The sequence below is a fragment of the Aquarana catesbeiana genome, linkage group LG04, assembly GCF_042186555.1.
Source record: "Aquarana catesbeiana isolate 2022-GZ linkage group LG04, ASM4218655v1, whole genome shotgun sequence".
Taxonomy (NCBI): Eukaryota; Metazoa; Chordata; class Amphibia; order Anura; family Ranidae; genus Aquarana; species Aquarana catesbeiana.
In genome coordinates, this window is record NC_133327.1 from 291,622,824 (window position 1) to 291,866,616 (window position 243,793).

Genomic DNA, 243,793 nt, shown 5'->3' on the forward strand with positions numbered 1-243,793 from the left:
TGTGGCATTTCTGAATACATTTTAGGGAAGAACACAAGGCAAGCTACAACATTTGCAGTCTCTGGTAATTCAGAAAAATAAATAATATACATATATATTTCCTCCACACCACTGACTTCTAGTAAAACACACCTTTTTATAAACAAAAATAACAACTGGGTCCTATTCTTCCTTTTTCTTCTTCTATGCAGTATGGGATAGAAAAGATGATGAAAAATCCAGGTAAATAACTATGGAGCTTAGAAAAAAAATAGAAGATTATCTAGGTGCAGGGGGTGGGGTGGAAATGGGAATTTTGCCTGTAAATGGTCACTATGGTGTAAATTAAACCCTTTAACTATTAAGACTGTTGCAGAGAATAAAAGGGGTTCTAAAGTTAAAAGATTTTACCTTAATGCCTTCCTTACATTAAATTAAAAAAGGTTTTACAACTTGCTGTGCTCCCCCACCTCCCTAAATAGTTACCTGAATCATCAATCAATCCAGCACTGTGCATGGCTGCATCTCTTCTCTCCTCTCTCCCTCTACTCACAGACACAGGGGCAGCATCAGCAGCCATTGTCTCCTGCTGCTGTCAATCAAATGTTGGGAGTGGGAGACAGGGCCAAGCCATGCTGTGTGTGTCTATGGACGCAAATAGCCTGGCTCAGAATTGAGGCTATACATCTGCCCGCATAGCAAGTGGTTTGCTATGGGGACAGATGGAGAAAAGTAGGAGCAGACAGCGTTGGCGGGATACCATAAGAGGAGGTCTGGGGCCACTCTGGCAATACCATTGCACAGAGCAGAGCAGTAAGTATAGCATGTTTATTATTTTAATTAAAAAAAATGACTTGAAAACACTTTAATCCTACATGAGACAATGTTCTGCTTCTATATGTTTTGGATAAAAAATGTTAACACTTCCACTGAAGCATTAAAACTTTCAACACATTAACTAATTACTGCGGCAACCAAGAAAAAAAAATATATACACTGTGCATAATTTGAAACTAGTTGGATAAGTTCAACATAATTTAAAAACTACTGCTTCTTCACTGACACAAATGGGGTCTATTAACTTCAACAGTAGCATGGCTAAGTATAAAATACACTCCCACAAAAAATCACCCCAATGACACGGCCAAACATGCTATAATATGAACACTTATATTGTTCCTAATTTCCTACTTTTGAGCTCACACTATCAGTTTGGGTAATCAGTGTAAATTCATCCTCCACAGCAAAATGTTGCTCAATTACTCCTAAATCATTTTAACCACTTGCCGACCGCCTAACGCAGATATACTGCGGCAGAATGGCACTGGCAGGCAAAATAACGTACCTGGTACCCAGTGCCCAAGGAGGTCAGCATCATTAGGGGAGCGATCAATGCTGAGGGGGAGGCCACTCATTTGTGGCCACCCCCTTGCGATCGCTCCCAATGAATGACAATCTTCCTCTGCCTCTGTAATGTAAACAGCGACAGAGGAAGTGATGTCATCTCTCCTCGAGTCGGTCTTTTTCATTCCAGCGCCGAGGAGAGAACACATCAATTAAGTGCACCAAACACCGCATGAACAGTAGAACACTCTGGGCACACTTTTCACCCCCCATCACCCCCCAATCACCCCCCGATCACCCCCCTGTACCCCCTGTCACAGTGACACCAATAGCATTTTTTTTTTTACTGATTATTGCACTGGTGTCAGTTTTTGACAGTTATAAGTGGTAGGGCAGTTAGTGTTAGCCCCCTTTAGGTCTAGGATACCCCCCTAAGCCCCCCTAATAAAGGTTTAACCCCGTGACCACCCCCCCCCCCCCCGTCGCCAGCATCACTAAGCAATTGTTTTACTGATCTCTGTATTAGTGTCACAGGTGACGTTAGTTAGGGAGGTAAGTATTTAGGTTCGCCGTCAGCGTTTTATAGCGTCAGGGACCCCCATATACTACCTAATAAAGGTTTTAACCCCCTGATTGCCCCCTAGTTAACCCGTTTACCAGTGATCACCATATAACTGTTACGGGTGATGCTGGTTAGTTAGTTTGTTTTTTATAGTTTCAGGGCACCCGCCGTTTATTACCTAATAAAGGTTTAACCCCCTGATCGCCCGGCGGTGATATAAGTTGGGTTTTAGGGTCAGATAGGGTCTGCGTCACCCCAGGCAGCATCAGGTTAGCGCCAGTACTGCTAACACCCACGCACGCAGCATACACCTCCCTTAGTGGTATAGTATCTGAACGGATTATTATCTGATCCGATCAGATCTATACTAGCATCCCCAGCAGTTTAGGGTTCCCAAAAACGCTGTGTTAGCGGGATCAGCCCAGATACCTGCTAGCACCTGCGTTTTGCCCCTCATCCCAGCCCTGCCCAGCCCACCCAAGTGCAGTATCGATCGATCACTGTCACTTACAAAACACTAAACACACATAACTGCAGCGTTCGCAGAGTCAGGCCTGATCCCTGCGATTGCTAACAGTTTTTTTGGTAGCATTTTGATACAGTCGCTAACAGTCAGGAGCTTTTTACCTGTGAGTCTCACTAGTGTACCAATAAATTTAGAGCCCAAAATGGCAAATCGAAGGTACACTAGTGAAGAGGCCTACACTTTTCTGAGCATGACAGATAGTGAAGAGGAAGTCACTCATCTGTCAGATTCAGGCTCAGAATATAATCCTGTAGACGACAGCGGCTCCATGACAGATAGCTCTGACGACAGAGTTGTGGTCCCTGCTAAGGTCAGGCATACCAGACCCCGAACTTCTTCTTCTGTCGTTGATGTGCAAGAACTGCAGGTCCCTCGTATGGAGCAGAGCAGTACTAGTGCCGCTATTCCTTCTGGTGAACTGGCAAGCACCAGCGGTCTAGTACACTCTGGTCGTAATCAATCCAGCACTGCAGTAACACTTGGTGACGTGGCGAGTCCCATAAGTGCAGTTCAAGCTGGTGAGTAGTGCCACCAAGAAGATGAAGCCCGTTGTGCCCATAGTGCCCTTCCTGCTACATTCGCCAATCCTAATTGGGAACCCACCACTTCTGCAGCACCCTTACTTCCCCCATTCACTGGCCAACCCAGCATTCAGGTGGAAACAGTTGATTTTACATCACTTGATTTTTATTCACTGTTTTTCACCGAAGATCTCTATAGATCTATTGTGGAACAAAGCAATTTGTACGCTGGTCAACACATCGCCACTATCCCCCCGTCCTCCCTTGCCAGAGATTTGAGACCAATTACGGTCTCTGAATTTAAGCTCTTTCTGGGCCTTTCCCTCAACATGGGCATAACTAAAAAGAGTGAGTTGCGGTCATATTGGTCCACTGACCCAATTCACCATATGCCCTTTTTCTCTGCCTCCATGACCAGGGCACGATGCAAGCAGATCTTGCACTTCATGCACTTCAATGACAATGACAATTTGGCCCCTCGTAAACCACTTCAACCAACGTTTTGCAGACTTGTTTACTCCCCATCAAGTTGTCTACGTTGATGAGTCCCTGATTAAGTTTTCTGGCCGCTTGTCATTCAAACAGTACCTTCCCAGCAAGCGTGCCAGATACGGGGTCAAGATGTATAAGCTCTGTGACAGGGCCACAGGCTATACATGTAGTTTTATGGTTTATGAGGGAAAACATAGCCACATAGAGCCGACAAACTGCCCTGACTACATAGGAAGCGCTGGCAAGATTGTGTGGGACTTGGTGTTACCCTTATTCGGAAAGGGGTACCACTTTTATGTGGACAATTATTACACGAGCGTGCCACTTTTTAGTCACTTGTTTGATCAGCAGATTGGAGCATGTGGCACAGTGCGATCTAATCACCGGGGCTTTCCCAAACGACTTGTAGATTCCCATCTTAGGCTGGGGGAGAGAGCCTGCTTGCAGTGTAATAATTTGCTCACTATGAAGTGGAGGGATAATAAGAATGTTTTCGTTCTTACCTCCCTTCATGCAGACACGATGGTCCAAATTACTAAGGCGACTGGTGTTGTGGAGAAACCCCTCTGTGTCCACTAATATAAGCAAAATATGGGAGGGGTGGACCTCAATGACCAGTTGTTGGCGCCGTACCTAATTACCCATAAGGCCAGACGCTGGTACAAGAAAGTGTCTGTTTATTTATTTCAATTGGCTTCGCTGAATGCTTATGTGCTATACAGAGCTTCAGGACGGACTGGATCCTTCCTTAAATTCCAGGAAGGGATCTTCAGAGCCCTTCTATTTCCAGACAGTGCTCCACCTCACCTTCCCCAACCAAATGCAGTAAGCCGGCTGCATGAGAGGCATTTTCTTTATGTCCTCCCGAGTACCCCTACCCAACGAGCCCCCCAAAAAAGATGTTGTGTCTGCAGCAAGTGCGGATATAGGCATGACACCAGCTATTATTGTCCCTCCTGTCCTGACAATCCTGGTTTTTGCATTGGTGAATGTTTTGAATGCTACCATACACTAGTTGAGTATTAGCATAGGGTACAGCACTGCACAGACTAGGCACACTTTCACAGGGTCTCCCAAGATGCCATCGCATTTTGAGAGACCCGAACCTGGAACTGGTTACAGTTACAAAAGTTACAGTTACAAAAAAAGTGTAAAAAAAAAAAGTAAAAAAAAAACACAAAAAAAATATAAAATAAAAAAAACAAAAATAGTTGTCGTTTTATTGTTCTCTCTCTATTGTTCTGCTCTTTTTTACTGTATTCTATTCTGCAATGTTTTATTGTTATTATGTTTTATCATGTTTGCTTTATAGGCATGCAATTTTTTTATACTTTACTGTTTACTGTGTTTTATTGTCAACCATTTTTTTGTTTTCAGGTATGCCATTCAGCTGCAGAGCGGATTCATTTATCTTGACAGCAACAGCATTTGCTCCCACGATATATAGCCGTGACTCCAGTGCTTTCGGAGGTGATTTCACCACCACAGTTAAAAAAAAGAGCATATATGCTGAAGCATGGGGGCAGCAGAGGCGGAGGAGCGATTTGCTCCTACCTTTCGCGGGTGGATGCCCCCATGCTTTGGCAAATATATATTTTAGGCACAGGTTGCGTTAAAAAATGTTTTATTTTTTACTATGTTTTTTGTATTTGCTTTACAAGTATGGTAAATCTTATGCCCCGTACACACAGTCGGATTTTCCGACGGAAAATGTGTGATAGGACCTTGTTATGGGAAATTCCGACCGTGTGTAGGCTCCATCACACATTTTCCATCGGATTTTCTGACACACAAACTTTGAGAGCAGGCTATAAAATTTTCCGACAACAAAATCCGTTGTCAGAATTTCCGATCGTGTGTACACAAATCCGATGCACAAAGTGCCACGCATGCTCAGAATAAATAAAGAGGTGAAAGCTATTGGCTACTGCCCCGTTTATAGTCCCGACATACGTGTTTTACGTCACCGCATTCAGAATGATAGGATTTTCCGACAACTTTGTGTGACCGTGTGTATGCAAGGCAAGTTTGAGCCAACATCCGTCGGAAAAAATCCTAGGATTTTGTTGTCGGAATGTCCGATCAATGTCCGACCGTGTGTATGGGGCATAACTGTTGCCCTGTACACATGATAGGATTTTCCGATGGAAAATGTGTGATAGGACCTTGTTGTCGCAAATTCCCGACCGTGTGTAGGCTCCATCACACATTTTCCATAGGAATTTCCAACACACAAAGTTTGAGAGCTTGCTATAAAATTTTCCGACAGAATCCATTGTCGGAAATTCCGATCGTTTGTACACAAATCCGACACACAAAGTGCCACACATGCTCAGAATAAATGAAGAAACGAAAGCTATTGGCTACTGCCCCGTTTATAGTCCCGACGTATGTGTTTTACGTCACTGCGTTCAGAACGATCAGATTTTCCAACAACTTTGTGTGACCATGTGTATGCAAGACAAGTTTGAGCCAACATCCGTCGGAAAAAATCCATGGATTTTGTTGTCGGAATGTCCGATCAATATCCGACCATGTGTACAGGGCATTATACTGTAATGTTACTTTGTTTTATTGTTAACCATCATTTACTTAGCAGGTACGCCATTTCATTGCAGAGTTATTATGTTTTATCATGTTTGCTTTATAGGCATGCAATTTTTTTATACTTTACTGTTTACTGTGTTTTATTGTCAACCATTTTTTTGTTTTCAGGTATGCCATTCAGCTGCAGAGCGGATTCATTTATCTTGACAGCAACAGCATTTGCTCCCACGATATATAGCCGTGACTCCAGTGCTTTCGGAGGTGATTTCACCACCACAGTTAAAAAAAAGAGCATATATGCTGAAGCATGGGGGCAGCAGAGGCGGAGGAGCGATTTGCTCCTACCTTTCGCGGGTGGATGCCCCCATGCTTTGGCAAATATATATTTTAGGCACAGGTTGCGTTAAAAAATGTTTTATTTTTTACTATGTTTTTTGTATTTGCTTTACAAGTATGGTAAATCTTATGCCCCGTACACACAGTCGGATTTTCCGACGGAAAATGTGTGATAGGACCTTGTTATGGGAAATTCCGACCGTGTGTAGGCTCCATCACACATTTTCCATCGGATTTTCTGACACACAAACTTTGAGAGCAGGCTATAAAATTTTCCGACAACAAAATCCGTTGTCAGAATTTCCGATCGTGTGTACACAAATCCGATGCACAAAGTGCCACGCATGCTCAGAATAAATAAAGAGGTGAAAGCTATTGGCTACTGCCCCGTTTATAGTCCCGACATACGTGTTTTACGTCACCGCATTCAGAATGATAGGATTTTCCGACAACTTTGTGTGACCGTGTGTATGCAAGGCAAGTTTGAGCCAACATCCGTCGGAAAAAATCCTAGGATTTTGTTGTCGGAATGTCCGATCAATGTCCGACCGTGTGTATGGGGCATAACTGTTGCCCTGTACACATGATAGGATTTTCCGATGGAAAATGTGTGATAGGACCTTGTTGTCGCAAATTCCCGACCGTGTGTAGGCTCCATCACACATTTTCCATAGGAATTTCCAACACACAAAGTTTGAGAGCTTGCTATAAAATTTTCCGACAGAATCCATTGTCGGAAATTCCGATCGTTTGTACACAAATCCGACACACAAAGTGCCACACATGCTCAGAATAAATGAAGAAACGAAAGCTATTGGCTACTGCCCCGTTTATAGTCCCGACGTATGTGTTTTACGTCACTGCGTTCAGAACGATCAGATTTTCCAACAACTTTGTGTGACCATGTGTATGCAAGACAAGTTTGAGCCAACATCCGTCGGAAAAAATCCATGGATTTTGTTGTCGGAATGTCCGATCAATATCCGACCATGTGTACAGGGCATTATACTGTAATGTTACTTTGTTTTATTGTTAACCATCATTTACTTAGCAGGTACGCCATTTCATTGCAGAGCGAATTTATTTATCTTGACAGCAACAGCGTTTGCTCCCATGATACATAAAGCCGTGACTCCAGCGCTGTAGGAGGTGATTTCACCACCACAGTTAAAAAAAAGAGCATATATGGCGAAGCATGGGGGCAGCAGGGGCGGAGGAGCGATTTGCTCCTACCTTTTGGGGCGGCATGCTTCGGCATATATATAAACGGTGCATGTATGCCCATCATTAGAAGTGGGTGGATGAAGGGAGGTATTCTAATGGTGGGCATACCCACCGATCAATCTCTTTTTTTCGTTTAGCCCACAGGCTGCATGAAAAAAAAGTTTACAATATATGCCCAACAAGGACCAGCAACGTACTGGTATGTTGCTGGACTTTGAGTGGTTATACCAGAATGATGCCTGCAGGTTTAGGTATCATCTTGGTATCATTCTTTTGAGCCAGCGGTCGGCTTTCATGTAAAAGCAATCCTAGCTGCTAATTAGCCTCTAGACTGCTTTTACAAGCAGTGGGAGGGAATGCCCCCCCTCACCGTCTTCCATGTTTTTCTCTGGCTCTCCTGTCTCAGGGAACCTGAAAATGCAGCTGGTGATTTAGCCAGCTGAACATAGAGCTGATTGGAGACCAAAATGGCTCCAAACATCTCTATGGCCTAAGAAACTGGAATCTTTGAGCATTTCATGACTTAGATTTCGCCAGATGTAAACAGCGCCATTGGGAAATTGGGAAAGCATTTTATCACACCGATCTTGGTGTGGTCAGATGCTTTGAGGGCAGAGGAGAGATCTAGCATCTAACAGACCTCAATTTTTTCAAAATTCCCTGAGATAACAATAAAAAAGATTAAAAAAAAAATATGAAAGGAACAGTTTAAAAATAAGATAAAAAAGGAAAAAAATAAGCAAGCAATAAAAAAGCGAATGCAGGCGTTGGTCTGGCGTCAAATGCATACAGCAATTGCACCATGCATGTGAGGTATCACCGCAAAGGTCAGATTGAGGGCAGTAATTTTATCAATAGACCTCCTCTGTAAATCTAAAGTGGTAACCTGTAAAGGCTTTTAAAGGCTTTTAAAATGTATTTAGTTTGTGCACAATTTTAAAGCCATGTCGTGTTTGGTATCCATGTTCTTGGCCTAAGATAATCTTTTTGATTTCATCAAACATTTGGGCAATATAGTGTGTTTTAGTGCATTAAATTTTTAAAAAGTGTGTTTTTTCCCAAAAAAATGCGCAAATACTGTGTGAAAAAAACATGAAACACCCACCATTTTAATCTGTAGGGCATTTGCTTTAAAAAATATATAATGTTTGGGGGTTCAAAGTAATTTTCTTGCAAAAAAAATAATTTTTTCATGTAAACAAAAAGTGTCAGAAAGGGCTTTGTCTTCAAGTGGTTAGAAGAGTGGGTGATGTGTGACATAAGCTTCTAAATGTTGTGCATAAAATGCCAGGACAGTTCAAGACCCCCCAAATGACCCCATTTTGGAAAGTAAACACCCCAAGCTATTTGCTGAGAGGCATGTCGAGTCCATGGAATATTTTATATTGCGACACAAGTTGCGGGAAAAAGACAATTTTTTTTTTGCACAAAGTTGTCACTAAATGTTATATTGCTCAAATATGCCATGGGAATATGTGAAATTACACCCCAAAATACATTCTGTTGCTTCTCCTGAGTATGGGGATACCACATGTGTGAGACTTTTTGGGAGCCTAGTCGCGTACGGGACCCCGAAAACCAAGCACTGCCTTCAGGCTTTCTAAGGGCGTAAATTTTGATTTCACTCTTCACTGCCTATCATAGTTTCAGAGGTCATGGAATGCCCAGGTGGCACAAACCCCCCCCCCCCCCCAAATGACCCCATTTTGGAAAGTATACACCCCAGGCTATTTGCCAGTTGCCATTTTTTTATTTTCCTGCAACTTGTGGCAAAATATAAAATATTCCATGGACACAACATGCCTCTCAGCAAATAGCTTGGGACATCTATTTTCCAAAATGGGGTAATTTGGGGGGGTTTTGTGCCATCTTGGCATTTTATGGCCTTCAAAACTGTGATAGGTAGTGAGGAGTGAAATCAAAAATTTACGCCCTTAGAAATCCTGAAGGCGGTGCTTTGTTTCGGGGCCCAATACGCGGCTAGGCTCCCAAAAATTCCCACACATGTGGTATCTCTGTACTCAGGAAAAGCAGCAGAATTTATTTTGGGGTGTAATTCCACATATGCCCATGGCATGTTTGAACAAAAGATCATTTAGTGACAACTTTGTGCAAAAAAAGAAAAAGTTTGTAACTTTCCTGCAACTTGTGTCAAAATATAAAATATTCCATGGACTCAACATGCCTCTCAGAAAATAGCTTGGGGTGTCTACTTTCCAAAATGGAGTCATCATGGGGGGTTTTGTGCCATCTTGGCATTTTATGGCCTTCAAAACTGTGATAGGTAGTGAGGAGTGAAATAAAAATTTACGTTCCTTAGAAATCCTGAAGGCGGTGCTTGGTTTTCGGGGCCCTGTATGCGGCTAGGCTCCCAAAAAGTAGAAGGAGAAGCAGCTAAATGTATTTTGGGGTGCAATTTAACATATAACCATGGCATGTGTGAGCAATATATCATTTAGTGACAACTTTTAGTACATTTTTTTTTATCATTATTCAATCACTTGGGACAAAAAAATGTAATATTTAATGGGCTCAACAGCAATTTCCTTGGGGTGTCTACTTTCCAACATGGGGTCATTTGGGGGGGGGGTTGTACTGCCCTGCCATTGTAGCACCTCAACAAATGACACAGGCAGTCATAAACTAAAAGCTGTGTAAATTCCAGAAAATGTACCCTAGTTTGTAGACGCTATAACTTTTGCGCAAACCAATAAATATACGCTTATTGACATTTTTTTTACCAAAGACATGAGGCGGAATACATTTTGGCCTAAATGTATGACTAACATTGAGTTTATTGGATTTTTTTTATAACAAAAAGTAGAAAATATAATTTTTTTTCAAAATTTTTGGTCTTTTTCCATTTATAGCGCAGAAAATAAAAACCGCAGAGTGATCAAATACCATCAAAAGGAAGCTCTATGTGTGGGAAAAAAAGGACACAAATTTCCTTTGGATACAGCATTGTATGACCACGCAATTAGCAGTTAAAGCGACACAGTGCCAAATTGTAAAAAGTTCTCTGGTCAGGAAGAGGGTAAATCGTTTCGGGGCTAAAGTGGTTAATGAGCCAACACAGCCATTTTCATTTGGTTAACTTTTAGTACACCTGGCATAGAACAGCAGATTGGTGTGGATCTAGAGGGTTTGGTCACAAGAGCCCAGCTGAAGGAACTTGTGCTACTAATATTTAGGAAGAGACAAACATTCAGTAGTTTTGCCCAAGCCTAGATCAGCACCTTTAGATGAAATCCAATGAACAAAGACCTAACATTTGTTTATATTTCCTGTAGGAACCTCTAGTAATGTAATGACAAACATTTTTTGTATGTCAATTAGGAATGATATTTTAAAATCATTTATTTAAGATGTTAAAACAGGATATGCTGAAAGCAGTTGAAGGAAACATATACAACGGGAAATGCAAAGGCTGCAATTGCTGACCTCTCCTAAAAGTGCTAGTTATCTAGCTTTTGTTCCTATCCAAAGACTTTAGTGCTTTCTGTGTAACTATTATGCATCCAGTATGCAAATCAGGAATTCTGATTTTACTCTGCTATTACTTTCCCCATACTTGTTTTAAGTCAGCTATACAAGAAGTGCTAAAGTGCATCTTTAGCCAAAGCATATATTTCCAATAAGTAACAGAAAGTCAAAAGAATGCTTTCTGAAGGAACACAGCGAATAAAAAAGAAACTAAACGGTACTTTACTATTCCTACTTAATCCAGAACACAAAAAAGTTGACTAGATACATGTATTAAAGGCCAACTCCAGGTAACTTGGATATTCTCCCTTGCAGTGGGGCTGCACCCATACTGAAAGGGTTACCTGCTCGTTCAGGTCTAGGGGGCATGGAAAAGTAAATTTACTTACCCTATCTTCCATTCCTCTGTGCTGATAGACCATTCCCTGCAGTATACCCTCCCCATGCTTCTTCTATCTAAGGTCCTGACATCATCAAGTCCAATGTAGGGTTCATAGCCTTGCAATGGATGTGAGGATGCTGAGGGACAGTCCACTGCTGAAGCATAGGGGAGCGCTGTCTGCTGGGGGAGAACAAAAGATTGGGTAAGTAAAACGACTTTAAGGCTCGATTCACACCTATGCATTTTTAGTGCTTTTTGCGGATTTGTACTACAGAACGTGTTCCATATGAAACCATGTTAAATGGACTGTAGTGCAAATCTGCAAAAGCACTAAAAATGCATAGGTGTGAATCAGGCCTTACTCTCCCCTAAACGAAATGACCAGTTAACCATTACAATGTGGGCACAGTCTCACTGCAAGAGAGTACTCTCAAGTTTCCTGGAGTTGGGATTTAAAGCCAGAGCAGGCAAGCAACTAATATTTTCAGAATGAGATAAGCATTGGCAGTGTGCATATTTCTCAGTAGAACTTTCTTTTAATGTACATAAAATAGCAATAGAAAAAAATAATTTGGGGAGCAAATAGTATGTTGTATTAATATAAGAGAATAAGGGGGTGAAGAGGTGCTGCTAGGTGATAGTAATATTTTTAAATCAAAAAAGGTTTTATTGAACATTCACATGTTTTCCAACAATAAGCAATGTTCAGGTTACATTTACAGTTACAACATTAATACCAATCAGGTTCACTTACATGTATACAGTAATTTTTCCAGTTAGTTTGTCAATCCGTTGCAATTCTCCAGACATCTACAATACAACTCTCCCTGTTTTGACCTTCTCCACCCACATTGTTATTATTATATATATAATCTGTTTCGCCCCCCCTCAACTTGTTTTAAAGAGATTGCAGGAGTCTAGACATCACCAACTCTCTCGGGCTCAATCCCGGTGTGTCTAGCCATTTTGACCAGATACGCTCAAACCTACTTGGACATCCCCTATGTTGGTATATATATTTTTCCCTGATGAGGGTTTGTCCCATGTGTTCCACCCAGGAGCCCCTGGTGGGTGGCAGTGTGGATTTCCACCCCATTAGGATAAGTTTCCTGGCCTGAAATAAAGCCCTGGAGAAAGCGACCCTATCCATTTCCTCCGAAATCTCCTCCTCCAGGATTCCCAGCAAGCAACACTTAGGATCAATGGGAACCTTTGTCTGGAATACTCCATTGAGCGTGCCCATCACCTCATTCCAGTACCGATGGAGCTTTGGGCAGCGCCATAGAAGGTGAATAAGGTCCCCGTCATGCTGTTGACAGCGGGAACACAGAGGGTCTGCCGCCCTGTCCATCTTGTGCAACCTTTTTGGGGTGTAATGCACTCTCAATACTATAAATAGTTGGGAAACCTTTTGTGCAACATTAAGGGAGCAGGTAGATATAGACTGAAGAGCCTCCTCCCACTGTTCATCTGTAATCTGGCCAAGGTCCCTCTCCCAGGCAGAGGCCGCCTTGCATGGATAAGCCCGCAAGTGTCTCATCAGCAGCATCTGGTAGCATTGGGATATAATTCCTTTGGTTTCACTACTGGACTGCAGCACATGAAATACCGGAGTGGATGACAATATCCACTCCACGGCATTTCCCTGCGCAGCGACAGCATGTCGCAGTTGAAGGTATGAGTAAAACATACTATTCGGTAGGTTAAAATTGGCTTGCAGATCTGTGAAAGAAAGCAGTTTACCGTCCCTAAATATATGTGAAAGTAGTTTTACCCCGTGCTTATACCATCTAGACCTTTGCTGTAGTTTTCCCAGTTCACTATAGGAGCGGTTGTCCCATATTGGACTGAAATCAGTGAACCCTTGCACCCCCTGTATTTGTCTAACCTTATTCCATATTTTCTGTACCAGTGACAGGGTTGGGGCCTTTTTATTGGATTTCGCAAACAGCTGGGCCTCAAGACCCATAGGGATGGTCTCCGCTCCAGAAGCAATCAGCATCATCCTTGCTGCTGAGCCCTGTGGTTCTGGAGTCATAGAGCCAACCAACTGCTGCAACTGGGACGCTATGTAGTACAACCAGGGGTTGGGAACCGCCAGCCCCCCGCTGTCCTTGGACTGCTGCAACTGTTCTAGCTTAATTCTGGGATGTTTGGTATTCCATAATAATTTACGAAAAAGGGTATTTACTATTCTGAAAATTTTTAGGGGAATTACTACCGGTGTATTGTGCAGGAAGTATAATAGTTGGGGCATTAAGATCATTTTAATTAAGTTAGCTTTACCTGCCAGGGACATTTTTAAGTTATTCCATGTGTTTATTTTATCTCTAAAACGTGAAAGCAAGGGGTATATGTTTAAGGAGCAGTAGTCTCCAATCCTGGGCGCTATTTGTATGCCCAGATATTTGAAACTAGTAACCAGAGGGATGGGGCAGTGGTCGGGTAGCGCAACCTCTTGATCTCCATCCAGCATCATCACAGCTGACTTGGACCAGTTTATGGTTAACCCGGAGTAATGACCAAACAGTTTTATTATAGACATCGTTTCTGACAGCGAATTGCACGGGTCCCCCAGAAAGAGTAACATGTCGTCTGCGTACAACATTATTTTTTCATGTAGAGTTCCATATTGAAACCCTTGAATCTGGGCGCTATCCCTTATGAGGGCTGCTAGTGGCTCTATCGCGATCGCAAAGAGCAGCGGGGACAGAGGACAACCTTGCCTCGTCCCCCTGCCCAGAGCAAAGGCATGCGAGACTCTATCTGTCATTCGAATGTTGGCCTGAGGGGATGCATACAGAAGCCTGACCCATGCTATAAAACGTTCCCCAAATCTAAATTTGTCTAATACTGCCCAGAGATATTTCCAGCTAACGCTGTCAAAGGCCTTGTTGGCATCAAGTGACAACAGTGCTCTTTGACCCATATTATCTGCCTGCAGTTGCATATTAAGGAACAGTCTCCTCAAATTTGTAGCTGTGGACTTTTGGGGCATAAAGCCCGCCTGGTCTTGGTGTATAATGGAGGAGATGACCCCGTTGACCCGGAGCGCCAGGACCTTTGCAAGGATCTTTACATCACTTTGGAGCAATGAAATAGGTCTATAGGAGCCGGGGTCAACCGGATCCTTCCCCTGTTTAAGAAGTAAAATCACATTTGCCCTTGCCATAGATTCAGGAAGTCTGCCCGCGTCCAGGCAGGCGTTAAATACTTTTAATAGTTCAGGGAGTATTTGTTCGCCATATTGAGTAAATACCTCCATAGGGAGGCCATCCCCACCCGGTGCCTTACACGTGGGAAAAGAGCCGGCCGCCATCTGAAGCTCCTCTAAAGTTATTGGAGCATCCAATTGTTTTTGTGCTGCTGCCGATAATGAAGGCAAATCAATCTTGGACATATATTCAGCTAGTTCTGCATCCGAGTAGGCATCCCTCGGCCTATATAGGTCTTCATAAAAGGATGCCAGCTCGGATATGACAAGTTCCGGGGAATTGACCACTTTCCCATTGGCAGCTCGAATGGCTCCAATGGCTGGTGATTGCTGTTGTGATCGTGCAATTTTTGCGAGTAGGCGGCCCGTCTTCTCCCCCTCTTCATAAAATGCTAACTTCGTGAAGAACCTTTTACGTTCTGCAGTGGAGGATCTCAGCCGGTCCAGGGAATCCTGGGCCGACATCCATGCCTCCCTGGTGGAGTCATTAGGGTCAGTTATGTAGGTAATTTCTAGTTGCTTCACCAAGTCCCCCGCCTGTTCCAACAGGACCGAGGAGTTGTGTTTAACCTGTTGTACTTCCTGAATGAAAATCCCTCTCAGATGTGCCTTAAAAGTCTCCCATTTCAAATGGGCGTCATGTAGATGTCTGTGTGTTTTGAAGAAAACCTCGATCTGAGTTGCTATTCCCTCCTGTGAAACAAAGAGTTTTAACCAGAAAGCATTCAGCTTCCAAAGGGCTTTAGGTACGTTACTGTGGGGTCTAGTAATTAACCATAAAGTTAGAGGGGAGTGGTCCGACACTCCTCTTGGAAAGTATTCCACTTTGGATATGTTGCCTACCAGATTTGGGGTACCTATGCATAAGTCAATACGTGATAGCGACCCATGGGTCTTGGAAAAACAGGAGAATTGCTTGCATACCGGGTTACGATTGCGCCAAATATCTATCCATCCCACTTCTGCAAGTAGACGACTGAGAGCAGTGCCCCGTCCACCCCCAGGGGGCTGCACTGGTGGATGTCTGTCTAGTTTAGGATCTAAGTAGCAGTTGAAATCACCCATTATTAATACTGGAATATCCGGTTTGCTAGCTAAATAGGAAATTAACAATTGTAATACCTCTCTGGAGAATGGAGGGGGCACATATACAAAAGCTAATATCAAGGTAATCGTATACAATTTACAGTGCAAAAACACAAATCTACCAGATATGTCTATTAAGGAGTCTAGCTCCTGGTACACTAGGGCTTTGTGTATCAGTACACTCACTCCGCGTGAAAAAGCGGAGTAGGTGGAGTGATAGGCTTTGCCGACCCAGGCATATTGCAAGAAACCAACTGTATCATCCCGCAAGTGGGTTTCCTGCAGGCCAACTACAGCCGGATGGAACTTCCGCAGTCCGGCTGAGATCATAGATCTTTTCAATGGATCGTTAACTCCCCGAACGTTCCAGGTCACTATGGGTGTATCAGACATTGCAGAAATTCAGTCCAGTTCCTGTCCGTGTAGCAAGGTCCCGTGTTGTCCTGCAGCACTTCCTGGGATCCCCAGTCGGCAATCCATACATAAACTGAAGTGGCCAGCCGGCCACCTGGGTCACAGGGTATGATGGTGATGCAGTTCAAACAGTGGAGAAGCAACAAAATGTCACAGAAATACTGTATAATCATTTGTAGAGTGAGGTGAACCAGGTAGTAGGTCCAGGAAAAAAAGAGAACCTGTGAAACAATCCCCGCTGATTTTGTCACGCGGAGGGGTATCAGATTTTGTGGGGCCCGATAGGCCTTAACCGTGCCAACAGGGCACAACTCCTCAAGCCATAACAACAGTGGCAACGTGGAAAGTTCAGGTGCGGAGCACATCCGCCATCCATCCAAGTGGTTATTCAACACTTGCAGTGAGCTCATAAAATTGAGATTCCTTCGCTGGTACTAGGTGATAAGGAAAAGTCCTCTGTAAAAGGAGAAATAACGACGGTATAATGTGGGCGCCCATTATTCCTGCAGCGAGCAGATTAAGTGAAGTCATCCATCCTCATTTTCGCGTCTGCGACGACGCAGGTCTTGCTCGTTTCGGTCCAGCCATCCTGCAGCATCTTGCGCGTTTTCAAAGAAGTGATTCTGATCTCCAGCTGTAATTCGCAACTTAGCAGGGAATAGCATTGCGTATTTAAGCTGTAAGCGTTGCAGCCGTTTCTTAACATCTGCAAATTTGGATCTTCTGCGTTGTACTTCGGCTGAGAAGTCGGGGTAAAAGGAGATTTTGGTTCCATTAAACTGCACAGCCCCTTTTTCTCTGGCTAGTCGTAGCACTACTTCACGGTCACGATAATTAAGGAGCCTGGCCAGCATCGCTCTAGGGGGATTCCCAGGTGGGAGAGGCCTTGGCGGCACTCGATGTGCCCGCTCTACTGCATACAGGGGAGAGAAGGCCTCTTTACCAAATATTTCTTGCAACCACTCTTCGACGAACACCGTGGGGTCCCTGCCCTCCACCTTCTCCGGGAGCCCCACTATGCGAACGTTATTGCGTCTCAGGCGGTTCTCGATGTCGTCAGTCTTTTCAAAAGCCTGGTGTGCGTGTTGTGCAGCCCCCCTCACATCTCTGTTTAAATGAGGCATCTGATCTTCTATATCACTTACTCTTCCCTCCACTGCCGTGGTTCTCTCCCTGATTTTTTGAATGTCTTGACGGAGGAGAGACACAGTCTCCTTCAGTCCTCCAAATTTTTCTTTAAGATCATCCACTGAAGCAGTGCATCTATGGACTGCATGTAAAATTTCACTGAGCGTAGGCTGGGGACTGTCTTCCACTTGTAAATCAAACAGGCCTGGCATAGGATCTGGAACTGAGTCCATAATGTCTGTGTCCTCTGGCCTGTTTGTGTCTCCTCTGCCTGTCTGCTCCATGGACACTGCTGGGATCTGTGTGCTGGTCTGTGTGGAGTCAGCAGAGCCTGCCAGTTTCTGTGCATAGTATAGCATATCCCTGGGTTGGTCTTTGGTTTTAGGGGGTTTCTGTGACTTACCCCCTGGTCTGCTTTCTTGTCCTGGCCTCGTGGCGTTCTCTGCGGCTGAGATGTCCAGGCGCCATCTTGGAAGTCCGGAGCGGCCGAGGCCGCGGCTTCACCGCGGTTCCCACGGGTCATCATACCCCCTCTCTGCAGCTGTATCTGTGTCCTGGGGTGACAGGAAGGCTGTAGCTACCGAGCAGTTCGGTTTTTGGGCGCCGGGAACAGCGAGGAAAGGATCGTTAGGCGGATCTAGGCGGGAGCTCCGGTGAACAGGTCTGTTCACATGCCGCGCTAGGCCACGCCCCCAGGTGATAGTAATATAATGTGAAAAATAACTGAATGATTAAATTGTGGGATATCATTTTAAATGGAAAAAACACACTAATGTGTAAGTGTGGGAAATGTGCAGGCACAACTCTGTTTTCTATTGGCATCAGTTACTGACTGTAAACAAATAAAGTGCTCAAGTGTTAATAGTGCAAAGCAATAAAAAGCAAATTAATGTCTATTCATTGAAAAAGTTTTCAATATATAAACAAACGAATGTAGCAGCAAAAAGTTTCAGTTCTTAATTCCAGATAGGTGACTGGAGCTTGAATGAATACTGGGATATATAAAACATGGTGAATCTTCACATGTGCTCCCCCCTCAGGTCCGCACTCACTGAAAAGATGTACCACTGCAGGGGTAAAAAACCTCACAATGGAGTCAGCTCTCTATCCTGTGTTCCCTCCTCATCGTCCACGATCATCAATGGGAAACCTGAATGATGGTGGTTAGACGTGCAAATCAGTGCTGGAATTTTCAGAGAAATGTAATCTATTCATCCAAACACAAAGCGATAAAGAGATTTCCACTGATTGTCCAGAAAACTGACCTGGTTCGGGAGGGAAGGCAAAGTGTCTTTTTACATCTCTTCTGGTCTGAAGAAGCAGCTGCTTGGTTGACCATCTCCACACTGATTCCTAGTGGGCCGTATGTTGTATTATGTTATGTATGTAAAATGTACATAGGTAGCATAATTTGTGGGGAGATCTATCGCAGAACGATGTCATTTCTACGGTTGCTGTTCATGATAAGGAAAATTCTATATTAATACTACTGAAAAGCTAGATCTAAGTATCTGCAATGTGCGAATGTGTTGAATTTGCTGTAGAAAAATGTGCTAAAAGCACAATTATATGTGTATAGCATTAATTATGAGCATATCATTTTGCATGTGGGAGTCTAGTTACACTGTTGAATAAAAAACCAAGACTGGTTAATAATTTGGAAAAGTATTGTAACCAAAATTAGATTTGTGGGGGATATCTAGTAATTACAAAAAAATTATGTGGGGTTCCCATTCATATTTTACCCAGACCCTTATGCAGTCATTTAGTCTGGGTTGCCAGGAAAGGGAAGCTAGAGAGCACGTGAGCTGTTTTGCCTGGGGGAGGGGAGAGGCTTTACAAAGTATTCTTGCCTAAGTGTTGAGGGACAAGGGCCTCTATGTGCCCTAAAAAGTAGATGGGGTAATATTAAAATGGGGGGAAATTTGTGGTGGAAGCCTATTTTATTAGGGGTGAACAGATATCCGCCCCACCAGAGGGAAATGAGTACATAGGTGCTTTAATACCTCACCCATTCCAAGAAAGAGTTAAAATTAACACACAAAAAAAAGAGCTCACCAACACCATTAAAAAACACAAAAAATCTATAAATAATTAAAACACAAACACATACTTACCTTCTCTTACTATAAAAATGTATGAATATCTCCAGAAGTAAATACAGCATCAATCACCGAATCAGTGATGCATCCATAAATCAAGTAGTCCAGCAATGTAAATGCAGCAATATTCACAATGACCCATTGGGTGCCAATCTGTTATTGATGAGATCCCAACGCCCACTGCCATGTTGTTTGTTTTTTAACCCTAACCCTGATGACTAGGCCAAGGTTGGAATCTAGATAAATAGGGAGGGAGTTTTCTAAAACAACAGGATGGCTGTCCTTGGCCCCCTTTCCTGCTCTGCTTGCTGTTAAAAAAAATCCTGTTTAGTTAAATTCTAACCCCTGGCCTACTGTAGCTGCAAGATTAGAGTTTAGATAACCACTATGGCGGCAGCCAGGCCAGTGACATATTTTGGGACATCAGCTATCTCTGATCACTGCACTCCAAGTTTAAATAAACAATTATGTTAATCGGTAGTGGGGTCCCTGGACCCCTATAGTGATATTTATTTAACCACTTCAGCACCAATTTGTTTCACTCACTTCATTCAAGGCCATTTTTCAGTTTTAAAAACTGCAATACTTTGACTGAAAAATACTCAGTTGTGCTACACTGTACCCAAATTAATTTTATATACTTTTTTTGAGACAGATAGAGCTTTTTTTGTGTTATTTATTAACCGCTCATTTTCTTTAGTTTTTGTTATATAAACAAATACTCTTACTTTCTGTTATAAAAAATAGAAAGTAAAAATGATAGGATAAAACAACACCTCCTGAAATTACCCTTTTTTTAAAAGTAGACACCACAAAGTGATGTCATTTTTTGCCAGAGTTTTGGGGAAATAAAGAAAGTTCCAGAATTGAGAGGTTTAAAATATGGCAAAAGGTGTTGATGTACAGGTCAATTCAGAGATAGAGTGAGGCTGATTTAGACTGCAAAGGGATGAATGATATTAGGGGGGTCAGGATGCTTTCTTTCCTTTTATACTTCAATCAGTGTGTGAGAACAAACTGTGCTTTCTAAATACCGGCCAGTATATGATACAACTGGTAGCTGCAGCCCATGTTTGAATTCTGTGATGTTGTGATTGTCCACAATCATCACCTGGTACAGAGACACTCTGCATATTTACCTTGTGATCAGTGTGATCTCAGGACTGTATGCATAGGAGCTTCCTTAGTGTTGTAAAATTTCACTGCCTCCTCCAGCTGCCATTTTTGTAGCAGCCATAATGTTACCATTAGATTACTTTTATACGCTTCTATCCTATGGTTGAGCCCTCAGAAGTAAGCAAAGCCTGACTGGCTGCTTCATTCACAGGGCCACGGCAATCAGCAGCCTTATATTGATAGAAATGCAGATGAAAGCTATATTGAACACAATTAAAGCACAGAAACAAAAATCTGGAAAAAATATTTAAAAATCTCCTCCACCATAATATTATGAATATGGATAGGTAATAGTCATAGTAATAAGTAACATTCATACCATTGTAGTATCATAGCTAATTCTATCTGATTTATACAAATAAAATTTATAAGGGATAAAATAATACAATCTGTGTTTGAAATATATCAGCATGGTAAAAATGGACCTTAAGCAATACACAACCGTGATCCTACTATCCCACTGACACTAAACAAAAGAGGAAGAAGCTAAAGATTCAAAAAAAAATAGTGCTAAAATAGAAAAGTGAAATTGAAGACTGTGAAGAATGAAACCAGGGCTGGCGGAAAATCACTTCTTTGATTTGCAAATCAGAGTCATAAGCAAATGCAATGTATTGTTATTAACTTTATTAACTATTAACTTTATTAATTAACCCACTTCGTCAACTTTTCTGACAAGGTATCACATCTATATAATAGCCTGACAGACCTGATTCTTCACTCAGTATGTTATCCTGTAGATTGCTGGGTTTGTACACTGGAACCAGTGACCCAAAATAAACCTAGTTTAGAACTCAGGTTACTTTGCTCATCCTGCATGTAATTATAGTTTTTTTTTTTTTTTTTTTACATCATGTGTAAAAGTGCAGCAGCCTATCAACTTCAAGCATTATAAGGTTTATGGCCACCAAAATAAAGAAGGTATAGATAAGTGGAGTGTAGAAAAAAATGATGCGCTAAACAAAAATCTCATATTGGGTTATTAAATCCAACTGTAGAAAACACAAATCCGTGATAAGTAGTTGAATAAAAAATAAAAACCTCCACCTCATGCGTGCAGCATCACCACAGGCAATATAGACATTAACCAGAGAGCCTGGACCCTTTATTATGAAAGGTCAAACAGGCTTGATGTAACAATCTTTGCAGGGGTCATCAGCTGGAGATGTGTCCTCAGATCAAACAGGGCATAAGCAGAATATTCAAACCAAGCTCCATCCACCCCACGATCAGATTGATCATAGAATGAAAGAGACACCAGATAGTGTAAAATCCCAAAAGGTTTGTTTAATATAAAGTATTGCACTTACATTGGTACCAGTGCTGTGCCTTGGCCTAGGCTGACAAGGCCCAGGCCTAGGGCGGCACTCTGCCAGGGGGGCAAAACAGCCGCCCCCCCTGCACAAAAACTTCCCCCTGAGCTGTCCTCCCGAGTCCTGGTTCCCGCAGCCTCCCGTGTGCACACACGCGGTGTCGGCGGCCGCATCCGCTGTCCACAGCCACTGAGGTGCCTGAGCAGTGGCGGAGTGATCTGTAGCCTTGTGTGCTCTGTGCTGCGCCGGGGTCTGGGAGCCTTGACGTGTCTTCAGACATCGGGAAATCCCCCCCACTGCTTCAACATGCAGTGTGACATGCAGCCAGACTCAGGTAGGAGGAGAGTGGGGAAGAGTGTATGGCAGCCAAGGAATAAGTGGAAGGCTGTGCAGTATCCTCATGCTGTGTTTGGAGGTCTGGTGGCAGCCCGTTTTGCTGGGACTTGTAGTGCACTCTGTGGGGGCTGAGATATGGCAGCCATCTATGCTGGGACTTGTAGTGCCCTAGACTGTGGGGGGACTGAGGAATCCTCAGTCCCCCACAGAGGGCACTACAAGCCTCAGCAGAGTGGGCTGCCATTCTTCAGTCCCCTGTAGTTTAGGGCACTACAAGTCCCAGCATAGGAGGCTGCCATATCTCAGCCCCCCAGAGTGCACTACAAGTCCCAGCCTATATGGCTGCCATATCTCAGCCCCCCAGAGTGCACTACAAGTCCCAGCATAGATGGCTGCCATATCTCAGCCCCCCAGAGTGCAATACAAGTCCCAGCATAGGAAGCTGCCATATCTCAGCCCCCCAGAGTGCACTACTAGTCCCAGCATAGATGGCTGCCATATCTCAGCCCCCCAGAGTGCACTACAAGTCCCAGCATAGATGGCTGCCATATCTCAGCCCCCCAGAGTGCACTACAAGTCCCAGCATAGATGGTTGCCATACCTCAGCCCCCCAGAGTGCACTATAAGTCCCAGCATAGGAGGCTGCCATATCTCAGCCCCCCCAGAGTGCATTACAAGTCCAAGCATAGATGGCTGCCATATCTCAGCCCCCCAGAGTACACTACAAGTCCCAGCATAGGAAGCTGCCATATCTCAGCCCCCAGAGTGCACTACAAGTCCCAGCATAGGAGGCTGCCATATCTCAGGCCCCCAGAGTGCACTACAAGTCCCAGCATAGATGGCTGCCATATCTCAGCCCCCCAGAGTGCACTACAAGTCCCAGCATAGGAAGCTGCCATATCTCAGCCCCCAGAGTGCACTACAAGTCCCAGAATAGGAAGCTGCCATATCTCAGCCCCCCAGAGTGCACTACTAGTCCCAGCATAGATGGCTGCCATATCTCAGCCCCCCAGAGTGCACTACAAGTCCCAGCATAGGAAGCTGCCATATCTCAGCCCCCCAGAGTGCACTACAAGTCCCAGAATAGGAAGCTGCCATATCTCAGCTCCCCAGAGTGCACTACAAGTCCCAGCATAGATGGCTGCCATATCTCAGCCCCCCAGAGTGCACTACAAGTCCCAGCATAGATGGCTGCCATATCTCAGCCCCCAGAGTGCACTACAAGTCCCAGCATAGATGGCTGCCATACCCCAGCCCCCCAGAGTGCACTACAAGTCCCAGCATAGGAGGCTGCCATATCTCAGCCCCCTAGAGTGCATTACAAGTCCAAGCATAGATGGCTGCCATATCTCAGCCCCCCAGAGTACACTACAAGTCCCAGCATAGGAAGCTGCCATATCACAGCCCCCAGAGTGCACTACAAGTCCCAGCATAGGAGGCTGCCATATCTCAGGCCCCCAGAGTTCACTACTAGTCGCAGCATAGATGGATGCCATATCTCAGCCCCCCCAGAGTGCACTACAAGTCCCAGCATAGGAAGCTGCCATATCTCAGCCCCCCAGAGTGCACTACAAGTCCCAGAATAGATGGCTGCCATATCTCAGCCCCCCAGAGTGCACTACAAGTCCCAGCATAGATGGCTGCCATATCTCAGCCCCCCAGAGTGCACTACAAGTCCCAGCATAGATGGCTGCCATACCTCAGCCCCCCAGAGTGCACTACAAGTCCCAGCATAGGAGGCTGCCATATCTCAGCCCCCCAGAGTGCATTACAAGTCCAAGCATAGATGGCTGCCATATCTCAGCCCCCCAGAGTACACTACAAGTCCCAGCATAGGAAGCTGCCATATCTCAGCCCCCAGAGTGCACTACAAGTCCCAGCATAGGAGGCTGCCATATCTCAGGCCCCCAGAGTGCACTACAAGTCCCAGCATAGATGGCTGCCATATCTCAGCCCCCCAGAGTGCACTACAAATCCCAGCATAGGAAGCTGCCATATCTCAGCCCCCCAGAGTGCACTACAAGTCCCAGAATAGGAAGCTGCCATATCTCAGCCCCCCAGAGTGCACTACAAGTCCCAGCCTAGGAGGCTGCCATATCTCAGCCCCCCAGAGTGCACTACAAGTCCCAGCATAGATGGCTGCCATATCTCAGCCCCCAGAGTGCACTACAAGTCCCAGCATAGATGGCTGCCATACCTCAGCCCCCCAGAGTGCACTATAAGTCCCAGCATAGGAGGCTGCCATATCTCAGCCCCCCAGAGTGCATTACAAGTCCAAGCATAGATGGCTGCCATATCTCAGCCCCCCAGAGTACACTACAAGTCCCAGCATAGGAAGCTGCCATATCTCAGCCCCCAGAGTGCACTACAAGTCCCAGCATAGGAGGCTGCCATATCTCAGGCCCCCAGAGTGCACTACAAGTCCCAGCATAGATGGCTGCCATATCTCAGCCCCCCAGAGTGCACTACAAGTCCCAGCATAGGAAGCTGCCATATCTCAGCCCCCCAGAGTGCACTACAAGTCCCAGAATAGGAAGCTGCCATATCTCATCCCCCCAGAGTGCACTACTAGTCCCAGCATAGATGGCTGCCATATCTCAGCCCCCCAGAGTGCACTACAAGTCCCAGCATAGGAAGCTGCCATATCTCAGCCCCCCAGAGTGCACTACAAGTCCCAGAATAGGAAGCTGCCATATCTCAGCCCCCCAGAGTGCACTACAAGTCCCAGCATAGATGGCTGCCATATCTCAGCCCCCCAGAGTGCACTACAAGTCCCAGCATAGATGGCTGCCATATCTCAGCCCCCAGAGTGCACTACAAGTCCCAGCATAGATGGCTGCCATACCTCAGCCCCCCAGAGTGCACTACAAGTCCCAGCATAGGAGGCTGCCATATCTCAGCCCCCTAGAGTGCATTACAAGTCCAAGCATAGATGGCTGCCATATCTCAGCCCCCCAGAGTACACTACAAGTCCCAGCATAGGAAGCTGCCATATCTCAGCCCCCAGAGTGCACTACAAGTCCCAGCATAGGAGGCTGCCATACCTCAGGCCCCCAGAGTTCACTACTAGTCCCAGCATAGATGGATGCCATATCTCAACCCCCCCAGAGTGCACTACAAGTCCCAGCATAGGAAGCTGCCATATCTCAGCCCCCCAGAGTGCACTACAAGTCCCAGAATAGATGGCTGCCATATCTCAGCCCCCCAGAGTGCACTACAAGTCCCAGCATAGATGGCTGCCATATCTCAGCCCCCCAGAGTGCACTACAAGTCCCAGCATAGATGGCTGCCATACCTCAGCCCCCCAGAGTGCACTACAAGTCCCAGCATAGGAGGCTGCCATATCTCAGCCCCCCAGAGTGCATTACAAGTCCAAGCATAGATGGCTGCCATATCTCAGCCCCCCAGAGTACACTACAAGTCCCAGCATAGGAAGCTGCCATATCTCAGCCCCCAGAGTGCACTACAAGTCCCAGCATAGGAGGCTGCCATATCTCAGGCCCCCAGAGTGCACTACAAGTCCCAGCATAGATGGCTGCCATATCTCAGCCCCCCAGAGTGCACTACAAGTCCCAGCATAGGAAGCTGCCATATCTCAGCCCCCCAGAGTGCACTACAAGTCCCAGAATAGGAAGCTGCCATATCTCAGCCCCCCAGAGTGCACTACAAGTCCCAGCCTAGGAGGCTGCCATATCTCAGCCCCCCAGAGTGCACTACAAGTCCCAGAATAGGAAGCTGCCATATCTCAGCCCCCCAGAGTGCACTACAAGTCCCAGCCTAGGAGGCTGCCATATCTCAGCCCCTCAGAGTGCACTACAAGTCCCAGCATAGGAGGCTGATCTTACAGAACAGGAGAAGGAGCTGGGGGGGTTGTACTGGGAGGGGAGAAAAGGAGGCACAGGTTTGAGATGAGGGTTTTTTCTCTGAAAGTGAAGATTTATGCTGGGAGGGGGAGGTAGGGGGGATTTATGCTGGGAGGGGGAGATGGGGGAGGATTTGTGATGAGAGGGAGAATTTATGCTGGGAGGGGGAGGTAGGGGGATTTATGCTGGGAGGGGGAGATGGGGAGGATTTGTGATGAGAGGGAGAACTTATGCTGGGAGGGGGAGGTAGGGGGGATTTATGCTGGGAGGGGGAGAAGGGGGAAGATTTGTGAGGAGAGGGAGAATTTATGCTGGGAGGGGGAGGTAGGGGGATTTATGCTGGGAGGAGGAGATGGGGGAGGATTTGTGAGGAGAGGGAGAATTTATGCTGGGAGGGGGAGGTAGGGGGATTTATGCTGGGAGGGGGAGATGGGGGAGGATTTGTGAGGAGAGGGAGAATTTATGCTGGGAGGGGGAGGTAGGGGGATTTATGCTGGGAGGGGGAGATGGGTAGGATTTGTGAGGAGAGGGAATATGTATGCTGGGAGGGAGAGATGGGGGGATTTGTGCTGGGAGAGAGAGATGGGGAGGATTTGTGATGAGAGGGGGGATTTATGCTGGGAGGGGGAGATGAGGGGGATTTATGCTGGGAGAGAGAGATGGGGAGGATTTGTGATGAGAGGGGGGATTTATGCTGGGAGGGAGAGATGGGGGGATTTATGCTGGGAGAGAGAGATGGGGGAGGATTTGTGATGAGAGGGGGGATTTATGCTGGGAGGAGGAGATGAGGGGGATTTATGCTGGGAGAGAGAGATGGGGGAGGATTTGTGCTGAGAGGGGGATTTATGCTGGGAGGGAGAGATGGGGAAGATTTATGCTGCTAGGGAGAGATGGAGGGGTCGGGGGTCTGGAAGTGGTGTGGTTTACAGATGATAGGGTGGGTCTTAAATAGGAAGGGGTGTGGCTTTGACAGGAAGGGTGGGTCATATTTAAATTAGGGGGTGCATGAATTTAGTCAGGCCTAGGGCAGCACAAAACCTAAGTACACCACTGATTGGTACAGGTAAAACCAGCGTTGTGTACAATATAAGATATCCAGGTATTGTGCAAACAAACATGATAACAGGAAACAGCTCCTAACCCGACCAGTTTCATCACAAAAGGACTTCCTCCGGGATTCAACTACTTATTACGGATTTGTGTTTTCTACAGTTAGATTAAATAATCCAATATGAGATTTTTGTTTAGCGCATCTTTTTTTCTACTTGTTGTTTATTGTGATTATTGTGATTGTGATTATATCTCACGTTTTTCCTTTCTTTCCTCCAGACTGTACTATATATTAAGTTCCTGCAGTCTGATATGTTTTGTCCCTCAGACTTTTCACAATTTTTGTTGCTCATGTCTGGACTGGTTCTCTTATCAATATCTTTTTGTAAGTGAGATCTTCAGAAATGGATGCAGTATTCAAAATGAGATCAAGATAATATAGGGAAATCAACACCTCCTGCTGGTGATCCCTCTAGTGATACATTTGAGAATTCTATTCACGTTTCTCACTGTTTGACTACACTGTTTGCTCATTTTGCAAACATCTGAAGTAAGCACCCCAAATCTTTTTTCCTCTGTAGTTCTGGTCAAAACTGTACCTCCAATATTGTACTCTATCAAAGGTTTTTTTTTTTTTTTTTTGTTCCTCTAGGTGCATTATTTTACATTTAGAAACATTGAATTGCAGTTTCCACTGCTTTGACTAATTTTCCAGCAATGCCAAATCGTGTTCCATTTTACAGACACCTGCAAGTTGAGTAAGTTTTAAGACTGAATTCTGAAAATAACTGAGAACAATCGCTTAATGCTTCATTCATTTTTAGAAGCAAGATATGTTATTTCTATTCATTATTAAAGTATCATTGAGATTTAATATGCTTGCTCTACATCTTATTATTGCTTCTCTTGTTAAAAGTGATTCAGCATATATTTTACAACAATATCTTTGTGCCATCTACTGGCACAATTTGGAAATTATATATATATATATGTATATATATATATATATATATATATATATATATATATATATATATATACATATATATAAAATATATATATATATATATACATATATATAAAATATATCTATATTATATATCTTTTTTAGCAAACATTTTCCTAAAAAGTTTTATATATATATATAAAATATATCTATATTATATATCTTTTTTAGCAAACATTTTCCTAAAAAGTTTAATAAGAGACTGGCTCTGACTTAGAATAGAAAATAGAAAAAACATGCAACAGAATGTAAGATAATTTTTCTCTTTATTATAAACTGTTGAATTTTCTCTATGTATTTGTTTTAAATAGTCTTAAATAATACTTATATACTTATAGAAAGAGACATTTCCTTTAATAGTTATGTCCTGGATATTAATGGAATTTTTCCACCATACAAAAGAGAGCTGGAATTTTGCTGCGTAATACTACTGATCCTAAAACACACATACATATTTAAAGACAGTAGATAATTGAAGATGGGGACTGGGAAATAGGGCATAAATGTATTTATAATCTCAAGAAAATAGATGGGTTTAAAGGTAAATTCCACTTTCAGTAAAAGAAAACATTATTTAGCATATAAAATTGCCACAACAGCCATTTTAGAATTTAAAAATTATTTAGAAATGGCCTTTCCATTTCAATCTGCAGTTGCTGTCATTTCTTTAAACTGACAACAAATTCAATGCAATGTGGCAACCTGGAGGCATTCTGTATGCAGTTGGTGTACAGAATGCTCCCAAAAATGTAATTTCCTGTTTCTGTGGTGTAATTTTCTCAGACATCTGCGCTAAGATATAAATACAATGTTAGGCATCCCTTGCAATAGCAATTTCTTTTTGGAACGATACTCCCTAAGGATTAATTACTTCTAAAGGCTACATTCACATGGCAGTTCAGCAGTGGCCAGGAGTAGCAGTTCAGCAGTTGTAAATGCTGCTATGGGAACAACTGCAGCTACCACTGGTGGCTCTCAGATTCATACTTTGTACTGAGCTATGACTAAACGCTAAGGGAATGTGAAATGCGTTAGCTAGTTATGCTGTTCCCCTCTTATTTGTGTTTTGGATATGTTTTTATGGACTTCCTAAAATAAAGGTGATTTTACTGGATGTGCGACAATCAGAATTATTTTTGCTCATTGGAATCCATGATGGACGGGGCCAGGACCTGGTCTGTGTGTTAGTAGAGGTGGAGATGGGAGACTGACCTAGAGCATTGTTCACACATATTTGTACTGCTGTTGGCATGTACTTGGCCATAGCACAGAGTGTTGTTTGCAATGTATATACATTAAAAACAAGCGGTTTAGTTGCACACAATTGCATATATACCGTATGTGTAATCCATTACTACATACTCAAACTTGGGAGACTCTCAAAATTGTAGAGATAGGACTTAAATGCACTGGGGTGCCTTGATGTGGCTGCTGTGGCTTACACATATACTTGCAAATGTGTGCAACTAAATCCCTTGTTTTTAATGTAAGCTGTTAGACAGGGTGAATTTGGTTTTGTTGCAGGCTGGCTAGTAAGTAAACTGGGAATTGTTGTTTGTGTTTGACGTGCATTGCCCTTCTACGTGCTCCTTGCTGTAAGGGCTGGTTATAGGTTGGGGTGGTTGATATTTTTCTGTATAGTTGGTGAATTGGTGCAGGGATGCACTGGATACCTTCAGCTGTGTTAGGACTGCAGTACACCGGGGTGCCTTGATGTGACCACACAACCTGGAGCTTTGGGCAGATACAAATGTAGCACCCTGATCCTAAACAGGGCTGCTCATAAATTTAGTCTGCAAGGTGGTAACTAGCCTGGCTAATTGTTAGGGTGATCCACTGAGTTTTGCCCTAAACTTGAATTTGGTGCACCTCTCTCTTCTGTCACTAGGTGGCATTGCCACCTGTAGCATTAGAATGACAAGGGCATAGTGTATAGGTTGTCTCAGCCAATTGGTAGAAGTCTCTTTGGCCCCATGGACTGCTGGGAGAGCCTATTTATTTGGGAGGAGTCAGGTGATCGGGGTTCTGTGCCACCCACATGGCTGTCTGGGTGGACGTGTGCTGTATTGCTCCCGCTTGCTAGGCCAGAAGCCTGGGGCCTATCCGGGAGCACATGGCTGCTAGACTATCTGAGGCATATCCAGGACTGTGAGAAGCAGTGTGGGGTTGGGGCTTCAACTCGGGAGCCTAACCAAGTAGCAGAGGTTCAGCCAGATGGGGAACCGGATGTTGTCAGAGGTGAAGGAGAAGCAATTGACATAAGGGACGATCACTCCTGTTACCAGAAGCAAATGAGAATCAAGGTCAGAGGTAAAGGGGAAGCAGTTGCCACCAAGGGACAACCACTCCTGTTATCAGAGGCCAGTGCATGAAGTCTGAAGAAGTACCAGAGCAGCCTTTTTCACTAGCCGGGATGGGGAAGAAGTGGGAAAGCTTCAGCAGAGTCAAGTCAGGGGCCCAGTGGGTGAGCTGTGGAAGAGCTCAGGGGATCCAGTGTGCGGCTGGGATCTTGGAAGTCTAGTGAGAGACTGGGAGCTCAGTGTGAAGATCTACAGTGGGATACTGTAAGATGTGAGAGAAGATCTACTATGGGATACTGTGAGTTACGCGTGCAGAGCTATATTGACTGTTGAAAGTTCAGTTGCTATAGGAGACAGCAGTTCTACAAAATACAGTGCTCTGCATTCAGCTTAAAGGCCCTCTACCTGTATAGCTGCCTGCCTATTACTATTTTAGGTCTGTGGAGTCTGCCAATTGCTATTGCATTTGCCTAAGGGTGTCCTGGCTCTAAACCCCAGTTCTTGTTAAGACAATAAAATCTCTTTTGTTGCATTCAAAGTGTGACTGAAACTACACAAAGATTTTGTTTGGCTCCTTGGGGAAGTGGCAAGTAACATCTTTGATCATCAGAGATTGTGTTATTTTCCATCTAAGCTATGTGGGGAAGAACCAACGTGTCTCATTGCTCATGGGAAAGTGTAAGCCTGGTCTTTTGTCACTTTACGCCAGCACTGGGGGGGTTAAGGCAGACTCCATTAAGGTTTTGGCATGCAAAGAAGGAGGCAGGCGTTGAAGTTTCTGGGGAACATGTGAACCAATCCCTTGGCAGGAGGAGGAGTTGTCGCTCTGCATTGGAGGAGAAGGAGACGCTGCTGCATACAACGCCATTGCCTGTACACGTGCTGCGGTATTACTACCAAGTGGAGAACATGGTGGATTGGAAAATCTATGTTCCAGGCATTGGTCCCGGCCTGAGCAGACCGAAAAGTGTCCTTACCAACACCGGTCCGGTATGCTCCCTACACCGTGGGAGGCTATGAAGCCATCAGGCTCATATGTGAGAAATGTACTGGCCTTGCCACAAATGTCCGGCCTTGGCTGATCTGCGGGCACTGTGGGAAACCATTACTTGAGGTAGTCCCGCTTGCCCTACCTCCACGGGCGCTGCAGGTAGACTGGGATAAGAATGTTGCCATCCCAGGTCGGGAAAATACAGAGAGTCCTGCTGCCATTCCTTGGCTTGCTAAAGAAGCTGCTCCTTTAAGCCTTTTGGCTGCTCCAAGGTCAGGTACTCCAGTCATCTCCCAGGGCCGCGGTCGGGCCCGATTATGCTCCTTGATGGTAGAAACTCCTGGGGAGAAGACACTGAAACCTGGTAAGCCTGATATGGGGGGAGGCAGTGTGCCTGTGGGGACTGTAAAGCCTGTGGCCACTAAGGGAGCAGAGTTTGAAAAGTCAGTGGCTGTTAGTTCAAAACGCAACTTGCTCCCGGCCAAAGAGTGTTCCACTGAATCCAATTCTGATATTCTCTCTGATCGGATCTCTGAAATGTTGTCAGATACTCTGTTGGGGCCTGAGAGGTGGACTAACAGTGATGAGGAACAACCGTGTGATAATGAAGAGGATGAAGTCCTCTTTGTTAAACCTTCCAGCACTAAGAACGACTTGTCTGCTGATACAGCTCAGTATTTGCCTGGCAAGTTCCTTTGAGGAAGATCGGTGGGCGCATCGGGCCAAAACCCTGAAAATGTATTCTGTTAAGTTACCTTGTAAGCCTGATACTATTGCTGGGCAATAAAATGTGTTAAATGTGTACCGGACACTCAGGTCCTACCTGGATGTGGGGAACCCAAAAAGTGTGCGGCGTATGGTCTGAGCACTGACAGGCTGACCCCCCACTTCTTCAACCTTTACAGCAATGCTGGCAGCACTCATATGTTTATTTTCCCAAAACAACCTCTGAATATGACGCTGAGCACGTGCACTCAACTTCTTTGGTCGACCATGGCGAGGCCTGTTCTGAGTGGAACCTGTCCTGTTAAACCACTTTTTCTTGGCCATCAGGCTGCAGCTCAGTTTCAGGGTCTTGGCAATCTTCTTATAGCCTGGGCCATCTTTATGTAGAGCAACATTTTTTTTTTCAGATCCTCAGAGAGTTCTTTGCCATGAGGTGCCATGTTGAACTTCCAGTGACCAGTATGAGAGAGTGAGCGTGATAACACCATAGTTAACACACCTGCTTCCCATTCACACCTGAGACCTTGTAACACTAACAAGTCACATGACACCAGGGAGGAAAAATGACTAATTGGACCCAATTTGGACATTTTCACTTAGGCGTGTACTCACTTTTGTTGCCAGCGGTTTAGACATTAATGGCTGTGTGTTGAGATATTTTGAGGGGACAGCAAATTTACACTGTTATACAAGCTGTACACTCACTACTTTACATTGTAGCAAAGTGTAATTTATTCAGTGTTGTCACACAAAAGATATAATAAAATATTTACAAAAATGTGAGGGATGTACTAACATTTGTGAGATACTGTATGTATATTGTGTGTATATATATATATATATATATATATATATATATATATATATATATATATATATACACTAGACTGACTGACTAGACTGACTGTATGTATATATATAGATATATATATATAGATATATATATATATCTATATATATAGATATATATATATATATCTATATATATATCTATATATATATCTATCTCAAATACACTGCCACTAACTGAATAACCTGCCTGCTTAATCTAATTCAAGCTATCTCTCTGTCCACACCAACAATCAGGGGCGTCGGGAGGGGGTGTCTAGGGGGGGCTGAAGCCCTGAATTGGTCCCCAAAAAGCCCCGAGTGTCAAGAAGGCACCGTTTAATTGTTAGCCCCGAGCGCTGCCGGCCGCTGACGAGCGGGGACCGATCTGATCCGCCGAGTGCGGCCGAGTGTGGCCGAATGACATACAGGTCCCGCCTTCTGGAGCTATGATGGACATCCCACTGGTCCAATGCTGGGACCGCGGGACGTGTGACGTCCATCATAGGCGCTGCACGCTCCACAAGGCGGGAATTACAATCCGCCGCGCCACATCACTGAGATCCCTACTCCCCGCTCCGATAGATCAGGGCAGCGGAGGAGCGATCTGGCGAGATGTGCCAGTGACTGCACCGATTGTTGTAGAGGAGGCGGGGATGATGAGGATAACCTGAAGAGGAGCTGTGCTGGGGGCGGATGGCAGAGTGAAGAGCTCCGGATCTCGGTGTGCGGCCGAGTGTGGCCGAATGACATACAGGTCCCGCCTTCTGGAGCTATGATGGACATCCCACTGGTCCAATGCTGGGACCGCGGGACGTGTGACGTCCATCATAGGCGCTGCACGCTCCACAAGGCGGGAATTACAATCCGCCGCGCCACATCACTGAGATCCCTACTCCCCGCTCCGATAGATCAGGGCAGCGGAGGAGCGATCTGGCGAGATGTGCCAGTGACTGCACCGATTGTTGTAGAGGAGGCGGGGATGATGAGGATAACCTGAAGAGGAGCTGTGCTGGGGGCGGATGGCAGAGTGAAGAGCTCCGGATCTCGGTGTGTCTGATCATGGGCACCGGAGTGTGCAGCAGGAGGCAGAAGAGTCTTCTCCATACCGCCTTGTGCCTGCTGGCCGTGCTGGGACTGGGAGGCAGGCTCTACTTTGTATATCTACGTGCAGGACAAAGCCTGGAGCTCCAAGGTCCAGGCGATGAAATTCAAGCAGTCTCCTCTCCTCTGGCTGCCTGCTGTGCCACATGATGCGTGGGCTGCACACCGCACACTACAGCTGAACTGAACTGCAGGACACCTGGACACATGAAGTCTGTCTCCTGGTCAGGTAGGTGAGGTCAGTGTATGTATGTCATGGTATGTTAGGTAGGTCAGTGTATGACAGGTCAGTGTATGTTAGGTAGGTCAGTGTATGTCAGTGTATGTATGTCAGGTCAGTGTATGTTAGGTAGGTCAGTGTATGTTAGGTAGGTGTTTATATGTATGTCAGGTCAGTGTATGTTAGGTAGGTGTATGTATGTATGTCAGGTCAGTGTATGTTAGGTAGGTCAGTGTATGTTAGGTAGGTCAGTGTATGTTAGGTAGGTGTATGTATGTATGTCAGGTCAGTGTATGTTAGGTAGGTGTATGTATGTATGTCAGGTCAGTGTATGTTAGGTAGGTCAGTGTATGTTAGGTGTATGTATGTATGTCAGGTCAGTGTATGTTAGGTAGGTATATGTATGTCAGGTCAGTGTATGTTAGGTAGGTGTATGTATGTATGTCAGGTCAGTGTATGTATGTCAGGTCAGTGTATGTTAGGTAGGTGTATGTATGTATGTCAGGTCAGTGTATGTATGTCAGGTCAGTGTATTGTAGGTAGGTGTATGTATGTATGTATGTCAGGTCAGTGTATGTTAGGTAGGTGTATGTATGTCAGGTCGGTGTATGTATGTATGTATGTATGTATGTATGTCAGGTCAGTGTATGTTAGGTAGGTGTATGTATGTATGTCAGGTCAGTGTATGTTAGGTAGGTGTATGTATGTATGTATGTCAGGTCAGTGTATGTTAGGTAGGTGTATGTATGTATGTATGTCAGGTCAGTGTATGTTAGGTAGGTGTATGTATGTATGTCAGGTCAGTGTATGTTAGGTAGGTGTATGTCAGGTCAGTGTATGTTAGGTAGGTGTATGTCAGGTCAGTGTATGTTAGGTAGGTGTATGTATGTATGTATGTCAGGTCAGTGTATGTTAGGTAGGTGTATGTATGTATGTATGTCAGGTCAGTGTATGTTAGGTAGGTGTATGTATGTCAGGTCAGTGTATGTATGTCAGGTCAGTGTATGTTAGGTAGGTGTATGTATGTATGTATGTCAGGTCAGTGTATGTTAGGTAGGTGTATGTATGTATGTCAGGTCAGTGTATGTTAGGTAGGTGTATGTCAGGTCAGTGTATGTTAGGTAGGTGTATGTCAGGTCAGTGTATGTTAGGTAGGTGTATGTATGTATGTAAGGTCAGTGTATGTATGTCAGGTCAGTGTATGTTAGGTAGGTGTATGTATGTATGTATGTATGTATGTCAGGTCAGTGTATGTTCGGTAGGTCAGTGTGTCAAATAGCTGAGATTAGTGGTCAAAATTGATGGGCACTGCTAAGCCCCAGGCAGCAACCAGCAAGTAAGCTTCCCCCCCGCCCCACAACCCCAGCGCTCAGCCAAAAAACCCCGTGCCATGACCACTCACGACGTCCCCCCCCCCATCGGTGCCAACATCGGACTTCGGGCTGAAGCCCCTGGTCTTTTTGCCACCTAGCAACGCCCCTGCCAACAACACTACACACAGCCACTCTGTAAGCAGCCTTATATAGTGTGGGGCATGGACTTAGTCCCCCTGAGCCATGATTGGCCAAAGGCACCCTGCCTTTGGCCAATTATGGCTCTCTCAGCAGAGCATGCTGTGATTGGCCAAAGCATGCAGGTCAGGTGCATGCTTTTGCCAATCATCATACAGCAATGCACTGAGATCTCGCATGGGGTGTTCCACCCCATATGTTAGGTTCATTTTAGAACAAATGAACACCTGATGTTCGAGTTGAACTTGCGTTCGAGTCAAACTTACATTCGAACCGAACTTACGTTCGACTCAAACCGTGGGCTCATCCCTACTGCCTATTACTATTTTTGGTCTGCTGAGTCTTCCAATTGCTATTGCATTTGCCTAAGGGTGTTCTGACCCTAAACCCTCTCTCCCTAAGTTCTTGTTAAGAGACAATAAAATCTATTTGCTGCATTACACCCACCATGCCCAATGACCTGCCCCCTGAGGAGGAATGTCAGCTGCCCCTAGGTCACCTTTAGGGCTCTGGAGGACGGGGGTACCACTACACAAGCAATGCTGCAGTGATGAAAACGATAAGTAATTTACCTTATCTTTAGACCCCTAGACTAAATTATGCCATCTCTGCTCACTGCAAGGGTAAAACTTGTCTAATTCCTGGCATTAGGCTTTAATTATTCATGGTCCATGTAACTGGGGGGCATGTCAATGGTGTGTCTTTTGCCTATATTCTTTGTGCTGAAGGTGTCCCTCTTTCTCAACTTAGAAAGTTTGTAAGTAAAGATTCAGACACTATTGTAGTTTTGCTCAAATTTGAAAAAGGGCAAATTTCCTGCCAAGTAACAAAACATGGGCTTAATCTCTAGATCCTGGCAAATGCACAGGAACTTTTTTGACTGGGGCAAGTCTGAGAAGCAGAATGTTACTTGTATTTTTGCCTACAGTTTTAAAAATAACATTTTTTTTTTTTAAAAAGAATGTTGGTAAAAGTATAGGTAATGTTTATCCCCTACTCCATAGGTAATTTGTCTTTAAATGCTTTTGTACCTTGTTTTAGGCATCTTACGGCTTTTTTTTATAAGATGCGCTAAAATTTCTTGTTTTTATGCATACCTTCCAACTTTCTGAGATGGGAATGAGGGACACAAAGTAGCACGAAGTATGTAGGCAAAGGCTACACCCCATATCGCACTCTAATTATATGGAGCATAAAAAATTTGTATTCAAAAAAATTATTAATTATCCACTTAACGACTGGCCGCCCTCATTGTAGTGTGAACGGGCGGCCACTGTAGGCAAAGCAATGCACTGGTACATTGCTGACTACTTCCAGACCCTCCGGTTGGCTCCCACTGTGATTGTACACAGGGTGAGCCTGTCAGCAAATCAGCGATTATTCACGGCCGAGACATACTGATCGACTGTGTGCATTTACTCACACAGTCTGTTAAAATTCAAAACAGAGCTCTGTACACAGGAAGGGATCTGTCAGTGAGATAAGAAATTGAGAGATCATTAGTAAAAAGCAGCACACTGCACACACATTACACATAGTTAGGCACATATTTAACCCCTTGATCTCCCTTGATGTTAACCCCTTCCCAGCCAGTGTCAGTACAGTGACAGTGTATGTTTTTTGCACTGATCACTGCAATAATGAAAATGGTGATGTCAGTGGCAGCAAGTCAGTTCCCCCCAGCCTTAGTTAGTGTCATATTGTCCACCGCAATATTGCAACCCCATTATAAGTCATTGATCGCTGCCATTAGTAGTATAGAAGAAAATTTAAAAAATTAAAATTCCAGTACATATACCATAGTTTGTAGGCGCTATAAATTTCACAGAATCCATTCAATATAGTAAGAAATGCACTCTCACGTCAGGGAGTCATGATGTTTCACTGCCTAAGAGACTCTGCTTGGCTCCTACCATCTTAAAGAGCCAGAACGCCTCTCAATATACTGCCTTTAACCCTGATAGTTGAGAGACTTTGTAGTTCCAATACCTGCTGCACAGACTCACCGTTGTGTGTATCACCTCCTTTACCCTCACCAGTAATTGTGTTTTCAGTTGCTCAACGTATGTTACTATTCAGGCTCTACAAATGTGGTAACCTTAAACATATTATTGTAGAGTACCCAAATCCTTGCTTAATATGTGAACGGACTTTATATGACAGGTTTGCAGGTGTGGGTTAGCTGGAACCTCCCTATTACCAGTCACTCCACTAACCTACTATATCTTTCTCCATTTGGGAGACCTCTTGGCACTTGACCGCTTCATCACAGCTGGTTAACATTACACGATATGTAGCCCATTTGATGTCCCTCCCACTCTACAATTACTTTGCTTACCAGGGGCTGGCAGGGACGGTGGAGGAGGCTCGAGCTGACTCGTACTATTGCTTACATTTGACATATTCCATGTTCCATATGCAAACTGTTGATTAATCGGACATGAGTCATACAATGCCTAGATAGATGAAGACATTTCTTTCAAGAAGGAGGAGAGCATATCATACTTCTCCCATGGCCGAATAAGACCCCCGGCTGCACAGTCAGGAGGGATGCTAGATGCTAGATATACCCTAATCCACCCAGAACACTGTTCCACCTTTTATAGCGAGTGAAGACATGCTGGATCACTTGGTATGTCTTCACCTAAGGGTCAAGGATTGGAACCCCCCAGTTACTTCCGCATTTAGGCTGCAACCATATTACACAGGAGTTGACTAATAGATGAATACAGAGTCATGTTTGTTTTCTTGTTTTACCTGTTGTTAGCATAGTTATAATAATTTTTGCAGGACTAAACGGTATGTACTCCACTTTATCTGACCTCCATGGGCTACCCAGTCCCTATATAAAAAGAGAGGCAGCAATCTCATACACCTATGTAAGGTCCTCACTTCCCACATGACTGAAATGGTTTACCAGACCTACTAATCAGGTCTGATTCAACCATCTATACCATATATATGGTCGGCACAAAACTGCACTCTCCCACGAAACCCCAAGCACCTACACTCAGCCGTAATTGGCAATGAACGTAGCGCACTGTCACAACATTTAGTCACCTCTTTCCCGTGTGGCCTCTCTCAACCCCCACACATTAGTTTGGACTGGAGTTTGCCTCTCTTGAACAGGCTCTCTCCATCTTCACTCTGTACCTCAACGAACCTACTCATACAGGTGAGGGGTTAATCCCCTGACCTGCTTTGTATATGATCTAGGAGTACTACCCTCCTACGTTCTCCTTCCCCATACCTCCCACACATTTATCCCCCCCTTTGCTTCTCAATACCACATCCACAATACTAACGAACGCAGTAGGTGACAGTCAGACATCATTATGCCTCCTTCCAGAACAGACAACCCCCCAGGTCAGGCTATACTCTTTAAACATAAGGGGACTCAACACCCCAAAAAAGATCTCAGCTTCTTCTACTACTTCGGAGAGCCAAAGCTGATGTGGTTTTTCTACAAGAAACACATTTCAGATCAGACAACATTCCCAGACTTTTCAACTCGTCCTATCCAATGGTATGCCACGCCACCAATAAGGACTCTAAATCTAAAGGAATCAAGCCTCCAAATCTCTGCGCTTAGGACATATACCAGAAAAAGGGGGGGGGGGGAGGAAGAGTGATACAGATGGAAAAGGGAGGGGAGGGGGGAGGGGGGAGGGAAGAAAAGAAAATTGTAAGGTATGCTGCCTCCCCAGGTTAAGTCCTCAAAAGCACTAACATGTAATGGATTGTAGGTGGGGGTATGGCGCTCCCTTGTGAGATGTGGAATATTAATTTTATGTGCGTTGACAGTGACTGTGCCAGATAGGTTAAATAATATTCCAAACACAAAAGGTGAAGACTGTGAAACTCTTACTGGGTGAACCCATATTGTGTAAATCAAAAAACTTTATAAATATATATATATATATATATATATATATATATATATATATATATATGCAACCCCTATTATATTGCATATACCTCTGTGTCACAAGTAGTGTCAGAAAATGCCACTAGGTGCTGCTGCTGAGCAGCTGATGTGATAAATCCAACTTATATGTATGCAAAATTAGTGACATATACATATAACAGTGCAGAAACATATATATGCCAGTGCAGTATATATATATATGACAGTGCAACCCAACATATACATATATATATGACTGTGCAATCCAACATATAAATGTGCAATAAAGTGCAATATAGTGCAATCAAGTCCAAAAAGAGCCAAAAAAAAACGTAAATGACATCAAAATTGCAAAAAAAGAGAGTCTATTCTCAAGTGGTGCGTCCCAGTTTTAAATGGCAGCAGAAAAGTTCCAACAGCTTAGTGACTTTGGTGCCCACAGAGGTAAATCCGTGACTTCTGTGCTCCCCTTATGGCTCCCCACTCACCAGCTTCCACTACCCCTGCAGGGGTGACAGACACTCTAGGATCCCAAAGCCGTCCTCTTATCCGGTATCCCGTGGTTGCTAAGATGGAATGGCCTCTCTCCCAGGAGTTCCGGATTACCACCTCATACCATGTCCAGGAAGGGGATCGCCAGCAAAGCCCCAGCCAATGAGCAGCACCTCCTCTTTGCTAAAGAGACCTCGCCATGTCCACCTAGATGGAGATTCTGACCAGCACAGGTACTTCCGGGTGCATACAATGACTAATTACTAATTGCTGGCGATCCCCTTCCTGGACATGGTATGAGGTGGTAATCCGGAACTCCTGGGAGAGAGGCCATTCCATCTTAGCAACCACGGGATACCGGATAAGAGGACGGCTTTGGGATCCTAGAGTGTCTGTCACCCCTGCAGGGGTAGTGGAAGCTGGTGAGTGGGGAGCCATAAGGGGAGCACAGAAGTCACGGATTTACCTCTGTGGGCACCAAAGTCACTAAGCTGTTGGAACTTTTCTGCTGCCATTTAAAACTGGGACGCACCACTTGAGAATAGACTCTCTTTTTTTGCAATTTTGATGTCATTTACGTTTTTTTTTGGCTCTTTTTGGACTTGATTGCACTATATTGCACTTTATTGCACATTTATATGTTGGATTGCACAGTCATATATATATACGTATATGTTGGGTTGCACTGTCATATATATATATACTGCACTGGCATATATATGTTTCTGCACTGTTATATGTATATGTCACTAATTTTGCATACATATAAGTTGGATTTATCACATCAGCTGCTCAGCAGCAGCACCTAGTGGCACTTTCTGACACTACTTGTGACACAGAGGTATATGCAATATAATAGGGGTTGCATATATATATATATATATTTTTATAAAGTTTTTTGATTTACACAATATGGGTTCACCCAGTAAGAGTTTCACAGTCTTCACCTTTTGTGTTTGGAATATTATTTAACCTATCTGGCACAGTCACTGTCAACGCACATAAAATTAATATTCCACATCTCACAAGGGAGCGCCATACCCCCACCTACAATCCTAAATCTAAAGGAGTCTCCATCCTAATCTCCAAAAATTGCCCCTTCCAGATTCATGGCACAGTGATTGACACCAACGCACGATACACCTTTTTGAAGGGCAAACTACACAACAAACCTATTACACTGGCCAACCTCTACGCCCCCAACAAACTGCAAGTTCCCTTCTTTCGGGATACTTATTATTATTACATTTTCCAAGGGCTTGCTGGTTGTCGGGGGCGACGTTAACTTGGCTCTTAACCTCTCGCTAGTCACATCCTTGGGCTCTTCCACTATCACCTATCGCACACTCTGGGCAATCAAGACACATCTCTCTAACCTAGCTCTACATGACACATGGAGCTGCCAAAAGCTAGAGAAGATCTCCTTGAGGAAATAGGGAAATCAACCAGGCGCAAATTTGCCCTAGCACAAAGAATTTTTTACGAATTTGGGAACAAATCTAGTAAAATGCTCGCCAGAGCCCTCCAAACAAAAAAATAAACTCAACCATCCATTCCATTTCGGACCCCCAAGGGAATAAGAGTCCTCAAATGGTATAGCAAATCAGTTTAGACTATTCTTCTCCCAACTATATCATTTGAATACCCAGCCACAGACTGACCCAACTAAAGACAGGAAACAAATGATAGAAGAATTTCTAACACAATTTAGCCCACACCCCATATCCACCGATGAGGCTACCGGATTAGACAAACCTCTCACACGGAAAGAGATTACGGAGGCCCTTAAGCAAATGGAACCGGGCAAAAGCCCCGGCCCTGATGGCCTATCAGTCAGTTACTACAAAACCTTCCTAGGGACTCTCATGCCCCAGTTCCTAAAAACTTTCAATTCCCTACATACACAACCTGACAAAAGTAGAGACCTCCTCGAGGCCCACATTGTGATGATTCCAAAACCGGGCAAAGATGTCAACATAGTCTCCAAATATAGGCCTATCTCACTTATAAATGTAGATGTAAAGCTCTATGCGAAGGTACTGGTGAATCGTATACTTCCCCTGCTCCCCTCCCTGATTTCTCTAGACCAAGTGGGTTTCATCCCCGGTCGCAAGGCAAGGGATAATACCCTGAAGGCAATTAACATCCATCATTGGCTATCGTCTTCCAAAACGCAGGGTTTCTTCCTTTCGCTTGATGCAGAGAAAGTGTTCGACAGAGTGGCCTGGGACTACATGTCAGAAGTATTACGAAAAATAGGGTTTAAAGATCGCATGCTACAATACATTCTAGCCCTCTACTTGTCCCCAAATGCAAAAATCTGGGTTAACGGTCATCTGTCGGATGCCTTCTCTGTGTCAAATGGAACCAGACGGGAATGCCCGCTATCCCCCATCATTTTTATACTCACGATGGAACCCATACTCCGCAAGATTAGATCCAACCAAAACATCAAAGGGATTGACATTGCCAACACCCAATACAAAATAGCAGCGTACACCGACGACGTCCTCTTATTCCTTACAGACCCCATTACCACACTTCCCAACCTTTTAAATGAATTCTCCCTCTTCAAAGAACTTTCCAATCTTTAAATCAACTTTGCCAAATCCAGGGCCCTTAATGTATCTCTACCTGATTCCTTAGTTACCCTATGCAAAACTAATTTCCCATTTGGCTGGGACGCACACTCCATCACATACCTAGGGATTCAGCTACCATCTAAGCTAACTGACCTCTAACCTAATAATTTTACCCCCATTCCGAAAACAAGACACACCTCCAAAATTGGAGCAGAGGCACATTTTCATGGTTTGGGAGGGCGACGATCATAAAAATGAACATCCTCCCCAGACTTCTTTACTTACTACAAACAATCCCAATCAAACTACCGCCCTGATTCTTTTCCACTTACAAAAGATTGTGCCTAAACTTTATATGGGCAGACAAGCAACCACGAGTAAGATGGGAAAAACTAATGACCCTGAAGCTGAAAGGAGGAATAGGCCTCCCTGACGTACAAAAATATTATTGGTCATGCCACTTAGCTAGAATCATAGATTGGCACTTACACACCGAAAATAAAGCACGGATAAGCGTAGAGGAAGCGTTCTCCTCTCTACCTATCCACCACCTACCTTGGATAAACCCACATAAGATCCCTCTAGATCTGCAGATCACATCCCCTGACAAACGCCATGCTACAAATCTTCCGCACAGCTTGCAAAAAGCTGAGTATTGCCTCCTCCCCCAGTCCACTGATGCCGCTCGATTGAAATACGGAATTTCCCCCGCGAGTCATATCCCTTACTAACAATGATAGCTCATCACAACGTTCCGTTAGAGCGGAATCCTTCTTCGACAAAGAAAAATTAGTGTCCTTCCAAAACATCCTAACCCGATTCCCCAACCTGGACATCCCTCCCCTTCTTTAAGTATCTTCAAATAAGACACTTCCTGCAGGGCTCCTCCTCACAGTCAAACTGGTTTAGAGACCACACACCGTTTGAAGCCATCTGCACTGGAAATGACCCCCAAAGACACATATTCTCAGATGTATACTGATTGATGTTCTCAGACACACACACACAACTGAAGATGCGACTTGCCAAAAATGGGAAAGAGAACTAGCCATAGAACTAACTCACGAGGACTGGCACAACATATACACACACATTCATAAAGGATACCTGAATGTTTCTGCACAAGAAAATGGGTATAAAGTTTACACTAAGTGGTATAGGACCCCAGATAGAATACATAAATTCCATCCCAGTGTACCTCCACTTTGCTGGAGATGTAATTCCGCCCACGGCTCCTTATTCCACATCTGGTGGGAATGCCCTCTAATCCAACCCTATTGGGCTGCAGTTCCCCATCTTACCTCGCAGATCACAACATTCACCCCAGATTTCAAACCAGCTCAATACCTCTTGCACCATACAACCATACCACAATCAGCATATAAAAAATCTCTTACCCTACACCTCATAAATGCAGCAAAACTATGCAACCCCACACACTGGCGGACAACCACACCCCCCAGCACTACTGAATGGCTTCGGAGAATAGGGAAAATAGCTGAGATGGAGGATCTCATCCATCAGGCTCGGGATACTCCAACTAAATTTTATACAAAATGGGCATGCTGGCTACTTTTTAAAGAATCGATAGAATACAACAACATCATCTGAAGTTCCCCGTAGCTTGACCTGGGGGATCATATATGACATGAGATAAATAAACCCTACACCCAACAATGAATATATTTCTTCCCATCCATCCCTTACCCCCCTCTTTCCATCACCTCCCATATCCACATACCCATATGCTACCTACACAGATAGATCCAGACAAGGAACATCACATTAAAGACCCATAACAACAATAGGAATTATTCATCAAACCTGTTGGGCTTTGTCTTACGCAATCGGTGACCGAGAGACTGGCTTGTCCAAGATATGACTCTTATGGAACACAGCCCTCACCCGCGTACAGTTAGTTCCCGTTAGGGGTGCGCTTGGCTGAGGCATAATACCCGGTCTCATGGAATGACTTGCTACTCCACTTTCATATGGGTTCAAACGAAGACCTTAGGCCCCATCTAATCGCCTAACAGCATTTCCAAGATCCAAGTAATCCTTAAGACTTTTGTATGTACCATTTTGATCTGTGTTTATACTTTCTCTTTTATTTCATGTTCCCCTTGATAATATCACTATATATTATTGTTACTAATGCATTTCATGCATGTATTATTGTTTCTTATCATCTGTAACCTGCAATCTCTTTAATAAAAACATTGGAAAAAAAAAGACCAAACTGTGGTAATCAAATACCACCAAAAGAAAGCTCTATTTGTGTGAAAAAAAATTATATAAATTTTGCTTGGGTATAGTGTTGCATGACCGCGCAATTGGCAGTTAAAGTAGTACAGTGACAAATAGCAAGAAATGGCCTGGTCATGAAGGGGGTAAAATCGCCTGGAGCTGAAGTGGTTAAACAGATTTCACCACCACTTTTTCTTTATGCTGGCATTTTATAAAAACAAATGCAATGGTTTAGCCTTTTTCAACCAGGGTGCCTTGAGGCTTCTTCAGGGGTGCTTTGGCAAAATGCCTAAAAATGTATCAAAAATTGTATACAAACCAGCAGGTGGCTGAAGCCTGCCTTTTAGTTACGCAAAGCCACAGGCTTTGATAATGCACCATTATGACTTTCTGGACACTGCCACCACTGCCCAAGGTTTTGTCCTCAGGCCTCTACTAATCTCGATCTACACGTCCTCCCTGGGGTAGTTGATAGCCTCCCATGGCTTCTGCTACCATTTATATGCCGATGACACCCAAATCTATCGATCTACCCCTCAGCTTACCCAATCAGTCTCCACACACATCACTGATTTACTAACAGACATATCAGCCTGGATGTCACACCACTTCCTCAAACTGAATCTATCTAAAACCGAGCTTATAATATTTCTTCCCCCACGTGCCCCTTCCCCTGTCAAGATCAATGGCACAACTATCAGTCCGCCCCCACATGCCAGGGTGCTAGGGGTAACCCTAGACTCTGAACTGTCCTTTCAGGCCCACATCCAATCCCTGTCCAAATCATGCAGCCTTAGCCTTCGCAACATCTCTAGAATATGCCCCTTTGTAACTAATGACATTACCAAACTTCTATATCACTCCCTGGTTATGTCTCGTTTCGACTACTGCAACTCACTCCTCATTGGATTACCTTTACATACACAATCCCCCCTTCAGTCCATAATGAATGCCGCTGCAAGACTCATCCACCTTACCAACCGTTCAGTGTCCTCCACCCCTCTCTGCCAATCCCCCCTTTGGCTTCAACTCACACAACGAATACAATTCAAAGTACTAACCATAATTTACAAAGCCATCCACAACTCTGCCCCCAGCTACATCACTAACCTAGTCTCAAAATACCAACAAAGCCGCTGTCTTCAGTCCTCCCAAGACCTCCTGCTCTCTAGCTCCCTTGTCACCTCCTCTCATGCTCGCCTCCAGGATTTCTCCAGAGCTTCTCCCATCCTTTGGAACTCCCTACCCCAATCTGTCTGACTGTCCCCTAATCTTTCCATCTTTAGACAAATCCTGAAAACCCTTCTTTTTAAAGAAGCTTTTCCTGCTTCTAACTAATACACTGTTTTACTTCCTCCATCAACTCATGCCCCACAGCTATTACCTTATGTATCAATTGACCCTCCCTCCTAGATTGTAAGCTCTAATGAGCAAGGCCCTATGATTGCTCTTGTACCAAATTGTAATGTAACTGTAATGTCTGCCTTCATTTTGTTAAGCACTGAGCAAACTGTTGGTGCTATATAAATCCTCTATAATAATAATAATAATAATAATAATCCTAACAACCAATGATGTCATCAGTTGATAAGTAAGATGTCAGTCGCTTCCACAGTATCCTTGTTTTACCCTCCTGGGCCCCTCTCCCTCAGCAATGGGGTTTACATTAGCTGATTGATAGAGAAAATTTGAGGGGAAGAGAAACATTGGAATACTAGTCAAGACCAGTGTGCAAAAGTGTATTTGCTTTGGAAGACAAAAATAACCTCTAACGTTGGGTGTCCTATGTGTGGATGTTGCTGCATTATGTAAAATGATTAGAATAGTTTTTTACATTTTAGAATGCGGTGCCTTGAGACTGTCCATAATTTGAAAAGGTGCCTTGCCTGAAAAAAGGTTGAGAAACACTGGTTTAGAGGTTAGGTGAAAGTTTTTTTTACTTAGTGTTGATAAATGGTACATTGTAATAAAGGTCTATACATCAAGCCAAAAAAGAGGGTTAACTAAGAAGGAAAAAGGGACAGAGGGACTTGGTCCCAAAATAGTAACTGTCCCTCCAAATGAGAGACATTTGTGAGCTATACATATGTATGGCTCTTTCTTGAGAAAAGCAGACTCAAGTAGTAACAAACAATGTCTTTTTAATAGGCAGAATACCATCAAAACACACCTCTAATCTCAACTCATTGACTGAAATGTCTGATTCCACTTACCTATCTCTGCACAAAATTGAACTTGGTTTTGTAACAAGGGCTCAGATTGTTTAAACAATTTATTCAATAAAGCTATGCCTGAGTAAAATGTTGTGCTTGTTGCTTGGTAGTTAACACTGTCTTTAATATGAGGATTGGAGGAGATTTATGTTTTAATACAGGTGACTATAAAAGGTTTACAAGCTTTTATCTGACAGCTGTACCAGTGTAAGCCAGCAAACATTTTGGGTGCACAGGTGCTTAGAAACATTCATCATAAATTTTAGGCACACAAGTCAATTAAAAAGTGAATCTTAACCCCTTTGTGGCAGAGGGTAAAACAAATCCTAACGCCTGAACAAAATTCTGCAACTTTGACATGTGTCAGAACAGAACTTTGACAGTAAAATAAGCAGTGCCTTGAAAAAGTATTCATACCCCTTGATATTTTTCACATTTTGTCACATTACAGCCGAAAACATAAATGTATTTTATTGGGATTTTATGTGATAGACCAACACAAAGTGGCACATAATTGTGAAGTGGAAGGAAAATGATAACTGGTTTTCAAATTTTTTTACAAATAAATGTCTGAAAAGTGTGGTGAGCATTTGTATTCAGTCCCCCTGAGTCAATGCTTTGTAGAACCACCTTTCACTGCAATTACAGCTGCAAGTCTTTTTGGGGATGTCTCTACCAGATTTGCACATCTAGAGAGTGACATTTTTGCCCATTCTTCTTTGCAAAATAGCTCAAGTTCTGTCAGATTGGATGGAGAGCAACTGTGAACAACAATTTTCAAGTCTTGCCACAGATTCTCAATTGGATTTAGGTCTGGACTTTGACTAGGCCATTCTAACACATGAATATAGTAAAAGAGAAAAACATGTAAAAACATGGATGCGACTTTAAATGAGGTCAAAATTTGGTAAAATCATGTGCCTCCATCCCTGGGCAAAAGGGGAGGTTGGGACTTTAAATGAGGCATACGGCTACAGTGATCAAGTAGATAAGCAATAATGAATTTTATTTGCACATGCAGACATGACATGGACTAATAGTATAAACAGTACCAAAAACATAATGTGTTCATGTCTATACATATGTTCCAACATAGTAATACCATACATAGTGTAAAGGGGTAACTAAGTTTAACCCCAGTCAAACATTTACAGGAAAAAGATGCAGATAAATAGGAGTCTTATAACTCCAAATGGATAAATGGTTGTAGATGTTGCATCATTAGAAGACTATGCGTTTTGTGGACAACTTCCACTCGTCGGGAGTAAATGCAAAGTACAGTATCTCACAAAAACGAGTACACCCCTCACATTTTTAAAATATTTTATTATATCTTTCCATGTGACAACACTGAAGAAATGACACTTTTCTACAATGTAAAGTAGTGAGTGTACAGCTTGTATAACAGTGTAAATTTGCTGTCCCCTCAAAATAACTCAGCCACTAATGTCTAAACCACTGGCAACAAATGTGAGTACACCCCTAAAAGTAAAGGTGGTGGAATGGCCAAGACTGTCTCCAGACCTAAACTCTACTGAGCATCTGTGGGGCATCCTCAAATGGATGGTGGAGTAGCGCAAGGTCTCTAACATCCACCAGCTCTGTGATGTCATCATGGAGGAGTGGAAGAGGACTCCAGTGGCAACCTGTAAAGTTCTGGTGAACTCCATGCCCAAGAGGGTTAAGGCAGTGCTGGAAAATAATGGTGGCCACACAAAATATTGACACTTTGGGCCCAATTAGGACATTTTCACTTAAGGGTGAACTCACTTTTGTTGTCGGCGGTTTAGACATTAATGGCTGTGTGTTGAGTTATTTTGAGGGGACAGCAAATTTACACTGTTATACAAGCTGTGCACTCACTACTTTACATTGTAGCAAAGTGTCATTTCTTCAGTGTTGTCACATGAATATATATAAAAAAATATTTACAAAAATGTGAGGGGTGTACTCACTTTTGTGAGATGCTGTACATCTAGGTGTATCTGTAAAATTATATAACTAGTGTGATCTAATATTCTGCCATGAATACAGGGAAGAAAAACGGGAGGGGAGAAAGAAAAAACACAACACCCATAGTACCCTGCAGGTCACCCCTTCACAATCCCATGGGGTATTGGGAGCCAAGGAACTGGTGGAGTTATCATCCCAGGAGCTGTGGCAGTAGGGTCCCACAGCAAATAGATCGGTACAAAAAGCAAGTAGGAAGGTCATGTCCCAAGTGTGATAACAGGAGAAAAAATGGTGGATCCAGGCTCATTCTGTGAAAAAATATGAAGAGAGTGTAAAATAAGTGCAGATTGGTATATATAGGGATTGTGGAGGGTGTCCCCCCTTTCCTGGCCTGTCAGGCTGCTTGCTCGGGTAAAGGGTCTGGTATGGATTTTGGGGGGGACCCCACGTCAATTTTTTTTTTCATTTTGGCGTGCAGTTTCCCTTAAAATCTATACTAGACCCAAAGGGCCTGGTATGGATTTTGGTGGGAACCCTATGCCGTTTTTTTCCTTAATTCTGTCATAGGGTTCCCCTTGACCACTTTAATGCACTGTATTATATACTCTGCATTGACTGCACTGTATATATATATATATATATATATATATATATATATATATATATATATAGATAGATAGATAGACATGAACATATTATGTTTTTGGTACTGTTTATACTATTAGTCCATGTCATTTCCGCATGTGAAAATAAGATGTATTATTGCTTTTCTACTTAATTAGTGTAGCTGTATGCCTCATTTAAAGCCCCAAACCCCCCTTTTGTATAACACATGAATATGCTTTGATCTAAACAATTCCATTGTGGCTGTATGTTTAGGGTCGTTGTCCTGCTGGAAGGTGAACCTCCGCCCCAGCCTCAAGTCTTTTGGAGACTCTAACAGGTTTTCTTCTAAGATTGGCCTGTATTTGGCTCCATCCATATTCTCATCAATTCTGACCAGCTTCCCTGTCCCTGCTGAAGAAAAGCATCCACACAACATGATGCTGCAACCGCCATGTTTCACAGTGGGTATGGTGTGTTCAGGGTGATGTGCAGTGTTAGTTTTCCACCACACATAGCATTTTGCTTTTAGGCCAAAAAGTTCAATTTTGATCTCATCTGACCAGAGCACCTTCTTCCATATGTTTGCTGTGTTCCCCACATGGCTTCTCACAAAATGCAAACAGGACTTCTTTTGGCTTTCTTTCTACAATGGCTTTCTTCTTGACACTCTTTCACCCGAGCTGTGGATCTCTGCAGCTCCTCCAGAGTTATCATGGGCCTCTTGGCTGCTTCTCTGGTTAGTGCTCTCCTTGCCTGGCCTGTCAGTTTTGGTGGACGGCCATGTCTTGGTAGGCTTGTAGTTGTGCCATACTCTTTCCATTTCTGGATGATGGATTGAACAGTGCTCCGTGAGATGTTCAAAGCTTGGGATATTTTTTTTATAACCTAACACTGCTTTAATCTTCTCCACAACTCTGACAATCCCTGACCTATCTGGTGTTTTCCTTTGCTTTCACAATGCTGTTTGTTCACTAAGGTTCTCTAACAAACCTCTGCGAGCTTCACAGAACAGCTGTATTTATACTGAGATTTAATTACACAGAGGTGGACTCTATTTACTAATTAGGTGATTTCTGAAGGCATTTGGTTCCACTAGATTTTAGTTAGGGGTATAAGAGTAAAGGGGGCTGAGTACAAATGCACACCACACTTTTTGGATATTTTTATTTGAAAACCATTTATCAGTTTCCTTCCATTTCACAATTACGTGCCACTTTGTGTTGGTCTATCACATAAAATCCCAATAAATTTATGTGGAAAATTTCAAGGGATATGAATACTTTTTGAAGGCACTGTATAATCATAGCTACTTTGTGTATTGAAGAATATATTAATATTCTAATATTCTTGTATCTCAGAGGAATTTCTGGATGAATAGCAAAGTATTTGTGTAAATATGTCTGTGTCCTCTCTCCTAGAGGGTGTGTGAAGGAGAAGTGTGTCTGTCTTTATCCAAGGCTGCATCTCCACCAAAATGTTAGGAATTTGTTTCTAAGTAGAAATTGAAGAATCCTTATATGGTATGGTGATTGCTTCAGAAGGAGGAAGAGATATCAGATGTTACATTCTCGAAAGTGTAGGGTTCCTTCGCTCTCTTCCCACCTCTCTTCCTAACAAGCCATTCAACCCTACTCAATTCTTATAGGGTTTCATAATGTTATGTCAGCATTTCCTAGAGTAACACCCATTTTTGCATATAAGCTTATATGGCTTCAGTCTATACTTAAGTTGCATAACTCCACCCATTGTCCTGACTAGGGATGAGCCGAATACCCCCCCACCCGGTTCGGTTCGCACCAGAACCTCCGAACTAACCGAAAATTTGCACGATCGTTAGAACCCCATTGAAGTCTATGGAACTCCAATGTTCGAAATCAAAAGTGCTAATTTTAAAGGCTAATTTGCATAGTATTGTTCTAAAAAGGGTTTGGGGACCCGGGATGTATCAATGCAAAATAAAGTTTTAAAAATTGTCGTTTTTTCAGGAGCAGTGATTTTAATGATGCCTAAAGTGAAAAAAAAAAGTAAAATTTTCCTTTAAATAACGTACCTGGGGGGTGTCTATAGTATGCCTGGAGCATGTTTCCCGTGCTTAGAACAGTCCCTGCAACAAAATGACATTTTTAAAGGAATAAAAGTCATTTAAAACTGCTTACGGCTTTAATGTAATGTCGGGTCCCAGTAATAGGAATGAAAATCAGTGAAACGGCATGGGGACACCCCAGTCCATTACCAGGCCCTTTGGGTCTTGTATGGATATTAAGGGGAACCCCGCACACCAATTAAAAAAAGGAAAGGCGTGGGGCCCCCAGGCCCTATATACTCTGAACAGCAGTATACAGGCGGTGCAAACAAGATAGGGACTGTAGGTTTGTTGTTAAGTAGAATCTGTTTGTAATTTTGAACTGGTACATTTTTAACGTGTTTAGCTCCAGCCAAAAAATCTATTTTAAGCTTTTTGGAAAACATAGGGAAGGGTTATCACCCCTATGACATTTGTTTTGAAGTCTGTGCTCTTCTTCAGAAGATATCCCCTCACTTTCTGTCCCAATGACAAATGTTTTTAGAAAATTTGGGGTTTTTAGTGAAACAAGGATTGGTGATAAAGCATCAGTGGTAATTACATGCACCTGTTGAACAGGGGCAGAAAAATTGGGCCTTTGGTGGTGGCGGTACTGGTGCCACAAATCTGTAAGTCCTCACAGTTACTCTTGGTAGGCGCTGGAATGGGCCCTGCTGTGAAATATCAGATCAAGAATTGTAATTACATGTCCCTGTTGAACAGGGACAGAAAAATTGGGCCTTATACACTGGTGCTGGTGCCACAACACTGCAACCCCTCACAGATACTCTAGTTGGAGCGCAGGAACGAGCCCTGCTGCAAAGAATTGCATCCAGAATTGTAATTACACACCCCTGTTAAACAGGGGCTAAAATATTGGCTGGTGCTGGTGCCACAACACTGCAACCCCTCACAGATACTCTAGTTGAAGTGCAGGAATGAGCCCTGCTGCAAAGAATTGCATCAAAAATTGTAATTACACGCCCCTGTTAAACAGGGGCTGAAAAATTGGGCCTTAGCCACTGGTGGCAGTGCCCAGAAACAAAAATATTCTTACAAGCTATCAGCATGATCATTGAGGAGGAAGAGGATAGTCACTCAGCATAACAGGATAGTCACTCAACATCAGCATAGGCAGTCTTGAAGGGATCTGACATTTCGGGGGGGCGTGTCCGGATGTGAGCGGCGGCGGACGTCTTGGTGAAGAGCTCCAGAGCCCTGCTTTCTAATCCGCTGGCATCCGCGCATTTACAGCCCACAAAGGATTACAAAAACCCACCAGGATAGTCACTGGAACTCCCTGCTGCATTACCTGGGGCTATTTCAAAGAAATCCGGCCTGCAAGAGGCCTCCAGACTCGCGCGGCCGCCGCCATCTTGCCGACTCGAGGCCTTCCAGGGGGATTGCATTCCGGACGGTTCTGGAGGTAAGGGGACCCTCATCCAAGCACACCAACTGTCCCCCTGCATATCTGGCACGGTCCGGTGGCTCCGCCGAGCTCCGGGGACGCCCGTGGCGGCTGCGGCCTGGTCCGGCCTAGTGCGGCCTAGTGAGGCCTGTGAATCCCCGCTCTTTCCTGAGGCCGCATCCCCGCCGCGGGTCATCGCGACCGGTCAGGCCCACAACTAACTGCAGGCCTCCTTTCCTCACTTGCCTGGACAAACCCCCTGGTTCCTCACAGGGCCTGGGATACTGCCAGAGACTGCCTGACTGTCCCAAGGCATTGGATAGTTTAGTGTGCCCCACTGCCTGCTGCCTTTGCCACACTGCTCAGGGCCATCTGCACACTGACACCCCTGATATACCATCCACCACACCTGGCCTCCGCCTGCCTGTTACTGTGAGGGGAGAAACTACAAGTGACTGTTGACTGTCCTGTGACACCCAGCTGGCCATCCCTTCACGGCGCACCAGGGCCCACCTGCCCTAACAACCACCCCCCCACAAATACTATACAAGCCCACAGGGCTACTGACCAACAGCCCCATCATGTTTATTAAGGACCTTTTTATTGCTATGTAAACCACTGCCAAAGAGGGGCGCATACGCGTGAGCGAAGGTAATGGAAGTCTGATTCCTCCGCTCCGCGCCGTCGGATACCATAACCCAGCCTAATCCAACATAGAAGACACGAGGAGGGGACTGCTATACCCCACAAGACAGAGGAATCTCCTGAAGCCGCAAGCGGTAATGCACCACTCCACAAAAAACAAACTAAAAAATCGGCAGAGCAGCAACAAATCTCCAGCCCCGGGCAAAGGCAGATCCAAGATGGCGCCCGAGCCCCCAGAGCCTGATGAGGATACACAGCTCTCTGAACTGGGACAGGGATCTCCTGCCGAAAGCCTCCATCTCTTTCCCACGGATCACGTTAGTCCTCACCCTGCTGATCCTGATGCCATGCTAGCCAAGTTCCGCAGCATTGTCAGAGATGAGATAACGGCTGCCTCCCGAAAGCTTTCCTCAGATTTGGTCCGCGGCCTTAAAGAGATAGGACACCGCACCAATCAATTGGAACACCGCATGGACCTGGCCACCACTGTGCTGGAGGGCCATGAAGAGGAGGTAGACAAAATGTCCGCAGAAATAGACGCTCTCAAAGATAAATTAGAGGACGCAGAAAACAGGGCCCGCAGGGATAACCTCCATATTCGCGGCATCCCCGAAACGATCACTGACCTACAGGGAACAGCCACCGCTTTTTTCAAGAACTGGCCCCTGAGATCCTGGTGGACAGGCTGGAGTTTGACCGCATTCACCGGTCACTAGCCCCTAAACCCTCCGAAGGCCCCCCAAGGGACGTTATCATCAAATTCCACTATTATAGGACCAAGGAGAAACTCTTACAGTCTGCCCGAGAACAACGGGATATCTCTTTCCAAGGGAACCCCCTCCAATTATTCGCGGACCTCTCGCCGGTCACCATTGCTAGACGCCAAGGTCTCAAACCTTATCTCCAAGTACTACAATCCCATCAAATCAAGTACAGATGGGGGTTCCCATTTAAACTCACCTTCTCCCATCAAGGTCGCCAGTTCCATGCCACTTCCCCATCAGGCCTCAAACAACATCTCCAGGATTTGCAATTGGACATTCCTCTGCCCCAACCTGAGGCCCAGGCTTCACATTCCCAACCAGGCCCCGCCAAGCCTCCTCGTCAATCCTCTCAAGCATCACAAAGATCACAATCTGGATCCCAGGCGCTGCGGGATTTGCAGGCCCAAAGATTCCAAAAAAAAAACAATAATGGATGAAAATCCCCATCTTCCCTTGATGTGCGCTTAATTTTTCTTGGCCGCTTACCCGGTGTGTTGTTGACTGTTTTCGTTTTAAAATCCAACCTAACTTGAGGAGTTCAGCAGCTTGTTTTGGAGAACGTCCCCTCGCTGTTCCTTTGCCCTATCGAGTTGACTGCTGCTTGGCTGGGGGGGCCGTTGTCCGACTATAGACTGCCCCGATTGTGAGATGGCGGTCTCGGGCATGGACCACCCCTTATGGGGTTCCCTGATGGACCTCCGGCACCAGCTTGCCCCCCAAACCACCTCTGCATTGCTGATGGCTCTCATGGAGTAGAGGGTTCATCGGTCTTAGGAAATCACATTTAAGACTGGTTGGGGTGGGGGGAGAGGGGTAAGGGGTTTTAGGCTAGGGACACGCCTCCACTGACTGCTATGTAGGTTGGTTGTTTTTGCTTACACACCGAGGCCCTTCACTCCTGTTCAGTGGAGTGACAGGGCTGGCGCCTTGACTTTGCTGTGGGGTCTCGCCCCGCCTTCTGGGGTGGATGGTCTTGCGGCTGTCGCCCCTGGGGGCGGGGGGACCCCTGCACCTACTATCTCAAATGCCGATAAGGCACTGAGGTTCTCATACTGCACTTCATTTTAAGCTGCTTGTATTGATGCTATTTCTAAGTTTTGGTTAAATTCTATGTTCACTTTGTTTAAATCTACTGAATTATTTTCACTATAGGCCGGTGGTTCCGACGGACCACTGCTCCCCTTAAGAGTTGGTACCTGGCTAGGATACTTGTCTTGGCTATGGTCCCACCCCAATGCGGGCCCTATTGCCCATGGCGTGATACGTCAAAGTTCTCACTACACATTCTAATCCGAGCTCTTCTCGGTAGTCTCTCACCTTATGTTCTTTCCTATTTTTACTATTCTTCTCTCCCTCTTCTCTCCCTCCCCCCTTCCCCTCTCCCTCGGCCCCTGGGGTGTGCGGATGGAGTAGTCCATAGCGTTATATCTCAGACCCAATGACCCTTCATTGGCTGTCCCTGAATGCTCAGGGCATGAATTCCCCCCAAAAAAGGGTCAAGGTTTTTAAGTACCTTAAGCAACAAAGAATAGACATAGCTTGTTTCCAGGAAACACACTTTTCTTCCTCTTCTTGCCCCAAATATTTCGCAGCAAACTATCCCCAGGTCTATTTGGCTAATGGTCCCACTAAGCAGAGAGGGGTTCTTATAGCTATACGTAAATCGGTCCCATTTATCTGCAACAAACAGATAGCTGACCCTAATGGTAGATACCTTCTCCTGCAGGGTTCTATTCAGGACAATGAAGTAACGATTATGACCTATTACGCCCCGAATGACAATCAGGGCCCATTCTTGTCTCATGTCTGCTCCCTGTTACAGGTCCACCAGAAAGGCACCCTCCTGTTGGCGGGTGACTCTAATGTGACGCTCAATCCTGCCCTTGATAAGTACCCGGCGGAACATAAAGCTCATTCTCTTGCTTCAAAAAAATTCCTGCAAGCCCTACAAAATCTTGACCTAGTGGATATATGGCGAGAGTTTCATCCCATGGGCAGGGACTACACCCATTATTCCCATCCTCATCACTCCCACTCTAGAATCGATCATTCGTTTATGTTACGGAAACATCTCCCTTTAATAGACTCGGTCTCGATCTTAGCAGTCCCTTGGTCAGATCATGATCCTATTCTAACCGTCTGTCACTCCCTACTCAGCAAACCACAGCATGCTCCCTGGGTGATGAATGATTCACTTCTATCCTTCAAACCGATCTTCAGTGAAATCCAAGAAGCTTCTGCGGAATACTTTAGGCTTAATGCAGGTTCTGTCTCGTCCCCAATAACACTTTGGGAGGCTTATAAAGCTGTCCTCCGGGGTTGCATTATTCGCATAGCGTCTCAACGCAAAAGAGAAAGGATTCAGGCCCGACGCAAGTTAGAGCAGAGCTTGGAAGACCGCTCGGCGGCCTTTAAATTAGCTCCTACCTCGGCTAACCGTAGATCTTTAGACAAGGCCCGTACAGACTTGGAGCTATGTCTGACAGATGAAGCGGACCGCTCCTTACGTTGGGCCCGACAGAAATGGTATGCTAAGGCAAACAAACCTAATGCTCAGTTGACCAATAGACTACGCACTTTTACCCCGAAATTCACCCCCATAACCTTGCGCACTCGCCATAACATCCTCACGGGAAACCCCCAGCGGGTCTTGGAAGAATTCTGCTATCGACTTACCAAGCTCTACTCCCCCCCAAACCACTCCTCAACACAGGGCCTGAATGCTTTCTTACAAGGGTTATCTATACCTTCCCTATCCGATTCCCATATCTCCCTAATGGATCGAGATATACAGGTCTCTGAGGTTCTCCATTGCATTAAGGAACTGAAAGTGGGCAAAAGACCAGGCCTGGATGGTTTTACTGCTCTGTATTACCGAAAATTTGCAGAGGTTCTGGCCCCACACCTAGCGGCTATGTATAATTCGGTCAAAGGAGGTCACCCATTTACACCAGACTTGCTGACCGCCAACATAGTGATGATTCCTAAACCAGACAAGGACCATTCTTCCTGGGCAAATTTTCGGCCAATCTCTTTAATTAATATTGACATGAAGATATTGACGAAAATTTTGGCCAATCGCCTGAACTCCTTTCTACCGCGCCTGATAAAAAAAGATCAGGTGGGGTTCGTCCCCCGTAGGCAGGCAGGTGATGCTATTAGACGACTCCTCCAAATCCAACATATAGCTCATGAAAGGTCCTTGGAGACAATGTTTCTTTCTTTAGATGTTAATAAGGCTTTCGATACCTTATCCTGGCCCTATTTGACACAGGTCCTCACCCACTACGGTTTCGGCACCTCCTTTTTGAGTTGGGTCTCAGCCATATATCACTCCCCCCAGGCTAAAGTGCGTTATTATGGATATGAATCGCCCACTTTCCCTATTAGGAGGGGAACCCGTCAGGGATGCCCACTCTCCCCACTTCTATTTATACTAGCACTCGAACCCCTGGCGGAGGCCATACGCTCCCACCCAGATATATCAGGAGTAGAAGTAGCAGGCACCGCACACAAACTGTCACTGTTTGCGGATTACATTTTATTAACCATTACTAAACCCAGAATCTCCCTCCCCAATTTATTCTCCCTCTTAGACTCCTTCGCCTCATTCTCAGGCCTTTCAGTTAACCCGGCAAAATCTAAAGCGATGTCCATCAACCTTCGGGCCCCGGAACTGGAATCCCTGCAAACGGCATTCTCATTTCAGTGGTTAACCTCACTACCCTATTTGGGTATCAAACTTACTCCGAAGTACCCGGGATTATACCAAGCCAATTTTCCTCCGCTTTTCCGAAAGCTGGAGGCTATGCTTGCCTCTTGGTCCACACTTCCGATTTCTTGGTTCGGCAGAATAGCGACGGTGCGCATGACGTACCTCCCTAAATTGCTCTATTATTTTAGAGTTTTGCCAGTCCATGTGCCCCCCCATATCATTCGAATACATCAACGTAAAATTATGCAGTTTATATGGGGCCACAAGAGACCTAGGATCAAGAGACAAGTACTATACGCGCGCAAAATCAATGGTGGCCTTTCAGTTCCTAATCTGCAAGCATATTACACAGCTGCGGGTATTGCCCCATTATCTCACCTTCATGAGAAACAACAAATGCCACTATGGGCCACCATGGATTTAATAGATGCACACCCAACACCTCTAGCCTCTCTTCCCTGGCTTCCTAAAGCACATCGCCCCTCAACCATAGGTCCCTGTCTGGCTCACTCCCTTAAACTGTGGGATGCGGCTAAGTACTCAGCAGGCCTAATTTCTCCTCACCTCCCACTACTTCGTCTCCTCCACTGCCCTTTATTCCAACCAGGTTGTGATAACCCACTGCAGTTTAAATGGTGGTCTGACAACGGCTTTACAGATATTCATTCGTTACTCACCCCAACCAAGATCATCCCCTTTGCGGCTTTACGTTCCTCACATGATATCCCCCTTAGGGAGCACTACAGTTACCTGCAAATTAGGCATTTTCTCCAACAGCTTATAAAATCCCATTCGGCCCCCTTTACCATGACCCCATTTGAAAGCCTTTGTAGATCGCGCCCCCAATCCCCGGGTCTAATTTCCCTCATATATATTGCTATAATTAACTCCAAAACACCACCATTGAGACCCTATCATCTCCAATGGGAGGCCGAACTCGGGAAACAATTGGACCCGGAGGACTGGCAAGGTATGACTATTATGCTATCCAAATGCTCTAAGAATGTTCTCTTTTTGGAGAACACTTATAAAGTCTTTTATAGATGGTACTATACCCCGGCCAAATTAGCAAGCTTCATCCCATCTTATTCCCCCCTCTGTTTTCGAGGGTGCCCACAGGAGGGTAAGATGTCGCATATCTGGTGGACCTGCCCCAGGGTCTGCAGATTATGGGTTAGAGTATACGCACTACTACGCAATCTTTTTAATACCACTATAAAGCGGAGCTTCTTCGTCCTGAACGCCAATTAGCAGCACATATTTTTACCGCAACTAAACTGACCATAGCAAGGGCCTGGAAAACTCCGAACCTTAGCTTTGAAGCAGTTAAAAATTGTGTGAATGATATTATGGTAAACGAGAAACTTACGGCCATATTGTTGGACACGCATGATAAGTTTCTCAGGATATGGCAACCCTGGGTGACCCATAACCGTCCATCAAGATTTGACCTAACGCTTCTCTCCCTATAATGAGACTCCGTTCCCCCCACCCCAGGGTCCCCCCCTCCCCCCCTTTTTTTTTTCTCCTACTTTCAATTTGTCTTTCCTCCTTTTTATTCTGGCCTTTGGGCCTCAGTCTACAGAGTTTGGATATTTAAGGTAACAAAGTTATTTCATACAAAGGTATGTTAGCTTCTTCGAAGTTAACCAATTTAATCTGACTTTATATCTGGTTCTTTTTTCCATTAAGGCAATGTTAAGTATTACAATAACATCTCACTATGCATCCTTTAAATGTTTATGAATGTTTGCAAACATAATATTGTGTGTTAGCAGTCTACCGTTATGCTACTAAACACGAGATGAAGACTCTCTTTAGTATGTAGCCTGGCCTCGGCCTTGAGCTGCCTGAGACCAGGTTTAAATTCTTGAATGTCAGTTCTACCTGCCGGACCCCGGCAGCCTTATGCCTGTTAATTCATGATGTATCCATCACTGTTTTGTACTATTCTGTTGATATATATTTTCAATAAAACTCTTTGTACAAGAAGGGATCTGACATTTCAAAAAAAATTATTCGGTTACATCAGCATCAGGTGCTTGGTATCTGGTGGTGATCCAAGACTGATTCATTTTTATGAAGGTCAGTCGATCGACCGAGTCGGTGGACAGCGCACCCTGTGATCAGTTACAAAGCCTCCAGCAGCACTGAATGTGCGTTCTGAAAGAACGCTGGATGCAGGACAGGCCAGTAGCTCAATTGCATACTATTCAAGCTCTGGCCAGTGATCCATCATCAAGACCCAGTAACCCAAAGGATTTTCGGTGGGAAAGGTGTCCAAGTCAGATCTTGCCCCTAGGTATTCCTGCACCATGTAAAACAGATGCTGGCAAAGGTTGCTAGAACCGATCATACCTTGGGGCTACGGACTAAAAAATTGTCTGAATGCATCGGCCAGACAGCCACCTTCTCCACCGCTCCTTCTTTGACTGACCGAAGCCTCAGCAACATGTTGTCCAGGAACAGGAGTTTGTAACCTCCCAGTCTCTGGGAACGCATTGCACAAACTTTTCTGTAAGGCCTCCTGAAGATGTTTCATCCTCTGCTCCCTCTGCGATGGCAAGATAAGGTCCACAACCTTACCCTTGTAACGTGGATCAAGGAGGATTGCCAGCCAGTAACAATCCACCTCCTTGATACCACGAATACGAGGATCCTTCCGCAGGCTTTGCAGGATCAGGGAGGCCATGCAGCATAGGTTTGCTGAGACATTCGGTCCAGAGTTCTCTGGTTCACTAAGGACAACATGATCCGCAGCCACCTCCTCCCAGCCACATACAAGTCCATGGGTTTCTTGGGACTGTAAATGATCCCTTAAAGACTGCTGCTGATGCTGAGTGCCGGGCTTCACCTCCATGCTGACACAATCCTCCTCCTCCTCTTCCTGTGTGATTGGCGGGCACGCAGGAACACTGGCTGGATAAAGGGGGCCTTGAGCGCTAAGGAAGTCCTCCTCTTCCTGCCTCTGTTCTGCCTCAAGTGCCCTGTCCATTATTCCATGCAGCGTGTGCTCCAACAGATGGTCAAGGGGGACAGTGTCACTGATGCATGCACTGTCACTGCTCACCATCCTCATGGCCTCCTCAAATGGTGACAGGACAGTGCATGCATCCCTGATCATGGCCCACTAGCGTGGGGAAAAAAAAAACAAGCTCCCCTGACCCTGTCCTGGTGCCATAGTCGCACAGGTACTCATTGATGGCCCTCTGCTGCATGTGCAGCCTCTGCAGCATGGCCAACGTTGAGTTCCACCTGGTGGGAATGTCACAGATTAGGCGATTCTTGGGCAGGTTAAATTCCTTTTAGACGTCTGCCAGCCGAGCACTGGCATTATATGACCGGCAGAAATGCAGACAAACTTTCCTGGCCTGCCTCGGACATCCTGTTAGCCCGGGTACCTGCCCAAGAACCACTGCACCACCAAGTTAAGGACGTGAGCCAAACAGGGCACATGGGTCAGTTGCCCCTGTCAGAGGGCGGAGAGAAGATTGGTGCCATTGTCGTAAACCACCATTCCTGCCTTAAGTTGGCATGGTGTCAACCACCTCTGAACCTACCCCTGCAGAGCTGACAGAATCTCTGACCCAGTGTGGCTCCTGTCCCCCAAGCACACCAGCTCAAGCACCGTATGGCATCTTTTGTCCTGCGTACTCGCGTAGCCCCTTGAATGCCTATGGAGCACCGCTGGTTCCGAGGACATAGCACAGGAAGAGGCCATGAAGGAAGAAGAAGAGGAGGGGTGGAGGAGTGAGGTGTGTCAGAATCACCAGTAGTGGCATTTTAGAGGCGTGGTGGCGGAACAACCTCCAGCACTGCTGCACCTTGTCCTGCATCCTTCCCAACTGCCAGCAGAGTCACCCAATGTGCTGTGAAACTTAGGTAACATCCCTGTCCATGCCTGCTGGACCATGAGTCAGTGGTAATATGCACCTTACCGCTGACCGCCCTGTCCAGCGAGGCCAAGACGTTGCCTTCCACATGCCGGTAGGGAGCCGGAATCACCTTCCATGAGAAAAAGTGGCGTTTGGGAACCTGCCACTGAGGAACCACACATTCCACAAACTCATGGAAGGGGGCAGAGTCTAACTGAAAAGGTAGCAGTTGAAGTGCTAGCAATTTTTCCAAGCTAGCATTCAGCCGCTGGGCATGTGGATGGCTGGGAGTGAAATTTGCCTGGTACAATCTGACATCGGTGTACCAATAGCAGATTGCTCGCAAGTACTTGGCTGTGACACACCTAATTCTATACCTTCATTCCTCTCAGTGCGGGTCTCAGAGTGGACTGAAGGCATAGTGGGGTTGGAGATCCCAGCTGATGAGGAGCATAGAGAGGTCCTCTTTGTTCTTTGGTGTGGGTCTTTTAGGTACTCTTGCCAATTAACTGCATGGCAGGTCAACATATGTCTGGTCAAGCATGTGGTGCCCAAGCGGGAGATGTTTTGGCCACGCGAGATACGCTTGAGACATATTTTGCAAATAGCAGCGGTGCGATCTAATGCACTCATCTCAAAAAAGGCCCACACCAAAGAACTGTTGGAATAACGCACAGAGACAGCAGCGCCATTCACATGCGGAACTCTGCGGTGTGATGCAGTCAGTCAATGTGCGGCCCTTAGGCTGGCCCCTGGAGGGCATCCTGCCTCGTTGGTGATGTGCCTCCTCCTCCTCTCTCCTATCAGGCACCCACGTGGAGTCAGTGACCTCATCACCTCATCACCCCCTCCCTCCTCATCACTGGAGCAAACCTGGCAGTATGCTGCAGCAGGGGGAACATGACTGCCAGATTGCTGTCCTTCTTGGGCACCCCCATGACTGCCAGATTGCTGTCCTTCTTGGGCACCCCCTCATTCTGGGCTCACGTTACTACCTTCCTCTAGCTGAGTACCATCATCGGGCATCCTCCTGGAGCATATACCCAACACTGTGGTCAAACAGTTCGGGGGAGGAGGACATGGTGGGGCTAGGGAAGGAGTGACTGATGCCATTGAGCCGAGGGAAGAGGCTGCGCCTGAGCCTGGGTGAGAGAGGATGAGGAAGGCTTGGTCATCCACTCAACCAAGTCCTCCGCATGTTGCTGCTCAACACGGCCAGCTGCCGAAAAAAAGGCCAAGCCTGTCCCACGGCCACGTGCTGATGAGGATGCACCATGTCCACGACCAGCACTGTTGCCTCTAGACATAGAGCCTGCTTGCCCTCTTTTATTGGCTTGTGCCTGTCTGCCTCTCCTTGTTGGTCTTCCAGACATACTATTGGCCTGCAGTGAGATGTAGCTGCGCAAAACTGGGATGTATATATATACCGATTATACTGCAGCTAGCAGAATCAACTGCCCGCCTGTAGTATTATTAGTATGAGAACACCTGCACTTGTCTTCAGGTAGCTATACTGTAGGTGCAACTGTGCAAGGTACACAGTACAGTATCTGGAAATATGTCAAGAGCCTACACAAGCACCTGGCTTCAGGTAGCTATACTGTAGGTGCAACTGTGCAGGGAACACAGTACAGTAACTGGAAATATGTCAAGAGCCTACACAAGCACCTGGCTTCAGGTAGCTATACTGTAGGTGCAACTGTGCAGGATACACAGTACAGTAACTGTAAATACGTCAAGAGCCTACACAAGCACCTGGCTTAAGGTAGCTATACTGTAGGTGTAACTGTGCAGGGTACACAGTACAGTAACTGGAAATATGTCAAGAGCCTGCCTGTGCTATTAATAGGATCAGAAGAAGCACACAAGCACCTGGCTTCAGGTAGCTATACTGTAGGTGCAACTGTGCACAGGGTACACAGTACAGTAATAGGGATGAGCCGAACACCCCCCTGTTCGGTTCGCACCAGAACATGCGAACAGGAAAAAAGTTCGTTCGAACACGCGAACACCGTTAAAGTCTATGGGACACGAACATGAATAATCAAAAGTGCTAATTTTAAAGGCTAATATGCAAGTTATTGTCATAAAAAGTGTTTGGGGACCTGGGTCCTGCCCCAGGGGACATGGATCAATGCAAAAAAAGTTTTAAAAACAGCCGTTTTTTCAGGAGCAGTGATTTTAATAATGCTTAAAGTCAAACAATAAAAGTGTAATATCCCTTTAAATTTCGTACCTGGGGGTTGTCTATAGTATGCCTGTAAAGGGGCGCATGTTTCCTGTGTTTAGAACAGTCTGACAGCAAAATGACATTTTGAAGGAAAAAACTCATTTAAAACTACCCGCGGCTATTGCATTGCCGACAATACACATAGAAGTTCATTGATAAAAACGGCATGGGAATTCCCCAAAGGGGAACCCCGAACCAAAATTAAAAAAAAAAAATGACGTGGGAGTCCCCCTAAATTCCATACCAGGCCCTTCAGGTCACCGGGTGGCCCCGCCCCCCGTTATTTAAGAACTGTCAGACGAGGAGCGCCGTCACACAGCGGGAGCCTCCCTCCATGCCAGCATGGGTGCGGAGCGGCCCGGAGAAGAAAATGAAGAAGAGAAGAAAAGAAAAAGAGAAGAAGAGAAGAAGATGAAGAAGAAGAGATGAGCGGGAGCCTCCCCCATGCCATGGGTGCGGAGCGGCCCGAGGAGAAGAAGATAGAAGACGCCACGGAGGAGATGCTGGACGAGAACGCCGGAGGAAGAACCAGAAGAGCCAGAAGAACCAGAAGAACCAGAAGATGAAGGAAGATAGAAGAAAGAAGAAGTATTTAAATAAAGGAATTGTCAAAAACTGTCTCTTGTCATTTTTAACATTTTTGACAGTTTTTTAGTGAAATGGTAGGGGTACTTTTGTACCCCCTTACCATTTCACACAGGGGGGGGCAGGATCTGGGGGTCCCCTTGTTAAAGAGGGCTTCCAGATTCCGATAAGCCCCCCGCCCGCAGACCCCCACAACCACCGGCCAGGGTTGTGGGGATGAGGCCCTTGTCCTCATCAACATGGGGACAAGGTGTTTGGGGGGCTACCCCAAAGCACCCTCCCAATGTTGAGGGCATGTGGCCTGGTACGGTTCAGGAGGGGGGGGCCGCACTCTCATCCCCCCCTCTTTTCCTGCGGCCTGCCAGGTTGCGTGCTCGGATAAGGGTCTGGTATGGATTTTTGGGGGGACCCCACGCCGTTTTTTTTTTTTTATTTTGGCGCGGGGTTCCCCTTAAAATCCATACCAGACCTGAAGGGTCTGGTATGGAATTTAGGGGGAACCCCACGTCATTTTTTTTTTTTAATTTTGGCCGGGGTTCCCCTTAATATCCATATCAGACCTGAAGGGCCTGGTATGGAATTTAGGGGGACTCCCACGTAATTTTTTTTTTTCAATTTTGGTTCGGGGTTCCCCTTTGGGGAATTCCCATGCCGTTTTTATCAATGAACTTCTATGTGTATTGTCGGCAATGCAATAGCCGCGGTAGTTTTAAATGAGTTTTTTCCTTCAAAATGTCATTTTGCTGTCAGACTGTTCTAAACACAGGAAACATGCGCCCCTTTACAGGCATACTATAGACACCCCCCAGGTACGAAATTTAAAGGGATATTACACTTTTATTGTTTGACTTTAAGCATTATTAAAATCACTGCTCCTGAAAAAACGGCCATTTTTAAAACTTTTTTTTGCATTGATCCATGTCCCCTGGGGCAGGACCTGGGTCCCCAAACACTTTTTATGACAATAACTTGCATATTAGCCTTTAAAATTAGCACTTTTGATTTCTCCCATAGACTTTTAAAGGGTGTTCCGCGGCATTCGAATTTGCCGCGAACACCCCAAATTGTTCGCTGTTCGGCGAACTTGCGAACAGCCAATGTTCGAGTCGAACATGAGTTCGACTCGAACTCGAAGCTCATCCCTATACAGTAACTGGAAATACTTCAAGAGCCTACACAAGCATTTGGCTTCAGGTAGCTATACTGTAGGTGCAACTGTGCAGGGTACACAGTACAATAACTGGAAATACTGTAAAAAACACCTGCCTGCCTGTCAGTATATTAGGAAGAGAAGAACAGGATCTAGCTAAACTTAATACAGTGTATATATATATATATATATATATATATATATATATACAACACCTGGGATGCATATATATACACAATACACTGTAAGTGCAGCTAACTGACTCGACCTGCCTACTCTATCTAACTTAAATCAAATGACACTGTCTCTCTGTCTGTCTATTTCTCTCTCAACGCCGGAACACACTACACAGGGCCGCCGTGCAGGCGGCCTTATATAGTGTGAGGCTTGTACTAAACCCCCTGAGCCATAATTGGCCAAAGACACCCTGGCTTTGGCCAATTACGGCTCTCTGTACAGACAGTGCTGTGATTGGCCAAGCATGCGGGTCATAGTGCATGCTTGGCCAATCATCAGCCAGCAATGCACTGCGATGCCACAGTGAATTATGGGCCGTGACGCGCCACACGAATTTGGCGCGAACAGCCCATAACATTCGCAATTCGGCGAACGGCCGAACACACGATGTTCAAGTCGAACATGCATTCGACTCGCACACGAAGCTCATCCCTAGTGCTGACATAGTAACTCAGAATAGAAATACCTAAACATCAAAATTACTTTTCTCTGTCTTCTGTCCCTGTGTGTTCTGTAACCTTCAGAAACCAACACTAATTACATTATAACATTCATGTGTTTCATATATTTTTCAGAAACTTTTATCACTTGAAATAGTAATAAACTCAAAATCTCTAACATGTATCCAGGTGAATTTTACCTTGTTTTTTTCCAGGACATTCATTTGGTGGTGAATGGTAATGGATATCTCCTATTTTTTTTATTACCATAGGAAAATTGACCCAAAATAGTATAAAATAGCATTTCTTTAAATTCTCCTACTCATGATGATCACAGTGATGCCACATACTGTATGTGTATTTATTATTTGCTGTTTGTATCCGTAGTAGGGACGAGAAATAATTTTGTTTGCACATTTTGCTTTTTTTCCTACCTAAAACACACTGACTGTGATTCTAATTTAAAGGGTAACTCCACTTCCGTGGGAAGAAAAATAGCAAATACAAAATATATATATATATATATATATTATATACAATTGCAACACAGGTCATATTGTAATTGAATGTTATTAAAAATGACCTTTCCTTTTCAAACAATAACAGCTCTGTAATTTTCTAAAAATGCAATATGGCTACCTGGAGGTGTTCTGTACACAGAATGTTTACAGAATGCCCCCCAGAAACATAATTTCCTTCTTGTGTGATTGGCTTATTGATGTTCCCAGAAGTCTACACTAAGATACAAGTCAGATATCAAGCATCCCCTGCAACAAAAACATGTAATTTTGGTAAAATACTCCCAATAGGAAATCACATCTAAAGGCATGCAGACCCTGCAATTTTCCTCATTAGAGCAATGCAGGTGCAGCAGCTGATTGATAATTATGAAACCACTCCCATTAGATTCCTTTCCACCATGGACACAGACAAGCACACAGGGATTTTTCAGAATAACAAAAGGTAGGACTCTGCAACAAAGTTTGTTAACCCTCTCCCACCCACGCTATAGCCAAAAGACATCTACAGCGTGGGCCTTAATTGCCGAGAGGGCATCCATAGACGTCCTCTCAAGCATGCGCTGTCAGCATGTCCCTGCAGGGAGCGTCTATGAAACTCAGCTGATCACAGATTGATGGGCATCGATAGGTGGCACAGGTGGGCACTGATAGGTGGCACTGGTGGGCACAGATACTTGAGTGATGTCTCACCCTCTTCGGGACTGCTGTCCCTCTGACAAAAGCCATGATCTGCTTTTTCTTCTGCTCACGCTGTCAGCGCAAGCAGAAAAAAAGCTGATTACCGATCTTTTGTTTACATCACTTGATCATCTGTCATTGGCTGACAGCTGATCACATGGTAAGGGGCTGGGATTGGTCCCTTACTCCGATCTGTGATCAGCCGAGTCTCATTGACTCAGGTATCACAGAGCGTGCCACGCATGCCCCACAGGGGGCAAGCAGGCAGCTCATGTACTGGAGGACATCATATGATGGCCTTCCGGCAATGTAGGTCTGCGCTGTAGCCGTCATTCATCTATAGCACTTCCCAGAGGGAACTATACATTAATAGTTATATATCTATTCATTCATCTTTCAGTATAGTCTTGAATTTTTCACTCCTGATGATTGGCTACAGGCCATCAAACGTGTAAAGTCTCCGATAGAGGGCATCAAGACAAGCCGGTTCTTATGATGAATTTTGAATTTTAAATTTCTAATATCATGTATCATTTTGTATTGGATGTTATGATTCTGCATTTAATCTATCAATCTTGATTATTGCAATTTAGATTTCTATCAATTATGTTTACTGATTACCTGTGTCAAATATTCTATGATCATTAATTGATATGTTAATTATTTATTGAATAAAAATTATATAATTATTATTATATTATTATCATTATTATTATTATTATTATTATTATTATTATTATTATTATTATTGTTGTTATTATTATTATTATGTTTATCAACATTATGATTATTATTATCATTGCAAATTGATTTTTTATGTGTCCATCAACCGTGTTTTTCACGTGATTGTGACATCTAATTGAAATAAAGTAGATCATATGTAATTCAATGCTGTTTGTATATATATATATATATATATATATATATATATATATATATATATATATATAATTCGCATCGACATGCCTCATGTAAAGTCCCAACATTTCCTTTTCTGTCCATAGTCAAATCCTTCTGGAGGGCTGCAGCCACAGATAGTGTGAGGGATAGAGGGGTTTATGATTCAGAAGACTTTTTTGGACCTTTGTGGACAGTATCAGCTTTTAATTTGAATCGGTAGATCATTTTTCAAGCAAACCGAATTTGAATCCCTCAGAAAATTTTGAATTAATTAGAAAATGAATAAAGGAAACAATATAAAATGAAACAAAACTAAACTAAACAAATTCCAAAACGAATCAACGAAACTAAATTAGTAACATAATGAATTTATTTGAAACAAAACAAATGACAGCTGAAACGTAAACAAAAGAATGCCACACATGAAAAATTCTGAAAAAAACAGCATGCCCCCCCAATACATAGCAGGCCCTTCAGGTCTGGTATTGTTCTTAAGTGGAACCCCACGCCATTTTTTTTTTAAATGGCACGGGGTTCCCCCGAAATCCAAACCAGACCCTTATCCAAACTTGCAGCCTGGAAAGCCAGGAAAGGGGGGATGACCAACTGCCCACCCTCCTGAACCATACCAGGCCACATGCCCTCAAAATAGGGAATAGGTTTTGGGGCAGGGGGGCTCTGCCTCCCCACCTCAAAGCACCTGTCCCCATGTTTATGGGAACACAGGTGTCTTCCCCACAACCCTGGCCGGTGGTTGTGGGGCTCTGTGGGTGGGGGGTTTATCAGAATCTGGAAGCCCCCTTTAACAAGGGGGCCCCCAGATCCCGGCCTCCCATATGAATAAGTATAGGATACATAGTACCCCTACCCATTCACCAAAAATGTGTAAAAAGGGAGTAAAGACATGCGCAATGTTTTTGACAAGTTCTTTAAAAAAGTACCCCGCTGTAGATCCATTGCCGGCCGCACCGCTGGACCCAAAAAATGGAAAAAAACCCTCTGGTCTTGTTGAAGGCTCCCGCTGTCTGACATTTCTCAAATAGCTAAGGGGCAGAGTCAGCCGGTTACATAATCAGGTAACATCATATATCCTATATATCAAGAATAATGTACAAGTGAATGTGAGAAATTACATCATTAAGGGAGCGAGGGAGGAGGTGGAATCCTTATGGGTAGAGCTCCAAAGGGATGAAGCTAAGGGAAAAATAATACTGGGAGTATGCTATAGGCCCCCTAACCTGAGGGAGGAGGGGGAGACAGATCTCCTATCACAAATTAGTAGCAAGGATGGGAAGTGTTATCATAATGGGGGATTTTAATTATCCAGACATAGACTGGGTGGAGGGAACCAGGCATTCATCAAAGAATCGCCAGTTCCTAAATGTCTTGCAGGACAATTTTATGGGTCAGATGGTAGACGCACCAACTAGAAATAAAGCGTTACTGGATCTACTGATTATCAACAATACAGACCTGATCACGGATGTGGAAATACGGGGCAATTTAGGAAACAGCGATCACAGGTCATTTGGCTTCAGTATAAATCACACAAATAGGAAACATAAGGGGCATACAAAGACACTGAATTTCAAAAGAGCCAACTTCCCTAAACTACGAACCTTGCTAGAAGGCATGAATTGGGAAAAAATCTTAGGAACAAAGAACACGGAGGAGAGATGGGTTTGCTTTAGGAGCATATTAAATAAGGGCATTAGCCAATGCATCCCATTGGGTAATACATTTAAAAGAGCGAACAAAAGTCCTGGAAGGCTTAACTCCAATGTAAAAATGCATATAAAAGCAAAGGAGAAGGCCTTCAAAAAATGCAAGGTTGAGGGATCATCCTCAGCATTCAGACTTTATAAAGAATGCAACAAGAAGTGTAAGGGTGCAATAAGGATGGCTAAGATAGAACATGAAAAACACATAGCGAAGGAGAGCAAAAAAAATCCCAAGAAATTCTTTAAGTATGTAAACAGTAAAAAAGGGAGGACAGACCATATTGGCCCCATAAAGAATGAGGAAGGACATCTGGTTACAAAGGATGGGGAGATGGCAACAGTATTGAATTTATTCTTCAGCTTAGTCTTCACGAGAGTATCGGGGGGCTTCAGTAACCAAAACTGCAGTGTTTATCCTCATGACACATTACAGGAAGCACCTCCATGGTTAACAGAGAACAGAATTAAAATTAGACCTGGGAAACTTAATATTAAGAAATCACCGGGACCAGATGGCTTGCACCCGAGAGTACTTATGGAACTCAGTCAAGTAATTGCCAGACCATTGTTCCTAATTTTTACTGACAGCCGACTGACTGGAATGGTACCAGCTTATTGGAGAAAAGCCAATGTAGCACCAATATTTAAAAAGGGCCCAAAATACATCCCTGGGAATTACAGACCACTTAGCCTAACATCAATAGTATGTAAAATCTTGGACGGGATGATAAGGGACTATATACAGGATTTTAGTAATGAGAATGGTATCATTAGCAGTAATCAGCATGGATTCATGAAGAATCATTCTTGCCAAACCAATCTATTAACCTTCTATGAGGAAGTGAGTTGCCATCTAGATAAAAGAAGGCTCGTAGACGTGGTGTATCTGGATTTTTCAAAAGCATTTGACACAGTCCCCAATAAACGTTTACTGTACAAAATAAGGTGCATTGGCATGAACCATAGGTTGAGTACATGGATTGAAAACTGGCTTCAAGGGCGAGTTCAGAGGGTGGTGATAAATGGGGAGTACTCGGAATGGTCAGGGGTGGGTAGTGGGGTCCCCCAGGGTTCTGTGCTGGGACCAATCCTGTTTAATGTGTTCATAAATGACCTGGAGGATGGGGTAAACAGTTCAATCTCTGTATTTGCGGATGATACTAAGCTAAGCAGGGCAATAACTTATCCGCACGATGTGGAAACCTTGCAAAAAGATCTGAACAAATTAATGGAGTGGGCAACTACATGGCAAATGAGGTTCAATGTAGAAAAATGTAAAAATGTTGCCACCCAAATGTAAAATAATGCATTTGGGTGGCAAAAATATGAATGCAATCTATACGCTGGGGGGAGAACCTTTTGGGGGAATCTAGGATGGAAAAGGACCTGGAGGTCCTAGTAGATGATAGGCTCAGCAATGGAATGCAATGCCAAGCTACTGCTAACAAAGCAAACAGAACATTGGCATGCATTAAAAAGGAGATTCATTCCAGAGATAAAATAATTCTCCCGCTCTACAAAACTCTGGTCCGGCCACACCTAGAGTATGCTGTGCAGTTCTGGGCACCAGTCTTCAGGAAGGATGTACTGGAAATGGAGCGAGTACAAAGAAGGGAAACAAAGCTAATAAAGGGTCTGGATGATGTTAATTATGAGGAAAGGTTGCGATCACTGAACTTATTCTCTCTGGAGAAGAGACACTTGAGAAGGGATATGATTTCAATTTACAAATACCGCACTGGTGACCCCACAATAGGGATAAAACTTTTGTGGAGGGAGTTTAACAAGACTCGTGGCCACTCATTAAAATTGGAAGAAAAGAGGTTTAACCTTAAACTAGGTAGAGGATTCTTTACTGTAATGCCCCGTACACACGGTCGGATTTTCCGATGGAAAATGTTCGATCGGAGCGTGTTTTCGGAAATTCCGACCGTGTGTGGGCTCCATCGGACATTTTCCATCGGATTTTCCGACACACAAAGTTTGAGAGCAGGAGATAAAATTTTCCGACAACAAAATCCGTTGTCGGAAATTCCGATCGTGTATACACAAATCCGACGGACAAAGTGCCACGCATGCTCAGAATAAATAAAGAGATGAAAGCTATTGGCCACTGCCCCATTTATAGTCCCGACGTTTGTGTTTTACGTCACTGCGTTTAGAACGATCGGATTTTCCGACAACTTTGTGTGACCGTGTGTATGCAAGACAAGTTTGAGCCAACATCCGTCGGAAAAAATCCTAGGATTTTGTTGTCGGAATGTCCGAACAAAGTCCGACTGCGTGTACGGGGTATAAGAGCGGCAAGGATGTGGAATTCTCTTCCACAGGCAGTGGTCTCAGCGGGGAGCATCGATAGTTTCAAGAAACTATTAGATAAGCACCTGAACGACCGCAACATACAGGGATATACAAGGTAATACTGACATATAATCACACACATAGGCTGGACTTGATTGGCTTATGTCTTTTTTCAACCTCACCTACTATGTAACTACGTAATCATGCCTCAGTCGATGTCACAAAAAGGCGGGCCACTTGGTGATGTCACTGGGTGGCCTTGCCCCTTAGCTATTTAAAAAATGTCACTGCAGCTGCGGGATTTTTTGGGGGGCCTGAGGGGCAGGATATGTTCCAGGGATTCTCTCACCCACTTTGATGCCCTGTGTATGATGACAGAGAGACCAACTGTACTGTTATCTCAGCTCTATCAGCTATTGTGTGACTTTTCTGCCCAGACGGTGCCATATTATATTAGAAACTGGGAGACTAACCTTGGTTGCAGCCTCTCGGAGAACGTAATCCCTAAAATGACCAAACTGACCCACACATCCTCTGTCTGCTCTAGGACACAGGAATCTTGTTTAAAATTTCTAACGAGACAGTATAGGGTCCCAGACAAGTTGTCCCACATCTATCCCTGGGCATCTTCACAATGTTGGAGGGGATGTGGACAAAGGGGAACATGCCTGCATATTTGATGGGAATGACCCCTCATAAAGCCATTCTGGCTTGACGTCCAGAACTTTATAGCAGAGGCCACACAACATTAGTTAGGTGATGACCCTCTTCCAGTATTATTCCATGCTGCTTATCTGCCGGTTGGTAACTACAAATGATAAGTGATACCCCAACTCCTAATGCTTGCAGGAGTCTGATACCCCTACATTGGAAATCCTCTTGAGCCCCCACAGTGAGGGAGTGGCTCCTTAGGGTACAGGAAATCCAGTTAGCAGAAGAGTGGCAGTATCAATGTGATGATAAATACTCTCAGTATTATGAGACCTGGGCGTTGTGGATTAACTTCGCTAACTCTGACAAAGCAGTTGATGGTGTAAGTCTTCTTTTAGATGTGAATTGTAATATGCACATCCTATTACTTTTTTTATTTCTTCAGGCATTAGACCTTTATTTGGTTTTGTATTATCGTTGATTCTAGGGATGAGCTTCGTGTTCGAGTCGAACCCATGTTCGACTCGAACATCTTCTGTTCGATCGTTCGCCGAATTGCAAACGATATGGGCCGTTCGCGCCAAATTTGTGTGGCGCATCACGGCCCATAATTCACTGCGGCATCACAGTGCATTGCTGGCTGATGATTGGCCAAGTATGCACTATGACCCGCATGCTTGGCCAATCACAGCGCCGTCTGAACAGAGAGCCGTAATTGGCCAAAGCCAAGCAGGCTTGTCTTGTTACAGTATTTACAGCTACCTGAAGAAAATTGCTGGTGTTCTTTTGATCCTATTAGTATCACAGTCAGGCAGCTAGACTATTTACAGTTACTGTAGTGTGTCCTCCTCACAGTGTTCAGTTAAAGCTACAAGTTAGTTTAGTGTGACCTCTGCACAGTGTACAGCTAAAACTACAAGTTAGTGTAGTGCATCCTCCTCACTAGGGATGAGCTTCGAGTTCGAGTCGAACTCATGTTCGACTCGAACATTGGCTGTTCGCAAGTTCACCGAACAGCGAACAATTTGGGGTGTTCGCGGCAAATTCGAATGCCGCGGAACACCCTTTAAAAGTCTATGGGAGAAATCAAAAGTGCTAATTTTCAAGACTAATATGCAAGTTATTGACATAAAAAGTGTTTGGGGACCTGGGTCCTGCCCCAGGGGACATGGATCAATGCAAAAAAAAGTTTTAAAAACGGCCGTTTTTTCAGGAGCAGTGATTTTAATAATACTTAAAGTCAATCAATAAAAGTGTAATATCCCTTTAAATTTCGTACCTGGGGGGTGTCTATAGTGTGCCTGTAAAGGGGCGCATGTTTCCTGTGTTTAGAACAGTCTGACAGCAAAATGACATTTTGAAGGAAAAAACTCATTTAAAACTACCCGCGGCTATTGCCGACAATACACATAGAAGTTCATTGATAAAAACGGCATGGGAATTCCCCAAAGGGGAACCCCGAACCAAAATTTAAAAAAAAAAATGACGTGGGGGTCCCCCTAAATTCCATACCAGGCCCTTCAGGTCTGGTATGGATATTAAGGGGAACCCCTGCCAAAATTAAAAAAAAAAAATGACGTGGGGTTCCCCCTAAATTCCATACCAGACCCTTCAGGTCTGGTATGGATTTTAAGGGGAACCCCGCGCCAAAAAAAAAAAAAAAAACGGCGTGGGGTCCCCCCAAAAATCCATACCAGACCCTTATCCGAGCACGCAACCTGGCAGGCCGCAGGAAAAGAGGGGGGGACAAGAGTGCGGCCCCCCCTCCCTCCTGAACCGTACCAGGCCACATGCCCTCAACATTGGGAGGGTGCTTTGGGGTAGCCCCCCAAAACACCTTGTCCCCATGTTGATGAGGACAAGGGCCTCATCCCCACAACCCTGGCCGGTGGTTGTGGGGGTCTGCGGGCGGGGGGCTTATCGGAATCTGGAAGCCCCCTTTAACAAGGTGACCCCCAGATCCCGGCCCCCCCCCTGTGTGAAATGGTAAGGGGGTACATAAGTACCCCTACCATTTCACGAAAAAAGTGTCAAAAATGTTAAAAATGACAAGAGACAGTTTTTGACAATTCCTTTATTTAAATGCTTCTTCTTTCTTCTATCTTCCTTCATCTTCTGGTTCTTCTGGCTCTTCTGGTTCTTCTGGTTTTTCCTCCGGCGTTCTCGTCCAGCATCTCCTCCGCGGCGTCTTCTGTCTTCTTCTCCTCGGGCCGCTCCGCACCCATGGCATGGGGGGGAGGCTCCCGCTCTTCTCTTCTTCTCTTCTTCTTTTCTTCTTTTCTTCTTTTCTTCTCTTCTTCTCTTCTTCTTCATTTTCTTCTCCGGGCCGCTCCGCAATCCATGCTGGCATGGAGGGAGGCTCCCGCTGTGTGACGGCGCTCCCCGTCTGACAGTTCTTAAATAATGGGGGGGCGGGGCCACCCGGTGACCCCGCCCCCCTCTGACGCACGGTGACTTGACGGGACTTCCCTGTGGCATTCCCCGTGACGTCACAGGGAAGTCCCGTCAAGTCACCGTGCGTCAGAGGGGGGCGGGGTCACCGGGTGGCCCCGCCCCCCCGTTATTTAAGAACTGTCAGACGAGGAGCGCCGTCACACAGCGGGAGCCTCCCTCCATGCCAGCATGGATTGCGGAGCGGCCCGGAGAAGAAAATGAAGAAGAAGAGAAGAAGAGAAGAAAAGAAGAAAAGAAGAAGAGAAGAAGAGAAGAGCGGGAGCCTCCCCCCCATGCCATGGGTGCGGAGCGGCCGAGGAGAAGAAGACACAAGACGCCGCGGAGGAGATGCTGGACGAGAACGCCGGAGGAAGAACCAGAAGAACCAGAAGAGCCAGAAGAACCAGAAGATGAAGGAAGATAGAAGAAAGAAGAAGCATTTAAATAAAGGAATTGTCAAAAACTGTCTCTTGTCATTTTTAACATTTTTGACACTTTTTTCGTGAAATGGTAGGGGTACTTATGTACCCCCTTACCATTTCACACAGGGGGGGGGCCGGGATCTGGGGGTCACCTTGTTAAAAGGGGCTTCCAGATTCCGATAAGCCCCCCGCCCGCAGACCCCCACAACCACCGGCCAGGGTTGTGGGGATGAGGCCCTTGTCCTCATCAACATGGGGACAAGGTGTTTTGGGGGGCTACCCCAAAGCACCCTCCCAATGTTGAGGGCATGTGGCCTGGTACGGTTCAGGAGGGAGGGGGGGCCGCACTCTCGTCCCCCCCTCTTTTCCTGCGGCCTGCCAGGTTGCGTGCTCGGATAAGGGTCTGGTATGGATTTTTGGGGGGACCCCACGCCGTTTTTTTTTTTTTTTTTGGCGCGGGGTTCCCCTTAAAATCCATACCAGACCTGAAGGGTCTGGTATGGAATTTAGGGGGAACCCCACGTCATTTTTTTTTTTAAATTTTGGCCGGGGTTCCCCTTAATATCCATACCAGACCTGAAGGGCCTGGTATGGAATTTAGGGGGACCCCCACGTCATTTTTTTTTTTAAATTTTGGTTCGGGGTTCCCCTTTGGGGAATTCCCATGCCGTTTTTATCAATGAACTTCTATGTGTATTGTCGGCAATGCAATAGCCGCGGGTAGTTTTAAATGAGTTTTTTCCTTCAAAATGTCATTTTGCTGTCAGACTGTTCTAAACACAGGAAACATGCGCCCCTTTACAGGCACACTATAGACACCCCCCAGGTACGAAATTTAAAGGGATATTACACTTTTATTGTTTGACTTTAAGCATTATTAAAATCACTGCTCCTGAAAAAACGTCCGTTTTTAAAACTTTTTTTTGCATTGATCCATGTCCCCTGGGGCAGGACCCAGGTCCCCAAACACTTTTTATGACAATAACTTGCATATAAGCCTTGAAAATTAGCACTTTTGATTATTCATGTTCGTGTCCCATAGACTTTAACGGTGTTCGCATGTTCGAACGAACTTTTTTCCTGTTTGCATGTTCTGGTGCGAACCGAACAGGGGGGTGTTCGGCTCATCCCTACTCCTCACAGTGTTCAGCTAAAGCTACAAGTTAGTTCAGTGAGACCTCTGCACAGTGTTCAGCTAAAGCTACAAATTAGGGTAGTGCATCCTCCTCACAGTGTTCAGCTAAAACTACAAGTTAGTGTAATGCGACCTCTGCATTGTGTTCAGCTAAAGCTACAAGTTAGTGTAGTGCGTCCTCATCACAGTGTTCAGCTAAAACTACAAGTTAGTGTAGTGCGACCTCTGCACAGTGTTCAGCTAAAGCTACAAGTTAGTGTAGTGCGTCCTCACAGTGTTCAGCTAAAACTACAAGTTAGTGTAGTGCAAGCTCTGCATAGTGTTCACCTAAAGCTACCTGTAGAAGGTTGGTGGTGTTTTCCTGATCACTACTAGGGATGAGCTTCGAGTTCGAGTCGAACTCATGTTCGACTCGAACATTAGCTGTTCGCAAGTTCGCCGAACACCGAACAATTTGGGGTGTTCGCGGCAAATTCGAATGCTGCGGAACACCCTTTAAAAGTCTATGGGAGAAATCAAAAGTGCTAATTTTAAAGGCATATATGCAAGTTATTGTCATAAAAAGTGTTTGGGGACCCGGGTCCTGCCCCAGGGGACATGTATCAATGCAAAAAAAAGTTTTAAAAACGGACGTTTTTTCAGGAGCAGTGATTTTAATAATGCTTAAAGTCAAACAATAAAAGTGTAATATCCCTTTAAATTTCGTACCTGGGGGGTGTCTATAGTATGCCTGTAAAGGGGCGCATGTTTCCTGTGTTTAGAACAGTCTGACAACAAAATGACATTTGGAAGGAAAAAACACATTTAAAACTACCCGCGGCTATTGCATTGCCGACAATACACATAGAAGTTCATTGATAAAAACGGCATGGGAATTCCCCCCAGGGAAACCCCCGAACCAAAATTAAAAAAAAAAAAAATGACGTGGGGTTCCCCCTAAATTCCATACCAGACCCTTCAGGTCTGGTATGGATTTTAAGGGGAACCCCGCGCCAAAAAAAAAAAAAAAACGGCGTGGGGTTTCCCCAAAAATCCATACCAGACCCTTATCCGAGCACGCAACCTGGCAGGCCGCAGGAAAAGAGGGGGGGACGAGAGTGCGGCCCCCCCCCCTCCTGAACCGTACCAGGCCACATGCCCTCAACATTGGGAGGGTGCTTTGGGGTAGCCCCCCAAAACACCTTGTCCCCATGTTGATGAGGACAAGGGCCTCATCCCCACAACCGTGGCCGGTGGTTGTGGGGGTCTGCGGGCGGGGGGCTTATCGGAATCTGGAAGCCCCCTTTAACAAGGGGACCCCCAGATCCCGGCCCCCCCCCTGTGTGAAATGGTAAGGGGGTACTTACCCCTACCATTTCACTAAAAAACTGTCAAAATAGTTAAAAATGACAAGAGACAGTTTTTGACAATTCCTTTATTTAAATGCTTCTTCTATCTTCCTTCATCTTCTTCTGGTTCTTCTGGCTCTTCTGGTTCTTCCTCCGGCGTTCTCGTCCAGCATCTTCTCCGCGGCGTCTTCTATCTTCTTCTCCTCGGGCCGCTCCGCACCCATGGCATGAGGGGAGGCTCCCGCTCTTCTCTTCATCTTCTTCTTCATCCTCTTCTCTTCTTCATCTTCTTCATCTTCATCTTCTCTTCTTTTCTTCTGCGGGCCGCTCCGCATCCATGCATGGAGGGAGGCTCCCGCTGTGTGACGGCGTCTCCTCGTCTGACGGTTCTTAAATAACGGGGGGCGGGGCCACCCGGTGACCCCGCCCCCCTCTGACGCACGGGACATGACGGGACTTCCCTGTGGCATTCCCCGTGACGTCACAGGGAAGTCCTGTCAAGTCACCGTGCGTCAGAGGGGGGCGGGGTCACCGGGTGGCCCCGCCCCCCGTTATTTAAGAACCGTCAGACGAGGAGACGCCGTCACACAGCGGGAGCCTCCCTCCATGCATGGATGCGGAGCGGCCCGCAGAAGAAAAGAAGAGAAGATGAAGATGAAGATGAAGAAGAGAAGAGGATGAAGAAGAAGATGAAGAGAAGAGCGGGAGCCTCCCCTCATGCCATGGGTGCGGAGCGGCCCGAGGAGAAGAAGATAGAAGACGCCGCGGAGAAGATGCTGGACGAGAACGCCGGAGGAAGAACCAGAAGAGTCAGAAGAACCAGAAGAAGAAGAAGATGAAGGAAGATAGAAGAAGCATTTAAATAAAGGAATTGTCAAAAACTGTCTCTTGTCATTTTTAACTATTTTGACAGTTTTTTAGTGAAATGGTAGGGGTAAGTACCCCCTTACCATTTCACACAGGGGGGGGCCGGGATCTGGGGGTCCCCTTGTTAAAGGGGGCTTCCAGATTCCGATAAGCCCCCCGCCCGCAGACCCCCACAACCACCGGCCACGGTTGTGGGGATGAGGCCCTTGTCCTCATCAACATGGGGACAAGGTGTTTTGGGGGGCTACCCCAAAGCACCCTCCCAATGTTGAGGGCATGTGGCCTGGTACGGTTCAGGAGGGGGGGGCCGCACTCTCGTCCCCCCCTCTTTTCCTGCGGCCTGCCAGGTTGCGTGCTCGGATAAGGGTCTGGTATGGATTTTTGGGGGAACCCCACGCCATTTTTTTTTTTTTTTTTGGCGCGGGGTTCCCCTTAAAATCCATACCAGACCTGAAGGGTCTGGTATGGAATTTAGGGGGAACCCCATGTCATTTTTTTTTTAAATTTTGGCCGGGGTTCCCCTTAATATCCATACCAGACCTGAAGGGCCTGGTATGGAATTTAGGGGGACCCCCCCACGTCATTTTTTTTTTTTTTAATTTTGGTTCGGGGTTTCCCTGGGGGGAATTCCCATGCCGTTTTTATCAATGAACTTCTATGTGTATTGTCGGCAATGCAATAACCGCGGGTAGTTTTAAATGTGTTTTTTCCTTCCAAATGTCATTTTGCTGTCAGACTGTTCTAAACACAGGAAACATGCGCCCCTTTACAGGCATACTATAGACACCCCCCAGGTACGAAATTTAAAGGGATATTACACTTTTATTGTTTGACTTTAAGCATTATTAAAATCACTGCTCCTGAAAAAACGGCCGTTTTTAAAACTTTTTTTTGCATTGATCCATGTCCCCTGGGGCAGGACCCAGGTCCCCAAACACTTTTTATGACAATAACTTGCATATAAGCCTTTAAAATTAGCACTTTTGATTATTCATGTTCGTGTCCCATAGACTTTAACGGTGTTCGCGTGTTCGAGCGAACTTTTTTCCTGTTCGCATGTTCTGGTGCGAACTGAACAGGGGGGTGTTCGGCTCATCCCTAATCACTACCACAGGCAGCTAAATAAGCTACAAGTTATTTTTTTTTAGAGCTCTGCACAGTGTTCACCTAAAGCTACCTGTCGAAGGTTGGTGGTGTTTTCCTGATCCTATCACTACAGCAGGCAGCTAAATAAGCTACAAGTTTAGTTTTTTGCGAGCTCTGCACAGTGTTCACCGAAAGCTACCTGTTGAAGGTTGGTGGCGTTTTCCTGATCCTATCACTACCGCAGGCAGCTAAATAAGCTACAAGTTAGGGTTGTGCGTTCTCCTCACAGTGTTCAGCTAAAACTACAAGTTAGTGTAGTGCGACCTCTGCACAGTGTTCAGCTAAAGCTACAAGTTAGTGTAGTGCGTCCTCCTCACAGTGTTCAGCTAAAACTACAAGTTAGTGTAGTGCAAGCTCTGTACAGTGTTCAGCTAAAGCTACCTGTAGAAGGTTGGTGGTGTTTTCCTGATCCTATCACTACCGCAGGCAGCTAAATAAGCTACAAGTTAGTTTTTTGCGAGGTCTGCACAGTGTTCACCTAAAGCTACCTGTAGAAGGTTGGTGGTGTTTTCCTGATCCTATCACTACCGCACTCAGCTAAATAAGCTACAAGTTAGTGTAGTGCGTCCTCCTCACAGTGTTCAGCTAAAACTACAAGTTAGTGTAGTGCACAGTGTGCAGCTAAAGCTACAATTTCGGGTAGTGCGTCCTCCTCACAGTGCTCAGCTAAAGCTACAAGTTAGTGTAGTGCATCCTCCTCACAGTGTTCAGCTAAAACTACAAGTTAGTGTAGTGCGACCTCTGCACAGTGTTCAGCTAAAGCTACAAGTTAGTGTAGTGTGTCCTCTAAACAGTGTTCAGCTAAAACTACAAGTTAGTGTAGTGCGACCTCTGCACAGTGTTCAGCTAAAGCTACAAGTTAGTGTAGTGCGTCCTCACAGTGTTCAGCTAAAACTACAAGTTAGTGTAGTGCGACCTCTGCACAGTGTTCAGCTAAAGCTACAAGTTAGTGTAGTGCGTCCTCCTCACAGTGTTCAGCTAAAGCTACAAGTTAGTGTAGTGCATCCTCCTCACAGTGTTCAGCTAAAACTACAAGTTAGTGTAGTGCAAGCTCTGCACAGTGTTCAGCTAAAGCTACCTGTAGAAGGTTGGTGGTGTTTTCCTGATCCTATCACTACTGATATAATATATCCCAGCTTAGTGCAGCTACATGCCATTAGTATGTCTGGAAGGCCAACAAGGAGAGGCAGACTGTCACAAGCCAATAAAAGAGGGCAAGCAGGCTCTGTGTCTAGAGGTCTAGAGGCAACAGTGCTGGTCGTGGAGACGGTGCATCCTCATCAGCACGTGGCCATGGGACACACTTGGCCTTTTTTTCGGCAGCTGGCCATGTTGAGCCGCAACATGTGGAAGACTTGGTCGAGTGGATAACCAAGCCGTCCTCATCCTCCTCATCCTCTCTCACCCATGCTCAGGGTACTTTGTCTGGCAAAGCAGCTGCCTCTTCCCTCGGCTCAATGGCATCAGTTACTCCTTCCCTAGCCCCACCATGTCCTCCTGAGGAGTCCCTCAAACTGTTTGACCACAATGTTGAGTAAATGCTCCAGGAGGATGCCCAGCGTTTAGAAGGCTCTGATGATACTGAGCTAGATGAAGGCAATAACGTGAGCACGGACAGAGGGTGTCCCCAAGAAGGACAGCAATATGGCAGTCATGCTCCCCCTGCTGCAGCATACTGCCAGGTTTGCTCCAGTGATGAGGAGGGAGGGGATGATGAGGTCACTGACTCAATGTGGGTGACTGATAGGAGAGAGGAGGAGGAGGCACATCACCAACGAGGCAGGATGCCCTCCAGGGGCCAGCCTAAGGGCAGCACACTGACTGCACCACACCCCAAAGCTCCACATGTGCAGGGCGCTGCTGTCTCTGCGCGTTATTCCAAAGTTCTTTGGTGTGGGCCTTTTTTGAGACGAGTGCATCAGATCGTACCGCTGCTATTTGCAACATATGTCTCAAGCGTATCTCGCGTGGCCAAAACATCTCCCGCTTGGGCACCACATGCTTGACCAGACATATGTTGACCTGCCATGCAGTTAGTTGGCAAGCGTATCTAAAAGACCCACACCAAAGAACAAAGAGGATCTCTCCTTGCTCCTCATCAGCAGAGATCTCCAACCCCACTATACCTTCAGTCCTCTCTGAGACCTGCACTGAGAGGAATGAAGGTGTAGAATTAGGTGTGTCACAGCCAAGTACTTGTGGGCAATCTGCTTTCGGTACACCAACGTCAGATTGTACCAGGCAAATTTCCCTGCCCCAGCTGCTGCACTGCCGAAAGAAGTTCACTCCCAGCCACCCACATGCCCAGTGGTTGAATGCTAGCTTGGCTAAATTGCTAGCACTTCAACTGCTGCCTTTTCAGTTGGTAGACTCTGCCCCCTTCCGTGAGTTTGTGGAATGTGCGGTTCCTCAGTGGCAGGTACCCAAATGCCACTTTTTCTCACGGAAGGCGATTTCGGCTCTCTACCGGCATGTGGAAGGCAATGTCCATGCCTCGCTGGACAGGGCGGTCAGCGGTAAGGTGCATATTACCGCTGACTCATGGTCCAGCAGGCATGGACAGGGACGTTACCTAAGTTTCACCACGCATTGGGTGACTCTGCTGGCAGCTGGGAAGGATGCAGGACAAGGTGCAGTAGTGTTGGAGGTTGTTCGGCCACCACGCTTCCAAAATGCCAACTACTAATGATTGTGACACACCTCTCTCCTCCACCCCCTCCTCTTCTTCCTCCATGGCCTCTTCCTGTGCTTTGTCCTCGGAACCAGCAGTGCTCCATAGCTGTTCAAGGGGCTACGCAAGTATGCAGGCCAAAAGATGCCATGCGGTGCTTGAGGTGGTGTGCTTGGGGGACAGGAGTCACACTGGGGCAGAGGTTCTGTCAGCTCTGCAGGGGCAGGTTCAGAGGTGGTTGACGCCACGCCAACTTAAGGCGGGAATGGTGGTTTGCGACAATGGCACCAACCTCTTCTCTGCCCTCTGACAGGGACAAATGACCCATGTGCCCTGTTTAGCTCACGTCCTTAACTTGGTGGTGCAGCGGTTCTTGAGCAGGTACCTGGGCTTACAGGATGTCCTGAGGCAGGCCAGGAAAGTCTGTGTGCATTTCCACTGGTCATATAATGCCAGTGCTCAGCTGGCAGACCTTCAAAAGGAGTTTAACCTGCCCAAGAACCGCCTAATCTGTGACATGCCCACCAGGTGGAACTCAATGTTGGCCATGCTGCAGCGGCTGCACATGCAGCAGAGGGCCATCAATGAGTACCTGTGTGACTATGGCACTAGGACAGGGTCAGGGGAGCTTGTTTTTTTTCCCCACGCCAGTGGGCCATGATCAGGGATGCATGCACTGTCCTGTCACCATTTGAGGAGGCCACGAGGATGGTGAGCAGTGACAGTGCATGCATCAGTGACACTGTCCCCCTTGTCCACCTGTTGGAGCACACGCTGCATGTAATAATGGACAGGGCACTTGAGGCAGAACAGAGGCAGGAAGAGGAGGACTTCCTTAGCTCTCAAGGCCCCCTTTATCCAGGCAGTGTTCCTGCGTGCCCGCCGATCACACAGGAAGAGGAGAAGGAGGAGAAGGAGGAGGAGGAGGATTGTGTCAGTATGGAGGTGGAGCCTGGCACTCAGCATCAGCAGCAGTCTTTAAGGGATCAGTCCCAAGAAACACATGGACTTGTACGTGGCTGGGAGGAGGTGGCTGCTGACCATGTCATCCTTAGTGACCCAGAGGACTCCGGACCGAATGCCTCAGCAAACTTACGCTGCATGGCCTCCCTGATCCTGCAAAGCCTGCGGAAGGATCTTCGTATTCGTGGTATCAAGGAGAAGGACCAATACTGGCTGGCAACCCTCCTTGATCCACGTTACAAGGGTAAGGTTGCGGACCTTATCTTGCCGTCGCAGAGGGAGCAGAGGATGAAACATCTTCAGGAGGCCTTGCAGAAAGGTCTGTGCAATGCGTTCCCAGAGACTGGGAGGTAACAAACTCCTGTTTCTGGACAACGTGTTGCTGAGGCTTCGGTCAGTCAAAGAAGGAGAAGGTGGCCATCTGACCGATGCGTTCAGACAATTTTTTAGTCCGCAGCCCCAAGGTATGATCGGTTCCAGCAACCATCACCATGGTGCAGGAATACCTAGGGGCAAGATCTGACTTGGACACCTTTCCCACCGAAAATCCTCTTGGTTACTGGGTCTTGAGAATGGATCACTGGCCAGAGCTTGCACAGTATGCAATTGAGCTACTGGCCTATCTTGCATCCAGCGTTCTTTCGGAATGCACATTCAGTGCTGCTGGAGGCTTTGTAACCAATCACAGGTTGCGTCTGTCCACCGACTCGGTCGATCGACCGACCTTCATAAAGATGAATCAGTCTTGGATCACCACCAGCTACCAAGCACCTGATGCTGATGTAACCGAATAATTTTTTTTGAAATCTCAGATCCCTTCAAAGACTGCCTATGCTGATGCTGAGTGACTATGCAGAGTAATTATCCCCTTCCTCCTCAAGGATCACGTTGATAGCTTGTAAGAACATTTTTGGTTCTGGGCACCATCACCAGTGCCTAAGGCCCAATTTTTCAGCCCCCGTTTAACAGGGGCGTGTAATTACAATTTTTGATGCAATACTTTGCAGCAGGGCTCGTTCCTGCATTCCAACTAGAGTATCTGTGAGGGGTTGCAGTGTTGTGGCACCAGCACCAGTGCCTAAGGCCCAATTTTTCAGCCCCTGTTCAACAGGGGCATGTAATTACAATTCTTGATCTAATATTTCACAGCAGGGCCCTGTGAGGGCTTACAGTGTTGTGGCCACAACAACACCTAAGGCCCAAATTTCTGCTGAGTATATAGGGCAGGCCTCTACTTTCAAACATCCAACTTACAAATGACTCCTACTTGCAAACGGAAGGAGACAACAGAAAGTGTCATGAAATCTACCCCTAGGAAGGGAAATTCTCTCCTGTAAGAGTTAATATGGGAAAAACATTTCTCCTTTCCACTGATGCTTTATCGCCAATCCTTGTTTCATAAAAAACCCCAAATTTTCAAAAAACATTTGTCATTGGGACAAAAAGTGAGGTGAAATCTTCTGAAGAGGAGCACAGACAGCAAAACAAATGTCACATGGGTGATAACCCTTCCCTATGTTTTCAAAAAAGCTTAAAATAGATTTTTTGGCTGGAGCTAAACACATTAAAAATGTACCAGTTCAAAATTACAAACAGATTCTACTTAACAACAAACCTACAGTCCCTGTCTTGTTTGCACCGCCTGTATACTGCTGTTTCCTTTTTTAATTTGGGTGCGGGGTTCCCCTTAATATCCATACAAGGCCCAAAGCGCTTGGTAATGGACTGGGGGGTACCCATGCCGTTTGTCTCACTGATTTTCATCCATATTGCCAGGACCTGACATTACTTTAAAGCCGCAAGCAGTTTTAAACGACTTTTTTTCCTTTAAAAATGACATTTTGTGCAGGGACTGTTCTAAGCACGGGAAACACGCGCCACTTTACAGGCATACTATAGACACCCCCCCAGGTACAATATTTAAAGGAATATTTCATTTTTTTTTTACTTTAATCATCATTAAAATCACTGCTCCCGAAAAAACGGCCGTTTTTAAAAGTTTTTTTTGCATTGATACATGTCCCCTGGGGCAGGACCCGGGTCCCCAAACCCTTTTTAGGACAATACCATGCAAATTAGCCTTTAAAATGAGCACTTTTTATTTCGAACGTTCGAGTTCCCATAGACGTCAATGGGGTTCTAACATTCGTGCAAATTTTCCATCCGTTCGCAGGTTCTGGTGCGAACCAAACCGGGGGGTGTTCGGCTCATCCCTAGTTGACTCTATTTTTCTTTTTGGATAAGCCCTCTGCAATACAGGGTTATAAATGTTGTTCTACTATGTACCAGGTAATATGTTTTGCTCTTGCCTAGATGTCACCTCATTGGGATTAGCTTCACATTTTGGTCATTTCATTTGTATTGGAGCATGTTGTTTCTTTTTTAGGGTCGTCGGTGGCATCGGGTGTCATTATTGATGATGGATCTTCACTGGTGGACATTTAAAAAAAAATTTAATAAAGGAATTGTCAAAAAGTCATGATGTGTTTTTACTTACTTTTACACTTTTTTTGTGAATGGGTAGGGGTAGTACCCCATACTCATTCACATGGGGGGGCCGGGATCTGGGGGCCTCCTTGTGCAAGGGAGCTTCCAGATTCAGATAAGCCCTTAGCCCACAGACCCCCACAACCACCGGCCAGGGCTGTGGGGATACATTTGAATCTTTGAATAACCAAAAATGTGTCTGAATTTATATTTGGACCAGAACAAATTGCGCATGTCTATCTGAGAAAGGATCAAGTTAACTGCACAAAGGACGGTGTCTTCCATATTCTGTTGTAAAGTGGGGCAAATCCTAAATCATATGGCGTGTCTTCATTTGGAAGATGAGGCAGGCCCAGAATCTTGAAGAAGGCCTAACTCACTTGTAGGTCCCAAATACTTTGTTGTTTACCATCCTTGAAGACTAAGACTACAGTAACAGGTGCTAGATAGAGTCATTTGACTACAGTAGTAGGTTTAGGATCATTGCAGATTTGTAATTTTTTTACCTCTGTAGTCAATAAGCAAATGAATGCGTGTGTTGGTAGGCAGTACCCCCTTGCTGTCATAATACTGGAATCTAGGGATGAGCCAAACACCCCCCAGTTCGGTTCGCAGCAGAACATGCAAACAGGCAAAAAATTTGTGTGAGCGTGTGAACACCGTTAAAGTCTATGGGACACAAACATGAAAAACCAAAAGTGCTCATTTTAAAGGCTTATATGCAAGTTATTGCCATAAAAAGTGTTTGGGGACTTGGATACTGCCCCAAGGGACACATATCAATGCAAAAAAGGTTTTAAAAACCGCCATCTTTTCAAGAGCAGTGATTTTAATCATGATTAAAGTGAAACAATAAAAATGAAATATTCCTTTAAATTTTGTGCCTGGGGGGATCTCCTTAGTCTGACTGTAAAGTAGTGAATCTTTTCCATGTTCATAACAGTACCACAGCAAAATTACATTTCTAAGGCTGCTTTCACACTGGGGCATTGGCGGTAAAGCGCCGCTATTCTTAGCAGAGCTTTACCGTAATTTTTGCGTAGGTTTTCGGCCACTAGCGGGGCACTTCTAACTCCCACTAGCAGCCAAAAAAGGGTTAAAATGACCCGCAAAGCACCGTTGCAGTGGCGCTTTGCCGGCGGTTCGGCGGTGCTGCCCATTCATTTCAATGGGCAGGGGCAATTTAGAAGCGTTGTATCACCGCTCCAAAGATGCTGCTTGCAGGAGTTTTTTTAACTCCCTGCCAGCGCATCGCCTCGGTTTGAAAGGGAAGCCATTTAGCCATTTTTCAAGCGCTTTACAGGCACTATTTTTAGACGAAAAGCACCTGAAAAATACCTCAGTGTGAAAGGGGTCTAAAGGAAAAAGATGTAATTTAAAATTGCTCGTGGCTGTAATGTATTGTTGGATCCTGGCAATATAGATAAAAATCATTGAAAAAAATGGCGTTGGTTCCCCCCAGTCCATAACAGGCCCTTCAAGTCTGGTATGAATATTAAGGGGAACCCAGCGCCAATTTTTTTTTTAAAATGGCGTGTGCGTCCCCCCAAAATCTATATCAGGCCCTTCCGGTCTGGTATGGATTTTAAGGGAAACCCTGCGCCAAAATAAAAAAAATGTTGTGGAGGTCCCCCAAAATCCATATACAGACCCTTATCCTTGCATGCAACCTGGCAGGCCACAGGAAAAGGGGACGATGACGAGAGAGCCCCCTCCTGAACTGTACCAGGTCACATGCCCTCAACATGGGAAGGGTGCTGGTGGTTGTGGGTGTGTGCGGGCGGGGGCTTAACGGAATCTGTAAGCCCCCTTTAACAAGTAGCCCCCCAGATCCTGCTCCCCATGTGAATGGGTATCGGGTACATTGTACCCCTACCCGTTCACCAAAATAAGTGTCAAAAAAGTAAAAATGACAGGAGAGGCAGTTTTTGACAATTCCTTTATTTAAAAAAAGTGTCCCGTGATGTCCATCCATCTTCAATCACAGCGTGGACGGACCGAAAAAAAAAAAGGAGAAACTCCGCCTCGATGGGAGGCGCCCCGCTGACTGCAGCTTTTTCGCAATGAGAGCCTTTATTTAACCAAGGGCGGGGCCACCCAGTGAAGTAACCGGGTGTTCCGCCCCCTTCTGACATCATGTGGATATATATGAGCTGTCATCGCAAAAAGGATACACTCGTGGGACGCCTCCCATCAAGGCAGAGTTTTTCTGTTTTTTTTGTCTTGTTTTTTCTGTCCGTCTGCGCCATGATTGAAGATGGTTTTACATTGCAGGACACTTTTTTTTAAACCACTTTAAGACCAGGCCTATTTTTGAACTTGATGTTTACAAGTTACATTTTTTTTGCTAAAAAATTACTTAGAACCTCCAAACATTATTTTTTTTTCTAACACCCTAGAGAGTAAAATGGCGGTTGTTGCAATACTTTCTGTCACACCATATTTGCGCAGCGGTCTTACAAGCGCACTTTTTGGGGGAAAAAATACACTTTTTTGAATTAAAAAATAAGGCATCAGTAAAGTTAGCCGAATTTATTTATTATAAATTTATTTTATATTGTGAATACTTGTGAATTGTGAATATTTTATATTGTGAATACAGTATATATGTTATACTGAGTAAATTTATACCCAACATGTCACGCTTCAAAGTTGCACCCACTAGTGGAATGGCGACAAACTTTTACCCTTAAAAATCTCCATATGCAATGTTTAAAAAAATCCACAGGTTGCATGTTTTGAGTTACAGAGGAGGTCTAGCGCTAGAATTTTTGCTCTTGCTCCAACGATCACGGTGATACCTCACATGTGTGGTTTAAACACTGTTTTCATATGCGTGCGTTACTCACGTATGCGTTCGCTTCTGCACGTGAGGAAAGGGGTGTGTTTAAAAAAAAAATTTCTTATTTGTTTTACCTTTTATTTTTTATTTTTACACTGTTCTTTAAAAAAAAAAAGTGTCACTTTTATTCCTATTACAAGGAATGTAAACATCCCTTGTAATAGAAATAAAGCATGGCAGGACCTCTTAAATATGAGATCTGGGGTCAAAAAGACCTCAGATCTCATATTTACACTAAAATGCAATTTAAAAATGTAGTTTGAAAACAAAAAATGTTGCTTTAAGAGCTATGGGTGGAAGTGACATTTTGATGTCTCTTTCGCCCTGCAATGGTATGGAGCAGGGTGGCCATCTTCCCCTCACTCACCTCCATACCTAACACGGAAGAGGACCCAATCGCTACCACTGCTGCCGGCGGCTCAGGTAAGTGGCAGAAGGCACTGGAGCACGGCAGGAGGGGGGCCCCTCTCCCGCCCACAATAAAAGTGATCTTGCAGCGAATCCGCCGCAGAGACCACTTTTATCTGAAAGAGGACCTCCGCTGAAAAAGAGGATACTGGGGTTATGGCAGCTAGCTCCATGTACCGCCATATAATGACAGCGGGTGGTCCGGAAGTGGTTAATAAAGGAATTGTCCATAACTGTCTCCTGTCGTTTTTTACTTTTTTACACTTTTTTTGGTACAATGTACCCTGCCTTTGGCCAATTATGGCTGAGTAGGGGTACAATGCACCCTGCCTTTAGCCAATTATGGCTCTCTCAGCAGAGCGCACTGTGATTGGCCAAAGCATGCAGGTCAGGTGTATGCTTTGGCCAATCATAGGACACCAATGCACTGCGATCTTGCAGTGCATTATAGGGCTTTCCACAGCACTCAAATTTGCCGCGAACGCACCATAATGTTTGGTGTTCGCCAAATGGGCAAACACCCGATGTTCGAGTTGAACTTACCTTTGACTCGAACATCGGGCTCATCCCTACTGGAATCATACAATTATGTCCCTTGGTCTGGCCCCAGTTGGTGGTTTCGGCTTAAGAGTTCTGCAAGCTTGATCCAATCTCCAATCAATATCTGGAATATGTGGGGCCACAGTAGTAAAGGGGTCTAACAGATATAGCTAGAGTTTTACGTCACTTACAGTTTCAAAGACACCTCTGTCCGGAGGTTTTGATGCCTTTCCCTATTCTGAAGTTGAGAAACATTTTGCTTTAAACTCAGGGTATCTTCCTCCAACACTTGGACATATTGAACAAGGTCATCAAATTTGGTTTCCAAGCGGTCAGTCTGTACCCAAATTAAAGCAATTTCAGCTCTTGGGCAATCATGCCCACTTTAGTGGGTATACTGTGAGTGATATTCTGTAATAAAATACAGAGTCTATCATCTAATACTGAGGCTGTAAAATATGCTGCTGATAATGGAGGTTGTATAAGAGGAATGGCATCAGTGCCCTAGCCTATATCGATGAGCTGGTCTGGAGGTCCCTCTGGCGGATCTGGCATAATCAAGGCTGAGGATGCAGGCCTAGACAAATAGCACTCTATGGCAAAGCCTCTCGGTGGCTGCTGCTCTCTAGGAGGTGAGGCAGGTTGTTTCTGCCTCTCAATTTTGCCCATATGGGAAGCCTGTGTGGCTGTGATGAGTCAACTGTCACTCCCGTGGTAGTGCCTGCTGCGGGATGCGAAGAGGGAGGAAAGGAAGGTAGACCAGCGACTTAGCCCTAGAGTTATGCACCCACCAAAGCCAGCTATGATGCATGCTTATTTTATTTATTTTAATAAACAAAAATATATATGATTTCACACTGTGGCCTTTCTATTCTGCTACTAAAGGTTATCATAGTTAGGGCTCAATGTATGTTTGCTTGTGTATTAATTTCAAGTGGCATAACACTGTTTTGCCTCTACCCCATGTCATAAGGCACAAGCAAGATAACAGTGGTAAAATCAGGACAAAACAGACACTGAGAGGTAAAAAGCAGTGTAAAATGAGTTTTGGCACTATTTAATTACATGTTTGAAGAAAGCTTCACATATTTGGAAGATGTCAGCTCTGCCCTAAGCATGAACACTGAAAACAGAACTAATCTGCTTTCAGATGATCATTAACATGGACAGTTCATTAACATGGACAGTTAAACTTACTTTGATTCAAACCTTACTAATAAAGTGTAATATTTGTATTTCACCCAATAAATTGGAGGCGAAAATAAATTTGCAAAACCCCACTGTTACATAAAAGCAAGTACTTCTAGTTACTGTACCTGCAAGTCAGTTTTGTATTCTTTAAAAGCATCACTGGAACCACAATGCCTGGGGCACTCTGGTATGCAAATTATCTTCAGATGAGTCAGATCCCACCCCTTGTATTATGTGCCTCACTATTTGCCAGTGAGGCTACCCATAACCGTAATGGGCCAATAGATAATTGCAAGAGGTAACAAGTGAAAGGGAACACACTGCAAGTAAGGCTGGGGAATTTGCTAAACCTAAGTGCCCAGAATTTGAGGATTTGAATAGTAAATCACCTTAAAGTAAAAACAGAGTTTTACCCATGTATCGCAAAGAAAGAGGAGCAAAAATTTACCTCCTCTTTGCTCCCTCAACCCTCCAATTAGGTGCCAGCAGTAAAGGAAAATATCTCTATTTATGGGTATTAGGTAACATGTGGCTCACTCCCCTTCCTTCCATGTGACAGTGTTGTGACATGGAGGCAAGTAAAGAGTCCTCAGCGTCATTCATAAATTTGGGGACAGTTTGTAAATTTCAGCAAATTTACAAACTGCCGGTAAAAGTCCATTACGTACAGCAGCCGCCCATAAAAAAATATGGGAAAATATGAAAATGTTCTTAGGGAGATTGGCAACACTGTTCTGCACTGTATGAGCTTTCATGTACAACTTGGAGTTTAAACAGGGCTTCCTCTCTTCAGCTGAAAAGGGTTGTAGGAGAGTGAAGGGTATATACAGCTAGGAAGCTGAAAGGTTAACATGTACAGGATAAGCATATGTTCCTGGTGTAACATATTGTACCCCTGACACCTAACCCTTTTCTTTTGTTTACAAACTACTTTTATTGGTATGTAAGAAAACAATACAAATAACCTGACGGTTATTGAGAGTGACGCAGCAGAAAAAGAGACTGGCATGATATATGGCTATAGCCTTTATTATGACTGGAAGGAAGAACAAGATGATTTCCAGGCATTCCATTTGGCATCAAACAGGTGCATTGTATCAAACAACATATGATGAATACGTTCCATAAGCATAATAGAATCCACTCTATCTATAATGAGAGAAAATGGAACTGCCATAGCTTTCCATTGGAGGGCTATAGCCCAAATGGTAGCAACACAGAGTGTGTGGATAAGGTACTCTTCTTGGCGTGAGGCCCCAGGGATAGAGTTGAAAAGTAAGCACATAGAGGATGTCAATTGAAGCGGGGTACCTAAAATCTTGGTAGCTACCTCAGAAACCTTATATCACACAGACTGGAGTGCTTGACAGAACCAGAACATATGGTATAATGTACCTTGAGCTAGGCAACCCCGGAAGCATAAAGGTGAGGAGTTGGGAAAGAAGGTGTGGATACGAGCCGGGGTATAGTACCATCTGATTAGAAGCTTGGTCTCCCTGACAGTGAAGGTATGTGTGCAGGCCCGAAGATTGTTTAGCATTGTATCCCAATCCTGTGGTATACATTGTAAAGGGCAGTCCTCCTCCCATTTTCATCTGTAAGGGAGGGACTCAGAGAAGGGCAACAAAACTAATAAAGGACTGGAGGACCTTTAGTTATGAGGAAAGGTTATGAGCACTGAACTTGTTCTCTCTGGAGAGGAGACGCTTGAGAGGGGATATGATTTCAATTTACAAATACCGTACTGGGGACCCCACAATAGGGATAAAACTCTTCTGCAAAAGGGAATTTAAAAAGACACGTGGCCCTTCACTAATATTAGGATAAAAGCGGTTTAACCTTAAACTGTGTAGCGAGTTCTGTACTGTAAGAGCAGTTAGGATGTGGAGTTCTCCTTCACAGGCAGTGGTTTCAGCGGGGAGCATTGATTTTTAAAAAAAAACTATTAGATAAGCATCTGAATGACCGCAACATACAGGGATATACAATGTAATACTGACATTAAATCACACACATAGGTTGGACTTGATGGACTTGTGTCTTTTTTCAACCTCGCCTACTATGTACTATGTAACTATGACTCAGGATCAATAGACTCAATCATAAAGCTATAAATGTCAGAAATGAGATCCTTACCTCTGGGGGAGGAACTACAAATTTGCTCATAAAGGGTTTTAGAAGAGGTAGGGATAAGAACATAACAAGATGCATAAAAATGCTTAATTTGAAGGTATCATAAGTATTCATAGTGGGGAATGGCCGTTGAATGTTGGAGTTTTGCAAATAAGATGAATGCCAACCTATCCTGAAATGCGTCCAATGTGGTCAGATGATTAGCCTTCCACCAAAAAAATTGTTGACAGACATACATGTGCGGCACAAATCTGTGGTAGGTCCTGCTGCACTAAAGTCTGTGTAATCCTTGTAGTTCCACAGCTGTACGCTGTGGCAAACAAGAGAAGGGGACGTAAAAGATGTCCACTGTATCAGGGACAGCCTTATGCAAGCAGAAGCAATCTCCAGGATATGTAAAAGAAGAAAAGAATGCAGGCACCTCTGAGTGTAGACTGTTACATGTGAAGTAAACCATAATAGTAAAAACTCACTTTTTAATACTCAATGAGTGGCACATCTTAGTGTTTGTAGTCCGGTGATGCATCCATGGCACTGGCCCGCAGGAAGAGTCGTCCTTGCCCTTCTGACGGCTGTCATGGCTGGCAAGATGGTGGTGTGTAAGAGGAAAGCCAAGAGAGAGTGGTGGAACACTCTCTGGACCGCAGCGCTGGTTGGGATCATGTCACTGGTGTGTTTGCAACGCGTTTCCGAGCGAGTGCACCCTGGTGGTGGCAGAAATGCTTGCTCATTTATCAAGCAAGTGGTAACAAGACTAGATGTGCTATATTTATATTCCACTGGTGCTTCCATCTAGTGGGGAAGCATAGAATTACTCTAGGCAGAATTTTAAGGTGGAATGTGACCACCTAGTGGTGAAATCTGTTAATAATTCACCACATTTTAAGAATATACAGTATTTCCTCTATATTTATGTTTGGTTGTGTCAGTGTATGTATGAGTGATGTATTCCTATAGATTCGATGTAAACAGTATTTCTCTTATAGTGGCTGCTAAGATCGTGATTTAGAGGCAACACACAATAAGGCATCAATGGCATTACCTCTCCACCGGTAATACATTCTTCTTTAAAATCTAAATCCATATTTTATCCATATCATGCCAAAGGATAGATTTTAGAAACGTTCTATATAATAGTATATTTCGACCTTCTAAAACTATGTCAACAATTACACTCTCATCCATCGCCACTTGCCCACCTCTTTCAGACACACCCACCTACAAAAAACTCAATAAAGATCCCTTACCAGAATTCAAAGAAGAGGCTCATAGCCTAATTAAAGAAGCCCTTGATCAAAATATTATTGACATAGCTGAAGTCTCTTTTCTCAAAAGAGATTTCTACTGTACCCGGTATTTCTATCATATCCCAAAAATACATGAAGATAACACTTGCCCTCCAGGTCAACCTATCATTGCATCTCTGGACAGTATCACTTTTGGGCTTTCCATGTATATTGATCAATAACTACAATCCTTGGCCCAGAACACACAGTCCTATATTAGAGATGGCATGCATGTGCTAGAACTACTACAAACTTACAATTGGGAAAATAATTACATTTGGTCTTTAGATGTCAACTCATTATATACATCCATCCCTCAAATTTTTGGCCTTACACCCTTAGACCGTTTTCTATCTATGGATCCATATATGAGCCAATGCCAAGCCCAATTCCTTCTGGAAGTTACTAGGTTCTGTTTATCACATAATTATTTCAACTTCAATGATCAGGTCTATCTACAAGTACAAGGCACTGCAATGGGTGCCAATTTTGCACCATCATATGCCAACCTAGATATGGGATTGTGGGAGGCCCAATACATATGGCAAAACAACCTTTTTCTGGAAATTGTATATTTTTTGGCCGATATATCGATCATATTTTAATCATTTGGGTCAGTCCTAATGAATCCATCACACAATGGTTTTTGATTGATTATAAGTTTTATTCAATGATATTTTATTTAGTGTAGTTTTATATTGAAAACAGTGTGTTTGATTACAGTATGAGGTGTGACAACACATACTGACACTTTATTTTTTAATATAGTGGTAACTACTGATTCCATGTAGGGAGTTTACTGCCATAGCGGCCTGTTTATTTTGTGCCCTTGGTATGTTCCTCTGCCCCCATGCCCAACCCCACTCCTATTTTGTCTCTAATTAGTACACTTTCATCATTTGAACAAGAAAGTGAGTCAACAAGTGGCCAAACTGTCTCTACAAACTAGGATCTATACAGAAGCATGTTTCTGCATAATGCAGCATTCACAACAGAACAGTAATAAGAGAGGTTTTTAAAGCTTTTTACACACTCTGCTTTACCTGCCGTGATGTTTTATCTGTGTTTTTGCTATGCTTTTAAAGAGTGGATTCCTCTAAACTCAATATGTGCAAGCAATTGCCCAATGATAAGCATATACCAGAATATGCATTTTCTGAACCTCACCTAAGCCAATTAGCTAATTGCATCCCACCACGCTGGGTATACATACTGACAGTACACAAGGTATGTCAGTGGTGCTCCTTTTGCTCAAAAGCCTGACTGACCTAGGTTAGTTAATTAGCAGAATGTGCCAACAGTAAAAATCTCAGGCCTCAGAAGATGTGTGCTCCAAAAAAACATCATGTTAAGGCTGCATTAGAGAACTGCTTTGTAATGGTGCTGGTGTAGCAATGAGCCAAACATACCTGGGTTCAGTTTGAGGCAGGCTTGGTGAACATTATTAAGTTTGGGTGCCAAATCCAAACTCCATTGAAGTCTATAAAAGCCAGATGATAAAAAAACATTAATGGTCATTTCCTGGGTTAATAGACGAGGGATTATGAAACACAAGGTAATAGGGGGGCTACACATTGCCTAGGGACACATGTACCAAAGCAAAAAAATATAATGAAAATTCATAAGCACCACAAATGCAGCTCGATTGTTGGTAAAAATGGGGTTAAATTTAGCAGTGAGGAGGCGTTCCCAGATAGCAAGCAATTGAGCTGCAAGTTTGAAAATGACTTGCTAAGCTATTGCCAGACTTGCCAGGTTTCACAAGTTTGATGCACAATTGCAGCAAGTCCACATTGCCTGACTCCAGATCGACATTCTTTGCAAACATTCTGCAAGTCTGCTGTTCTGGTTTAGATATGTTGTGCAATAGTCATCCCATCACAGGGGTCACTGTGACTTGCAGAGCTCTTGCTGTAGACTAACCACTGCAACTTTGCTCTTGCTACAGACTTGCCACCTAAATTTGCTACAAATTGGAAAAGTGTCAATAGAATTTGTGCTTCAAGTGCTCTGCAAGTGTACAACATGGGCTGCACATTCATGATATGCAACGGGAACCAACTTCACAGTTTCAGGATCAGGATGAATACTAAGGAGAGAAGCAGTGTTATTAGTCTCTTTCAGAAAACAATGTGTCTGACAGTAATTGGATGAAAAGGAGATAGCTCCTGTAAGCCAGTCAATAAGAGGGTTATGGCCAGCCAAGTTAGGCCAAGGATGATGGGAAACATGAGCGAAGTTATAAAATCCAAACAGAAATTTATGATGACCCGAGGAAGCCTGGCAGAAAATAAGTACAGTCTCTTGCGTAACCAGCCCTGATTTAATACCAGAGCCATCCGCCAGGTAAACAGTAGAGATGAGCCGAACACCCCCCTGTTCGGTTCGCACCAGAACATGCGAACAGGAAAAAAGTTTGTTCAAACACGCGAACACTGTTAAAGTCTATGGGACACAAACATGAATAATCAAAAGTGCTAATTTTAAAGGCTTATATGCAAGTTATTGTCATAAAAAGTGTTTGGGGACCTGGGTCCTGCCCCAGGGGACATGGATCAATGCAAAAAAAAGTTTTAAAAATGGCTGTTTTTTCAGGAGCAGTGATTTTAATAATGCTTAAAGTCAAACAATAAAAGTGTAATATCCCTTTAAATTTCGTACTTGGGGGGTGTCTATCGTATGCCTGTAAAGGGGCGCATGTTTCCCGTGTTTAGAACAATCTGACAGCAAAATGACATTTCAAAGAAAAAAGTCATTTAAAACTACTCACGGCTATTGCATTGCCGGTCCGACAATACACATAAAAGTTCATTGATAAAAACGGCATGGGAATTCCCCACAGGGGAACCCCGAACCAAAATAAAAAAAAAAAAATGACGTGGGGGTCCCCCTAAATTCCATATCAGGTCCTTCAGGTCTGGTATGGATATTAAGGGGAACCCTGGCCAAAATTTAAAAAAAAAATGACGTGGGGGTCCCCCTAAATTTCATACCAGATGCTTCAGGTCTGGTATGGATTTTAAGGGGAACCCCGAGCCAAAATTTTAAAAAAAAATGGCGTGGGGTCCCCCCGAAAATCCATACCAGACCCTTATCCGAGCACGCAACCTGGTAGGCTACAGTAAAAGAGGGGGGATGAGAGAGAGCAGCCCCCCTCCTGAACCGTACCAGGCCACATGCCCTCAACATTGGGAGGGTGCTTTAGGGTAGCCTCCCAAAACACCTTGTCCCCATGTTGATGAGGACAAGGGCCTCATCCCCACAACCCTGGCCGGTGGTTGTGGGGGTCTGCGGGGGGCTTATCAGAATCTGGAAGCCCCCTTTAACAAGGGGACCCCCAGATCCCAGCCCCCCTGTGTGAAATGGTAAGGGGGTACTTTCCTACCATTTCACTAAAAAACTGTCAAAAATGTTAAAAATGACAAGAGACAGTTTTTGACAATTCCTTCATTTAAATGCTTCTTCGTCTTCTTTCTTCTATCTTCCTTCATCTTCTTCTTCTTTAACAAGGGGACCCCCAGATCCCGGCTCCCCCCCCTGTGTGAAATGGTAAGGGGGTACTTTACCCCTACCATTTCACTAAAAAACTGTCAAAAATTTTAAAAATGACAGACAGTTTTTGACAATTCCTTTTATTTAAATGCATCTTCTTTCTTCTATCTTCCTTCATCTTCTTCTTCTTCTTCTGGTTCTTCTGGCTCTTCTGGTTCTTCCTCCGGTGTTCTCGTCCAGCATCTCCTCTGCGGCATCTTCTATCTTCTTCTCCTCAGGGCGCTCCACACCCATGGCATGGGGGGAGGCTCCCGCTCTTCTCTTCATCTTCTTCTCTTCTTCTCTTCTTCATCTTCTTCTCTTCTTCTCTTCTTCATCTTCTTCTCTGGGCTGCTCCGCACCAATGGTGGCATGGAGGGAGGCTCCCGCTGTGTGATGCGTTTCCTCTTCTGACAGCTCTTAAATAACGGGGGACGGGGCCACCCGGTGACCCCGCACCCTCTGATGCACGGTGACTTGACGGGACTTCCCTGTGACATCACGGGGAATGCCACAGGGAAGTCCCGTCATGTCCTGTGCGTCAGAGGGGGCGGGGTCACCGGGTGGCCCCGCCCCCCCCCCGTTATTTAAGAACCGTCAGAAGAGGAGACGCGTCTCACAGTGGGAGCCTCCCTCCATGCCAGCATGGATGCGGAGCGGCCCGGAGAAGAAGATGAAGAAGAGAAGAAGAGAAGAAGATGGAGAAGAGAAGAAGATGAAGAGAAGAGCGGGAGCCTCCCCCCATGCCATGGGTGTGGAGCGGCCCGAGGAGAAGAAGATAGAAGATGCCACAGAGGAGATGCTGGACGAGAACACCGGAGGAAGAACCAGAAGAGCCAGAAGAACCAGAAGAAGAAGAAGAAGAAGATGAAGGAAGATAGAAGAAAGAAGACGAAGAAGCATTTAAATGAAGGAATTGTCAAAAACTGTCTCTTGTCATTTTTAACATTTTTGACAGTTTTTTAGTGAAATGGTAGGAAAGTACCCCCTTACCATTTCACACAGGGGGGCTGGGATCTGGGGGTCCCCTTGTTAAAGGGGGCTTCCAGATTCTGATAAGCCCCCCGCAGACCCCCACAACCACCGGCCAGGGTTGTGGGGATGAGGCCCTTGTCCTCATCAACATGGGGACAAGGTGTTTTGGGGGGCTACCCCAAAGCACCCTCCCAATGTTGAGGGCATGTGGCCTGGTACGGTTCAGGAGGGGGGCGCTCTCTTGTCCCCCCCTCTTTTCCTGCAGCCTGCCAGGTTGCGTGCTCGGATAAGGGTCTGGTATGGATTTTTGGGGGGACCCCACGCCGTTTTTTTTTTTTAATTTTGGCACGGGGTTCTCCTTAAAATCCATACCAGACCTGAAGGGTCTGGTTTGGGGTTCCCCTGTGGGGAATTCCCATGCCGTTTTTATCAATGAACTTTTATGTGTATTGTCGGACCGGCAATGCAATAGCCGCGAGTAGTTTTAAATGACTTTTTTTCCTTTGAAATGTCATTTTGCTGTCAGACTGTTCTAAACATGGGAAACATGCGCCCCTTTACAGGCATATTATAGACACCCCCCAGGTACGGAATTTAAAGGGATATTACACTTTTATTGTTTGACTTTAAGCATTATTAAAATCACTGCTCCTGAAAAAACGTCCGTTTTTAAAACTTTTTTTTGCATTGATCCATGTCCCCTGGGGCAGGACCCAGGTCCCCAAACACTTTTTATGACAATAACTTGCATATAAGCCTTTAAAATTAGCACTTTTGATTTCTCCCATAGACTTTTAAAGGGTGTTCTGCGGCATTCGAATTTGCCGCGAACACCCCAAATTTTCACTGTTCGGCGAACTTGCGAACAGCCGATGTTCGAGTCAAACATGAGTTCCACTTGAACTTGAAGCTCATCCCTAGTGAACAGTAAATCCCTGCCTCTTGGTGAACACAGGAAAATGATGTAGTGTGACAAATGCAGAGTCCACAAAACAATCTATACAAGTCTATAATTGCAGATACAAAAATAGTCTTAGCAGAAGCGGAAGAGGGACATGTAGCTGATTTCTCACCGGGAGGTGCATCATGTGGGGCTGATGAGGAACGGACTTTACTGGACAAGTCTGTATGAAGTGACCAGCCTCCCCATAGTAAAGACAAAGAATGCAACGTTGTCGCTGGAGGCACTCAGCAGGAGAAAGAGATGGTCTTTGAAAACTCCTACATGGTGATTCATTGTATTCCCTTCTTTTGGAAGGCACCCTTGGTGTCCTAACGCTAGGTGAGGAAGCAGAAGGAACAGTTCTTGGAGATACAGGCTCCAGATGACGTCTTGAATGACAAAACGCGTAGGACAGAGTTACAGAACGTCTTTGCATCACTTCCGGTCAGGGCCGCAGATAGGATTTTTCTCTCAGCGCCTGTGTTTTCATTACATGTCTGTAATCTTTAGAGCAAATGTGAGTATATCTCCATTTTTTAAAACAAAAAAAAGTTTACTAAGCGGTATTACGCTATGGGCACTCTTCTCTTCTTTATATGCTAACATTGACAGAACGCTATTAGCAAATCACGAATCGATCATTTCCAGAGTGCTACACAGTGGCATATACTGTGGCTGCGCAGCACCCCTGGGGGGGTAAGGCAATCCAGTGAGTGAATTCATAATAAGAGCACGGATAAGACCACCAACACCATTATTGTCTAATTAAGAGGGCAAGAAGAAGCATTATTCTTTGCAAAGCACTGGACACTTTTAAAGAGCACAAGTCACTTTGTTTGTTCTGTTTATCACTGCACCTAATGTGAAAAGGATTGTTTATATTTTTAGTTTTTTTTATTATTTTTATTATTAGTATATTTTTCTTGTGTGTATTTCTTTTACCAGGTTTTTTCTTAATACACTTCAGTTGTCATTTTATTGATTATAACAATTGAACGGTGCAAACACCAGCTTATGTAACTAGTATTTGTTGCACTAATAGCAGGGGGTCAAACCTCACATTTCACTAATACCTGTGGAACGGAAAGCAGGAGCAAAAGCACACAGGGGCTGTAATTTACACACACGCCATCAGCACACATCCTCATTAACCCTGAAGGCATTCAAACCTTTTGAGTGTTGCACTCTGCAGACGGTGTAACACATAAGCACATATCACTTTAATTACATGCAAAAAATGTCACAAACATTCATTTAGTATACCACACAGGTTTTCCGGCTATTATTTTTAAACACTTGTCACTTTATTCACTCCAAGCACTTTAACATCACATATATTAGTCTTTCTAAGAGGAATAAGCGCCACACCTACACCCTTCCCAACCAACTTGGAGTATCTTGGCACGTGGTGGAAGTGGCAGGTGGTAGTGGGGGGCCCCAGGTCATCTTTTGCATCGGGCCTCACAAGCTTCAAGCTACGCCTCTGTGCAGCAAGTTAGCAAGACTTACAAATCAACACTGCCACAAATGTGTGGCAAGTTATCCTTGCTATCTGGGGTACATAGTTTCCTCATAACCTATCAGTGGCTTCTGAAGCATGATCTGAACGTGGATAATGCTTCAGTGTAAAGGAAAATTTAGATGCATGTCTAAATCTACCCTAAGGCTGGGTTCACACATATGCGAATTGGATGCGGTTTTCTCTGCATCCAATTCACATGACAGGAGATTGTGGCCGGCTCTCAATGGAGCCGGTTCACACATCTCTGGGGGGGTGCACGGAGTGCATTGCACAGGGGTCCTGTGCGTCTTTGGCTCAGTTTAGGTCAGAATTCAGGCAAAAATTTGGACGTGATTTGTCCCAGAAATGGAGAACAGGGACGCAGCGGACCCCTGCTGTGAGTCACATCCGTATTAGGTGTGAACCCAACGTAATTGTAATGTAATCTTAAAGGAGCTCAAGGAACTGGGATGTATATATATATATATATATATATATATATATATCTACACACACAGTACTGTACAGAAGTTTTTAGGCGGGTGTGATGATCATGAGCACCTGCTTGGTATAATTGGTTAATCATGCACCTGACTCTGAACCTGGGTTCACATCACATGTGCAGTGTGAATTGAAGCTCAGGTTTCACTGGGAAGATAGAAATCAGTTGTTCAGAGATTCCACTGCGTTGTAGCTGTGGATCAGTGAGCGGGGGGGGGGGGGGTGTAGTGAGGAGAAGGAGAAAATCCATGTTCAGAACGCAATGCATCTGTGAATCAGATGCGTTCCCATAGAAGATAATGGGCTTGTAATTCGCACTGCAATGCCCAGAAAACTTAACTTTTTTGTGCAATGCGCAGTGTGAATACAACGCACATATGTGAACCAGAAGCATTCATATGAATGTATTTTAAAATGTCCTGCAAATTGGATGTGGTGTAAGCCACATCTAATTCGCATAGGTGTGAACGAGGGCTAATCCTACAAAATCCCTGATGTTGTGCAAGTGTACAAAGTGTGCAAGTGTAATTGATGCTGGTTTAAAGCCAAAGGGTAAGATACACCAAATATTGATTTGATTCAGATTTTTCTTCTGTTCACTCGCTTTGCATGTTGTAAATTTATAAAAATAAACACGTAAAATACATATTTTTGACATTTTTTTTAAAGTATTCTTTCTTTACAGCATATCTTCACACCTGCCTAAAACATTTGCACAGAACTGTGTTAATATATAAATATAGATATCTATATATCTATAGATATCTATATCTATAGATATAAATATCTATCTATATCTATCTATCTATCTATCTATCTATCTATCTATCTATATATATATATATATATATATATATATATATATATATATATATATATATATATATATATATATCACTTTTGTATTCAACTATTTGCCTGGAATTAGGCTTTAAAGAAATAAAAGACTCCAAGCAGAAAACATTGCTCAAACAAAGCCCCTATTAAAATCACATTTTATGAAACATCCATCATATTGCAGAATTGTACTATGGTTTGTGAACATTACACACATAAGTCAATTACCACTCCTAGAATCTGTTAACAGTGGCACTGAAAACATCCATTTGTGCCTCTAGCATAAACTTCTTTGTGGCCTTTGCAAATAATTTGATTAATCAAAAAGTAATTCTTCATTGGCTTGTATTCAATTAGATGAAATACAAAGAAGGACTGCAGTCAGGGCAGTATGTCTAGACATGGATAAAGACTAATATTTAGAAAAATGCTGGACATTCAATGCCACTCTATATACATTGTGTATATATCATTATTTTATATTATTAAAAAATAAAAACACATGACTGCTTACGTTTTTTTAAATTGCCATTAAAGGATAAGATAAGTGTACTTATATTTTCATTTAGATTAAATAAACTAAAACCTTCTCCTCCCCAGATGTATTCTTATCTGTAACCTGTGGCAGCAGTCTCATGTAATGATTCTTCTCTGCACTGGCTGCATCTATGTTGTTACCCCACATAGGGGTTGATTTACTAAAGGCAAATTAACTGTGCACTTTGCAAAGTGCAGTTGCACTCTGCAAGTGTAGTTGCTCCAGAGCTTAGTAAACAAGGTAAAGCTTCATTCTGCAAAGAGTACCCAATCACATGCAAGGAAATAAAATAAAAAAAAAAAACAGCATTTTTGCTTGCACATGATTGGATGATGGAAGTCAGTAGAACTGCTGCTCATATACTAAGCTCTGGAGCAACTGAACTTGCAGAGTGCAACTGTACTTTGCAAAGTGCACAGTCGTTTTTCCTTTAGTAGATTAACCCCATAAACTTTTATGGGATTATATCCTAAGGTTAAAAAAATTAAGAAAACAGTCACAGAGAAGTCTATGAGGATCTAATACACAGGCATGGTTAACACAGAGAATATATTCATGAAAGGACATAAATATCATTGGAGGATACAGCCAAGAGTGCAAGCAAGTATGCATTTGGGGAAGTGTAAGCTCGAGTACTTTAGGTCAGGGATGGGAAAAAAGAATAGGTGCACTTTGTTTGAAAATGCATGGGAATACAGGCTGCACCTTTACACCTTCCTTTATCCAAACTCATTCCCCAAAGACAGTCAGATAAATAATACACACACCAGACTTTTTTTGTGGCAGAATATAGCCGCAGCACTTTATTTTGGTTTAAAAACTGAATAATAACCATATTTAAATTCAATAAAATACATAATGTAAATTAACAATACCACATTGCTTAGTTATAAAAACTCAAGCAAACACCACATTTTAACAGAAAACAAGTTACCCCTGAATCCAAGGGTGATATACCACAAATAATTGCTTGTGACAGGTGAGAGGGTGGCCAACTCCTTTTAAAAGAATGAAGTAGCAGGCAATAGAACCTACGCTGCTGCCCCTTATATAATGAGCCCCACACCCTCTGGAAAGATCCACTCTTCCTGATTGGAGACCTTTATCTTCACAACAAGGTGTGGGGAAAATTTTTAAGAGACAGTGCACACAAGTGAAAGCAGGTTACATTCATACTATAATGCCATAATTAATCATATATGGTGGAAGGTGGACAGCTGCAGGCCCATGCAAGTGTGCCCAAATAAATTGAGCCCACATTTATCCTTTAAGTGTACTTGCCTGACAATACCATTTCCTTCTACTACTGTATCCTGTTGTGAAAATGCCATTGTATTAGGTCTCTTGCCCTTTTATTAAGGCTTACTCTAAAGAATCATCATTTTAGCCCATTAGATGGAAACCAACAGTTGTAGACTTACAAATATTATAATGAAGCCTAATAACTGCAGTGAAAAAAATCAAATTGGGTTCTTCGGACACAGGAATATCAGTGCTACATGGCATGCTTTTCTTCTTCCTTTTGGGGGTTAGATTAAGTGTTATGGGTTGCATATTAAAGTGTAGCAAAGGGAAGACACACTAAGGAGAGATATATGTGCTGCTCACCCCAATGTGAACAGAAAAAATGGAGAAAGGGTCCCCCAGGGGGGGTTTTAGGCAGCTAACTGTAGATATGAGCAAAAAACATCGGATAAAGCATTGAAATTCTTTATTAAAATGATGAATACAAAGATTGATAAATGAGTGTTGAAATATGAGCTCAAATGGGAATATGCCCATGCCAAATACAGGTAATAGCAAACATAGAGGTTATACATAGCATATGGTAATGACTATTGCATAACAAATGCTGACGCGTTTTGACCCATGGTGTTGGGGTCTCTTCAGAGGATGAGTTTGCTAAAAAAAACAAAGTTTATAATAACATATCAAATTCATTTGAAAGGGTTATAATGTATGCAAAATTGTTAATTAACACATTGCATATAATTACCACTGAATTTGGATATCCCCCTCGGTCAGAGCCTCCCCACATAGCCGTCAGACCATCCAGTGCGCCCGCATGCCACAGCACTCCGGAGGGGGGACAAGGATCCACTTAACGCGACTTACAGGGAGTCACACGTACCGGTGTCCCCCACCCAAGGCCCTGAGGGGGTGGGGCCAGAACCTACGACAATTATCAGAGCGTTAGCTCATGAATAAACCCATGTTAATTTATAGTTATAATATTAATCTATTGGGCGGTAAGAAAATGTTCCGATGATCTGTTACAAATTATAGTAATTTATCAAGTAAAAGAAAATAATGATATTAATATAATAATGATGACTATATTCATATAATTAATATAGAATATGCCAGAGATGACCTTGTCTTTGAACACTAACACTAAAGGTGATAAGAAATAGAGTTAAAATTGTGAAATATAGGCACAGTGAGCTGGTGAAGAATATGAAAAATGGTTAAAAAACAAAACTAAAAATATTAAAAATACATGCAAATGATTAGGTGGTGAGGAAAAATAAAAATATATAAATGTACATAAAGAATGAAGGCAATGTGAGTGATTGTTGGGAAAGCAAGTGGGAAGTGAAAAAACAATGAATATGCATGTGAGGTGCAATTGAAATGAAGTGTATATGATGTTGCGGAGTATTTAACTCTACAACATCCAAAGCTAATATACGTGTAACTCAAAATTGGATAAGGATAAAAGTATTAATCTAATGAAATCTAACACAATACTAGTAAAGAAGTTATTGCTTGTTCCTACCGTTTGGGAGAAAGGTCTGGCCGTCCAAAAAGAGGTGTGAGGGGATCACAATCGGATGAACCCTTATTCCAAGGATTAAATAGCACCCTTAATTACAAGGGCGCTAATGAAAATAGCTACAGGTGTCGTGTGTTCCACCCTCCACTCCCAGCAATGCAGAGAGAGACTATGGCCGCCAATTGACACGCCTTGTGTGGCTCCCTCGGCATGCCTGAAAGCAAAGCCCCGACTACTGTCGTCACCTCTGCCGTAAAATACGTGATGTCACGACGCCGCTCACGCACGTGGGCGGGCATACCCGTGCGTGTGCACGGCACGCCACGTCCGGAGGTGATCAGGGATGCCGCCAGCAGGGTGATCACACCCATAGGTGGCCAACCCGGGAACCCGGCCACCCAATGGGACGAAGTGGGAGCGCAGGTGGAAAGACTCCCCACCCTGCCGGGAAGACGCATAGGGAAACAAAATCCCAGACCCAGCAAAGTGTAGGTAAACTCTAACAATACATTTATCTTATTTTCTCCTTTTTGGTCTGTTAAATATACCATTGGAAGTGTTTTATTATATTTGTGCAACAGATGCGAAAAAAAATATTTTCATACAAGCCAAAAATCTTGTGAACTAATATCTTCCTGTGCTCTCTGCCTCAGGACTGTTAACAGTTAGCACTGTTCCCTGCTATCGCTATAGACTACAAAACATCCCCCCCTGTTATGGAGAAGAGAGGGCATTATATAGTCACGTTATAGTCCTATGTAGTCCTAACTCACTTCCTTTCCTAGTGTGACAATGCTGCTTAGTATGGTTGGCGCCCTAGGACAGAAAATGTGTTAATGGCAGGATTTCAGGTTTAAATAAAAGGAAAAACATTTAGAAAAATAAAGGTAATCTAGCCATCATGTCTAAGGACAGGTAAGCTTCAATGCTATCAGTTTTTGCTTTTGGGTTTCAAATCATTTTGAGGACTAATTTTAAGGATTACATTAAGGTGGGGTGTGGGGTATAATTAATGTCTCATTTTAGGGGTTATGTTTCGCTTAGTGAACATGTGCCCAGTGAATGCACACTAAAGTGTTTACATGTTCTGAACAAGCAATAAAAAGCACTTTAAAACAATCTGTCACTCATCTATTGTTTACATAAACATTGCAAAGTAGTTAATTTTCAATATTCACAAGACAGGCACTGTGGAGGAAAATCAGTAAGGCATTGCAACACGTTTCAGACTGTAGTCTGAAGCCTTGCACCGAATTCATGAAACCTGTGTGACATTTTTATTGTTAGTACCCATGATGGCAAATTCATGAAGTTCTTATTTGCAACACTTTCACTGTCTGTCACTATTGTTGGAGCAAATTCATAAGAAAGTATCAACAAATTAGTGATAAGGAGAGGGCAGATAAATAAGACATTTTCCATGTTTGAAATAATTTGTTAGGATTATGTAAGTATTTTATCACAGACATAATTCTCCTGAGACAATTCTGCAATAGCCGACCGACGTGTACATGAATTTGCTGCAAGTTGTGCTATTTATCAAACTACCGTGAGACAGATTTATGAATTTTACAGTATGTTTTTTTTATGAACACAGAATCTTTGCAGACTGGAAGATGATGATGAAGTGAAGGGTGGGGGGCTGGGGGACACTGAATATTATTAGTTTTAATATAGTAAAAGACTGCAATCTCATGACATTAAGAGGTTGATTTACTAAAACTGGAGGGTACAAAATCTGGTGCAGCTCTGCACAGAAACCAATCAGCTTCCATTTTTTTTGACAAAGCTTAATTGAGCAAGCTTATGTTAGAAGCCGATTGGCTACCATGCACAGCTGCACCAAATGTTGCACTTTCCAGTTTTAGTAAATCAATTAGTAAATCAAAACTTAAGTTACAAAAAAAGTGGACATTGATGAATATAAACTATAAATGTCCCTTGAATCTTACCCACTAGATTCTAAAATGGAAATTTTAGTGATTACACTTTAAAATTTGTTATTTATTTTTACCCCCCCCCCCTCCCCCCCGCACACACCAATCCCATCTGAATTGTACCAACAAAGAGAAATAAACCGGAAGATGTGAATGAAGAGAAGCTTCCAGTGAAGAACAATTTCCAGATTATGTGCAGCCATTACTATTGGACTGTGGATAGGGAATATTAACAATAACAATAAATACATTAAAAAGATTTTGATAAGTAATAAACACAGCTGATATTTTTAGAATCTAGTGGGTAAGATGCATAGAAAATATAAGCACATCACCTGTTTTACTTGAAGTTGTTATCTCTCAAGAAATGTTTGGGTTAAAGTGTACAAATGGTTGTGTATAGAATAGATTAACTTGTGTCATTAAGGCAGCTTACATAATGCATTCTCATGTCTTTAACCTAACACATATTTTTTGTTATATATACTTACTGTATACATCATCATAATCAATCTAAAGTCTGTTTTGCAAATGACAGCGATACACAGAAACAAGATTCAGAAGTATGCTTACTTTCTGTCTGGCTTAAAGTGGTTATAAAGGTGAAAGTTTTTTTCTTTACCTTAAAGAGGAAGTAAACCCTGATTGGTTTTACTTCCTTTTTTCCCCTGCAAACTACTAGCACATTATGTGACACTTACCTGCAAATAAAGCCCGCGCTGTCTCCGATGGAGGCCGGATCCATGTTTGTCCCTCTTCCTTCCGGGGCCACGGACTCTGGCTCTGTGAATGAGTGACTCATGTGTGAGAGCTGCCAGTCATGGCATTCGCTAGTGAAGAAACGGCACCGAGGGCCATTTCTTCACAGAGTATGCGCTGATGGCATAATTGGCGCATTACAAAGTAACTATCTACTAAACAGTGCACAATTAAGGGGATATTTACAGTACCTATACTGTAGGTAAGCCTTATAGGTTTACCTATAAGTACAACTTGAAAATGGAGGTTTGCAACCATTTAATGCATTCTCTGCAAGTTTTTCTTTTTAATAACAAACATCTTATACTTAGTAAGTTCTAATAATATACTGTGTTATAGACCTATAAACTAAACAGCTGCAGGCACCACTATTTGACAAAGCATTTTGCACAAATAAAGAAGTTTAAATAGTGCCGCACTATACATGTACAGTGATATAAAGTGACTTTTTGAAAAAATAACAATAAAGAATAGTGAGTCCTGTCCAGATTGAATGATTTATTTCTATACAATGTATATGAATTAAAAGTCCATATGTGACATCGAAAGAAAAATGTTCATATGAAAGCCCTAAGTGTATCAAACTTCAGTATTGATAGAAGAAAGCCTTGTTACTCCAAAGATCACCTCGGTGTGTAAGCCGCCACCAGTACGGAGGTTTAAATGTGCTTACCAGATTGTGTAGACTCAAATGCTATTAACATTGAGCCAGATGGGCATCAGGAGACTAAGCTCTCCCAGACTTTAAACTGTAAGGCAGATCCACCATCCATTTCCACGTCAGTCAAGGTAAACTTCTCACTCAGTAGGTCAATCGTCATAGAAGCAAAGAAAATCTTTTACATTAAATTTATTAAAAGAATATCACACTTACATCCAACAGGAAAAAACAGGCATGTCATCATGAAATCCAATAAAACGTAGTAGTCGAATGCAGTGGTTAGATGAACATCAACCCGACATGTTTCGTCTGATAAGACATCATCTGGAGTCAAACATCTTATACTTACCTGCACTGTGCAATGGTTTTGAACAGGGCAGCCCTGATTCTCCTATTCTCGGGTCCGCCCCTGAGAATGGCTCCTCCTCTCCATTGAGTGCCCCCATAGCAAGCCACTTGCTATGAGGGCACTTGTGCATGCTCGCTCCTGAGCCCAGCTCTGTGAGTCCTTAAGATACACAGAACGAGACTCGGCCCCATCCCCGCTCCCTCCTCACTGGCTGTGCTTGACAGCAGCTGGAGCCAATGGTTCCCACTGCTGTCTTTCAGCCAATGAGGAGGCAGAGACTTGGGAGAGCAGCCACTCTAATGCACATTGCTGAATTGCAATCCATGAATGCATAGTAAAAGTAAAGGTAAACAACCTTCAACCTTTAGAACCACTTTATAGGTAAAAGAAAACTTTTAATGTCTGTGCCTCCCCCACCCTCCCTAAACAATTATTTGACACCACTCTCAGCATAGGCATGCCCACGGGGTGTGCCGGGTGTGCCTGGGCACACCCTAATCCCCCAAGCAGTGTTTAGCCCCATGCCACCTGTATCCGATGTGCAATGTGTACCCAGCACTGCCTGTGAGTCAGTATAACATTGTGCTGTACACTGTCCTGTATGGTAACTGCATGCAGAGAGAGAGAGAGAGAGGAGCTGTCAGATTTCATGTATGATGTCAGGGTGGGCGGAACCGAGCAGGTATCTGAACACCAGCCAATGGGAAGGGTCTGCTACGTGTATGTAGCCCCGCTCCCTTTCTCAAGCTGCTCAATTATTGGATGATGCTCAATAGCTGCTCAGTTCTGCTCAGATGTCACACAGGCACAGCAAACAGAGTGAAGCCGCCTCCCCCTCCAGTGTTTAGGTGTACACAGGGGGAGGGGACCTGCTGTGTCTGTCCAATGCTGATCTGAGGTACTGAATTGGATGGGGGATCTGTCTGTGCTTAAAGGTGGGGTCTGTGTTGAAGGGGTGGGGTCCATCTGTGCTGAAGAGGGGTAAGTGCTGAAGGGGGGGTCTGTGCTGAATGGGGGGTCCGTGTGTGCTGAAGGTGGGGGAGTATGTGCTGAAGGGGGGGTAAGTGATGAAGGGGGGGTAAGTGATGAAGGGGGGTCTGTGCTGAGGGGGGCTGTGCAATGTAAAGGGGTCCAGAGGTGCAGGGTGCTGTGTAATGTAAAGGGGTCCAGTGTCAGTGCCAATGAGTCCCAATCAGTGACAATCAGTGCTTCCAATCAGTGCCACCTGTCAGTGCCAATTAGTGCTTTCAGTCAGTGCCACCTGTTAATGCTAATGAGCGCCAAGTGCTTCCAATCAGTGCCACCTGTCAGTGCCAATCAATGCCATTGCCACCTGTCAGTGGCAATTGGTGCTTCCAATCAGTGCCACCTGTCATTGCCAATCATTATCAGTGCCAATCAGTGCTTCCAAACAGTGCCACCGAGTGCCAATCAGTGCCACCTGCCAGTGATTCCGATCAGTGCTATCTGGCAGTGCCAATCAGTACTTGCAATCAGTGTTACCTGTCAGTGCCAATCAGTGCCAGTGCCGCCTGTCAGTGCCAATGCCGCCTGTCAGTGCCAATCAGTGCTTCCAATCAGTGCCACCTGTCAGTGCCAGTCAGTTCCACACCAGTGCAAATGAGTGCCACCTGTCAGTGCCAATCAGTGCCGCTTATCAGTGCTGCCAATCAGTGCTGTTAATCAGTGCCCATCAGTGCACTGAGTGCAGGGATCGGGGTGATGAACTCAGCCGCCAGGCACATTGTCTAAGGGGGTGCCAGCCTGGTGGGGCACAACTGAAATCTGTTGTTTGTTAAAGCACTGTTATGTGTTCCCACACCACACCAAAAAAATGCAGCGCTAACTTACTGATCAATAACTTAACAATAATGGTGGAATCCTCTAATGTATGGAAATCTCAATAAACTTCAATATTATCACAATACCGGTCTCTGTGATATGCAACTTCACATAATACACATCAAGCTGAAAATAAGACATACTGTATAGAAATGAAACAACCTTTTAGTTGGGAGGTTCCCACCATTATAGCACTTAGAATTTTTTTTTTTTTTTAGATTGTTACACTTAATTTTAGAATAATTTTATAATAGTTACTATTATAATGTGAATTTTTGCACTTTAAGGTAATTTTCCACCACCCATGTCTTTATGGCCTTTGCTTTGTGCACTGGTGTGCAGTCATGTTGAACGGGAAGGGGTCATCCCCAAACTGTTCCCATAAAGTTGGGAGCATGAAATTGTCCAAAATGTCTTGGTATACTGACACCTTAAGAGTTCCCTTCACTGGAACTAAGGGGCCAAGCCCAACCCCTGAAAATCAACCCCACACCATAATCCCCCCTCCACCAAATGATTTGGACCAGTGTACAAAGCAAGGTCCATAAAGACATGGGTGAGTTTGGGGTGGAGAAACTTGACTGTCCTGCCCAGAGTCCTGACCTCAACCTGATAAAACACCTTTGGGATGAATTAGAGCGGAGACGGCAAGCCAGGCCTTCTCATCCAACATCAGTGCCTGACCTCACAAACGCTCGTCTGGAAGAATGGTCAAACATTCCCACAGACACACTCCTAAACCTTGTGGACAGCCTTCCCAGAAGAGTTAAAGCTGTTATAGCGGCAAAGGGTGGGCCAACTCAATAATGAACCCTACGGACTAAGACTGGGATGCCATTATAGTTCCTGTGTGTGTAAAGGCAGGCGTCCCAATACTTTTGTCTGTTTGAGCTTTGGGGTGCACACCCTAATGCAATAGGCTGCGCACGCCTGTGACTCTCAGTCAACCACTGTCCCCACTGGTAGCCGCGCTTTCCTTTCTTCCAGCATCCATGGGCTTTACTAAGAGGAGCTGACTCTCCTGCTGCTGTCAGTCAAAACCTGTTCAAATCCTGAGTGGGGGGCAGAGCCAAACAGCTGTGTGTATCTATGGATGCACACAGCCCATCCTGAGAGTGTGCCTGCACAAGGGCCCCAATAGGAGGGGGTTTGCTATGGGAGTACTTGCAGATGAGGAGGAGCAAAGAGAGCCGGCATGGAACCTGAGAAGAGGATGTTTGGGGTTGCTCTATGCATGTGAGTGTAACATGTTTATTATTTTAATTTGAAAAAAAAAAATGAAGCTTTAAAATTGTAAATATAGTAGAATTGATACCTTACTAGTACCTATAGTTGCAAGTACTTTGCACATCATCCGTATTCAATTGCTTCAATTGCTTTTCTGGAAAAATCTGATTAACTTTGGGAAATGTCAAGTTGAAATAAAAAGACTCCTGATTCCACACTATGACAAGGCTATCAGACTAAATATATAAAAATACAATGCCCTGTGTAGAATTTAGATGAGACTGGTTACACAATGATAATGACTAATGACAGGCAAATAGTTAAAGGTGCTGTGGGCTGGAGCTGTTCTGCGAGAACAGTGCTGAAATCCTATCTCCTCTTTATTTGCTCAAAATCATTAGACACATACACTTCACCAGTGACACCGGCTGCACTCTGGACTGCAATGAGGCACATCAGCTGCACAGGTAACCAGTCTTATCTAACTTGTATATGTGGGTCTCGTTTAATCTGCTCTGGTTGTTCAGTTTTAGGAGCTATGAAGCAATCTTACTTCTAATTTTACTTCTTACTTTCTTTACAATTATGTTTTTATTAGTAGTTTTTGTGTTTTATATTTATTTCACCAACTAGGTTCACACAAATTATATTTTCATTTGTCATGTGATATTGACTTACAATAATGGGGAATACTAAAAGTTTAGACAATTTTACTGCAATGATTTCAGGCTTAAAATTTGCATACAAAACCTTAACACAATTTTTTTTATTATTAATGCATTCATGTGTAAGCATTGTATTTTTATTTCACTATGGTATAAGAGGCAATTGTCACTTAATAACACAATGGTGCATAGGACTGCTAGCAATGGGGGTAGGGGAATTCACATGCAGAGGAGTGATGAGCTGAACATACCTGGGTTCTATTTGGGTTGGATTTGGTGAATTTTACCTAAGTTCATATGCAGGATACAAACCCCAATAATGAGTATTTTCAATGCCAATAAGGAAAGTGTCAGTGTGTGTTGGGGGGGGCATGAAGACTGGGCACAGAACTGGAGGACATGTACCTATTAATTTGTTGGGGAGCAGCGATTTTAGTAATGCTTAAGGTGAAGCATTAAAAATGCAAAATTCCTTTAAATAAGATGCATAGGTGATGCCATGAACCTGCCTGTGAAGTGGCACAGTACAATGTACAATGTTTACAACTTACTACAGAAAAAATAATATTTGGCTCCTGGATGCTTCCTTCTGTTTATATACAAATGGCTAGATATTCCCTTCATCTTTTATCCTAGATGAGGGTCTATTATAGATGTTAATGGGGACCCATGCAAAAAGAAATGCATTGTGGGGTTCCTTCTAAAAAAATAATACCAGGCTTAATCCTTGAGTCTGTTATGGATGGCAAGGGGAACCCCACAGAAAAAAAGTTGGACAGGGCCCCCTCAAATTTTCTACCGTCTGGTATGGCTTTTAAGGGGAGACCCTTCCCAAAAAAGTATAGGGTCCCCCCAAAATCCATACTAGATCCTGATTTGAGCACACAGCCTGGCAGGCCAGGAAAGAGTGGGACAAGTGTGTGCACCCTCCTGAATCACACCAGGCCACATGCTCCCAACACGAGGAGGATACTTTGCCATGGGTGACCTATGTTATGAAGACAAGAGCCTTTTCCCCCAACTCTAGTCTTGTGGGGGTTTGGAATTATATCCACCATGCCCCCATGTGAACGATTAAGGGGTATCCCTACTCATTCACAAAAAATGTAAAGTAAATACACAGCCCTTTAGTTAAAAAAAAATGGACCTTGATCTTATTCCACAATCAGTAACATCATCCAGCACTGTAGATCCATGTCAGTCATGATGAAACCATCTATATTCCCATTGCAGACATTCCAGGCTCTAAAACAATGGGTGCTGCAGCAAATGCCAGCTGAAAACTATGTAGATATTTGCCAGCACACCACAGATCTTCAAGTTAAGTCCAAACCATTTTTTATTGAAGCGTGATCACATCACAAGCAAAAGAGTGCAACATTTCAGAGCCGCACAGGAACCCTTCATCGGGCATGTGATTGTTACATGCCTGACAAAGGGGTTCTGTGTGGCTCCAAAATGTTTTACTCTTTTGCTTGTGATGTGATCATGCTTCAATAAAAAATAATTTGAACTTAACTTGAAGATTTGTGGTGTGCTGGAAAATATCTACACTGCATCATGCAAGTCATGATGGATGGCCCCTGCCGACCCGCAGAAAAAGGCAAGTAACTATCAATACAATCTGCTCCTGATGACTGCTCACCAGGAATGACAGCTCCAAAGCTGAATGTAAACTAAGAAGCGGGGTATACCCAGTGATGTAATTGACGAAATATGGACATGATCTTAATTGGTAAATCTTGTCACCTGGGATCCCTGTGACATGACTGGCAATATATGATTAAAGACATCAGATGGGAAACTCTGTCTCTTTGTTTTCATTCCACTGCAGGGCCCAGAAACTGCCAATTATGGTGAGCATTTGTCAGGATAGAACATGTTTACAGGTCGGGGTGTTTTTTTCCTTCAGAGGGTTGGTGGACACTGTTCATCATAATTGACAATAATCTGCCTCACAGGACAATGTCATTGATGATAGTTTTACATTGTGGTATTTTTTTTTCTAAAGGACTTGTCAAATGTGTGTGGTGTATTTATATGCCATTTCATTTTTTATTTGAATGAGCAGGGCTATGCACTCCTTTCTTACTCACATGTGGGTAGATATATGAGGGTCCCCTTATTTTAAAAGGGGCCTCCGGATTCCAAAAAAGTCTCCTGCCTGCAGATCCCCACATCCTTCCAATTTAAGAGCATGTGGCCTGGTATGACTCATCCCCTCCTTTCCTGGCCAGTTTTTGGCACAAATTAGGGTCTGTGTGTATCTTGAGGGGGGGGATGCCTCTTCTCTATTTTTTTGCATGGGATTCCCTCTTACAAACAATTCAAGACCCTATGGATATGTTATGGAATATGGGGGATCCCACATTTTTTTTCTGTGGGGTCTCTCTTAGTATTTATACCAGATCTGAAGGGCAGGTTTTTTTTTCTTATAAGAATGGAGGAGTCTGCCACCATTTATGCCCCTTTTTTCACTTTTAGCTGTCAATCGGACTGCCGACTCTCTAACAACCAGCCTCAGTGGGAAGTTGTCATTTAGCAAGGGTAGTAATACTGCTGTTAAATGTATCAATTCCTGCTGCAGTTGGAGGTTCATCTCAGGCCCAACACCATTTTAGCATGACTATTCACTGAACTCCAAATGTAAAATTCAGACTGAACATGGGTTTGGTCTAGACCCAAAGCTCATTCCCTAATGCAGAGTCAAAAGTCAGTAACAAGAAGTACATTTTTGTTTTGGTTAACAATATAGAGTTCTAAGTATTACTTTTTCTCGATGATCAAATAAAAATATTGTTCACAATTGTAGTGTTATACTATGAGTATAACTGTAAAAATAAAATATATTAATGATTCTGTGGTCTTTTTTTCAGCCCTTTGGTTAATTCTTTTAAATCTGTCTGTACTTCAAGCTTCAGCTTCATGTTGTAAGAGCCTAAAAGAGAAATGTAGAAATTCCAAGGATGAGTGTGCAGGACTCTGGAATGCAACACAAAGATTTTGTGAATTTTCAGGTACTTCAGTGCGCTAAAAATATATGCTTTGTTTCTATTGTAGGATGCCTAAAGATGGTGGCATTTTTTAATTATCATACAAAATTTCAGATGGCCTGTTCTAGCTTAATGCAGAGCCTAATAATATCTTCTTCATATTTTTACAAAAGACATGTCTGTATTTTAAAGTGAATCTGTAATTACGCTGAATCTTTTACAATGGCATAAGCAAGTAATTAGTGGTGCTTGCACATCTCCCTGGTAAACTTTTATAGCACTATAAACCCAAGGGTGCCCTAAAACTCAAAGATTCACTGAGCAATAATGACATACAAGAGTTGCAAACATTGACTTCTTGGTTGCACTGCAGATTTATTCATATTCATTCATTCATTTATTTATTTATATTGAAGTGCCCTTAGATAAAGTTGCTAGTTATCAATATGTAATTAAAAGGGAAAATACACATACACTTTAAGCTTTCTGTAAGTTTTATAAAATGACATTGATTTTATAATCATTTATATTTTCAATTTGTGGTCAAAATCTTTGTTTAACCAGGACCAGTATATTACAGCCCTTTTCTGTTCAGGCCAATTTTCAGTTTTCATTGCTTGGATAGTTTAACTGATAATTACTCCATCATGCAAGATGCAGATGCATTGATCTTCCTTTTGGTGGCATTTAATAACCATTTGGGTTTTTATATGTTTTTTTCTCTATTTAAAAGTATATTTACGCCAAACCCCATTTTAGATCTTAACACTTTTTTGCTCAATATAAATACTCAGAGATATCCATTAGCTCCTTAATGTCTTGACTTACTTCGTTTATTGATGGATTTGGCTCTCTAAGACGACACTAAAACCCTATCCCAAAGCCATGGAATATGGGATCCATTCACTATACAGTAGATCCTTATCTACTTCCTAGAGACACCTACAATATTTGGTATCCACCATATATGACTCTCTCAAAAGATTAAAATTCATGTAACTTTCCAATTAGCGATGGACTTGTTGACCATCCTTGATAAGCCGTTAAATGTTTTATACCTTTATAGCCTCTTGTTATCTCAAACACTGTATGTAGAGGTCACAACATGTGTTATAATTTATGATTTATGTATTATTTCTACCTGTTCTAAAAGATATTTGTTTTTTTATTCCTAATAAAACTTTTATAAAAGAAAAAAAAAAAAAAAAAAAATATATATATATATATATATATATATATATATATATATACCGTATATACTCGTGTATAAGCCGAGTTTTTCAGCACATTTTTTTATGCTGAAAAAGCCCCCCTCAGCTTATACTCGAGTGAGGCAGAAGGGCCCGGCTGTCTGGGGGGATGGGAGAAGGCAGGGGCGGGTGCAGGAGAGTTCCGTGGCTGCACTGGCTTTTGGAATGTGTGTGAATTTTTATTGAGCTGACATCGGGCTCTTTGCTGCCCCCTCTGGGGGGGGTTGTGTGTGTGTGTCTGTGTACATGTGTCTGTGTACATGTGTGTGTGTATGTGTCTGTTTACATGTGTGTGTCTGTGTACATATGTGTGTGTGCCTGTGTACATGTGTGTGTGTGTGTGTACATGTGTGTGTCTGTGTACATGTGTGTGTGTCTGTGTACATGTGTGTGCCTGTGTGTGTGTACATGTGTGTGCCTGTGTATGTGTGTGTGTCTGTGTACATGTGTGTGCCTGTGTAATTTACCAGTAGCTGCTGCATTTCCCACCCTAGGCTTATACTTGAGTCAATAGGTTTTCCCAGTTTTTTGCGGTAAAATTAGGTGCCTCGGCTTATATTCGGGTTGGCTTATACTAGAGTATATATATATATATATATATATATATATGTTGTTTTTTGTTTTTTTCGTTTACCTTACCTTACTTTAAAAAACATATCAAATAAAAATACCAGGATTGTATGAAAATTATCCCTGTTTAGAAAGTGGACCCCAAGGTGATCTCATTTTTTGCCACAATATTTTGGTAATGAACAAACATGCTCCCAATGAAGTGGTTAAGAAATAATTTAAGGTGAACTTAGCCTTTAAAATTTGCTCACTAAAGCCAAGTGTAAAAAGTTGAAAGATTAAAATTGCATTGCACTAAGCTTGCATTGTGTGCGTTGGCAAGATGTCGAGATAAACCTAAAAAAAGTTTATCACCGCAACAAAACAATCCCACAATCATTGGTGGTCAGTGGCCTTTTATGTATAAGCTTTGATTATTAAAGGTTTTCAAAATAACTTACTATTATACAGCATAAAGAATTTAGAACATGGAAGAACAAGTCACATATATCAAAAACAGTGGAACACAACAGGTTATGGTTCAATAATGACGTATAGTAAACAGTGGTATCAATTTGGTGATCATATGAGAAAGATCTTTAAAAAAATCTAATCTGCTTGGCAGAAAAACCCCTACAAAGTATTCTGTTGATTCCCAGTCACAGCTGTGAAGCGAGCTGTGACTGTTTGCGGCTCCACAGCCAGCCTCTTACTGTGCATGCCTGAACCTCACTGTGCTTTGTGAATGGTCTTTTGGCAGCTTTTGTGGACCTGTGATGTGTCTCAGAAAGCTGCGGGGACAGGAGGGGGGGGGGTCAAAACCAGGTACCCACTCCCCCCCTAAAAAAAAGTGTCAAAACTTAAAGGGGGGGAGGAGGCAGACAAGCAGAGTTTCCATTTTAATTATAATGCCTGGTCACTTGTGTATGTAAATTTCAGCTTAAAGTGTATCTTCATGTTTGCAGTCAAATTTGAAAAAAAACACTATATGTTTGTTATGTGCTCCCATTCATACAGCATACGTGAAAAAAAAAAATACGAAAAAAATTTTTTTATATACTTTTTAGATGTTTCTTAGGATACGGTGTTATGGCTAACTGCAAGGTTTTTTCAACAATGTTAGAGTGGGTGTGTCCTAAGGACAGGTTGAGCTCCCTTTCATTATCATACAATGCAAGAAGCCTGGCTTCTAAACCTTTAACTCATTGTTAGGACAGACAGTGTTAAAATCTAGTACAGCGTTAATTATGGCAAACAGCCTCCTCATACACAAAGATAACTGGTGTTATTTTACACCAATGAAGTGTACAGAATGGGGCATCTAAAACATGTGCTATGTGAATGAGAACATGTAACAAATATAAAGTAGGTGTTATCTCTATTTGGCTGCAGAAGTGGAAATACACTTTAAGCTATGAAGAGTGAGAGAAACAAAGAAAGAGTCTATAAAACATGAAAAAAAGCATAAAGCTCCATCTGAAGCGTAACCACTTAAGGACCGCGCATCGCATATATACTGTGGCAGGAAGGCCCTATTGCTCCTGTACGTCGTTTCGTGCACAAGTTACTGTGGACACACGTGCACAGCAGGAGAGCCGATGCATGGATCTGGCGGCTGCAATGTCCACTGGCCACCCACAATCTCTCCTCAGAGAGGCAGAATGGGGATCTGCCAATGTAAACAGATTCCCGTTCTGTCAGGGGAGTACAGTGTGATTGTCTGTTCCTAGGATTAGGAACAGCGATCTCTCTGTACTCCCAGTCAGTCCACTCCCCCCACAGTTTGAAACACCTCTCTAGAACACTTACCCCTTGATCACTCCTGGTGTTAACCCCTTCCCTGCCAGTGTCATTTATGCAGTGATCAGTGGCTATTTTTAGCTCTGGTCACTGTAATAATGTCACGGGTCCCAAAAAAGTGTCAAAAGTGTCCGATCTGTCCGCAGCAATGTTGCAGCCCCACTAAAAATCGCTGATCATTTCTAGTAAACATAAAAATATTAAAAATGCCATAAATCTATCCCCTACATTGTAGACACTATAACTTTTGCGCAAACCAATCAATATACGCTTATTGAGATAAATACATATTGGCCTAAACTCATGAAGAAATTAGGTTTTTGTTTTGTTTTTTGGATATTATAGCAAAAAGTAAAATAAATATTGTTTTTTTTTTTTTTTCAAAATTGTCAGCCTTTTTTTAATACCACCAAAAGAAATCTCTATTTGTGGAGAAAAAAAAAAGGCATAAATTTTGTTTGGGTACAACGTCACACGATCTCGCAATTGTCAGTTAAAGCAATGCAGTGCCGTATCGCAAAAAATGGCCTTGCCATTAAGGGGATAAAACCTTCCGGTCCTTAAGTGGTTAAAGTGTAAAGCTTCAGCTGAAAAAAATGCAGAAAATGAATGTGCTTTTCAACTATTCAAATTTAATTGAAAGAAAAATAACTTTTTAAAATCATATTCTTTACTAAATAAACCACAAAACCACATTAATTTCTTTTAAAATAATGTTTCGTGTTGGATTTTTTTTTTTACAAATATTTGGTATTTCCCAAGTTAAATAATTTTTTAGCTTGGATAATAAACAATAAGTGTCATAAATGTATTTGTTTTACTGTTCTTTACAACAATTCTCAAAATAGAAAAATAATGGCAATTATGAAAGTAATTTTTTCAGTTCTATTTAAGCATAAACATTTTTTTTAAATGCTGATAGCCTGGCTATGGCACACAAATATACTATTGGGATCATATATAATTAGTTCAGTATTTTTTATTTATGAAGATATTACACTAAATAGGGATGAGTTTTATGTTCGGGGCGAACATGAGTTCGACTTGAACATTGGCTGTTCGCCCGTTCGCCGAAGAGCGAACAATTTGGGGTGTTCGTGGCAAATTTGAAAGCCGCGGAACACCCTTTAAAAGTCTATGGGAGAAATCAAAAGTGCTAATTTTAAAGGTTAATATGCATGTTATTGTCATAAAAAGTGTTTGGGGACCTGGGTCCTGCCCCAGGGGACATGTAAAAATGCAAAAAAAGTTTAAAAAACGTCCGTTTTTTCGGGAGCAGTGATTTTAATAATGCTTAAAGTGGAACAATAAAAGTTAAATATTCCTTTAAATTTCATACCTGGGGGATGTCTATAGTATGCCTGTAAAGTGGCGCATGTTTCCCATGTTTAGAACAGTCCGAGAGCAAAATGACATTTCTAAAAGAAAAAAAGGGATTTACAACTACTTGTGGCTATAATGAATTGTTGGGTCTCAGCAATACAGATAAAAAAGTCATTGAAAAAGACGGCATGGGATTCCCCCCACAGTTCATTACCATTCCCTTTGGGTCTGGTATGAATATTAAGGGGAACCCCGAACCAAAATTTTAAAAAAATTGTGTGGGGGTCCCCCCCAAATTCCATATCAGGTCCTTCAGGTCTGGTATGGATATTAAGGGGAACCCCATGCCAAAATGTAAAAAAAAAAATGGTGTGGGGGTCCCCCCAAACATCTATACCAGACCCTTATCCGAGCACGTAACCTGGCAGGCTACAGGAAAAGGGGGGGCGAGAGTGTGGCCCCCTTTTCCTGCAACCTGGCAGGCTGCAGGAAAAGGGGGACGAGAGTGTGCCCCCTCCTGAACTGTACCAGGCCACATGCCCTCAAAATGGGTAGGGTGCTTTGGGGTAGCCCCCAAAGCACTTTGTCCCCATGTTGATGGGGACAAGGACCTCATCCCCACAACCCTTGCCCGGTGGTTGTGGGAGTCTGCAGGTGGGGGGGTTTATCAGAATCTGGAAGCCTTCTTTAACAAGGGGAGCCCCAGTTCCCAGCCTCCCCCTCTGTGTGAAATGGTAACGGGTACAAATGTACCCCCCCTACCATTTCACAAAAAGAGTGTGAAAATGGTAAAAATGACATGACATGGTCACAAGTCCTTTATTAAAAAATAAAAATATAAAACTGTCCCACAAATTCCATTCATTTTCTTCTCCTCCGCTGACAGACCCCAAAAAAAACACGACCCCCATGGGAGGCACCTGCTGTAATGACCGTCTTCTCAGGTGATAGCTCTTTTATAACTGAGGGCGGGGCCACACAGTGATGTCGCCTGGTGACCCCGCCCCCATCTGATGCACAGGGACATCCCTATGGCTTTCCCTTAGCGTCAGAGGGGGCGAGGTCACCCAGTTAAGTAGCCAGGTGGCCCTGTCCCCTCTGACGCTACGGGAAAGCCATAGGGATGTCCCTGTGCCTCAGAGGGGGGTGGGGTCACCCGCCAACGTCATTGTGTGGCCCCGCCCTCAGTTATAAAAGAGCTGTCACCTGAGAGGCCGGTAATTATGACGGGTGCCATGGAGGCAGATTGGTGGACCCCCACAAGCACCGGGCAAGGGTTGTGGGGATGAGGCCCTTGTCCCCATCAACATGGAGACAAGGTGCTTGGGGGGGCTACCCCAAACCACCCTCCCAATGTTGAGGGCATGTGGCCTGGTACGGTTCAGGAGGGGGGGCGCTCTGTCATCCCCCCTCTTTTCCTGTGGCCTGCCAGGTTGCGTGCTCAGATAAGGGTCTGGTATGGATTTTTGGGGGGACTTCACATCATTTTTTTTTTATTTTAGCGCGGGGTTCCCCTTAATATCCATACCAGACCTGAAGGGCCTGGTAATGGAATGTGGGGGAATTCCATGCCATTTTTTTCAATGACTTTTATGTGTATTGCCAGGACCGACAATTCATTATAGCCGTGAGTACTTTTAAATTACTTTTTTTCCTTTAGAAATGTCATTTTGCTCTCTGACTGTTCTAAACACGGGAAACATGCGCCACTTTACAGGCATACTAAAGATACCCCCCAGGTACGAAATTTAAAGAAATATTTCACTTTTATTGTTTCACTTTTAGCATTATTAAAATCACTGCTCCCAAAAAAACGGCCATTTTTAAAACTTTTTTTTACATTGATACATGTCCCCTGGGGCAGGGCCCATGTCCCCAAACACTTTTTATGACAATAACATGCATATAAGCCTTTAAAATTAGCACTGATTTTTCATGTTTGTGTCCCATAGACTTTAACTGTGTTCACGTGTTCGAACAAATGTTTTGCCTGTTCGCATGTTCTGCTGCGAACCGAACCGGGGGGGTCATCCCTAACACTAAACCTAAAAATATGTCATTAATGTAGAGCTCATTGTCATTCATGATTCTTTCTTCTCTTTCTTTGAAGCCCAACTCAAGCACATTTTCCACATGCAGGGGTGATCTAGGGGTGAGCAGAAAGTTTATACTCCCCTGATCTGCTGATCCTACAGGAAAGAGTCCCCCTCCCCCTTGCGGTCCAGCAGTGGATTGTTCCTGCCTATGGAGCATGCTCTGAGCATGCTGATGTCAGGAACAGTACATTTTCAAGACTGCTGGTGCAGGGGCAGGAGCCACAGGGATAGGCTGGTCAGTTAAGTATATCTCTGCTGTCATCTGCCCCAAAACAAAACATGCAGTTAATCTGTGCAGTGCAGAAACAGCCCCACTGCTTACAACCTGTAAAATCATGTTCAATGAACAAGTTCAAGTCATGTTTATGCCCAATATGCACATATACTTTAGACTTTTAGACCCATGAAACTACAGTATTTATCCTTTTTTTTGTCATTTCCTTGTTTTTTTTTTCTCTTTCGTAAAATGCACTATGATGTATTTACTGGTATACATGGCCAATCAGTTCAAAGTTTATCTATGTGCCATTAATCGCCTTACTCTGGTAGGGATTTAGTCATGATCACTGTATTTTTTTGTGTTTTTTGAGATATGCTCATGTCTGACTGATGTTTGATATGTAACGATAGTCATTTATGTATTCTCTGTATCTGTTCTATTGTTTTCTTTTGCCACAATTAAAATTGTTGGTAAACAAAAAACCTTTACAGGTTATCAATTCAAAGTGATATCTAGCATGCATTGTGTACACTTACATGTGTGTTTGCAATCACGTAAGTGGGTTTAAATGCTCCCCTGATGGCCCAGTAGACTCTCTTGAGGTCAAGGTCTATCCTGCAACCTACAGTAGAATACCTTTAAGGCTACAGTTCCACCAGCAATAAAGGCAAGCGTGAATTGTACCAGCAGAAATCCTTTGTTCACAGCTGTGAATGAGAGAGGCTGTGTGCGTCCAGCCACGATCACCACGGGAAATCGCTGGCTGTGCAGAGAGGCATGAATAGCTGCACCTAGGCACTTAAATCTGCAGCTATAAACAAAAGATTTCTGCCACTACAATTCGCACCAGCCTTAATCACCGGTGTGAATGTAAGCCTAAAGGAGACTGACTCGATGTGTTACTTTTCTGGCCGGCTTACTTCTGATGCATCCAAGGATGGCAGGCTTTTCAGTACCTATGCATCAGCCTCATGCAATATAGCTGAAAAAGGCAGTTCTGAAATGAAAGACAGTTATAGGCTTTTGTCCACTCCTCAAAAATGAGGTTTCATACCTCTCCAATGAACTGAAAAAAAAAACAGCAAGCTGATCAAGGTGCAGAATGCATATTTAAAACTGTTTATAAGCTTCCGTGGTGATTTTTGGACAAACAGTACAAAAAGTCAAGTAGTGTTGTTGCATAGTGTATTACTGTTATTGAAGCAATCCTTAACTACACTTATAAAAGTTCATAATTTTGTAAATTTAGACTTAATCTCAGTTTAGTCATGCAGTAAGACAATAATTTCAATCATTCAATCAAGCCAACAGTACAATTGGAAGATATAACCTGCATAGAGAACTAAAATAAATCTAGTCAAAATTCCCTAAATTGATAATGAAACAACAGACTTGGGGAGCACTCCCTACAAATGCGTTTACATTCAAGATGGTGCTGCTATAAGGCCTGTAGCAGAGTGTCCCAGAGAGAGCCAGGAAAAGTCCTGTTTGGGGTTTATACATCTCCCAGGCTCCTCTCGTACACATTCAGGAATCTCTGATCCATGATCCAGTTCGGGTCTTGGTCCTCTTCCCCAGGCTAATTTAAGCTCACCTGAGCAGACAGCCTTTGGTCTGCCTGGGAAACACAGACAACGCTGGTCTGTGAGAGCAAAAAGGTTGGGAAGAAGCTGTTAAGCAGTTTATGTGGAAACTGACAAGTGGTAGGCTTGCTCAGCCTGGTAGTTAGGGCCTGGCCTGCATAGTGTATAGTTAGAGCCGAGACATGGCTAGGTTTTTGGTTGGCTATTTTGTTCTGTTTGGGGTTTTTTTGAACACTGTACAGCACCTCTATAGACTTGTAAATATCACCATTAAACACTTCACTGTTTGTCACTACTTCACTTGTTCTGGTATCTGTGCCTGAGAGCCTGCTTGTCCCAGGAAGCTTTTGTACCTGCTACCTGTTCCCCAGGTTACAGGCCACAAACATAACAAAACAGATTATAGTGCACACATACAAAAATGACATTTAAATCCTGCAAGCTATTTAAAAGTTAATGGGGTACTTTGACACAGTAAGTGGGCTTAGCACTAGTCGACCATATAGTGTGACCAAATCCCCATATTTCTGAATATGTTCAGGAGTTTTAAATAGCTTGCAGGATTTAAATGTCATTTTTGTATGTGTGCCCTATACTCTATTTTGTTAAATTGATATAGGAACTATTTGCTTACTGTTCTGGCAATCAAAGGTGGTTCACAAAGGTAGTGGCAAGGATGGGGAAATTTCCTTTCCTAAACTGTAGAACAGGCATGTGTCTTTTTACAGCACTTTAACCCCTTTGGGGTCCATTATCCATTTTACTCAGGGCCAATTTTATGAACTGGAAACTAGGATTGTGCCTAAAGATCACTATAGGAGCAACACCTAAATGTGCCAGAACAACCTGTCATTTTGACAGCTGGATTCCAGTCTGCTGACAGTGCTCTTGTATAAACAGGAATGTGGCTTTGTTTAACCACTTGCCAACCGCTGCACATGGATATACGTCGGCACACTGGCAGCGGTGGGCAAATGGGCGTACCCTTTGATTGGCAGGGCTAGTGGGTGTGCGCGCCTGCCTCGTACAGCGTGACAGTGCCCGCGGATCCCGCAAACTCGATGTCCGCCGGTGTCCCGTGATCATGTCATGGAGCTGCAAAACGGGGCGATGCCTATGTAAACAAGGCATTTCCCCGTTCTGCCTAGTGACATTACAGGGATCTACTGCTCCCTGTCATCGGAAGCAGTGATTACTGTCATGTCCTAGGTAGCCCCCCACAGTTAGAATCACTCCCTAGGACACACTTTAACCCCTCCCCTGCCAGTGTCATTTACACAGTAATCAGTGCATTTTTATAGCACTGATCGCTGTATAAATGACAATGGTTCCAAAATAGTGTCAAAAGTGTCTGTGTCCGTCATAATGTCGCAGTCATGATAAAAATCGCTGATCGCTGCCATTACTAATAAAAAAACAATCAATATACGCTTATTGTGTGTTTTTTGTTTTTAACAAAAATATGTAGTAGAATACATATCGGCCTAAACTGAGGAAAAAAATTGTTTTTTAATATATTTTTGGGGGATATTTATTATAGCAAAAGTAGAAAATATTGCTTTTCTTTCAAAATTGTTGCTCTTTTTTTGTTTATAGCACAAAAAATAAAAACCGCAGAAGTAATCAAATACCACCAAAAGAAAGCTCTATTTATGGGAAAAAAAGGACGTCAATTTTGTTTTGGTGAAACGTCACACAGCCACACAATTGTCAGGTTAAGCGACGCAATGCCGAATCACAAAAAGTGCTCTGGTCAGGAAGGGGGTAAAATCTTCCGGGGCTGAAGCTGTTAAACTTACACATGAGTGCTTACAACACCTAAGAGTGGAACCCTTATCAGCACTCCTATAAGTGTAAACAAAGGCACAGGCTTGATTACAAAGAAGTAGGGTCAGCACATTAGCAGAGTCCTGGTCTTTGTTGCAGGAGCACTGACAATAGCATAAGCAAGGCTTTGCTTGGAAATACATTGTAACATTATTGTTGTAAAACTTCATTTTTTTTGTTATTTTACATGCAGCTAAAATACGTTTTGTGCACAAAGTGACCTGACAAGTGAAAATCTAAATATTTTTTTGTAATTTTATGAATTACCTTGTACATTTAATCGAGGTCTAGGTAACCAGGGTACCACATACCTGGATTTAAACAAAGAGCTTATTCCCTTTATTATAAAATTGGGACCTTGACATTTTTATCTTTTTTGTTATGTTTTGTATTTTTAATATACAGTTTGTACTTTTATTCTTGTTTTTTTTTTTTATTGATCTTTCAAAGTATAGCAAAGAGCAAAGCGCAAACACTGTAGATGTCTGAGACATGAAACACAGATAATCATACAGATACTAGCCAAAGAAGAATCAAGTATCACATATTGTGAAGGTACATCTTGACTCATGATAGAGCCTATGCAATTAATTTAATACTGATGATATAGCAAAACAAAACATTATCAGGTAAACAATAGGTACCTGTATTGGGGTGAATCCAGCCCTAACCCCAAGTCACTCTATTAAAGAGCATACACCGGTGTGGTAAACGTAGAAAAAGTAAATAGTACACACCAAAGATGTACAACCGTATTAGTCTGCATGGTTTAAAAGTCAGTATGATATTTTAAGAGAAGATGAAATACCATAGATAGATTGGTCTAGTAAATACAAATGGTAAATCCTGCGCTACACTAGAATAAAAATACTGAATCAATACCATACATAAAAGTGTCCCATACAACAATGAATTACAACAAAAAAATGTAAACTGTGCAGCACGTACAAAGGTGATCCTTTGGGGAAGCCGTACAGCTGATAAGTAGGGGTCTGAGTGTTGACAGCTGCAGGTCCTGGCTCTGCCATCCTGCAATGAAGTCTCTCATTCCCTCCTAACTGGTCTGATCGTTTAGAAGTCCTTCTCAGTGGCTTCATGTTGGCGATATTGGATTTCTTTTGCCATAAAGTAGTTCTTTCATGTCCTTTTACTTAGCAGATTTTCTGTCTGATGGATTTGGTTGCAATTTGTTAAAGAATCTTCTTGGTCTGACATGAGCTCTCAGACTCACCCAGGTATCAGTTTCCAAGAGTGGATGGTAATATGAGACAATTGAAAAAAGGTGTGTGTTTGCGCTGCTTAAAACAGATTTCCTAATTTAATACCAGAGTTTGGTCATATAGTGAACATATTCATAGGTGCTTATACATATTATAGAAAATCTCTCATATCAAAAACATATTCATATGACATCAACCCCTTATACACTTAATGACATAAAAAAAATCCAAAACATGAAAAACAGCAATAAAATGAAAGTAGCACACCCTCATAAACTATATGCTACAATTCAAACAAGTGTCAGCGTTTAGGGCCCTTCACCCTTAAAAACTATGTGCTTCACTGAAAGAAGCTTTCAAATAGTCTGCAGTGTATATTCAAATGCATAAAAAAAAAGGTGCATGTGTTGAGGGCTCTTCACTCTTATATGCTCCACCGCCACACAGGTGCTCCACCACCAGCTAAAATGCTTGCTCACCTTGCAAGTGGATCTGTAAATGAATGCAGGCTTTTAGGACAACAATCTTTCTATAGGTATGACGATCATCTGGTCTCATCCACAAAGTATGGCCCCTAGAAGTATATCTCCATACACTCCACCGTACATATTGAAAGAAAACATCCGCATATAGTGTAGTAACAATAACATATTTCTCAGCCACGCCTGGGGTAAAATACTCACATTTTATTAATGTATATAAAGCATTTAAAAAGTGCCAACAAGAAAGGTTCCTATAACTGACGTCACCTGGCTCCGAATCCACGTGAAATGCCACTAACCCACGTGGCTTCATCAGGAAATAATATTAGATGACATCTTCTATACAACACGGCAAACCTCTCATTTTCCTTTAAAGGGACAGACATATTATGACCGAATATTAAGTAGATAAATTCCATGAGGTGAGCTGCTAGCGTTGGTGGAATAAGAGTCACAAGGAGTGGTGGTGGCACATGGAAGGTGTTATTGAAGAAGCTAAAAAGTGGAGTAAGGATCACCTTTGCACGTGATTCACAGTTTACATTTTTTTTGTATGGACAACAAATTGTTGTATGTGAGACTTTTATGTACGATATTGATTCAGTATTTTTATTTTGGTGCACTGCAGGAGTCACTATTTATATTTACTTTAAAGTGTGATGTGGACAAAGTGTTAATCTAGCAACAACACACAGATGCACAAGGTTCACTTTATTTATGCTGTTTATATTATTTTGGCTGCGCAAGAGTACATATCACTTCATTAAATTGTTTCAAGGTGTCACCAATTTCTACCATGAGATGTTCCATTCTTCTAACACTCGTAATAATATCCAGAATCTAAGACGGGGATGGGGTCTCTGTAGACAGCCAAAGCAGATATAGCTCTCCTGCTAGGTGTTAAAATTTGGTTCAATATTAGAATATTTGGAGATGCCAAGGAAGGGTTAATCTAGGAGATAATGAATACGCTCTAAAAATAGAGATACGTCAAGAATCTGTCGGAAAATTGACATCACATCGGACCAAAAGGGTTGAATGCAAGGATAGTTCCAAAATATACAATACAGGCAACCCTTGCCCTAGCACATCTCCAATAAAAATGGGTTATGAGCATGTAACAGCTCAGGCAATTTGTATCAACACATCACAACTTTATAAGTATTATCCCTATGCACCACGCAGCAAGGAGTCTTGGAAGCAGATTCCCATTTTTTTCCATCATTTAAAAGGAAGAAGAGCTTGAAGTACCCATTTATGCAACAATCATCAAAAAGTGAGAGGTCCTCATGGATGATTTTGTAAATAGAAAATATTAAATGCAATTGATGTGGACCATGGGCACAAATATATTCAAATTTACTTGGTCAGTCTACAACTATAGAGGGTGACATAGTGGAGAAAAATGCTTGAATTGAAGATATGATTTAAAAAAGATGTTTAGGCACATGTATGTTTCTTCGCAGCTCTTCAAAACAACAAAACTTACAGAAGACTACATTAATAAGATGAAATAATTGGAAACATGCTGCTCAGGCCTAGGGCATAATTCGTCTATAGGACAGACTGTCAGGGGTTGCTGGATTGTATAGAATGTTAATCAAGGATGAGCATGGTGAAGAGGGAGAATACACCACTGAGCATTTTTTCCAAATCGACAATGTAAACAACATGAGAGCAAGACATAAATGTAATATGTATACCAGTGGTATCAGACCAAATCAATGAACAGGGATGTATGAGATAGATTTGCCCAATTTCTATTTCGGTCCATTAATTGGGTGCATACTGAGTGGACCAAGAGTAATAGAGTGTAAATGCGCAGCATAATAATATTTAATAAAGTCTGGTTAGCTCATGCCTAGATCTCAAAGAAAGAAGGGTTCGGTGTGATCCAATGGGTTTCATTGTGCCAGGTAAAGTTAACAAATGACCTCTATATAGCAAAAAACTGCTAGATAGGGATTAGGACTGAGAGAGACTCAAAGAGATATAAAAGTTTGGGTAATATTGACATCTTAAGCACATTTATTCTAACCAATATGGAAATATTATAGGAATCCCACTAGGAATCTCACTAATTGGGCAATATCTAGGAAGAAAGGAGGTTAGTTGACACCATATATAGCCGAATAAGTGGCTGTAATATAAGTGCCTAAGTATTTAAGTGACTGAGTGCACCAATAATAAGGATAGTTCGTCTGTAGAGAGGTAATTAGTGAATGAGGGATATGTATGGGTAAAGCTTCTGTCTTGGTAGTGTTAATTGTATAACCTGACAGAGAACTAAAAGTAGACAACTCTATAAAAAAAGGCAATGAAAATAGGGGATCTGTTAAAATTAGTAAAATACCAACAAAAGGGATAGTTTGTATTCCGTGTGTCATATAGACACCCCCTAGATATCTATGGACAATCGTATGGCCTCAGCAAGAGATTCTAAGCATAAGATTAATAATAAGGGTGATAATGGACATCCTTGCTGAGTACCGTTACTTACTGGAAAAATGTGTGATAAAACAAAAGACAGTTTAACCTGGGATGAAGGGTAACATAAGGCCCTTATGGCATTAAAAAAGGACCTCTAAAGGCAAAGCAAGCCAGAGTTGGGAACATACAAGGCCATCCCAATATATCAAAGTTTTTTTGAGCATCTAATCTCATTAACAAAGCAGGAGTCTTAGTTCTATTGAGCACCTCAACTAAGTCTGTTTTCCATCTAGTGTTATCACCTACCTGTTTTGTAGGAACTAACATTAAGGGAGCAGTTGTGATAACCTATTGGCCAATACCTTCATAAAGATTTTATGATCATACTTAAAGTGTTACTAAACCCAGTAATATGAAAATAGTTCATCTGCCCCCCACAGTGCCCACAGCTTATAAATCTTCTTTTTACAATAAAATATTGCCACTATATATCTTTTTGGCTGATCTGTATACCACGGTCAGTGGTAAACTGCACAGTTTCTCCAGTGCTGAGAGTTCAGGAAGGAGGGGATTTCCACTGCAGCCTGTATACATGCCCACATGTGTGATGTCAATATCATGTGACCTGGCTAGTTCAGCTCATCAAGGAAATATCCTCTACAGCATAAAAGACACAACTGAGTATGTGCAGGTCAGCTACTCTGCCTATGTTAGCTTGCCTTCCCCAAATAGACAGTGCAGGTGGGAAGGATCTATGCATACAGGATAAAACAGCCTTTTTACACAATGCAGAGGATTAGCCCCTTAAGTTCCACAGTGAGTATAACAAGCATGCTATTCTGCATAAACAGAGACAGACTGTTGTGAGTTTAGTAACACTTTAAACAAGGCTATAAGCCTATAATTGGCAAGGGAGGATTTTTTTTGCAGGTTTCTGGATGACTGTGATATATGAATGCATACATTGGGAATGAGGGATGCCCCCTTTAAGAAGAGATTGATCAATCAAAAATACCAATCAAAAAAGGACCCAGAATTTGTAAAAATGTTTTTTAGTAAGAGTATGTCTTACTATGTAAGTCCATTTGGGCTAGGGGATGTGTACATTTTTGATAACCACTGAGAGTTCTTCCACAGAAATGTCAGCATTCAAGAATTTCAGATCAGAAGGAGATAGCTTGGGTTGGTTAAGAGAAGTGAAGCATTTGTTGAACCTCTTCTTGTTTAACGGAAGGGTAGTTGTCTGTGGTGAGACAATTATAAATCCTATGATAAAAATCTCAAAAGGTCTTAGCCATAGATTGAGGGGAGTATGTGGGTGTACCATCAAACAAGTAATCAGGTAGAGACTGAAAAGTAGACGTTTGCCCTTAAAAATCAATATACACAATTAATATCCATAATTAATAAAATAAAAAAAATGAATATAATTGAATCCAAAAGTTCAAATAAACATTTAGCATGTGCAATTAAAGTGCTCTGTGCTAAAAAAAAAATATTTTGTACAGGTGCTCCAGTCCAAAAAGTGCTTCCCAAGCAATAGGGCCTCATACCAAACAGAAATGATGTCGAGTTACAGAGATCAAATGTACGTTATCTCTCCACGGATGGCCGATGCTCTCACCATCAGACCTCTGGATAGCTCTGTGACCCCATCAATGAGATACAGCAGTGGATTGGAACATGTGGTGTAAAAGACCAGAAGCATGGCCGTGGGACCAACCAACAATCCCATACGTAAAGACGTCACACTTTAGCTCCACCCAATGTGTTTTCTCCATAATAGGCTTCCTCTGAGATTGGAGGCCACCCATCACAGAATGCATGTTAAAAAGGTAAAAAACCTTGAGCCTTTACAACCACTATAAGGTTGATTTGAATTGGGACATTTTTTTCTTCATTCAACCCGCTGGATGAACAAAAAAAGACTCATGTATGGCTTGCCTTACTCTGGACCACTGTGTCTTGTTCACCATGTTTTACATCACATACTTGTGACTGCTGCACACTTTTTATTACATACAGTAGACCATGATCTGTACATTTTATTTAACAGTGCACAAACTAGGGTGTTGCATTCTGTATGCTGTGTAGTATATTACATATTCTGAACCACTGCAATCTGTGCACTGGAAATTTTTTTAGGAAAGCAAATTATATTCTGTTCAAAACAGACACACTTTTAGTATATATTTACAATTACTAAACACATGAGCTGACTTTATTATACTTGACCATTTAAATATAAATTAACCTGGTATTGCTTTTTACTATTTATAGATGTTTCTGATGCACAGTGTTCTGAAGTTACCTTTTAATGGAATTTTAAGCAATGGTTATATAATATCAATGTAAAGACTTTTAGCTGTACATATCCAAGCCATAAACTATTTTAATTCCAAGCATTAATAATTGTTAATATTTGTAATAATCACGCTTAACCATCACTATAGAAGTGCCTTTAATGTTGTTAGATGTCCCTAGTGTCAGTTGTAGATCTGGTACTTTTGTTTTTATTTCAAATGCATGATAAAATAAAATTGTGCAAGTTGCATTGTAAATGTACATTGTACAGAGAGTCTTTGTTGGTTTTGTCCTCCAGCACAAACATCAGTCCTTTTTTTATCACTATTTAGTGTTTGCTTTTAATATTTATTCAGCTGTAAGTCATGGGGGAATACTATTGGTGCTCAGCCAAAAGTATTATTTATTCTGATCTTAAAGGTAATACGAGCAGTAACATATGAATATTTGAAAATATAAATATATAAATGGGAAGTTAACAGAAACGGTGCTCCATCCAATTAATAATAGCAAAATGATCATTATCTTTAAATCTCTTAATACTAAGAGCATTTACGTTCTTGATGTATACAGAGATATACTGCTACAGCTTAATATACGCATATAAATCAGTTTATGATTAAATAAATAAATGTGCAATAAAGTCCTGAAAACCGGTTCTAGCATAACCTATAATATTTATTGTGGCAGTGTATAAATAAGTCAAAGGTTAAAATGTTAATGTACACCAAGGTGATGCAGAAATATACAATGTAGGACATTTATCAATTTTGTCACAGTAAAGCTGGCCACAGACTGATCAAAATTCTGATCAGTGTGTGACCATCCCTGTTTCACAGAAGTCAAGCATTTCATTGATTGGTAGCGTATTTGGACAGCAGTGTGAGCCACAATGTCCCAGTGGGGGGATTAAAGGAATGAAAAACAAACAGATTCCTCAATCCACACAAATGAGTTGAATAGCTGAATCTGTTTGTTTTTCATTTCTTTAAGCCTGCTTGGTGAAAAAAAAAATCATCAATGGCCATCTTTAGGAGCAATGATGAGCCAACAACAGGAGCATCTGGTGAAGATTCTGTAAAATCTTTGGAAGATCCCTCCAACTAATTCACATTACTGAGCAGATTTCTGTAATATCAATTCCATCAAAGCACCACATTTGAACTCTATGAAACTAGATTGATTTGATATATACTTTGAATCAATGACCTGAAGAAATCCCTATGCAAAAGCACATTTGGACATCAAGGCCTAGATAAGACATTTCTATACTAACACCTGTCACTGTCACTGTTTACTGACACTATCTACTTTGTTGTCATTGAAAACAAATTACTGGTTCTTTGGCAAATATGTCTTCTCTTATTGCCAGTTATTATGTTTCCATAGTCTTATGCCCCGTACACACGGTTGGACATTGATCGGACATTCCGACAACAAAATCCTAGGATTTTTTCCGACGGATGTTGGCTCAAACTTGTTTTGCGTACACACGGTCGCACAAAGTTGTCGGAATTTCCGATCGCCAAGAACGCGGTGACGTCAACCACGTACGACGAGACTAGAAAAGGCCAGTTCAGAACCAAGCGCGGCACCCTTTGGGCTCCTTTTGCTAATCTCGTGTTAGTAAAAATTTGGTGAGAGACGATTCGCGCTTTTTCAGACTCGTGGTTTTCAGATCGTTTTCTGCTGTTCAGTTTGTGCTTGTGGGTTTGTATCTGCTTTTCAGTGCGTGCAAGCAAGCTATGCATGACTTTGATTAGTCATTGTGTTCTTGTTCGTTCGTTACTGTTTTTCAGGTCGCTCTTCACAGGCCTTGCTGTTCTTCAGTGCGTTCTGTTACTTCGTTCTGAGTAGCCGACCGTTTTCTAGCCATGTTGCGTATACGTACTCCTCGTAGAGTTCGTGCTGTGCGGGGGCTTGGTGTTGGGGTCCTGACCTTGACACAAGTCCAGTCCATGAACAGGGTGGGGATGAGTTCATGGACCAAGAATTGGTTACTTCAGCGTGACCAGTTCTGTCACGTGCCTTTGCTCCGTGAGATCCGTGAGAATAATCCTGATGATTTCAGGAACTTTCTCCAGATGACGGACCCCGTATTTCACCGTTTGTTGGCTTTGCTGACCCCCTATATTAGCAGGCAGGATCCCTGCATGAGGCAAGCCATCACTCTGGAGCAGAGGCTCGTCGCCACCCTGCGGTACTTGGTGACGGGGAGAAGCCTGCAGGACCTCAAGTTCTCGACAGGCATCTCCCCCAGGCTCTGGGGATCATTATCCCAGAGACCTGTTCTGCCATCATACAGGTCCTGCAGAAGGAGTATATTAAGGTAAGATTTTTATCCTTTAATATCACATTTTATTGTATTTAATGTTTGATAATATATTGTATTTCTTTCCTCATTCCCTAATTACCATGATTGTAATATGCTGTGAATGTCCCCTTTGTCCTCATGTATGCTGGATTTTTATGTAATTTTTTTTTTGTCCTTCATACATATTTGCCTTCACTTACCTCCCAGCATGGTCTCCTGCCCCTATATTCACCTCATGTAGTCACTTAAAAATGTATTTTATCAGCTCCATAGTAGTGCTTTACCCCAAACATCCCCTAAAATGTTTAGAAATGTGATTTGTGCTTTAAATTCAGGCAGAGTGCCAGAGGCTTTTTTTGGGGGTCCACAAATCATTTGGAACCCTCCCTTCCCCCCCAACTGCTAAGTCAGCTGATACTCATTCTCTGTCTATCCTCAATCATCTATCTGCTGACTTTGCCAAACCCATACACACTATACCCATCTCTTTTGTGGTCAGATGTATGGATGAATTCCCCAAAGCATGTAGTGCAAGGGCCTGCCTGAATACTTTCAAATGGTAATGTTTAAAGTTTTTCTTATCCTATTATTATCTTGATAGGTAATAGCAGAATGTCCAAATGTGCTCAAATGTGTACAGTGTGTATTTATATCTTTGTATTATGACACTTCTTACCTGTCCAGTTGGCTGTCAATAGTGTAACTAAGGAGGGGCTGTTCAAAGTAATACCCATTATTTAGGCATTCATATCTCAATGAAGTGGAAAGGGTTACCTGTCCAAGAGCCCCCCCTTATAATGTTAGAAAGGGCCCAGGAGACAGGGGGGAGGGGATATGATAGGTGTACCTTATACTTTGGTGTTTAAAAATTCCCATTAATAAATGTTATCTTGATGTTGGCCAAGAATGTTTGTGTCTAATCAGCTTTCCCTGTTTATGTGCAAAATGACTAATTTTTTTTTGGTTTTCCTCAATAGTTTCCTTCCACGCCACAGGAATGGCAGACTGTGGCCTCCCACTTTGCCCAGCAGTGGGACTTTCCTAACTGCGGAGGGGCAATTGATGGGAAATACGTCCACATCGTCCCACCACCCAACTTGGGGGCATACTATTATAATTATAAGGGGTTCAATAGTATTGTGATGTTGGCGGTGGTGTTGGCTAATTACGAGTTCCTGTATGTGGACGTGGGAAAGAATGGCCGGATGTCCGATGGTGGAGTCATCGCCCAGACAGAGTTTTACAGGCGTCTCCAGAATGGCAGCTTGGACTTGCCACCTCCAGAAGACAATGTGGAAGGACTCCCATTCGTCTTCATTGCAGATGAAGCTTTTGCGCTGGGGGACCATCTTATGCGGCCATTCCCTATGAGGACCCTCACCCCGGACCAGAGGGTTTTTAATTACCGGCTGGCCAGAGCCAGAAGAGTGGTGGAAAACATGTTTGGAATCATGGCCAGCTGGTTCCGCCTATTACTTACACCCATACATATGGCGGAGTACAAACTGAATCACATTATCCTGGCGTGCTGTGTTCTACACAACTTTTTACGGAAACATTCTGCAAACTATGTTGGCTCAGTTGGGCCTGAGGCCGGAATTCAACATGAATCAACCCTGATGGCGCTTGAAAGTGGCCGTCCTGGCTTGCCCTCCCTGAGTGCCCGTGATGTCCGACTAAGATACCTTGAGTTCTTTGTGGGTAGGGCGGCTATCAATATGCCAGACAATGTGTGAAACCTTTATCAAATAAACAAAAAAAAATAAGGAAATCTTTGGTGACATTTACTGCTTGTGTTTGTTTTAGCTGACCCTGACAGAAATGTGGTGAGTCCTGAAAATGGCATGATTGTGTAACCTTATACAAAGCACTGTTGGGTGTTATTTACTAAAGGCAAAGACACTTTGCACTACAAGTGCACTTGAAACTGCACTTGTAGTGCAAAGTGGATTTGCCCTTATGAAATAACACCCATTGTCACAGAAAGCAGCAATTAGAGCACCACAAAAGTGTTGTAGCGTTGAGACAATTATCCACACATTCTTGATTAACAATCTTTTGAATACCTGCACAATCACATGTGTATTTTGACAAGGTTTTTAAAACAAACTAACATGTCTGTTGTATAACAATTTTTGGGGTGGCATTATAAAAAGTAGAAATGTCCATTTAAGATAAAACAGGCATGTTTAAAACCAACAAGAAAGACACAAATCTTGAACTTACAAAGTTCACATTAGGTAGAACTTGAAGGCAATATCAGACATGAGTTAGCAACACGAAAAGAAACTGCGCTTAGGATGGGTCTATATGGTACAAACACAGGTTGCTGCCTCCCCTATATAGAGCTTTCACAAGGATACTCTACTAATTGTGCATAAACCAGGAGAAAAGGGGTTAATTGGCGCTACCTAGAAACCCAAATGCTACTGCATATATAGGGAAAGAAAACCATAGAGGTAGTTTTGTATTAATACAGTGTTGCACACCAATGTGTATATCATCCCAGTCTGTAGGTTAAAGGAAATACCACAGTGCCTGGTAGGAGTGAGGGGTCCTGGGATCCCTAATCAGTAGGATAATTTGTTGTACATATAGGCATAAGTTATATAACCAATAAACAAAGTATTATATAGATGAACTGCCTGAGTTGGTGCAGCGTACTACCAGAAATGATCTGTTTTGTACATACTGACATACACTGTGTCAACTGTATAGAACATGGACAAACAGTCATTCAATTCAGTACATTTTGACTTAAATCAACCATACAGTTACATATGATAGAGCTGGAACAAAACATATGCCTTAATGAGTGTATTCAAGTGATGTATATTAGTTCCATCTGTTTATGTACATAGCTTGGACATAGGCTGTGGATCTCATAAATACCCTACAGTTCATTAAAGCCTGGACCCAGCAATGTACTGCATGTACTGCAATAGTTCAATCAAAGGAAATAAGCAATAGTCCCAAAAAATGGTATCTGCATCAAAACAGGAATTCCCAGGGGTGACTTTGGTGCTTAGAAGGTTGTCTAGGTGACTTTTGTGCTCCCCCTTCTCATTTCCTACTCACCAGCTCCTGGTACCCCTGCAGGGGTAGTAGGCATGTAATACCTATCATATGGTACCATTAATACCATAAAAGAGCTGGCGACAAAGAAGCAAAATAACTCCCAGCTCTTTTATGCTATTGCAGATCATTTCATTCTCTGACTACAAAGACCATCTTCAATATATGACTGGTTTTCTTACGTTATCACGCTATGGAAGCCCCTTTTTTTCTTTAATGCATGAGAGCATTGCAACATCTCTATCGGCCAGGATATACCTGAAGGATCCGCTGTAAACAACAAGGAGTCAGGATTCCTATTTAAAGTATTACATGCCTACTACCCCTGCAGGGGTACCAGGAGCTGGTGAGTAGGAAATCAGAAGGGGGAGCACAAAAGTCACCTAGACAACCTTCTAAGCACCAAAGTCACCCCTGGGAATTCTTGTTTTGATGTAGATACCATTTTTTGGGACTATTGCTTATTTCCTTTGATTGAAGTATTGCAGTACATTGCTGGGTCTAGGCTTTAATGAACTGTAGGGTATTTATGAGATCCACAGCCTATGCCCAAGCTATGTACATAAACGGATGGGACTAATATACATCACTTGGATACACTCATTAAGGCATATGTTTTGTTCCAGCTCTATCATATGTAACTGTATGGTTGATTTAAGTCAAAATGTACTGAATTGAATGACTGTTTGTCCATGTTCTATACAGTTGACACAGTATATGTCAGTATGTACAAAACAGATCATTTCTGGTAGTACGCTGCACCAACTCAGGCAGTTCATCTATATAATACTTTGTTTATTGGTTATATAACTTATGCCTATATGTACAACAAATTATCCTACTGATTAGGGATCCCAGGACCCCTCACTCCTACCAGGCACTGTGGTATTTCCTTTAACCTACAGACTGGGATGACATACACATTGGTGTGCAACACTGTATTAATACAAAACCACCTGTATGTTTTTTTTCCCTATATATGCAGTAGCATTTGGGTTTCTAGGTAGCGCCAATTAACCCCTTTTCTCCTGGTTTATGCGCAATATCAGACATGAGTATTTAGGAACTGTGTTTGATATTGCGTTCAGATGGGGTGAAGTCACCCCAGGAAAAGCCAAATTTTGAAAATGCACACCAATTTACGAATGTCAACATGTGCTAGCTGCCATCACGGGGGATCAAGGGGCATGTTTTGGGGGAGCAACCCCTTCCTCTCAGCTACTTTATTATTGAGGAAGGGGTTGCACCCCCAAAACGCGTCCATTGATCTCCCGTAATGTGATGGCAGATAGCACATGTTGACACACTGTGTGCCTCTTCAAAATTTGGCTTTTCTACAATTTGCTAAAAAATTTTAGAGAAAATTGAGTACTGTCCGTGATACTTTTTTTATTTGCACTAACATACAATTTTTCAGGACAAGCTTTTGGGGTATGTCCCCTTCTTCAAGGTCCAAGCAGTACTGATTCACAAATTTTTAAGCAGAATGTTAAAGAAGAAAAAAAAAAAAAAAAAAAAAAAGAGAAAACCAAACACATACAAATCAATGGTAAAAAAGATAGCAGCAGAGTTAGTGAGATAAGACAGAGGGAGAGCAAGGGGGGAATGCAAGGGGGATGCTAGTCACAGAGCGGTCGTAAAACTTTAGCATAATGTGTAAGGAAACCAATATCTAAATTCAGGCCATTATTCTTCGTGTCAAAAAGAAGTATCATTCTTAGTTCAAACGTTTTCCTTTCCTGGATAGTTCTGAAATTCCCTTTAAGAACTAAGACATTGAGGTCTTCTATAGTGTGGTCCGATTGTGAGAAATGATGTCCCACAGGTGTGCATAAACTGTCTTCTTTATGTTCTTTGATGGTATGTCTGTGCAAATTCATCCTCGCTTGCAACTTCTGTCCTGTTTCACCAACATAAGATCCTTTGCTGCACCTTTTGCATTGGATGAGGTACACAACATTACTTGAGGTACAGCTGTAAGATCCCATGATATTGAAGGTCCCATTAGTGTGTGTAACACTTTTGGATAGATTTATCTGGTTGCATAGTTTGCAGCGTTTTTTATTGCAGGGTTTGCTACCATTGTTTGTGACTTCATAATCAGAGTGAAGTTTCCTGCTGATTAGTTTGTGTCTGAGGTCGGGTGGTTGTCTGAAAGCCAATAATGGGGGTTGTTGGAATATTCCTTTCAGAGTTTCATCCTCTGTTATAATGGGTTGTAAATCTTTGATTATCTTTTTGATCCCTTCAAGTGCTGGGTTGTATGTGGTGACTAGAGGTACTCGGTTATTTGTTTTTTTCTCTGTGTATTGGAGGAGATTTTCTCTTCGGGTTTTCAAGGCTGTGTTTATGCTGTTGTTGATGGTTTTGTCTTTGTAACCTTTCTTATGGAAGGAGTCTGCCAGTGTTCTGAGATGTTTATCTCTGTCTTCTGGGTCTGAACAAATTCGGTGGTATCTGATGGCCTGGCTGTGTATGATGGCCCGTTTGGTGTGTTGGGGGTGAAAACTGGAACTATGAAGATAGCTGCATCGGTCAGTCGGTTTTCTGTATATCGACGTGTGTAGCTTGTCATTCCTGATGTATACTGTAGTGTCCAGGAAGTTGACATGTGTGTTCGAATAGTCCATTTTTAGTTTGATAGATGGGTGAAAAGTGTTGATCAATGAGAAGAATTGGTTTAGATTTTCTTCACCATCAGTCCATATCATGAATATATCATCAATATAGCGATAATATCTGTATGGCTTTTGTTGTATGCTGTTCAGAAATTTGTCCTCCAGGTCAGCCATGAATACATTTGCATATTGGGGTGCCATTTTGCTTCCCATAGCAGTACCCATACACTGGAGATAGATGTCATTATTGAAAGTGAAGTAGTTGTGTGTAAGAATGAATTCAATGAGCCTTGTCACATCCTCAGCAGCATATTTGTGGTCTGGTGAGGATGATAAGAATCTGTGACATGCCGCCAACCCATCCTTGTGAGGGATGTTACTGTACAGAGATTCTACATCCATAGTGACTAGAAGTGTATTAGGTGGTAATTGTTGTATATTGTTAAGCTTGTTCAGAAAATCAGTGGTGTCTTGCAGGAAACTTGCAGTGTTCATGACTAAAGGTTTTAACATGTTTTCTACAAGGCCTGAGATATGTTCGGTAAGTGTATTCATACCTGTTATAATGGGTCTGCCTGGATTTCCTGGCTTGTGGATCTTGGGCAGCATGTAGAAGTCTCCAATTTCTGGATTATCCGGAATCGCATTGATGAGTTCTGAATGTAGGTGGCTTGGTATTGTCGCAATGAGACTTTTTAATTGCTGAGTAAAATCCTGGGTCGGATTATAATCCAGTTTTTTGTAGTAAGTAGTATTTGCCAGCTGCCTCTGGCCCTCTTGTATATATTTTTCTGTATCCATCACAACGACTGCTCCCCCTTTATCTGCTGGTTTGATGGTTATGGCCTGATTATTGCGCAGATCATGTACAGCTCTTCGCCTCCAGTGGTGAAAGGTTGTATAATATTTTCTTTTGCTGGGTGGATATCAGGGATGTAACTCGCAGCCTGAAGCTGTCAATATAGGTATCCAGTTTGGGGTTGCGTCCTTGTGGAGGTGTGAAGTTGCTGTTCTTTTTCCTTTTGTAATCTCCTATTGTCCTAGGATTCCTTTCCTTACTGTCAAAATATTCTTTGAGCCTTAGTCTCCTAAAGAATTCCTCCATATCTGACCATACCTGTAATTTATCCAATTTGGTGGTTGGGCAGAATGTGAGGCCTTTGGAGAGGACTGTTGTTTCTGGTGTAGTAAGTTGATGATTTGACAAATTTATGATTCTGAGTTCCTCTGTTATATCCACATTTTCTGTAAAGTCAGCATTTACACAAGGGATACCTTGGGATTCTGGATTGGCTTCCAAGTTGCTGATAGCAGGAGTTATAGAAGTTGTGTTTGTTTTGTGTTGTTTAGGTTGTATCCAAAAGGTCTGCTCTTGGTGTAGCTTTTGGAGTTTTTTTTGCTTCCTGTTCATGGCAAGTTTTTGCAGTTGTCTTTGTAAGGTTTCAATTTCATTCTTAATTTGGTTGATGCTTGTGGGGTCCAATGGTGTTGAGGTTTCAAACACCAACTGCTTTTGTTTCCGGATTGTTTCCCTTTTACCATAGAGTTTATGAATGAGGTTGTTCCTTAACCTTTCGCTGGTACGTCTGCAGAGTCCTTCTGCATAAGGAGAGTTCAGTGTATTTGCACAAGGATTTTTAATCCGGAGACCCTGTGGTATGAGATTTCTCTTTTTGCATCTTGAGAGAAAGAAGATGTCGCTGTTGACCTGTGTTTCCTTTGTGATCAGGTTGGTTAACTGCTTCTTTATGCGGCTATATGCAGTATCTTCCATCATACTTGATTTGATTGTAGCCGTATTAGTGCAATTGTGACAGAGAAAATTGAGTACTGTCCGTGATACATTTTTTATTTGCACTAACATACAATTTTTCAGGACAAGCTTTCGGGGTATGTCCCCTTCTTCAAGGTCCAAGCAGTACTGATTCACAAATTTTTAAGCAGAAAAATGTTAACATTGTAGCACACCAGAAAAGAAAGGGCTTTGGAGGGGTTTTAAACTCTCCCCAAAACATCAATGATGTTGTTATTTTTTTTAATAACATCATTGATGTTTTTTGTGATGTTTTCCAATGCAACGTTACACCCCATGATCTCCCCAATCAGGATCTGGGCACTTTCCGAGGTGAAAGGATCTGGATCCACAACATCACGATCAACTAAAAAGAGAGAAACAAAAAAAAAAAAAACAGGTATTATAAATATGCCAGCATCCATCTCTTACCTGAGCCTGTGGTCGCAGACACTCACCTGTTGTGGTGACTAGTTCCACCACGTCTTTTTCCTCCTCCTGCTCTTCTTGTCTTTGGGGTATTTCCCCTTCTTCCAGAGGTGGGGGGTCTCTGGTCTCCTCGGATGAGGGGTGTCCTCCGAGTCTTTTCTCCCCTATGTGAAAAAAAGGGTATATTTAGCACACAGATATTTGATGGTAGAACTATAAATATGAAACATTGCTTAGAAGTGGGGTACAATTGTCTATTTTTGCAGAGTTCCAAGATGTAGAATTTTGAGTGTCCTTTGTCAAGCTTGAATACTTACCTGTCTTGTACAAGCTTCACAGATGGAGACACCCCTATAGTATACACTGGAGCACCTGTGTGGGCCCCCTAATAAAAATGGTGTTCTTGTGTCCCACACTAGTGCTCCAGTGTCCAGATGTGAAAACAGCTGCTGAGTGTCCTCTCCATACACAGAATCTAGTTTGCATTTTATTCCAGTAACAAACCCATCTATACAACCAAATTATTTTCAGACAAGTAGGCCCTAAAAAATGTGGTCAAATGCATAAGGCCAAAACAATCGTGTTTTCTAGGCCGAACGTAAAATGTTTGATACAAACGAATAATGTGCCCATGAACATGAAAGTTGCCATTTTAAACTGTACAACAGTTCCTAAAAGCACATGGAGCAGCACGAAAGTAATAAACACAAAAAGAATAGGAACACAGGACAACTACTTACTTTTTTGCACCACTCTCCGGATCTTTCTGTCCTGCTCGTGTTTTTTTAATTTCAGGTCCGACCACCGCTTCCTGAGCTGATCTTTCGATCAACGTACCCCGAAATTCCGGTGCAGACTCTTGACCCCTTTCGCCAATGATCTTGGCCTTTCTGACATTGGGGTTGGGGTAAGGTCCATACTTTCCATCATAGTCGGCCCTCTTCAGGATGTCGACCATCTCCAACATCTCCCCAAAGGACATATTTGAGGCCTTAAATTGTCTCCTTCTGGATCGGGACGTTTCAGGCTTCGGGCTTGTCTCCTCCTCCTCGTTGCTATAATTAGCATGCACCTGCTGTGTCTCCGCCATGTGCTCTTCCCCCACTGCGCCGAATGAAAAGGGGCGGGAATAGACTAGAAAGAACGTCAGGGGCGGGTGGAGTTACACTCATGCGCAGTGTGTATAAAGCGTAACATGCGTGCGTAGTACGTACGATCTGTGAGCGGAGGAAGGAGTATCGGAGGCGCCGATCATGATAACGAAGGTAAGATTTAACATTGGGCCTATACTGCTTCTAGATTGAGGCCTGTATTTGCACAAGTTTAGAAGACTTTAGGCTGACATTAGGGTTTGTCTTGTGTTGTGTCTTGCAGTGAAAATGGATATCTTGAAAGATAACGACTTTATGGCAAACTTCATTGATATGTTCAGGGAGCTGCCTTGTCTGTGGCAGATAAACCACCCACATTATAAGAACCAAACAAAGAGGAAGGCAGCACTGGATCAATTGCTGGAATTTGTGAAGACGGTGGTCCCCACGGCAGACATCACATATTTGAAGATCCTAATTGGTGGCCTGAGGAGCACTTATCTAAGGGAGCACAAGAAGGTCCAGGATTCCCAGAGATCCGGAGCTGCAGATGACATCTATGTCCCCAGACTGTGGTACTATGACAGGCTGCATTTTCTGGCAGGTCAGACTGAACCCAGGCCAGCACTCTCCAGTCTTCCTTCCACGCTTCCTTCCACCCCAGCTGAGGCTTCTGACGCCCAACCTGGGCCTTCCAGGCAGCAACATGTGGAGGAGCCCAGCTTGAGCCAGGTATAGCATTCCTCTAAATATTTCTGGTTGTCCAATCAATGATGTTAAATATATGTTAGTTTGGAGTACTAAGTTATGATTGTGATTGATGAAGCAAAAACTTAAACCATGTCCCTTTTTCATACACAGGGAAGTCTCAGCCAGGAGGTGGCTGGGCCAAGCAGGCTGCCTGATATCCAGGTCCCTCCCCTACACCCACAAAGACAAAGTGGCAGGAAGAGGAGTACCCTGGAGGAGGCTGCCATAGGCCTCTTTTGGAAGTCTACAGAGGCCCTGAGAACCCCCCCACACTGTGGAGGAGGACTTTGCTTGCATAACTGCCTGCAAAATGCTGCAGATGGAGGAGGGCCAACAACTCCTGTGTGAGTCCTCAATGTTGGAAGCTCTCAATAAGGGTTTAAGGGGCCAAATAACATCTGCTACCCACATTTGTAACCTCACACATGGTCCTCCTCCTCCTCCAGGCCCTACTAGTCCTCCTCCTCCTCCAGGTCCTACTCCTCCTCCTCCTCCTCCTCCAGGTCCTACTCCTCTTCCTGCCACATCTCCAACACCAGAGCCACAGCCGGGAAGGAAGTGTGGAAAGAAGACCAGAAAGTGATGACCCTGGGTCCAGTCTGGTCTGGCAAAAGATGCAGCCTCTTGTAGTACCACAGCCTGGGGACACAGATGCCATCTGCTGCTTTCATGATCTCTGGGACTTCTGGACCAGACTGCACTCCCTTAGATATGGACTCCTCAGGCCACCAATTTTGATGTTAAAGAATTGATGTCTGCCCTGGGGGTCCAAGGCTTCGTAAATTTCTGCTGTTTATCCAGCGTTGCCTCCCTCTTTGTTTGGTTCTGAGCCCTTAATAAAGGATTTTTTGTTTCAATTATACTCTCCTATGTGTTTTTTCCTTCAAAAAGGACAGTTTGTTTGTGAGGATTCAGGTACATTCCTAAATTACAATGTGAAATTAACAAGGGACACCAACACCAAACAATATCCTTGAGATTAAATAATATAAGATATCAATGGTGTTGTGGTAACTTGACACACAAAACACACACAAAAATATTATGGAGTAAAACTAAAACTAAAATAAAACAAAGATCAGCCTTGAAAAAAATACAAACCTAAAAAAAAAAAAAAAAAAAAAAAAAAAAAAAAACAGCCTTTAAAAAAACAAAGAAAACAACCCAAAAATAATTTTGTTAGATGTGACAAATCCAAATATATTGAAGGAGTCCCAATAAATAATAAAGAAAGAAGTTTATGAGAAGTCTGTGTGAATATGAGCAGCCAAACTACTTCATTCCTATCACATAATAAAGAAGAAGAGAGTGCGCTGTATTAAACCATTTTTTACATTGCACCGTGACGAAAGTGCTGTATCCATTGCGAACGCTAATTTTACCAGACCGAGCTGTTCCGTCTCGGAATTTCTTCTGAGCATGCGTGGTACTTTGTGCGTCGGAACTGGCCACACGCGGTCGGAATTGACACGATCAGATTTTGTTGTCGGAAAATTTTATAGCCTGCTCTCAAACTTTGTGTGTCGGAAAATCCGATGGAAAATGTCCGATGGAGCACACACACGGTCGGAATGTCCGACAACACGCTCCGTTCAGACATTTTCCGTCAGAAAATCCGACCGTGTGTACGGGGCATTAGAGTGACCTAAATTCACTACCGAGGCCCATTTGGCAAGTTGAAAAATCGATGCCAGAAAAACATGGTTCAGCAGGGACCAGCCAAATTTTAACCAGTGTGTGTGACCGTCCCTGTTTAACAGAAGTTGATTGTTTGAGCCCCTGTCAGAATACATTGTCCCAACTGAGAAGGATTCCTTCATCCACCTTGTCCATGTGGACAGAGAAATCTGTTTTTTTTCTATTTGGCCCACTAGGTTTGCCATGCATGTTGTTGTTATGACTTCTGTTTCAATATGGTGTCTATTTGAAAGCAAACAGCAATAAAATGGTCGAAATTGACTGTCTCACTATGAAATTAAATGTATGTGCAACTAGCTAATAGACATATTAACCACTTGCTTACTAGGCACTTAAATCCCCTTCCTCCCCAGGCCAATTTCAGCGCTGTCACTCTTTAAATGACAATTGCGCGGTCATGCAACACTATACCCAAATTACATTTTTATTTTTTTTTCCACAAATAGAGCTTTCTTTTGGTGGTATTTGATCGCCTCTGCGGTTTTTATTTTTTGCGCTATAAACAAAAAAAGGGGCAACAATTTTGAAAAAAAATGCAATATTTTGTACATTTTGCTATAATTAATATCCCCATTTTGTTTTTTAAAAAAAGCTAATTTTTTCTCAGTTTAGGCTGATATGTATTCTTCTACATATTTTTGGTACATAAAATTGCAATAAGCATATATTGACTGGTTTGCACAAACGTTATAGCGTCTATAAAATAGAGGATAGATTTATAGCATTTTTATTATTATTTTTTTCTACTGGTAATGGGGGTGATCTGTGATTTTTATTGGGACTGCAACATTATGGCGGACACATCGGACATTTTTGACACATTTTTGGGACCATTGGCATTTATACAGCGATCAGTGCTATAAAAATGCACTGATTGCTGTATAAATGTCACTGGCAGGGAAGGGGTTAACGCTAGGGGGCGATCAAGGGGTTAAATATGTTCCCTAGTGTGTGTTTCTAACTGAAGGGGAGGAGACTGACTAGAGGAAGTGACTAAAAAATGAAGAGACTAAAAATTTTTAAAAACAAAACAGTTTTATAGTTTGTTATAAAAATTTTGCAAACAGGTAATTTTTCTCCTTTGTTGATGTGCGCTGATGAGGCTGCACTGATGGGCACTGATAAGGCTACACTGAAGGACACTGATAGGTGGCACTGGTGGGCACTGATGAGGCAGTACTGGTGGGCACTGATGGGCACTGATAGGTCACACTGAGATGTGGCACTGATGGGTGGCACAGATGGGTGGCACTCATGGGCACTGATGAGTGGCACTGACAGGCATTGACAGGTGGCACTGATAGGTGGCACTGAAGGGCACTGATGGACACTGCTAGGTGACACTGATAGGCAGCACTGATTGTCAACATTGATGGGGATAGATAGGTGGAACAGGTTGGCACTGGTAGGTGGCACTGGTTGGCGGTATTGCTATGCACTGGCAGGTAGCACTGGTGGTCACTGGCAGGCAGCACTGATGAGTACAGATACTTGGGTGATGTCTCATCTTCTTCGCTGTACTTCTGACACAAGCCACTGTCAATGCGAGCAGAAAAAAAGCTGATTACACATCTTTTGTTTACATCACATGATCAGCTGTCATTTGCTGACAGCTGATCACGTGGTAAGCGGTTGGTATGGGCCCCTTACTCCGATCTTCGTTCAATAGATGACATCTATTGAATGATGGCTACAGCGCAGGTGCGAAGCGGTTAAGGAGACCCTTTATATACAGTAACGGGCAAAAGTTTTAAGCAGGTATGAAGAAATGCAATAAAGTTTGAATGCCTTTAAAAAATATATGTTTTAAATGTTTATTTTCATCAGTTTACGTGCAAAGTAAGTGATCAGAAGAAAATGGATGGTGGCATTTTTTTGTATATTTTTACTTTTTATTTTTTTTTTACAATTTAACTTTTAAATATTTATTACAATTCTTTCATTTTTTTTATCAGCTCTGTTGGGGGGGAGCTTTGGTGAGATATCAGGGATAGACAGAAATAAACAGACATCTCCCCTTTGAGATAGGGAAAGGGACTAAGGACACAGATTCCCCAGTCCCTTTCCCTGCAGCCTCAGCTGAGGATGAATGGACAGGGGACAGAGGCTCCTGTTCATTCATAAACTGAAGCATCGTAAACACAGTGTACGATGCTCAGTTATGAATGGACAGAGTCAGTGATTGCTGACCCTGCTCATTTAGAGAAGGAAGGAGTGGGTAAATTACATATTTACCACATGCTTGATATCTAGTATCGGTGCAACCCTAGTTTTAATTAACAAAAAACATCTAGGTACATTTTTCCTAATTGATATACAGCTGTCATATGACCCAGCTCTTTTCAAGCTCGTCTGCAGGAAAACATCAGCAGAAGGAGCTTCTAGTCCTCTGCTGCAGGTCATGTGTTCACAAAAAAAAATAAACGCCTTTGGAATACAGAGTGAAATTAAATAATGAATATCAATAAATTGTTTTAAATTGTCATACAAATATATACAGTGTATTTGAAATCAAATATTATTTTTTGGCAATAACCTGGTGTGGGGGGATTTCTGACAGTCACAGGCTGTGTCACACCCCTCCAGCCTGTGTCTTACGATAAGAATGAAGCCTCCATCAATCTACATGTAATATCCAATCACCCTTTGTGTTTAGCTGTTTAGTGGGCATGGAGGAGGAAGGAGGGAGTGGGCTGTCATTTACCACTGTGTATATGTCCACATGTGTGACTCTATAGTCACATGGGCTGCTCAGATGTGATAGGGAGGAAATTATCAGCATAGAAACTCACTGAAAACTGGGCATGTGCAGAGCTGACAACACTGCTCTGCAAAATCCCTAGCTGCATTGGGGACTTGGACAGAAGGTGGAGTTAGAGAAAAGCAGGATCAAACCAGGTTTTTTGGATACAGAAAAAGAATATCACAGTGGCTATGTGTCAGGGCTGGGCTCAGCCCTTCCTTCTCTGAGCTGGCCACTCAGCTGTCGGCTAATTGCCAGCTCCTATCTCTCCACAGTGACTCACCTGTTGATGATATGCTGCTCGTTAGCCCTGCCTATTTAAGCCGTCCAGCCCAGATGATCTCTGCCTTCGCCTTGGTCAACATCACAGAGACTCCTGCATTCCTGTTAAAAACTTGCTTGGCTGACATTACTTCTGGCTCCAGATCCTGCTTGCTGTTCCACTACGCTTATTCCTGGCTCCCCGACTTTTTGACTTGTCTGACTATCCGTTCCGGTTACCGAACTTCGGCTATGTTTTGACTACGTTTGTTCTAATTACTTTTATTATTAAACAAGTGTGATTTAACTGTACTACTGTCTCGGTCTGATTCGAACGGCTCACCTGAAAACTCCCACTGTGGCTGCTCTGGTACAACCTGTGTTGCAGGGCATCCCTGATGCTGCTCCAGTCTCTGCGCAGGCACCCGCCTTGAGTATTACCTTTATAAGAGGTATGTCTGGTTCCGCTCTGCTTCCCCTGGGATTTTGGGGTGATCCAGTCCAATGCAGAGGGTTTCTCAACCAAGTTGAGATATACTTTGAGGTGCTGCCCCAGGCATTTCCCACGGATAGAAGCAGAGTAGGTTTCCTGAAATATTTGCTTTCTGAAAAAGCCTTGGCCTGGGCAAACCCTCTATGGGAGAAACAAAAACCTGTTGTCTTGCGTTACCCTGAGTTTGTGACTTTTTTTAAAAGGGTATTTGACGTTCCCGTACGCTTCTGCTGCCAAGTGCCTCATGTCCATCAAACAGAGTACAAGAACTGTTGCCGATTGAATTCCGTACTCTGGCAGCAGAGGTTGCTTGGAACAATGAGGCCCTCATGGCTGCTTTTTCTCATGATCTCCCAGATACCATCAAGGATGAGATAGCAGCCCGAGATATACCCACTGAGATGGAGAAGTTGATCACGTTTGTCATTCTCATTGACTCCAGACTCAGAGAAAGACTCTTTTAAGGATTGCTTGCGGAAGCCTCCTGTACATTGTCTCTGAGATTTGCAGTCCTACCCTTGCCTCCCTCACCTCCCATGCCTCCTGGTACCGAGTCGGTCAGTGAAGGTGAACCCATGCACTTGGGCTTCACACGTCTCTCTGCTGATGAGAGAACCCTTAGGAGGAGGGAGAGATTGTGCCTTTATTGTGGCCAGGCAGGTCACTTTTTGAAGTCTTGTCCTACCCATCCAGGGAATGCCCGAACCTTGTGGTCCTGTCCCTGGTTTCGGTGACCCTTTTCGAGTCATCCGTCGAGATACAGGTTCTAATCGACTCTGGGGCTGCAGGCCTGTTCATTGATGCTGCCTTTGTATCGAAGCACTCGATTCCACTGCAGCTGCGTGACACTCCACTTGCCATTGAGGTTCTTGATGGGAGACCTCTGCAGCCTGCCCATGTGACTGTTCCATTGTCCATGGCCATATGGGGTTCTTCACCATGAGATAATCCAATTCCAAGTTATTTCCTCACCTAAGTTTCCACTGGTTATTGGTTATCCTTGGTTACAGAGGCACAACTGCTCTTTTGATTGGCTCTGTGCCGAGCTCCTCTCCTGGTTGCCACAATGCAGTAAGACATGCTTCCAGAAGGTAGCCAAGGTTCTGTGCACCTCTTCACTCTCCTCCCTGCTGGAGGAGTACCACGATTTTAGCGATGTCTTTGACAAAGGTAAAGCCGGTATTTTGCCTCCACACTGGTCGTATGATTGTGCAATTGACCTTCAACCTGGTGCCATACCCTCTCGTGGCTGGGTTTATCTTTTGTTGGTCTTGGAGGATAAGGCCATGGAGGAGTATGTTGCAGACACACTTTCTTGAGGTTTCATCAGCAAATCCTCGTCTCCTGTTGCTGCTGGTTTCTTCTTTATGAAGAATAATGCCGCGTACACACGATCGGACTTTCTGGCATACTTGGTCCGGCAGGCTTTCCGACGGACTCTGTCCGCCAGGTGCGCCGGACTTAAAAACGAACGGACTTGCCCACACACGACCGGACCACCAGGTCTGCCCGTCTTTCCGACAGACGTTCGCCGGAGTTACGGCAGACTTTCAGAATGAACGGACTTGCCCACACAAGGACAAGTCTGTTCATTTTGAACGTGACTCAGGTACGACGGGACTAGAAAAGGAAGTCAATCTTGCCGCTTTTATCGGCGAGATTGACAACTTGCGAGCCCCGTCGCGGGTCATACCAGGCCCTTAGGTCTGGTATGGATTATAAAGGGAAGCCCCTACACCAGAAAAACGGCGTGGGGTCCCCCCTAAAATCCATACCAGACCTCGGCCACTCAGGAAAGGGGGTGGGGATAAGCGAGCGCCCCCCCCCCTCCTGAACCGTACCAGGCTGCATGCCCTCAACATGGGGGTGGGTGCTTTGGGGGAGGGGGGGCCCTGCGGGGCCCCCCCACCCCAAAGCACCTTGTCCCCATATTGATGAGGACAAGGGCCTCTTCCCGACAACCCTGGCCGTTGGTTGTCGGGGTCTGCGGGCGGGGGGCTTATCGGAATCCGGGAGCCCCCTATAATAAGAGGGCCCCCAGATCCCGGTCCCCCACCCTATGTGAATGAGTATGGGGTACATGGTACCCCTACCCATTCACCTAGGGAAAAAGTGTCAATAATAAAACACACTACACAGGTTTTTAAAATAATTTATTAAACAGCTCCTGGGGGGTCTTCCTCCAGCTTTGGGGGTCTTCCTCAGGCTTCGGGGGTCTTCCTCAGGCTTCGGGGATCTTCTTCCGGCTTCGGGTGTCTTCTTCCGGCTTCGGGGGTCCCTCTGGTTCCTCTTCTCCCAGCGTCCGGTTGATTCTTCTCCGCTCTCTCTGGCCTCTTCTCCCGGTGTTCCAGTTCTTCTGCCGGCTCCTCCGCTGTCTTCATGCCCCTCTTTTGCCAGCGGAGGTCTGGACTTCTGGGCTTCTTGTCTTCTTCCCTTTTCTCTTCTCCAGATGTTGACACGATGGTCTCTCTGGCTGGACTGCTCTCTGAGCGCTCCGCTGTGACTTATATAGGCGGAGACCCCGCCCCCTTATGACATCATAGTCCCTGGGCATGCTGGGACTGTGACGTTTTAGGGGGTGTGGTCACTGGGTGATGTTGACCACGCCCCCTAAAACGTCACAGTCGGACTTTTCAGCTACAAAAGTCCGACAGCCTGTCTGACAGACTTTCGACTGACTTTTGGCGGACTTTCAGTGGAGTTTCTAACGACCAGACTTGCCTACGCACGATCACACCAAAGTCCGACGGATTCGTACGTGATGATGTACACCGGACTAAAATAAGGAAGTTGATAGCCAGTAGCCAATAGCTGCCCTAGCGTCGGTTTTTGTCCGTCGGACTAGCATACAGATGAGCGGATTTCTGGGTCCGGCGGAGTTCCGACGTAAAGATTTGAAGCATGTTCCAAATCTAAAGTCCGGCAGATTTGCGACTGGAAAAGTCAGCTGAAGGTCCGGTGAAGCCCACACACGATCGGATTGTTCGCCGGATTTGGTCCGTCGGCGTCCATCAGACCAGTCCGGTTGAAAAGTCCGACCGTGTGTACGCCCCATTAGCCTTTTTAAAAGCTATCCCAGTTAGAACTACCACTGGCTCTTCACCCAAAAGGAAGCAGTAAACAGTCTCTAGGACCCTGAGCTCAGGTCATTACTCACAAAATCACATGATCACCAGATGCCTCTTCTAGTATCCACCGGACACACTTCAGTGAGGGAGAAGTTAATGCTCACAATGCCCCAGGAGAGTCAAACCCTTTCCAACTTCCACCAGGAACTTTAATGAGCTTCCCAGACAGGTCCTTAGCTGAAATTCCCTACATTAGCTCCAGAAAAAAAAGGATCCTAGGATCCAGCTCTACAGCTGGGACCTCAATGACAATGCAGCAAACTCCAGCTATCTGCAGCTTCCTCCCCATGACTAAGCTCCGGGGAGAAGAGTGAAACACATTGGGAGTGTGGCCTGGTCAGAGTCCAGGCTAGGTTGCCACTCCATTCATTGCAGCAGGACACCATAGATGTGAGACTTCCGGTGGTCACACTTCCTTTCTTGAACCCTTGCAGGAGCCAGGATGGGCTCCATCCCCTGTCAGCACTCTAGCAGCAGCTGCAGATGCACTGTTCACATACCCCCTCCCTATTGAGCCTGAGCGGTCCACACACTTTTCTCAGGACAAAACCCCTCAGGCTGGGGACTCCCCTGCAAGATTATACCCAGGACTCTCTTTCCCCTGCTCCAGGCTTCAGACTATTTATGAACTCTTCAGCCACCTACTGGGCACACCTCCTCAGCGATTGGCTGAAGTACCATAAATATTCAGATTGCTTATTTGACTTTCCAACCCACTATAAAACTAGAATACTCTAGAATACAGGGGGCAAACAATTAAAACTGCAGCCTGTGAGAAACAAAGCAGCCCAAAACACTTAACAACTGCTCCACTGATTACAGAGGAACCAAAAAGAACTATGTTTACCTAACATTCTAGCAACCTAAGTAGGAGGGTGTTACAGATGAGTAAATCAGTATTATCAAGTTAGACTGAATCAAAACTCAGTTGGTGAATAAGCTGTTCATAAGGTCTTCATACACTTTAGCCTTTGCCTGCCATATTCCTTCTTATGTAATAAGTGACATTTAGCCAGCTTCACACCTGATTGTAGCAATTCTAAAATTTGCATGAAGAACTGGTGGGTCTTAAAGTAATAAATTGCTTGAAAGATATCAGAGTTTCTGTGCCACCTTAAAGCGGCTATATACCTGCACAGAACTTTTATTTAAAAAAAAAAAACATGTAAGGCAAAGGCATAATGAGCTAGTATGCACCGTATACTAATTCATTATGAAATACTCACCTTAGAATGAGGTGTCGCCATCTGATCCTAGTCCATGCCGAGGGAACTCACATTTCCCCTTGGCGTGTCTTCCGGGTTCACAGCTACGGCGCTGTGAGTGGCCGGAATCGCGATTACATCACTCCCATGCATGCACGCGGGAGTCTTCTTCCCGGGAAGACGATGCCGGACCTTTAGCCAGGCCTTCACAGAACATGCGCCGCTGACGTCACCGGCTGCATGCAAGGTGAATATCTAATAAACTGTACAGGTTTAGGAGATGTTCATTTTACCTACAGGTAAGCCTTATTATAGGCTTACCTGTAGGTAAAAATAAAAAAATAGGGTATACAACCACTTTTAAATAACATTATAGTAATCACTATATACTGATAGAGACTACATTAATGATGGCTCTTGTTTTTCAGATTATGTTCTTTTTATCACATTCCAGCAATTGTAGTGTGTATAATTCAAAACTGACAACCTTGCCATCTCTTAAGCAGGCCACACATGGACGAATTATGAATACATTTTCTTTTCAAAATCAGAAAGTTTTTTTTTGTGATCCAATGATGCCACCATTGATTTTCGAAATTCGGCCGACCAAGCCTTCAATTTCACCTCATGTTGCTACAGAAAAGAATTTTCGTGGCTGGGAATCTTCTTTTCCCTCCATAAATTTTCTTTTCTTGCAAATGCACATTTTTTTTCTTATTATATTTCTCGCACGAATCTCCCATCATTGATTAGTAAATTGTTTGTTTTTCAAAAAAATTTCCAACATGTCCAATTCCTCAAATTTGATTGCCGCACAAAAATTTGCCATTGCTGCAGCCCACTAATGGTGCGAAAATTCTTAGATACGATTTTCGAAAGAAAATTCTTTCAAAATTCGAACCGTGTATGGCTGGTATAAGTCTATTTGGGAGTCAAAGTATGCCAGCTTTTCTATTACTTGTCTGAAGATACTTCAGGAAAAGGGAAAAGTGCAATACTTTGATTTGACATAGAATGCATGTTGCTAATGTCAAACCAGATGGCGTTACATTAAGAACACATAAGGGGTTACTCTATATCACAACTATTTTAAAGTGCCCAACAAAATATTATACCTCCATTGCCATGTAACTATACAAGGCTTATGTTTATGGTAATGTTCTGCTAAATATATACTAGCCCTACAGCTCTGCCCTTCATTTAAGAGAAAATTCAGCACTGAAAAATGCTAGATTTCATTTGTATTTATTATTTGGGAAAACAGAACATGAGCCTGGGTACCAAAAGTGTGTATTCTTATGCTTTGAAGTGGTTCTAAAGCCTGAAGGTTGTTTTACCTTCATGAATTCTATGAAGTAAAAAACCTTCTCTGTTCAGCCACCCCCCCAGCCCCCCTAATACTTCTCATTGCCTGTGACAGCAGCGGGGACATTGGTTCCCACTGCTGTTCATCACAGCAAGTGAGCCAATGAGGAGAATGTGTGAATGGATAGTGAGTGAGCTGCTTGCTCTGGGGGAACTTGGCAGGAGGGAGGGACCAGGAGCATCAGAAGGAGACCCGAGAAGAGGAGGACTGGGGCTGCTCTGTGCAAAACTGTCCTATATATCACTTTAATGTTTGTATGTTTTATACTACTACTTTGTGCTTAATGCTGCCAATTTCTTTTATCTTAGGCATTGATTGCCAGCTTAGAAATTTAATGAACTGTAGATCAACCATATCCTATTTCACGGAGACATATCCTGAGTTTAAAGCTTGCACTTGCTCAGATGATATTTACTGCAGCATCAAAAAGTTACTAGAAATGGAATGTATTCCAGAACAAGGTAATCATTTTTTGTGATATGATTAGTTATTATGTCGCTTAAAATTATTTTCTTACCAAGTTATTTATAATAAGTGCATTCTAATATAAAGGCCTTCTGAAAAGAAGGTCTATGTAGTGGTCAGAAGATCCAAGAACTTTCCTACAAACAATGTTTCCATAAACATGCAGGAACTGCTACATTTGCATATTTAAACACTTAGCAGACTGAGCAAGCATTTTGGATTTTTACCCCATTGATGTATTGATTTTTTGAATTCACTTCAATCAGTCACAGATACTATATATGAACTTTCAGCAATATATGTTCATTGAGTACCATTTTTACACTTTTATTATTATTGATTTTTTTATAGCGCAGTATTGTCTATTGATTATTTGCACCTTTTAAGTTAAGTGAGATCACTTGTTAGTAATAGCAGCTATTATTAAAAAATTGTTTACCCCCTTTTATTTCAAAAGATTGATATTCACTTTATACATGTACAGTCATGCTAATGACCATCTAAATGAGAAGAATTGGGAGAAAATGCTGTGGACAGATGAGACCAAAATTGAACTCTTTGGCATTAACTCGACTTGCCATGTTTAAAGGAAGAAAAATACTGACTATGACCCTAAGAACACCATCCCTACAGTCAAGCACATGGGAGGAAACATGATGCTTTGAACTGTTTTTCTGCTAAAGGCTTTTCTGTATTGAGGGGCCAATAAACGGGACCATGCATTGTAAAATCTTGGATGAGAGCCTTCTTCCCTCAGCCAGAACATTGAAGATGGGTCGTGAATGGATCTTTCAGCATGACAATGACCCAAAACATACCGCCAAGGCAACAAAGAAGTGGCTCAATAAGAAGGACATTAAGTTAATGGAATGGCCTAGTCAGTCTCCAGCCCTTTAGAAAATGTATGGAGCGAGATGAAACTTTGAGTTGCCAAGAGAGCTGAGAAACCTTAAGAAATTAGAGAAGATCTGTAAAGAAGAGTGGACCAAAATCCCTCCTGAGATGTGTGCAAACCTGGTCACCAACTACAAGAAACAACTTACCTCTGTGGTTGCCAACAAGGGTTTCTCCACCAAGTACCAAGTCATGTTTTCCTTGGGGATCAAATACTTTTTTTATTCACTGAACTGCAACTTAATTTATAGCATTTGTTTTATGTGTTTTTTTTCTGGATTTTTGGTTGATATTCTGTCTCTATCATTTACAATACACCTATGATAAAAAATTATAGATCCTTCTTTTTTAAGTGGGCACACTTACAAAATCTTCAGGGGATCAAATAATTATTTTCCCCACTGTATGCCCTTTTAGTAAAAAGAGTTTGCCCTATTGCTTACCTTTATTATGGTGAAGCAAATAAAGTTATTGTTGCCTTAATTATATTGGCCTACTTGTGAAAGCCACGTTCATATTACTGTTCTGACACAGCAATAATGTCCATTTTCTAATTGTACTTTCAATCTGGAAAAAAGGACAGGTAAACACAGTAACAGTTGAAAACACTGCCTTGTCTGATGAAGAAATACTGCTGATCCAGCCAGTGATACTAGACCAACCTGACAAATAACCAAGGCTGTGCTACTGGCTGTAAGCTCAATCATACTTGTATAATGCAATTTTATTAAGGTGACATCTTCCAAACACTGTTAAAACTACAATCATAACTTCTTATTTTTCTACAATACCAAGATTTTTTGTTACAAAAATGTAAAGATTCTGCCTTACAATGAACAATACACATTATGATCGCATTACAGCCATAATAACTGGAAAATGAAGTATAATTATATAATACTGAATTAATTCATTTCTTTTTGTGTGCAGTACAGAATGTTCCTTCGGGACCTATAAAGCAGGAAATTTCTATTATACAAAAAAGCTCCATGCATCATCCAAGAAAAATTGATACCACTTTGCCGGGAAAGGCAAATGATTGCATGTTAGCAAAACAATTATGCAAAGAAAACCATAATTGCTTTTCTTTATATGAAAACTTCAAAAGTCAATGCATTCATCCACAAGAATGCACCCTGAATGATGCCGTACAAAGTTGTCTGACAGCTTGGAATGAACTGAGAGAGACTGTGATGGGAAACTGTGTATGCCTAAACTCAACAAAAAGAAAGTGTATAAAAGTTTGGAACAGTATTTATAATAATACATGCTTGCAACATGCAAAAGAAAGACACATTTTTAAGAATTCAGAGAGTAAAAATGATTTGACTACTTTGGACATAGATTCGTGTAAGTATTGAATGCCATGCAATATGTCCTGTAAAAATAGCTGTTATTATGGTGAGGTCTTCGTATTATTGATATAAATTTATTTAATGTACAATACAACATATGGGGAGGACTACACACACTGCTCAGGGTAGGGAAGGGTTCAAATATTGGGTTAAAAAATAAACTTTAAAGTGCTTCTATAGCCATTGTCTTTAGTTTTAGATAGAATAGGAAAGTGTTAGAAGATTAGAGTTTTTTTTTTTTTTTGCTGTCTATGTTTCTGCTGGGGAGATCCACTCTCCTTAATTGTTCTGGTGATTATTGAGACAAAATTTTACAGTTGTCTCCAGAACAAGGGATGAGAGTAAATTCTCCAATGGGCGAAGGGGCCAGCAGGCTGATCGAAAAAAAAGAACAGATTCTCTCATCTACAGAATGTGACTGAATCCACACAAGCAAGGGGAATGGAGAAATCCTCCCACTGTGTTCTTATATTCTGACTGTTAGGGCTCCCTCGCTGTCAGAATACACTGATCATGCACTGACTGAATTAAAATTTTCGAACATAACCATTTGAGAGAAGCCGATTATTAGATTGACTTCTCTCAAATAGGAATGGTCGTGGATGGATTGAAATTTGGCCGATAAACTAGTTGATTTTCGACCCTTCTATGGCCAACTTTAGTCCACCAATGGAGTGAAGAGTATGGAGCACCATTTTCCCTTTGAGAAAAAAACATTTCCACACGAAAAAAAAATCTGTCACAAATCATAACATGTAGGCGGTACCAGTATATACAGGGGTAAAAAGCGTGAGCCATCATTAGCCAGCATTAGGATTAATGCGTTAATTAATTTTCTCTCTAAGGAAAGTGTAGTGTTGTAGTCATATGGAAAGTATTATAAAATGTAATACTGCATATTTCCTTTTATATATGTAATGTACCTGTAAAAACAGCTTCACACATGTGTTACTCATCATTTACCCTTTTATTTGTCTTTTTTAAAGATTCTTCTCAAGTGACTATAAATTTAGAATGGGATACAAGTTCATTAAAGGATATTGGTAAAGTACTATTAAAATGTTTATGCTGCAACGTTTAGCACAGTGACTGTATGTCTTCATACCTGTTCCTTGTATTTATTACTTCTTGAGTGAATTTTAACTGAACTTAGTAAATAAAGTAAAGTTTTTTCATTTTATTTTCCAAGTTCCAGTGTACCAATTAATAGAGGTAGAAATCTATGCAGAGCCAAGTACATGCAGCAGCATTGTAGCAAGTTGACCATTATTTTCTATAAACCAGAGTGTGCTTAAAGTTCTACCTCTCCACTTTCTTGTGACTCCAAAGACACCAAAGTATGTGTATGTAGTATTTTTTTGTGCAAATGGCTATCCCTGGTTAAGGCTACACAAGACATACATCAACTGGTCCACAGGGAAAACTTAACTCTTAAACTCTTTGCTCCTCAAATGAACTTCCTGATTTAAGTCATGTCTCTGCACTTCCTGTTTGCCAGATTATTGTGCTCTCTCCAGCTGATATTGTGTTCCTTTGCAAACCTGCAGCTGTTTATATCCATTACCATTCATTATCCACCTGTTCCTCAACTATGTTGCAACCACTTGTTACAAACCTTTAGCTTATTTACTAACTACGCTTGAAAAGGAGATTTGTGGGACTTTAAATGAAGCATATAGCCTGTAAGTCTTAGTGCCTCCATCCCTATTTTAAATGAGGATAAAAGGAGGACTTTGAATGAGATGCTAACTATAAAATATGGATATTATACTATGAGAACACACTAATGAAACAAATATATGTGTATATATGTATGAATCATGCTAGTACATAATAATAAGTATTATGAGCTACTTTTATTGAGAATCCTTATCAATACAATGTAAAAATTCATGATTACAGTCACTGTACATATTATAGTACATTACATGATTATTAAAATAAGATCATAACACTTTATAACATGTGAAGACAGTGTTAAGAGCTGATGGCATGGATAAATAAAATATAACACAACAAACTCATGACTGATGAAAAATTCATATAAATATACACAGTCTTAAACATGTATGTAAATGCATTATTGTCTTATTGGCATCCTATAAAGTTTGACGCATTCCATGGAGCAGTTTTTACTTCATCAGGAGCAGGTGCAATAAGCGTCACTATATAGAAAGAAATATTGTGTAATTAAAAGTAAAGCAGTATAAAATGGGAAAGGGGGGGAAGGAGGAACAAAGGTTCACCCAACTAAATATCCCTCCCTAGTATACTCACACATCAACCTGGAGGTCAACACATGGGGGGTTATTTACTAAAGACAAATCCACTTTGCACTACAAGTGCACCGCAAGTGCACTTGGAAGTGCAGTCGCTGTAGATTTGAGGGGGGACATGCAAGGAAAATAATAAACAGCATTTTAGTTTGCATATGATTGAATGATAAAATCAGCAGAGCTTACCCTCATTTTAGATCTTTCCCTCAGATCTACAGCAATTGCACTGCCAGTGCACTTGAAAGTGCACTTGAAAGTGCACTTGTAGTGCAAAGTGGATTTGCCTTTAGTAAATAAACCCCACGGTGTTATGGATAGAGGGCCAGATGGAGATGCCTCCACTGGGAGCTGAGGGAGGACTACCCACAGAGGCCAAGGCACACAGAGAAGGACATCACAGGGGGTATGCATCTCCATATGAATCTCCAACATAATCAATAAAAATATATATGGTAATTGCCTTAATGACATATACCGAGTGACTATTAAGGGGATTCCAGGAAAAGAATAAAATCCACACTGCAATCGGGATTATTATTATTATTATTATTATTATACAGGATTTATATAGCGCCAACAGTTTACGTAGCGCTTTACAACTTGAGGGTAGACAGTACAAATACAATACACTTTGATACAGTAGGAATCAGAGGGCCCTGCTCCTTAGAGCTTACAATCTAAGAGGGAAGGTCAAAAGATACAAGAGGTAATAACTGTGGGTGATGTGCTGATTGAGAAGATAAATGTACAGTTGTTAGGTGGGGGCCAGATAGGCTTCTCTGAAGAGATGAGTTTTCAGGGATCGTCTGAAAGTGGATAAAGTAGGAGAAAATCGGACGGATTGGGGTAGAGCATTCCAGAGGATGGGGGAGGCTCTGGAGAAGTCCTGAAGGCGAGCATGGGATGAGGTGACAAGGGAGTTTGAGAGCAGGAGGTCTTGGAAGGTGCGAAGAGAACGATTAGGTTGGTATTTTGTGACTAGGTTAGAGATGTAGCTGGGGGCCAGGTTGTGTATGGCTTTGTAAGTTATAGTTAGTATCTTGAATTTAATTCGGTGACAGAGTGGCAGCCAATGGAGGAATTGGCAGAGGGGTATAGCAGATGCTGAGCGGTTTGTGTGGTGGATGAGCCTGGCAGCAGCGTTCATGATGGACTGAAGTGGGGATAGCCTATTTAGAGGTAAACCAATGAGGAGGGAGTTGCAGTAGTCGAGGCGGGAGATGACCAGGGAGTGGATTAGAAGCTTTGTGGTAACCTTGGTTAGGAAGGGGCGTATCTTGGAGATGTTGCGGAGATTGAGGCGGCAAGCTTTAGATAGTGATAGAATGTGGAGTCGAAAGGTTAGTTCAGAGTCCAGGATTACACCTAGGACCCTGGCATGGGGAGATGGGTTGATAGTTGAGCCGTTGATATTGACAGGGAAAGCAGGGGAAGTGGCACCTGAGGGAGGAAATATCATGAGCTCGGTTTTGGATAGGTTGAGTTTGAGGAAGTGATGTGACATCCAGGCTGATATGTCTGCTAGTAAGTTGGTAATGCGTGAGGAGACAGATGGAGAGAGCTGGGGGGTGGAGAGATAGATTTGGGTGTCATCAGTGTAGAGATGATATTGAAAGCCATGGGAGGCAATCAACTGACCCAAGGAGGTGGTGTAGATTGAGAAAAGGAGAGGTCCAAGAACAGAACCTTGGGGGACCCCAACGGAAAAAGGAAGAGGAGAGGAGGAAGTAGAGTTGTAAGTGACACTGAAGGAGCGGTGTGATAGGTAGGATGAGAACCAGCGAAGAGTACAGTCACGGAGACCAAAGGAGTGGAGTTTTTTGAGGAGGAGGGGGTGGTCCACTGTGTCAAAGGCAGCAGAGAGATCCAGGAGAAGTAGTACAGAATAGTGTCCATTGGCTTTAGCCATTAGTAGGTCATTTGAGAGTTTAAGGAGAGCAGTTTCCGTGGAGTGTTGAGGGCGAAAACCGGACTGGAGGGGATCTAGAAGTTTATTCATGGTCAGATGGTCGCTTAGTCGGTTGTAGACCAGTCTTTCAAGAAGTTTTACGAGGAGAAGGAGAGTAAGGAGATTGGACGTAAGTTGTTGAGATTGGTGGGATCCAGTGAGGGCTTTTTTAGAATGGGGATGACTAGTGCATGTTTTAGAGAGTTTGGGAAGATGCCACAGGAGAGGGAGAGGTTGAAAATGTGAGTTAGAGAGTGTAGAATCGAGTCAGAGGGTGAGCGTAGCATTTGCGAGGGAACAGGATCCAGGGGGCAAGTGGTTAGATGGGTGCTAGATAAAAGTTTAGCAACCTCAGTAATAGTAACAGGGTTGAATGAGGGAAGTAATGATTGTATCTGTGGACATGGGGTGTTGCATGGGGGAGGTTTTTGCGCATTAGTGATCTCCTCATGAATTGTATCAATCTTAGTTTTGAAGTGATTGGCAATCTCCTGGGCAGTGAGTGAGTTGGTGGGTGGAGGCAGTGGAGGACAGAGTAGAGTATTGAAGGTAGAGAAGAGTTGACGTGGACTGGATGAGAAGGTGTTAATGAGTGTGACAAAGTAGGTCTGTTTGGCAGTGTGAAGGCAGGAGTAGTATTTTAGGAGGGCAGATTTATATTGTGTGAAGTCTTCCTGGGTTTTAGTCTTATGCCACAGGCACTCAAGAGCGCGGTTACGTTTTCTGAGACTTCTGGTGTCATCTGTTTGCCAGGGTTGTAGCAGTCGGGGCCTAATTCTGCGTGTAGTGAGGGGGGCAAGCTTGTCTAGGGAGGAAGACAGTGAGCTGTTGTAGATGAAAGTAGCTTGGTTGGGGCAGGACAGAGGAGAGATTTTGTCATAGAGGTGATCAGTAGCAGAGTAGAGAAGAGAAGGGTTGAGGTGGCGAAGGTTTCTACGGGTAACCGTTAGGCGGTTGGAGGGAGAAGAGGTGGAAGACAAGGAGAGAGCAAAACTAATAAGGTGGTGATCAGAAAGTGGGAGTGGATTGTTGGAAAGGTTGCACGGAGTGCACAGATAGGAAAAGGCAAGGTCAAGGGTGTTGCCGTTGGAGTGGGTAGGAGCCTGTATCCATTGCTTCAGGTCAAGCGATGAGGTGAGACTGAGAAGTTTAGAAGTAATAGTAGTGTTAGTGTTAACAGGGATGTTGAAGTCCCCAAGAATGATTATGGGGATTTCAGCAGAGAGAAAGTAGGGTAGCCAGGCAGAGAAGTCATCAAGAAAGGCAGATACTGGTCCAGGGGGCCGGTAGATTACAGCAATTCTTAGAGAAATGGGAGAGAATAGACGAATGCAATGTGCCTCAAAAGAGGAGAGTGTCAGAGAGGGAGGTGGGTGAAGTACCTGATAGGTGCTGCATGGGGCTAGAAGGATTCCCACTCCACCTCCCTTCCGTCCACTTGGTCTGGGGGAGTGAGTCCAGAGAAGGCTCCCATGGGAGAGGGAAGCAGGAGAAATCGTGTCCAATTCATGAAGCCAGGTTTCAGTAATGGCAAGTAGGTTAAAGGAATTTGTGATAAAGAGGTCGTGAAGGGCGGTGAGTTTGTTGCAGACAGAACGTGCATTCCACAGGGCACAGGAAAAGGGGGGGCTGGTTTTGGAAAGAGGAATAGAGACCAAGTACTGTGGGTTACGGCTCCTGCCAGAGGGTGTAGGGGGATGGGAGCGATGGGCAAAGACAGATGATGGTGGCCCAGGGTTTGGGGATATGTCACCAGAGATTAGGAGAAGCAGGAGGGTGAGGGAGGTAATGTGGGAATGTGATTTATGTGAAGGAGCATGTCTCAGAGTACTGGAGGTTTTATCAGTGTATGGATGTAGAATGAGCAAGAGTTGGTAGGAGCAGTAGTAGGGAGAAGACAGAAGGCAGGGTGATATGTATAAGCAGGCGGGTGGAGAGGGGGGGAGAAGGTAAGAGAGTTTGAGGAGAGAGGACAGGAGTGTCAGAAGCAGTGGTAGAAAGTGCATGTTACAGAGTGGAAGGAGAGCTTATTAGAGAGACGGGTCACCTGCAGTCTGTTAGGTGCTTTCCAGTGCAGATTGCTGTATTTGTTTGCTTCGTGCAATCGCTGAAGTGCAGAGATTGAAGTGCATCACTTGTAGAAAGAATCACTTAGAGAAAGAAGCCATTGCAATGTGCACCCCGAGCAATGATTATAAAATAATAATAGTACTCTCACACCTACTGAGACTTGAAAAGGATCGTAAAAAGAATATTGAAAAAGATGGTGATGCAAATGTGAGGAATGGGGAAATGAAGGCCAAAGTGAGCTTACCCATTATCAACTGATGAACACAGGTGCCAAAATAAAAAGGAGAAAAAGATATGAGTAACAAAACCCAATCAAGATACCCAGTTGTGCATAATAAGTCCATATTTCAAAATTTGATATAGGACATCCCAAAGGAGTGTGAAGTGGACAAGCCAGAATGTGATGTCCAGCAGGATGTGTTATATATGCCATTGGCATGATCACTGGTGCCTCCCAGCATCACGCTCACATTCACCCAAAGAAAGGGGGAGGATATGCCACAGCCCAGGCAGGTTTCCACCCAAGCAATGGCGCCAAAAGAATTCCCCTGTAAGGTGAACACCACTTGAATAAACCACGAGCCGCCACGAGGGCACCTGGAAATGATGTCATGTCCGCCGTGTCTAAACAATGGCAAAGGAGAGAGGAAGAGCTCCCAGACACATCGCAGCTCCTGGATACAAAGACAGACCCAAAGCCCTAAATATACAAACTGCGTGAACACCCAGGGGATGTAAAGTCCTAACCTTGAAACATGTAACAATGTTCTGTACATCTAAATAATTGAGTTCCTTAATAAAAAAAAAAAAATATATATATATAATATATAAATAAATAAAAGAAACAACAAAACCCACAATGACCCACAATGCAATTGGAATTATAAAAATAATAATAGTACTCCTAAACCAAGTGAGACTTGAAAAGTTCGTGCTGTGGCATCTCCTCCCTATTTCTTTGGGTGAATGTGAGCATGATGCTGGGAGGGAGCAAATATAACAAATCCTGCTGGTAATCACATTCTGGCTTGTCCACATCACACTGCTTTGGGATGTCCTGTATCACATTTCGGAATATGGACTTACTATGCACAACTAGGTATCTTGATTGGGTTTTGTCACTCATCTCTTTTTCATGGGAGTAACTCATTTTGATTGTGTTCCTGCTTCCTCTCTCACATTTACTCAGATGTTCCTAATGCCAGTAATACTATTCAAGCATTTTCCCAAACTTATAGCAAAACCCAGGCTAGCCTCTCCTTCAATTCCACCTTCCAGGAACGCCTTGTGGATCGCCTTCACTCCAATGCCCCTTAGATTAGGGTAGGGGATCAGGTCTGGCTCTCTACTAAAAAAGGTAACCTTCAATGTCTCTACGCAAAAACTTGCACCTAGGTTCATAGTTCTTTACAGGGTTTTTCAAAAGATTAAGCTGGTTTCTTTAGACAGCTTCTTACTTCCTTGAGAATTCCTTATTTTTTTATTTTTTTTTTTTTTTTTTTTTTCAAATAATTTTTATTTGTAAATTGATACAAGTTACATGAGAAAAGCTTATAAAAAAACAGTTTCTATAGTTGGTACATTCGAGATTACATTCAACATAGTTTCTGGTACAGGTAAGAACTGTAACAAATCCGTGTATGTGCAATGAGTTACACAAGGATAAGCATGCAGTATAGTAGTCTCCTTAAATTCGAAAGTATAAACTCTAGATAATGAGGCTGTGGGCCACACGTCGGGGTATAGGAATGAGAGGTTTGCGTGTTATGCATGTGGTGCCAAGGGAAACTTGAGGTGGAAGTTGCCCGTTGATCACATACGCACCCCAAATGGGAACATGCTGTGCGAAGGTGACGGACAAGAAAATTTCAACTGTAGGGAAGACCTTGGCAGACCACTTTGGAAGGTGTAGGAGTATTTGGAATTATCTTGTGTCTTTGCGGCCCGTGTCAGGGTCGCCAACTTTCCTACCCTTCAGTGGGCACTATGTCGTATGAGGGGTAGAAAGTGTTGTTTTTTATTGTTTTGGGATAATGAGAGAATTTACTCTCATGAGATATGTCTATTCAATCTTAGGAAGAATTATATTTATTAAAATAGTTGTACCCTGTGTAGGGATTGGTAGTCTGAGGAACGTGGTGTTACAGTACAGGAAGGGTCCCGTCTGTTCACTCAACTGTCGAAGATAGGGAATGATGGGGGTGGAAACGACAGGAAGGTAGAGCTAACAGATTATCTACGTGCTACATGGCAGCATAGCGTAAGTAGACTATTTATGGGAGGGTGGTCAATTTTCTATTACTGTAGGTTATACTCCCGTGTTGAGGAGGAGTTCCTGGTATTTTGGAGAAACCCTGAAGTGTAACCAACAGGCCCATATCTTCCCATATTTAGAAGGGGTGTCGTGAGCCTGATGAATTAGGTTTTCTAATTCCGCTAATCTGTCAATTCGTTTGAACCACATTGGAATTGTGGGGGGATCAGAGGATCTCCAAAGTACCGGTATGCATTGTTTAGCAGCGTTGATTAAGTGGAGTGTGAGGGATTTTTTGTATGCGTGATGTGAAATGGATGAGTGGTGAAGGAGGTATTGAGATGGCGTGAATGAAAGATCATAGGTTGTGATATAAGCTATTGTTTCGTGTACTTTTTCCCAGAATGGTTTAATTAGTGGGCAGTTCCACCATATATGGAGCATAGAGCCTATGTCAGCATTGCATCTCCAGCATAAGGGCGAAACCGATGGGTGGTATCGGTGGATGATATCCGGTGTTCTGTACCATCTGGAGTATATTTTGTAGGAATTTTCTTGAGCAGATACATTTATGGAACCTTTATGTATGTGATCATATATGTTTTCCCATTCTTCGGTAGTGATGTCTAATCCGAGTTCCGTTTCCCATTTTTGGTTGGCTGCATTGTTTTTCGGGTCATGGTTGCTAAATAGTAACGTGTACACCTCTGAGATAAGATGTCTTTGTGGGGGTGTACTAGTGCAAAGCGATTCAAAAGGGGTCATATCCCTAAACCATTGTGACATGGGTCTGGCATTGTTTAGGAAGTGCCTAATTTGGAGAAAGTTAAAGAATGGTATGTGATATCCCTGGAAATGCGAGAGTAATGCTGTAAACGGGAGGAGGGTCCCGTTCCGGAAGAATTGGGAGGCTCTTAGGGGGGGCGTAGTTTGGGTATTCATTGAATTGCGAAGTGACACTCCAGGTGCAAAGTCAGGATTATTAGTCAGGGGGGTCAACGGACCGGGTGTAGGGCACCAATTTAAGGAATGGGCGACGCTCCTGAATGCGGATAATGTGGGGCCCGTCAGTGGATGAGAGACAGATTCTTTGGGTGTATGTGCTGTAGTTATCCATGGGGTATGCGCAACTGGGACTAACGCAAATGAATCTTCAAGCTCTACCCAATCTTTATTGCATTTGTGGATATGCCAGTCAATGACCCTCGTCAGGTGGCATGCTGTGTGATATTTTTGGATATCAGGAAGACTTAAACCTCCTTTTGCTTTGGGGGTTGTCATTTTCTCCCAACTCATTCTAGGGGATTTTGCAGCCCAAATGAAGTTCCGGCAAAGCTTCTTGTATGAGTTGAAAAAAGATGTTGGAAGTTTGATGGGAATGGTTTGCAATAGATACAATATTCGGGGTAGGACGTTCATTTTTATGATGGCCGTTCTGCCAAACCATGAAAAATGGCCTGAGGTCCATCTGAGGAGGTCTTTCTGGATAGTAGCGATGATTGGTAGAAAGTTTCTATCATATAGTTCATCGAGGTGTGTTGGTATTTGTATCCCTAAATAGGTGAGTGCATGGGGTTCCCATTTAAATGGGAAGTTCGTCTTACAATGTGTCACCGCTGTCTGCGGTAGGGAGATATTAAGGGCCTTAGATTTCGTGAAATTAATTTTAAAATTTGATAAGATGTTGAAATCTTTAAAATCTTTTAAAAGATTGGGCATGGTGATTAAGGGTTCTGAGAGGAAAAGTAAGATGTCATCAGCGTAAGCTGCGATCTTATATGGTTTAGCGTTGATATCTATGCCTTTTATATCCGGATTTGTTCTAATTTTACGAAGAAGGGGTTCAAGAGTGAGTATAAAGATTAGGGGCGAAAGTGGGCATCCCTGACGAGTACCATTCGAGATGGAGAAGGCGTCCGACAGGCGGCCATTAACTCTTATTCTGGCTGTGGGAGAAGAGTACAGTGCCAATACCATTTGTAGGAAAAGTGGGGGAAACCCCATTGCCTGTAATGTTGCTGACATGTAATCCCATGCCACCCTGTCGAACGCCTTCTCCGCATCGAGCGACAAGAGGAAGCCTTGTTTTTTATGGGTAGGGGATGTTGATGAGAGATGGTGGTGAATATGAAGGGCTTTTATGGTGTTATCTCTAGCTTCTCTACCAGGGACGAAACCTACTTGATCGAGAGAGATAAGTTTAGGGAGGATAGGGAGTATTCGGTTAGCAAGAATTTTAGCATAGAGTTTCAAATCAACATTTAGGAGGGATATGGGCCTATAATTCGTCACTAGGGTATCGTCTTTGCCGGGTTTTGGAATTAAGGTGATATGGGCTTCCAGAAGGTCTTTGTTGCTTTGAGGATGAGAGGGTAAGGAATTGAATGCTTTGATGAACTGGGGGGCGAGTATATCCTGAAAGGTTTTATAATAACCAACGGTCAGACCATCCGGGCCAGGACTTTTACCGGTCTTTAATTGTTTCAACGCTGCTAAGGCCTCCGCAATGTTAATGGGGTGTTCAAGGGATTTAGAGTCTTCGTCAGAAATGTGTGGGATACCATATTGCGATAGAAAGCTGGATATTGCTTCCGGTCTACTGGGCGTATTAGTATTCATTTCTGCGGGTGGTAGATTATAAAGTGCGGTGAAGTACTTTACGAATTGTGTGGCAATGTCATCTGGGGATGTAAAAGATTTCCCAGCGGGATTTTTTATTTCGTGAATGGTATAATTTGCCTTTTTACGTTGTAGTGCTTTAGCCAGTAACTTTCCAGACTTATTGCCAAATTCGTAGTATAGTTTGTGAGTTAAAATGTATTTACGCCGTAGCTCCGTGTGCAATTCTTCTTTGAGAGCTTCTCTAGCCCGTATGAGTTCCTCAAGAGATTTAGTAGCGAGGGATAATTTATGGGCCCTTTCTAAGGTCTGAATTTTAGACGTGAGCTCCGAAATACGTGCCCGTCGTTGCTTGTTGCGGAAGGACGATATTGAGATTAAGTCCCCTCTTACCACACATTTATGGGCAGCCCATATAATGGGAGGTTTGGTTTCATCATTAGAGTTTTCCTGAAAGTATTGGGTGAGACGGGTGGAGATTCGGTTCGCAATGTCAGGGTCTGTCAGCAGTGAATTGTTTAGGCGCCAAATCGAATTCGTGTGGGGAGAATGTGCGAAGGCGAGAGTCATAGAGATGGGATTGTGGTCAGAAAGTATCATTGGATCTATGGATGCTTGTTTGAGAAGGGATAAATCATTTTGGGAAATGAAAAAATGATCGATTCTGGAGTATTTATTGTGGGGGGATGAATAAAATGTGAAGTCCCTATCATGTGGGTGTAATGTACGCCACGAGTCATGCAGAGTTAATTCTTGTAACTGTTTTTTGATAGTTCTAAGCGCTCTATAGGGTAGTGAAGTCGCCCCTGTAGAGGAATCCTGATGTGGGTTCAGGGCCACATTGAAGTCGCCCCCCACCACGAGGATCCCTGTATAAAACTCCGTGAGTAATTGAAGTGTTTCTCGAAAGAACGTGACTTGATGTTTGTTAGGGGCGTACAGGTTAGCCAAGGTAATGGGTCTATTGTGTAAAGTTCCCTTGAGAAAGAGGTATCTGCCAGCCGGATCCTGTTTAGATTCTGTAATTTTTAATGGACAATTTTTTGAAATCAGAATCGCAACTCCCTTTGTTTTGGATGCGTTATTAGAAGCATGGTATACAGTGGGGTATTGGGGGTTACTAAGTTTGGGTATGGTATCGGAACGGAAGTGAGTTTCTTGGATGAAGGCGATTTGCGTTTTGTTTTTTTGTAAAGTATAGAGCAATTGGGACCTTTTTTCCGGTGTATTCAGTCCCCTAATGTTTAGTGAGCTGAATTTTATGTGTATGTCGTTCAGAGGCTTACGAGAGCCATGACCACCCTGTTTGTGAGAATTCTGTGCTGCCATGTTATAGGGCAGTTGTAGGTAGCCTTCTGTGAGTGGGTCAGGTAAATTTGTGTAGATTCCTGCGAATCAGGTACCCTAACTACGGGCACGGAGAATGGGAAGTACAGGGGAGGTGAGGGTGAAAACGGAAGGACGGGGAAGGGAAGAATGTAACTAACCTATCCCTCAACGGGGTAGGTTAGGTCAGTACAGTGTTGTGTAAGTGAAGTGTCTTCCAGATCGAAATCTGGGTCTTCTTACAGCACTGTGTGGGGGTTGGGACTTATCGAACGTAGGAGAAGGTTAGTGAATTACTTTGAGGGGATATCCCTCCGTTGCGATCCACTAAGAAAATGAGTGGAGGACGGCATTGATAACATTTTTCAGAACACTTAACCAAATGTACCTCTCTGAATAACCTATAAGATCTTCTAGGAGGAGGGAGTAACTGATCCAGTAGTGAACAGGTGACGTGTGTGAGGTGCCTTGGATAAGGATACGAAGGATAACCCTAGGTATCCCTGCCCAAAGGGCATGTAGTAGTGGTATAGCCGTACAATGTAAGGTAAGAGCTATATAATAGTAAACCAAAATATATTTTTGCTGTTGGTATCAAGAAGTCGCCTCATGAAACGAAATTTATATAAACATAGTGATATTAACTATGTGTCATAGAACCTTATGTATACGTAAAACAACTCAGGTAAAAATCCCCGAAAGCCTATTTAGGCAACAAATAACAACTTGAGATAATGCATCCCCGGCTGCGTAGTTATGTCGCACCACAAACAAAGCTTCCTCTAAGTGGCCTATCATGTTTCTATATCCCCCTTTTTTTTTTTTTTTTTTTTTTGTTAGTGTATTTTCGGTTTCAAAATCTTTTCCCTATCTGCTCCCCTCAACATATCCGCAGTCAGTGCAAAGTTGTAAGAGAAGGTGGCACAGTAATAATTGTGTGTGGATGATTTAGTAAGGGTGTTTAATGGATATTAGGGGGTTAGTCGTGTAGCAGCTGTGTTGTAGAGTAGACGTTTCTGTGATTAGTGCTGAAACATCTATTTAAAGGGACTCCGGGGAGTTCTGTCCACGAATATTGTCGTTCGGGTAGTTCCGGGAGGATCTGTCAAGTCCCTGATTTATCCTAGTGTTAGGACATGAGGAATGAGTAGGTCTATGGTGAGATGACTTCGGTATCTGTCTGTTGCTGGGTAGATTAAGTGCTGCGGGGACATTTTGTTTGTCAGTGGAAGGGTGTGGTCGTTCCCTTGAGATGGAGGGGAGCTATCGTCTAAGGAGAATGGGGGCGGTGTCAGGAAAGATTACTCTGAGAGAACTGCTTGCTATACTGATGTTGGAAAGCCAGGGGGAGCTTGCTATTCTTTGGGCATATGATATGAGAAAAGATTTTTTAACCCCCAGAAATGTAGTACATCTGCTAAGTATTCTATGAAGCCATTTATCAGTAGTCTAAGCATAGTCTTAGAGGAGTGAGAATATCTAAGCTTAGTGGAAGCATTAAACAGTAATCCCCCCTACATGTACACATTACCTCTACCAGTATACGAACAGGATAAATAATGGAGCAAGCTATCTGTCCATTGTGCTTGGTGTCTTTAGCCTTCAGACGTATAAAGTGCCTTTACTATAAGTCGGTATCATGTTAGTAAAATGTGAGTAGGTGCTTCGATAGTGTAGGGGCCGTTCGGACCGTTCTTGGTGGCCCAGTGCGAGATCGGGGATGGTTTTCTTCTAAAGTTTGAAGAATGGGTACCTAATATCAGGTATTAGGTATGAAGACAGTATCCAGCATCTGGACGGGGAAAGATGTTGAAGCCCTTTTTCAGCTGGGTGATAACGGGGTCCGTAGCTTTTTAGGAGTATACTGTTCCTTTGCTGCGATTCTGTTTCGTGTTATTGCGGCATACTTGGGACCGTGGATAGTGGGTATTAGGTACGGTAGTACTATTGAAGCCCAGTTGTCGTTCGGGGATATGTTTCATTAGGTAGTTAGTGACTGTGAATAGATCAGCAGCTAACTGTTCTTGTTGAATGTTGAACATGAGGCAAGGCTAGTGTGTTTTAATTGCAGTATGAATTCCTCGGATGTGAATACTATCCGCTGACCGGGGCATAGAGTGGGAACTGGGACTGCCAGGGATAAAACTGTGCATTGTGAGGCGACTTAACAGTGATGCCCGACCTGGCATCATAAGAAACCAAGAGATTGTATAATATTAGACACCGTTGTAGTCTCTGCGGGCTCTCCGATTTCTCGGTGAGAGCATGGTTCCGTGACCGCGCTGTATATCCTGCGATGTGGCATACGATCTGTTGATTGACGGGGATCTCCTGCGGCGGTGTGATTCTTGTGCTTCCATCGGTTCTTCCCGGGTTGATTGCTTCTCGCTAGCGTGATGGCGAAACTCCGCATACCACGTCGGTACTTCTACTAGCGGTATGCCTAGGCTGTCGCAAAAGTAAGGTAGGTCTTCTGGCACTTTGAGCGAGACCGTACGGCCCAGGTGTGTGGCCGATAAACAGAACGGGAACTTCCACCTGTACACGATCCCGTTAGTGCGTAGGACATCCAGCAGAGGTTTCAATTCCCTGCGATGTTGTAAAGTGATGTCGGAGAGATCTTGAAAGATCTGGAGAGGCGCTCCCCTATACTGCAGTGGTTGTTTGTTCCTTGCCTGCTTCAGGATGTCTTCTTTCAGCCTATAATCTACTAGACAGCAGATAACGTCTCTTGGCGGATCGGTGTCTCTGCCTTTGGGTCGTAAAGCTCTGTGAATCCTCTCCAGCGCAATCTTGGTCTGAGGTGGTCTATCAATTAGGCCGTTGAACAACTCAGTTACAGCAGGGGATAGTTGCTCCGAGTCAATGGCTTCTGGTAGGCCTCTGATTCTGAGATTGTGACGGCGGCCACGGTTGTCAAGGTCCTCGATGCGGCGTTGGGCCTCCCTGAGTTGCATTGTATGGCTATCAATCTTTCTCGTGGCTTTACGGAGGACAGTGTCGTGTTTCGCCGTGACCTTTTCTACTTCCAGGACTCTGTCAGTTAAGGAATGTATGTCCACCCTGAGCTCCGCAATGGCGGCAGATAGGGTATCTTTAATGTCGTTAGCGATAGCCCTCAAATCATGTATATTGAGACCAGGAGGTTGAGGGGTATCTGTCAGCCCCGATGGCATAGGCTGTGATATTTGGGGAGATATTATGAGGTGCGATCCCGCGTCTTGTGAGGGGCTGTGACGGGACGACGCCATATTGGTCCTCTGCGTCCTGAACATTTCAGGAATATTTTGGCTTTGTGGCCCCGGATTTTCGCGTGGCGAGCGGGACCTTGAGGCCGATGTGTGACGGGAAGCTGTTCCCATTGTGTCCGAGCGAAAGAAGCGGAATTTACCTCCGGTGATAACGAAGTTGAGGGATGCAACGGTGGGAGCTATTCTTTCAGGCAGCCATCTCCTAGCTCGTCCAGGCCACGCCCCTATTTTTTTTTTTATATCTCTGTACTGAGGCCTGTTCACTGGGATACCATTATTTCTCTGTCGCCCCTAATTGCCAATGGTCAAAAGGAATAAGAAATGGCACTCATCTTGCAGTCCAGGAATGTTAGGAATTCTATCCACTATCATGTCCAGTGAAAGGGTTTTGGCTTTAAGGAAAATTCCTGGGTTCTTATCATTGTTCAAACATGCAGACTAGCGAGCAATTTCAATTGTTTTTATCCGGACAATATGACCATGAAGGGTCCTGAAGCCCTTCCAATAGGGATGGGCGAATGGTTTGGCCCGAGCATGAGTCCAGGCCGAACATTGGCTGTTCGCTGGTTTGACGAACCCCTGAATTATCGGGGCAATCGACTGTTTGTTCGGCCCGCTGAATGACCACAATGCACTGTGTCACTGCACAGTGCATTAGACACCGTGATTGGCTGAAGCAATAAAAGCTTTGCCCAATTAGGGCATAGAGCACTGTCAGAGCCAATCAGAGCTGATTCTATTGTCAGTGTAGAATATTAGTTTAGTGTGAATCTAGTGATAGTTCAGTCAGTGTTAGTGTAGGGTCCGCCATTCATTTTTAAATTAGTGTGAATCCAGTGATAGTTCAGTCAGTGTGAGTGTAGTTAGTGGCCATTCATTTTCACTTTAGTGTCAACCTAGTGATAGTTCAGTCAGTGTGTAGTGACAGCAGTTTAACACCATATATTTCAGTGCGTTACACCAAGTTTAACGTCGTATATTTCAGTGCGCTAAATGCATTTAATGCTGTATATTTCTGTGCGTTAGTGCACGTTTAACGCAGTATATTTCAGTGCGTTACTGCAAATTTAAAGCCGTATATTTCAGTGTTACCTTCTGATTAATGCAGTATATTTCAATGCATTACTGCAAGTTTAACGCCCTATATTTCAGTGTGTTACGTGCCATTTAACGCAGTATATTTCTTTGTGTTAGTGCACATTTAATGCAGTCTATTTCTGTGCGTTACTGTACGTTTGATGCAGTATATTGCAGTGTGTCAGTGCAGTTTTACCACAATATATTATAGTGTATCAATGGAGTGTGTTTGTGTAGTGAGTACTCAAGTTAAAGTGCACCAAACACCACTTTCCATTGATTAAAGTGCATCCACATACACATTTCCACATCTTTGTTACATTCTGTTAATAAGCAACCCCCCATCATGTCTGGGAGGACAACAAGGAGAGGCAGATGTTCTTATGGCACTGTGAGGGGGCCAGCAGTGTATGTGTCCACAGGCAAATGTGGACATAGTCAGTCCTCAAGCAGAGCCCCAGCATCAGACATGGAGGGGTCAGCTGAGTTATTTGAACACAGCATCAGCCACTTGCGCCTTGACGATGCCAAGCCATTACCTGATTCAGATGTTGGTTCTGAGGTTGAGGAAAGCAGGGAAATGAGCCTACAGAGAGGGAAGAACACTAGTAGACAAACCATATTCCCCCATCCTCAGCGTATTGCCAAGTTGTCTCCAGTGGTAATGAGGATGAAGGAGATGATGATGATGATGAGGTCACTGACGTGACTTGGCTGCTGGACAGAGCAGAGGAGGAAAGTGAGGGTGAGGCACAACCCCAATGAGGCAGCCATCATGGAAAAGTAAAGAGCAGCCACCTTATTACATCACATTGTGGAGCTGTTATCTCCCAGCCCACTTCCCACAGCTCAGCTATCTGGGCCTTTTTTAGCACATGTGCAGCCGATCACACTGTTGCAATTTGCAAACTTTGTCTCAAGCACATCAAGCATGGCAAAAACACCAGCCATTTGGGTACAACATGCTTGACAAGACATTTGACCTCCCACCACTCAGCATGTTGGCAAGAGCACCTGAAAGCCACATGAAAGGGGTACAATTCTGTTACTCATCCTTACCTCAGTCTTCCCCAGCTATACCTCATGACCTCTCAGCAGCCTCCACTGACACTGATGATGGTATAGTGCAGGGTGTCCCATGTCCCTGCAGTACATCTGTCAGTAGCACATGACCAGCTGTAGATTGTAGCTGGCAAATTTCTCTGCCCCATCTGCTGCAGCGAAAAAAAAATACAGTCACTGCCACCCACATGCCCAGCGTCTAAATGCAAGCTTGTCAAAGCTGCTGGCTCTACAACTTCTGCCTTTCCATCTTATGGATTCTGCCCCCTTCCATGAATTTGCAGAATGTGCTGTACCACAATGGCAGGTTCCCAGTCGCTATTTATATTTATTTAAGGCCATTCCAGCTCTGTACCATCACGTGGAAGGCAATGTTGTGGCATCGTTGGGCAAGGCAGTCAGCCGTAAAGTCCACGTTACTGCTGACATGTGGTCCAGCATGCATGGTCAGGGATGATATATTTTGTTCACAATACACTGGGTAACTCTGCTTGCAACTCAGAAGGATGCAGGACAGGGCTCAGTGCTGCAGCTTGTTGTGCCCCCACGTCTCCATACAGCTAGTGGTGATGATGCAATATTTGTCAGCTTTCCCCTCCTCCTCCTCCTCCTCCTCCTCCTCCTCCTCTTCCATGCCCTCCTCTGCTGAATTGTCCTATGAACCACAAGTACCCCTTAGCGTTCAAGGGGCTATCTAATGAGCCAGGCTAAAAGGTGCCATGCAATGCATCAGCTTGTGTGTCTAGGGGACAAAGACCACACCAGAGCAGAGATTCTTGCAGCTCTGCAGGGGCAGGCCCAGAGGTGGTTCACGCCATGTCAGCTGGAGCCAGGACTGATGGTGTGTGATAACGGCACAAACCTCCTGTCCACCCTTAGATAAGGAAAGTTGACACGTGCCATGCCTGGCACATGTCCTCAATTTGGTGGCACAGCATTTCCTAAATAGATACCCAGGGCTGGTAAAGCAGGCCAGAAGAGTCTGTAGACATTTCAGGAGGTCATACACAGCCAGTGCTTGGTTGGCTGAAATTTGAGGAGGCCACAATGATTGTGAGCCATGACAATGCATGCATCAGTAACACAATCCCTGTTTTGTTCCTGCTGGAGCAGAGTTTGCATGGCATTATGGACAGGGCACTCGAGGCAGAGTAGCGAGAGGAAGAGGAGGACTTCCTTTCCTGTCAAGGCCCACTTTATGCAGACACCATTGTTCCTACACTACAGAACACACAAGAGGAGAGGGAGGAGGAGGAGGAGGATTCTGGCAGTTTTGGAGGCATTGAAGCAGAGGAAGACATACGTCAAACAGTAAGAGATGGTTTTCCATCCCCAGAACCCTTGGGAGTGGTATGTGGCTGGGAGTAGGCAGTTCCAGATACTATAATCCTCAGAGACCCCAAGGAGTCTGCTTCTCATGCCTCCGCAAATTTGCCTTACATGGGCTCCCTCATGCTTCAAAGCCTGTGAAAGAACCCTTGAATTTGTGGCATAAAGGAGAAGGATCACTGTTGGTTGGCAACTCTCCTTGACTACCGTTAAAAGGGGAAAGTCTCAGAACTCATCCCGTCCCCACAGAGATTGCAGAAGTTGAATTCTCTTGAGGACACCTTAAAGAGGAGTTTATCTAACTCTTTTCCCAACTCTGGTAGGTTACAGTGTTGTGGAAAACATCATTTTGAGGTTTCTGTTGGTCAAGAGAGGAGCGGTGGAGAAGGGGGCTGCCTAAGTGATGCATTTCACAATTTTTTTAGTCCTCACCTTCCAGGGCTGTCAGCTTCCACATCTCAATGGCAGTGTCTGCATCACATGGTGAATGATTATCTAGGGGTGAAAATAGAGATGGAAAGCTTTCCAGTCAACGATCCACTGGCTTACTGGGTCATGAGAATAGACCACTGGCAAGAACTTGCCAAGTATGCAAGTATGCAGAACTTGTTCTCCCCTACCACCGAGGTGACAAGATTGGAGTTGTGTAGGAGTAGCGATGGAGGAATAGCAGGGAAAGATGCATGGACCACACTGATAGCGCCAGTATCAGAAATCTACAACCCCCTAATGCCTCTTTTTTGTGAGACTATACACAGAAGACACCACCAGGAGGGTCACAAGGTCATCACACTATATTGAACATTAGCCAGTTATTAATCAGAAGATCAGAGGGTCTTCATCAACCCTATTCCATATTTAAAAGACTCCCATGTTGTATCTTTACTTTTATTTTTATTTTTTTCTGTCACATTTTTCCAGTGGACTTTGTCATATTGAAAACTTTTCATTGTGTTTTAGCACTAGTGTGCATTATCTATTTTTTATTTCATTGTGGTTTTGTTACACTATTTTATTTATTGCACGATTTGCACTTATTATTGTTAATCAGGTGCTAGTGGCTGCAGCAATAAACTGTAGTTTAGAGACAATTGGTCCTTGCAGTGAAGGCTGTATATGCCACTATTACCACTATTAATTATCAATTTATTCTAACACATTGTTTCATCATTTATAGATGCATATTGTGTTCACTTTGATGGACTTTATTCTATTTATTTTCTCCACCCATTAGAATATTGCTCGAAATTCTGCTATATTATTCACTCATTAAGTGTTGGTGTGAACACCCTCATTTTGCTGCAATGTAATAATTTTGGTATATGCTTTACAGTGCTCCTGCTCCCTCCAATACATTGGCAGAACGAAGCGACCAATGTGGAAGAGAATAAGAGAGCATATCCAGAACATTAGAAAAGGCTATCCAAAACACAGTGTTTCAAAACATTTTGATAGGTATCATAACAGAGACCCTAGGGGTCTCCAATTCTGGGCTATTCAAAAGTATAAGGCTCATTGGAGGGGTTCCCATAAAGTGAGGGAACTCAGCAAGAATGAATCCAAATGGTTATTCCAGATGGGTACATTAGAACCCCATGGTTTGAACATTGAATTCGACCTGAATTGTTTTATTTCTGATGTTTAGCGATTTTTCAGATTTATATATATATTTTTATGGTATATATTTTAATTTTATATTTTTTATATTTTATTTTTTATTTTTTCATTTATTTTTTGGTCCAATATTCTCATTATTTGTCCAATACTAGTTTTTTCTGAGTGGCAATATTTGGTTCAGTTCTAGCATATAAATACTGGTCATCATCCATGTTTGCAATATTCTATCATGGAATTTTTAGATTTTAATTTTACATTTTAATATTATTTCCCTATTTCTTATATCATATCTTATTTTAATTTTATATATGTATATTTTATATATATATATATATATATATATATATATATATATATATATATATATATATCATGTCATCTTGTTTACTTCGTTTTCCATACATTTATGAGCAGAGCATGTGGATACCCCATTTTTGTGATATCATGGGGCACTGGTCAATTATCAAAACCATTAGAGACAACGCTTTGCCATTTATTTCCTCTGTGAGATGTTATACCAATTGTGACCACTGGAGGGAGTTGAAAAAGTAAACGTGATTAGAGATATCAATATAAATATTTTTTACTTTTTACACACTGCGTTTTTTACACATGGAATCGTGGTTTTGATAAACCAACGATATTCATATGAATTACATGTCTAATAAAAGTAGGTTTTAACAGGATTGAAGTATATGCAGGAAGCAGAATGATGATAAACTCATACTGTAACCATGGCAACCACTCTGCTGTTGTGCTATAAAGCTGAGTCCGTCAGAGCTTGTATTATCCTTGAAAAAGTCACGTGACTGTGATGTAACGCGTGGGAGGAGCCAAGGAAGCTCTGTGCAGATCAGCAGTTTCACACAGTGTACTGCACTGAATCTGCTCCTGTCTAAGGCGGCTGACTGCTATAGTAAAACCTGCATATGCCTTATCATTATAAGGCACACATGAGTGGATTGAAGTTTGCCTGTGTACTTTGGTATCCTAACTATTGCACAATGATTGGTTTTTTTCTCTTATCTGCCTGTTTATGATTCCCACATTGGTTGTGAATAGAAGCAAAAAACACATTGGTACTATCAATGAGCACCTTAATTAAGCAAGTGTTTTTAAACAGCTTTGCTAGTGATCAAAAGCTCTATACCAATCAGGATTCTACACCTGTATAATTGAACCTTCTGAATACATCCCTATATATTTATTTTTATGTGGATTTTTTATGTGAATTTTTTACACATTTGGTGTCACTAATTTTTAATAATTTTACACTATTTTGATTGCTGGATTTTATAGGAATTTTTACTCACCGCTGGATTTATTTGACTATTTATATTTATTCTTATATATTCATTTTCATGCACATTGTGAAGCGCTTCAAATATCATTATTTATTCTTTTTAAGTGACTCTGAAAACACTCTCTTTTGATAGCAGCTTCACTTGGTTTTATGTGTAATTATCAGCTATTTAGCATCACAGCGCTTTGTGTTTTATATATATTTTTTCCACTTATTTTTCAGTTTTTTCACATATAGCTGCAGTGATGGATATTTTTGATTTTATTGAAAAACGCACAATTAATTTGGAAAATGTTTTTTCCACTGCACCTAGCACCGATAAGGGTGATTTAGACACCAATTTTAGGAAATTCGGCCACCTAATGGAAAAAAAGGTGAGCCTATGGTGGGACATAGCTGCTCATGAACAATACATTAAAGATAAAATTGTCCCGAGAAGATTGAGATGGGATGTACCTATCTGTGATGGTTTGACAGATCAAGACGCAACTAATGAGTGGTATAAATTTTTTAACGATAAAGGTCTGGATCTAGTACATTTTGCCTTAAAAAGGAAACAAAGTAAATTAAACATGATTAACCAGCAAATTGCTGAATGCAAAACCATACTGGACCCTTTTAAAGAGACAGCACCTTTTTCATCACTAACTCAACAACTGAATAAAGTGTTAGAACAGAAAGATGTTGAATTGAAACAAAGGAAAAAGAGAAAATACCTCAGAGATACCAATGATTATCAGTTAGAACAGGTTTTCAATTGGCAAATCAATGCCAAACAAGGTAAAACTGGGTCTATAGCCTCATCACCAGATAGAGAGGTGAGGATAGTGAGCCCCAGGAGAAATACATATTACAGGACTCCAGAAAGGAGATCCAGGACACCAGAAACCCCAAGATATAACCAACAGAAACAATGGGAACAAAGTAACACACATGACAATGGATCAAGAACACCAAAACCTTGGTGGAGGAACAAAACAAAAAATAAATCACCAAGAAGACCTTACTGGAAAAATAATGCCAATAAAAGACCAAACAAACCCCACTATCCACCCTACAATCAATCAAGATCGCACCAATCAGGTAATGAATCGCAATATGATCAGGTGGAAAATGGCAGGTACTCCAGGTATGGGGAACAAGGATACTATCAACATTCAACTAGAACTGAACCAAGAGAAAATCAATATAATTCCAGAAATGACCCCAGAAACTCCTACTAACAACCTCATAGGGATCAGCCAAGGGATTATCGGTATGATCAGGATAGGAGAGATCATAGGGACTATCAACAGAGCAATGGTGAATCTCGAGACCACCAGTCCAATGGTAATAGGAATGGGACCAGAGAATACGACCAATACAGATATCCTGATAGGAGGAGCCCATTGCCTACCACCAATAGATACGAGCCTCTTAGAAATTACATAGAGGAAGAACAGTCAAGATCTTTTTTAGATTTCCGCAGAAACGAAGATCCCCCACCCCTACAGGAATATACAAACAGAGAAAGAAGTCCAAACACCATAAAAGGGGATGCAGAGCAGGATGGCAAACCCAAAAGAAAAAGAGAGTACTAGGGGAAGGCATCTACAACCTCAGCGGCAAAGAGCTCACACGAACAGAATTAATCACACTGGACAAAGGCCTTAAATATGCACCAAAAAAGAATCTGGACAAATTCCAGATGTATATTGACATACAAAAATACACCAGGAAATTGAATATCAAGAAATACTTATTATCCAGACCACCATCTACATTGAACAAAGGAGTGGAACTTGGCAGAGGAGTACAGCATAGTGATTTAAGAAATAAGTCACTATTCAATCCACCCTCTACAAATAATGAACATATTGAGGTGTTTAAAAAAATGGTGATCAAAGACCTGGAACAACTCAAGTTCAGTAGAATCTCGGAATCCCAGCATATACAACAAGGTATAAAACAATTGGAAGCAAATAAAGATATTATAATTAGACCGGCCGACAAAGGGGGCGCCATTGTAGTACTAACAAAGGAATACTACCACCAGGAACTGATGGGACAACTTAACGATAATAACACATATCTGAAACTCAGTAGCAATCCTACTAGAGAATACAAACGAGATCTGTCCTCTTTGATTCAAAAAGGAATCAACAAAAATATTCTATCCAAAAAAGAATCTAGATATTTAGTACCGGATACATGTAGAGTTCCAATCATTTACACCATCCCGAAGATCCATAAGAATGCTGAGGCACCACCAGGAAGACCCATCATTAATGGGATTCAATCGATCAATGCAAGACTAGGGGAATATGTGGACAAATTCTTGCAACCCCTAGTACCTAACACTAAAGCTTATCTACGTGATACCAAACATTTATTACAAATATTAAAATCTCTGACCCTGGACCCTAATGGAAGATATCTGTTAGCAACTGCTGATGTTGCTTCACTGTACACAATAATTGAACATAGCGATGCAATAGAAGCATCTAAATGGGCTATGGATTCATTCAGCCATCTCATTTCTAAACAGAAAAGATTTCTTCTTAGAAGCCTGGCCTTTGGTATTCAACATAACTACTTCTGGTATAATGACAATTATTTTCGACAGCTAACGGGTATTGGGATGGGAGCTAAATATGCCCCAAGTGTAGCCAACATATTCATGGCAAAATGGGAGGAGGATGCCATCTTTTTAAATACTCCAAAGGAACTGGTTCTATATAAAAGATTCATAGACGATTGTATTTTTATTTGGAAGGGTGATGAACTGAGTTTAAGATCCTTTTTCCAACGTTTGAATATGAACCAAAAAAATATTAAACTTGAACATCAAATTAGTGAGACTAAAATCCAGTTCCTTGATCTTGAAATAGAACTAACAGCCAATATCATCAGCACAAAAACTTTCTTCAAACCGGTGGAAAGGAACAGCTATATACCAGTAACGAGTTGCCACTATGAGCCATGGTTAATCAACATTCCGAAGGGCCAGTTTATTTGCTTACGGAGAAATTGTTCAGAAAATAATGACTATTTTAAACAAGCTCAGTGGATAGGTAAGAGGTTTGAAGAAAAAGGGTACAATAAATGTTTTATAGAAGAAAAAATAACAGAAGTCAATCAAACCTCAAGAGAAGCGCTGATCCAAGATAAAATCAAGGTAAATGACAAAACAGATGACATACCTCTGATAATGGACTTCAGTATACAACACAGGAGGATGGAGAGGATTATAAAAAGACATTGGTCTATTTTAAAAACTGACACTACTTTGGCAAATATACTCCCAGAAAAACCGAGATTCATTTATAGACGAGCTCCAACTCTAAGGGACATCATAGCTAAAAATGTACCCAACCCACCCAAGAGAATAACTGATTTAACCTTTTTTCAGGGTAAAGGATTCTATCCCTGTAAAAGGTGTTATGCCTGCATAAATACTAATCAAAATGGATACAAATGTCAGAAATTTTCTTCAACAAATACTGGACAAGAATTTGAAATAAAGGATTTTATATCTTGCAGGACTGAGGGGGTGGTATATGCTTTACAGTGCTCTTGCTCCCTCCAATACATTGGCAGAACGAAGCGACCAATGTGGAAGAGAATAAGAGAGCATATCCAGAACATTAGAAAAGGCTATCCAAAACACAGTGTTTCAAAACATTTTGATAGGTATCATAACAGAGACCCTAGGGGTCTCCAATTCTGGGCTATTCAAAAGTATAAGGCTCATTGGAGGGGTTCCCATAAAGTGAGGGAACTCAGCAAGAATGAATCCAAATGGATATTCCAGATGGGTACATTAGAACCCCATGGTTTGAACATTGAATTCGACCTGAATTGTTTTATTTCTGATGTTTAGCGATTTTTCAGATTTATATATATATTTTTATGGTATATATTTTAATTTTATATTTTTTATATTTTATTTTTTCATTTATTTTTTGGTCCAATATTCTCATTATTTGTCCAATACTAGTTTTTTCTGAGTGGCAATATTTGGATCAGTTCTAGCATATAAATACTGGTCATCATCCATGTTTGCAATATTCTATCATGGAATTTTTAGATTTTAATTTTACATTTTAATATTATTTCCCTATTTCTTATATCATATCTTATTTTAATTTTATATATGTATATTTTATATATATATATATATATATATATATATATATATATATATATATATATATATATATATATATATATATATCATGTCATCTTGTTTACTTCGTTTTCCATACATTTATGAGCAGAGCATGTGGATACCCCATCTTTGTGATATCATGGGGCACTGGTCAATTATCAAAACCATTAGAGACAACGCTTTGCCATTTATTTCCTCTGTGAGATGTTATACCAATTGTGACCACTGGAGGGAGTTGAAAAAGTAAACGTGATTAGAGATATCAATATATATATATTTTTTACTTTTTACACACTGCGTTTTTTACACATGGAATCGTGGTTTTGATAAACCAACGATATTCATATGAATTACATGTCTAATAAAAGTAGGTTTTAACAGGATTGAAGTATATGCAGGAAGCAGAATGATGATAAACTCATGCTGTAACCATGGCAACCACTCTGCTGTTGTGCTATAAAGCTGAGTCCGTCAGAGCTTGTATTATCCTTGAAAAAGTCACGTGACTGTGATGTAACGCGTGGGAGGAGCCAAGGAAGCTCTGTGCAGATCAGCAGTTTCACACAGTGTACTGCACTGAATCTGCTCTGGTCTAAGGAGGCTGACTGCTATAGTAAAACCTGCATATGCCTTATCATTATAAGGCACACGTGAGTGGATTGAAGTTTGCCTGTGTACTTTGGTATCCTAACTATTGCACAATGATTGGTTTTTTTCTCTTATCTGCCTGTTTATGATTCCCACATTGGTTGTGAATAGAAGCAAAAAACACATTGGTACTATCAATGAGCACCTTAATTAAGCAAGTGTTTTTAAACAGCTTTGCTAGTGATCAAAAGCTCTATACCAATCAGGATTCTACACCTGTATAATTGAACCTTCTGAATACATCCCTATATATTTATTTTTATGTGGATTTTTTATGTGAATTTTTTACACATTTGGTGTCACTAATTTTTAATAATTTTACACTATTTTGATTGCTGGATTTTATAGGAATTTTTACTCACCGCTGGATTTATTTGACTATTTATATTTATTCTTATATATTCATTTTCATGCACATTGTGAAGCGCTTCAAATATCATTATTTATTAATGTAATAATTTTATATCCTTATGTGATCTTTACACTTTCACTATACATTATTCTTGAGATTTTTTTTTTTCACTCTCACCATCCGACGAGCGCGAAGGTCACCCTTTATTGACATTTTAGCATGGAGTATGTGTCTGAAATTAAATGTCTTTGTGGCTCCTGTTTGCTACAGAGTACTTAGAATGGCATTTTTTTGGAAATGTCGGATTTGGATGTAGGTCCAAAACAGAAATGTGTGCGTTGCCATGCGCGAGGATAGTGAGTGAAGGGTTATGAACTGTCCTTTGTCGAAGAAATGTTCTGCATGAATGTCGGTGTGTGGCCAAACATCAGTCAAAAATGTATAAGATAGACCAGGGGAGAAGTGAGGATTATGGTGTATGGGGGTCATAGGTCCTGGTATTGAGGGGATCTTATCTGTTACACACACTTCTTTAAAGATTACTTATTAAGGGGTGGGATTTGCATGGTGGTGGTATGTGTTCCTGGGCTGCTCAAGGGAGTGCTCCAACTGAACCCAATCTTTGACATCAGAGTGTATATTCCAATCTATTATCCTTGTAAGGTTACATGCTTGATGATATTTAAAGATGTCAAGGAGGGCTATGCCACCTTTCAGCTTTGGTAAAGTTAGTCGGTCATGGCTTAGTCTAGATCATATTTTGCCCCATAGGAAAGTGATGCAGGCTTTCTTAAATGAGGAGAAGAATGTAGAAGGGAGTTTAACTGCCAATTTTTGCTTTCATCAAGAGTACCTCAATAGGGTTATGGTGTGAAGGTGCCACCGACACCCAAAGACCAATTTTTCCACACCTGTCTGACAGGTGCATATCATTGCACTTTTTGACAGCAAGGCCAATTCTTGCTTTCATCAAGTATACCTCTATAGGGTTATGGTGTGAAGGCGCCACCGACGCCCAAAGACCAATTTTTTGTTACATCTATCCAAAGTCTGTGGAAGAGACACCAGAATGTATCCAAAAAATCTCTAATCTTGTTCCCAGTGCACTACATTGTGACCTCATCATACAGACTGGCTCCGCAAGCTGTTGCTTACAAAATAAGGAAAGCTTGCAGGGAAAATGTCACTTCTTTGGCTTTATAAATGCAATTATTTCTGCAGCAGCTTCTATACACAGTACAGATATGCCACTTGACAGGTAGACTAAGGGGATCCCCCGGGCACTATATTAAAAGGAATTTTTCATTTTTATGCTTTCACATTTGATTTATCCAGTTCGGGTCCCATAGACTTCAATAGGGCTTGTTATTCTGTTCCGAACTTTCGCAATGTTCGAAAGTTTTGGTGCGAACGGAACAGGGGGTCATTCGACCCATCCCTACTCTCCAATGACTCCTCTCTTTCTATTTGCTAGAGGCAGCCATAGTCTGCTCCGCAGCTAGTGCCCTCCCCATTTACCAGCATTGCCACTCACCCAGGCCATCCCAGTTACTATCACATTATCTGTTCCTGTCCATCTAGCCTGATTGGCTGCAGTGCCCTATTTAAATATGAGAAGCCCAGGGTTATGGGCTTGTGATAGTGTCTGCTACCTAGCTCCTTGCCCACCTTGCCCACCTGCCATACCTGTGGTGTTACCTGTAGATGCACTCCTTATTTTTTACCTCTGCCTTATACCCTGACTACTTGGATTGATGCCAACTTGACCTTGGAACTGTTTACTAGATTCCACTTGCTTGCTACCTGCCTTGACCTTTGGTCTATTTACTAGATTACAGTTGCTCTCTGCCTGATCTGAGCTTGAAAGTGTTTACTGGATTATGCTTGCTCAATGCCTGTCCTGACAGGAAGCTTCCTTCCTGGCCAGCACTCACAGCAGCAGGCACGGAACTTTATTCCCCTACAGCCTGAGCATCTCGCACACACATATCCTTGGTTCGCTATAACAAGGACAGAGTATACAGCTTTCAAGAAAGGTCAGCAATGGTGCTTCTGCATTTCTTAGCTGACAATTTCACTTTAATATCATAACATAAAATGTAAAATGTTTACTATTAATTGAGGTGTAGAAGTGAGGTTAGATAGCTTTACATAACACATAGTTAATTATAAGAAACTAACAATTGACAACATTTTAGATATGATTTGCTAAAGTGTGCACTGAAGCAATGCGACCTGAAGTGCTGATTTATATAACAAATATGAAAATTGCCACCTAGGTGTCAGTGAATTTTTATGTTTTTACAAATGATTCTAATATTTTGACTTTCCCTTTTCAGAATATGAAGGTCCAATGTCTTGCTTAAAAGTTGCAGCGCTTTGCATTGGGGACTCTGTATGCAATAAGCACTTGGCCGTACTTATGAAATCTTGCCTTGTTAATGGAAATACATGTATTGTAAAGGACTGTCATAAGACAATGCGCTTATTCTACGAATCTATGCCTTTTAATGTTTCCCAAATGCTGGCTTTTTGCGATTGTGACCAATCTAATGAGGACTGTCAACGTGCTGGAGAGGTGCTTCACAGTAGATCCTGCAAAGTCCCCACAGATATACCCATTTCTTGTGTTCGTGTGGTCAATAGCTGTCTTGAGAATGACCTGTGCAGGTTAGTCAAATCAGAACCTCTAAATTAACCACTTGTGTACCAGCCGGTAATACCCCTTCATTACCAGGTTCATTTTACAGTTCTCAGTGGTATAATAGTTTGACTGACGATTACTCTGTCATGCAACATTGTATTCAAAAGAGATTTCTTTTGGTGGTATTTAATAACTGCTGTTTTTTTGTTCTTTTTTTACTATAAAAAGGCTCCAATTAAAGAAAAAATAGTTTTCCTTTATTTTTCTTAAAATAAAAATGCCAGAACAGTATGAAAATCCCCAAATAACCATTTTTTTGAAAGTAGACTGCCCAAGGTAATCAAATTTTTTGCCACAATTTTTGGAAAATGAAGAAACATGCTCGTACTGAGGGGGTTAAACATGGAGCTTGGTAAAGGTGCACTATATACATGCAATGTACAGGTCATACATAGTGGAAGAAGGCAGTGAAGGGATTAAAGGAGTTGTAAAGGCAGAAGGTTTTTTTATCTTATGCATTAAGATAAAAAGCCTTCTGTGTGAAGCAACCTCCCCAGCACCCACTAATAATTTCCTGAGCCCCATCTCTGTCCAATGATGTCCACCAGTCCCTCGGTCATTGAGAAGGACTGATCTCTCTCCTTCCCCTGTAGTAAGAGGAAGAGGAGGGATCACCACTGTAAATAACACGTGTGATCGCTGTGATGACCACTGGGTACCCCATAGTACCTCTACTCAAAAAAAAAAATATTCCAGAATAAAAAAAAAACACCCAAACAATGTCCTTTATTAAACAAATACAAATCCCTTGTAAATCCATAGTTAATCACAATGCTGCCATTCACAGACTCAAAAAAAAAAAAAAAACTGATGATGCAGCACACATGACCAATCCCAGTGGTATTCATAGGTAAAATGACAGCTCCCCGAGCAGTCATCAGCTATATAATGGAAGAGGCGTAGATGATAATAATGCCTTAGCCCAAATATAGCCAGTGGTCATATTTGGGCAGTGATGTCACTGTTATGTCTTTTATTAAGTGGTGGGGATTCCTGGTGACGTTAAGAGTGGTTCCTAAGGAGGTACCGGGTGCAAGCACTCATCACTTCCTTAGGAACCAGTGACAGTTGGGAGCTTCCATGACTGATCCTGGCTGGCTGCTAATTGAAAAATGAATCGGGAATCACAAAGTCACCTGGGATCCTGGGCTGCTGTTTTTTGTGACTGTGGGGCAAAATTATTGGTTGGTGAGTCATTGTGGCATCTTCTTGATTGACATTAGATCTATGTTGATGGCAGACATGATTGATGCTGAATTTACAAGAAAACCTGCAAGTTGGCAATCTTCAACACAAACATAATGGGTGTCACACCAATGACATCTTTAAGATCTAACTGGATTTATTGAACAGACGGCACACACTGCAGCCTTCCACTTGGAGCTGCCCTCTAACAAGTTTCACCCACAATGGGGCTTAGTCGTAGAGAAACAGCAAACAGACTAGGCTCAGGTTAAACTAATGTAATCTTGACATTGGGCATACAGAGCTATCATATCTAAGATCTTAGGTGTAATATGTATTAAAACATATATTGCCATATATTATTTGTTTATAAAATTGGAATGCCTTCACTTACACAATCATATTTCTGCAGAGAAAGACATGACGTCTATCAGTCAAAATGTTGGGAACACACTAGCAGATGTCAAAATGAAAGGAGCTGTTTGCTAGGCTTAACCAGAGAGGATCTGACTTGTTCTGCTAGTGAAGAATGTCGAGCTGCATACATTGGAACTTTTGGAACAAAGCTGCAAACTCCATGTACTTGTGACGCTGAACATGGTTATGAGGAACAGCATTTGTGTCACTTGTATTACCACATACTGAATGGCAGATCCTGCTTGAGTAAGTTACTTTATTACAGTTATGAATAAGTATTTGTGAACCATAAGAAATGTTCTGAATTTCCACATAATGACTTCTAAAAAGTTATCTAATCCTCATCTGAGTTATAATAGATAACAATGGCAGGCTTGTTTAGTACTGTACCCTCACACCATTTTATTATTCAAAATCTTTTTTGAACTAATTAAAACTATGCATATAAAACTCAACTCAAAGTGCAAGATATGGCCAAAAAGACATTGCACTTTCATCCTTCTGCGTTTTGACAGATAATCATTTGGTACAGCTATTTAGTCATTAAACATGGCGTTTTGTCAGTTACTACTGAGCAAAAATATTGCAGCTGCTACAGTATGTATCTATGAATACTCTGTTGATCTCTAATCTTGCTTTAACTATGACAGAATCTATGTTTGAATAAAACACTGATAATAATAGCTTAACTCTTTCTCCTTTGGAGCTTTATTTCATTTTACATTTTTCAAACACGTGCTAAAGTCTGCATTTTTGGCTGGAAAATTACCTAAACCCAAGCAACATTATATATTCTCTAAAAGCAGAGACAATGAAGAATAAAAAGATGGTAGTTGCAATTTTTATGAAACACAATATTTGCACTACTGTTTATCACATCTATATTTCCAGGAAAAAAAAATACTAAAATGAATGTTAGTACACACAAACTCTATTGAAACCCCATTTTATGTGTACAAAATTAAAAAAATGGGGTTGTGTTGATTAAATAGATACCAAATGTGACAATTCATAAACTGCATGCTCTTGCAAAATGGCAAAACACTGTGGTGCTTATGATAGGTGATGCTATAAATGACTTACAGCCCATCAGCTTAGAGTTAACTGTAGATAATATTTATATTATAGTAATATATTTATTTTTTACTCCCGCATGCATGGTGATATCTAATATAAAATGTTGGAAATTGGTGGTGCCACAGTAGAGCAGTGGCAGCCTTGTCGGGAGGGCAGTTTAGACATCCATCATTCCACCATCAATTAGTGTGGGTTAGCATAGCCGATACTCAAACTATAAAATGGTAGGGGGGACAAAACCCCCAAACAAGGTATATAGGCGACCCCAGACAATATGTGCAAATACAAAAAGTTTTATTGGACTTAATGTAAATTCCAACACTGTTTATTAATATTTATAAACCTCCACTTAAAAATAACAATGTTGTTACTTAAAAATCAGACACACACATACATACATACATACATACATACATACATACATACATACAGGGCCTGGATTCAACATAATACCACAGTAATGAAAATTTGTAAACCATCCTCAAACATAGTGCATCCATCATGTCTTTGGCTCAACTGAGCATTCAAGATTAACAGACCACATCGCCATTAACAATATCTAATATGTTATGCCAATTGTTGTTTACATACATGCACCCTACACGCACATTTGTGTTCCAATGTGTGGGTGCAGGTCAACAGGGTCCTTTATTATTTATTTATTTATTATGGGGGGCGTGGCATCCTAGCAGCAAGACGGCCGCACTTGCCTGAAGCTCCACTCTGCCACTGGGGGTAATCCACCGCCATCGGAGGCATTGATAGCCCCACACCACTTTCAAAACCTTCATCGTGTAGCCAGAGAGCAGCAGCATGACACACCGCCAAAAAGACCCACCACAGCCCTGTATACTGGCCGGACTTTTTAATAAGGTAGGCTGCGGGCAACAACAAAATGTCAGCGATCATGGCATCCAGCAGGGCCCAGCGCTTCTTAAGGACAATCTAGCAGCCCACCTAGACACCAGGGTAGCAGAGACTCATCGACAGCATCTACCCCCACCACCCGCAGCCCAGCCAAGTCAAAGCCATGCAGGAATTCTCCTCAGAGGACTCTACAAGACCCCAGTATGGAGGTGAGCATGGCACAAACCCAGCATACAGGGACTCCCCAACCAGCCACAGATCCCATATCTGCCTTTCCAACCCAGGGGCAAGCAGTGTTAGACACTGTACTTAGAGATGCTCCTCTCCCTTCGATCATCACTGCACTCCGACATGATGAGATGCATTCAGCAGTTTAAAGGGGACCTACTTTACTTGGGGGATAGAGTGGATAAGATGGAGTTCTCAATGTGTGAATACACATCTTCATACAATACCATGGTTGACTCTCACGACACACACTCTGAAGAAATCGCATGGTTAAGGGACAAGGTAGCAGACCTAGAAGACAGGTCTAGGAGAAATAATATTAAGCTCAGAGGTGTTCCTGAGTCTGTGCTTGACTCCCAGCTGCAACAGTTTGCCCATGACCTATTCTCCTCCCTGGTCCCATCCCTGATGAACCTGTATCTAGCTATTGACAGGATACATAGATTGCCTCTTTTCTCCCTGACAATGTACCAAGGGATGTGCTAATGAGGGTGCATTTCTTCCAAGCAAAAGAGATGATTAAATCCACATCCCACCAAACAGCCAGCCTCCCGGAGCATTTTTCTGTGCTTCAACTGCTCCCCAAGCTCTCACAGCATACTCTACAACGGCAAAGGAACTTGGCAACAATCACCAAAGCACTGTGTGACCACAAAATTCTCCACAAATCGAGATATTCTGCCACGCTCTCCATCACCCACAATGGAGCAACAGTGAGAATAACAACCCTGGATGAGGGTCTCTGAGCTCTGCAGCAATGGGGGTATCCTTCCTGACCCCCTCCTGTAGTCTCCCACCATCACCAACCCGAAACCCTGATCTCCAATTGGCAAGTGGTCTCCCACAAGCGGTAAAAAAAAAACAGATGGCTCCTAATCTATCTCAGTCACACAGACACCCACACACCCTGGCCGAGGGAATGTTTGTTTGTTTCCCTAGGTCCCCTCTTCAAGTGAAGAAGCAGACTTCTCTGCTCTCAGTCTTTGCAATGTACACCTTTTTATGTTCTTGTTTTTTAGAATGTTCACACGGTTATACAAAGTTAGTTTTACTCATTGTTCCTGTTTTTCCAGTACAAGTCCTCTGGTTCCATGCATTGTGCCATTTCTGAGCAAAACACCTGACGGGTATGTAACCACTGACCCCACTCACTAGTATCACCATGACGTTGAAATGCCTTTCCCTGAATGTAAAGGGCCTCAACCACCCTGCCAAGAGGTTCTCCCTCTAGAAAGAGGCTAACAAAACCAAGGCAGACATTGTTTGTATACAGGAGACTCATTTCTATAATGCAGCCTCCCCTAACTGCTCACACAGAGACTATCCACACATCTTCATGGCAAGCGCTCCAGAGAAGAAACGGGGTGTCTTGCTAGCCATAAACAAGTCAGTGTCCTTTTAACTCAAGCAATCCCACCTAGACTTGGATGGCAGATTTATTATCATTACGGGCGACCTTATCTAAAAGCCGTACACTTTGGTCGACATATACGCCCCAAACTCAAAACAACTCTGGTTCCTGAGAAAAGTCTTCAAGACTAGGGATGAGCCGAACACCCCCCCGGTTCGGTTCGCACCAGAACTTGCGAACGGACCGGAAATTCACACAAAAGTGCTCATTTTAAAGGCTAATTTGCATGGTATTGTCCTAGAAAGGGTTTGGGGACCCGGGTCCTGCCCCAGAGGACAAGTATCAAAGCAAAAAAATGTTTAAAAAAGGCTGTTTTTTCGGGAGCAGAGATTTTAATGATGCTTAAAGTAAAAAAAAAGTGAAATATTCCTTTAAATATCGTACCTGGGGGGTGTCTATAGTATGCCTGTAAAGTGGCGCATGCTCAGAACAGTCCCTGCACAAAATGACATTTTTAAAGGAAAAAAAGTTATTTAAAACTGCTTGTGGCTTTAATGTAATGTCAGGTCCTGGCAATATGGATGAAAATCAGTGAGACAAATGGCATGGGCACCCCTCCAGTCCATTACCAGGCCCCTTGGGTCCTGTATGGATATTAAGGGGAACCTCGCACCCAAATTAAAAAAAAGGAAAGGCGTGGGGCCCCCAGGCCCTGTATACTCTGAACAGCAGTATACAGGCGGTGCAAACAAGACAGGGATTGTAGGTTTGTTGTTAAGTAGAATCTGTTTGTAATTTTGAACTGGTACATTTTTAAAGTGTAGCTCCAGCCAAAAAATCAGTTTTTAAGCTTTTTGGAAAACATAGGGAAGCGTTAGCACCCCTGTGACATTTGTTTTGCTGTCTGTGCTCCTCTTCAGAAGATTTCACCTCACTTTTTGTCCCAATGACAAAAGTTTTTTGAAAATTTGGGGGTTTTAGTGAAACAAGAATTGGTGATAAAGCATCAGTGAAAGGAGAAAAGTTTTTCCCATATTAACTCTTACAGGAGAGAATTTCCCTTCCTATGGGGTAGATTTCATCTCACGTCCTGTTGTCTCCTTCCGTTTGCAAGTAGGAGTCATTTGTAAGTTGGATGTTTGAAAGTAGGGGCCTGCCCTATATACTTAGCAGAAATTTGGGCCTTAGGTGTTGTTGTGGCCTCAACACTGTAAGCCCTCACAGGGCCCTGCTGTGAAATATTAGATCAAGAATTGTAATTACATGCCCCTGTTGAACAGGGCCAGAAAAATTGGGCCTTTGGTGATGGTGGTGGTGGTGCTGGTGCCACAACACTGTAAGTCCTCACAGTTACTCTTGGTGGGCGCTGGAACGGGCCCTGCTGTGAAATATTAGATCAAGAATTGTAATTACATGCCCCTGTTGAACAGGGGCTAAAAATTGGGCCTTTTGTGGTGGTGTTGGTGCTGGTGCCACAACACTGTAAGTCCTCACAGTTAATCTTGGTGGGCGCAGAAACGTGCCCTGCTGTGAAATATTAGATCAAGAATTGTAATTACATGCCCCTATTGAACAGGGGCTGAAAAATTGGGCCTTTGGTGGTGGTGTTGGTGCCACAACACTGTAAGTCCTCACAGTTAATCTTGGTGGGCGCAGAAACGGGCCCTGCTGTGAAATATTAGATCAAGAACTCTAATTACATGTCCCTGTTGAACAGGGGCTGAAAAATTGGGCCTTAGGCACTGGTGCTGGTGCCACAACACTGCAACCCCTCACAGATACTCTAGTTGGAACGCAGGAACGAGCCCTGCTGCAAAAGAATTACATCAAAAATTGTAATTACATGCCCTTGTTAAACAGGGGCTTAAAAATTGGGCCTTAGGCACTGGTGGCGGCGCCCAGAACCAAAAATGTTCTTACAAGCTATCAGCATGATCATTGAGGAGGAAGAGGATAATCACTCAACATAACAGGATAGTCACTCAGCATCAGCATAGGCAGTCTTTGAAGGGATCTGACATTTCAAAAAAAATTATTCAGTTACATCAGCATCAGGTGCTTGGTAGCTGGTGGTGATCCAAGACTCATTCATTTTTATGAAGGTCAGTCGATCGACCGAGTCGGTGGACAGATGCACCCTGTGATCGGTTACAAAGCCTCCAGCAGCACTGAATGTGCGTTCCGAAAGAACGCTGGATGCAGGACAGGCCAGTAGCTCAATTTCATACTGTGCAAGCTCTGGCCAGTGATCCATCCTCAAGACCCAGTAACCCAGAGGATTTTCAGGGGGAAAGGTGTCCAAGTCAGATCTTACCCCTAGGTATTTCTGCACCATGTAAAACAGACGCTGGCGATGGTTGCTGGAACCGATCATACCTTGGGGCTGCGGACTAAAAAATCGTCTGAACACATCGGTCAGATAGCCACCTTCTCCACCGCTCCTTCTTTGACTGACTGAAGCCTCAGCAACATGTTGTCCAGAAACAGGAGTTTGTAACCTTCCAGTCTCTGGGAACGCGTTGCACAGACCTTTCTGCAAGGCCTCCCGAAGATGTTTCATCCTCTGCGACGGCAAGATAAGGTCCGCAACCTTACCCTTGTAACGTGGATCAAGGAGGGTTGCCAGCCAGTAACGATCCCCCTCCTTGATACCACAAATACGAGGATCCTTCCGCAGGCTTTGCAGGATCAGGGAGACCATGCAGCGTAGGTTTGCTGAGGCATTCGGTCCGGAGTCCTCTAGGTCACTAAGGACGACATGGTCCGCAGCCACCTCCTCCCAGCCACGTACAAGTCCATGTGTTTCTTGGGACTGATCCCTTAAAGACTGCTGCTGATGCTGAGTGCCAGGCTCCACCTCCATACTGACACAATCCTCCTCCTCTTCCTCCTCCTCCTCCTCATCGTCCTCTTCCTGTGTGATCGGTGGGCACGCAGGAACACTGTCTGGATAAAGGGGGCCTTGAGAGCTAAGGAAGTCCTTCTCTTCCTGCCCCTGTTCTGCCTCAAGTGCCCTGTCCATTATTCCACGCAGCGTGTGCTCCAACAGGTGGACAAGGGGGACAGTGTCACTGATGCATTCACTGTCACTGCTCACCATCCTCGTGGCCTCCTCAAATGGTGACAGGACAGTGCATGCATCCCTGATCATGGCCCACTGGCGTGGGGAAAAAAAACAAGCTTCCCTGACCCTGTCCTGGTGCCATAGTCGCACAGGTACTCATTGATGGCCCTCTGCTGTGTGTGCAGCAGGGCTTCACCCCCTGAAGAAGCCACGTGACCCGTGACGCCATGCGTAGGGACCGGCACCCTCCACTGTAATAGTGTATGAGCTCGCCGCTCGTCTGGATACCACTCATTCCCTGTTGTATCACTATGTGAGTACCCTTATGACATTTATGAATAAAGCCCTTTATCTTTTAAAATACTACACTATGTGGCACCTTTGCTTTTCCTTTGGTCGCTATGCCTCCTGCATGGTCTGAGGTATATTGAATGACAGCTTGGGACCCAAGACTGACCCCCATAGGAAACATCATAAACGCTGATTGACTCATGCTGTAACCTCAGTGTAGTGAGGTAAGGGGCCATTGCCCTCCATTGTAGGATTGCTGCATGAAGAGGATTGGTGTTTACACTTCACATTCTTCACTTATTTGAGTAAAGCGATGCTAGAATCTAGCTGCTGCCTTCACTATTTTACCATTGAGCACGTTTAAAGAAGCATTGGAACTGTTTGCTGCTGCACAAGTCACTTTTTCTTTGCATTTGAACATTGTTTGTACTAAAATGTGAGCACGGATTACTGACACTGGACACTTTATTACATTTGTCACTTTTATTGGGATCTCTTAGGACATTCATTGTAACCTTGCACTTGTGTGCGGTTTATTTTATTTTTATGTGTTTCATGTTTCAAACATATTTCCATAGTTTTTTGCACTACAGGTGAAGTATTTATATTGCTATATTTATATTCAGATGTTTATATTATTTATCCATGTGTAGTTTTTATCTGCACTTTTTGTGATATTTTAAAGTTAGCACAGCACGGAATATTAGTAACGTGGGATCAAGTTTATTATCACTTATTTACTGAGAATAGGCAATACGCCACTGAGTCACTAATATTCCATTATTATGACACGTTTACACTAGGATTAGCGCAGCACCATCCCCATTTGTATTTTTATGCTATTATTAAGGGCCAGGTTGGACCCCTCTCGGTGCAAGCTGCTTTCCCCCCCTCATCTCTCCCATTTTTGCATGGTAGCGCAGGAATATTATACTTGTTATTGTTCCTCTGTGTTCATTGGTGTGGGTCTTTTAGATACGCTTGTCAACGAACTGCATGGCAGGTCAACATATGTCTGGTCAAGAATGCGGTGCCCAAGCGGGAGATGTTTTGGCCACACGAGATACGCTTGAGACATATGTTGCAAATAGCAGTGGTGCGATCTGATGCACTCGTCTCGAAAAAGGCCCACACCAAAGAACTTTTAGAATAACGTGCAGAGACAGCAGCGCCCTGCACATGCGGAGCTTTGTGGTGTGATGCAGTCAGTGTGCTGCCCTTAGGCTGGCTCCTGGAGGGAATCTTGCCTCATTGGTGATGTGCCTCCTACTCCTCTCTCCTATCAGGCACCCACATTGAGTCAGTGACCTCATAATCCCCTCCCTCCTCATCACTGGAGCAAACCTGGCAGTATGCTGCAGCAGGGGGAACATGACTGCCAGATTGCTGTCCTTCTTGGGCACCCCCTCTGTCTGTGCTCACGTTACTGCCTTCATCTAGCTCAGTATCATCATCAGAGCCTTCCAAACACTGGGCATCCTCCTGGAACATATACCCAATACTGTGGTCAAACAGTTCAAGGGACTGCTCAGGAGGACATGGTGGGGCTAGGGAAGGAGTAACTAATGCCATTGAGCCGAGGGAAGAGGCCGCGTTGGCAGCTGCTTTGCCAGACAAAGTACCCTGAGCATTAGTGAGAGAGGATGAGGAGGATGAGGACAGCTTGGTCATCCACTCAACCAAGTCTTCCGCATGTTGCGGCTCAACACGGCCAGCTGCCGAAAAAAAGGCCAAGCATGTCCCATGGCCGCGTGCTGATGAGGATGCACCGTCTCCACGACCAGCACTGTTGCCTCTAGACACAGAGCCTGCTTGCCCTCTTTTATTGGCTTGTGACTGTCTGCCTCTCCTTGTTGGCCTTCCAGACATACTAATGGCCTGTAGCTGCACTAAGCTGGGATATATATATATATATATATATATATATATATATATATATATACTGATACTGCAGCTAGCAAAATCAACTGCCTGCCTGTAGTATGAAAACACCATAAACCTTCTACAGGTAGCTTTAGCTGAACACTGTGCAGAGGTTGCACTACACTAACGTGTAAATAGTTTAGCTGCCTGTGGTAGTGATAGGATCAGGAAAACACCACCAACCTTCTACAAGTAGCTTTAGGTGAACACTGTGCAGAGCTCGCAAAAAACTAACTTGTAGCTTATTTAGCTGCCTGCGGTAGTGATAGGATCAGGAAAACACTGCCAACCTTCTACAGGTAGCTTTAGCTGAACACTGTGCAGAGGTCGCACTACACTAACTTGTAGTTTTAGTTGAACACTGTGAGGAGGATGCACTACACTAACTAACTAACACTGTGCACTACAGTAACTTGTAGCTTTAGCTGAACACTGTTCAGAGGACGCACTACACTAACTTGTAGCTTTAGCTGAACACTGTGCAGAGGTCACACTAAACTAACTTGTAGCTTTAGCTGAACACTGTGAGGAGGACGCACTACACTAACTTGTAGCTGTAGCTGAACACTGTGAGGAGGACGCACTACACTAACTTGTAGCTTTAGCTGAACACTGTGCAGAGGTCACACTAAACTAACTTGTAGCTTTAGCTGAACACGGTTCAGAGGACGCACTACACTAACTTGAAGTTTTAGCTGAACACTGTGAGGAGGGATGCACTACACTAACTTGTAGCTTTAGCTGAACACTGTAAGGAGGATGCACTACAATAACTTGTAGCTTTAGTTGAACACTGTGCACTACACTAACTTGTAGCTTTAGCTGAACACTGTTCAGAGGACGCACTACACTAACTTGTAGCTTTAGCTGAACACTGTGCAGAGGTCACACTAAACTAACTTGTAGCTTTATCTGAACACTGTGAGGAGGATGCACTACATTAACTTGTAGCTTTAGCTGAACACTGTTCAGAGGATGCACTACACTAAATTTTAGCTTTAGCTGAACACTGTGCAGAGGTCGCACTACACTAACTTGTAGCTTTAACTGAATACTGTGAGGAGGATGCACTACACTAACTTGTAGCTTTAGCTGAACACTGTGCAGAGGTCGCACTACACTAACTTGTAGCTTTAGCTGAACACTGTTCAGAGGATGCACTACACTAACTTGTAGCTTTAGCTGAACACTGTGAGAAGGACGCACTACACTCACTTGTAGCTTTAGCTGAACACTGCAGAGGTCACACTACACTAACTTGTAGCTTTAGCTGAACACTGTTCAGAGGACACACTACACTAACTTGTAGTTTTAGCTGAACACTGTGAGGAGGATGCACTACACTAACTAACAATGTGCACAACAGTAACTTGTAGCTTTAGCTGAACACTGTTCAGAGGATGCACTACACTAACTTGTAGCTTTAGCTGAACACTGTGCAGAGGTCACACTAAACTAACTTGTAGCTTTAGCTGAACACTGTTCAGAGGACGCACTACACTAACTTGTAGTTTTAGCTGAACACTGTAAGGAGGACGCACTACACTAACTTGTAGCTTTAGCTGAACACTGTGCACTAAACTAACTTGTAGCTTTAGCTGAACACTGTTCAGAGGACGCACTACACTAACTTGTAGCTTTAGCTGAACACTGTGAGAAGGACGCACTACACTCACTTGTAGCTTTAGCTGAACACTGTGCAGAGGTCGCACTACACTAACTTGTAGCTTTAGCTGAACACTGTGCAGAGGTCACACTAAACTAACTTGTAGCTTTAGCTGAACACTGTGAGGAGGACGCACTACACTAACTTTTAGCTTTAGCTGAACACTGTGAGGAGGACGCACTAAACTAACTTGTAGCTTTAGCTGAACACTGTGCAGAGGTCACACTAAACTAACTTGTAGCTTTAGCTGAACACTGTGCACTACACTAACTTGTAGCTTTAGCTGAACACTGTTCAGAGGATGCATTACACTAACTTGTAGCTTTAGCTGAACACTGTGCAGAGGTCACACTAAACTAACTTGTATCTTTAGCTGAACACTGTGAGGAGGACGCACTACACTAACTTGTAGCTTTAACTGAACACTGTGAGGAAGACGCACTACACTAACTTGTAGCTTTAGCTGAACACTGTGCAGAGGTCACACTAAACTAACTTGTAGCTTTAGCTGAACACTGTTCAGAGGATGCACTACACTAACTTGTAGCTTTAGCTGAACACTGTGAGAAGGACACACTACACTCACTTGTAGCTTTAGCTGAACACTGTGCAGAGGTCACACTACACTAACTTGTAGCTTTAGCTGAAAACTGTGAGGAGGACGCACTAAACTAACTTGTAGCTTTAGCCGAACACTGTGCAGAGGTCACACTAAACTAACTTGTAGCTTTAGCTGAACACTGTTCAGAGGAAGCACTACACTAACTTGTAGTTTTAGCTGAACACTGTGCAGAGGACGCACTACACTAACTTGTAGTTTTAGCTGAACACTGTGAGGAGGACGCACTACACTAACTTGTAGCTTTAGCTGAACACTGTGAGGAGGACGCACTACACTAACTTGTAGCTTTAGCTGAACACTGTGCACTACACTAACTTGTAGCTTTAGGTGAACACTGTTCAGAAGATGCACTACACTAACCTGTAGCTTTAGCTGAACACTGTGCAGAGGTCACACTAAACTAACTTGTAGCTTTAGCTGAACACTGTGAGGAGGACGCACTACACTAACTTTTAGCTTTAGCTGAACACTGTGCAGAGGTCACACTAAACTAACTTGTAGCTTTAGCTGAACACTGTGAGGAGGACGCACTACACTAACTGTAAATAGTCTAGCTGCCTGACTGTGGCACTAATAGGATCAAAAGAACATCAGCAATTTTCTTCTGGTAGCTGTAAATACTGTAACAACACAAGCCTGCCTGTCAGTAGGAAGATAACAGGAACAGATCTAGCTAAACTGAATACAGTGTGTATATATATATATATATATATATATATATATATATATATATATATACATACATATATATATATATATATATATATATATATATATATATATATATATATATACATACACACACACACAACACCTGGGATGCATATATATATATATATACACAATACACTGTAAGTGCAGCTAACTGACTGACTGTCCTGCCTAATCTATCTAACTTAAATCAAATGACACTGTCTCTCTCTCTCAAGCCGGAACACACTACACAGGGCCGCCGTGCAGGTGGCCTTATATAGTGTGGGGCGTGTTCTAAACCCCCTGAGCCATAATTGGCCAAAGCCACCCTGACTTTGGCCAATTACAGCTCTCTCTACAAACGGCGCTGTGATTGGCCAAACATGCGGGTCATAGTGCATGCTTGGCCAGTCATCAGCCAGCAATGCACTGCGATGCCGCAGTAAATTATGGGCCGTGACATGCCACACGAATTTGGCCGAACGGCCCATATCGTTCGCAATTCGGCAAATGATCGAACAGCCGATGTTTGAGTTGAACATGGGTTCGACTTGAACACGAAGCTCATCCCTATTCAAGACCATTGCTTCATGTAGGTATGGCCAAATATTGATGTGTGGGGATTTCAATGTCACAGTGGACCCACATCTGGACTCCAGCTCTCTCACCAAAAGACGTTCCCCTTCATTAAGGGACATATTCAACAAAAAGGATGTGTGGAGGTGTCAACACACCAACGAGAGATAGACTATACATTTTTCTCCTCTAGACATTATACGTACTCCCTCATTGACATGTTTGTATCAGACAAGTGGCTACTCCACAGAATTTCCTCCTCTTCCATCATAGATATAACAAGGTCAGACCATGCTGCTATTGTTGTTACAATAGAAGAGAAGGAACCTACTCACAGGGCCTTGATCTGGCTCTGTAATGTGAAAACTTTGCAAGATGTTGTTTCAACCACAGCTATCCTTCAGCATCTCAGGAATTCTTCTCCACCAATGTAAATTCAGTCTCTGACCCTTTCATCTTATGGGAGGCACACAAGGCCTTTATATGGGGCATATGTATTCAGCTAAGCTCCAGAGCCAAGAAACAATACAACTTTACCCTTACTAAACTCCTATCTGACATACATGACTTGGAAGTCAGTAATAAAACCACCAGATGACATCCTTATCTTTAGCAACCCTGAGCAATCCCTACCCCAAGCTTTCCAAATCTTAATGGATTTCAGTCAAATATCATGCTATAAGGTTAATGCTTCAAAATATTTCATCCTAAATCTGGGGATCACCGAAGCCATGAAAGATAAGCTCCGATCTCAACTCCCATTCAAGTGGAGTTCAGAGGGGATTCAATACCTAGGCATTACCCTCACAGCCTCTAGTAAGTCTCTAGTCCCATTCAACTACAAACCCTTGGTTTCTAAGATCGAAAAGGAGCTCCAACTCCTAGCACAATTCGAATTATCTTGGTACGGCAGACTAGCAGCTCTAAAAATGAAGTTTCTTCCTCAAATATTATACTTCTTTAGATGCCCATACCCATACCGAACCATTACTTCAAAGCCTTGCCGGGTACCATTCGGAAGTTTATATGGCAAGGGAAAAGGGCCAGATGCCCACAGTCAGGCCTGATTAAACACAAATCTATAGGTGGTGCAGATTATCCGGACCTAAAAGACTACTATTGGGCTACTGTACTAGATCAACTTAAACACTGGTTTCCTCACAATAACCACTCTCCTTGGGTAGAATTGGAGGAATCCTGTACCCCCAACAGAGACCTATACCTGTTCCTCCTGAGGGACAACTGGCAAAGAAAAGAACTTTCACCTCTCCAAAGCAGTGTAATCCGCTGATGGTACCAACTATTTTCTTTAGCTCAAATTCACTGAGGATTTGTGATTGGCTAGAATTGGTGCCAAGAGCACAAGTCCCTGCCCTACTTCTGCCTTTGCTAGAACTCTATTCCTTCTGCTGAGGTTGAACTCTCTTCCATATTGTGCCCACTCCATGCCATAGGCCTCCACATGACATTCTTGACCATTGACCTTTATATGCCAAGGAAGGAATGTCCACACATGAATAGAGTTTCTTCACTTTTCTGATGGTATTTAGGGAATGGCATAACTATCACATCAACATACATTCTGGAGTCACTTAACATTACATAGTCAGTAACATTAAGTGGGCCGTCTGTAGCAGTCACATATAAATGCATTTGCAGCACTTTAAGCAACCACCTCCCTGTAACAGTCTCTCTTTCTACCTGGGATCATTAGTACTCCGTGGAATGAGAATGAGCTGGAATGAGCTGTCACCTCCTCCATAGGTACACCTCTCCTGGGACTCTCCAGGGAAATGGCCTTCTTGAAGGAACTCTTGGCCTGGCCTAAAATGCATTTTGCAATTTGCACTAGCCCCCACCTCCATAAGGGTCAGAAAGTCTACAGCCAGTCTGCAGGTCTACTCTAGCCTGGCCTCCTACCCTGTCCAGGGCCTCCATGTGCTGGTTACATCTGTGCTGTGTAGGGTGTTTTGCTCCCATACCTTAAAGGCACTAGGGCTCCTCGCAACCTAGCTTATAACTTGGCACTGACTCACCCATGACATCACTGCAGTAGGACTCTACCTAAAAGGCGCCTGCACTTGATGACACTGCTTTCTGTAACCAGACACTATTCTGTAGTAGAGTCACCTGGTGGCAGATTAGCTAACTGCACCTGTCTCCACACCTACTTCAGCTCAAATTAACTACCTGCCACTTTGTTCAGCTGAAATTCACTGCCCAACATTTTCTTCAGCTTAAATGTATTTAAATATAAACTGACAGTGTTCTCAAGGCAAAGGGTATAGTTCTTCTACAAAGAAACTTTATACTCAGTACCACCTACCTAAATATTGTTGCTGACCAAATACAACTCCTTGATGGCAGTGGCCTCTTTCAGTAGGATAATGTGCCCCTCCACACTGCAAAAATTGTTCAAGAATGGTTTGAGGAACACAAGTTCAAGGTGTTGACTTAGGCTTCAAATTCTCAAGATCTCAATCAAATCAAGCATCTGTGGGATTTGCTGGAAAAACAAGTTTGATCCATGGAGGTCCCACCTTGCAACTTACAGGGCATAAAGGATTCGCAACTGATGGCTTTGTGCAAGGTACCACAGCATACCTTCAGAGGCCTAGTGGTGTCTATAATTTGAAGAGTCAGGGCTGTTTTGGTGGCAAAGGGGCTGTTTTAAAGACAATAAAGTATACCTACTCAATAATTAGGTGGGTAGGATAGATTAGATAGATAGATTAGATTAGATAGATAGATTAGATAGAGTAAATATAAAATGCATATATGTAAATCTTTATTAGCCCTGTTCCAAAGCTTGGAGTATAATATGCTTATTTTTATAAGGATCTGGGCACGCAGATAGAGGGGGGGAAACAAGTGAGTATCCCCCCTCCTGAACGATACCAGGCCACATGCTCTCAACATGGGGTGTAGGTGCCTTGTCCCCCCACACCAAAGTACCTTGACCGCATGTTGATGGGGACAAGAGCTTCTTCCAGACAACCCTGAGCTGTAGTTGTGGGGGTCTGTGGGTGGGGGGCTTATCTGAATCTGGAAGCCCCATTAACAAGGGGCCTCCCAGATCCTGCCCCCCCATGTAAATGAGTATCGGGTACATAGTACCCCTACTCATTCACCAAAAAAGTGTCAAAAATAATAAACACAAGAGAGAAGTTTTTGACAATTCCTTTGTTAAAAAATAAACAAATAGTGCCCCTCGATGTAAATCCATCGTCAATCACGCCGCCAGCTAAACCAAAAAATAAAAATGCTCCCGCCTCTTGGGAGACCTCCTTTCGAATTCCTGTTCTCTGCTTTGACATATGGTTATTTAGGTAAGAGGTTGGGCCACCTGGCCACGTCACCCAGTGGCCACAATTGTGTGTACACAATTCCGACGCACAAAGTTCCACGCATGCTCGGAATCAAGCAGAAGAGCCGAACTGGCTATTGAACTTCATTTTTCTCGGCTCATCGTACGTGTTGTACATCACCGCATTCTTGACGTTCGGAATTTCCGACAAGATTTGTGTGACCGTGTGTATGCAAGTTTTAGCCAACATCCGTTGGAAAAAATACATGGATTTTTGTCAGAATGTCCGATCGTGTGTACGGGGAATAAGAATGCCGGCACCGTTGAAAGTAGGGGGAGAGGAGCGAGGCTTTGTACGCTTGCATCACTGGACCGTGAGACAGGTGAGTGTTCTATTATTAAGTCAGTAGCTTCCCCTTTTGGTAGCTGCTGGCTTTTAATTTTTTGGGGGGCGGAACTCCGCTTTAATAACAAGTGGGGAGCTATCAATGTCACTGCACTGCCTGTACACTGTCTTTTTGACTTTAGCTTCAACATTAGTGGGCAGGGACAGTGACCCATGGTAAATGGGTCCACAGCTGGATTTGGGTCACAAGAGTTTTAAAAATGGAGAAGCAGTGACTATTATGCCCCGTACACCGAACTTTCCGACAACAAAACCGTGGATTTTGTGTACGCGGCATTATTCTTACCTACCACCTGACACTGCCTGCTTGATGCTGTGGCCACACTGACTATTATATCCTGTCCACTGTCACCTTCTTTGTAGAGACTTGTCTCCCTTTACACCCACTTTTAGCAGGCAGAGGTGACCTGTGTCCATGGGCTGTAAGTTTGACCTGCCTTGTTTAAACATCAAAATAATTTAAAACAAGTACATCATAATAACTAGTCTCAACATCTTATGCCCTGTACACACGGTCGGATTTTCCAACGGAAAATGTGTGATAGGACCTTGTTGTCGGAAATTCCGACCATGTGTGGGCTCCATCACACATTTTCCATCGGAATTTCCGACACACAAAGTTTGAGAGCTTGCTATAAAATTTTCTGACAACAAAATCCATTGTCGGAAATTCAGATCGTGCGTATGCAAATCCGATGCACAAAGTGCCACGCATGCTCAGAATAAATTAAGAGACGAAAGCCATTGGCTACTGCCCCGTTTATTGTCCCAACATATGTGTTTTACGTCACCGCGTTCAGAATGATCAGATTTTCCAACAACTTTGTGCGACCGTATGTATGCAAGACAAGTTTGAGCCAACATCCGTCGGAAAAAATCCATGGATTTTGTTGTCAGAATGTCCAATCAATGTCCGACCGTGTGTACAGGGCATAATACTAGCAGCAACTCTGATTGAAGATCAGCACATTCCAGGGTAAAAAATATTAACTAAAAACATCACTTTATAAGAGAAACTATATGCATCACAGCAGAGCTCCTAAATAATATTTATTGGCCCTGCTGGTTCTTAATAGCAGAGCATGCCCAAGATGCCTGTAAATAGACATATATAGAATATATCCAACTAACCATATATTCTCACTAGCTAGAAAAGGGGCTAGAGATAACCAGATAGAGAGTTGGCCCGGGCTATCTGCTATCTGCTAGCCAACATCCGTTGGAAAAAATCCATGGATTTTTGTCAGAATGTCCGATCGTGTGTACGGGGCATAAGAATGTAGTGACGAGACAGTGAGAGACAAATCTAGAAGGATATAGGTTAAGGATGTGCTGTATGTTGCTAAAATATACCCTGTGTGTTTTTTTTGGAGGACCAAGGGGGCTAAAAGCTATGAGATGCACCTTGGCGAGTAGACTGACTCCTTCCAACCCAGAAGTCCAATTTGTGTAAAAAAAAAAAAATATGCAAAATTCAAGCTAACATCCTAAAAATTTTATCAACATAACTTTCTTTGTGGTTTCACTTATTTGCACTAAGTTGATCACCCTAGTGGCTATTAAAAATGATTTCATATAAATAGTTGATCAAATCAAATATATTATCCTAAAGAATTTTGAAAATTAAGTTTTCTCCTTAGAAAATATTGAATAATATGAAGGCCTCATGCACACAGGACCAGTGGCGGCCTGTCGCACGGGCGCTGCCCACCCCTTCAAGGCAGTCAAAAAAAAAAAAAAAACAATTACATTTTTTTTTAAAGGGCCCTTTAAAAATAATAAAATGTCCTTTAAGTGCACAAGTGCACTGTGTTCGGGCGCCAGACACAGTGCACTATAGGAAGCGTGACGTCTATGCAATCACGTGATTGCAGACGAGAAGCTTCATTTGCGTGCTTTTGACCTGCTTTGTGGTGCAATGCAATGCGCCTGAATACTTTCTCCCGTAGTGTTAATATGGTAGCCTTGTTTTTGATTGGCACCGCTGGTCGGTGCTTTCCCTCTGAGTTGTGGCGTCACTTCCGGCTTCCCTGTGCTAGTGATAAACTGGAAGTGACAGCCATTCAGCTCTGTGGAACGCACTGCCCGAGCCATGGTTTTTTTTTTTCTTCAGTATCCCGAAGTGAACTTGCAGCCGCTCTGTCTCTGGTGCTGTGACTGCGTGCAGGTAAGCAACAGACCTATTTCTGGCAAAACTCCAAGTTTCTCTACTACTCTGTTATGGGACTAGGTAGCTTTGCTACTGCTCTGCTGTCCTTGCTGTGTACTCCGGGGAGTTGACAGTTTGGCAGATTAGTCCCGGCCAGGATCTCTGGAATGTGAGGAGAGGTAGCCCGATTTACTGCAGCCCTTTGTTATGCAGGGATCTCAGTTCGCAGCCCAGGCCAGCGAGGCAGCATCAGCTTTAACCCCAGTAATTAGTGCAACATCTGTACAAATGTACATGAAGGGGGGGTGTAACATGTACAGGAGGGGGGTAAAATGTACAGGGAAGGGAAGTAATATGTACAGGAGGGGGGTAATATGTACAGGAGGGGGGTAATATGTACAGGAGGGGGGGTTATGTACAGGAGGGGTTGTAATATGTACAGAGAGGGGGGGCACATGTACAGGAGACCCATGAAATCAGCACAGGGATGGTGGGAACCCCTCATAATGGGCACAGTGGGTGTACAGACCTGGGAACTCAACACAAGGATGGTGGGAACCCTCATAATGAGCACAGCAGGTGTACAGACCTGGGAACTCAGCACAGGGATGGTGGGAACCCCTCATAATAGGCACAGTAGGTGTACAGACCTGGGAACTCAGCACAGGGGTGGTGGGAACCCCTCAAAATGGGCACAGGTGTACAGACTAGGACTCAGCACAGGGATGGTGGGAACCCCTCATAATGGACACAGCAGGTGTACAGACCTGGGAACTCAGCACAGGGATGGTGGGAACCCTCATAATAGGCACAGCAGGTATACAGACCTGGGAACTCAGCACAGGGTTGGTGGGAACCCCTCATAATGGGCACAGCAGGTGTACAGACATGGACTCAGCACAGAGGTGGTGGGAACCCCTCATAATGGGCACAGCAGGTGTACAGACCCGGTAACTCAGCACAGGGATGGTGAGAACCGCTCATAATGGGCACAGCGGGTGTACAGACCCAGACTCAGCACAGAGATGGTGGGAACCCCTCATAATGGGCACAGTAGATGTACAGACCAGGCCTGCATTACCAACAGTTTAATTTTTCAGTTTGTTTTCGCCCCCCCCAAACATTTTGAGCACCAGCCACCACTGCACAGGACGTTTTTAAAGCTGCTCCTATGGGCGTCTGACTTTTTTTCCCTGCCCCTAAATGCCCCTCCATGTTGCGCGCACACACAGGCTTATAGCAGCTTTTAGTGGCAGGAGCTTTTAGAGGCAGAAAAAAAACCCACTGCCACTGTTTCCAGGAGCAGCAGAGTTTGGGCAGAAAAATTGCTTGATGCTATTAAAATCTGCTAGAAGCTGCTAAACCTAAAAAGCTAGTGCCTAAAAGCTAGTTCTTGAGCATTAATTAATTCCAATGGTCAGAATATATAATATAAAGCAGAGAAGATGGCGCTTCTAAGTGCAGATATAAAACACTTTAATGACAAGGAAGGGTTAAAAACACTTACAAGAGGGTATCCACAACGTCCATTGCCTTCTGGGAGTAAAGACAGCTGCATTGGAAGTTGCAGGCGACCAGTGGTAGTAAACACTGTGTCTCTGATCCAAGATGGAGAGCCATGCTGTCAGGACCAGCATGGAATCCAGGCAACTGGAAGTGACGTCAGAGTGGGCGTGACATGTTTTGAAGCATGCCCAGTCACTCCTTCTTCAAGCCAAGAATAAATAATATATTTTGGGCAATGAAATGAATTAACGCCCAAGAGCTTGTTGCCTGTAAAAGCTCATAAAAGTTATAAAAGCTTTAGACACTTTTACAAGCATCCAGCATTTTTTTCTGCAAAATCGTTGCTGGTTAAAAGTTAAAAAAAAAGTCCTGTGTGCATGAGGCCAAAAGATGAATGGTCTTCTTAATTTCACATAATTATTATTTTGCTCCAAATGTCCAGTATGAAAGGCTCTTTTTATCAGTGATAATGCCTGCTCTAAGGCCAAATAAAATGTTTTCTCATAGGTATTTGGAAGAAATAAGCTACCCCGTCTCACCCAAAATTACAATTGTGATGTTTGCAGTTATTTGAATGTATAATATTTGGAATTCATTTTATTCAGAATATCAATTTTTTACGGTCTATTTTGTAGAAAGAATTACTGCAAGAAACATGCATGCATCATACAGCGACACACAAGATGAACAGTTACCAAAACCACACACCTATCAAAGTGGTGAGTGAATCATGCATGCTTAAAGATACAATAGATGTACCATAAGTTTCTTGATTTTAAATTGTGTCCTTTTAGTTTATTGCAGGGCCATTGACTAAGGGTTTCTTTTTAAAGGGGCGAAGGCCTAGGAAACTATTATATCTGTTTAGTGTGGATATTGATTGCTTGATTAGCCCAGAGCCTTTAAATGACAAGTTCACATTTTGGTAAAAAAATAATACATGCACATATTTTTGTAGAGAAAAAAAAAGTGCATTTATTAGGGAGGTGTAAAAGCAATCCAGCGGCTAATTAGCCGCTAGGATTGTTTTTACTTTACAGAGCATCACTCTGTCAATCAGTTAATCATGTACATTTACGTGATTTGACGGCAAGTGATTAATAGACATGTGCAGTTCATTTCGTTCTGAATTGAAATTTGGGCAAATTTTAATTTTTCAGAAATTTGGATGAATTCGAATTTCCAAATTACAATAGTACCGAATTTCAACAAATCTGAAATAATTTTAAAAAATTGGATAGAAATTGAATTTGAATAGATTTGAATTGTTTTCGAATCGGTTTGAATAGTTTTCGAATTCGAATAGTTTTCAAATTTGAATTTGGATCTGAAATTCGAATTTCAAATTGAATTTGAATACATAAGAAAAGAATAAAAAATAAATAGAATAGAAAAAAAAGAATAGAATAGACTAATAGAATAGAAACGAATATAATTAGAAAAACAATAGAATAGATTAGAATAGAATAGAAAATAACAGAATAGTATAGAAAAACACAACAGAATAGGAGAGGATAGAAAGAATATAACCATCTTCCGAAATTCGAATTTCAAATAGAATAAATTTGACTTTGAATAGAATAGAAAATGATAGAATAGGATAGAAAAGAATAGAATATGAACTAAAATAATAGCATAGAAAGAAATAGAATTGAATTAACAAGTAGAAAAAGAATAGAATTTAAAAAACAATAGAATAGTATACAAAGAATATAAGCATTTCCCAAAATTCAAATAGAATCAATTTGTTTTGAATAGAATAGAAAAGAATGGAAGATGGTTATATTCTTTCTATTCTATTCTGTTGTTTTCTATTCTAATATATTCTTTGCTATTCTATTTCAATTATATTCTATTGTTTTTTGAATTTTATTCTTTTCTATTCAAATTTCAAAAGATGGTTATATTCTTTCTATTTTATTCTATTCTTCTTTTAAATTCTATTCTATTCATTTCTATTCTATTCCATTCTGTTCTTTTATTTACTATTCTATTTTGTTCTATTTTACTCTTTTATAATCTATTCTTTTATTTTCAGTTATATTATTTTCTATTATTTTTTTTCTATTCTATTCCTTTATTTTATTTTCTATTCTATTTTATTCTCTTTGGAAACTGGAAAACAATTAGAAAACTATTCAAATTCGAAAACTATAGAAATTTGAAAACTTTTCTAATTTAAAAACTATTCTAATTCAAAAACTATTAGAAAACTATTCGAATTCAAAAACTATTCGAATTTGAAAACTTTTCAAATTCCAAAGCTTTTCGAATTTCGAATACTATTCTAAATGAATTAAAAAAGTTTCAAATAGATTTGAATTCGAATTCTGAAAATTCAAATCGTTTTGCTTCGTATAAACAAAACAAATTCCGAAAACAAAAATAAACAGGTTAAGCAAATTTACCTAAACAAATGTATGTAAATAACTAATCGAAAATAAACTAAACAAATTTTTTTGTTCTACACATGTCTAAGAAGCCAATGCGGTAAAGAAAATGTTCTGCTTAGTGCTTGGTGTGCAGCCACTCTCTGGTATTCAGTGGCAAGGCGCCTATTCCACCATCCTGCAGCTCCCTTTTACGTCTGTCTCTCTCTCAAATGACATAACAACATTCCCTTCTAGCAGAATGTGATCAGAGAGAAAGTTGGAGGCATGTCAGTTCCTGCTTGTCTAAGGGTGCATTCACACCAGCAAATGCACCCAACACTGATTACATGCGAGAACCCCAGTGGGGGTTCCTGAAAATTAGCTGTGGGAGGAAGCCTCCAGTACTATGAATGTCTACTTGTTTGCTAAAGCACTGTGTAACAAAAATTATTACCACACTATTTCCTTTAGAAAAAACTGTTTTCTTTTTTTCTCTTCCCTTTTTGCCTCTCCTTGCTGTTGATTTCCTCTTAGATGCCCCCTAACCCCCCATGTCTACATGCATACAATCCAGTATCAACTGCATGTCATTTGTTTTGTGATGATGACAATGGAAGAAGGCCTGTGCATTGAGCATCAGCATGGCTGCTTATAATTGCCACTGAAAGCACATAACACAGTAGAGGATGAGCACTCAGGTGACAGGGATAGACAATTGTCGCCCTAAGAACTTTCATGGGAAGGTTAACAGGTATTATTTTAATGAAAGCTGTTAATGTAAATGATTGCAAATGATTTTTAAAATTAAATTAATACTTAAAAGATTATGTGGGATTTTAGTGATTGGGTTTATTAAACAGGATTTATATAGCGCCAACAGTTTGCACAGCGCTTTACAACATGAGGGCAGACATTACACTTACAATACAAATCAATACAGGAGAGCCCCGCTCATTAGAGCTTACAATCTAGAGGGGAGGGCCAAGTGGAAACAAAAGGTAATAACTATTGGAAGTGAACTGATGGAGAAAATGAAAAAACAGTTGTTAGGTGTGGGTAGGGTAGGCTTCTCTGAAGGGTTTTCAGGGATCGTCTAAAAGCTAATAGAGTAGGAGATAAGTGGACAGATTGGGGTAAGGCATTCCATAGGATTGGAGAGGCTTCGTAAAAGTCCTGGAGGCAAGCATGGGAGGAGGTGATGAGGGACAGAGCTAGAGACATTAACAGTGATGTCAAACTAATAATACCTATTTATAGAGAATACTTGTGGCTTAAATGTGATTTTATTTTAAACTATATTTACCAAACTGTAAATTACATTTAGTCACCCAGTCTCAAATATAGCTCTCTGAGGATCTGAAAAAAAGAATTGTTGCTCTACATAAAGATGGCCTAGACCAGTGTTGGCAAACCTTGGCACCCCAGATGTTTTGGAACTACATTTCCCATGATGCTCAACTACACTGCAGAGTGCATGAGAATCATGGGAAATGTAGTTCCAAAACATCTGGGGTGCCAAGGTTCGGCATCACTGGCCTAGGCCAAGACCCTGAAACTGAGCTGCAGCACGGTGGCCAAGACCATACAGCGATTTAACAGGACACTCAGAACAGGCCTCGCTATGGTCGACCAAAGAAGTTGAGTGCACGTGCTCAGCGTCATAGGCAGATGTTGTTTTTGGCAAATAGCTGTATGAGTGCTGCCAGCATTGCTGCAGAGGTTGAAGGGGTGGGGGGGTCAGCCTGTCAGTGCTCAGATCATATGCCATACATTGCATCAAATCGATCTGCGTGGCTTTCGTCCCAGAAGGAAACCTCTTCTAAAGATGATAAACAAGAAAACTTGCAAACAGTTTGCTGAAAACAAGCAGACTAAGGACATGGATTACTGGAACCATGTCCTGTGATCTGATGAGACCAAGATAAACTTATTTGGTTCAGATGGTGTCAAGCATGTGTGGCGGCAACCAGGTGAAGAGTACAAAGCATGGTGGTAGGAGTGTCATGGTCTGTGGCTGCATGAGTGCTGCTGGCACTGGGGAGCTACAGTTCCTTGAGGCAACCTTGAATGCCAACATGTACTGTGACATACTGAAGCAGAGCATGATCCCCTCCCTTTGGAGACTGGGCAGCAGGGCAGTATTCCAACATGATAAAGACCCCAAGCACACCTTCAAGACGACCACTGCCTTGCTAAAGAAGCTGAGGGTAAAGGTGATGGACTGGCCAAGCATGTCCCCAGACTTAAACCCTATTGAGCATCTGTGGGGCATCCTCAAACGGAAGGTGGAGGAGCACAAGGTCTCTAACGTCCACCAGCTCCGTGATGTTATCATGGAGGAGTGAAAGAGGACTCCAGTGGCAACCTGTGAAGCTCTGGTGAACTCTGTGCTGGAAAATAATGGTGGCCACACAAAATATTGACACTTTGGGTCCAATTTGGACATTCTTCACTTAGGGGTGTACTCACTTTTGTTGCCAGCATTTTAGACATTAATGGCAGTTAGGGATGAGCTTCAAGTTAGAGTCAAACTCATGTTTGACTCGATCATCGGCTGTTCGCCAGTTCGCCGAACAGCAAACAATTTGGGGTGTTTGCAGCAAATTTGAAAGCCGCGGAACACCCTTTAAAAGTCTATGGGAGGGGGGAGGTCAGGTGCGTGATGTGACGCACACGTAGTGGGGGAGGGGCCTGATGACGGAGCCGAGGAAGCGGGCGGCGGAGCAGCTCAGGTGAACGAAGCTGCCTGAGAGGTGGAACTGACAGCGTGCCGCATTCAGAGCAGCGGCGGTGGCGTTGGTCGGTACACCACGGGCCGCCGAGACTCACGGGGTGGCTCACCCCCACGCTCCCCCAGTCCCTTCGGATCGATGAGGGGAACACACCGGCTTCCCTAGAGGGTCTCCGGATGGCCCCGCACCCCAACCCTTCCCCCCAGTGATACATCATAAACCCCTGGAGGGCTGGATGAGGATCGGATCCTATGCGCCGAGCACGGCGGGATTGAAGGACACACAGCAACCTAGAGGAGAAAACACCCACAATCTCCAGGGACACCGGGCCTAACCTGAGGTAGAGACGGTAAGCCTATGAGGGAACCCCGGCGAATTCAGGCAAGTAAATGTAACAATACTGTGGAAATCCGTGGATCGGGAAGGAATCTTACAAACATGTAATGGTGGAACCATATACAATAACAGTGTCTGATGGGCTCCGGTGTAAATAAAGGTTTAAAACCAGCAGAAAGGTACTAACCCAGGAGAGACTGTAGAAACTGTAGACCACTGCTGCTTTAAAATTAATAAGACTGGGAAAAAAAAAAAAAAAAAAAAAGGGGAGGGAGCAGACAGGCGGGCGGCACTACCGTCTATGGTGGTCTTGTCTGGCCGGCCATTTCCTTTCCCTTTGGGACGGTTTCACCCTCCGCCTCCCTTTGCCCCCCCCCGCTGCAGGTGTACAGTGAAGGAGTATAAGGAAACTAATAGTCATAAGACCGGATAGTTAAGTGGCTAAGCAGCTAAGAATGTAACGATAGTGCTTAGGTTCAAGCACTCTGCCCTATCCCTGACCAAATACAACGGTAGTCACTAGGTCTGGTAAGATCAAGACCAGGCCGGGGGGGTGATACAGAGCATAGAGGAGGGGGCGGACAGAGAGGGACTAGAGGAGGCAGGCGGGGGGAGGGCAAGGCGGAGATAGAAGATAACAAACATGCGAGGGCGCCCTCAAAGGGGAGCGGAGGCGAAGCAACCTAGAGAGAGCCTGAACACTAGCTCTATTCAGAAGTACCTGAAGGAGACAAACCAGGGAAGCCCAAAAAACCCAGCTCAAGATAATAAACAGCAAAGTGGGAAAGAAAAGAAGAAAGAAATAGTGAAGAGCCAAGGGGCTAACGGGGGATCAACTAGGGGAGAAGGCGGAACCCCAAGTACGATGGAAGACACCAGCATGGAAATACCATTAACCAAAATAGAGCTGCTAGAGATGTTCGCCAAACTGGAACTGGTAATTAAAACAGAAATTCATAATGTTAGAACCGACATGGGCCACCTACTGAAGCGAGTAGAATCAGCAGAGGAGGCCTCAGATAAACAGAGCAGAGAAATAGTCACCTTAAAACAACAGGTAAAAGATCTACAACTAGCCCAACGGGACATCTTTTATAAATTAGAAGCGCAAGAAAACCAGAGTCGCAGACAAAATTTGAGGCTGCGCGCCCTGCCAGAACAACGAGGTGAAGATCTGTATGCTAAAATGAAAGCCATCTTCAACCCGATCCTGGACCGAAACCCAAACGATGAACTGAAGATTGACAGGGTTCATAGATTAAGGAAATCCCCAAATGTCAGCGAGGATAAACCCAGGGATATAATTATTAGGTTCCACCATTATGAAGATAAAGCAAGAGCCTGGAGTAACCTCAGGAAAGCTCAACCAGTAAAATTTGAGGGGGTTGAAATCCAGTTTTTTACCGATATTTCGGCAGAGACTCTGGCCTGGAGAAGGCAGTTGCGACCCCTCCTGGAAGAACTGAGAAAGGCAAATATGAAATATAGTTGGGGATTTCCAACTTCACTGATTGTAGTGAAAGCGGGCAGAACATGCAGATTGAAATATATAGATAATATGCAAGACTTTTGTAATGATTTGGACATCCCTGTCCCAGCCGTATTTAAATAATTGGTGGAAAGCCCGGTTGATGTTCAGACACCTGGAAACCTTGGGGGGGGGGGGGGGGCGGGGGGGGTGCGTGGGTGGGAGGGGGAGGGCGCCCGGTGTGGGGACAGGCGGCCTTATGGGCGCCCGCTCGCGATGTTCCTCCCCCCCCTTTTCTATTTAGGGGGGGGGAGCATGGCGACCGAGGCGATCCGTCATTAGAGTCACACCCCATTGGTCTGGCCGGTCGCATGCCGAGAGAAGCAATACCTCTTGGCGGCGGACATACTGCCAGGTCTAGGCAGGTAGGGAAAGGGGGGAGGGCGGGGGGGGTTGGGGGGGGTGGGGGAATGGGGTTTGGGGTGGAGGGAGGTCTGGGAGGGGAGGAGAGTGGAAAAGGTCCGGCAGGTATCAAAGGAAAGAGTGCAAAACATAAGATGTGAATCTAGCGAGCAGCAATATGCAAAAGCTAAATGACAGAGTTTTCATGTTTTACTTACAACGTTAAAGGGCTGAACTCCCCCCTTAAACGTCACAAAATCTTGCGAGAATTAGAACAACTTAAGGCAGATGTAGTGTTTCTTCAAGAGACCCACTTTTCACAGGATTCACACATTAGATTATTCTCTAAGTGCTTCCCCAACTGGTTCTACAGCGACTCACCTATCAAGAGAGCTAAGGGGGTCGCAATTGGGTTCTCAAGAAGGACTAGGTTTGCGTTATTAGAAAGATGTGAGGATAGGGATGGTCGCTATCTTTTTCTGAAGATTAGAATGGGAGAAAGGGTTTTTACCCTGGTGAACATCTACTGTCCAAACAACAACCCAGCACAATTTTTGCTACACATCCTAAATAAGTTAGCAGATTTTAGGGCAGGACAGGTGATAGTGGCAGGTGACCTGAATTTCTGCTTGGACCCAGCGATGGATAGCACAGTTGGTAACCAGAGAATGAGTGGGAGACTATTAAAAAAAGTTGGCCAGAAATTGCACAACTGCCATTTGATAGACGCTTGGAGGGTACAACACGCAAAAAGTAAAGATTATACTTTTTTTTCCTCGGTACATGGGTCCTATTCTCGTCTTGATTATTTTTTGGTAGACCATAGGTTACTTGATTGTGTCAAGGAAACGGAAATAGGCGTTGCCACTCTATCCGACCATGCGCCGGTTTTGATGAGGGTGGCGATGCCGGGATTCCGGAGATCACCATTTTCATGGCAGTTAGACGAAAAATTAATAGACAACCCAATCATCTATAGTAAGATACAGGAGGAAATAGAGGGCTTCCTCAAGATAAACGATACCGGAGAGGTCTCAGGTTCAGTCTTATGGGAGGCGATGAAAGCATATACAAGGGGCATATTGATTTCTTTGGAAGCCAAAGAGAAAAAAGAGGGGAAAAAAAGAAAGGCAGAGCTAATTGAAGAAATACATCAGTTGGAACAAATACATAAATCAGCCAATGGGGGCCACAACTTATTTCTAGTGCAGTTAATCCATAAAAGAGAAGAACTAAAAGATCTAATGGAACTGGAATCTAAACGCATACTGTATAAAAACGCAAAAGACAGATTTAAGTGGAGTAACAAAATAGGGAAACACCTGGCATCAGTCGTTAAAAAGAAAAGGGATACGAACTTCATAGAGAGGATCCAAAATAAAAACGGGATATTTAAATATACTTCTAGCGATATAGCCGAAGAGTTTCAAAAATATTTTACAGCTTTATATAAAGTCAAACAAGGTGGGGCTAATACTCTGGGAAAGGAAGAAACGATAGATGAATTTTTAAGAGAGGCAGGCCTACCAAGTCTCTCGGACAACGAGGCAAAAGAATTACAAGAACTCATTACGGTGGAAGAGATTGAGCGGGCTTTGAAGACATCTCCCTCTGGAAAAAGTCCAGGGCCAGATGGCTTCACCACCTACTTCTACAAAAAATTTAAAGATATTCTGACCCCCAAGCTCTGTCAGATATGGAACAAGATAGGGAGCCAGGAGGAATTCTGTGAAGGAGCTTTGATGGCATCAATTGCCTTAATACCTAAGGCGGCGAAAGATAGCTCACTGTGTTCGAGCTATAGGCCGATCGCTTTACTCAATACCGATACAAAATTATACGCCAAGGTATTAGCCAATAGGCTGAAGGACAAAATGACATACTGGATACACCCTGATCAGACGGGCTTTATCCCAGGCAGAGAGGGGAGGGATAACGGTGTGAGGTCACTATTGGTTATAAAGGCGATGAAAGTGAGGGGGGCCCCCAGTCTACTACTGTCGTTGGACGCAGAGAAAGCCTTCGACAGAGTGGACTGGGGGTTCATGATAAAGACACTGAGGGCAGTCGGATTGGGCGACACTATGTTAAACTGGATCAAGGCACTATATAAGGCCCCATCTGCACTAGTCAAAGTAAACGGTGTATTTTCGAGAGAAGTCAGGATGGAAAACGGAACTAGACAGGGATGTCCCCTGTCCCCTCTTCTGTTTGCCCTGACTTTAGAACCCCTACTGGCGGTAATCAGGTAAAACTCAGATATACGCGGATGCATAGTGGAAGGCGATGAACACAAGCTCTCGGCGTTTGCCGATGACGTATTGTTCTACATAGCGAATCCAAGGATCTCACTCCCGAACCTCCTGGCTACGCTGAGGAGATACGGGGAACTTTCAAACTATAAGGTGAACCTTGGTAAATCAGCAGCCCTAAATATCAACATTGAGAAACAAGAGGTAACCAAACTTAAAGAATATTTTCAATTTCCATGGCGAAAAAAAATAGATTACCTAGGAATAGTACTAACAAAATCCCTTAAGAAATTATACCAGTTAAACTTTATACCCCTCCTTGAGGAGATTAAGCAGGAAACAAAGAAAAGCATGTATTCCCCTATTTCTTGGCTTGGTCGAGTCAATATTGTTAAAATGACTCTAGCTCCGAAGATTCTATATAAAATGCAGTTACTGCCAATTCCGTTAGCACAGTCTTTTTTCAGAGCCCTGAACAACATTATTTCCAAATTCGTTTGGAAAAACAAGAAGCCACGGATCGCCTTTGGGGTCTTGAGCAGGGACAAAACACAGGGTGGTCTGGCCCTCCCAGATTTTAAGAATTATTATAGAGCAATAGTACTTTCACGAATGTTGGAATGGGGTAAAGAATCAATAGGGAATAGATGGGTGAAATTAGAAAGAGATCTGAGCACGGCAAATATATGCCAATTAATTTGGAATCCACCACACTTTAGGGAATTAAGTCCAAATACACACATAATAACACGCCACACTTTAAGGACTTGGGATCAATTACACAGACAAAAGACATGGGAATTTAATTCACCACTTATATATTTAAAGGAAAACAAGTTTTTTCCACCAGGGTTAAGAGAAGTGGGAGGGAATTGGATAAGGAAGCACGAAACACAATTATTGGATATTACAAGAAACGGCAAAATTATTTCTTTTCAGGAATTGTCACTGCCCAATGACCTAATGAACATAGATATATGGAGGTATAATCAGTTGGCATCTTTTATTAAAAGTTTACCAGGTCCAATTAGAGATAAGGAGAATCTTAGACCTATGGAGAAATTGTTTCTGAAAAACAAAATTACAAAGAAAACAAAAGAACTATATAAAATAGTGCGGGAAGAGGGGGTAGGCATAAAGCCGTTATATTGCAATAAATGGGAGTCTGAGCTAGGTACATTACCAAGCGATGTAACATGGCAGAATATCTTTAACGCAACACATAAGTCGGCAGTAGATGCGAGTACAATAGAATCAAATTTTAAATGCCTAGCCAGATGGTACATGACGCCAGACAGGGTAAACAAGATGCAAGGAGAATCCTCTGGTAATTGCTGGAGGGGATGTTCCGCCAGGGGATCAATGGCCCACCTCTGGTGGGAGTGTCCAATAATCAAAAGGTTCTGGCAAGAAGTACTCAAAACAATACAAGAGATAACGGGGACCGAGATCAGAGAAGACCCTTGGGTATGCTTGTTTCACGGGACGGAGGGTCGGACGGGCAAGTACAACGCCTCTTTGACGCCCACTCTCTTAAATGTGGCCAAAAGCTTAATACCAAAAAAATGGCAAGAGAAAGCAGGCCCAAGCATTCGTGAATGGTTAATCAGGGTCAATGGAATCTATATCTTAGAGGCCGGTGACGTTGAAGACCTTTCGGTAGAGACAGAGGAAGTCCGGGAGGGAACAAAATGGGCGAAATGGTTAGCCTTTAAAAAAACATGGACGTATGCGGAGAAGTTCATATGAGGACGCACATATTAGAGTAGGTACTTCTGAGGGACCAGGGTGGGAGGGGAGAATCGGGGGGGTGAATTCGGGGGGTGGGGGGGAGGAGGGATAGGGGTATTAAGATACTATTTGGGTTAAGGAATAGCTGGGGTTCACCCATATAATATTGGAATGTCAAAATAAAGTTTTTTTTTAAAAGGAAAACAAGAATACTATATCTGCTACCATGATGTGATGTTATAATGGGAAGAAATGACCTAAATATGGTGATTTAAACCCTCTCATTGTAAAAACTGAAGTAGCAAAAAAAAAAAAAAAAAAAAAAAAAAAGTCTATGGGAGAAATCAAAAGTGCTGATTTTAAAGGCTTATATGCATGGTATTGTCATAAAAAGTGTTTGGGAACCTGGGTCCTGCCCCAGGGGACAAGGATCAATGCAAAAAAAAGTTTTAAAAACGGCCATTTTTTCGGGAGCAGTGATTTTAATAATGCTTAAAGTGAAACAATAAAAGTATAATATTCCTTTAAATTTCGTACCTGGGGGTGTCTATAGTATGCCTGTAAAGGGGCGCATGTTTTTCCGTGTTTAGAACAGTCTGACAGCAAAATGACATTTCAAAGGAAAAAAAGTCATTTAAAACTACTCGTGGCTATAATGAATTGCCGGTCCGACAATACACATAAAAGTTCATTGATAAAAATGGCATGGGAATTCCCCACAGGGGAACCCCGAACCACAATTAAAAAAAAATGACGTGGGGGGTCCCCCTAAATTCGGATTTTAAAGGGAACCCTGTGCCAAAATTTTTTAAAAAATGGCGTGGGGTCCCCCCAAAAATCCATACCAGACCCTTATCCGAGCACGCAACCTGGCAGGCCGCAGGAAAAGGGGGGACGAGAGAGCAGCCCCCCTCCTGAAACATATCAGGCCACATGCCCTCAACATTGGGAGGGTGCTTTGGGGTAGCCCCCCAAAACACCTTGTACCCATGTTGATGGGGACAAGGGCCTAATCCCCACAACCCTTGCCCAGTGGTTGTGGGGGTCTGCGGGCAGGGGGCTTATCGGAATCTGGAAGCCCCCTTTAACAAGGGGACCCCCTGATTCTGGCCCTCCCCCTGTGTGAAATGGTAATGGGGGTACAAAAGTACCCCTACCATTTCACAAAAAAACTGTCAAAGATGTTAAAAATGACAAGAGACAGTTTTTGACAATTCCTTTATTTAAATGCTTCTTCTTTCTTCTATCTTCGTTCGGTTTCTTCCTCCATCTTCTTCTTCTGGTTCTTCTGGTTCTTCCTTCGGTGTTCTTGTCCGGCATCTTCCTCCGTGGCATCGGCGTCTTCTTCCCTTCTTCTCCTCGGGCTGCTCCGCATCCATGATGGCATAGAGGGAGGCTCCCACTGTGTGACGCTTCTCCTCTTCTGACGGTTCTTAAATAATGGGGGCAGGGCCCGGTGACCCCACCCCCTCTGACGCATGGGGACTTGACGGGGACTTCCCTGTGGCATTCCCCATGATGTCAGAGGGGGGCGGGGTCACACGTTACGTAACCCGGCCCCTTCTGACGTCACAGGGAATGCCACAGGGAAGTCTCCGTCAAGTCCCCATTATGTCCCCCATTATTTAAGAACCATCAGAAGAGGAGAAGCATCACAAAGTGGGAGCCTCCCTCCATGCCATCATGGATGCAGAGCGGCCCGAGGAGAAGAAGGGAAGAAGACGCCATGGAGGAAGATGCCGGACGAGAACACCGGAGGAAGAACCAGAAGAACCAGAAGAAGAAGAAGATGGAGGAAGAAACCAAAGGAAGATAGAAGATAGAAGAAAGAAGATAGAGGATAGAAGAAAGAAGAAGCATTTAAATAAAGGAATTGTCAAAAACTTTCTTTTGTCATTTTTAATATTTTTGACAGTTTTTTTGTGAAATGGTAGGGGTATCCCTTACCATTTCTCACAGGGGGGAGGGCCAGGATCTGGGGGTCCTCTTGTTAAAGGGGGCTTCCAGATTCCGATAAGCCCCCCGCCCGCAGACCCCCACAACCACCGGGCAAGGGTTGTGGGGATGAGGCCCTTGTCCCCATCAACATAGGGACAAGGTGTTTTGGGGGGCTACCCCAAAGCACCCTTCCAATGTTGAGGGCATGTGGCCTGGTACAGTTCAGGAGGGAGGCGCTCTCTCATCCCCCCTCTTTTCCTGCGGCCTGCCAGGTTGCGTGCTCGGATAAGGGTCTGGTATGGATTTTTGGGGACCCCATGCCATTTTTTTTTTTTTTGGCGCAGGGTTCCCCCTAAAATCCATACCAGTCACACCATTTTTTTTTTTAATCTGGCCCGGGGTTCCCCTTAATATCCATACCAGACCTGAAGGGCCTGGTATGGAATTTAGGGGGACTCCCCACATCATTTTTTTTTTTAAATTTTGGTTCGGGGTTCCCCTGTGGGGAATTCCCATGCCGTTTTTATCAACGAACTTTTATGTGTATTGTCGGACCAGCAATTCATTAATAGCCGCGAGTAGTTTTAAATGACTTTTTTTCCTTTGAAATGTAATTTTGCTGTCAGACTGTTCTAAACACGGGAAACATGCGCCCCATTACAGGCATACTATAGACACCCCCCAGGTACGAAATTTAAAGGGATATTACACTTTTATTGTTTCACTTTAAGCATTATTAAAATCACTGCTCCCGAAAAAACGGCCGTTTTTAAAACTTTTTTTGCATTGATCCATGTCCCCTGGGGCAGGACCCAGGTCCCCAAACACTTTTTATGACAATAAGTTGCATATAAGCCTTTAAAATTGGCACTTTTGATTATTCATGTTCGTGTCCCATAGACTTTAACGGTGTTCGCGTGTTTGAACAAATTTTTTGCCTTTTCGCAAGTTCTGGTGCGAACCGAACAGGGGGGGGGTGTTCGGCTTATCCCTAATGACTGTGTGTTGAGTGATTTTGAGGGGACAGCACATTTACACTGTTATACAAGCTGTACACTCACTACTTTACATTGTAGCAAAGTGTCATTTCTTCAGTGTTGTTACATAAAAGATATAATAAAATATTTACAAAAATGTGAGGGGTGTACTCTTTTGTGAGATACTGTATGTGGACTTTGATTACATATACGTTACATTATACGTAACACATGTCAAAATGTTACTAGTTATACATCTCTTTCCTTCTGAAAAGACTAACTTAAGGTGGCAGTAAAGTCCGCTTATTAATTTATACTTAACATAAAGGAAATATCTCCTAAACATGCACCGCTTAGGAGATATTTACTTTGGTAGCAGCCGTTGACGTCACCGTCGCATGTGCTCTGTGCCATGGCCAGGACTTCTGCGCGCATGTGTAGGAGTGATGTCACTGCAGCTTAGCCATTAAAATGGCCGAAGCCCACAAATCTAGAAGGAAGAGCGGGTGAAGATGAAAGCCTTGTCAGCAGTGACAGCGTTCTGCTGGAGGGTTTCATTTTAAGATAAGTCTGTCATAATGCACTGCATACTTGGACACTATGACACTATCCTGCAGGGGTCTAATTCTTTTTTTTGTGATTTACTACCGCTTCAAATTTTTAATATTGTTTAACTAAATTTGATCTAAACCCAATCACATAAATCTCACTTGTAAATAATATTTCAAATGCTGTTTTCAATATGCAAGCTTTCATTACAATATTACCTGGTGATCCTGCAATGAAAGTTCTTGTTAAGTCACTTCCTGTTATAAGCTGACAATACTCTGCTCCTGTTTGGTCACCATGTCAAATGCACCCTTGTTGGAGACTCTACTAGGACATGCTAACACAGACATTGCACAGGTTCAGTCCACTCTTGGCCACTCCCTACTATTCCCTATTCTACCCAAAAAGAAAAAAAAAAAAAAACGCTTTGGCTTTAGGTAAAAATAGCATTTTATATAAACAAAATGCACAGCAGTTGTTAATGTACACTGCTTTGGCAAACTAAAGCTGGCCATAGATAGATCAAAATTTGTCTGGTTCAGCAGGGACTGGCTGAATTTTGATTCACCTATGGCCGGTCCCGCTCCAGAGAAGTTGACCTAATGATTGATTACTCTCAAACCAGCTTGTGGGAATATATTGCTATAATCAATGTATCAGTGTACTAGAGTACAATACTGCTGCAGTATTCAGTGTTGCCAACTGTCAGTATTTTTACTGGCAGCCAGTAAAAAATGGGCACTTTACTCCTGCCAGTAAATGCCAGTGACAGAAAAAAGTTGCCAGTAAAAAATATGGCTATGACGTTTCATTTAGAACTGCGCATGCGCAGTTCCAGTCTGGAGCTGGCTAAAACTATACCAGTGCCTGTTACAGTGTGTTCGGGTGGCGCCGGCAGGGGGCAGGTCTGGTGGAGGGAGTGCCTGAGTGCATAGTGTGATGTAATTGTACAGGACCCGATCGGAGCAGCTGGAGTGCGGGTCTGCAGGACAGGAGCAAGGCAAGCCAAGAGCGGGACTTTCAGTGCTGTTTGAACTGAAGTAGACTGAATCGACCACTTGGCGCGGAGAGAGAGACTGTCACTGTGACTTAGGAGGGGACGTGTCGTGTCGTTGATCTGTACTGCTGCACACTGTAGTCGGTGTCACTGTTAAAGTAAATTTCATGCATGTGTGCCTGCCTATTCCAAACTCTTGCTCTCCGAGTCCTGTCCCTGAGCTACTTACTATTTCAAAAATAAAATATGAAATATGTGTTTGCCTTAATATCTACCTTAAATCACATCGCTAATTGCATATTGTGCTTGTTTGTAGCTTAAATACTGAAATTTGCACTTAAAACTATAATTTTGTAACTTTTTTGTAAATACCAGTAAAAACTTGGCTGAGCCAGTAAATGTTGGGTGTCATGTCAGTAAATTTTAATCTGGTAGGTTGGCAAAACTGGCAGTATTGTATTCCAACAGTGAAGGAGTCCCCACAGTCAGAATAGAATACTGCAGCGGGGAGGATTCCTCCATCCACCTTGCTGGTGTGGATGGGGATATCCTTTCAGTTTTTTTTTTTTTTTTTAGATCAGCCCACTAATTCATGTATTGCCAGCCTAAATATTATTAACTTACGGTTCAGTTACACTTACACTTAATCAATATATGTTGTTTCTTCCAGACCCGACAATATATATTATTGCCTACACTACTGGGATAGTTTTAATTTTTGGAATTATTCTTTTGACCTTACTACAGACAAGGTAAGAATACAAGATAGGGCATACTCAAGCGAATTCAACATGTAAATTAGCTGTTTTGGAGCAACATCCGACCGTGTGTACGCTCCATCAGACAAACTTTTTCTGTTTCCAACGGACTTTTGTTGGCTGTGCAAACATACAAACTTTCCGGCAACAAAAGTCTGATGGAGCAAAGTCCGATCATGTGTACACAAAACCATCGGAATTTTGTACAAACTACAGTACGCAGCCGCGAGAATGTTTCCAGCGCGATCCCATCGCTCTGGTTCTCGACGACAGGGTACTTTACATCTCGTGCTGGCTGCAATAAGAAAAACAGATTTTCCTATTGCGGCGAGCATGAGAGGGAATTCCCCTCTGGGGGCATACCAGGCCCTTAGGTCTGGTATGGATTTTAAGGGGAACCCCCTCGCAGAAAAAACGGCTTGGGGGCCCCCCAAAATCCATACCAGACCCTTATCCGAGCACATAGCCTGGCCGGTCAGGAAAAGGGGTGGGGTTGAGTGAGCGCCCCCCCTCCTGATCCGTACCAGGCCGCATGCCCTCAACATGGGGGGTGGGTGCTTTGGGGGAGGGGGGCGCCCTGCGGGCCCCCCACCCCAAAACACCTTGTCCCCATGTTGATGAGGACAAGGGCCTCTTCCCAACAACCCTGGCCGTTGGTTGTCAGGGTCTGCGGGGCGGCTTATCGGAATCTGGGAGCCCCCTTTAATAAGGGGGCCCCCAGTTCCTGGCCCCCCACCCTATGTGAATGAGTATGGGGTACATAGTACCCCTACCCATTCACCTAGGGAAAAAAGTGTCAATAAAAAAACACACTACACAGGTTTTTAAAGTAATTCATTAGGCAGCTCAGGGGGTTTTCTTCTGACTTCGGGGGTCTCTCTGGCCTCTTCTCCCAATGTTCGGTTCTTCTCCTGGTGTTCGGCCTCTTCTCCCGCTCTTCTGCTGGGCTCCTCCGCTATCTTCTGCTCTTTTGCTGCTCTTTTGCTAGCGGTGGCCCGGTCTTCTTCATCTTCTTCTCCCCTCTTCTCTTCTTCCGATATTGACACGATGCTCTCTCCCGCTGTAATGCTGTGTGGAGTGCTCCGCAATGACTTATATAGGCGGTGACCCTGCCCCCCTATGACGTCACAGTCCCGGGGCATGCTGGGACTGTAAGGTCATAAGGGGGCGTGGTCATGTCATCATATGGTCACGCCCCCTTATGACCTCACAGTCCCAGCATGCCCCAGGACTGTGATGTCAAAAGGGGGCGGGGTCACTGCCTATATAAGTCATTGCTGAGCGCTCCACACAGCATTAAAATGGGAGAGAGCGTCGTGTCAACATCAGAAGAAGAAAAGAGGGAAGAAGATGATGCAGAAGTCTGGGCCACCGCTAGCAAAAGAGCGGCAGAAGAGCAGAAGATAGCGGAGGAGCCCAGCAGAAGAGTGGGAGAAGAGGCCGAACACCAGGAGAAGAACCGAACATTGGGAGAAGAGGCCAGAGAGACCCCCGAAGTCAGAAGAAAACCCCCTGAGCTGCCTAATGAATTAGTTTAAAAACCTGTGTAGTGTGTTTTTTTTATTGACACTTTTTTCCCTAGGTGAATGGGTAGGGGTACTATGTACCCCATACTCATTCACATAGGGTGGGGGGCCAGGGGCGGAGGATCCGGCAGAAGAACCAGAAACCGGGAGAAGAGGTCGAACACAGGGAGAAGAGGCCGGAGAGAGCGGCGAAGTTGGAAGAAGACCCCCAAAGTCAGAAGAAGACCCTGGAGCTGCCTAATAAATTACTTTAAAAACCTGTGTAGTGTGTTTTTTTATTGACACTTTTTTCCCTAGGTGAATGGGTAGGGGTACGATGTACCCCATACTCATTTACATAGGGTGGGGGGCAGGGATCTGGGGATCTTATTAAAGGGGCTCCCAGATTCCAATAAGCCCCCCCGCAGACCACGACAACCAACAGCCAGGGTTGTCGGGAAAAGGCCCTTATCCTGCTGCAGGGCACCCCCCTCCCCCAAAGCACCCACCCCCATGTTGAGGGCATGTGGCCTGGTACTGCTCAGGAGGGGGGTGCTCGCTCTTCCCCATCCCCTTTCCTGACCGGCCGGGCTGCGTGCTCGGATAAGGGTCTGGTATGGATTTTGGGGGGACCCCCATGCCATTTTTTCAGCTTAGGGGTTCCCCTTAAAATTCATACCAGGCCTAAGGGCCTGGTATGCTCTTGGAGGGGAACCCATGCCGGTATTTTATTTAAAATTTGGCATGGAGTTCCCCCTCAAGATTCATACCAAACACAGTGCCTGGCATTGGCGGGGATCCAAGTCGGATCCCCGCACCAGTGTGAACCCGGCTCGTAAGGTGTCAATCTCGCCTATAAAAGCAGACAACAATACAGAAGTTGACCAAAGGGTGGTGGTAAAGAGTTGAAAAACCACATGATTTGGTGAAAGTTGGCTGGAAAAGTCCTGCCATCTGTATGCAATACAAACTTATGGCCAACGCCCATTGTACAAAAATCCACAGGAAAGTTTGTACAAAGTCCTATTGTGTGTATGGGGATTTAGATGTACTAGCACATTATGCACACGGGACTTTTTTTTAAACTCTCCTAGAAGTCAGCAGGGTTTTTGACGAAAAAAATGCCTGACACTTGTAAAAGCTTTTACAGGCATCAAGCTCTTGGGAGTTAATTCATTTTATTGGCCAGAATAAATAATTTGTTCTGGCCATTGAAATGAATAGGTGCTCAAGCATTAGCTTGTGCACGTTTAGCAGCTTTTAGCAGATTCCAGCAGCTTTTAGTAGCGTCAAGCATTTTTTCTACCCAAACTCTGCTGCTCCTGGACACCCTGGCAGAAGGGGTTTTTTTCCTGCCTCAAAAGGCCTCTAAAAGCTCTTGCCACTATACAATGTGAAAAGACTATGTGTGCATGGACACATAGGCAAACATGTCGGGATGTTTAGAGGCAGGAAAAAAAAACTTCAGATGCCCTTAGAAGCAGCTGTAAAAATGTCTAGAATGCATTGGGTCTAAGTCCCCATGCACATAGGGCGTTAGAAAAAACGAGCTGTAAAGCCATTACCAACGCCAGGAAAAAGCGTCTGTAAAAACACACTTTTAGTAGCTTCTTGCATTCATGTTAATGCGCGTTTAGCCACGTTAACTTTTAGCAGCGTTTTGCTGCCTTTATTTAACCACTTAAAGACCAGCCGACACAATTGTACCTGTGGCAGGTTGGCTCTCATGGGCGAATTGCCATACCTGTACATCGGCCACTTGAAGACCACTAGGGGGAGTGTGCATCCGACGCCGGAGCAGATGCATGTGGCCGGTGGCTGCGATGTCCGCCGGCCACCCGCGATTACTCCTGAGAGAGACAGAACGGGGATCTGTCAATATAAACAGACAGATCTCCATTCTGTCAGGGGAGGCGAGACAGATCTGTTGTTCCTAGTGATTAGGAACAGAGATTTGTCTCCTCCTCCAGTCACTACACTCCCCCCCACAGTTAGAAACACCTCCCTATGGAACACTTAACCCCTTGATCGCCCCCTAGTGTTAAACCCTTCCCTGCCAGTGACATTTATACAGTAATCAGTGGCTATTTTTAGCTTTGATCGCTGTATAAATGTCACTGTTCCCAAAAAGTGTCAAAAGTGTCAAAAGTGTCTGATCTGTCTGCCGCAATGTCACAGTCCTGCTAAAAAATGCTGATCACCACCATTACTAATAAACTAGTTACTAGTAACTCGCCCAGGGTTGAGGGGAAGAGGCCCTTGTCCCCATCAACATGGGGACAAGGTGCTTTAAGGTGGGGGGCACAGAGCTCTCTCTGCCCCAAAGCACCCACCACCCCATGTTGAGGGTGTATGGCCTGGTATGGTCTAGGAGGGGAGGGGGCATTCCCTCCTCCCCTCCTTTTCCTGACCTGCAGGGCTGCATGCTCGGATAAGGGTCTGGTATACATTTTGGGGGACCTCACACCATTTTTCTTTGGCATGGGGGTTCCCCTCAAAATCCAGACCGAAGAGTCTGGTATGGTCGTGGGGGGACCCCACACTTATTTTTTTTAATTTCCGCATGGGGTTCCCTTTAAATTTCCATAGCAGACTCAAAGGGCCTGGTATAGATCTTGTGGGGCACCCCACGCCTTTTTTTTTTACTTTAGCTTGGGGTTCCCCTTCAAGATCCTCAGAGCACAAGTCGCACCACAAGTCAGATCATTATGATCTGACTTGGATGCGGTTTCTATTCAAATCAATGGGTTCTCATAGGGAACCATTGATTTTGACATGTCAAAAAAATGCTTTAAGCTGTGTTTATCAGCCTTTAGCAGCGTCAGGCATTTTTTCAGCTTGAAAACTCCTATGCCACTTACAGCTCCTAAAAGCCTGTGTGTGTATGAGGCCATAAAATAACATGGAGAGGCATTTTGAAGCTGCAAAAAAAAAAGTCTAACGTTGGTAAAAACAGCCATAAAAACGCCCTGTGTGCAAGGGGACTAACACCTTTTAAGCAGTTACAGCAACCGTTGCGTTCCTTGGTATTAAGGTATTACATGAATAAATAAAACGTATCTTTGTAAGCACCCCGCCAATGGTAAATGGTTTGTCTCAAGCCTCTAACTGCTACCTCTGCAGAACAGCTTGTTCTGTGGAAAAAAAAAACAGACTTGCTGGGCAGATCACCAGGTGAAAACAAAATCAAGAAAGCCTATAAAAGAAAATTATTACAGCCATCACATCTAAGGACTGGTAAGTTGCAATATTATAAATGTTTGCTTTTGCGTTTAATACGGCTTTAAAGTTACTAAAGTATTTTTGTGTTTTACCTCATCCAAGGAAAGCTTATTATCATCATTAAGAAATCCTGCTTACTAAGCAGTTTTTCAGCTAGAAAAACAATAAAGAGGTCATGTACACAACATTGTAATGATATTTGCTGATATACAGACTTCCCCTTAGACACAGCAGTACCTCCTGATGTGTTCCATCCGCTGCAAGTCTGAATCATAGGAGCAGTGTTCTGTTAATTATATTCATTAAAAACAATCTCCAAAACAATACAATACAAAAACAATAGTTTTGGATTGAGTGGGAAAGGGCAAAACCTTTGTCAAAATGTTAATGTCTTAGGTGTCCTTTTATGAAGCTGTGGTAAAATACCGCGATTCAGTTCTCAGGCATTCTCAGAGGAGATCGTTCTCCTCTGAGTGCCTGTTTATGAAAGTGTGTAGATCGCTTCTCATGTTGAGTTGAGGAGCGATCTACAAACGCCGGGAACTCCTGAGAACGGCTCCTCTCACTATAATCTCGCGTGATATAGCGGGATTACAGTATGAGGAAGCATAAAATACAAAAGTTTAACACGAATCAGCACACATTATTCCCCAACATATTAATAAAATAATAAAGTTAAATTCCCCCTACACAATATACATTAACCTAATTATAAAAAAAAACATTGTTTTTATCAATATTTAAAGATCATACATGTCCCTATTTAAATGTGAATGGTGTATAGTAAATGAATGTAATGCACATATGTAATTCAGCTATACACCATTCATATAAATGCAATATACATTTATAATCATTAAAAAAACATTTTAATAAAGTATACAAGTATAAATATTTATTAATAAATTAAAATAAAATATATTTCATAATTGCTAAGCATAAAAATTGATAAACTGGTGCAATGCGAGAACACTGCAAATCCACTGCGGGTTCCCGCATCGCACCGACTCGCATGTCAGTTCACACTGCCATATGCGAATCGCTGGGGAGTGTCAATACATTCTTAATGACACCCCCAGTTCAGCTTGCATATCGCACTGCGAACTGACCATCCGGACATGAATCGGATCGCATATGTGTGAACACACATGCGATCCGATTCTGCTCCGAACAGAAAAAAGGGTCCTGTGCATGTTTGCACCGAATGCGGTGCGATATCAGCCATACTATCTGTACGGCTGATATCGCACTGCACAGACATCTCATGTAACGTGAATGGCAGTGTGCTGCGAATTACATGCGATGTCTGTGCGATGTCCAGCATCGCACAAGTGTGAACTGGGCCTGAAAGTTAACAACAACCCCAAATCAGTTCGCATATTGCAGTGCGATCTGCAAACTCGGACAGTAATCGAATCGCATGGGTGTGAACACCCATGCCATCCGATTCTGCTGTGGACCAAAAAAAGGGTCCTGTATGAGTTTGGTCCGAGTGTAATGCAAATTCAGCAATACTATCTGTATGGCTGAAATCGCATCGCACAGAGATCGGATGTGATTTTGCACTGCAGTGCGGTGCGTATCACATCCGATCTAGGACACCGCAGCAGTGGGAACTGGCCCTAAATCATATTGCATTTGCACCAAAATGGTACAGGACCCTTTATTTGGTCCGCATGCGATCCGATTCCTGCACCATTACATAGTTCGCACTGCGATCTGTGAAATGATCTGGGGGTGTCATTAACTTTACATTGACACCTGCAGTGGTGCGCAGATGTCAATGTAGGTGTGATGTGAAAACCCGCACAGGAATCACGCTGGTTCACGCATCGCACAAGTGTGAACCCAGTCAGAGACGTGAACATCTAAAAAAATATATATATATATAGATATATATATATATAGATTATATATATATATATCTATATATATATATATATATATATATATATATAATCTATATATATATATATATATATATAATCTATATATATATATATATATATATATGTATATGTGTGTGTGTGTGTATATATATATATATATATATATATATATATATATATATATATATATATATATATATATATACATCTAAAAAAAAGAAATATATATATATATAGATCTATATATATATATATATATATATATATATATATAGATCTATATATATATATATATATATATATATCTATATATATACACATACATATATATATATATATACAGTATATATATATATATACTATAAATTCCTATCCTGCTGGTTTTGGGGTGTGTAATGGTGGGGAAGATGTACTATGACTGGTGAAAGAAAGAAGTCAAAAGACTTCTTGCTTTCTCCAGAATACTTATCCAGTTTCATGCTTCTCTCTCTGATTCTCCACTTCTGAAATGGTGAATCAGAAAGTGAGAATTCTGTCACAGATAAGCAGTGAGGACCTTCATAAACTGGCCGTTTCTGTGACAGTCAGTTACAGATTCTCAATGTGCTGAGATAATGAGCGGAGAACATGTTCTCTGCTGATTATCTAAGTTTCATAAACTGGTAATGACCTGAGATCAGCGGTGAGACTCAGGATCGCCGCTGATCTCAGTTTCATAAAAGGACACCTTAATGTTTGTGTCCACACGGGGGGAATTCATCCCTCTATTTGTCCTAGTAACCATTTTCACTGAGACAGAAAATGATGGAAAATATGAATGATCGATTTTATGTATAGCATTTATGTTATATATGTGATATACTGTATGTGTGTTACTTGTTGCTGCCGTTATTGTGCTAGTAGTAAGTAATGTTTAAAATTGAAAATATACAAATTAAAAAAGAAATACTATGTATTAAATGTATTTTTTTATTGACATATTGTTTTTCAGAGGCTGTAGATCACAAAAGATAATTAATGTCCCAAGAAGAAATGCTTCGGAAGGCTTAATGAACTTGTAATAATTAAAAGACATATTTTATATATAATATATTCTTGGATAAAGTTTTAGTGCTTATCAGTGCTTATTGCTAAGGGCAGTGCTGTGTTTATTATATATATTTGTACCTTTTGGGGACCACAATGAAAAGTTCTTCACACTGGATTTCCTAGTTATGATACCTTGAAGTCTCACTTCTACTACTGCATTCTCTTTACTGTAAAACAAAAATCTGAATAAAGAGCAAGACCTCTCGCAGTAACAAGAGAATGTGACTAATGCAGATGTCACTCCAGTTCTGGGCAGACTGGTCCTTTAACCCCTATTGATTCTACTTGGGTAAACCTTTTTGTTTTCTAAAGAATTAAAAAATACAGTCCATGTAAGTTTAGTTTAGTTATAATGAATGAACCAAGCTTTTTTAATAATGTAAAAGATTCATTGTTCTTTTTTTCATACAATATAATATGAAATAATAAAGAGTACTTTTTTTTTCTCCCTTTAATCTTTGTCATATAGCAAGAACATCCGAAACAGCCAAGAGTAATGCAAAATGCATGTACATTTAGGAGAAGTACAGCCAAAATAGCTGTGGCTATGCTTCTCCTTTTTCACTCATTTTCAGCCGACAGCGGGCTTTAGCTGACATCACAGAGCCACAGTCCAGGCTCTGAAAAGATCTCAAGCATATGGTCGGGATCCACCCAGATGCCTGAACCGGCAAATGGCTCAGTTTCTTAGCAAACCACTGTGGGCCTGAGCCCCCTGCACAGCCCTGCGCTCCAGTGAGTGCTGGAGGGGCAGAGTAGAGAGCCAGTGACTGACAGTCACTAGCTCTCTGCAGAAGGAGACTGGGAACAAAACAATTAGTGGTTTTTAATTGCTCAGTTCTTAGAGGCGGCAGGGGACAGTTGCAGCTGGGATCAGTGCCGCAGACATCTAGGGGAGTATGAAGTTTTTTTTTTTTTTTAAACCCATACTTCTCTTTTAATCAATTAACTGCATAACATAGATACTCTATAACAACAAAAAGTCAAGCTGAGGATCATCACTTCAGTTAAAAAGTTCAGAACATAAATAGTTACTTGTGATTATCCTCTTGAACAGCATACCCCACAAAAAAAGTTTTGGGTAGCTCTGGTAACACAGCAGGAGGGATCCAGGTCCAAAGGATAGTGCTACCCCACTGGATTTGCAGCACTCTGGTAGCAATTGGGGAGGAGTCTTTTAAAGTATGTGGGTCTTTTGGAGACGTTGCATGCTTTTACACTCCTGCCCAGGTGACTGCACAATGGTTTTGACAGTGAAGGGGCTGCCACCTGGTTGCAGATCACTTGCCCAGCTATGCCTGTTTAATGCTATCCCTGTAGGAGCTGCTGAATAGTATGGGTTCTCTGTTCTTTACCTCAACCTTCTCAGCTCCTCTGACATACCAGGTTAAGTGTACAAATGTACAGTATCACAGAAATTTACTGAAAGTAACACTTAGTACCCAATAGTAGTGTGATTAACCAATTCCCACTGACCTGGCACATTCATGCAGCCTCTTGGCAGGTGGGCTTTAATGCCAAGTGATTGCATATATGCAGCAACAGGTAAACATTTTACTGTGCTGCGCGTGTCCTCCCTGCACACTCCCAGCACAGTAATGAATAGGTGCCTAAAAGCTACCAATGCTAACTGTCAATCAGGAGCTTTCCAGTCATGTGAAAGCTGTGACTGCCAATCACAGTTGTTACATGATCAAAATGCCCGCCTCCACATCCCAGCAGTTAAATCCACTCAATGAGCCTGGAGGTGGAAGCAGTAGGGGTTAACAGTAGGGATAGAAACAATCAGCGCAATTAGTAATTAACCATTAACAAACTACACAAAGTAATTCTTAAAATAAGTATACCAATAGCATGTGTTGCCTGCTAAAACACTCAAACTGTGAATCCACCCCACCAGTTCAGATAACTCATAAGTAAAATAATGTAGTGCAACATATATCATTAATCGCTTGCCGACTGCATAACTTACATATACAGTGGCTTTGTGGCTCTGCTCTGCCGGATCACGTACCCAGTATATGATCCTACACTTCTGGGTCTGGGGCGCACATGCTCGCTGTAGGTGGCCTGCTTCTGCTGTGATTATACACATCGGGAGCTGATCTTCAGTTACTGTGGACTCAATGTCCACCAGCACCCCCTGATCATTCAGCACAGAGACAGAACGGCAATCTTCCTTGTTTATATAGGCCTGTTTACTGCTGTTCTGTCAGTAAGAAAAGCATGGATCCTGTGATCCTGCAAAACAGGAACATGGGTTAATGCCTTCACCTAGTAAAAGCACCTCCCACACAGTACACAAACACTGGCTAGGCACACAGTTCACCCCTGATGTTAACCCCTTCCCAGACAGTGTCATGAGTACAGCGCATATTTTTAGCACTGATCACTGTATTGGTGTCACTGGTCCCCAAAAAGTGTGAGTAAGTGTCCGATTTGTTCGCCGCAATATAGCAGTTCTGCTATAAGTCGCTGATCACTGCCATTACTAGTAAAAATAAATAAATCCCCCTAGGTGTCCTCATTCCCAGTCTCAGGCTCAGACCTTTGCTGGTATGGTCTTCTGATGGCAGGTGAATATCCAGACAGAGGTGCTCTCTATCTAATTCCCTTGATGCCCAGAGGAACAACTTTCCCAAGCAGTTTAATAAAAATCATCTCTCCACTCCTCCTACTGCATAGTGCCTATTGTTATCTGCAGTGCAAGGAGTCTATTCGTCCCATTATATTGCTGCTGTGTAAAAATACAACTCCCAGAAGTCTCAGCACTCTGCATAGAAGTCTATGGGCTTCTTGCTTGGCTTTTGCTCTCCCCTTGTTGGCCAGAGAATAATGGTGCAGCATAACATCAGTATCTCGATAGACAGACAGAAGAATAAAAGACAATGGGGTTTTTTACTAAAGTAAATAGCCTGTGCACTTTTGCAAGTGTAGTTGCACTCTGCAAGTATAGTTGATCCAGATCTTAGTATATGAGATGAAGCTTCACTTTACAAAGAGTACCCAATAACGGAAAATAAAAAATGGCATTTTTTCTTGCACATGATTGAATGATGGAGGTCAGCAGAACTCTTCCACATTTATTAAGCTCTGGAGCAATTGCACTTGAAAACTGCACAGTCTATATGACTTTAGTTAATCAAACCCAATGGGGGTTATTTACAAAAGGCAAATCCACTTTGCACTACAAGTGCAAACTACAAGTGCAAAGTGCACTTGAAATTGCACTGAAAGTGCACTTGGAAGTGCAGTCGCTGTAAATCTGAGGGGTAGATCTGAAATGAGGGGAAGCTCTACTGGTTTTATTATCCAATCCTGTGCAAGCTAAAATGCAGTTTTTTTATTTTCCTTGCATGTCCCCCTCGGATCTACAGCGACTGCACTTCCAAGTGCACTTTCAGTGCAATTTCAGGTGCACTTTGCACTTCTAGTTTGCACATGTAGTGCAAAGTGGATTTGCCTTTCGTAAATAACCCCCATGTCTCCTTATTCATATTGCTGTAGCCCAGTACCTGGCTACATCTGTGCCTTATGTGAGCTGCTGAGGAAGGGAAGCAGTAAAATGTATTTTGACTGGTTGTGCCCAGAAACCCAGAGAGTTGTGGGAACAACTTCTGAAGGGGCTTGCATATACATCTGGACTAAAACTTTGTAGGCTGTTTCGAGTCTGAATTGGCTTTTCTGATGTGTGTGCTCTTCAACTGTATAAGGAGTGGGCAAAGAGGCAAATAGACACATAACACATCTTTATGTTGTTACAGATATTTTTAATAACTGATAATATCCTTATTATAATAATGGTGTAAATTAGTATAATAATATTTTGTTAAATGGTGACAGATAAATTATTTAATTATATCAGTGCTGTATCAATCGAAATGTTAAAATCAAGAAAGAGACAAATAGAAGTGGTAAGTCTTTAAATCTGAAAATAAACACTCTGTTAACATGCTTTGAGTCATATTTCAGCGTTATTAGGATTCAGCTTGGAATTCATTAGAAACAGAGCAGATTTATAAACATTAGTTCACTATCAATCACAAATCTCTAACTATTAAAACATAAGACAAATCTGTAAAAGCCAGGCTTCTGATGTTTTGATAAATTGTTTAATTACACTGTTATGTATTCATTATGATTAAAAAGTCGAAAGTTTTTAAAGTTTTGTATGACATTTGCCTAATGCACTTAATGGCATACTGTGTGTTATCTTTCAGACAAAAGGTTCATCTTAATATTTCAGACTATCACTGATAATGCCTTTAAATCCAAAAATGAATCTGTGTAATAATTTATTTTTTTGTATGTAGATATACAGAGCTCAGAGGTCCTACTTCACCACCAACACTGCTATCCTCTCTTCATATTAGCTGAGTCTCATGACTTGCTATAAATAATCATAAATCTGACAGCTCCTATCTTGGCCCCACACATCATTATGCCAAATGCTGGGCATTCTGCTAACCTCTAATTACATGTTCCTGCTTGTGAGCATCACACTACCTTTTCCACACACATATGTTTTCATGCTAGATTCTGGTCATGCCATTTAATATGAGTATATGAACAGTGTATATTATAATGAAGGTTTTGTGTGTAATGTAATGTCAGTTAAGCAACAGGAATAGTTTACAACTATTACAACTGTTAAACCTGCACACTGTGTAGTATTATGCATAAACAAGACTGCCCGACTTTATATGCCATGATGAATGTTCCATACTCCGCACCACTCCAGTCTTTGCAATGACTCAGGACAGTGCTTCATATAATACATGCACAGATCTACTTATTTCTGTATGAATTTCTGTATGCTTGTTGCAAGTTCTAAACCACATGTTTTTAAAGTGTATGCAACGCCAAAACTTTTTTTTTAGATTTGAATAGAGTAGGGAAGTATAATCCCTATCAGTTTTTATGCTGTGTACAACTGGGGAAATTTCCCTTCAGTTCCTGTCTCAGATATGCAATAGAAAGTTATTGATATATTTTATTCTTCCTTGTATTGTAATACAATAGACAATTTGAGACAAAATCTCCACTGTCCTGATATCTCCTTCCACCAAGCTTACCGTGTTTAACTCCCCATTCTATGCTTCTTCTTTTGGCCTTCTTACTATGGAGAAGGTTGCCAATCTGCTCTCAGAAGCCCATCTAATCTTCTGCCCCCTTGAACCTGTTCCCTCATAGTTAGCCTCTTGTTCACTTCTATGCTCTCTACTTCAAATCTTCAATCTCTCCCTCTCTACTGACATCTTCCCATTCCCTCTAAACTATCCACTTCCCTCTAAATTATGTAGTGGATTGGGCAGGGAAACAAAGGGGGCTTGTGGAATAATTATTACAGGAGGGGCAGTCCTTTAAGACGTTCTGCTGGCTATCATTGGGGCCCCTAAAGAACATCAGTGCATTTAATGACAGTCCCAGTTAACCTGCTTGCAGTATAGGTATGGTATAATCTTGGCACAGGTGCAAGATAGATGTGGTTCAGATGTAGTAAAGGTTCAGTATAATGTATTATAGGGTTGGTATTTGTGCAGTCTAGGCTTGGAATAAATGTGGTAAAAAATACAGTATGGGTGCTGTATGGATTGGGTACACTTAGTGTCCTGCTCTCAGTGGCTCAGTCCCTGCTAGCAGTATCAGCAATGGGTGAATAGCCCTCTCATATGTCCCTGGGATGTTACGGTGACCTCTCACTGTAGAAGGGGGGGTCCCCTCGGTCTCCCCCTGAAAGCTTTCAGTGATTAACCATGGGAAGCAGAGGGTGAGTGGATTCCAGTCAATTAAGACTCATCTCTTTGCACCCATATCAACTTTGCCAGCTGCTAAAACCAATGGTCATTGCTCCATACTTTTTTACATTTCCCTGCCTTTCATACAGCTAACTACCCACTTTTCCAAAAAACATCTAACTCCAATTAAAAACGTTACTGCTCTAGTGAGTTTGGCAAAATGTTGTCACTCCATTGGGCAGAGTTTCTTTTTAACCTAGTTTGGTCTTGAATACAAAACGCAGAAAATAAATAAGTGCCTAAATAACTTGGCTTAAATAGCACAAATTATTACTTTTAATAAGAATCAATATCTGGATACTGTAAACTCCAATTTGTTATTTGCTTGCCTGAGAGTATTTCATTGGACAAAATTACCACTTTACTTTTAATACCCCCATAGATTTAATTGGCTCTTAGATCTAGTTTAGCTGCTGTAAACTGCAAGACAGTTTGATGTAAGCAACAAGGCGGTGTAGTAATTGACTAATGGATAGAAGGGATGTGTTTCTACAGTGACCAGGTAGAGGTGAGACACAATATGATCATTTCAAAGAAAAAACGCTGTAAGTGCTGGCATAAAAGAGATATCAGCAGCGCATAATAAGCTTCCAGAGTGACTCATTTCCCACAATGTCAATAAGATAGCAGTGTACATCGGAGTGACATCTCCTAATACTATTCAGTCATCTGTACTTCCTGATCATGGCTGCTTCCCTCTAACATTTAACTGGTGCAAACACAATTCTGCTTCTGTGAAAATGCTTTATATCAAATGATCACTCAGTACAATTTGTCTCTACAATTACGTGATGAAATAAAAGCAGCTTTCAAAATTAAATCTTGTCATCTGCATAACTGATGGTAATGAAAGGTTAACACAATGCTCAATCACACTATATTTTACTCATCAATGTAAACCACTGACAAATCTTTGTAAATTGCATTTTATCTCTAATCAAAACACAACTGCAAAATGTGGGAAAAAAAACACACGGTTCAATGCAGGGGCATCTCTATGTTACATAGGGTACTTCTTAGCACACCAACCACATTGTCCCACTAACTGGCATGGAAAATAAATTTGGGTGAGGAAACTGATGAGCAGTCTTGGAGGACTTGGACCTTACATTTCCACAAAGGCATTATGAATGTAGCTTTGGTTGAGGTGGGACATAAAGTGTACTCTAGTTGGTACCCGGTTCCAGAGAGATTGTTGAAAATGTATGCTGGTACCTCCCTCTTATGCTTTCTGAAGTGTGGTCAGGTAGGAACAGTTCTTCATATGTGGGGACAATCCCCAAAGTTAGACGTTTCTGGATAAGCGTTCATTCCCTGATATAGTCTAAAATCGAGGTAAATATTGTGAAGATCAATTGGGATGCTCTTCTTAAAGAGCCAATCGAAAACACTCCTAAACACACTCAATCGTTAATCTGTTTTTTATTCCTGGCGACTAAGATAGAGATTGCCATGGCTTGGAAAAGCCCTGTGATCAATTTATCCTTGTTGAAATGCAAATTTACTTGGATTATGTGTAATGAAAAAATTGGTAGTACACTTCACGATAAGCTCTATCGCTGTTTGACAAAAGGCTCCTAGGCAGGTATTCTTACCTTACCTTCCTCTTATCTCTTCCCCTATCTCCTCCTGTACTCCTTTTTTTAATCCATTCTTTGTATCCTTTGTACTCAGACAGTCAATTTTTTCTATTCATCAGTTATGCACTGCGTGACATGGTGCTTATAAAAGTATTGTTCTCCCAGAAAGGCCATTGACTTATTTCTCTGCGGCATCCTGAGTTCCCCATCTTGGGCCCTTTCTACCCCCTTCCCTTGCAGAGGGGATATTGGCGGCTGTATTTGAATTTGATTACAGATTGTAATATTCATGGGATTTTGCTGTAAGCCCTCCCTGGCTTCCTTGACCCCAGACTGCTGTGAATGACAACTCACACTATATCTGGCCCTCAAGAGCATTATGCTTGACTTAGCTGTATAAAGGATAGTTTGCTCCTAAGCATTTCGTTGACCATTGTATACAAATATTTTTTTGTTTTATTGTACACCTGTACACTTCACTGCTATCAGAAAGTATTGTTGTATTGTCCTTTTTTTGTGGAAAAACAATAAAAACGATTGAAATGGAAAAGCTGAGATTTCCTTAGTCCACAAGATTTGCTCATTA

The 243,793-nt window shown here is 43.0% G+C and overlaps 1 protein-coding gene across 1 annotated transcript; it reads left to right on the forward strand.

The window, feature by feature from the left end:
• The first annotated feature begins 114,218 nt into the window (after nucleotides 1-114,218).
• GFRAL (GDNF family receptor alpha like) lies at nucleotides 114,219-242,447 on the forward strand. The gene is made up of 10 exons (XM_073626683.1): nucleotides 114,219-114,346; nucleotides 117,421-117,561; nucleotides 157,893-158,045; nucleotides 159,874-160,293; nucleotides 161,285-161,341; nucleotides 189,920-190,250; nucleotides 191,882-192,132; nucleotides 212,248-212,331; nucleotides 228,037-228,118; nucleotides 235,732-242,447. The coding sequence occupies exons 1-10, from the start codon at nucleotides 114,325-114,327 to the stop codon at nucleotides 235,799-235,801; spliced, it is 1,611 nt and encodes a 536-aa protein (XP_073482784.1). The 5' UTR covers nucleotides 114,219-114,324; the 3' UTR covers nucleotides 235,802-242,447.
• Nucleotides 242,448-243,793: the final 1,346 nt, after the last annotated feature.

Bases quoted from the DNA above. Each gene is read 5' to 3' on its own strand.
- GFRAL (XM_073626683.1), top strand. From the start codon at position 114,325: ATGAGGCACATCAGCTGCACAG. The intron at 160,294-161,284 runs GTAAGTATTGAA...TCTTTTTTAAAG, and splicing joins TACTTTGGACATAGATTCGT to ATTCTTCTCAAGTGACTATA. The intron at 190,251-191,881 runs GTTAGTCAAATC...ATATTTCTGCAG, and splicing joins CTTGAGAATGACCTGTGCAG to AGAAAGACATGACGTCTATC.